Source organism: Triturus cristatus, chromosome 11 (assembly GCF_964204655.1).
Source record: "Triturus cristatus chromosome 11, aTriCri1.1, whole genome shotgun sequence".
Classification (NCBI taxonomy): domain Eukaryota; kingdom Metazoa; phylum Chordata; class Amphibia; order Caudata; family Salamandridae; genus Triturus; species Triturus cristatus.
In genome coordinates this window covers 364,089,025-364,377,382 of record NC_140594.1, presented here as the reverse complement: position 1 = coordinate 364,377,382, position 288,358 = coordinate 364,089,025, and the positions used below count along the sequence as shown (strand labels likewise).

The window sequence follows — 288,358 nt, the reverse complement described above, 5'->3', positions numbered from 1 at the left end:
AATCCACTTTTCAGATTCTTAAAAAAGCACATGTCCAAACAACATTTTCAGACCAGCAACATGTGTAACCTGGGTGACTGACTACACTCCAGCAAGGGCAACCAGCCTTAGTGATGCTGAATGTATTTGCATTACTGACTGAAACCTCAAACCCCACTCGGTTGTGAATACTATGCATGATTCCACAGGATATGCAGCTGGCTGTGTGCTAAGAGTCTGCTTCTGCAGAAAAAAATACCTCCCCCTTTCCATCTAATGCAAATGTAAAATCACCAGAGCAATACCAAACAGCTTTCTGAGACCAGCAACATGTGTAGCCTGGGTGACTGACTACACTCCAGCAAGGGCAACCAGCCTTACTGATGCTGAATGTATTTGCATTACTGAGTGCAACCTCAAACCCTTAAAGTATCCTTATTTATACCAGTACACCTTAATTTATCGTGAAAACATAGTCCATATTATTTTACATGTTCCTCACATTTAAATTTCTCCCAAAACAGAAAATGATAAACACAACTTCAACAAAAGGAATTCCAATTCTATTATTCATTTCTTAATTTACCATATACATCCCCTCTCAAACTCTAAACTCACCTTTAAAATTAGTTAGCTGTGAAAGAAATGTGGCACTCAAACAGCAGATTATCAGAGCCAGGATCTCTGTTCTGTACACCTCTCTCCTCTCAGCAGAACCAGATAATGGCAATGTTTCCCTCTCTTTTTCCACACATATACATGTTAATTTCAAATCTCAGTGCTTCCCCCTTTTTTTCAAATGTAATCACACATTTCTATTGGTTGAAAACCAACCCTTTCCCCAACTTGACTTCTGCCTAGTACCCTTCCCCCAACTTGACTTCTGCCTGCTACCATAGCAACAGCTCATGGAACACTGCTGTGTGGTGTCAGGTCAGAAGTTCAGCAGACAATGTTTCATTTTCAAAGTGCAAGAGTGCTTGACTTTTCAAACCTAACAGCAAATCCATAGTACTGTTCTTTGGTAACACATTTTTCTGTACCAATACAAAACATGTTTCTATAAATTTACACATACAGCCTAGTTTTTATTGTAGAATGGTATGAAACAGCCAAACAGCCAAACAGTTAAAATGTTCACAGTGTGGATTGTAGGGCACAGCTATGTCTTCTGGAGTGAAAAGTATGCAGAGAAAACAGGTATGGTGAGAGACCTTGCTTTGCCAAATGTAGACATTAAATGGATTGGTCAGAGAGGGTTAAAGTGGCACCAATTGATGCCATTGGTGAAATCCTTCATGCAAATCCAACACCCTGACCTCATAATAGTGCACTGTGGTGGCAATGACCTAGGCACTTTGACTGGGGTAGGTCTGGAAATGCTTATGAAGGAGACCTTTGCACAACTGTTTTCACTTTTCCCTAAAACTGCCTTTGTGTTTTCTAACATATGCCAAAGGCAAAAATGGAACTGGTCCAATCATTTCTGTCCACAGATTGACAAAGCAAGAAAGCACGTCAACAAATCTGTTTCTGCTTTCCTCCGAGACTATGGTATGGGTTCCATTTACCACAACAACTTGCGTTACGACATGCAAGACATTTATAGAGGAGATGGTGTACACTTCATTGTTGAAGGGAACAGAGTCTTCCTCTTGAACCTTAGACTCTGCATCGGTACTTACTTGTAGGTACCACTAAAAAATCACTTCATAAACACAACGGCTCTTTTTAGAGCCCCCTAATATCTAAAAACTTAAATCTGCATTTCATTTCTTTTTTCTTTTTTTTTCTACCGTACGCGTACGGTAAGCTTACCGTAAGCTTACCGTACGCGTACCCCGCGATTTTTTTTAAAATTAATAAATGTTTTTTTTGTACTTTTCTGTCCTTCTTTGACCCCCTTTCAAATGTTATGGGGTCTGTAACTCTATTCCTTGCCCCCTTTTCAAGTTATCACCCTTTTTTTTCTGAGTGAAACACACAAAATGGCGGCCGCCGCTTCCTGGTTTCGACCGATTCGAATGTTTACTAAGATCTAACAGCCAATCAGAATCGCGCTCGCGCACGTCACCGTACGCGTACGGTAAGCGCACCGTAAGCGCACCGTAAGCTGGCTCAGAAATATATATTGATTTAAAGGCTATTTTCTCAGAATCTACAGAACAGATTTACACCAAACCTACAAAAGGCACTTCCTTGACCTGAGGACTACCTCTCTGCCAAATTTCATTTAACTCTGTTCAGCCGTTCGGGCTGTAGCTGTGTCTAAAGGTCCTATGGAAAAATGCATGGGAAAAACGCGTTTTGGGACCCCCCTTTTATCTCAGCCCCCGCTTGACGAATCCCCCCGAGACTTTCAGGGTATTTTGAAAATTTTGCGAGGATTCGTCGACCGGCGCCAAAGTTATTCAAAATAGAATGTTGCGGTTTTCCTATGGTAAGAGGGTCCTAACTATAACTACCTACTGGCGACCGCCAGTAGGTAATATATATATATATATATATATATATATATATATATATACATACATACATATATACATACATATATATATATATATATATATTATCTACTGGCGGTCGCCAGTAGATAGTTATAGTTAGGACCCTGTTTCCATAGGAAATCCGCAACATTCTATTTGGAATAACTTTGGCGCCGGTCGATGAATCCTCGCGAAATTATCAAAATAGGTGGGGTGCTACGCTCCGCTCCTACCCTGAAAGTCTCGGGGGGATTCGTCAAGCGGGGGCTGAGAAAAAAGGGGGGTCCCAAAACGCGTTTTTCCCATGCATTTTTCCATAGGACCTTTAGACACAGCTACAGCCCGAACGGCTGAACAGAGTTACTTGAAATTTGGCAGAGAGGTAGTCCTCAGGTCAAGGAAGTGCCTTTTGTAGGTCTGGTGTAAATCTGTTCAGTAGTTCCTGAGAAAATAGCATTTAAATCAATATATATATGTGGGCGGAGCCTAACCACACATCTCATCCTGAGATCTGATTGGCTGTCAGCACTTCATCCAAGAAGTGTTGGCAGCCATCTTGGGACCAATATACATGATAGCACCTCATTAAAAAGCATTGCAGTTAATAGAAGATTTTAAGACTTTAGTTACATTATAAATCATTTGTTGATGGTACCATACTCATTTTAGGAATTGTGGTATGTTCTAAGGTGATTTCACCATGTGAAAAAGCCTTCTGCTGGGATATCATGATTGAGAGAAAAATATTTTCTCATGCTTTTACCACAGAGGTTTGGAAGGTGATCTATAAGCTAAACTGAGAGCTTATTTTCTGTAAATTCACATTATCTTTCTCAGTCATGTGAGAATGAAGTCTGACATTCTCAGTAAAACATGTACATCCAACAAGGGCAGAGACTGTCAGTTGATTCCTTTGTGTTCTACTGCAGCTTTCCAGAGTGTTCCAAAGAACTACTAGAGCGCTAACCGTCCTACTTATGATAAATGTATGGCACACCTGAAGCCATCTTGCTTGGATTAAAGTGGTAACTCTTAAAACATTTAATTTAAAAAGGAACAAAATGAGGTGGTTCATTTTTCCATAAAAAGTATGATTAGTGCTGCATAAAGAAAAATTAGGGCACATTTTGAGTGACTTCTCAAATCCTGGCATGCAGACTGAAACATGCACTTTCAATACCAGCAGCAGTTTTCCCTGGTGAGCAGTAGCTTTACTACAGTGATCTAATGAGCAAAAAGAGTGCTAACATTCTGATTTTATGGCAAATGTGGGACACATTTGAATGCCTTCTTGATGGAATCAAAGTAAAAAACTGAAAGTATTTCCTACTGAGGAGACTGCAGTAAATGAGGAAATTAGGAAACTTCATAACAAATAAGTCTCCCAAGATGGCCACCAGAGACAAAAGAGCCCAAATGTAGCCCAAATATCACCCAGATGTAGCCCAAGTATAGCCCAATGACAGAATGTCCAAGAATTTTGTTAAAAACAACTAGAGCACTTACTGTCTTCATTATGACAAAAGTATGGCACACCTGAAGCCATCTTGATTGGAATAAACTGGTAACACTTAAAACATTTAATTTAAAAAGGAACACAATGAGGGGGTTCATTTTGCCATAGAAATTATGATTAATGCTGAAGAAAGAAAATGAGGGCACATTTTGAGTGACTTCTCAAATCCTCTTCTATTTCATTAAAAAATTCTGACATGCAGACTGAAACATGCACTTTTAATACCAGGAGCAGACTTCCATGGTGAGCAGTAGTTTTACTACAGTGATCTAATGAGCAACTAGAGTGCTAACATTCAGAATTCATGGCAAATGTGTGACATATCTGAATACCTTCATGATGGAATCAAAGTAAAAAACTGAAAGCATTTCCGACTGAGGAGACTGCAGTACATGAGGAAATTAGGAAACTTCATAACAAATAAATCTCCCAAGATGGCCACCGGAGACAAAAGAGCCCAAATGTAGCCCAAAATCACCCAGATATAGCCCAAATATAGCCCAATGACAGAAGTGTGCAAAACACTTATTATTTTGTGTTTTTGCAGTGTTATATAGTGCAGACTTGTCAGGTATTGGAGTGCTTTACATGAGCATTGGTTACATCACACAAGAACAAATTCATTTTGGTTGTAGACATGGGGAGACTAAGTGATTTGACCAGAATCACAGAATGTCGAGCTGAAGCAGAAACTTCAACCTGGTTCCCCAGTTGCAAAGTCTGCAGTTCTGGAAGTAACACCACATCCTCTCCCCTAAGTGCAACATTTAATCAAGTTGTCAACTAGATAAAAAAACATAAAGATAACAAATAATTTAAAAGTGCTTTGTCGCTATTTGAAAACTCAGAAAATATGTCCTTATTTTAGTCTTTTAGAGCACTAACCATAATTTTGATGCCAATAAGACCCTCTCATATATGTAATTTCTAAAGGAATGCTCTAGGTATTACAGTTTTGATTACATCAAGATGATGTCAGGCGCTCCACACTTTTGTAATAAATATAGAATGTTAGCAATCTAGTTGTTCATTAGGATACTGTTGAGAGGCAGAGGCCAGGGGCACGGACTCTGAAAATTGAAGGCAGGTAGGAGGGTGCAAAGGCAACAATTTAACCACACTGAGCAGGCAGGAAGGGCCGTGGAAGCACAACAGACTATGGAGGGCAGTGGAAAGGGGGGCAGGGGCAACAAACCAACAATACAGGACTTGCAAGAGAGGCTGTTGGAGGGAAGATCTATTACGGGTCAAGGAAGCTAGGGGCGGTCCCCAGAGCCCCGGGAGCCACCACAGAACTGAGCAGGAGAGTGAGTCAGGGACAAAAGGGGCACCTTAATTTGAGCCGGGGTGCCTAGGAACGCTTGCTCCAAAAATGAAGAAAACAGACATATGAGACATGGAATTGGAGGCAGAATACAATGGCTGTTTAATGAGAAGATGCAACTTCAAAGAAACCGCAGAATAGAGACCTAAAGTACAAAATACAGAATCCAGATAATCATACAGCTGTCATGATATTCTCTGTATCTCAATTAATGGACTGACAGAGAGAGAGAGAAAACACATCTATAAATGCATCATGAGAAACAAGTTACACCAAGGAAAATGTTACCTAGGGACATTCACATTTACTCTTAGAGCAAGCATTCCTGCAATTACAATACAACATCTTTTAAATGCAAAAGTAAAGAGAACAATGGTTAAACATAACATGACATTTCATATAGGTAAAATAGAATAAGATACTTCAAGCAAAGCCGAGCAAGACATTTTAAGCAAAGGAAGACAAGAGCTCCCAGTTCTTGGGGAAAACCTGCACAGCCTGTTAACCTACATACAGACGGCGAGGTTGTCCGTCGATATCTGTGGGTGCTCCCTTTTTATATCATTTTGTGGGCTCCTTTGCACGCTACATCTACCTACGTATGCTACCCAAAAGCTTCGTCTGCAGATTTTACCAGACATTTCGTCATTTACCCACTTAATGCTGACAATGGACTGGGTGAAAAGGTCAGTCTCTCAGGCCAATCGCTTATCGTAAGTTCCATAGAGCAAGCAGAAAATAATGGGTATTGTACAGGAATTCAATATATTCATGTATAAAATCTCCTCAGTTCTCCTAACTTGACGCTCTGCGGTTACCACTTCCTTAAAAGCGGGAAACCTGCCCAGGAAGCAAGTACCAGTCCAGGATGCAGCCTACTGTATGTCGACAGCTTCAGGGGGATGTTGAACTTTGATACCGAGCACGGAGCACTCGGGTAGGGTGGGGGCTACTAGTTTGGAGCAGAAGGCCTCGCAGACCTGCCTTCAGACTGCTATACACTAAAATTGCAGAGCTATGGTCAATTTAACAAAGAGGCCTACATATTGAACAGAAGGGCCTACACAGGGGTTTTATGCTGGCTGAGTGGTAAGGATGTCTCAGGATAATTATATAGCAACACAGGACCCGCTGGTCAATTTAATACGGCCTACAAATGCGGCTGGCAGGGCAAGGACAAGGGTCTCATACTTCAGGTGTGGACAGAACGGGCCAGGGGCCCCCTGTGATACAAAATCTACCCTCCTTCAAGGCTGTGGCAATGTAATAGACCATTGTGGGCAGAAGGAAGAGGCAATGGTAGTACAACCATACATGCCAACAGACCCGATTCAGCCAGGAAACGTCCAATGTTTTTAAGCTCAAATGGGCTTTATTTGATCTGTCTCCTGTCTACAATATCCTCTTTTTCAATGTAACTCAAAGGGGAAAATCAATACCCCAGTTTTTTTTCAAAATCTCCCTCTTACCAAGTTCAAAATGTTCGCAAGTATGGTACATTGGATCATGGAAGGAAATGGGATAGGGACATGGACTTGGATAACAGAGGACAGGAGGGACATGGAGAGGTGCACCAAACTGACCCTACAGGGCAGGCATCAGGGTTTGCAGCAGCACAATACACCACACAGGGCATGCAGGACGGGAGTGCAGCACAACAATCCATAGAAAGCAAGAGGGAGGGGACAGGACCATGCACATGGACAACAGAGAACAGAGGGGCAAGAGGCAATGGTAGCTAGCTGACCATAATGGACAGACAGGAGAGAAGGCTGCAGCATAACAGACCATAAAGGGCAGGAGGGACGGATCAGGGGCATTACAATGGAACAGACAAGCCAGGAGGGAGGGAGTAGGGGTCTGCACATGTAAACAGAGGGCTGGGGGCAAGGGGGCAGGGCAGGAGCAGCAAGATGGCCATGGAGGTCAGGCAGGATGGGCACTAGAAGCAAGACACAACATGAAGAGCAACAGTGAGACTGTGATGGCATACACACAGACCATGGAGGGAAGGTGGGAGGGGGTCAGGGGCAGCTAACTGACCACACAGGGAAGGTGGGAGGGGCCATGGCAGCACAGAATACCATGCATGGCAAGTGGGAGGGTTAGTGGCAGCACAATGGCTATGATGGGCAAGAAGGAGGGTGCAGGGGCATGCACAAAGGACGATGGAGGATAGAAGGGAGGGTCAGGACCTGTGCACAGACAAGAAAGTTCAGGGGAAGGGGCCTCACAACAGACCACACGGGGCAGGCAGGAGGAGCAGTTGCAGCACAACAGACCAGGGAGGGCAGAAGGGTGTGGCAGTAAAATGGACCATGTAGGACAGGAGGAAGAGGATAGAGGCATGGCATGTGGACAGGCAGGGTGGAGGTGGCAGGGACAGGTTACAGTCATCTGACAATGCTAGGCAGGTGGGAGGGGAGTGGCAGCTCAACAGAACACTCAGAGTAGATAGGAGTGGCAGGTCCATGGGACATGGTGGGCAAAAAGGATGGAGCAGGGGCATGCACAAAGACATCGGAGGGCAGGGGGAAGGAGAATAGGGGCAGCAAGCTAAGCACAGAGTTTAAGCAGGAGGTCAATGATGGGGCATAGAATTGGGCAATGGAGGGCAGGAGGAGTGGACTGGTACATCATACTAAATTGAGGGCAGTGGCAGCACATCAGACCATGCATGGCAGGAGGGAGGAGGCTAGTCCATGGATTCACACAACAGAGGATAGGGAGGAGGGGGATGGGGCAGCAAGCTAACTGTTCAGAGAAGGCGGTTATTAGAAACTTTATTGTTTTTAAAACATTTTGTCTGTGCAAACTACTTAAAATATGAACAAGTATGCAGCATAATCTCACTTTTATTCAGGAAGAAGAAGACGTTAGTGACTGTGACTCCGGGCTCACTTGGCAAAAACACCCCCTGACCCTCCACCCCCTATCGCAAAATGTAATGCCCGTGAAAAGGGTAGGTGAACACAGTGTTATATAGAACATAGTCCTGAGAGCACGATTGAAAATGAAAACTAGATATAGTGTATGGTATAAACTATGCACCAAAAAGTGTGATATAAGATGAACCAGGCGTGAAATATAATATGCAATACATTGTGCGCAATGACAGATTCATTGGAGAGCGCGAGATAGCACAGGCACTAGCGTGTGCTATGCGATATGCGCCTTGGAGTGTAATATGCACAGGGCAGTGTTGTGTAACCTAACTAGTCTCTAAAGTTGTAATATAAAATATGTGCTGGGGAGTGTAACGTTGCATATGCACTGTGACAAAGATATGGATCCCAAATTGTAATATGTATGGCATAGCACTGTGCGTTATAACATAGGCATCGAGGAAGGCACGTTAGATGGGGCAATATAACCCGTGCGAAGACAAGTGTGGCATGACATTTTCACGGGGTGGTGTTACAGTGCACATGGGCTAGAGAGTGTCATAGCATATGCACTAGCTAGTGGAATACAATACAGAGGTGTGTGGCACTCGGCAGGCAATGGTGGGTGTAACACAGCATTGGGCTCTGTCAGGAGCGCGCTGTGACTCGCAAGTGATGTTCGTCCCCTTTCCAGAGAGTAAAATAAAAAGTATTACACATCCGGCAGTGGATGTGTGTTTTATTAACTGTGAGGGGGGTTTCTTGCATAGTTTTGGTCGAATTTTTGTCGAATCCCCTTTGAATGGCTTGGTGTGCATGTGTATTAAATGTGCCCGTCAATAGCTACCCATGTTTGTATAAATAAACGACAAGGGTGTCTACCGGGATTAGGCACGGTAGAGCATCAGACATGTCAGAGCTTCACTAGTGGTGTAAATACATTCCACGTGGATTAATTGCATGCATAGTCGCCTTTTAATGAATATCACGCAAATCGTCATGGTGATAGGTACGTACGGTTTGTCCAGCATGTCCTAGGTGTGTCTATAAATATATATTTTTTAAAAATAATAAAAAACAGTGGCCGGCCCTGGGGATTGGGGTCAAAAAAATATAATTAGGAGACAGGCCCTGGGGGATGGGGTCATCAGGGCCAATAAATTAGAATAAGAAGGGGAACCACACAGCCCCCCTTCTTAAAAAAATAAAATAAATAAAAGACTGGCATCGTGCCGGAGGCCATGCCCCCTCCATGCAGCACTCTGCAAACGCGCCCCCAACAGGCATCTCCAGTATGCGCCAGGGAGCTGCGCTGCAGACAGGTGTTCTGAGGCCAAGCCCCTTTTTACACCTCTCTGCAACGCAGCTCTGTGGCGCTTACTGGAGGTACCTAGTGGTCTAGTGTGACCCTAGGGACCCTTAGGATTCAAGGGGACTTAATCTCTCAACTTAGAACAGCCACAGGGCGCGTTTACACAGTGGTGAAGGGAGGGGACGGGGCCTGAGGTGACGTGTGCAAACACGCACCATGGCACGTTTTAAATTGGGGATATAATTTCCCTTCAATACTGAGGGCCCCTGGGGGCTAACTAGCCCACCAAGTGCTTCCAGTAAGCGCCACTGAGCTGCATTGCAGAGAGGTGGTCCAGGCCGTGCCACTTTTTACACCTCTCTGCAACGCAGCTCTGTGGCACTTACTGGAGGTACCTAGTGGGCTAGTTGGACCCTAGGGACCCTCAGGACTCAAATGAACTTAATCTCCCAACTAAAAACGGACACAGGGCGTGTTTACACAATGGTGAAAGGAGGGGACGGGGCCTGAGTTAACGTGTGCAAAAACGCCCTGTGACCTGTTTTAAGAGGTAGTTTTAATCCCCATGCCCTATTATATACTAGGGGCTTATAGAGGAGGTAAGGCTAATCACAGGGGGACCCCAACGCATAATGTTCCCTAGTGTATGTAGGTGTTTTCACTGTATTCTAAGTGTCTTTTAACATAGCACTGGCTCTAGGACTGGTTAGTCAGACTCAGTTACCACCAGTATCCGTCTGAAAAAGTTGAGGGTACAGGATGATTTTGCAACAAGGCTTCTTTCTGCTCTTCTTTTTGTTCTTTCTGCACGTTATCCTTCTTCCTGCACTTATCTTCGTATTTGAGGACTTCTGTTGCTTCTTTCTGCACTTCTTTTGTTTCTTTCTGTGCATTTTTTCTTCTTTCTTCACATGTCCTATCTCTGTAGGCATAGTTAGAAATTAGCATTTAAAAAACCTTTGAAATTAACAGAAAAAACCATAGGTTTCAGGCACGTTATAGTTAGGAATTAGCATTTAAAAAACCTCAGAAATTCACTGAAAAAACCATAGGTTTCAGGGGTGTTATAGTTAGCTGGACTTTTCACTTGTACAAAACCATTGAAATTCCCCCGTTATAGTTAGTTCAGCTAACTATAACTCGCGCGCCCGCAATGCACTGCTGATGACGTCACATATTACATCACTCATGACATGGTCAGTGACATCACTCATGACATCACTGATGACATTTCAAATGACATCACTGATGACATCACTGATGACATCATCCTTGTGATAGAGTGGCAGACCTCCTCTCACCCTAATATAACCTTTGATACACACATTCAAAAATAGAGACTAAAATTTTCAAAACAATGGACATACCAATACCAGTTACAACAACCTCTTCAGTAATTCTAAGATCCACATACACATCCACTCATTCACCAACAGTCCAATACAGTCACTCATACATGTACTCACTCATCATATGTACTCATACACCTATACATCCTGTTACACAATGCCACTCATCCATAGTTACTCACACACATAGTCACTCATGCTAATAAAGAATCAAACATACATTTACTTGCATATACAGTTATACACACACCACCACACTTACTTCTACGGAAACTTACACATACTTAGTCTTTTAAACAATCACTTATAGAAACACATACTTATTCATACAGGAACTCTTTCAATCTCTCACTCTCACATATACTCACATATATACACCAATAGTCACATATACTAGTTTAAAACATATGTAGTTACTCATAAAGACACTATTGAGACAGTCATTCACTCACTAACACACCCATACACACACTCATCCACCCATACAGTCCTGCACACATACTGTGTTCAACACATACAAACAGTGAGTCACTCATTCATGCACCTATGCACTACGTAATACCCCCACCGAACCATGCAGACACTCAGACTGATACTCAAAAAACCAACTAATAACCTATATAGACACCCATGTAGCTACTCACCAACCCATGCAGCCACTTATACACAAAGTGAGAGACTGATACAGATATTTACATATTTAAACATTACTCACTAAGCCATGTATTCACTATGATACACTTAATCAGTCAGTTACACAATCAATTTTTCAAAAACAAATCATCCATTTAGACACTTATATACCCATTTATTCTTCCATCGACCTTGAGATATACATATATAAAACATATTTAATTTTCAGAATAACACACATTCACTGGATGATGTCATCAGTGATGTCATCAGTGATGTCATTTGAGATGTCATCAGTGATGTCATGAGTGATGTCACTGACCATGTCATGAGTGATGTAATATGTGACGTCATCAGCAGTGCATTGCGGGCGCGCGAGTTATAGTTAGCTGAACTAACTATAACGGGGGAATTTCAATGGTTTTGTACAAGTGAAAAGTCCAGCTAACTATAACACCCCTGAAACCTATGGTTTTTTCAGTGAATTTCTGAGGTTTTTTAAATGCTAATTCCTAACTATAACGTGCCTGAAACCTATGGTTTTTTCTGTTAATATATATATATATATATATATATATTATCTACTGGCGGTCGCCAGTAGATAGTTATAGTTAGGACCCTGTTTCCATAGGAAATCCGCAACATTCTATTTGGAATAACTTTGGCGCCGGTCGATGAATCCTCGCGAAATTATCAAAATAGGTGGGGCGCTACGCTCCGCTCCTACCCTGAAAGTCTCGGGGGGATTCGTCAAGCGGGGGCTGAGAAAAAAGGGGGGTCCCAAAACGCGTTTTTCCCATGCATTTTTCCATAGGACCTTTAGACACAGCTACAGCCCGAACGGCTGAACAGAGTTACTTGAAATTTGGCAGAGAGGTAGTCCTCAGGTCAAGGAAGTGCCTTTTGTAGGTCTGGTGTAAATCTGTTCAGTAGTTCCTGAGAAAATAGCATTTAAATCAATATATATATGTGGGCGGAGCCTAACCACACATCTCATCCTGAGATCTGATTGGCTGTCAGCACTTCATCCAAGAAGTGTTGGCAGCCATCTTGGGACCAATATACATGATAGCACCTCATTAAAAAGCATTGCAGTTAATAGAAGATTTTAAGACTTTAGTTACATTATAAATCATTTGTTGATGGTACCATACTCATTTTAGGAATTGTGGTATGTTCTAAGGTGATTTCACCATGTGAAAAAGCCTTCTGCTGGGATATCATGATTGAGAGAAAAATATTTTCTCATGCTTTTACCACAGAGGTTTGGAAGGTGATCTATAAGCTAAACTGAGAGCTTATTTTCTGTAAATTCACATTATCTTTCTCAGTCATGTGAGAATGAAGTCTGACATTCTCAGTAAAACATGTACATCCAACAAGGGCAGAGACTGTCAGTTGATTCCTTTGTGTTCTACTGCAGCTTTCCAGAGTGTTCCAAAGAACTACTAGAGCGCTAACCGTCCTACTTATGATAAATGTATGGCACACCTGAAGCCATCTTGCTTGGATTAAAGTGGTAACTCTTAAAACATTTAATTTAAAAAGGAACAAAATGAGGTGGTTCATTTTTCCATAAAAAGTATGATTAGTGCTGCATAAAGAAAAATTAGGGCACATTTTGAGTGACTTCTCAAATCCTGGCATGCAGACTGAAACATGCACTTTCAATACCAGCAGCAGTTTTCCCTGGTGAGCAGTAGCTTTACTACAGTGATCTAATGAGCAAAAAGAGTGCTAACATTCTGATTTTATGGCAAATGTGGGACACATTTGAATGCCTTCTTGATGGAATCAAAGTAAAAAACTGAAAGTATTTCCTACTGAGGAGACTGCAGTAAATGAGGAAATTAGGAAACTTCATAACAAATAAGTCTCCCAAGATGGCCACCAGAGACAAAAGAGCCCAAATGTAGCCCAAATATCACCCAGATGTAGCCCAAGTATAGCCCAATGACAGAATGTCCAAGAATTTTGTTAAAAACAACTAGAGCACTTACTGTCTTCATTATGACAAAAGTATGGCACACCTGAAGCCATCTTGATTGGAATAAACTGGTAACACTTAAAACATTTAATTTAAAAAGGAACACAATGAGGGGGTTCATTTTGCCATAGAAATTATGATTAATGCTGAAGAAAGAAAATGAGGGCACATTTTGAGTGACTTCTCAAATCCTCTTCTATTTCATTAAAAAATTCTGACATGCAGACTGAAACATGCACTTTTAATACCAGGAGCAGACTTCCATGGTGAGCAGTAGTTTTACTACAGTGATCTAATGAGCAACTAGAGTGCTAACATTCAGAATTCATGGCAAATGTGTGACATATCTGAATACCTTCATGATGGAATCAAAGTAAAAAACTGAAAGCATTTCCGACTGAGGAGACTGCAGTACATGAGGAAATTAGGAAACTTCATAACAAATAAATCTCCCAAGATGGCCACCGGAGACAAAAGAGTCCAAATGTAGCCCAAAATCACCCAGATATAGCCCAAATATAGCCCAATGACAGAAGTGTGCAAAACACTTATTATTTTGTGTTTTTGCAGTGTTATATAGTGCAGACTTGTCAGGTATTGGAGTGCTTTACATGAGCATTGGTTACATCACACAAGAACAAATTCATTTTGGTTGTAGACATGGGGAGACTAAGTGATTTGACCAGAATCACAGAATGTCGAGCTGAAGCAGAAACTTCAACCTGGTTCCCCAGTTGCAAAGTCTGCAGTTCTGGAAGTAACACCACATCCTCTCCCCTAAGTGCAACATTTAATCAAGTTGTCAACTAGATAAAAAAACATAAAGATAACAAATAATTTAAAAGTGCTTTGTCGCTATTTGAAAACTCAGAAAATATGTCCTTATTTTAGTCTTTTAGAGCACTAACCATAATTTTGATGCCAATAAGACCCTCTCATATATGTAATTTCTAAAGGAATGCTCTAGGTATTACAGTTTTGATTACATCAAGATGATGTCAGGCGCTCCACACTTTTGTAATAAATATAGAATGTTAGCAATCTAGTTGTTCATTAGGATACTGTTGAGAGGCAGAGGCCAGGGGCACGGACTCTGAAAATTGAAGGCAGGTAGGAGGGTGCAAAGGCAACAATTTAACCACACTGAGCAGGCAGGAAGGGCCGTGGAAGCACAACAGACTATGGAGGGCAGTGGAAAGGGGGGCAGGGGCAACAAACCAACAATACAGGACTTGCAAGAGAGGCTGTTGGAGGGAAGATCTATTACGGGTCAAGGAAGCTAGGGGCGGTCCCCAGAGCCCCGGGAGCCACCACAGAACTGAGCAGGAGAGTGAGTCAGGGACAAAAGGGGCACCTTAATTTGAGCCGGGGTGCCTAGGAACGCTTGCTCCAAAAATGAAGAAAACAGACATATGAGACATGGAATTGGAGGCAGAATACAATGGCTGTTTAATGAGAAGATGCAACTTCAAAGAAACCGCAGAATAGAGACCTAAAGTACAAAATACAGAATCCAGATAATCATACAGCTGTCATGATATTCTCTGTATCTCAATTAATGGACTGACAGAGAGAGAGAGAAAACACATCTATAAATGCATCATGAGAAACAAGTTACACCAAGGAAAATGTTACCTAGGGACATTCACATTTACTCTTAGAGCAAGCATTCCTGCAATTACAATACAACATCTTTTAAATGCAAAAGTAAAGAGAACAATGGTTAAACATAACATGACATTTCATATAGGTAAAATAGAATAAGATACTTCAAGCAAAGCCGAGCAAGACATTTTAAGCAAAGGAAGACAAGAGCTCCCAGTTCTTGGGGAAAACCTGCACAGCCTGTTAACCTACATACAGACGGCGAGGTTGTCCGTCGATATCTGTGGGTGCTCCCTTTTTATATCATTTTGTGGGCTCCTTTGCACGCTACATCTACCTACGTATGCTACCCAAAAGCTTCGTCTGCAGATTTTACCAGACATTTCGTCATTTACCCACTTAATGCTGACAATGGACTGGGTGAAAAGGTCAGTCTCTCAGGCCAATCGCTTATCGTAAGTTCCATAGAGCAAGCAGAAAATAATGGGTATTGTACAGGAATTCAATATATTCATGTATAAAATCTCCTCAGTTCTCCTAACTTGACGCTCTGCGGTTACCACTTCCTTAAAAGCGGGAAACCTGCCCAGGAAGCAAGTACCAGTCCAGGATGCAGCCTACTGTATGTCGACAGCTTCAGGGGGATGTTGAACTTTGATACCGAGCACGGAGCACTCGGGTAGGGTGGGGGCTACTAGTTTGGAGCAGAAGGCCTCGCAGACCTGCCTTCAGACTGCTATACACTAAAATTGCAGAGCTATGGTCAATTTAACAAAGAGGCCTACATATTGAACAGAAGGGCCTACACAGGGGTTTTATGCTGGCTGAGTGGTAAGGATGTCTCAGGATAATTATATAGCAACACAGGACCCGCTGGTCAATTTAATACGGCCTACAAATGCGGCTGGCAGGGCAAGGACAAGGGTCTCATACTTCAGGTGTGGACAGAACGGGCCAGGGGCCCCCTGTGATACAAAATCTACCCTCCTTCAAGGCTGTGGCAATGTAATAGACCATTGTGGGCAGAAGGAAGAGGCAATGGTAGTACAACCATACATGCCAACAGACCCGATTCAGCCAGGAAACGTCCAATGTTTTTAAGCTCAAATGGGCTTTATTTGATCTGTCTCCTGTCTACAATATCCTCTTTTTCAATGTAACTCAAAGGGGAAAATCAATACCCCAGTTTTTTTTCAAAATCTCCCTCTTACCAAGTTCAAAATGTTCGCAAGTATGGTACATTGGATCATGGAAGGAAATGGGATAGGGACATGGACTTGGATAACAGAGGACAGGAGGGACATGGAGAGGTGCACCAAACTGACCCTACAGGGCAGGCATCAGGGTTTGCAGCAGCACAATACACCACACAGGGCATGCAGGACGGGAGTGCAGCACAACAATCCATAGAAAGCAAGAGGGAGGGGACAGGACCATGCACATGGACAACAGAGAACAGAGGGGCAAGAGGCAATGGTAGCTAGCTGACCATAATGGACAGACAGGAGAGAAGGCTGCAGCATAACAGACCATAAAGGGCAGGAGGGACGGATCAGGGGCATTACAATGGAACAGACAAGCCAGGAGGGAGGGAGTAGGGGTCTGCACATGTAAACAGAGGGCTGGGGGCAAGGGGGCAGGGCAGGAGCAGCAAGATGGCCATGGAGGTCAGGCAGGATGGGCACTAGAAGCAAGACACAACATGAAGAGCAACAGTGAGACTGTGATGGCATACACACAGACCATGGAGGGAAGGTGGGAGGGGGTCAGGGGCAGCTAACTGACCACACAGGGAAGGTGGGAGGGGCCATGGCAGCACAGAATACCATGCATGGCAAGTGGGAGGGTTAGTGGCAGCACAATGGCTATGATGGGCAAGAAGGAGGGTGCAGGGGCATGCACAAAGGACGATGGAGGATAGAAGGGAGGGTCAGGACCTGTGCACAGACAAGAAAGTTCAGGGGAAGGGGCCTCACAACAGACCACACGGGGCAGGCAGGAGGAGCAGTTGCAGCACAACAGACCAGGGAGGGCAGAAGGGTGTGGCAGTACAATGGACCATGTAGGACAGGAGGAAGAGGATAGAGGCATGGCATGTGGACAGGCAGGGTGGAGGTGGCAGGGACAGGTTACAGTCATCTGACAATGCTAGGCAGGTGGGAGGGGAGTGGCAGCTCAACAGAACACTCAGAGTAGATAGGAGTGGCAGGTCCATGGGACATGGTGGGCAAAAAGGATGGAGCAGGGGCATGCACAAAGACATCGGAGGGCAGGGGGAAGGAGAATAGGGGCAGCAAGCTAAGCACAGAGTTTAAGCAGGAGGTCAATGATGGGGCATAGAATTGGGCAATGGAGGGCAGGAGGAGTGGACTGGTACATCATACTAAATTGAGGGCAGTGGCAGCACATCAGACCATGCATGGCAGGAGGGAGGAGGCTAGTCCATGGATTCACACAACAGAGGATAGGGAGGAGGGGGATGGGGCAGCAAGCTAACTGTTCAGAGAAGGCGGTTATTAGAAACTTTATTGTTTTTAAAACATTTTGTCTGTGCAAACTACTTAAAATATGAACAAGTATGCAGCATAATCTCACTTTTATTCAGGAAGAAGAAGACGTTAGTGACTGTGACTCCGGGCTCACTTGGCAAAAACACCCCCTGACCCTCCACCCCCTATCGCAAAATGTAATGCCCGTGAAAAGGGTAGGTGAACACAGTGTTATATAGAACATAGTCCTGAGAGCACGATTGAAAATGAAAACTAGATATAGTGTATGGTATAAACTATGCACCAAAAAGTGTGATATAAGATGAACCAGGCGTGAAATATAATATGCAATACATTGTGCGCAATGACAGATTCATTGGAGAGCGCGAGATAGCACAGGCACTAGCGTGTGCTATGCGATATGCGCCTTGGAGTGTAATATGCACAGGGCAGTGTTGTGTAACCTAACTAGTCTCTAAAGTTGTAATATAAAATATGTGCTGGGGAGTGTAACGTTGCATATGCACTGTGACAAAGATATGGATCCCAAATTGTAATATGTATGGCATAGCACTGTGCGTTATAACATAGGCATCGAGGAAGGCACGTTAGATGGGGCAATATAACCCGTGCGAAGACAAGTGTGGCATGACATTTTCACGGGGTGGTGTTACAGTGCACATGGGCTAGAGAGTGTCATAGCATATGCACTAGCTAGTGGAATACAATACAGAGGTGTGTGGCACTCGGCAGGCAATGGTGGGTGTAACACAGCATTGGGCTCTGTCAGGAGCGCGCTGTGACTCGCAAGTGATGTTCGTCCCCTTTCCAGAGAGTAAAATAAAAAGTATTACACATCCGGCAGTGGATGTGTGTTTTATTAACTGTGAGGGGGGTTTCTTGCATAGTTTTGGTCGAATTTTTGTCGAATCCCCTTTGAATGGCTTGGTGTGCATGTGTATTAAATGTGCCCGTCAATAGCTACCCATGTTTGTATAAATAAACGACAAGGGTGTCTACCGGGATTAGGCACGGTAGAGCATCAGACATGTCAGAGCTTCACTAGTGGTGTAAATACATTCCACGTGGATTAATTGCATGCATAGTCGCCTTTTAATGAATATCACGCAAATCGTCATGGTGATAGGTACGTACGGTTTGTCCAGCATGTCCTAGGTGTGTCTATAAATATATATTTTTTAAAAATAATAAAAAACAGTGGCCGGCCCTGGGGATTGGGGTCAAAAAAATATAATTAGGAGACAGGCCCTGGGGGATGGGGTCATCAGGGCCAATAAATTAGAATAAGAAGGGGAACCACACAGCCCCCCTTCTTAAAAAAATAAAATAAATAAAAGACTGGCATCGTGCCGGAGGCCATGCCCCCTCCATGCAGCACTCTGCAAACGCGCCCCCAACAGGCATCTCCAGTATGCGCCAGGGAGCTGCGCTGCAGACAGGTGTTCTGAGGCCAAGCCCCTTTTTACACCTCTCTGCAACGCAGCTCTGTGGCGCTTACTGGAGGTACCTAGTGGTCTAGTGTGACCCTAGGGACCCTTAGGATTCAAGGGGACTTAATCTCTCAACTTAGAACAGCCACAGGGCGCGTTTACACAGTGGTGAAGGGAGGGGACGGGGCCTGAGGTGACGTGTGCAAACACGCACCATGGCACGTTTTAAATTGGGGATATAATTTCCCTTCAATACTGAGGGCCCCTGGGGGCTAACTAGCCCACCAAGTGCTTCCAGTAAGCGCCACTGAGCTGCATTGCAGAGAGGTGGTCCAGGCCGTGCCACTTTTTACACCTCTCTGCAACGCAGCTCTGTGGCACTTACTGGAGGTACCTAGTGGGCTAGTTGGACCCTAGGGACCCTCAGGACTCAAATGAACTTAATCTCCCAACTAAAAACGGACACAGGGCGTGTTTACACAATGGTGAAAGGAGGGGACGGGGCCTGAGTTAACGTGTGCAAAAACGCCCTGTGACCTGTTTTAAGAGGTAGTTTTAATCCCCATGCCCTATTATATACTAGGGGCTTATAGAGGAGGTAAGGCTAATCACAGGGGGACCCCAACGCATAATGTTCCCTAGTGTATGTAGGTGTTTTCACTGTATTCTAAGTGTCTTTTAACATAGCACTGGCTCTAGGACTGGTTAGTCAGACTCAGTTACCACCAGTATCCGTCTGAAAAAGTTGAGGGTACAGGATGATTTTGCAACAAGGCTTCTTTCTGCTCTTCTTTTTGTTCTTTCTGCACGTTATCCTTCTTCCTGCACTTATCTTCGTATTTGAGGACTTCTGTTGCTTCTTTCTGCACTTCTTTTGTTTCTTTCTGTGCATTTTTTCTTCTTTCTTCACATGTCCTATCTCTGTAGGCATAGTTAGAAATTAGCATTTAAAAAACCTTTGAAATTAACAGAAAAAACCATAGGTTTCAGGCACGTTATAGTTAGGAATTAGCATTTAAAAAACCTCAGAAATTCACTGAAAAAACCATAGGTTTCAGGGGTGTTATAGTTAGCTGGACTTTTCACTTGTACAAAACCATTGAAATTCCCCCGTTATAGTTAGTTCAGCTAACTATAACTCGCGCGCCCGCAATGCACTGCTGATGACGTCACATATTACATCACTCATGACATGGTCAGTGACATCACTCATGACATCACTGATGACATTTCAAATGACATCACTGATGACATCACTGATGACATCATCCTTGTGATAGAGTGGCAGACCTCCTCTCACCCTAATATAACCTTTGATACACACATTCAAAAATAGAGACTAAAATTTTCAAAACAATGGACATACCAATACCAGTTACAACAACCTCTTCAGTAATTCTAAGATCCACATACACATCCACTCATTCACCAACAGTCCAATACAGTCACTCATACATGTACTCACTCATCATATGTACTCATACACCTATACATCCTGTTACACAATGCCACTCATCCATAGTTACTCACACACATAGTCACTCATGCTAATAAAGAATCAAACATACATTTACTTGCATATACAGTTATACACACACCACCACACTTACTTCTACGGAAACTTACACATACTTAGTCTTTTAAACAATCACTTATAGAAACACATACTTATTCATACAGGAACTCTTTCAATCTCTCACTCTCACATATACTCACATATATACACCAATAGTCACATATACTAGTTTAAAACATATGTAGTTACTCATAAAGACACTATTGAGACAGTCATTCACTCACTAACACACCCATACACACACTCATCCACCCATACAGTCCTGCACACATACTGTGTTCAACACATACAAACAGTGAGTCACTCATTCATGCACCTATGCACTACGTAATACCCCCACCGAACCATGCAGACACTCAGACTGATACTCAAAAAACCAACTAATAACCTATATAGACACCCATGTAGCTACTCACCAACCCATGCAGCCACTTATACACAAAGTGAGAGACTGATACAGATATTTACATATTTAAACATTACTCACTAAGCCATGTATTCACTATGATACACTTAATCAGTCAGTTACACAATCAATTTTTCAAAAACAAATCATCCATTTAGACACTTATATACCCATTTATTCTTCCATCGACCTTGAGATATACATATATAAAACATATTTAATTTTCAGAATAACACACATTCACTGGATGATGTCATCAGTGATGTCATCAGTGATGTCATTTGAGATGTCATCAGTGATGTCATGAGTGATGTCACTGACCATGTCATGAGTGATGTAATATGTGACGTCATCAGCAGTGCATTGCGGGCGCGCGAGTTATAGTTAGCTGAACTAACTATAACGGGGGAATTTCAATGGTTTTGTACAAGTGAAAAGTCCAGCTAACTATAACACCCCTGAAACCTATGGTTTTTTCAGTGAATTATATATATATATATATATAAAACAAACAGTTGCCTGCTGTAAGAAGGCCCACACAGGTAAGTTGTTTCCTGTGATGCCTAACCCCTGATGAAGTGTTTTCACGAAACGCGTTGGGCGAGTCAAATCACCACTGCGAGGCACAGTTGATGTTTGGAGATTGTGTTCCTTTCAACAGAATAAAGAGGCGTAAACCGACTTACCTGTGTGGGCCTTCTTACAGCAGGCAACTGTTTGTTTTGGATATTAGCGGCCCAGCCTGTGCTGCGAGAAGGCCCTGCTGTGCCTCGGTGCAAACTGGCTGCAGCGCCAACCGACACTGCAGCGTGAAGACAGGTATGCCGTTGGGAGGATGGATTGGCATTTCCTACATCACTGTTTGTCATCGCAATCCACTTGGGATGAAATCTCATGAATACTTAGTGAGCAAGTGCGCGGCGCCTCACTGTAGGAATACGCATTGCACCACAAGATCCAGCAGGCTATGCTAGTAGCCACGCTCACTGAGGCGGAGACACTTCATTTAAATTGTTGCAATGAATTTTGCCGTGACTTTGTTTCCTGTGATGCCTAGCTCCTGATGAAGTGTTTTCACGAAACGCATTGGGCGAGTCAAATCACCATTGCGAGGCACAGTTGATGTTTGGAGATTGTGTTCCTTCCAACAGAATAAAGAGGTGTAAACCGACTTACCTGTGTGGGCCTTCTTACAGCAAGCAACTGTTTGTTTCGCTGAAAAAAACATAGGTTTCAGGCCTGATATAGCTAGGAATTAGCATTTAAAAAAACCATAGAAATTCACTGAAAAAACAATAGGTTTTAGGGGTGTTATAGTTAGCTGGACATTTCACTCGCACAAAACCATTGAAATTCCTCCGATATAGTTAGTTGTACTAACTACATCTCGCGCGCACGCAATCCACTGCTGATGATGTCACATATTACATCATTCATGACATGGTCAGTGACATCACTGATGACATCTCAAATGACCTCACTGATGACATCATCCAGTGAATGTGGTTTGGTTTGTTATATAAATATGTGTTACATATATATATATATAGCAATTTGCATTGAAGAAGGAGTGTATATATAAATATCTGGATGGAGGATTTAGTAGCAGTGTGATTGACTGTTTACTTGACTAATTTATAGTGTCTCACTAAATATAGTGGATAGTGACGAAACTGTGTGAATATCTGTATCACTTTGTCAGTTGTTGTGTAAACTGCTGCACCAGTTGGTTACTAGCTATGTGAAAGTCTATATTATTTATTGATTAGTTAACTGAGTATTTGTATGGGAGAGTGAATGTGTGTGTGGTTCAGTGGGGAGTGTGTGACTGCCCAAAGATGTGTGAATAGTTGATTCAGTAGGTATCTGAAGTTAAAACTACATGTTATAACAGTTGTTTGGGTGAGTGAATATCTTTATGGGTGTGGTGAAGAGCCAATATATGTCTCAATGGTACATGTCCAACAAACTAGAAAAATAAAAGCCAGTGTATGTGTCAGTTCTTGTATATAAATAAGTATACATAAGACTCAGTGATTGTATGAGTGACTGAATGGATAACTGTATACTTGTAATAGTGTTTTTATAACACACTAAGTATGAGTTATTATCTATATGAATAGATGAAGCGGTGTTTTTACAAGTGTATAGCTAAGCAAAAGTAAGTATGATCCATTGTTTGCATAAGTGAGTAGGATGACTTCATAAGTGATTAGGCTGTGTGCTGGTGTGTAATGTCGATATAGCTGTATAAGTATATTTGATAGTGTTCTATTGATCATTGACAGCATGTATGAGTGAATCTATAGGTAAGTGATTAGATGTGTGTATAGATCTAGGAATCACTGAGTGGGTGTTTAGAAACTTGTATTGGTGTGTCAATGGTTTCACATCTGGCACTCTGTATTTTACAGTGAGTGATGAAAGGTTATACTAGTGTATGATGAGGTATTTCTGACTGTCACGTGGATGTCATCAGTGATGTAATTTGGATGTCATCAGTGATGTCACTGACCATGTCATGAATGATGTGATTTGTGACATCATCAGCAGTGGATTGCGTGCACGCGAGATGTAGTTAGTACAACTAACTATATCGGAGGAATTTCAATGGTTTTGTTCAAGTGGAATGTCCAGCTAACTATAACACCCCTAAAACCTATTGCTTTTTCAGTGAATTTCTAAGGTTTTTTTAAATGCTAATTCCTAACTATATCAGGCCTGAAACCGATGGTTTTTTCAGTGGCCGCGTGGCATCCCTCCCGGGCCAATACTAGCCCCGGGGACACCATACACCCGGGCTGGCCCTCTTCGTTGGGGACCGTGGGGTGGTCCCCAATCCCCCCATGGTCTCAGCCGGCTCCCCGCGTCCTGCGGTAGCCGGCATTGCTTTTCCACATGGGGAGCAGCTAACATGCTGCTCCCCATGTGGAAAAGCAATCTGCTTTGCTTCATTGAAGCGAGAGCAGGTTTCCCTGCTCTCGCTTCAATGAAGCAAAGCAGTTTGCAACGGCAGGGTGGGAGCCGCGAGGCTCCCGCCCTGCCATTGCAAACAGCAGTGTCCCAGGGGTGGGCACCCCGGGACACTGCAGGAGCAGGCCCTGGGGGGTGGCGGTCCCCAGGGCCCATACAAGGCTCCAGGAGGGGGGCCGCGTGTCCCCCCTCCCACATTTTCAAGTTGCCGTGGGGGGTGGCGGTCCCCGGGGCTGGGGGGCCTGAGAGCCCCCCACACCAAATTTTTTCAAGCCCCGGGGGGTGGTGGTTCTCGGGGCTGGGGGGCTGAGAGCCCCCCAGCCATTTTCAAGAAGCCCCGGGGGTGGCGGTCCCTGGGGCTGCGGGGGGGCCGTGAGCCCCCCGCATATACTATGTTAGAGCCCCGGGGGGTGGCAAACCCCAGGGCAGTGTGGGGGGAGATTGGGACCCCCCACACTTATTTTATTATTCCCCCGGGGGCAAATTAGCATATTCAGCGCGGTGTCCGGTTCTGTGTCCACGACAGAGAGTCCGAGATCCACAGGAGCGAAGAGAGAGTCTTTTCGCTCTCACAGGGTCCAGCCTCCTATATGTATAAATACACTATAAGAGACCTAGACCCCCTAGAGGGCGAAGAGACCAGAAAGGACCACCAGGTCTTCTACAGGGATGTCAGGTAAGGGTGTCAGGATACCTACAGAAAGACAAAAAGAAAACAACAAGACAGGTATAAGACGTCTCCCCTTGTGACCCTTCCCTCCAAGCTATATTCCTTACATTATATGCCTCCCCATACTCACACAATAGACCTGGGAAATGAAGGAGGACTCAAAATAAGAAACGCCAACTCCTTTATGGGGTCACCAAGGATAAAGAAGGCGGGTGGAGTCCAGTAGAGGTGAAGTTGGCTGTAACACGTTCACAAAACAAAGTATATCTACAGCGTCTTATAATGCGTTGTGTTGTATGTCCATTAGCACAAGCAGTCTTTATTTCAAACTAGTCCTTTCTCAGTGTTGATCTCTTGGAAGGCAAATAAAGAAACAGGACTATCCGTCCCGAAGGCTTCGAACCTTCTAATTCATTCGTAAAACATAAAGAAGGTGATAGGTCCTCCACAAATACCTTCTAACAGCTCTGAAGGTCGCCGAGAGTGCAACAGCGCGTACTAGCGCGAGAGAGTTCAAGGGGTACTGTGATACGCGTGAAACCAGCGCTCACTGTATAAGCACAAACGGCAAGATTCCAAACCAGCGTTCCTCACGCTACGGGTCCAAGTACAATTCAGCGTGAAGTCAGCGCTGATGGCTTAGATAGAGTAGATGGCAAACTATCCCACTAGGGCTCCTCGGAGCTAGTTGACAAGAAGCTCCACAATGTTGAATTACGAAGCTCGTAAATAACAGAGATCGAACAGGTTTTTAAGGCAATATGCAGCGCACTCACGGTTCTGCAGACTCTCGCTGTCTCAGTCCTTTGAACATAGATTCCAAAAGCTCGGTGAACAATATGCAAACGAGGAACCGGTCAAGGAAAGCTCCACACTGGAAACAGGGGCGTGGTCCTAATACAGGAAGTGAGGCCAAGCACTGTTGGGAATGAGCAGGCATCCTATATGCCGGCGGTAGTCACATGATCTGGTGTAAAGCAGCATGGGAAGGCATACAAGGTACTCCCTAAGGCAAAGCATTCTGGGACTTGGAGTTTTCCTGTGTTTTACATAGCAAAAGAGTACATGAAGCACGATCTCTAACACGCGGGAGCCCACGCTGAATTTTATTTTTCTATCGGGAGGATGCGCTCATCCAGCACGCATCCTCCCGTATAAAAAAAAAAAATTGGCCTTGGGGGGGTCCTTGTGGGACCCCCTGAGCAGGCCTAGGGGGTCAGGGTGTTTCTACCCTGCCCCCGTTTTGCGTTGTTTTTTTTGCCTTTCTTGTGCCTTGGTTCTACCGAGGCACAAGATGGCTGCCGACACTTCCTGATTCAGAGTGTTGGCAGCCAATTAAAATTCAGCTTGTGATCGGGAGGGTGCGCGGATCCTCCTAGGCCATAGAAATATATGTACGTTTAACTCTAATTTTCTCAGGAACTACTGAACGGATTTACACCATTTAAGCAAAAGTCTGAACTGAGGACTACCTCTTTGCCAAATTTGGTGTAATTCCGTTCAGCAGTTCGGGCTGTAGCTGCGGCTAAAGGTCCTATGGGAAAATGCATGGGGAAAACGCGTTTTGGGACCCCCCTTTTTTCTCGACCCCCGCTTGACGAATCACTGTGAAACTTTCGGGATAGGAGCGGACCGGAGCTGGCCAAAAGTATGGAAAATTTCACGAAGATTCGTCAATCGGCACCAAAGTTATTCCAAATAGAAAGTTGCAGATATATATGTGTTAAATGCACATGCAACTCTGCCAAGTTTCCTTGGTCTATGCGTGATGTGCTGCTCCATTCCTGTTTTTCTTTGAATTCTGGGGCTTGTAACCTTTATCACACATGGACTTGGGAAACTTGGCAGCTATGCACATGCTGCACCCATACCAAATAACTTAGGAAGATACTGATTTGTGATAATCAAGATAAAAATAAGGAGTAAGAAGTAAAGGAGGTGAGGAGGGCGAGGCCAGATAGTGCAAGAGAAATTGGACAAAGAAGTAAAGGAGGGGAGGAGGGCGAGGCCATTAAAGGACTGGCCAATAGATGAGTTGATGGTTTCCCCCATCGGGGTGGTTCCGAAGAAGAAGCCAGGGCAATTCAGGCTGATCCAGCACTCATCATGGCCAGAGGGGAGTTCAGTCAGTGATTTCATCGATGAAGGAGCGGTCGCAGTGTCATATCACATTGGTTGCCATTGCTAATGTCACTGGTCGTGATAGGCGGCAAAACTGCACCAATGGCAAAATGCGACATTAAATCAGCTTTCCGTTTGCTTCCAGTCCATCCAGATGAATGGAATCTTCTGGGTATCCATTTAGACGAAAAATGGTACGTGGACAAAGTATTACCAAAGGGCTGCTCTATGTCATGCGCATTATTTGAGTGTTTCAGTACATTCTTGCAGTGGCTGTTTTCACAGCACACAGGGCACCAGTTGGTGACGCATTATCTGGATGATTGTTTCTTTGTGGGCTCCCCTGGCTCCGCGGAATGCAAAGAAGCACTGGAAAATTTCCAAGAGCTGATGAGGGAACTTGGTGTGCCTTTGGCACCAGAAAAGACAATGGGCTCCAGCACGGAATCGAGATTGACACTGTGGAAATGCAGGCACGCTTACCAGAGGATAAGAAAAAGAAAATGCTCGACCTGTTAAGAGACATGTTAGCACGGGACAAAATGAAGGTTAAGGAGATACAGGTCCTGTTGGGTCATCTCAACTTTGCGTGCAGAGCATTGAGAGCAGGGAGGACTTTCTGTAGGAGATTGGGGCAGGCACTGTTGGGACAACATTTACCTCACCATCATCGTGCGGTTCTCCGCCGGTGTGAAGGAGGATTTGGCAATGTGGAAGGTGTGTTTGCAGTCCTTCAACGGGATTCAGCTTGCAAGAGAGGAAGACTTAATGTGGGACATGCAAATCTTTTCAGATGCAGCGGGCAGCACAGGTTTGGCTTGTTCTGGCAGGGGAGGTGGTGCGCGGAACAATGGCCGTTACACTGGAGGGACGAAGGCAGGAGCATAGCGTTTCTAGAGTTCTTTCCTTTGGTGGTAGCAATGACACTGTGGGGGGGGAACAACTGGCACACAAGAAGGTTCTTTTCCGGGTAGATAACATGGTAGTAGTAGAGATAGTGAATCACCAGTCGGAAAGGGATGATTAGGTTTTGAAGTTGTTGAGAGTCTTTGTTCTGGGCAATTCGCGACAACATAGCTTTCAGGGCATTACATGTCCCGGGTGTGGACAATGACATAGCGGATGCTTTGTCTCCTTCACAGTGGGGGAGATTCCGTGGGCTAGCCAAGGACGCCGCCAGGACCCTGACGCCAATACCGCCGCATTTGTGGTACGTAGGCAACACAGGATGCTACAACTGGTGGTAGGGTCGCTAGCGATATCCACCAGGGTAGCCTACAGTTTAGCCTGGAAAGAGTTCTTGCTGTCGGGCGTCCAGCAGCAGGTAGAGGGTTGGCGGCGGGCAGAAGATATCATACAATTCATTTTGGACCTCATTGACAAGGGCTTGTCGAGGGTCACGATCGCAGGGAAACTAGCGGGTATTGCCTTCATGGGTAAGCTACTATGGGGCTACCCGTCGAAAGCAGGTGAACTAAGAACGAGAATGTTAGAGGGATGGGCCAGGGATCATAGTCTAGGGAAACATCGGAGGAAGCCATTGTCTTGGTGATTGTTGGGTCGGGTGCTGGCGATTCTGCTGGAGATTTGTCACGATGATTTTGAGACTCGTATGTTCTCAACGCTGATGGTGTGAATGTTCTTTGGGGCCTTCAGGGTATCAGAGCCACTGGGCAATAAAAAGGGTGGGGGTGTAACTTGGCAAGACATGGTCCTGCGCAGTTCGTGTGTGCAGATATGGTTACAGAAGTCTAAAACAGACCAGACGGGGCTGGGTAAATGGGTATTGCTACCGGCAGCTGACCCTACACTAACTTGCCCTCTCAGACCCACTCTTTCTACATTGGTGCAGCGTCAGAAGTGAATAACAGAGGTTGGGGTCAAGGAGACATGCGGCTGGGGCACTGGTCATCGGACTGTTAGAAGTGCTACATGAAAAGGGAGGAAGGGGTTGCAGGCGCAGTGTCTAACAATGTATGAAATTCATGCTGATCTATCTTGTTTCCGGTTCTATGTCTGGCCCCCAGGCAGAGGAGATGACTATTTGGGTTGTGGGGCACTCTTTCGTGAAATGGGCCCAAGTACAGGCTCGACAGTGCAATTTCGGGCACTATTTGGGTTTTATGAACGCCTGCTTAAAAGTTGTTTGGAAAGGCAAAGGGGGAATGAGCTGGAAAGAGCTGATCCCTTGTTTAAATAGTTTGATGGTGGGCGGTAAGTGCCCCGAAATACTGATGTTACTCTTAGGGAATAATGACCTGTGTAAAGGAAAGGGTTTTGTTTTGATGCGGAGCATGAAGAGAGATTTGGCATTGATTAAGGAACAGTGGGCAGGTTGTTTTGTCTTATGGACTGAGTTTGTGCCTCGTAGGGTGTGGCGGGGAGCGGTCAACCCAGGTGAAGTGGAAAGGGCCAGAGGGAAATTGAATATCGAAATGGCACATTTTTGTAGAGGTTTGGCATACAGAAATTCCTTTTGATGCGGTTGAATTCTTTCAAGGATGGGAATGGATCTATATCTTCTGGAGGTCAGGGAGGTTTTGGCCAGGAAGGTAAATGTGCAGAGGCATACGGGCAGAAGGCCATTGGAGTGAACCAGAAGGGGGGGCAGAAAAAAGGGTTAGTGGTCACCCCCACCCCTTTTTTCTTGGTGGCGGTGTTTGAAAAGTTGGTGTTTGAAAAGTTGGCCTGGGTTGGCAGGAGTTTTTGGTTAGCATTGGAAGTTGGGAACATGGGCAGGAAAAGGGTAGGCAGGTAGTTTAAGGTGCAGTTGTAGACTGCAACACATTGTAATATTGTTAATATGTTAATGACAGGGTGGGAGCATATTTGAGGGGGTCGTAGGGGCGAGGTCAGGGGTCAGTCATCGGATGTATAGCAGGGTTTTAGTTTTGTAAAGCAGTTGCCAGGTCATAATAACTTGAAAGCGGTAGAAAACTCTCTAAATAGTCTTGAACAGGCTACAGCGACTGACCCCACAAAGGGAACGCTTCTACAAGACGCCCGAATACAACATGCAGAGTTGCTGGATATGCTTAGGCACATAGACTATACCGCCTATACGCACGCGAGACATGCTGACGCGGACAAGGCGGGCCCGCTATTAGCACGCATACTCAGGGATGACCCCCTACATTCCCCGATCCATGGTATTATCACTAGCAGCGGGGACACAGTACATACGCAGCAGGACATTAATGCGGCCTTTTGCGACTACTACCAGGCTCTATACCGGGCACCCCCCCCTTGGTGGAAGAGGCTCTTGACGCCTTTTTAGCTGATGTGCAGTTTCTACAATTGGACAAATCGGGGCAGGATGCTCTCTCTGGCCCGATTACAAGGAACGAAATTAAGGCGGCCATCAGGGCCTTACCCCGGAATAAGGCCCCAGGTTTGGACGGCCTCCCGGCTGAATTCTTTGCCACTTTTTCAGACACTCTGGTGCCGCAACTAGAGAGCTTGTACAAAGCCGCGCTGTCCTCAGGGTACCTGCCCCACTCTACTAGACAGGCACTGGTAGTATCTCTCTTCAAACCAGGACGTCCGTCGATGGACCTGTCCGGATACAGACCATTGTCCCTACTCACCACCGAATATAAAATATTGAGTAAGGTGCTTGCTAGCTGCCTGCTCCCATATGTGCACAAGCTCATTCACCCAGACCAATGCGGCTTTGTGCCAGCGTGGTGCACCTCGCTTAATATCAGGAGGTCGTTTCATGTCATGGCAGCCACCCCCAAGTAAAGAGCCAACGCTGGATGTGTCACCCTAGATTTGAGACAAGCATTTGATACGCTCCGGTGGGACTACATGTTCCGAGCACTAGAACGCTTTGGTATACCCCCGGATTATTTAAAGTGGGTGAGGCTTTTATATACGGACCCCACAGCGCGGGCCCGCACAGGACGGCATATCTCAAAGGAGTACCCGGTTGGTAAAGGCACCCGCCAGGGATGCCCCCTATTCCCCCTGCTTTTTGTGCTAGCCCTGGAGCCTTTGGCCCTTAGGGTGCGGCTATCGGCGACGCAACAGGGGATCCGCCTGGGGCAGACGACACATGTAATTTCCGCATCTGCGGACGACATTATTCTGTACGCTGTTGACCTCGCATCTCTCTCACCTCTCCCAAGCATTTTTGATTCTTTTGCGCGGCTTTCAGGCCTTAAAATCAATGACAGTAAGTCTTATGCCTTCTTTTTCCGGCAGGGGGATCGCCCAGAGACGGTTCAGTTTGGCCTCCATTCCTTAACTGTTGCCGCACACACTTTTAGATATTTAGGCATACAGATTTACCGATCAGCGCCAGACCTCATTGAGGGTAATCTGGGCACGGCTGTACGCTCGCTCCGCTCCCAGGTCACTTTCTGGTCCTCCCTACCACTCTCGGTGATGGGCCGAGTAGCGATCTCGAAAATTGTAGTCCTGCCCCGGCTTTTATATATTTTTACCAACTTATGGGTTGTGATCCCGACCCCGATGATCAACTTCCTGAACACTACACTCTCCGCTTTGATCTGGGGTAATGGCCGCGGCAGGGTTGGGCTGACCAAGTTACAATTAGACACTGATAAGGGCAGGCTGGGTGCCCCAGACTTCCGAGCATACTGCTATGCGAGCCAATTGCAATGGCTATCTTATTGGCTGGCAGGGCGCAACTTACAGGAAATAGATTTTTCCCCAGCTGATGTAGACCAGGGGCGGCTCCACACACTGCTGCTCCCGCAGGCTAGGATCCCGGCGGATGGCCCGCTGCTCTTGCGCATGGAGCTTACTTATTGGAAAAAAGCCTCTCACTACACACGTAGCTGCCTTCCCTACTCTGACACTACACCACTTCTTGGGATCCCTACCCCCACTGGCCTGCTTACTAAACAATGATTGCTTCCTTGGGCGGAGGGTGGACTGACCACAGTGGGTGACCTATTTGACGACGGCACACTTATGGACCATGGTAATTTTGCATGGCATCAGGGTGTCCTGTATGCATTGTACCTATTGCATGCTGCACTTGTGCAGTGTGTGAAGAAACATTGGGCCCCACACAGGGGGGAACCCCCATGCCACGAAATGGTCTTTATGACCTACCTGATGGGTAACGGCCGCCACCTTACCAAATGGCTTTACAAAGGCATTACCACCCACACTAGAATCCCACTAACGGACCTACGCAATAAATGGTCTGCAGACCTGACAGATAGGGACTGGGACAGAGCTTTGGCATACCCCAGGAGAATTCCACGGAACGCCAAATTCAAATTCATCCAATATATGGTTCTACACAGAGCCTATCTTACCCCGCACTGCTTGCAACATATTTTTCCGACCACACAACACTGCTGTCCGAGATGCAAATTAGAGGATGCTGACTTACTACACATGCTATGGCAGTGCCCCGTGCTTACCCCTTATTGGTCAGAGGTACTGTCCTTGCTTACAACTGTGGTTGAGATCCCCGTCCCAGACACGCCTGCAGTATGTCTTTTGGGACTGATACAACGCCCTAAGGCACAGAAAGTGCAACTTCGCTTTGTAGACCTGTCTTTGCTTCTGGCTAAACACTCCATTACGATGCGGTGGAAATCGACTACACCCCCCCAACGTTACGGCTGGCATGGGGAAGTATTGAGATGGAGTGGAGCGGAGAGCGCTGCCATCCGCCGGGAGGAAGCCGGGAATTGCGCAAAAGAGTTATCTCTTTAACCTGGGATAGTATCCTGGAAGCTTTCAGGGCCTTGGCCCCGCCACCTGTGCCGATAGCTCGGACGTAACAATTGTTTTATCACCTAGCCCCTGTTTTCCAGTTTCCATGTTTAGGGAATTCCATTGTTTGTGAATCCTGCGCCATAGGGTGCATACATACCCCTTGAATGCTTGTGTGCAGTCCGGAGTAGACGTGGAAACACCTTGACATAAGCGCTAGGGATGGTTGGTGCTAGACGAAATTGGGGGAGGGAGGGAGGGATGGGATAGTTGTATTCCTATGTCGTACACTTACTGTTGATGATAATGCACGTACACTGTACGATGACTTCAATGTACTACGATATTGTGTATGACTGCAAAATGCCATGATTGATGGGTTGAAAACTAGAAAAATCTAATAAAATATGTTTACAAAAGAAAAAAAGCAGTTGTCAGGTATGTAATTATACTTTGCACCTGTTTCAAAAAAGCTGCCTTTTTCACACACAAATTGGTCTCAGTCTGGTCTGCCCACCTCTCTCTCAATGGGATTTTGGGGAGCAGCCGAGCATAGGGAGGTCTGCCCCCTAGGCAGATTAGGAGGGGAGGGCGGGCCAGGTGGCTGGCCATTTTGTATAACTTAGGGCTGCATAGGTTGTAGCCCAATAATAGCCCAAGTGTTAGACCCGGGATCCCTGGTTGGCTGAGGTAGGTACCTTAGGCCAAGTAGGGACCCGCGGTCCAACGTCAGGGAAAGGAAGGTCACCTTCTTAGATAGCCCCGCTCACCCCCTTGGTAGCTTGGCACGAGCAGCCAGGCTTATCCTCAAGGCAAAGGTGTAAAGTATTCACAACCACGCTCACAATAGCCCAATGATGACACCACAAATAGACTCCACACGAGTTTTATAAAACGAGTATAAACTTTATGTAAAAAGATATACGATAAGACCACACAATATAAAACCAACATATGAGGTTGTGTAATATTCCTCCGGGCCGGTTGTTAGGCCAGCCAGCCCTTGCAAGTTCTGGCGATGTCAATGAGCACTTCTAAACATTCTCCTGTACTCCTAATATCATGTCATACAGTTCGTAATGCTAGAATCAGGCACTTTTGCAATGTAAAAATACTGTAATACGTAACATAGCAATCAGACACTCTGCAATGAAAAGAATGCAATGCGTAATACAACCACCAGATATGTCGTTCTGCAAAAATAAGGCAATGCGTAATCACTAATCAGGCAATTCGTTATGCAGGAATAATGCAATGCGCAACACGCTAATCAGGTAGTTTGTTATGCAGAAACAAGGCAATACGTCATATGACAATCAGGTAGTTCGTTATGCATATAAAATGCCATGTGTCATACACTAATCAGGTAATTTGTTATGCAGGAATAATGCAATGTGTAATACTCAAATCAGGTACTCCGTTATGCAGAAATGATGCAATGTGTAATACGACTGTCAGGTACTCCATTCTGCGAAATGGAATAATGCATAATACACTCAGGCCCCGACCACCAGGCCTTAGGTGGTCTCTCCGCCTCTCTGTCTGACCTGCAGTCAGCCTATCACAGTTGCCCCCAACACAGTACGATGTAATCCCAAAGTGCAGCTTCGCACTCCGGCCCCTGTACCGCCACTCCCTTGGCGGTACGGGCCGCGATATGAGCCGAAGCAGAGGCTCGCACTGCCAACACAAGAGAGAGGCCGAGAGAGTCTTCCTCTGACACCGTGCCCCGCCCCAGGAGTCGACACACGTTACCTGGGGGGTGCAAACTCACTCTCCTCTCTTCGTCCAGCGGCTGAGCCTCCAATGAAGCTTTGTGAAATAGCAATGGTGGCTCGGGTCGGCAACTCAGCTCCTCCGGGACTGCCGGTCGGGCTGCTTCAAATACGAAGATCTCAGGCTGGCACAAAGCACACGCACACAGTGTCACGGAGTCTTCTTTCACTCCGGGTACACAATCACTGGGCACTCCACACACAAGTCTCAGGCTGCACGAAGATCACGTGCGCAGCGTCACTGAGACTCACTTTACTCCGGTGCACACGATAACAAGGTAAATCCTCATGAAGGACTCCTGGTGCACAACGCACCCGCACACAGCGGCGATGAGACTCACTTGGATTCCGGTGCACACGATAACAAGGCAAATCCTCACGAAGGTCTCACGGTGCACAACGCACACAGCGTCGATGAGACTCACTTGGATTCCGCTGCACACCATCACTGGACAATCCTCACAAAGGGGTTCAGGCTGCACAAAGCACACGCACACTGCGTCGCTGATCCTACCTTGGACTCCAGGTGCCCCCGATCACAGGCCGATCCTCCTGAAGGTCTCAAACTGCACAAAGCACACGCACACACAGTGCCACTGAGACTCACTTGGACACCAGGCACCTACGATCACAGGCAGTTCTTACAAGGGTCTCAGGCTGCAACAGGCACGCTCACACAGCACCGCTGAGACTCTCCTGTAAACTTTTGAATTCCTGTGTTTCCAAACAGGAAGCCAGCTCAACTCAGGCCCTTAGGGATAGATACTTCAGGACACAGTACACAGCAAAGTCCTTCAAGCAGGGGGACACAGCAAAGTCCCTTTAGCCTTTCCTTGGTTGAAACATCAAACTGCAGGCCAGCCCCAGATCACACAGTAAGGGTCAGTCCTATCCTTCAGTCTCTTCAGTTGTTTCTTCCTTGGCAAAGTTCCTGTTTACCACAAAGTAGCTCCTGTCTTGTTCACACTCGATCAAGCCATTCTCCAAATTTCTGGAGCTTCAGCTCTCATAGATATACCCCTCAATGGCTTTGAAGTCTTTGTGCTTTAGGGGGCACTGATCCCTGTGTTGTAATCCTAACTATGTAAATGCTCTCATGGCATGGAGTGTAGAGCACTGTGTTTAGTGCATTCCACGTTCCACCTGAACCTGGAGCATTCTGTGTAAGGCAGTTGAAGACTAGCTGGCCTAGGGTGAGCATCACTTTAAACGCAGGTTCTCAACTTTAATAAAAGAATCTTCTAACCTCAACTCCTGTGTCCCTCGGATGATTAGAGGTACCCATCTTAACATTGGCGACGAGTTGGCCAGCGTTCCTGCTGTGGTAGCGGCTCAGAATCCATGCGGTATGCGACCTTGAGGAGGGCTAGTATCGGATCAGACGTGGCGTGATCTTCGAGTGTCAAGACTTCACAGATGTCCCTCCGGATCTTGGGCGTGAGCTAATTGCGGAGATTCTGCGTTTTTTTGGGAGGAGTAGTCGGCGGTTGGTTGGTGCTTGTGCTCGAGCCACTATTCGCGCATGCACTCCGGCGCGTGAAGCTTCCATTACTTCATGAACTCTCCTGCGTGCCCAACGTCCCCGTGAAACAAGAACTCAAGCACGTCTGGTACCTTTTTGAAACACGCTCCATCGCCTCTAGAAAGCACGTTCAAACGATGTTGTCGGCAGACATCTTGGTAAAGTACATCTTGGAGTATTCCTTCAATCGTTTTACCTGTGTCACAACCGCAACTCGGTTTTTTTGCTCGGCGATCGCAAATTAAGAACTTTTATTCACCTCGAGGTACTGTTTGATTATATTGAGCTTGAGTGACTGTGTCTTCTTTAAAAGTAAAGCGCTTGCTAGACTGTTGGTGATTTTCGTGAATTTGTGTGAGCTCTTCTCACTTGTAAAAAAAAAGGGGGGGCTTTGTTCACATTAATTGAATTTAGATCAGATCACCTTCATTTTTAACGGCACTTCAGCAATGGAATCACAGGGTTCAATAATTTCACCGCCCATTTTTTTAGCGTCTTCGGGACCTTTACCCATCGAATGGGAAGATTGGCTACCCATGTTTGAAAACTATATTGATGCACTTGACGGTGCTAAGTTCAGTGCTACAAGGAAAAAGGCACTTTTATTGAACAATCTTGGCAAGGAAGGTCAACGAATCTTCAAATATCTTCCTCTTGCTACCTTACCGAACGGAAATGCCATTGAAGATGTTTACATTGAAGCAAAGAAACGTCTTGAGACCAGATTTGCTAAAGAAATCAATATAGTTATGAATAGGTATCATTTTTATATACACAAGCAAGAAGAAAACCAATCTGTTGATGATTTTGTATCCAAACTTCGTGAATTATCTTTGAAGTGCAAGTTTGGTGCAATGACGGACGAACTAGTTCGTGACCAAATAATAGTACAGTGCAAATGCAAGAAAACGCAAGAGCGACTTTGGGCAGCAAAAAATCCCTCTTTAAAAGACGCAATAGATATAGCAAAAGTCCTTGAACAATCTCAATATTGTATGCGTGAATTAACCAAAAGACAAGATAATATGTCAGACAGTGTATCTATCGTATCTAAAGATGAATCAGATGTTGCTGCAGTATTTAAGTCAGGTAGAGCTTCACAAAAGGGTAGACAACAAATTAGGCAGTGTTACAGATGTGGAAGCTCGTTTCACAATGCAGATTATACCAAATGTCCAGCAGTAGGTAAAATTTGCAAAAAATGCGGACGCAGAGGACATTTTTCTAATATGTGCAAGCAGTCTTTCAAACAAAGAGTTGCCATAATAGAAGATAATACCATTGCAATGTCTCCTAACACTGATCCATCCTGTATAAGTAGTGTACCTATCCAACATATTGATAAGATCTTAAGTGTAGATGATCCAACTGACAATATATTAAGTATTAACGAACAAGAAGGTAGAAAGAATAGACCCAAGGCAGATTTTTTAATTAATGGGAAACCAGTACAATTGATGGTGGACTGTGGGTCTATGTACACCATCATTCCAAAGGATACATACAATATGTCATGGTCTGAAGTTTCTCTGTTACCCAAAGATATTAATCCTGGGGGCTATCAAGGAGAAACAATAAACTTGTTAGGTTACATGAATTCTACTATAGAGTTTAGTGGCAGATCCATACAAGGTAAAGTATATGTTGCCACTGATGGTCCACCTATTCTAGGATGGATGCACCAGTATGATCTCTCAATCATTGTTGATCCCAGAGCTCCTACTCAAGTAATGGTAATTGAGAACCCATCGTTGGGGAAAATTCTAGAGGAAGTGAAAGATGTATTCAGGGATGAACTAGGCTGTTTTAAAGGATATGCACACAAAATAATTCTAAAGTCAAATGCCATTCCTGTACAACATAAGGTGCGTAGAACACCCTTAGTTGCAAGAGAAGCTGTTAAAGACATGTTGAAGGACATGGTCACGTCTGGGGTGATAGAACCAGTGGAGAGCTCCTTGTGGGTTTCTCCGGTGGTCATCACTGAAAAATCGGATGGAAAATTCAGATTTTGCATTGACCTGAGGTCGCTTAATCAAAATGTAGTAGTTGATACATTTCCCCTACCGAACATTAATGAGTTGATTTTGGCTTTAAGTGGTGGTAAATTCTTTTCCAAATTGGATTTAAAAAATGCGTATCATCAGATTAAATTACATGATGAATCCAAGCCACTCACAGCCTTTATCACTATGGAGGGCATTTTTCAGTGTACCAGGATGCCATTCGGTCTTTGTTCTGCCGCTAGCATCTTTCAAAGAATGATGAATGTTTTGTTTAAAGATGTTAAAAACATTGTTTACTTTCAAGACGACATCCTAATTTTTGGTGACACTGTAGATCAACACAATTATGCACTTAGAGAAGCGCTATGCAAAATCAATGAATCTGGCCTAACCCTTAGACGTGAGAAATGTAAATTTTTTGTTGATAAAGTTGACTATCTAGGGTATGAGATATCGGATCTTGGGGTAAAACCCAAACAAAACCTATTAGATGCTATTCACTTAGCTCCTATTCCCTTGGATAAGGACAAACTGAGGTCCTTCCTAGGACTCATCGAATATTATTAAAAGTTTGTCAAGGACTTTTCTACCAAAACAGCCAGTATGAGATCTTTGTTAACCCCTTCGACGCTTGTGACGGAACGGTTCCGTCATGCACGTCGGTTGGGCTGTGCTTATGACGGAACCGTTCCGTCATGGCCCCGCCCGCGCTCAGATCCTTCAGCACTGCGCGGGAATCCGCGCAGCGCTGAAGGGGTTAAAGAAAGGTGTCGTCTTTGTTTGGGGTACAGATCAACAAATAAGCTTTGAAGACATAAAGAAAAGTATTTGTGAGGCAGGTATTCTCACACCCTTTGATACTAAACGCCAATCTGTACTGACAGTAGATGCCAGTGCCACTGGTTTAGGTGCAGTCTTAGCTCAACTGCACAATGGTCATGAGAAGACAGTAGCATTTGCATCCAGAACACTGACCAATTCTGAAAAAAATTATTCAGTTATAGAACGTGAGACATTAGCGGCTGCTTGGGGTTGTGAGTATTTTAGAACCTATTTGTGGGGCTCCAAATTTACTCTTAAATCGGATCACAAACCTCTCATCAAAGTATTGCTACCGGGAGGTGCCGCCAAGTGCTCAGCGAGGTTAGCCAGGCTAGCATCTCGTTTACAAGAGTATTGCTACAATATAGAGTATATTCAGGGTTGGAGAAATGTGCAAGCCGACTGTTTATCGAGATTGTCTCTTGACTGGGAGACAGTTGACAGAAGTGCAGTTCTGAAGAGACAGAGAGAAGGAGCAGTTGCGTCTGTTCAGGATGTATTAAGTGTTTTTGATTCTCAAGCTTTAACCAAAGCAGATTGGATTAAGGAGATGTCTACTGATAGTTCTATGTTAGATCTTAAACGATTAATCTTATTAGGTAATAGAAGAGAAAGCTCAGTTCCTCCTTCCATCAGACCGTACATTAAGGTTCTAGATGAGTTATCTGTTTGTGGCGATGTTATTATCATGCGAGGGGAGTTGTTCATTCCACCTGTAGCTTTAAGACGCAATTTAATCAGCCTAGCTCATGAAGGACACTTAGGTCAAACAAAAACAAATAAAAGATTGAGAATGAATTGGTGGTGGCCTGGTATGAACTCTGATGTAGATTCTTGGGTGGTGAAGTGTGAAGTTTGCAAGGAAAGTGACAAGCATCTTAAGGTAGGAGCTCAAAATCCATGGGTCACATAACCGATCCAGGTCAACCATGGCATACTATTTGCTTAGACTTCATTGGACCTATGAATGGTCTCAAAGAAAGTTTGCGCTTTGGTTTAGTAGTTGTAGATGTCCATACTAAGTGGCTAATAGTTAAGTTTTTAAAGACATTACTTCCTTAACTGCCATCAACGCCTTGAAGGAAATTTGTGGGGAGGAAGGCATACCATCAAAAGTGATTACGGATAATGGTACCCAATTGACATCTAACGAAATGCAAAAGCTTTTGGGTTCTTTTGGCATTAAGCACATTCGTACCTCTCTGTATAACCCACAAGGCAACGGCATGGTTGAGAGGGCTAACCGTCTTGTCAAAGGTGCTATCCAAATGGCAAAGTCCGGTGGGAGGGAGATCAGTTGTTTGGTGTCTGAAATGCTATGGGCCTATCGCTCAAGTGTGCATGGAGTGACTGGTAAGACACCTTTTTAAATGATGCGTGGTAGACTTCCCAATACCAAACTTGTTTCCACTTGGATAAAAGATATTGTCTTGGGAGATTCTACTTCCATTGATATTCCTGGTGTTGACCCTCAACAAGGTAGGGGTACTGATAAGAAAGCAGAGAAGCGTATCACCTCAGGTGATTGGGTGAAAGTATGTAGTGGTAGACCGGGTACACGTTTCTCGAAATTTTGGGGACCTTACAAAGTCAAACACACTTTACCTTATGGGGTTATTCTAGAGAATGGAGACAAATGGAATTATAGACGTGTTGCTCTATACCAGAAAGATTGTGCGGGTGCCAAGGTCAGGGATGATGTGCAAAATTCTAGTTCTAGCAATATCATTTTATTGATGTCAGACACTGACCTCATGAATAGTTCTTGTGCTAGCGGTTCCACTCATATGGGAAGGCAAGGGGGTGGTGATGCTTCTGTCGCTCCATATGAGGTGGAACCAAATGTCCCTGCTGCAAGAGAAGTAAGACATGTTAGAGGTCGTTATCCTCCAAGCTATTTGAAAGATTACATATGTACTTAACTTAATCTTTTATTCATTAGTTCTCTTAAAATTGTTAAATGATAACTTATGCTTGAAGCATCATTTGTACTGTGTAGTTTGAAAAGTTTAGACTATGTATGTTTATTAGTTTCCCCTTTTGTTTCTATCTCATCATACCTTATTTACTCTAGTTCCTATTCTTTCCTAGGTGTGTTCTTATTTTGTTCTCATTTGATTGTATAAGGGAAAGGATGTGTTGTAATCCTAACTATGTAAATGCTCTCATGGCATGGAGTGTAGAGCACTGTGTTTAGTGCATTCCACGTTCCACCTGAACCTGGAGCATTCTGTGTAATGCAGTTGAAAACTAGCTGGCCTAGGGTGAGCATCGCTTTCCACGCAGGTTCTCAACTTCAATAAAAGAATCTTCTAACCTCAACTCCTGTGTCCCTCGGATGATTAGAGGTACCCATCTTAACACTCTGCTCAACCCAGTTTTGGGTGCCTCCCTGCCAGTGACACCTTTCTTCCTTTGATTAGTGGGGGTCTGGATACTCAATAATTCAGCAGGAGATGAGCTAATTGTTTTATAGCAGCAACCCAGGCCTCTTCACCTCTAGGGGCTTCTCCTCCCCCTACACTCCAGATGCAGGTCAGCCTGTTGCTGTCTCACCTCCTCCCCTGGGTCAAGACATTCCCCAGATCCTATCGCTTTCACATCCAGACAGTCAATCCACAGCCAGGCAGAGATACACAGAAATGTCAGAGCACAAAAACTCAGCCACTTCTAAAAGAGTGGCTTCTGAACACACAATGCAAAAACCACCTACATAAAAAGATGTACTACATTGCGAGTTCAGGCATACTAAACTTCACCTTTCGATCTTAAGCTTTTAGGAAGATTGGCTGGAAAACATATTACACAGCCTTCCCATTTTCTCCTATGGGCAAGATGGCCCTTCAACAGTGAAAAAACGAAATGGAGATTATTTCACTGTCAGGACATAACACACACCTTAGTATATGTCCTACCTGTAACATGCACTGCACCCTGTCCAGGGGGTACCCTAGATCTACCATAAGGGTATCTGATGTGCCTGGAAAGGGAAGGGTAAGGTCTGGCAAGTGAATGCACTTGACAGAACAACATGGCAGTTTAACAAACTGCGCGCATGACCTGCAATGGCAGACCTGAGTTCCCTTTTTAAGGCTACTTGTGTAGGTGGCACAAATAGTGCTGCAGGCCCACTAGTAGCATTTGCATCACCAGCCCTGGCACACATAGTGCACTGTACTAGGGACTATACTAGTAAGGCAAACATACCAATCAGGGACAACCAATTACCATTACTTTATACAGGGAACACTTACACTTTGACACTGTTTAGCAGTGGCAAAGTGTCCAAAGCATCTAAGTTGGCAACACCATGTCAGAAAAAAGGTCTAGGGGGAAAGCAAAAATTTAGGGACTTTAGCCAAAAAAGGCTAAGTCCTACACCAAGTATAAGGGAGAGTCGGTGTCCCCCCAGCCACCATTTTAGGTTTGGTAACCTGGTGGCTGGGAGTTTTTTGTAGCGTAGAAAAAACTTTTTCCCTCCCCCGTCCCAAAGGTCAATTGGATTGTATGGGGGTATTGCTGGGTGCAATGTTTTTTGTGCGGCTACCTTTGATTGGGACAGGTGAGCAATGGTTTGTTCAGTGTATTGTCGATTGGAACTGGTGCGTTGCGGGGCTTGAAAAGTTGGCTAGGGTTGGCAGAAATTTTTGGTTAGCGTTGGAAGTTGGGGACATGGGCAGGAAAAGGGTAGGCAGGTAGTTTAAGGTTCAGTTGTAGACGTTTTGTTAGTTACAATTTCAGAAAGGCAGGTATAGGATGTTCGTTTAATAGAAGTGCATAATTGTAACTGCAGTACATTGTAATGTTGTTAATATGTTAATGGCAGGGTGGAGGAATGTTTGAGAGGATCGTAGGGGCGGGGTCAGGGGTCAGTTATCGGATGTTTAGCAAGGTTTTAGTTTTATAAGGCAGTTGCCAGGTATGTCATTGTAATGTGCACCTGTTTCAATAAAGCTGCCTTTTTCACACACAAATTAGTCTCAGTCTGGTCTGCCCCCCTCTCTCCCAAGATATATGCGCAGCCGCTACCGGTATTACCAGCCAACGTGATGCGCAGGTAAAGATGCACTAATACATTTGCATTCTATATTCATGTATGCCGGAAGTTGCACAAACTTTGATCCAGGAAGGATTGCAGCAATTAGCCACAAAATCAGATACTTTTTGATGGCCAGTTTGAATTTGTGTCTTATTACGCAGGTTGGAACAATGAACACTGCCACTCAAAAATAAGTTTGTACGTATTATATAAAAGTAGCATCAGGACGCATCGATTCTTTTCACAAACGCTGCCAGCTGCAATGATTTAGCAACTAATGAATGTACTGCAAATGTAATTAATATATATGGGCTGAGCAGGGCCGACGAAATCAATAATATATCGATATTGTTTATTTTTAATGTTTTTTTTTTTTTACAAGTACATTTATTGGTGCTATATAATATCACAACCCAAAAACAATATAATTCCAAGTCATCCTGAATGGGGGACGAGCATTGCTACGCATGGTGTTATCAAATCAAAATAAAACGTTCCATGGTGTTAAAATAAAAGGAGACTTTAACACGTTCGGGTGGGATTACATGCTAACAGTTCCTGTCTTTGATGTATTGAGCGGTGCTTAAAAAAAAATACTGATCTGTAAGGGTGCTTCTAAATTAGTTAATTCACTTAAAAAAAACAGTTACAAATTGTTCCTGCTTATTGTGACTTCAGCAGCAATGACGAGAGGGAGGGGGTGCAAGCGAGGAGTCAACAGATGGCCAGAGATGGCCAACCAAAAACAACACTTGATGTCCGCTGGGAGGGAACCAAGCACACAAAGGAGGGACAGATGGACAGCATTGACCAACCAGAGTCTTGGAATTTAGAAAAGCAGGCCAACTATCCAACCAGAAGCGCTGGGCGTGTTGAATGCCCATGTCCTGAATATAGCATGTCTCAAAGAGACAGCGCAAGCGCTGCCATGGCGAGGCCTAAAAATGCTTCAAAATCCAAAAGCTCAAGTGAAATAACAGTCTGGGTTCCTTTGTGTTTTTGAAACTTGGGGTATGTCTTTATATGTGTACATATATTAAATACATTTAGTATTAGTCTCTACATTGTTTCGAATCAGTTGTCTGTTGCATAAGGTGGTTTGAAGTGAATCTTGGAAAGATTATCACATTTTTAGCCTAGCACATATTTTGATTAATCACTTCTAAGACCACATAAGTTCCGTTTCTTTGTTAGGTAGTGATAATAATACAATTGAAACTACATTTTTATCTATAGGGGCAAACATGCTAATTGTATTTTAAAGTCGTGAAGGAAAAACACGTTTTGTAAAAACTAAAGGCGGAAACCATGATTTCTGAGGAATTAACTCGAGGGTAAGAGTGATACGCAAATTACATTATTGCATGCATTCCATTTGCAATGTAACTCGTAAGCTTCTCTTAAGTGATGAAGACGTAATGGCAGCATGTTCACAATTCATTCCCATGAAGCCCCAATGTATGAGTATTTTGCGTCCCAATGTCTATGCAGATTGCCTCTTAAAGTTCGATGGAGTTACAGAAATCAGAGTTTAGCCTAGGCATTGAGTTATAAGGTTCCCCTATCTCAGTACGATACACTTGTAAATCACCAAATATTTCAAATATTTTCAAGTTTTTAAGTCATTTATTTTTCTGAGAATATGGTAGTTTGTAGTTACAAATTTCAAACTAGCATTTCATTATTTCTGTAAATTATGTTGTAGTTGTGAGTGGTCATTCCTTGCCTTCTGCCATTTTTAAATTTTCTGGGAAGACTTGGACTTCTCCAAATATTTCATCTTCCCGAAGGATGGGACCATCCATAAACAGGCCAACTAGCTTGGCCTATTTATGGATGGTCGGGTACCTCCAGTGGGACATGATTATTGTTTCTGTGCGTTTAGAGTAGATGCTTTTATTTCAGTGATAGATCCGGCAGACTATTCATGTCAGTATTTTTATGCTTTACGTTTATCGGGGTGGTAAAGTTTAAAGGTCGTGGTTGGTTGCAATTACTTAATGCTGCCAGATATCATTTATGCTGCCTGTGTAAATAGGTATGATCAATATAAAGGAACCACATTTGACAGTTCAGATCAGACGTTTGTTGTGTTCCAGTTGTGCCAAAGTCAGGTTGGTCTAGAGTAGTGACAGCCTTATTCCTGTTAATATATGCTTTGCTTTTTTACTGAAAGTAAATGTTTCTAAATCAGACGTAGATTGAGGATAATATAGACTATATGAGTTGAACATTCATGTGCTGCCTTTGACACTGTGAATCATGAGGGCTTCCACATGTACACAGAGTCAATCAGCTCCATGATTACTTTAAACTTTACTTTAAAGTTTCTTGGCCATCTTTTTCAGCAAGCTGGTTACTTATTTCCACCGGGAATGCACTCTTGCTCCTGGGGCCTCAAATGTCACACTCTCCGCACATGTTTACTATCTTTATCTGGCTTCCTTGTTTGATCAGTGGCCTCCTTTTAACCTCGGTAACTAGACCTACAAGCATTCATGGAAGTCTCAATGGAGCTCATCTTGAGCCTGTGGACTGTCTGCCGCTTGACCAGGGAGCTGAGAACATCATCACGTCACACCCATCACTCCGATGGAGGAACGAAGGCCCCGCCAGGAGGGATGAATGCGCTGTGAAAGGAATTGTTGTGGCTCCTTCCATGCGAAGAAAGTTTGCCAAGGGGGGCATGAGGGTGGGGTTCATGTTTGTAGTGCCCACTTGGCAAACGTTTTTGTTTAGAGAAAACATACTCCCAGAGAGGCGTTTGTTTTCGCTAAACAGTAAACAAATAGTTCCAATGCACAGGAGTTTTCCTACCTGTGGGTGGGGCCCTTTCTTCATTATCCTGCCGGTGCACAGGCTGCAGCAGACACGGGCCCCCCTTCCTCAAGAGGGAGGCATGACCGTCGCCTCCGAGGGGTTGCCAGGCCTGCGTTTTACACACAAATAACAGGACTTTATTTGTAAAGGAGATTACCAGAGAAGTAAACACACAAAAAAAACATCAAAGGACTGCTGGAACATTGATTCACCCAGAAATGTCATAACATTTTCAACAGGTATTTTATTGTTAAAATTGCCCTCGATATAAGTTAGACCTGGCCCTTTTGAAGGGTTATCCCAAAACGTTTAGCCTTTTACCTCCTATTTTTCTGACCTTGTTTTAGTTGGCTATAGGATTCTGGACACTTTACCACTACTGATCAGTGCTAAAGTGCATATGCTCTCTGTATAAATTATGACAATGATTGGTTATCCATGATTGCCATATTTGATATACTGGTAGGTCCCTAGTAAAGTGCCTGGTGTGTACAAGGGCCTGTAAATCTAATGCTACTAGTGGGCTGGCAGCACTGGTTGTGCCATCCTCATGAGTAGCCCTGTAAATATGTCTCCCACCTACCACTGTTGTATTTGCGCGCATAGTTGTAAACTGTCATGTTGTCCTGCCAAGCGCACCCACTTGCCAGGCCCAAACCTTCCCTTTCCTTACATGTAAGGCACCCCTAAGGTAAGCCCAAGGTACCCCCGTGGGCAGTGCTGGTGAAAGGTAGGATATGTAATGGTGTGTGTGACATATCCTGATAGTAAAATACTGTGTATTTCGTTTTTCACTATTGAAAGGGTATCTGTCCTATAGGTCTATCATTTGGGTTGCACTGTGACATTAATTTTTACATGTGTAGATTTCCATAGGGACAAGATAAAAAATGGAGATTAGGCACTCTGAACTCCGAATTTATCAACGCACCTTTTGGTAAACATGGTTTTTAAATTCTGTGTTTGAAAATTCCAGAAAGTGGGCATTTTCTAACTTTACCATTCTGTGTGCCTATGGCTGTATGTGTATTCAGCGTCTGGTGTTCGAGTGACACTCTAGACAGCCACAGGGGCGGGGGTGAGGTGTGTACTGCCTTCCCTGGGTGACTCATCGCATGGCTGAATAGACCTAGTCTTCATTTAGAGTGGTGGGAGGAGTTTCACTAGCACCTGAATAGGCTGTGTCTCCTTTTCCACAATGCTGACTCCGCCCCCTGTGGTCATACTGCCCCACGGAGACCAGGCCTGGTGGAAAATGGGTTCAGAGAGCCTTACAGCAAAGAGAACAATGACAATTTGGGGTATAAGTATTACACCTAAAACCCCAGGACTTTAGATTACTTCCAGGAACAAGAGGACACTGCCAAGAAGAAGAGCGGAAGGACTGTGGGAGGAGCGCTGCCTTTTCTGAGTGTGGGGTGGGTTGGCCTGCAGTTGCTGCTTCTGTCTGTGGTAGAGGAAAAGGACTGACTCTTTTTTTCCCTGCTGTGGTATCCTGCTTGGTAAGACAATCTCCCAGGGCTTGTGTGTGCTTGCTTTCTGTTGGAAGTCTCAGGGAAATCAAAGACTTCATGGAAAGATCCTTGTTGGATCTCAAAGGGAACCTGCCTGGAAGGGAAACTGCAGAACTGCATGAGGAGCCCTGCTCCTGATTCCTGGGGGGTGGGCTGGCCTCCAGTTGCTGCTCCTGGCAAGAGCAGGCGAAGAACCGGACTGTTCTTCACGGGGTAAGAGAAAGGTGCAGGGTGAGCACTTTAATGATGCTTTTCTCACAGCGCTGTGGAGCTCTGGACTTGTTATCCCCAGCTGAGGAAATGCTAAGATAGTAACTATCACGTTGTGAGTGCTTCTATTCTTTATTATAAAGTGAGTAACGCCTGGTAATCGCTTGAAAATCCGTGGCCTGAGGTGTGGGCTCCTGCTCCAAAGAGGGAAGGGCGTTTGGACTGCTCGCCGCAGCGCCGCACCACGAAAACCCCGTTCAGTACGGCCCCCTCCTTCTGGAGAGGGAGATGTGATGTATGCAGCCAGAGGGACGGAAGAACAGTTGCCTTAGCAACTGTGCCATGCTGACCAGGAAGTGGTGGTTTCCTTTAAGAGGCTCCCTCGAGCCGTTCGAACTGACGAGTTCATGGAGAAGCACCTGCGCGCCTGGAGAGGTACCGTAACCTGATAATATTTTGGCAACCTTCTCAGCAACCCCAAATAATTTTGCCTAAGCTCAACTGACGACGGATAACAATCCCGAAACACGTGTATAGAGATGGCCAGTACAACTATGTATTTAATCGAGACTATCTTGCAAGCATCCACGCTTGATGAACTGCATTGCCGATGATGCACAGGGGCGACCCGCTGAAAAGTGTAAGCAGTGTGATCCCACTTTGGTTTCCTTTAAGAGGCTCCCTCGAGCCGTTCAAACTGACGAGTTCATGGAGAAGCACCTGCGCGCCTGGAGAGGTACCGTAACCTGATAATATTTTGGCAACCTTCTCAGCAACCCCAAATAATTTTGCCTAAGCTCTATTGACGACGGATAACAATCCCGAAACACGTGTATAGAGATGGCCAGTACAACTATGTATTTAATCGAGACTATCTTGCAAGCACCAACGCTTGATGAACTGCATTGCCCATGATGCACAGGGGTGACCCGCTGAAAAGTGTAAGCAATGTGATCCCACTTTGGTTTCCTTTAAGAGGCTCCCTCGAGCCGTTCGAACTGACGAGTTCATGGAGAAGCACCTGCGCGCCTGGAGAGGTACCGTAACCTGATAATATTTTGGCAACCTTCTCAGCAACCCCAAATAATTTTGCCTAAGCTCTACTGACGACGGATAACAATCCCGAAACACGTGCATAGAGATGGCCAGTACAACTATGTATTTAATCGAAACTATCTTGCAAGCATCCACGCATGATGAACTGCATTGCCCATGATGCACAGGGGCGACCCGCTGAAAAGTGTAAGCAGTGTGATCCCACTTTGGTTTCCATTAAGAGGCTCCCTCGAGCCGTTCGAACTGACGAGTTCATGGAGAAGCACCTGCGCGCCTGGAGAGGTACCGTAACCTGATAATATTTTGGCAACCTTCTCAGCAACCCCAAATAATTTTGCCTAAGCTCTACTGACGACGGATAACAATCCCGAAACACGTGCATAGAGATGGCCAGTACAACTATGTATTTAATCGAGACTATCTTGCAAGCATCCACGCATGATGAACTGCATTGCCCATGATGCACAGGGGCGACCCGCTGAAAAGTGTAAGCAGTGTGATCCCACTTTGGTTTCCATTAAGAGGCTCCCTCGAGCCGTTCGAACTGACGAGTTCATGGAGAAGCACCTGCGCGCCTGGAGAGGTACCGTAACCTGATAATATTTTGGCAACCTTCTCAGCAACTCCAAATATTTTTGCCTAAGCTCTACTGACGACGAATAACAATCCCGAAACACGTGTATAGAGATGGCCAGTACAACTATGTATTTAATCGAGGCTATCTTGCAAGCATCCACGCTTGATGAACTGCATTGCCCATGATGCACAGGGGCGACCCGCTGAAAAGTGTAAGCAGTGTGATACCATTTTGGTTTCCTTTAACCCCTTCAGCGCTCATGACGGAGCCACTCCGTCATGAGCCACGGGTGCCGTGTGCTCATGACGGAGTGGTTCCGTCATGCTGCGGCCGTTGGCCGCCGCTCCTCCCACGCTGCGCTGATTCCCCGCCTGTGCGGGCGATTAGCGCAGTGGGCGGAGTCATGACGGAACCACTCCGTCATGAGCACAGCTCAACCGTGGCTCATGACGGAGTGGCTCCGTCATGAGCACAGCGCCACCGCGCTGCCCCCAAACCCCCCCCAGCGCTGCGGCGGAATTCCCGCCGCAGCGAAGGGGTTAAGAGGCTCCCTCGAGCCGTTCGAACTGACGAGTTCATGGAGAAGCACCTGCGCGCATGGAGAGGTACCGTAACGTGATAATATTTTGGCAACCTTCTCAGCAACCCCAAATAATTTTGCCTAAGCTCTACTGACGACGGATAACAATCCCGAATCACGTGTATAGAGATGGCCAGTACAACTATGTATTTAATCGAGACTATCTTGCAAGCAACCACGCTAGATGAACTGCATTGCCCATGATGCACAGGGGCGACCCGCTGAAAAGTGTAAGCAGTGTGATCCCACTTTGGTTTCCTTTAAGAGGCTCCCTCGAGCCGTTCGAACTGACGAGTTCATGGAGAAGCACCTGCGCGCCTGGAGAGGTAGCGTAACCTGATAATATTTTGGCAACCTTCTCAGCAACCCCATATAATTTTGCCTAAGCTCTACTGACGACGGATAACAATCCCGAAACACGTGTATAAAGATGGCCAGTACAACTATGTATTTAATCTAATCGAGACTATCTTGCAAGCATCCACGCTTGATGAACTGCATTGCCCATGATGCACAGGGGCGACCCGCTGAAAAGTGTAAGCAGTGTGATCCCACTTTGGTTTCCTTTAAGAGGCTCCCTCGAGCCGTTCGAACTGACGAGTTCATGGAGAAGCACCTGCGCGCCTGGAGAGGTATCGTAACCTGATAATATTTTGGCAACCTTCTCAGCAACCCCAAATAATTTTGCCTAAGCTCTACTGACGACGGATAACAATCCCGAAACACGTGTATAGAGATGGCCAGTACAACTATGTATTTAATCGAGACTATCTTGCAAGCATCCACGCTTGATGAACTGCATTGCCCATGATGCACAGGGGCGACCCGCTGAAAAGTGTAAGCAGTGTGATCCCACTTTGGTTTCCAGGAAGTGGAGGAGCTCCGCTGTTATCCTGCTGCTGGCCGGCGATGGAAGCCGAGTCCGCTCCCCAGCCCGAAGGACCTTGGGCAGCCACCAGCTCCAACACCGATATTCTCTCCCAGGAGGCAGAACAAGCCTGCACACAGGACTGTGTCCTGTCCCAGTTCAATACTTGGAGTGCCAACTGCCAGTTGCGGGCCGTCTCAATCGTCAACGGCCCTGGAAGGAAGCGGAAGAGCTCCATGTCCCGCTGTGGGCGGGGCCAGAGGCCACCCGGTAGTGTGTTTACTTTAGTGCACTACTGGTGATATAATGACAAAGGCCTAATTGGCAGAGGGATTTATGATCTACATGTATTATGACAAGTGCTTGATTGGCTGAGTGATTTATGTGATTGTGGTCTATGTGTCATATATAATACAATTATATTTTTATATGACCTTGTGTAGAGCCTCTCTTTGTGGTGTCCCTAGTGTGTCACTGGTGTATGTGTGTTGCACATTGCCTCTGGGATAAGCCTGACTGCTCTGCAAAGCTACCAAGGGGGTGAACAAGGGTTATCTTGGGTGTGTAACTCCCTTATCCTGACTAGAGAGGTGGATTCTGCCTGGCTTAGGTGCCAACCAGAAACCCCATCTCTAATAATATTCAACTAAACAGCATTCTGTACAAAAGAGACTCAGGGCCAAAAGAAACATTTTGGCTGCTGTTATTTTCTGATTTGCATTTATGGAAGTAGGTTAGCAAAGGCGGCTGATAAAACTAGACAGGGTGGGTAGGGACACTGGCTGTGTCCAAGTAGTTATTTATTTGAATGAACGTAATGATCACACAGTAAAAGCATTTCAAACATAAATATTGCTCAAAAGAAAAGGCCATGGTACATAGAAAAATGACTTGTGGTGCGTTTAGATGAACCGAAGTTAGCAAATTTGAAGTGGATAGTGGACACCATTGAGTCCCATGATAGTAAAGACAATCATGTCATAACATATGTATTTCTATGAAGTCACTCAAGCATAAATGTATGGACTTATAGCGCACGTAGGCTAAGAGAGGCAATAATCATGCTTGACCAACTAGAAGACTGTTTAAACTCTTAGAGGAAAAGGCTTCCTCGAATACCGGTGATAGTGTATTCCAGTGGAACAGAAATTAATATAAATTCATATCTTGGATTTCTGTGAATTTGGCCCTGAATCTTAAAGACTTTAGTCCCTATAGTAGGAAAGTAGGACCTTTCTGGCATAGATACCCCCATGTATTTCCTGGTGTCAGTGTGTTTTGACTGCAGTTCACTGGGATCCTGCTAACCAGAACAACAGTGGCAGTGCTCTCTCCTCTAAATTGCATGGTAAGTACTTTGTACACTGCACAATTTGCATACTAGGGTACCCTTGTAAGTCTCTAGTATATGGTAGTGAGGTACCCAGGTCATTGTTACACCAGTGGTTTCCCATGGGCTGCTGCAGCATGTATTATGCTACCCATGGGAGCCCAAGCAAACTGTGTTTACAGAGCTGCCATGCAGTCTGCTTGAAATGGTGCTTGCACCTTTCACTTTGGATATAAGGTTTTTCTTCTATTCTGGTCACTGCATTTTAAACCAGAAATAATCCTTAAGGTAGGCCCTTCAGTTCAATGGCAAGGTTTATGGTCCTCAGTGTGTGGATACCCCTACAAACCACAGACTCCATTCTCTGGGCTTTGTAAGTGTGGGACAGCCATTATAACATATGTTTTGGACACTGGCAAGTCAAGATGCCCAACTATATAATAGCTGCCCGAACCCGGTCATGTTTGGTATCAAAATTGTTGGAATCTTGCAGCTACACCGATTCCAGTGTTAGTTGCATGATACCATGTCCTGGGTGGCTCTTTAGAGGACCTCCCAATACCTACCTGTGTAGCCTTACAGGGTCTGCCTGCCAGCCCACGCCGCTGCCGATCCTAGATAGTGTTCTGCCCCCTGCTGATGAGCTTAACTCAAGCAGGGGACACTGAACAGAGGATTCTTGTGAAGGAGAGGTGTGACCACTTCTCCTTTAGAATTAGGTAGGGTGTGGGTGCTTCGGAGCGCCACCAGACTGCATTAAAGGGCACATTTGGTGGCCTCCTTGCATAAACCAGTTTTGCCCAGTTCAGGAGCCCTTGGCTCCCGTTCTGGCGCGAAACTACACAAAGGACAGGGGAGTGTCCACCTCCCTGTCCAGATCCTCCCCAGGGAGGTGCCTAGAGCTCCTCCACGTGGCCACTTGATTCAGCCATGTTGAATCTGGGCCCCTGGGAGCCTCTTAATGGCTAGGACAACTTTGTGGCGCCCCTGGCCTCCTCTCATAGGTGGGTCATCACAGAAGAGGTCCTTCCCCTTTTTAAAGTTACTTAGGTGCTCCCCTGAGGGTAGGTCCTTAGATTCATCCCAACACCAACTTCAAAATCTGACTGCCAGTTGTCTGAAGACTGTTCAAAGACTCTTCTGCTGGTGGACACTGGAACTCTGCTGTTCTTCAAGCCATTATCTACGACAAGACTGCTTTCGGTGGGAAAATTCCTGCTGCATCTTCTTCCCTTAAAGTTCTGCAACTGTGTGGCTGTGCATCCTCCGAGTCACCAAGCACTCAGCCTGCATCCAAGCCAGAAGGAATCTCACTTGAAGTGAAGGAGTCACTTCCCTGCACCTGCAGGCACCTCTATGTCAACAACCGGTTTGCTGATCCTGTTGCCCCACGATTATCACCCGGCTCTGCAACACATGTGGTGGTTTGTTGGCTCTCCAGAGGTCTGACAGTCTTCCCTGCACTGTGGGCAGCTGTAATCTCTCGACAGTCGACGTGAACCACCTCCCTGTGCACAGTGTCTGTTTGCCATTGCCAAGGATTGTAGGCTTACTCCACAAAAGATCTTCAAGCTCCAAGAAGCCCCAGCCTCCAGCATTGCACAGCTACAAGAATGATGTCATGCCTGCATCCTCTGCATCGTGGTCCTGATCTCCTGTGTGCTGTTGAGGCTTCCCTACGACTCCCTGTGCCTGCTACCAGAGGGTCTTTGAGGGGGCTCCATCAATTCCTGCTGGCTCTCCTGCGTGCTGAGAGCCGGCTCTGACTTTCCCTTGCTGGGTTAGACCCACAGACTGTGTTTGTCTGCAACACAGCATCTTCTTCCGCAAACTGTTGTTTGCGTTTGTCAAGGCTTGTTGGTGGTCCTGCAGCCACTGTCCTTTGTGCACTCGTTGACAAGTCTGGGACAGCTCGTGGATAGCTCCTGTGCTCCTGCATCATCACCTGAGCTCCACAGCTGCTGCTTCAACCACACTGTGCTGCAGCAAGAACCTCCAACAAGGGCTGGTATTATGTTCCTGTGCCTCCTTCTCACCTCCGGGTGGTTTGGACTCTGTAATTTTTCTTCAGGTTCTTCTCATCGGTATTCCATGGCCTGGATCCATCAGCCTGGTCCAGGAGACTCTGTAGCTGCTGATCTTCCACGAACCTTCATTTGCTTCTATGGGTAGTTTAGACACCCCTTCATCCCTATGCACCTTGGCTCCCTGGTGTAGGTATCCTGGTTCCTGGGGTATCCACAGGTGGGGTGGTTCTCCAACCTTCCTTGATCCAAGTGGTTCCTTTGGAGTCCTTTGGGAAGGGTCCTAGAACTGTAAAAATCCAACCGCGACTTAGCCTGTGTTATCCTAAGGCTGTTTGACCCAGTGTAACCATTCTGCACCTGGGCGCCTTAGGGTCCCTGGCTACTCATCTTGGGTGGTTCTGTGCGTCCCCTGGAGTTTTCCATCCTTGGGTATTATTCCTGTTTTAGTATTTACCTCACATTCCCCTATTTTAGTATTTGGTTTAGTGCCCCGTTGGTCCCTATGTTTTGTTCTATGCTACTTATCTAAATCTTGTGTGTAGTTGATATCCCCGGGTAGGAGATATAACAAGTTAGTGTCTAGCGTGTGTTAATTAATACAAGTATTTTTATACTCACCTGGTGTGGTTCTTTCTTGTGTGAAAAGCTTGCTGACTGGCTATAATTATAAATGCGCTTTCTTTACACCCTCCTGAATAATCCTTAGCTGCTCTCTACAGCTACCTCTTGAGAGCTCTGGTTTTCAGGGACATGAACACTATCACTAAGGGTTACCTGGACTCAGCGCACAGTGCATCACCATGGGTCTCCTTCCCTCTTCTATCCCTCCACTATTTCTTTTCAATCCAAAAAACAGAATATCATGTCCACCACTCAAATTAATTTCATATTTCCCTATACTATCTACCCTCCACCTCCCCTGTACTCACCTCGAACCCTTCATAGGGCTATAAACTTCCTCCCCAAAAATGTATTTCTAGACCCTTTCCTCTTCCTTAATCCAAATAACTAACATATCCACTACTCAAATTACTTTCATATTTCACTATACTAATTCACCACTAATCCTTTATGGATTCCGGAGTAGCGTGCTACTCGCCGAAAAAGCGCTTTGACGCCTCATTAGGGGTACTAAGCGCTATCTAAACACAATTATAATACAATACAATAGGTGGAAACAATATACTGAGCCAGCCTCCTAGTCATAATATGAGCCATTTTGCCTAGGATATTTCCACATCCTGGTAGCTCTGGATATTGGTTTAGCTTAGCTACCGAGACTTTTGTGCTGCCCTGTTGATCCAGTTGGTGTTACCTCACACATTCCTATTCTTTATCAGGGTCGGACTGTGAGAAAAAATAGTGCCCCAATATGTGATTACTATTAGTGATTTATAAAGCTAAAAAACGTGCCCTAGGTTTGCAAAAATTGGGGCAGTTTTGAACGTGCAGGCTGTAAAAGTGTTTTGCGACGTATGGAATATTGCATGGATTTGAACTTACTGCAGGACAAGTTAATTTTAATATCAAGGTATGAACCGGCCCAGCAGTCCATAAAAAAGGCCCACAGCCAAAAACCAACCAGCCCAGACAATGAACTGTCAGACCAGCCATCAGGCTCAGCCGCCAGTGCGACTGTGACACTGTTCTTAGTTACAAGAAACTGAGCTAATTGAGTATATTTGTAGGTAATAGCCGACAATCTCCATTTGGCGTGCTCAAGCTCAAAACCACATTCGTACATTCCACTAGGGCAGAAAGTTCTAACCTGCAAATCTGAGGGTCCGTCAAACAAAACAAAAAAATTGCAGCCGTGGTTGATATAGGTCAAAAACATTCTGACGCGTTGTAATTTTTCTCATAATAAAATCGTCTTGCTTAGTTTCCAAATGGCCACCCACATCATGAAACCGTCTTGAGAGTAGCTTTTCGCCCAGCCACAGAATCAAACCGGTTTTGTTACACGATATACTTTTAATGTTGAAAGCACATTTTCTAGTTTCAGGCTTCCATCGACTGTTGGCTGAAGAGGGCCCGAGCTGATTGAAAATACCACCACGTGTGCATGAGGTCACTCGGCTAGCTAGGGACTCCTGGACTCGCTGTTTGCTTAGTACAGTAGACCTTGGACTGGTCTAACGCATGTGTGAGGTGATCTATGCCTCAAGGCCCCGAGCACAGACCCCCCGTTAAAAATAAAATGAAGCCTTATCCAACAGAAGTTACTCCCAGCAGCCGACGCGCGTCCTTTGAGTTGGTAAACCGAGAGTGGATTATCGCGAGCCCGCCCCCTCTCCGTTGCAGAGAACAGCAGATCCAGCCTTGAGCGCGCGACGCCAGACCCCGGGCTGCGCGCGAGAAAGAACAAGTAAGCTCTGCAGACTGGCTGCAAGGATTCCCCTAACGTAGGCGGAGATGAGAAAGAGGTGTCCCTTCGGATTAGCTTTATTCTCAGGTACGTGCGGTGTTCTTTCTAAATGTTCAGGTCTTCTTGTATGGGTAATGATCCCCCCCTTGTTATTTACAGTGCTAATAAACTGCAAACACGGTTAAACAAGCATTTGATTCAAATATGTTTTCTAAAGGTTCGCCACTTTAATAGATGCCAACAGACCGGATTCCGACGGGAGATTACCGATTTTTAAGCACAAAATTGCTTTATTTTAGGTGCCTCCTGTCTAAAATTGCCCCTGATGCAATAGAAGCCAATTGGGATAATACATTCCCCTGGTTTTGTTTTGAAATCCCCCATTTCGAAAATGTTCGCATGTATACATGCGCTTCTCTGGAGCTGCCAGAAACTCTTCCTAGTTCTCTATTTTCGTGTTTTCTTCTAGTGCCTTTGGTGCGCATAAATATGTATAATTAATTGTATATATTGTGGTATGCCAGAGAAAACGTTTTCATGCATTCGATGTGTCGTAGGGAGTGCATCAGCTATTTTAGCTCATATTCACATGCTTTGCTAATATGCATTGACGCACCGGCGTCTGACATGTGAATATTATTTGTATGCAATCGGTGTGTTATGGGGAATATTTAATACTTTCGATATTGAATGGCGCAAAATCCTACGCAGTCGGCTTGCACTGGTTCTCACGTGTCCAACCGGCTAAAGATGAGTTCTGTAGTCGATAGAGAACTTTAAGATGCATTCAGGTTTTTGGGGAAACAGTAATCCTCTCCAGTCTGCACCAGTCGACAGCAGAACCTACCAGCTTGCTGTGCAATGACCACCACTACAAAGCCTGATAGTGTCAAACGTGCAACCTATTGAGTGTGCTGTAAATAACTAACGAACGGGGCTGGACCTTTGACGAATTGGTGAACTGTTGCACCATTCTGAGGTTCGCAAGAGAATAAAGTACGCTGCATGCGTGTGCCATGATCGCACAAGTACGAAAGGAGTCTAAACATATGTGCAAAAGTCTCTTGGTACTTCGTTGCTTTTGCATTTTTTGCAAATTGTAAAGCCTTACAAGATCATTAGAATCCACTGTAGTGGGATGTGGAGAAACCCCCTTAGAATGTTGTAAACAAAATCAGGGCAAAGTAGTGCATTTCACACCACAGCTCACATTAATTGAGTACAAATCCTAGTGTTCTGAAAGGGCAATCCAAGAACGTAGTCATGTCCAAGAAATTCCCTGAAATGTTTTTGAAAAAATGTTGGCAAAACAGTAGGGGTTTCAGCAGGGTGTATCTTTCTCTAAATAGTGGCTAAATGGATATATGTACTCCTGGCAGATAAATAATCAGATTTCTTTTATAATGAATGCCCAATTGATAATTTGTTTGATAAAATGGTGTAACCCATTCAGGGGACGCACTGAGAGTGCAAAGGAGACACAATGCCAGGTGGGCTGAGTGCGATCATTGACATTGCTCATTGAGAAGCAGTGGTTCAGGCATCTCAGCCGTAGCTAAGTCGCAATGTGGATCAGCAGATGCTACAGCTATGTGGCGTTGTAACTGTCAGTCAGAAGTTGAGTATTGCCAGTTTAGCAGTTAATTCATTGGTACAAAAGGGATGGGTCCACCACTTAGGGCCAAATCCTGTGATGTAATCTATCCATGCAGTGATCCAGCTATCAGCATGGTCACCGGGGCAACACAAGATGCTATGGGCAGTGATTTCCAGCTGCATTGTTGTGTGGAAAAAAGCACAGTACATAAGCCATAAGCCATGTACGAACAATATGAAAGACACCCTTTGGTTTTTCCGTCTATGGAGAATTGTGGCAGTAACTAGGCCACTTACTCTATTCCTTATGGTGGCGGCTCCTCCACTAAGGCCGAGGAGCGTTGCCTTACAGGAAAAATAAAATGATAATAACACTATGTTATTTTCATTTTATTTTTCAATACTTGCTCTGTGGCGGCAGGGCAGGGCTGGGTTGCCCACAGAGGAGGGGGAGGATTGGTGGGCACTTTCTAAGTGCATATGACGGTTTGGCTGGCCAAACAGACAGGCCCACTTAGCATGCTCTCCACCCGGCTGTATTGCACAGCAGAGTAGAGAACATGCACAAGCTCCCACTACCTGTATGAGCGGCGAACCAGCCCGCTCAGACCAATCAGGACGCTGCTGTCTTGCTGATGACAGCAGCGTCGTGATTGGCTTAGGGGAGTCTGGTAGCCTGTGTGCTTCCTGTGTCGAACGAAGAGGACGGAGAAGAGGCGGTGGCCTCCAGGTAAGTGAAATTTCCTCCACCCCCCCTTTATTTTTTTTAACTCTCCCCACTCCTCACAGCCTCACCACTACTTCCCTGTAGCATCCACTACTGATTCCTTAGCCTATATGATTGGAGCAACCTGCAGGTCTTTTCCTCTCCTGGCGAGGTGATATGTTTGTGCTGAAATCTGTTATTTTTGGCCTTGCTGGTACACCAATTAGTGGACCCATAGGGCGGAAGGTACCCCTTCACACACCCTCCCCGTTACAGTCCTAGCAGATTGAGGTGCTCCACCCCTTCCAATTCAGTATTATTTAGACAATATTTCATTTATTTCTATTAAGCACCCCATAGACCTATAAAAAGTATGCCCTTTTTTCTCATTTCCGGTTTACTCTTGCCCGTGTTGGGATGGTATATCCAAAGGTAAGCATTGTTTATATGTTTCAATCTGTTCTTACCCGGATTTCGCTGTTGCAAGCTCTCCTTCTGGTGTTGCGATTTGTTTGGTGACTCCTTGCTCATGTGCTGGTCTGGGGTGGGGAGCATTAAAGCAAGCATATCGCACCGCAGCAAGGCATACTGACCTTCCGTTCTGATGCAGGTGTGTTTGTGTCAGACCCTCTTCAGAGGGCCACGGGGCAAGCAGGAACTACTTGACCAAACCGTGGGGATGGAGGCACTTTACTCTTGATCTCCCGGGGCCCGATCTAATATGGGTCCCGAGCAATTGGGCCAGATACCCTTTTAGCACTTGACTCTCAGTGGTAGCGTGGGTATAGCAGTCTAAGGCTTCTCCTGGGGTAGGGGTGGGGGACACACAGATACAGGGGTGACACAGGCTCACAACTCAAAGTACGTTCAATAGTAGCAATAAATTATTGTCCAGTTAAATACTTACTTTTCATTTCAAAATCAGTGTGAAATATGTCATACACAATCAATACACAGCCCCCTGAGGCCACAGCTCTAGTGTTCAAAGGCAGATCCCGGATTCCCACTCCCCTCTCACTAGCGGTTGTTGTTATTCCCCATTCAATATAGGCAGTATTCAGGTTAGGTCGCAATAGTCGTCCGAGTCTCAGAAGTCCTACTCTGATAACAGCCTAAAGTGATCCAGGCCCGCAGCACTATGTAGCAGAACAAGTTCCACCAGGACTTCTAGCCCTGTAATCAACCTTATCCGCTCCTGCGACGATGGTGAGATCAGAGTCTACATGGGGAGCGCCAACAGGTGCTGCTGATGAGTTGCACTCACTACTCAGCCGGGGCAGCAGCTGGACGTCCAAAGGCTGTCCTCCGGTGAGACGGAAAGTTCCTCTGATCCTATCCACGGGTGGGGGGTAGGTTACGCAGGTTCTGATCCTCAGTTGGGCCCACACGGGTCACCACGGCAGAATCTCCGCACAATGATGCCTTGAACTAGGGAACGGTCCTTGTCCTTTCTGTAGCTCCACCTGCCATAAGGGGCCACTGACCTTACGCCGCACAATGACCACAACTTGATAGGCAAGGCAGTAATCTTCAAGGAGGCCCCACATTTCATACGGAGTCTCCGTCTTCCCTCTGCACACGGGCTATGGCCCGATCCAGTACACTGTCCACTGCTAACTTCGCGTCGGCCACCTATGGCATACGAGGTCGCCAAATTGAACCTACAAATGGGCGAATACCTGATCAGTGCAGCAGCTGTCACCGTACACCTTGCTACAGGGATTCACTCGCCAGGATCCCCCACTGGACCACACTCCCTCTAGCGCTCTCCTCTTCTTCACAGGGCACACTGGTTTTTGGCAACCAGGCAGGCACTGGTGCTCCAGGCTCCAGGGGCAGGTGGTGTTATATGTCCCTGGGTGATGTCCTTGGGACACTGGCAGGCCTTAATCTTCAGCCCTGGTCACAGTATTGCAGATCTTCTCTTCCTCGCATGCCCCAACTGGCTGCTTGATAGTCGAACGTTTTGGAAGGCTCCAGCTCCCCTTCTTATAGTCCCTTTCCAGACACTAAATGTGATTTAGTCTTTAAAGTTTGTGTAGGGTGTTTGTTTCCTTTTGACATGCCCACTCTGCTACTGTGTCCATTCGCCAGAAAGTAGTCTGTCACAGCAGGAGCGACCCCATATTTGATAGCCCAAAAATGCAGTCCATGGGTGTGACTAGAGGTCTACACCTGGCTGTCAGGCATGGCGATATATGCATACAAAGGTTACCCCAGGGCTCCAAGCCCTACTCTTTATCTCCTTCCTGGGATGTGCCCAGGCTCCTTTCCAGTGACCTCTCTCTGAACCAAAGAGCACCCTTCGAAGTGGACGACAGAGCCTGGCTTTTCTTTCTCTATTGTGTGCTGCACCCAGCTCACAGGATGCAGCAATCCACCAATCTGTCTGGGGGATTTCTCTACCTCATCATGCTTCTCCAGTCAGCCTGGGTCTCTCAAAATGGAACCAATAATCTTCCATGTATTGTCCCATTCACAGTCACACATGCACCCGGCACATGCATACAACACACGTGCTGCACTAGGCCAAGGGTAAGTTAAGCACACAGCAGCGGAACTTTACATAAGTGAGCCTGCAGGCCTCACTCCAGTGACACAGGTGAAAAGGTCTGTTCACTTTTACTGATCACTGCGTGTATGCTGTCAACGCTGTGGTCATGCTACTTAATTGCAGGAAAAAGGCAGTAGCCTTTTTACCACTTTGAGGGTAGCGCTTTGGGTGTCCATCCCGGTGCAACAAGACTGTAATCCGTGAGACAAGCCTATGTCACATCTCACACGCATGGTCCATGTTCACTCATAACATTACAAATCAGCACCAGGGATCCAGACATCTTTGCACCTGGGGCACTCAGGGCAGGGGTACAAGTCTGTCACTATGTGAGGGACTTTTCCATCTCAACAGATGCACCTCCAAGATTGGACTACCCCAAACCAACTCCTAACCTGGAAAGATTGGATGTTCAGACCGGTAAAACCTGCTGGAAAGTCCATCCACAATCCCATGGCTCAATCCGGCTCTGTGCTCCACTACAAAGTCTAACCCTTTCAGACAAATAGACCATCTCAACAACTTGGCATTCACTCCCTTCATAGCCATCAACCATTTCAGTGGCTAATGATCCGTTGGCACCTCAAACTTAGTGACAAACAATAAGCGTAGAACTTAAGCAAGGCCCGGAATATGACAAAACACTCTCTCAATAGCCGCCCGGTTCAGTTCCATGGGTAAGAACCTCCTACTAATAAAAGCCACTAGACTCTCCCTAACCTTGTCACCTAGTTGAGCTAATACTGCTCCAACTTCCTGGTCGGAGGCATCCATCTGTACAGTGAAAGAGTGATTGTAGTCCGGTGCTTTCCGTACAGGTGCAGTGCATAGTACCTTCTTCAGTTCCTCAAATGCCTAATTCCATATTACCTTCATGGGCTGCTGTTTGGAGATCAAAGCAGGCAATTGGGCAACTGTGCCTCCATAGCTTGCCACAAAGTTCCTGTAATATCCACCTCAGTCTGGGTAGGAGGCACCTCCCGCTCCATCACTGACTGAATTTTGGGATCCAACGGGCGAATGTTCCGGTTCCCCACCTCATGCCTAAGGAGGACTGCCCTACCTGACACTTGGTCTCCTTAATGGTTAGTTCGCCTCCTGTATCCTAGCCACACCTGTTCTAGGTGTCTCTGGTGACCCTGCCAAGAATTGCTGAACACTGCAATGTCATCAAGGTAGGCCACACAGAACTCATCCAGCCCTGCGAGAACATTGTTTACCAGGTGCTGAAAGTGACAGTAGCGTTTTTCAACTCAAACAGGCATTACTTTGTAATGATATAGCCAATCTGGCATAGAAAATGCGGTCTTCTCATTGGCACCTCTGCCAACAATCACTAGTCAGATCCAAGGTGCTCAAGCACTTTGTAGTCTCTAACCAATCCACAAGCTCATGCGCTCTGGGGATGATATGGGCATTGGTTTTAGTTACCTCACTGAGGGCTCGATAGTCTATAAAGATCCGCACGTCGGTACACCCTTGCTTTGGTACTAGCATCATAGGACTAGACCACAGACTATGAGCTCTCTCAATGCCCCCCAGATACAATATTTTTACAACTTAGCCTTAAGGAATCCCTGAACACAGTCAGACATTCTGTGCATCCTGCCCTTCACTGGCAGAATGGGTCTTGTGTCTATGTCATGCACACAGGCAGTTGTCAACCTTGGAGTCAGCGAGAAGAGGTTGGCACACCACACCAACATCTCTCTACACTGTCTCTGCTACTCAGACTTTAACTCAGGGGCTAGCTGAACCCCTTCCACAATGCCATCCCTCATATCACTATGCAGCATTCCAGGAAGAGGCTTGCAGTCTTCCTCAACTTCCTCTGCCAAAGCAATAACATTCACTGTGTAATCTCACCGGAGGTAAGGTTTCTTTCTGTACATATGAAGTATCCTCTTGGGTTCCTTTGTGGCACCTGAGTCCACCAAGTAGTTAACCTGAGTACCCTTCTGGACTACCTTGTATGGCCCACGCCGTTTGTCCTCCAAAGCCATGTGACAAATAGGCCTTAGCACCAATACCTCCTGCCCTTTCGGATACCCAGTCAACGTAGCTTTCTGATCGTACCACTCTTTCATCAGCGCTAGGTTAGCCTGTCAGGTTTCCTTTGCCTGACTCATGTATTGTGCCATCAACTTCCTGAGGCCTATCATATAGTCCACTGCATCCTTCTGTGGAGACTCTGAAGTTCCTTCCCAACCTTCTTTGACTATGGTTAGTTTACCACTCACAGGGTGTCCAGAGGGCTCACAGAGCTCAAAATGGACTGAACCCCAACCCTTCTGCTGAATATCTCGGTAGGCAAATAAGAAACATGGCAGGAGAGGACCCCACTTCCTCCTGAGATCCTCTGGTAGAGTTCCAGTCATGCTCTTTAATGTTTTGCTAAACCACTCCACCAAACTTGTGGGTGGTATGCTGTGTAGACGTGGTATGTCACACCAGCTGCTCTGACATCTCTCCGATGTAACAGGAGATGAAATTGGTTCCCCAGTCAGAAATTACAGTTGTCGGAAATCAGACACTAGAAAAGACTCCAAGAGAACTCTTGCTACCACCTGTGCAGTCATGCTCCTCAGAGGGTCAGCTTCAAGTTACCTGGTGGCATGATCCACCACAACCAAGATATACCTATACCCGGAAGCCTTTATGGCTTGAGCCACATCAGCTGTGTTGAGCTGAGCACAGGCTGCACGTCAACCTCAGGATGAGACTGGAATCATTCCTGATTTGCTTTTCTGCAACTGCTGTATATTCCTCACAATCATGGATTTCCCTCCTTTCTCACATAATGCACCACTTGCTGCATAATTTGAATATTTCACAAAAAAAACAAATTGTCTAGATCACACAGAGGATGTGAGAGGAGTTAAAGGAATGTTGCACATGCACCGTAAACAGACATAAACATACAAGAAGAACAACAGTCCGGAAAGAAGCAGCTAAACCTCTTATGGAATTATTATACTTTCATATATTCATATGGGATGATGACACTCACCTACCCTGTTGTTATACTGCATCAATAGATTCCATCTAGCACTGGTAAGCACCCAACAATACTACTGTTCACTTGTAATGCAGTTTTCTAGTTATGGGTTCCCTAGTTGGGTGGTAACATTGGGTAGACATTACGTTCTCCCTTTGTGGCACTCAAACTCTACTTCATAGAACAGTTACACCTTAGACAGACACAGTGCAAGCTTCAGTCCTTCAGAGGAAGGGTCTACCTGGAGCAGCAGCAGGGTAACCTCATGGCAGTAGCAAAGAAAGCTTACCTCTGTCACAGAAGGCAGCAAGTGGAATCTTCTATTCTTCGCAGAACAGATTCACCCCTAGTTCAAGGTACATTTCTAGGACAGCAGTTGTGAGATTAGGTTTCAAGGGGCATCACATCACCCCCCCTCAAATGGCTTAGGATCTCCTTCTAACAGATAGCCTAGCATTCCCTTCCAGCTGTTTCCCCTCACACATAGGCTGTCTGCTGTCTCATACATCTGTTTCAGGTTAGCTGGTGTAACGTGCCAGAGAATCACGAGTTTGTACATGGACTCCCTATTTTGGACGCTTTCACAGAGGGAAGGGATACTGTTCCAGAGTTTCTACCACTGTGTTATGAGGATGGGTGTCCCCAGTGGTTGGGACCGGCCTTCCATACAGGATCCTTTTATGTCTGAGCTGACATTAGTTCGTATAGTATAGATAATAGAAGTGAGCTCCCTGGCTCCTACATACGTTGTGAACAGCTTCTCTCAACCTTTGAGAGCTCTAATTGCTGCCACTTTGTTTATGTGGTGTTGGCCCAATGATGTAAGTTGAAGGATTGCATACGGTTTAGTTCCTGCAAGTTGTATTTCTTGTTTAAACTGAGTGAACTCTTTAATAGTAGTCCCCTGAAAAAACCCTCGTAACATTCTGTAGCCACCAGCATACCAGCGAGTGCAGTCCCTGGAGTGAATTCTAGGTTGCCTCACAACAGGGTGAAGGGGAAGGTAGTCAAGTGGTGTCTCCTCATCAGTGAGTTCCATATATCCATGCTCGGCTTGAGGATATCGGAGAAATAACAGACTTGGTGTCTGGTGTGTCTGGGAAGGCAAAGTATGTCCAACAAGCGTAGCCCATTACCGCCACCTCGATGTGGATCAAGTGGCGTTCAGTTACACATACACACTATTCAAAAAAGCCTCAAACCTGTGAGGACTTGTAGTATTTGTTTTTAACATCTGGGAGTCCTAGCCCCCTGGATTGGCTAGAGGCCTGCATTATTTTCCTGGACACTTGAGCTCTCCTCCCACCTCAAGTACAGAAGTCTATCGCTTTTTGGAGTGTTAGAATGTCGCATTCAGGGAATCTGACTGGTTGCTCTTGGAAAATGTATAACAGTCTAGGCAGAACAGTTTGCGTGATCACTACACTACGCTCAACCAGGATATATACAAATCCTCCATTTATCGAGGTCTTTTTTGATGGAATGTATAAGGTGAGAGTAGTTTGCAACATAAAGCAGACAGTCCTGCGACGTAATGTAGACTCCTAGGTATTTAAGTTTGTTGTTGGGGGCGTAGCGGAATGGAAGCAAGTTGGAGATTTTGCTTTTAGTGTACGGGTGTAGACCCACACTGAGCTTCTCGGACTTATCAAGGTTCACCTTGAAATTGACACCCTTTCATAACAGTCCCATCGCTCCATTATGTGGGGAATATAATTGATCAGGTCTATTTGTGTAAAGAAGATATAATCAACAAACAGGTGTATTGTATGCTGGTCTCCCCCAAAGGACATACTTCCAATATCTGCATGTGGTTGGATTGCTGCCGCCCGGGGTTCAACAGCCAGCACCTATAAAAGGAGATCGAGCAGGCAGCCCTGTCTTGTCCTCTCAGATGGATCTCTTCCTATTGTTCCCTACTGACCAGGACTTAATAGTCAATAATACTTTTATTTGATTTAGTTTAAAAATCATAAAAGAATGAAAAAAGCACAGAATACAAAATGATTTAAAATGGGGATTTCTAAAATACGAAAGATTAAAACACTGTGAGGTCATATCCTCAATTGTCAACAACGGTTAGAATAAGAAATATTACATTTGTAATCAGTGCGATTTATAAAAGATACAAGATGGTTCAATAAGGAAAAATCAGAAAATAGTCGCAGTGCAGATGAAATGTGTCCAGAAAGTCATATCAAAGCCACTCAAGTTAATTCGTTTTTTTTGTCCAATTCTTTGGCTGCCATTTTCCAAAACGTAATGGCTCTGCAGGACAGTTGGATTGACATGCCTCCAAGGCATTGTATGACTGCAGCTCTGCATGACCTTAATTGATTTTTCCTAAAAGATCTTGCGAAGGACAATTTTTCGAGTTTCTAGTAGCGAGGGGCAGGTGCATACGGGTGTAGTAGTGTCTCTTCTCCGTGTCTGCATAGGCGGCATTCTTTTGTCTGCCATGTAAACTTCCATTTCAGGGTCAAATCCTTTGTAGGGAATGACCCCAGCCGCAGCAGCGTCAGATAATGCTTTTTATGATGTGAGAAGTGTTCAGACAAATACGGTTGGGGTTTCAGCATCTGATAAGATTAAATCACTGCCCATGCATGATTTTTCTTGGAAAAGGCAGTTTTGTCCATTATCAACGAGATTCGTTTAGTTGCATTATTCACTGCATTTTTTAATCCAGAGCAGGAGGTAATTGTATGCCAGGCCTCTTTGCGGTGTTGGTCCGAAAGAGATTATTTTCCAACTATGAATATAGAATTGTTTTGCCTAGCTTGCTTTTCAATCTCTTCCCAGCAAAAGTGGGCTAATGTATTGTCTTCTGCTTGCCTCATCCACCAATAATATTTGACCACCGCCCCTTGTCTGGCTGGTTTCTGATTTTTAAGCCCATAGTCCAATCGAATTTGTGCCTGAGAGAGATATATCGGGGGATTGAAAACAGGCTCTTAAAGAAACTCGATTGGGCTCGTTTTAGGGCGGCGGCATCTTTTGTGTTCATGATTTCCGATCCATACGATATGGTTGGTATGAATTTTGCTGCGATTACCTTAAGCAGGTGACCAGTTGAGCAGCCTTTTAGCTTCCTCTGAAGGATTTTGAAGGCGAAGAGGAGTTGTTTGGCTTTCATTTTCCCTTGGTCCAGATGTTGCTTAAAATTAAGGTTAGGATCGAGTTGAAACCCTAAGTATTTGTACGAATCCACCTGTGATATTGGTTTATCATCCAATTTCCATGTGAATTTGCCTTTTGACCTTGTTTTGTGATGTTTGGAAAAGCATAGCCCTTGGTTTTCTTAAGGTTTATCGTTAGTTGAGCAGAGGTGGTGTAAGCTCCTAGTTGGGTCATCGATCGCTGCAGACCTATTGGTGTTTGTGCTAGGAGAACAATATCGTCTGCATATTGGAGGCTGGTGATTGGTGTTCTGCCCAGTTTTGGGAGGTCAGTTTGAAATAGTCGGAGATGCTTCTCAACGTCGGCGGTGTAAATGTTGACTAGACAGGACTTGCGCTTCTTTGGAATTTGTAACTGGCTGAATCCCAGATCCGAATCCTAGATCCATGCCCGATCTTTTCCACGACTCTGGCAAGGTTAGTCCAGCTGACCCTGTCAAAGGCCTTTTTTTTCGACATTTAGCAACAGCATTTCCATGGGAATGCCTCTAAGATTGGCTTTTTCTATGAGTCGGAGAACTCATCTAATGTTGTCCGCGGCTTATTTGTGGAATGAAGCCAGACTGATCCGGGTCTCAAAGACATGACAAGTGTGGAAAGAGTCTGTTAGTCAGGACTTTACTGAAAATGTTTGCATCCGCATTCAGCAGTGGTCTAGGTCTATTGGCACCACATTGATTATCAGGTTTACCCAGCTTGTTTATTAGGGTAATGTTGGCTGAAGCCATTGTGGGGGGCACAGTGTGTGTTATTAAAAAGGAGTTAAACCATGAGACGGTGAAGAACTAATCTAGACTTGAAGCATTTATAAAAATGGTTGGTGAGGCTATCTAGTCCCGGGGATTTGTTTTTGTCTGGGTGCATATCTTGGATAACTTGAGAGACTTCCTTGTCGGTGATCAGCTCTTCCATTTGTCACTGTTTGCTTTGGAGAGTTTAGGTAGATGGGCCTTTTCAATAAAGGCAGCTACGGCCTCAAGAAAGATCAGATCTTCCCTGATACAGAGCGGCATAAAAATCCTGGCAGACCTTCACTTTATCTTCTTTACTATAAAAAGCCCCTCTGGCCCAATCAATTGTGGAATCCTCCAGGACACTACCGGTGTTCTCGGTCTCCTTGCTATCAGGAAACCTGTCTTGTTCGACGACTCATAGAAATTTTGCCAGAGGCACAGTAGTGCCTTCTCAGATGTTTCTTAGTTAATAGGTCAATCTTCCCTTTGAAAAAGAGTTCCTCCCATAAGTCCTTCAGACAGCCCGTCTGCCTATGGCGTTCTGATGTTGCCTTGATATCCACTTCCAAAGATGCCCTACAGGTCTTGTGGGACTGGCGGAGGTTAACCTGCTCTATTATACATTGCCCTCGAAACACATTAGATGCTATCTCTTCTGTGTTATTTTCCTCAAAGTACTGTTCTATCCTCTACTAAGTTCTAATTGGGTAATGTCGCCCCCGAGAAGTGATTCATCAAATCTCCATGGGGGCCGTCTCTTGGAGGTCTTGTGGTGCTCACCCTCCCAGACGACAATGACGTGGTCCGATACTACTATGGACAACAGACACTGTAAGCTCTAGGATATCTGGGGTTCCCCAAAGTAGACTGACAAGTGAGTAGGGTGTGTGAACATGCAAGAAAATGGTAACGTTCTGCCCATCTGTGTGTTTCCCCACAGACACAAATGTGTTAGTCCCAGGTCCCTCATGCCCCGCAACAAGGCCTTCAATATCGCTCACTGCCAGTACCTGTGCTGCGGGTGTCTATCTACTGACACATCGGTACTGCGTTGGAGTCACCCACACCCGCAGGATCTCATTCCCTTATCTTTAACATAAGATGGGCGAAGTACTGGTCTTGACCTTGATTGGGGGCATAGACATTAAGTATATAGTAGGGATGTTTCCGGTCTTACCCTTCAAGGTAGATATAGAGCCCCTCTGCCTTATCAGTAACCACCTTTAACACTTTGAAAGGAAAATCTTTATCTTTGCAAATCATGACTCCTCCTTTCTTGGTATTGATAGCTGCAAGCAATTGGGTGGGGTACCGTCTATGCTTCATTAAATATGTGTTGGCTCTCCTAAGGTGTGTTTCTTGCAGGCACAATATATCTGGTGATGCTTCTCTTATCTCCCTCCAGATTTTGTGGTGTTTAGCTGGGGAATTTAATCCCTTAACGTTCCATTGTATAAGGCTGGAATGGCCCTGATCACAGTACTTTAAGGGCAGGTGTCGAGGAGGTAGAAGTTACTTGCATGTTGTGGCTCATGGTGTTTTTGGTCTCTCCCATTCATTCTTGTGCTTCCATTGCTGGCCATTCTCCTCTTCCATCCGTAAGTGTAGATGTTCCTGTGCTGGCTCCAGGACTTCCTGGGCTTCCTCCGGCATGTGTACTATATAGATCTTGGAAACGATCTGAAACCACAGCGCAAAGTGGAAGGCCCATCGATAACGAATTTGTCGCTTGTGTAGTTCAGGAGGGCCAACAAACGCCTCTTGTTTAGAGTGGTCTGTGAGATGTCTTGAAAAAGATCATAATGTGAGTTTTTGTAGCCTCCCTCATTATGCGATATATCAGTAGAGAGGAGACAAGTTTATCTATGATATCTCTCGACCTAGACCCCGGGATGACCTAGGCGCTACGACTCTGTGACAGTTTGATGATGATCGTGTAGTTTTGGTTTTCTTTGAGCACAATGCGTAACGGAGACATGCAAACAGGATCACATCTTCACCTTTCCTCTTCTCTCGTACATTCCAAATAAAAATGTACCAGGGCAGAAAGTCAAGATGATTTTTGAGGCCTCCCCAAGGCTGAGCCCTCAGCACTTGGGCACACTTGTTGCCGGTTTAATGTTCCTGTGGGGGCAGCCCTGTTAAGGCACCTTAAAGATCTGCCATCCAGTACAGTAAGGACCTACCACTTGCAATAGGTGTAGGTCTATCCGATCTAACTTCGGACACACGGATTATGCAAGATCGGCTTGGCTTTCATGCGTGTGGGCCCTCTGTAAGCGCATGACAGCCTCCTTCAGCTACACTGCATTTTGCGGCCCGCCCTGGGCTCTACAGCTCCCTCTGCACTCCAAACGCTGCCTGTCCAGCGTTGCCAGGGGTCCGTCGTCAGCAACCCGCAGGTTGCTCCAGTTTGAGGCTGTAGGAGCCTTCCCAGTAGGCTTAAGGGGAGGTCAGGGGCCGAAGTTCATTTGTAGGGCGCCCTGTTCATCCGACCACAGATCACGCTTGTCTCCATCTCTTCTTTGCCCCTTAACCATGACAACAGATGCGAGTCAGGAAGGGTGAAGACGACCTAAGAGGGACAAGAGATACAAGGTTTGTGGTCCTAGGTAGACTCTTCAGTGTTCAATTGTAGAGAACTTTTAACTGTGTTAAAAGCGAACTGTCAATGGTGTTGAAAGCGCTTTAGGAATTTTCCTCTCAAATAGAAGAGAGCGCAGTTACTGTCAGAACAGACAACTAGGTCTGTTTTTTTCCCATGGGGTGGGGGGGTCAGTATTTTTTTTCTTTTTACTGTCTCTCACTACTAGGTTTTACGGCCAGCAAAAAAAAACCCATCAGATTTCCCACTGCAAATAGTGTGGATAGTCAGATGGGTAACCTCCGACGGTCCATACTCAGTTCAGCCATCGGCGGAACATGTTGTCGACATACTTAGGGTCTGTATGTCTATAAATCGGAGAGGTTGACTGTGAGTTTGGCAGAGAGGGTACATCCTTGCAACAGAATACCCTGTCTGCCAAACTCTAAATCAGTCTCCTAGTGTTTTTTAGCAATATCCCTCCAGACAAGCATCAGGCCCATATTGCCCAGCAGCCTTCTTCACTACTTCTAAATGTAACTCACAAAACAGAAGTATGCAGAAGGTAATGATAGTCAATAAAATAACATGTTGCAAAAATGCAAAGGTATAATGCAAAATTTCCATTTTGGTGACTAAATTTTCAAATCCATGCCACAATATCCTTGGGGGGCGTTGGGGGGCCTTTTCTTCGGATAGTCTGCAAGTAACAATAACACTGACTTAGTCCAGTTAATGAACATGTCCATCACCCTTGGGATAGATAGCTCATGATAAGCCATTTTGGGCCAGATTTACGACCCTTCCAATTTGCGAGTTGCAAAATGCATTGTTTTGCGACTCGCAAATTGAAATTTACAACAGTGTCTCAGAAACTGTGATTCCTAATGGGGTTGCAAATTACCTGCCTCATTAATATTCATGAGGCATGTGCAATTTGCGACCCCATTGGGAATGGCTAGCACTCCCAGGGATGGTGGCCTGCTGGAGTCAGCAGACCACCATGTCTGTGACTGCTTTTTAAATTACTGGGGTGAATGTATGACATTGTTCTGCATTCTGTCCATCAACTGCTGTTTTTGCAATTGCTTTTTAAATAAAGCAGTTTTTTTTTTAAATGCAGCCCGGTTTCCTTAAAGGAAAACTGGATGTATAAAAAAAAATGTTAAAAAAAGGAAACATTTATTTCACTTTTTAAGAGCAAGCAGTAGTTCGTGGGACCACTGCCTAATCTTAAAAAATATTTTCGCTACCAGTCACAAAGGGGAAGGAATCCTCTTCCCGTTTGCGGGTGGCTTACCTACTTGAAGTAGGTGTTAAACTGCGAGTGTTTTGCAACCACAATTTTGGTCGCAAAACAATCGTACATTTAAGTGTGACTCCCTAATAGGAAGGGACAGTCTTGGCACGCCCCCTCCTAATAACGAGTCGCAAACCCTAATTTGCGAGTTGATAATAGGTTACAGACTTGCAAAATAGGGTTTGTACATAGGGCATACCTATTTTCCGGTCGTAAACGGGCCGATTTTCCGTTTGTGACATCTGGAAGCATTCTACCAACATACTTTTGACTGTGATGGAGAGGGAAAAAAAGAAGCCGATGTTCTACACAAATTCTATGAAGTGCACTTAATCTTGAATATTCAAGAATTATTTGTGTAATTGTGCCAAAAATTGTTAGGTTGGCTTTTAGGTAAATTGCAGGTACCTCCTTTAGGCACCGGCAAGTGGTTTGTGTCTTCTGAGACTACAACCTTACTTACTTAATATCAGCCTCAACCCATTGACTCAGCACTCGGAGTGCAAGTGACGCTGTATGCGACTGAGGTAGTTGAATGATAATTGTTTGTGTCTGCTTCAGTGGGTGTTTCCCCCTGTTCCAAACCTCCGAATGACTTTCAATTTGTTTAGTACTTGACAGGTAGTAGATAAGTTTTACAATAAAATGTCGCAAGTAGAACGGAAAACCGTGACCGCGACACAATTTTTAATATAATTCATATTAAGGTCAACATTAGCATGAGGTGGTTAGTATGCACCTGGTTATTTTTTATGCATATACAAAACTACATTTGCACAGCATGTTTGCCTCACTTTAGTAGCCCCTCACACAGCTGCCCTACAGCTGGCAATTTTAAGATTGTTATTTCGGTATTTTTGTAGCACAGACCTCCCCGCATGGGTAGTGGAGGCCTTCACATAAAACAACAGGATGCATACAACTAGATCCCAACACTGAGAGATTCAAACTACCAGGGCCCGATTCACAAAGGGCCTCTGCACTCGTGATGGAAGGGACTGCCCTGCGGGCCCTGAACCAGGGCCTACTGTGCGTGTAGGGGCAGTGGAAGGCCCTGGGCTCTAGTAGGGAGCAGTGGGAGGCCCTGGACTCTAGTAGGAGGGAGGGAGGGAGGGAGCAGTGGGAGGCCCTGGACTCTAGTAGGGAGGGAGGGAGGGAGCAGTGGGAGGCCCTGGACTCTAGTAGGGGGCAGTGGGAGGCCCTGGACTCTCTAGTAGGGAGCAGTGGAAGGCCCTGGACTCTCGCAGGACAGACAAGTTCCAAAGAACCCTCTTGGGCAGGAAGTCTGTTCGGGGGCTCCACTCAGCTCGAAGTTATTTGGCAGTCACAGCGCTGCTGCAGTTTCTTCTTTTCTGTTATGTGTGAATCAAGGCTGCTTCATCAGTATGCATAGGAGTGGGCTTCAGCGCACAGAGGAAAACTTCATTTGTGATTGAATACAACTTCAGGTTTTGTAATCAGGGGTCTTCGGACTTAGAGTTCAGGCTGCCCCTGCACTCCCAACACTATTCAAACTGCTCACTTCAAATTGAGTACAGAAAAATGTATTCAGGTATGCACCTTTGGTTGTTTCGACCATAATCTTGCTTTCTGCATTCTTCTAAACTCAGTGTTGTACCGAGTAGTAGAATTAGTATTCGACCGAACACTGAATAATTTAGTCAGGTATTCGTCTAGAGCCAGAGGTAAATGCTTCTTTGTTTTTATAAAACCAAGTTCTAAACAAACGACAAAGACCTTGTAAAAAGAAATAAAAACATGTAAATATGGTCTTGTTCCCTTTATGTATTTTACACTCCTCTGCACATGGAACCCAAAACAAACTATAGATACAAGTATTGACAACGTCTGTAGGTCTGTTTATTTTCTTTCAATTAATGTGTCTTTTAATTGGCAATATTGTAGTGAGTCAACGTGTAGATAAAATGGTGGATCAGGGAGGGCCTACACTAATGGGTCAGTGAGTGATTATGTGCAGACAGGAATAAATAAGTGAATGTTTAGGTGCATTAATGGATAAATGGGTACCTGCATAAATGAATGCTGGGTGGATAAATTCGTGAGTGAATACATGGAAAGATGAATGGATGAGTGCACTGATGGATGAATGGGTAAAATGATGAATAAGTGCATGGATGAATAAGTGGGTGGCTGCAAATCCATTGGTGGCAGCAACTGTCAGCACTGCTCACGTATCCATGCATAAACCCACCCATTGACTCATTCACACAGTCACCCACCCATCCAATAACCAGCACACACAGACACACAAGTAGATGAAGGAGCACTTTCATGTTAAAAAAAGTGAGAAATATTAGCTTTATCAAAGCATGCTCAAAACGTACACATCTTTCTTAACTTCATTTTTAAATCCTGCCGCTTCAAAGTTCATTCTCCTTGTGCTTCATCTGACAATCTACTTGGAAATGGGCTGGCTTGGAAAATCAAAGGTTAACTGTAGGAAGGTAGAATCTGACTGCATGGTTGCCCCCACTTTTTTCCTGGTGTTTTGATGGTTTTTGACTAGTCTGGCTGGGGTCCTGCTATCCAGGACCCCAGCCTATCTGCTTACTCCCTTAAATGACATGGAGTGCATATTAGATGCACTAGTGATTGGATACTGTGGTACCTTATGAGCCCCTAGTATATGGTACCTTAGGTACCAAGGGCATAGGTATTTCACAGGCCTACCAGGGGCTGAAGCATGTATTGTGCCACCCCTGGGAAGCAGACTCAATCTGACACCACAGGCCTGCTACTGCAGCCTGGGTGAGGTAGTGTTAGCACTCCTCACTGAGGTATAGGTTCCCTATATCTCACCATACACACACATATAAACCTATCAGTCACCCCTAAGGCAGGCCCTATCAATCCTGAGGGCAGGGTGCTTGGTTTACAATGTGAGGGGGTGCCTCTGCATGAGCAGGGCCCCTCTGCAGCTGGCAGAGTCTATTCTCTGTGGCTGTTTGTAAATGCGGTTAAACCAGATAAATGCTAACTTTGGAATGACAAAAAAATGCCAGTACTGCACTTCAATTCAATAGTTTCTGCTAATTGAGTAACAATCCTCAATTCGGAAAGACCAATCTTTTAGTCTGGTTTCTTATGAACATTTCTTTTTATTTTGGATTTTATTCCTAAAGTTTTTTTCTATTTTTTGTTGGACCTTTTTTAAAACAAAAATTATTTCACAACAAATAGAGACTTGAAAGGTATATACAAAAAACATCCAATATATACAAAGACATCAAAAAATGTCACAACTCACATATAATGTATATCACTTTACAAAATATTTAGTGGACACATTAAACATTCAAAGGACAACATTAAGTGCACTTAGAGACATGAACATACAAAACTAAACAAATTGACGACACATTAACAAATACAGCCTGTTCAGAAACAAGTGTAAACGCCCTGTGTTAAATAAAGTTTTTTGAGAACAGGTGCGGATACTAGTGATTAGTACAAAATTTGTTTGTTCATATTTTCATATAATAGACCATCAGATAATTCAATTTTTAAGTTGTAATCCTGGGGAGATTGATCTATTTGAGAGAACGGAGGTAAAGAGAACAGGGGTCGACGCGTTTCGAATCCCTTATGTAGCAGGGATTCTCATCAGGACCGTGAAGATTCAATCTACAGAAAAAATAATAAAAACATTCTGTCAGTCATACTCACAACACTCGACTTCAATCAATCACGCACACTCTCAGATCATACCTGTATTTATGATTCAGTGGTCGGTCTCCCAACAAAGTGTCTAATCGTGTAGCTGTAATGTTAAGAATTCAATGGGCATAATTAGTGTTGGTTAGCCAGTAAAAGGGAAACAATGATGACGTTCGTTAATCTGGGTACTTACATAGAGATGCGGTATGACCGCGTGGTCAGTTACTTATTGTCAGTTTCTTCAAACAATTCTGTAATGAAGAAAAGAAGAAATGTCCTATTTACTTTGGCGAAAAAAGGGGGCACGCAGATGCTCATATTTAAAATGACCGGCTTAGTGGGGCGGGTGTAATCGAGCTCTTAAGTTTGTTAGCACGCAGCAAGCCTGATTTCTAGGTGAGGGTGTGCCAATAAATGGAGTGGTTTGGCGTTCGGTAGCGTTCATTTAGGAAGAATGTAGAATTCACTTAGGCACTTCTGCGTTCTGTAATTCGATGGTGTGTCTATGCTCGTGTTAAATGACAGATTTCGTCAGGCGGCATTCCAAGTGCACGGATGGGTTGAAGCTTTTCGGCTGCGCGCTAAGGAAATCTTACCGGTATTAGTTTCTCAAGTCTCCTCCATACGCGTCTACGTCCATCACTGAGGCGCGTTTGTGATTATCCCGGTTGACCCGGTTGTATAAGTGATTGGAGCCTGCTGCTAAGGCTTCTGGGAATCGTAGTTTTAAGTTTTGAACATGTTGTGCTGATTGCAATATTTGTTTAGGGGTATGTAAAAGTGTGGTTTAGTCCGTTTTTGGTGGCAGGATATGCCGATTCCGTAGGTCTGGAAGTTTTTTGAAAAAACTTGACAGCTGTTACTTAGCAACCCGTGTAAGTGCATTGTAGATCGATTGTCTAGTGGTGGAATATGTCATTGCTGTCCAATGTATCCATGAATTCTTGCCACAGTAGATGTAAAATGGAGGGAGAGAGAAAAAACCACTATGTTCATAAGTTATAAAGTTCCGACATTTCGTTCAAGCCCTGAGTGGCCGAGTTGAATTTTAGGATCAGCATTGCTTCTCGTTGCTTTAGTTTGGTCTCTAGATCTCCGCCCCTCTGGTCATGCTCTAACTTCGAAATGACGGTCCATCTGAAGTCAAGGTCTCCGTGTGACTCGTCAATCCAATGTTGTACAAGGGGTGCTGTGGTGATTTTTTTCTTTATTCTTGATTTATGTTGAGAGATTCTCTGTCTGATTTCCTGATTTGTTTTCCCTATGTACAATTTGGGGCATGGACATAGGATGGCGTAGATCAAGTTTTTTGATTTACAATTCGTAAAGGTGTTGTGTTTCCATGAGATTCCTTCATGTTGGAATACATTCCCCTCAATTGTGGAATTACAACACATGCATGTTCCGCACTTCTTATGTCCTGTAACAGGAGGTAAATTGACAAATTCACGTATTGTGGGGGTCTTCTTGACAGGGACGGCTGCCCTAATGATTTGGTTCGCAATGCTCTTATCTTTTTTGAAGGCGAAGAGTGGTTTGGCGTTCAACTGTATGTCAATATCCTTTATTAGATGCCAGTTCTGGTGGATGACCTTTTTGAGAAAATTAGATGATGCCCCAAAGGTAGTGACACATACTGTGCGCTCGAGTTTTTTCTTTTCTTTCTTTCTCAGGAGTTCTTCTCGTGGTGTCCACCTCGCGCGTTTGATTGCTTGTTTAACCAATTTAGATGGATATCCCCGGTCTAAAAGTCTCTCCACGAGCAAGTTTGCATGGTACATATACTCGTCTTTAAATGAACAATTTCGACGTATACGGAGAAATTGGCCTATTGGTAAATTTTCTTTCAGACTGCGCGGGTGGTTACTTGAGAAATGCAAGGATTTGTTGCGGTAAGTCTCTTTTCTGAAGAGGGTGGTCACCAACTGTCCATCTGTGCAATAAACTTCCACATCTAGAAAGGAAAGTCTTGTGGGTGATGACTGGATACTGAATTTGATGTCCATTGTGCGACTGTTGAGCCATCCATGAAAGTCAGTTAATTGTTCCATTGTGCCGGACCATGTGAAAAAAATGTCGTCAATGAAACGGACCCAGCCCCCTATCCATTGTGAGAAGGGGTTGTTATTGTGTACGTATCTGTCCTCATATACACTCATAAAGAGTATAGCCAGCTCCGGGGCAAAGGGACAGCCCATGGCTACTCCCTTTATTTGGAGAAAGAAGTCCTCATGGAATTTAAAGTAGTTTTTAGTTAAAGCCATTCTAGCCAATTCCAAAATGACGTCCGTAGGAATTCTTGCTGGACGATCTCTTTTATCCAAGAAGATTTCCACCACTTCCAAGGCCTGATCTTGGGGAATTTGGGTATATAGTGAAACTATATCCATGCTTACTAGTAAATCCTGTCCTTCGGTAAATGGTAATTGTTGTAATTTACACAGAAAATCTGAGGTGTCTCTCAAGAAAGATTGTACTGTCAATGTGAAAGGTTTAAGGAAGAAGTCAATAAACTTGGAGATGGGTTCAAAAAATGAATCGCACCCAGATATTATGGGGCGGCCTGGTGGTGTTTTGGCATTCTTATGTACCTTCGGAAGTACATAGAACAATGGTGTTCTTGGGTGTTTGTTGACTAGATAATTGAATTCTTGTTTGCCCAAAAAACCTTGTTCAAACCCATTCTGTAGAATTTTTTCAAGTTCTCTCTGAAATTCAGCCGTTGGATCTGATCGTATTTTCCGATAGCATTCTATGTCAAGTAGCTGTCGATTGGCTTCCGCTATATATTCGTTGGTACCCCAAATAACAATCGAACCGCCTTTGTCGGCTTGCTTGACTATAATATTCTCATCATTTCTGAGAGAAAAAAGTGCATCTTTTTCCTTTTTAGACAAGTTATGTTTGGTAAAAGATTTGTTCTTTTTTTCTTCTGAGGCAATAGCTGACAACACAGTTTTCTCAAAGTATATCACTTCTTTAGGTATTTTAAAAGCTGGTGGACAAAAGGTTGATTTCCTCTTTAGACCCGTGGTTTCTGCTTGCGACATTATTTCTTTGCCTGAAAAAAATGCAATCAGACGGATCTTCCTGCAGAACTCAATGAATTCCAGTTTGAGTCTAACAAAGTCTGGAGGTTTTGCAGGGACAAAAGAGAGTCCCTTTTCCAATACACTTACTTCCGACGAGGAAAGAACTTTGTTGGAGAGATTGATAACTGATGAGGTACCTAGTTTTTGTAATTTTGTCTCCTCGTGGACATCTCCCATGGCTGGTTGTATCTTGTCTTTCCGCGAGCTTTCTGTTGGCCTTGATCTAAAAAAGGCTGTTGTTGTTGTTGTTGTTTATTTTGTTGAAAATTTTGTTGATATTGCTGCTGTTGGTATCCTCCACATCGATTAAATTGGGGTCTATATGTGCCTGGTTCAGAGTCGCTTCCTCCTGACGATGATGTGTCCGAGAAGGTTAGATATTTTGTTCTTGATCGACCTTGGTTGTCCGATAAGAAGCGTCTCGCTTCTGGGCGAGAATAAAAATCCTGTTGCAGATAAGGATAAGCCTTTTCAAAAGAAAAATTCCGTTTGTCTCTATCAAAATTGTTTTCTTTTTGTTGTACAGTATAATCCTTGAATTCCAGGATTTCCTTATCAACTTTTTCAAGAAGAATCTTAGAGTCTTGAATCAAGGGGTTTGTTTTAATTTCCGTTTCCAATTTTTCGATTTCTTCCAATTGAGCTATGGATAACCTTTGTGCGGTTTCAATGGTTAAGACCATGAGGTCTCTGCTACATTTGGTTTCAATGTAACTGAAGCCTTTTTTGTAGATGTTATCTTCCGTAAAGATCACGGGTATGTTTTTGACAATCAAGCCTGTAGGTATTGTGCCTGACCTGAGGTGTTGGAGAAGATAGTGACCATGTAAATCCGTCCGAATTTGTTTTTTCTTTAACCGAATAAGTTTGTCCGATTCATTGTTTGTTTGTGCGGTGCTGCTGAGAGTAGCGGAACCAAAAGAAGGAGGGTTCTTGAGAAGATTTTTTATATGATCTTCGCTGTATGCAAAGGTTTGTTCTTCTGACATGTTAAGTTAGCAGTCCAAAGGTTGAGTCAGTCAACAGTCGTTTGGTAGGGGCCCCAAATGCAATCATTCACACATACACGTACTCCAATCATACACTAGTAGAACATAAATGAACAATCAAAAAAGAATCAAAAAAGAAGAAGAAAGAGTGGGGAGGGGGGGGTTCTAACTGGAGGAAAAATCCGACAGTGAACCTGAGAACACCTGTTTAAATGTTCAATGCTTAAACAGCGGTTTTGAGAACCTCGCGGGTGGATACCCGCTATAATAAGTGGCAACAATAGGGGTTCTGGCTCCAACGCAGTAAGGCTGCGCCAATACAAGAGTCAACAAAAAAATGCCAGTACTGCACTTCAATTCAATAGTTTCTGCTAATTGAGTAACAATCCTCAATTCGGAAAGACCAATCTTTTAGTCTGGTTTCTTATGAACATTTCTTTTTATTTTGGATTTTATTCCTAAAGTTTTTTTCTATTTTTTGTTGGACCTTTTTTAAAACAAAAATTATTTCACAACAAATAGAGACTTGAAAGGTATATACAAAAAACATCCAATATATACAAAGACATCAAAAAATGTCACAACTCACATATAATGTATATCACTTTACAAAATATTTCGTGGACACATTAAACATTCAAAGGACAACATTAAGTGCACTTAGAGACATGAACATACAAAACTAAACAAATTGACGACACATTAACAAATACAGCCTGTTCAGAAACAAGTGTAAACGCCCTGTGTTAAATAAAGTTTTTTGAGAACAGGTGCGGATACTAGTGATTAGTACAAAATTTGTTTGTTCATATTTTCATATAATAGACCATCAGATAATTCAATTTTTAAGTTGTAATCCTGGGGAGATTGATCTATTTGAGAGAACGGAGGTAAAGAGAACAGGGGTCGACGCGTTTCGAATCCCTTATGTAGCAGGGATTCTCATCAGGACCGTGAAGATTCAATCTACAGAAAAAATAATAAAAACATTCTGTCAGTCATACTCACAACACTCGACTTCAATCAATCACGCACACTCTCAGATCATACCTGTATTTATGATTCAGTGGTCGGTCTCCCAACAAAGTGTCTAATCGTGTAGCTGTAATGTTAAGAATTCAATGGGCATAATTAGTGTTGGTTAGCCAGTAAAAGGGAAACAATGATGACGTTCGTTAATCTGGGTACTTACATAGAGATGCGGTATGACCGCGTGGTCAGTTACTTATTGTCAGTTTCTTCAAACAATTCTGTAATGAAGAAAAGAAGAAATGTCCTATTTACTTTGGCGAAAAAAGGGGGCACGCAGATGCTCATATTTAAAATGACCGGCTTAGTGGGGCGGGTGTAATCGAGCTCTTAAGTTTGTTAGCACGCAGCAAGCCTGATTTCTAGGTGAGGGTGTGCCAATAAATGGAGTGGTTTGGCGTTCGGTAGCGTTCATTTAGGAAGAATGTAGAATTCACTTAGGCACTTCTGCGTTCTGTAATTCGATGGTGTGTCTATGCTCGTGTTAAATGACAGATTTCGTCAGGCGGCATTCCAAGTGCACGGATGGGTTGAAGCTTTTCGGCTGCGCGCTAAGGAAATCTTACCGGTATTAGTTTCTCAAGTCTCCTCCATACGCGTCTACGTCCATCACTGAGGCGCGTTTGTGATTATCCCGGTTGACCCGGTTGTATAAGTGATTGGAGCCTGCTGCTAAGGCTTCTGGGAATCGTAGTTTTAAGTTTTGAACATGTTGTGCTGATTGCAATATTTGTTTAGGGGTATGTAAAAGTGTGGTTTAGTCCGTTTTTGGTGGCAGGATATGCCGATTCCGTAGGTCTGGAAGTTTTTTGAAAAAACTTGACAGCTGTTACTTAGCAACCCGTGTAAGTGCATTGTAGATCGATTGTCTAGTGGTGGAATATGTCATTGCTGTCCAATGTATCCATGAATTCTTGCCACAGTAGATGTAAAATGGAGGGAGAGAGAAAAAACCACTATGTTCATAAGTTATAAAGTTCCGACATTTCGTTCAACCGGGTCAACCGGGATAATCACAAACGCGCCTCAGTGATGGACGTAGACGCGTATGGAGGAGACTTGAGAAACTAATACCGGTAAGATTTCCTTAGCGCGCAGCCGAAAAGCTTCAACCCATCCGTGCACTTGGAATGCCGCCTGACGAAATCTGTCATTTAACACGAGCATAGACACACCATCGAATTACAGAACGCAGAAGTGCCTAAGTGAATTCTACATTCTTCCTAAATGAACGCTACCGAACGCCAAACCACTCCATTTATTGGCACACCCTCACCTAGAAATCAGGCTTGCTGCGTGCTAACAAACTTAAGAGCTCGATTACACCCGCCCCACTAAGCCGGTCATTTTAAATATGAGCATCTGCGTGCCCCCTTTTTTCGCCAAAGTAAATAGGACATTTCTTCTTTTCTTCATTACAGAATTGTTTGAAGAAACTGACAATAAGTAACTGACCACGCGGTCATACCGCATCTCTATGTAAGTACCCAGATTAACGAACGTCATCATTGTTTCCCTTTTACTGGCTAACCAACACTAATTATGCCCATTGAATTCTTAACATTACAGCTACACGATTAGACACTTTGTTGGGAGACCGACCACTGAATCATAAATACAGGTATGATCTGAGAGTGTGCGTGATTGATTGAAGTCGAGTGTTGTGAGTATGACTGACAGAATGTTTTTATTATTTTTTCTGTAGATTGAATCTTCACGGTCCTGATGAGAATCCCTGCTACATAAGGGATTCGAAACGCGTCGACCCCTGTTCTCTTTACCTCCGTTCTCTCAAATAGATCAATCTCCCCAGGATTACAACTTAAAAATTGAATTATCTGATGGTCTATTATATGAAAATATGAACAAACAAATTTTGTACTAATCACTAGTATCCGCACCTGTTCTCAAAAAACTTTATTTAACACAGGGCGTTTACACTTGTTTCTGAACAGGCTGTATTTGTTAATGTGTCGTCAATTTGTTTAGTTTTGTATGTTCATGTCTCTAAGTGCACTTAATGTTGTCCTTTGAATGTTTAATGTGTCCACTAAATATTTTGTAAAGTGATATACATTATATGTGAGTTGTGACATTTTTTGATGTCTTTGTATATATTGGATGTTTTTTGTATATACCTTTCAAGTCTCTATTTGTTGTGAAATAATTTTTGTTTTAAAAAAGGTCCAACAAAAAATAGAAAAAAACTTTAGGAATAAAATCCAAAATAAAAAGAAATGTTCATAAGAAACCAGACTAAAAGATTGGTCTTTCCGAATTGAGGATTGTTACTCAATTAGCAGAAACTATTGAATTGAAGTGCAGTACTGGCATTTTTTTGTTGACTCTTGTATTGGCGCAGCCTTACTGCGTTGGAGCCAGAACCCCTATTGTTGCCACTTATTATAGCGGGTATCCACCCGCGAGGTTCTCAAAACCGCTGTTTAAGCATTGAACATTTAAACAGGTGTTCTCAGGTTCACTGTCGGATTCTTCCTCCAGTTAGAACCCCCCCCTCCCAAGGGTGGGGAAATCGTATCGCCCGACGCCCGAAGCAAGTAGATTTTTATAATGGGCAAGAAGATTTATTGTCTATTTTGCCCGACGGACAAGTAGACATTAAATCACTAAAGATATTTGAGCTGTGGGCACTCCGGGGCTCACAGCCAATTAGAAATGCAGTCAGAAAGCTTGGAGGCCATTGACTGGCTGCAAGCACATGACTGGACTCTATCTAGCCAGTGATTGGCGGGGGAGTCTTGCGCTAAACGTCAGTGTTCTGGCGCGGATTCCGTCACTGGTGCAGCCCACCTGCTCTAGGAACCCAGCTGCCGAACGTGCAAGGGCAGGCCCTGAGACAGGTCACAGCGCTGTGGGCCGAGTGGTCTCTCTGCCGTGGATTGCTGCGTGGCTCGATCGCCCTGTCCCGTGGGATCCGTCCAAGGCAGGTCACTGATCTTTGGTGCGCTGCTGCGCACTTCCTGGAGTCAGGAGCAACAAGTCGGCGTCTCACTGTATGCCTCCCCAGCAGGTGAGTCCGTCTGATAATGGGTTTTGCAGCGGCCGGTCGGTCCGAGCTTTAAGAAAATATTATTAACTGTGATTCTGCATGCAGTGGTCTGGATTCAGTGAGCGTGGGGGCAGGGTTAAATGTGTGGCATGTTAACAATTTACAATAAGGCGGGAACCTCTCCTTTTGCAATCTAGCAATGGAACCAGTATATCGTGAAAACACGAGGAAAGGAAGTTTACAATAGACATTGACCTTTACTTTGTCTCTGCTTTTATGGACGAGGTCGCATTTGGGGGCACGAAGCAAACGATAATACTTTAAACACTTACAGAAAATGAAGCCTTGAAAGATTATTGCGTGCGCTGTTAATAGAAACATTTTTTAAATTGTATTGTTTTCCTGCTGTTAAACAAATCAAGCTAAAGTCGAATAAAGGAAACGCCACATAATGCAGAAGGCAGAAAGTATCTTCGTAATCTAGGCAATGCTATGTGTGCAGCGTATTTCACACTGTTCACTGAGATGTGGGCCTCTCTTGGCGTCTGAAACATTGCACTGTCCACATTTTTGCCCAAGATGAGATCTCCTTTACCAATACCCTCCCCCATAGTCTTTTTTGCCTTTTCCTTATTCCGTTACCTCCCCCTCGGCTCCACGGCTTCTAGCTTAATTAGTGCCCACACTTTATCTTTCCATCTTGCCAGTGCTGCAGAGGAAATGCCTCACGTCCGTGTCAATTTTTATAGACGTAATCCTGGCAAAAAACGGGGTTTTCTCCACATTTAGGGCTCATTTCTGTTAGCCTGTACCTTTATTTGGTTGCATTTCTCGTCTCCTGTACCTACTGTAAACAGCCCTCACCATGCACAGTTCTCTAGCAGTTTGTGCTAAATTAGCAAAGCCATTGTAATGAAGCAGTAGGGAAGGCCTAATTTATGCGTCAGGGAAGGTTTAAATTACGCAGCAGGGTTGACTAAATTATGTGGCCACAAAAAATTAGAATTATGTAGCATAATGCAGCAAATTTTCGTTGATAGTATTACTTCATTATTTTGACATCTGTACACCTTAACACTATATAAATGTTTTGCCTCATTACTTTAAGATTAAGACCCAAATACAGCAATAGCAGTCACTACTTCTGATGGGCTTTTCACTGTGTGGCAGGACATGTTACCCCCTTTTTAGTAACTTGATCTGTTTGAGCTAGTATCAACATTCAAATATGCAGTTTAGGCAGCATGTGTTGAATTATATGGCACATTATGTGGAAAACTCCTCAGCTGTAGAATCTCATAATTAGATGGCTCTGTATATATTAATCACACGGGAGCTGTCACCAGTTGGGGACCATATTTCATTTGCAACGATATTAAATGGCAAAACTTGCAGAAGCGCGCTCAATATAAAGCAGAAATTATCAAAATATAAATTTGTATAAATTATATAAATCATGTTCCAACCTCAGAATTTTATGCAGCCGCTGTAGTGATGCATTTTTGTTGCACAGTTACGTCAGCAGTAAAAACGAGCCCATACCAGATCTAAGGAAAAGTGGCTCTTCCGCCTGTGTGAATATTCGCCCTATGTAGACATAAAGGTTTGTTTTTCTTTCCCTACATGATTTGCCAATGGGTGTTTTCCTATGTGCCTGTCTTTGTGCCTTCTTTATGCATGTGCCCATTTTCAAATATCCAAGTTAGTATCATCCCATGGACCCTCTTAATGCTCAGCTTCTGAAATAAAGAAACTGATTGCACAAGTTGCTGCAACGTTAAAACCGTTTTTCACCAGGCTTCCCAATGCTCGTATATCCGCTTCCTGCAACAGAATTATAGGATTTCCCAGAAGATAACGCACACATTTCGGTGGGCAGTGGGGAGCTGGGGACACTGGAAAGAGAGAGACTTGGATTTTAAAGAAAAAACTGAGTACTTTACAAATCTCAGTGAGACAAACTTGCACATCTATTGCTGATCTGCACTCCTTCATGTTAGGGAAGCTTACTCTGCTGGTGCCATTACTAACCAGTACTGTGCACAAGAGAACCCTGTACTGCTACTGCCAGTGTTGCATGTGCTCTGTGTGGTTGAAGAATGTGGAGATGTAGCAGTGAGTGTACAATAATATAATCACACTACACCTGCCCAGGAGTGTAAAAGCAGAGATTGATTTAACTGCCCATTACTTTCTCTTGTGTATTCGTACTTGTGGATACTGCTTCAGTGAACTAAACACCTCTGCTATGTGATTTTTGCTGCCCCATGAACAGTTCATAAACTCTGCCGAGAAGTGGTTATTCCCATCCACACATTTATCAGAGCATGATTTGAAACTGGACAGCTATGAGTTGGCCCTAGGACTGAGAACACCCTTTTGCCCTACAGGTTCATATTCCAGCACATTCTATGCCAAATACGCTCCAAGAAATGTAGTCCATTACCAGCCTGCACTCTGCCTTTAGGTACTATTTCTCTAAATTTGAAAATTTGTCACATGCATACTGGTTACTAATTGAGTGCAGTGCACACTGACACATCTGCACACATGCTGTACATCCAGCCCGTACAACAGTTGAATTTAAGGGTGTATGACCATGCACTGCACAATTGGACTTGCATTTGAAGTATACTTTCCACAGTATATTGCACTGATTCCCGTGCAGGTTCTCTCCGTGCAGACCCACCTCACTTATTTATGGAATAGGTGGGGCAAGCAGATATTTTCCCAGGACAAGTAGATTTGTGTAACATTTTGTCCATTGGCCAAGTAGATTTTTGTAAAATTTCCACAACCCTGCCCTCCCCACTCTTTCTTCTTCTTTTTTGATTCTTTTTTGATTGTTCATTTATGTTCTACTAGTGTATGATTGGAGTACGTGTATGTGTGAATGATTGCATTTGGGGCCCCTACCAAACGACTGTTGACTGACTCAACCTTTGGACTGCTAACTTAACATGTCAGAAGAACAAACCTTTGCATACAGCGAAGATCATATAAAAAATCTTCTCAAGAACCCTCCTTCTTTTGGTTCCGCTACTCTCAGCAGCACCGCACAAACAAACAATGAATCGGACAAACTTATTCGGTTAAAGAAAAAACAAATTCGGACGGATTTACATGGTCACTATCTTCTCCAACACCTCAGGTCAGGCACAATACCTACAGGCTTGATTGTCAAAAACATACCCGTGATCTTTACGGAAGATAACATCTACAAAAAAGGCTTCAGTTACATTGAAACCAAATGTAGCAGAGACCTCATGGTCTTAACCATTGAAACCGCACAAAGGTTATCCATAGCTCAATTGGAAGAAATCGAAAAATTGGAAACGGAAATTAAAACAAACCCCTTGATTCAAGACTCTAAGATTCTTCTTGAAAAAGTTGATAAGGAAATCCTGGAATTCAAGGATTATACTGTACAACAAAAAGAAAACAATTTTGATAGAGACAAACGGAATTTTTCTTTTGAAAAGGCTTATCCTTATCTGCAACAGGATTTTTATTCTCGCCCAGAAGCGAGACGCTTCTTATCGGACAACCAAGGTCGATCAAGAACAAAATATCTAACCTTCTCGGACACATCATCGTCAGGAGGAAGCGACTCTGAACCAGGCACATATAGACCCCAATTTAATCGACGTGGAGGATACCAACAGCAGCAATATCAACAAAATTTTCAACAAAATAAACAACAACAACAACAACAGCCTTTTTTAGATCAAGGCCAACAGAAAGCTCGCGGAAAGACAAGATACAACCAGCCATGGGAGATGTCCACGAGGAGACAAAATTACAAAAACTAGGTACCTCATCAGTTATCAATCTCTCCAACAAAGTTCTTTCCTCGTCGGAAGTAAGTGTATTGGAAAAGGGACTCTCTTTTGTCCCTGCAAAACCTCCAGACTTTGTTAGACTCAAACTGGAATTCATTGAGTTCTGCAGGAAGATCCGTCTGATTGCATTTTTTTCAGGCAAAGAAATAATGTCGCAAGCAGAAACCACGGGTCTAAAGAGGAAATCAACCTTTTGTCCACCAGCTTTTAAAATACCTAAAGAAGTGATATACTTTGAGAAAACTGTGTTGTCAGCTATTGCCTCAGAAGAAAAAAAGAACAAATCTTTTACCAAACATAACTTGTCTAAAAAGGAAAAAGATGCACTTTTTTCTCTCAGAAATGATGAGAATATTATAGTCAAGCAAGCCGACAAAGGCGGTTCGATTGTTATTTGGGGTACCAACGAATATATAGCGGAAGCCAATCGACAGCTACTTGACATAGAATGCTATCGGAAAATACGATCAGATCCAACGACTGAATTTCAGAGAGAACTTGAAAAAATTCTACAGAATGGGTTTGAACAAGGTTTTTTGGGCAAACAAGAATTCAATTATCTAGTCAACAAACACCCAAGAACACCATTGTTCTATGTACTTCCGAAGGTACATAAGAATGCCAAAACACCACCAGGCCGCCCCATAATATCTGGGTGCGATTCACTTTTTGAACCCATCTCCAAGTTTATTGACTTCTTCCTTAAACCTTTCACATTGACAGTACAATCTTTCTTGAGAGACACCTCAGATCTTCTGTGTAAATTACAACAATTACCATTTACCGAAGGACAGGATTTACTAGTAAGCATGGATATAGTTTCACTATATACCCAAATTCCCCAAGATCAGGCCTTGGAAGTGGTGGAAATCTTCTTGGATAAAAGAGATCGTCCAGCAAGAATTCCTACGGACTTCATTTTGGAATTGGCTAGAATGGCTTTAACTAAAAACTACTTTAAATTCCATGAGGACTTCTTTCTCCAAATAAAGGGAGTAGCCATGGGCTGTCCCTTTGCCCCGGAGCTGGCTATACTCTTTATGAGTGTATATGAGGACAGATACGTACACAATAACAACCCCTTCTCACAATGGATAGGGGGCTGGGTCCGTTTCATTGACGACATTTTTTTCACATGGTCCGGCACAATGGAACAATTAACTGACTTTCATGGATGGCTCAACAGTCGCACAATGGACATCAAATTCAGTATCCAGTCATCACCCACAAGACTTTCCTTTCTAGATGTGGAAGTTTATTGCACAGATGGACAGTTGGTGACCACCCTCTTCAGAAAAGAGACTGACCGCAACAAATCCTTGCATTTCTCAAGTAACCACCCGCGCAGTCTGAAAGAAAATTTACCAATAGGCCAATTTCTCCGTATACGTCGAAATTGTTCATTTAAAGACGAGTATATGTACCATGCAAACTTGCTCATGGAGAGACTTTTAGACCGGGGATATCCATCTAAATTGGTTAAACAAGCAATCAAACGCGCGAGGTGGACACCACGAGAAGAACTCCTGAGAAAGAAAGAAAAGAAAAAACTCGAGCGCACAGTATGTGTCACTACCTTTGGGGCATCATCTAATTTTCTCAAAAAGGTCATCCACCAGAACTGGCATCTAATAAAGGATATTGACATACAGTTGAACGCCAAACCACTCTTCGCCTTCAAAAAAGATAAGAGCATTGCGAACCAAATCATTAGGGCAGCCGTCCCTGTCAAGAAGACCCCCACAATACGTGAATTTGTCAATTTACCTCCTGTTACAGGACATAAGAAGTGCGGAACATGCATGTGTTGTAATTCCACAATTGAGGGGAATGTATTCCAACATGAAGGAATCTCATGGAAACACAACACCTTTACGAATTGTAAATCAAAAAACTTGATCTACGCCATCCTATGTCCATGCCCCAAATTGTACATAGGGAAAACAAATCAGGAAATCAGACAGAGAATCTCTCAACATAAATCAAGAATAAAGAAAAAAATCATCACAGCACCCCTTGTACAACATTGGATTGACGAGTCACACGGAGACCTTGACTTCAGATGGACCGTCATTTCGAAGTTAGAGCATGACCAGAGGGGCGGAGATCTAGAGACCAAACGAAAGCAACGAGAAGCAATGCTGATCCTAAAATTCAACTCGGCCACTCAGGGCTTGAACGAAATGTCGGAACTTTATAACTTATGAACATAGTGGTTTTTTCTCTCTCCCTCCATTTTACATCTACTGTGGCAAGAATTCATGGATACATTGGACAGCAATGACATATTCCACCACTAGACAATCGATCTACAATGCACTTACACGGGTTGCTAAGTAACAGCTGTCAAGTTTTTTCAAAAAACTTCCAGACCTACGGAATCGGCATATCCTGCCACCAAAAACGGACTAAACCACACTTTTACATACCCCTAAACAAATATTGCAATCAGCACAACATGTTCAAAACTTAAAACTACGATTCCCAGAAGCCTTAGCAGCAGGCTCCAATCACTTATACAACCGGGTCAACCGGGATAATCACAAACGCGCCTCAGTGATGGACGTAGACGCGTATGGAGGAGACTTGAGAAACTAATACCGGTAAGATTTCCTTAGCGCGCAGCCGAAAAGCTTCAACCCATCCGTGCACTTGGAATGCCGCCTGACGAAATCTGTCATTTAACACGAGCATAGACACACCATCGAATTACAGAACGCAGAAGTGCCTAAGTGAATTCTACATTCTTCCTAAATGAACGCTACCGAACGCCAAACCACTCCATTTATTGGCACACCCTCACCTAGAAATCAGGCTTGCTGCGTGCTAACAAACTTAAGAGCTCGATTACACCCGCCCCACTAAGCCGGTCATTTTAAATATGAGCATCTGCGTGCCCCCTTTTTTCGCCAAAGTAAATAGGACATTTCTTCTTTTCTTCATTACAGAATTGTTTGAAGAAACTGACAATAAGTAACTGACCACGCGGTCATACCGCATCTCTATGTAAGTACCCAGATGAACGTCATCATTGTTTCCCTTTTACTGGCTAACCAACACTAATTATGCCCATTGAATTCTTAACATTACAGCTACACGATTAGACACTTTGTTGGGAGACCGACCACTGAATCATAAATACAGGTATGATCTGAGAGTGTGCGTGATTGATTGAAGTCGAGTGTTGTGAGTATGACTGACAGAATGTTTTTATTATTTTTTCTGTAGATTGAATCTTCACGGTCCTGATGAGAATCCCTGCTACATAAGGGATTCGAAACGCGTCGACCCCTGTTCTCTTTACCTCCGTTCTCTCAAATAGATCAATCTCCCCAGGATTACAACTTAAAAATTGAATTATCTGATGGTCTATTATATGAAAATATGAACAAACAAATTTTGTACTAATCACTAGTATCCGCACCTGTTCTCAAAAAACTTTATTTAACACAGGGCGTTTACACTTGTTTCTGAACAGGCTGTATTTGTTAATGTGTCGTCAATTTGTTTAGTTTTGTATGTTCATGTCTCTAAGTGCACTTAATGTTGTCCTTTGAATGTTTAATGTGTCCACTAAATATTTTGTAAAGTGATATACATTATATGTGAGTTGTGACATTTTTTGATGTCTTTGTATATATTGGATGTTTTTTGTATATACCTTTCAAGTCTCTATTTGTTGTGAAATAATTTTTGTTTTAAAAAAGGTCCAACAAAAAATAGAAAAAAACTTTAGGAATAAAATCCAAAATAAAAAGAAATGTTCATAAGAAACCAGACTAAAAGATTGGTCTTTCCGAATTGAGGATTGTTACTCAATTAGCAGAAACTATTGAATTGAAGTGCAGTACTGGCATTTTTTTGTTGACTCTTGTATTGGCGCAGCCTTACTGCGTTGGAGCCAGAACCCCTATTGTTGCAACTTTGGAATGACTGCATCAAAACATGTTGTGTTTGGTGTCAAACAACTTGGAATCATACCCCCACACCAGTAACTGGTGTGGGAGTATGATCCCACCCTTCTAGAGGGGACGACATGTACCTACTGTGGTTACACAGTAGAAATCTGAAAGAGCCCTGGCATCACAAAATGGATGCCACCAGCACAGACACTGGGCTGCCCTCCTGCTGCTGACCGAAACTCACAGTGGAGGAGGCCCAACAATAGGCATCCTGTCACAGGGAGGTGTCACCACCTTCCAGACAGAATTTAGTGTATTGGGGCTGGGTGGGTGCACTTCTAGAGTGCTTTGAAGTCCTTTGAATAGTGCACTATTGTCGAGTGCAACCCCTTCACGACGTTCTACGAACTTGTGCATTGGACCATTTGTGGCCCAAGCCTCCAGCAGGTTTTGCACCGAAAATCAGAGGCCTACCCCGTCCCGAGTGACCGTGGGCTCCTGTACAGCATTTCCTCACGAGGCGTCTTCGCGATCCCTTGCCTGTTGGTTTGTGGCTCCCCCGAAGTCTTTTTCTTTGAACCAAAGGGCTCCCCTGGTTGCTCCAGGCCTGCCCTCACTATCCCTCGCTGGGTGAGTCCCTCAGACCTTGCTGGTCTGCACCGCTGACTTTCTTCACATTCCACCAGACTTGCTGTTGCCAAGGCTTCTTGGCTCCAACCCGGTTGCCGACACCTCAGTAAGCTGCAGACGTCGTGGGAAACTCCGAATCCAGCTGCTGGTCATCGTCGATGCCTCCTGGACCTCGTGGGCGAAGAGTCAAAACACCCTTGATCACCTGAAATCACCCGACTTCCGTGGGCATCCATCTTCCTGGCCCCGGGTCACTGGCAAGTGACTGTGAACACTGTCCCTTCTGCTTTCAGGTCATCTTCATCTTGAATCCAGCCTTGGATTCTACCGGACACTTCTTCAGTCTTCGCAAGCGCAAATCTTCATCGGCTTCCATAGAAAATGACGACGCGACACGACACCTAAAGACACCTATGCACCCGGCTTCCCTGGGTGAGGTAACTCGTGCACTCCGGTGCCCTAGTGTGTGTTGGCCCTCGAAATACTTACCTTGTAAGTGGCTTGCTTGTAGACTTCCTCGAAGTACCCTAAAACTTTAAAAATCCAACCGCGACTTGCTCTATTGAAATCAATAGGGAACCCGCGGCTGTGTTCTCACACTGCACGCGTCTCCCGTGGGTCTTTTACTTACCTGCCTTGGGTGGATTAGTGAAGCCCCAGCGATTCTACAGGCTCTAGGCCTTGTCCCCTTGCAAGTCGACTTTCCTAAACCTCTTTTTTAGTATATGGCATGGTACACCCCTAGGACCCCAGCCATATTTGTGCTTAATTTATAGTGAAACGTTGATATTTGAATGTGTTCCTGACTTCTAATCTCATAAAGAGATTAGTAGAGTGTGTCTAGAAATAAATACATATATATTTGATATATATACCTGTGTGGTGTCCTTTTATTTGGTAATTCAAGAGATTATAAGGTAAAACAAGCTGCTTTACATTCCTCTGAGACTTAGCCTGAAGGCTGCTACCACTAGGATAGCTTTCGTTAAAAGGTTGTCTTAAACCTATCTACCATAAGGGTCGAATTGGACTGGTGCAAGGTGGCCACTAGTGACCAGCATATGCCAGGCCAACTTCTCACATTAACAAATCTCAAAGACAAAGCAGAGGTAGAAACATCCTACAGAGGTATACAGCAACACTACTGATCAGTTACATACTCAGACCCCAGAGAGCAGCAGCGCTAATATCATAGAGAGCATTATCAATGATGAAAGGCCCTACGCAAGCCGCACCATGGACCCAAAGGATTTTTGTCATGAAATGCTGCATTTCCTTCTAGTTTATCATTATAGTTTTCAATAGCTCAACATGAAATGACTTGTGACAGGGTACAAAGTTAAATCCACCTAAGAGTGTGAATATTAATATAACAAGGCTATAGCTACAATGGTGTATACTACACATTTCCACCCAGAACAACAATACAAATTGCTTAATAACTTGCTAACATATTTATTAACACAGCTAAATAACCCAAGTATAATTGACACTTCATTGGATTCAGGACTTCTGACCCCCACTGCATGTGATCTTAGGAGCACACTGCTGAATGATTTTATGTAAATTTATCAAATAAACCAGTCAACACACTACAAGTATATTACTATTGGTGAAACATCTTCCAAGGTCCTGCCCTACTTACGTGATGTCCCACTGATAATATCATCTCCAGGTGTGTTCAGTTGTTACACAAAGGTGATTGGTTGCATACAATTGAGTTGCCCTGCACTAGTTGGGGGTGTCTGTAGTGAAAGTCCATATATGTCAAAAGACAAGTTGGGGAATTGGTTGCGGTGTGGATCTCTAGAACGGAGTTATGGTGAATCTTACCGGCTATAAATATGTTGGTATCTCCTCCTAAAAAGAAAAATGTTTAAAAATCAACTCTTGGATGACTGATCTAACCATTGGTAACTTTAAGTAGATCAGCAAACTCATTGGTCTTTATTCTTGAGGAAACTCTTGAAGTGGACGTTAATGTGAGTACCATGGCTATTCTTATTTTGCTGGTCTTTATTTGTAATTACTATTTAGTACAATGGTGGACTTGTGTGGGATTGATAGTGACGGTTCACACTGGATGAACGTTCTAAGTGCACCATGGCCCCTTTGAGGTCCGTTTCATACAGCTGAATGACGTTGTTTCTGCACACTGCTTTGATCACAACACCCCATTTACAATATCTCTTCTATTGCTACCTTTTTCCACCCTCTTACTAAGCCAATAGAGCTGGTTGTCACTGGCTTTTGAGGGCTTCAAGAAGTGGATTTTAACCAATAAACCTTTTTCGGGCAGCGCCTGAGATTTGTGACATAAATGTATTGTTGGATGCTTGAATGCTGTTTGCCTCTGACAACAGCCTGACAGCACTTTGCTTGGGGCATTGATTTATGGTAAAATCAGTAGGTGCACAGATGAAACCAAGTGAGTTAGATGGTGGTGATCTGATAAGACTTCATCTTCAAAGGTAAATTTCACTGATGTTAAAGCCTTGATAATGGAAGATCGTCCATCACAGAACAGAGACCACAAGTCTCCCTCATTATCAGTGAGCCTAATACATTTTGAGACTGAGTTGAACAATCACCCACTCCAGGCTGGATCTTATACCTGGTGAGGACTTCAACTATATCCTAAAATGTGGGGTAGACTTCTGGTGCGTGCAGATCTGCTGCTGTTGGTAACTTAACAGGCTACAGGAAGTCCTCTTATCCTCGTGACAGCAGCCCTCCTACAGCAGCTGCTTTGCACACATCAGAAAAAGTTTGGTGATAATGCATTTTCCATTATTTAATCTTCATGCCGATCCATTTCATGGATTTAGGGCTGTGTTCTTTGTGCATGATTGCTAGTAAAATCTTTGAGTTAATGTATTAATTTTACATTTACTTTATGCATTTCTATCATTTTATGTAACTTTCCGTAAAGTCATCAGTATCAAAAGTAGTGTGACATCACGTCCTATGATGTCATGCATGTGATAATTAAATATCACTCAAGAATGTATAAAACCTGAGAGCTCTGTTTGAAGGAGCATTGCCGATCTTCGACTTCTGATTAACCCCTGATCTAGGGGAGGTGTTCCTTCATGTGCTGCTTTATTGTGGAAGAAGGGAATGGTGTGTTATCCACTTCTACCTGATGTTGTGTTGTGTGGTTGTTGCATGTCTATAAGTCTTCTTGCTGGAGCACAGAATGTGTGATACTTGTAGTGACGATTGAGGCTGTGGTACTTGAATTGGCTTCTAAGGTTGTTGACAATAATGGACTAAACAGAGAAACCATTCTGCTTTGGTGGTGTGTAGGAGAGATTGTTGTTTGTTGTTCTTCTATTGTACTCGCATGCTGATTGTAGCCTTGCTTGATTATACAGGCATCACAGTGCTGGTATACGTACTCCGTTTTATGTTTAAATCTTTTTATTATTATAGTTAACACACGTTATATATTCAACATGCTCGTATTTGCTTTAAGCACTTCACAGTTCTTCAAGGGCAATCTCTATCTGTTACACCGCTATCTCTAACATTCAATGCGAATACCCTCTATCGAAAGCTGTGTCCAAAATATGCTGTGGTGCTAATCCAACCTCTTTAAAGCAAAACAACAGTATACAAAAAAAATTCAGTAGTTGTGGAAATGGAAAGATGCCCTCCCCATCGAACATGTGACCTGCGGATCTGCATGGTGTATCATGCCATGCTGCGAATGCCTTGTCCTCCATCCCTGGAGAGAAATCTCCATTCCTGAAAAGAGGTGTCATAGGTGAGGGGAAAGTTGTGAGCTCCCTTTTAGTAGCCACCCTGTCCCAAACTCTCATCACAGTTCTTGTGATTGATGACCTCTGGAGACTCGTCGGCCTATCTGGTTTCTTTAAAAAAAGGTTATCAACAACAAGGACCTAACTCAGAATGAACAATAACCCTCAACTTCCAAACACTAGAGGGGTCTGTAATATTTTCCAAAGACTCCCCCACTGGTGCAGTTCACTGCCGCTAATCTGAGTGTCTATATGTTCGGTTTGTAACCCAATGTCAATACACTACAGAAAAAGACGATTCCCACAAGAAATTCATTAGAAAACATTCGAAAAAAGTGTGAGAGTGGAGAGAAAACACCTCATGGTAGTAACACCAAGGGGGCTTGCTGGTTGGTGCTCACTAGCACACCCACTTATCATCGGTTGCTTTCTCCCCATAAAAGAAAAGTGTGTTCCGGTGTGAATTATCTCAAAAGTGAAGGATAGAAACAGTGAAAGAAAAAGTATGTATGCACTGTAAGTGCTAGTGTCACTCTAGTGCCCTGCTGGTCCCAGTGAGACCGGAAATGAAATGCAATTCCCGACATTAAAAATGAGGTACTATTCACTGGCTGGATTTAACTTTATTCAATGCTGTGAGCGTCCTCAGTTAAAAAATGGTTAACCCCAGACCATTATTAAATCCAAAGGGCCGACATGTTTCGTTGGCGCCAGTTTGCGCAACTTCATCAGGGCTATGGGGATGACCAGTCTTCACTTAACTTGGAATTACCACCTAGTCTGCAGATGTATGATAGTAAAAGACAAAAAATGTGCCAGGAGTAAATACCACCCTATTCTCCAGTGCACTCCATACTCGTTAATGGTCTTTTAAAAAAAAAAAAGGGTGTAGTTACCGAGTGGTTGCGAGTGTCCCTCGTACCTGCAACCAACTTGTCATGGGCCACGCGCCAATTGGTCACGTGTCCGCAGGGTGACCACACACATTTATCAGCACAACCTGTAAATATGCACAGTTATAATGTGTACGTTAAATATCAACTCATCACCTCACATGCCCGTTGTAAAGCTTTTTAGGATCCATAGCTCCACGCATATGGTGCTGCATCTAATTCTCTCCCCATTATGGACATCCATACTCACCCCGCATATGTGTGAGCTCAACCTCAGATCGCACTACCAGCCTCCTCGTGCGTTGTTTGCCAAAACGGGCCCCTTACATTTCTAGATTCTGTCTCTGAATTAAATGTCACCTGCCAGCCATTCGCTCACTCCCCTTACCGATACCGGGACCTGCCGGCGTTTTGAAGTTCCGTCCTCGCTGCTTCGAGAGACGCAGGCTATTGATATTCACCCACAACACTATCGAGCATCATCACGCGGTGCACGTGATCACGACAACGCCACCCGGCCCTTCCTGTGTTATTAGGGCGGCCTTGATGGAACTGTGCATATTCCTGTATTTACAATATACAGCCCATGGGTCTAAGTGGAATCGGACCTTTAAAATATACCTCCTTATTAGTTTCAATGCTCCAGCATATGTATATTTAGTATTGCCACCTTTCCCCACAATTTACATTGATCCTTCATGCTTGTGTATTTTCGACCACCCAACTTAAAAATGGCGCCAAGATACTGCAACTTTCAAACTAGAAATGAGTGGTCAATAGTGATGTAAGGAAGGCCTGGCAGAGACCCCGACACACACACACAGGGGGGGCAAGGGGGCCAACATTTTCAAAAGGCCCACCAGCATCATTCAATGTAGCTCACTCCTAGTCAATATAACAAGGGAAGGCTAAGGAATAACTTCAGGGTCTACTAATTTCATTCCATTCTATGGAATCATTCAACCACAAACGATCAGCTTGTTCAGAAAAAATCCATTTGGCCTCTTTTCTTGCTAGGATAGTGTCGACATTGTGTGTTTCCGCCACTACCCTCTCAAGTACCGTCCACTTCAGAGCCCTGAAGTTGTGTTTCATCTCTTGGAATGTTGAACCAGGCGGGTTGTCAGTCCACCTTCTTTTAGGGTGCTAAGATGTTCTTGTACACGCACCTTCACCTTGCGAGTAGTGAGTCTGATGTAATGTAACCCACAGGTGCATGTAAGCCTGTAAATGACATTTGTGGTATTGCAATTGCTAAATTTATTCAAATGCCACATTTTGCCACTCATCAGGAGGACGCTTTTGGTGGCTTGTGTGAGGTCGCAAACTGAGCAACCACCACATGGGTAATGGCCAGATGGTAAATTAGATGGTTGTTGCATCAAGCTGGGCCGAGTGTGGACCAATTTATCTTTTAAATTGGGGGCTCTTCTAAATGCAAACCGCGGCGGTGGTATCTTCTTGACACGTGTATCCAATAGGGACCAGTGTTTTCTTATTATCTGTCTAACTTTTGTAGACAGAGGGTCAAACGTGGTAACAACAGGTAGACACTCATCGTTTTGTTTAGCATTTCTCTCCAGTAGAGCCTCACGTGGGGTATTTAATGCACGTTTACGGGCTCTTTGGATCACCTTGGCAGGATAGTCCCCATCTCTAAGTTTGGTCACAATTTCTTCCGATTGTTCCATAAACTTATCTGTGGCGGAACAATTCCGGCGATATCTCAGAAACTGTCCCACCGGGAGGCTGTCACAAAACGCTCTGGGGTGGAAGGAACGATAGTGCAGCAAATAATTCCTATCCGTGGGCTTCTGGTGGACAAAGGTAGATAACCTGTTGTCCATAGCTATTATGTCCACATCGAGGTAAACTGCAGAGGTGTGACTAAAAGACCATGTAAACCTCAGGCAACCACCTGCCTGGTTTAACCAGGTCAGGAACGTCAATAACAGGTCCTCTGATCCAGTCCAGATACAGAGGACATCGTCAATATACCTCCTCCAAAGATAAATATTTTCTCTGAAGGGGTTAGAGGCATGATGTATCACATTGTCCTCAAACTGGCCTACATAAATGCAGGCCAGACTCGTAAATGTAGCCCCCATTGATGTTCCTGACACTTGGAGATATAGCTGGTTCCTGTATTAAAAAAAATTCCTTGTGAGAGCCAGTTCGATGCACTGCAATACAAAAGACTGGGGGGTGTCATAAAACCACTCCCGCTCCCCAAGCGCTCACGCTGCTGCCACCAGCGTGGCATCCTGGGGTATGCGGGTGTATAGGGATTCGATGTCAATCGTAACCAAGAATTGCTTCTTGGGATCAAACTCCACTGTGTTAAGAATATTTAGTATATCAGTGGTGTCCTGCACAAATGAGGGCTGCATGATGACTGCTTTTCTTAAGAAAAAGTCCACAAACTGGGACAGAGGCTCCAATATAGATTGAACCCCTGACACAATTGGGCGACCCGGTGGTGGGTGCTGTGGTTTGTGGCTCTTTGGCAAGATGTAAGATGCCGTTATACGCTGTTTCAAGTTGATAATTAAATCCGCTTCCCTATATGTTATCCACTTTTTCTCCTTAGCACCCACCACCACTTTTTCTCCTTAGCACCCACCACCAGTGTCTTGATGATATCTTGCTATTCAGGTGTGGGGTCACGCATCAATGGTTGGTAATTAGAGCGCACCCCTAGAAGTCTCAGGACTTCCGCTTCATAATCCTGGTTATTGAGAACAACCACTGCCCCAGCCTTATCGGCTTGTTTAATCGTGATTGATTTATTTTCTTGAAGGGTTTTCACAGCCAACCAATCACTTCTGCTCATATTGTGAGGGTAGGACTGATTCTGTTTTTGTTCCAAGGCCTTGATGTCATGGAGGGCACACTGTTCAAAAACAGCCACCTCTGGACCCACTGATGTGCCTGGGGGACAGTGCCCTGAGGGTCGGTGCAGAGTGGTAGTAAAGATGGACTGAGGTTCTCTCTCTTTATCCATAAAGAATTTGTAAACTTTGATCTTTCTCATCATTTCAAAAATCTCAGTACGGCACTTGAAAGTGTTGTGTTGTTTAAAAATAATTCTTTAAAAAAGGTACCTTCCACTAGGGGAGCCCTGCTAGCGCCCTGTCCTGAAATAACCATATTTTTTCGGACTCGGGTCTACTGCACCCAACAAGATATCTCATCTGGGCCACCCTAAAATAGTCTATTAAATTTGGAATCCCCAGTCACCCGCTCGCCGGGCTCAGATAAACCAAGTCCCATTGCATGCATGGTCGAGTTCCGGCCCACAAAAAAATGAAGGATGATGTCCTTTTGTAATGAGGTGAGGGTTACCTCGGGGGGGGGGGGCAGACTGTAAGGTCTGAAACAAGTATAATGCTTTAGGTAATATTGGCATTTTGATCGCCGCAATACGACCCAGGATTGATCAGTGACGACGACCCCAATTGTCCAAACCCTTTCTGATCTGCCGCGCCAGTTTAGCATAATTCAGCACAACTGTTTGCTGAATAGTGGCTGCCAGCTCAATCCCCAGATATGGAATCAACTCCAGGGCCTGGATCCCCGGGGCGGTCTCCCCTACTCCTTGAGTCCCGGATTGTTTGATTTAGGCTGAGGATCTGTGATTTACTGACATTTACCCAGAACCACGAGGCCCGGCCCAAAATTTCAAGCTCCTCTAAAAAACACAGGAAGCGATCCCTTTGGATTCTCCAGTGCTGCTAGTATGTCATTGGCATATAAACTAATGGTGTGAGTTTCCCCCAGAATGGAATCCCCCTAATCCCTGGGTTATCTCTAACCCTCTGTGCTAGCGGTTCAATGTAGAGGGCAAACAGGAGGGGCGACAAAGGACACCCCTACCTTCTACCCCGTTGGATGGAGAAAGGACGAGAAGAGATGCCGTTAACTCTGATTGAAGCTGTAGGGAAACTGTAACAACTCCCCACCCATGATCGAAATCTGTCCCCCATGGCAAAATGGGATAATGTGTGCTCCAGAAAGTCCCGATCCACCCGGTCGAATGCCTTCTCGGCATTAACCGTCAATAGGTGTGCATCCATATTTATGTAGTGCGCCTTGTCAATTAGATGGAGAATCCGTTTGGTATCATCTCCGCTTTGACGATTTTGGATAAAACCCGCTTGAGCTCCGAGCTTACTCACCAGCAAACGCCCTGTCCTGTCCTCCCCAATGTAATAGGAGTGTCCTAATCTTAATGTTGCATATTCCGCTCGTTCCAAGTCTATCCCCGCCAGTTGCGCTCTCGCAGCCTTCAACTGTCTCCACACTCTAGGCCCCCCCGTACGACTATGCACTCTCTCTAATTATTAAACCTGTGTAGACAATTGCTCACGCTTCTCTTTACGCCCTTTATTATCCGAAGCAGAGATAGCTATTAATTCTCCTCTCTGTACTGTAGAGATGGATACCTCGGGGAATTGTTTATTTCTAAATAATCCTGAATGCATCTGGTGAGTTCTTGTGTCACTACCTGTTTATGAAGCAATTTTTCTTCAATCTCCAATACCCTACCCGTCTCTGCTATGGTAGTATCTGTAAGGTAATAGTCACTGCATCGGGGTCAGAGAGCGCCACAGGTTCTATGTCCACCTCTTTCATCGCCCTACTACTTTCTTTCGTGCCTAAGAAATATTCGAGTCATGCATAGGTCCCATGAACGTGAGAGAAGAAGGAGTTTTGCGATATCTGGGGATGAGCCTGCCTCCACAAGTCTACTAGGCCCACCTCCTTTAGCCATTCCCCCCTTCCCGCAATAACTCTCCCTTTTGACTGAAGCGACTACTGGATCTATCTTTGGCCGTATCCAGGACTAAATTTAAGTCCCCCCCCCCCCTACCAATGTCATGCATGCTTGCTAAACCAGGACATCCCCTAGGGCCATTTTCAAGAAGCCCTCCTGACCTGTGTTAGGTGCGTATATTGATCCAATAGCCAAAGAGTGCCCCCAAACTGGATTGTGTATGCTAAAAGTCTCCCTTTTATTTATGCCACCTTATCTCTCACCTCCCCAATCAGAATAGCGACTCCTGCTTTCTTGTCTGTGGTAGAAGAAAAGAAGTGCTGGGGAAAAGCTCTCAACCGTAGGCGATGCTAATCCTTAGACAGGAGGTGCGCCTCTTGTAGAAGGCAGATATCTGCTTTCGAGTTTTCTAAGTAAGAGAGGATAGCTCGCCTTTTAATGGTGTTATTAAGACCCTTCACATTAAGAGTAAGGACTTCCAATACATCGTTCGACATTTCAAGTGAATCCTCGTACCGCCCGGCTGAGCTCTGGAATGCCCACTGATTCTCCTCTGGCTCAACGCTCCCCGTCTTTTTGCCTGTCCCCTTTCAAAGCATGTGTCCCCTCCAAGCCCCCCATTCTTTAGATACCGGTACCCACTCACTAACCCCAACTGGAAAAAAAAAACTATTTAGTCCAGGACCCGCAGGTCGAGTCCATGTGTCCAAATAGTAGGGTGCATAATGTGGCCATCAAGCTGTCTCCCCGCTCCCATGAACCTCACCCGCCGCCCACCCGACACATCTCAAGTCACTAAGCTGACCACAGGATTCAAAAGTGCCATCTTTGGAGTGGGTCTCATTAGTCAGTATTTCTAGAATAGCTTGTCTCTCCTCTGCTATTGTCTCAGGATCTGGTTTTGCTGCCTTTTCCAAGGGTCGGCTCCCTCTGACAGGTCTCCATTGATCTCAATGGGCTGCAGTGTCCCCCTTCTCTGGTTCCTCCTGTTGGGGATTCACAATGCCCTGGATGCAGTATGTGCCCTGTAGTGATCTGAGTTGGTACAACTTGCTTTCCCATCTAAAGATTATTTTGAAGGGGGGCCCCCATGAGTACGTGATCCCTAGGTTCCGTAAGTGCGTCGTAACTGATCAGATTTCTCGTCATTTCTATAAAATTATTGTGGCTAAATCCTGATAAAGAGCAATGGCATGTCCCTGATAAGTTAGGAGTTGTTTATCTTGTGCTTTACTTAGTATTTGTTCTTTTAATTGAAAGTCCAGGAGATATGCCAAGATATCTGGGGGAGGGGCCGGAGCTCTTCTTTGCAGGCCCACTTTATGTGCCATGTCTATTTTGATTTCAAAGTCCTGAGGCACTTGTAGGATATTTCTGAAGAGGCCCTATAAGTACTGCGATATGTCCGAGCCTTCTTCCTTGGAGGGCACACCTTTGACCTGAATATTATTTATTTGTTGCCGATTCTCCAAATCCTCTGCAAGAGCCTGGATATCAATCTTCTGGGTTCGGAGACGTATGACCTCTTGTTGGAGCTGCTCCACCTCTTCATCGCGGGCCATCTCTTGAACTTCTATCTTAGCCACTCTCACCCCTACCGCTTTGATCTCTTGTCGGACCTCTTATCTCCTTTGAGAAGTCCCCTCTAAGGTACAGTAGATCCTCTCTAAGTGTAGTGAACAGCTGCTCCAGGAATGAACACGTGACCGGTTCTTCGGTGTTCTCCGTATCCTGCTCCATAGGTGCGTACAACGAGGATCTTCCATCTCCCCCACTTGCCCCGGTTAGCTTGGTGTTTTATGTTTCTGTCTTTCTTCCACCGTATTGCAGACATGCCTGCCCCAGTTCTGTGTGGCTGTCCACCTCCTGAGTCCTATAACAGCCCTTGGTGCACTGGCAGTGGGGCATAATCCAATAGTTGAATCGCTAGGCCGGGCCAGGGGGATCTGATCGCCACCACTTTGCCTCTCTCCAGTGTCCCCTGGGAATACTTCGGCCATTTATTTACCGCTGATGCTTAACTAGTCTTTGGCATGGGGTTACCACCCTAAGAACTCCTCTAACTTCTGAGCAGACGATGGCTAGTGATGGCAATGTGGTGTGAGGTGGCTCCTTCCTATCCCCCCCGTCTTCCTTTCCCTCACAGATAATTGGGCTGTGTGGTCAATGATCTGTGTCTTATACCCGGTGTAATGCATGCCCCTTTTTAGTGTCCCGAAGGCCTCCCTCTGCTGCCTCCGAGGCCGTGCGCGTAGGAGTAGGCCTAGGCTCCTTTTCTCGCTCTGGCTGGGCACCTTGTGGCCCTTCTGGAGTAGGCTTCTGCAGCACCCACCCCTTCTCCTGCACAGGTGCCGTGCGATGAGGGTCCCCATATGCGCACTGTCCCTGCCTCCTACCTTGCCTGGCCCCCTCCGTTACTGCCTCTCCTTACTTGCTCGCTCAGTCTTCTTTCTTCGTGGGCCGTTCGCTCGGGCCTCTTGTTGTCCCACTTACTCCTGCGCGCATCTCCTCTAGTTCTTGCCGTCCGCTTGCTCTGCCTCCTTAGCACCTTGGAGCTCTGAAGTGCTGACGATTGGGTGTGATTTCAGGTCGAGTCCTTCTGCTCTCTCTCTGATGCTTTCTCCGTGCTCCACCTTGTTCGGGCGAACCCTCCTCAGCCCTTGCCTTTGATATTTGTGGCACGCTAAGGGCGGATCTTCGTCCCCACTTTCTTTTCGCCCTCTTATCAGCTCTGCTCTGCATCTCTCACACCCTTCTCACAGAACCCCGCTGTTCCAGAGCTTTACTATCGGCGTCCACTCTCAGTCTGGGAATATCGCCGCCATCTTGCTCCGCGGCTTCCGCAGCTTACAATGCCTCTGTCAGCAGATTCCCAGCACTGATCTCGCTCTCTGAGGCTCTGGTTGTAGTCACACTATTGACCCCTTCCTCTATGGGCCCTTTTCCCTCTGGTATAGCGTCGGACGGTATTGCAGTGAGCTGATTGGAGCGGGGAGACGAACAACACACGTCTTACCCGTCACCATCTTGGCCACGCCCATTCGTACGCAGTTTTGAAGAGTACTGTGCACCAGAGTGTGGTGCATAATTGTGTACTACTGAAGACTGTGTGCACCAGAGTGTGGTATAGGTGTGCATGGTACTGTAGAGTGCCACACAATGAGGTGTATGAGTCCAAAGTGTTGCAGAAAACAGTGTGTGGAGTACAAAGTGCATAGTATTTCAGAGTGCCTTGCACCAGAGTGTAGCATATAAATGTGCAGTGTGTCAGAGCACAGTATTTATTACTGCATCATCAAGTGTGCAGAGGAGCACAAATGTTCACTCCAGAGAAGTGGGTTATGCGTTAGAACACATGGTACTTACTAGTTGCATTATTTTGGTCTTTTTTGTACCCCTGTGGGGGAACCTAGTCATGGATTGTGTTGCTGTAGAATGCTCACTGAAGCAATACCCCCAAACCTAAAAATGTGTGTATTCTATTCATGCTCAAATGACTGCAGTGAGGAGTTTGTTTAATCCAACGTTTCATACTTCAAATGTGATTGGCTAGATCAGTCAAATAATTCTAGTGGTGCCCCATAACCTGGACTGGTTCTATGGGATTGTGAGTTTGTGTCTGCGAGTGTTTGGGAGAACAGTGTGCAAGTTTGTTTCTTTGGTTTTGTTATGTTTGATCTACATATAAGCTGTGTAACTTGGAGGAGCGCTATCTGTAGTGTTGTTGGTTCATTGTGGAAGAAGAAAGGAATGTTGTTCTTGTGCTCTGTGATTGGGCGAGAAGCTAGATTTGTTGTAGCTTTTACCATTTTGTGGGGGAAATTGTGTCCTGTGCTGCATCACCCCTTGCGTATGCAAATATGGTCTCTGCATTTCAGTGTCTTGCTGCTCCGCTAGACTAGGCATGATGCATGTAGTACTCTGAGGCTAAAATACTGTGAGGTAAGTCTGTTGAGATTGAAGAACTGAGCAAGATCAGCCTGTCTCTTGGTGAAGCACGTTCACACATGTAACAAAGAGTGATATCATTTGAGCTTTTAATGACCAAGCGATGTCATCGTTACGAAGCCTGTGCAGCGGCCACTTCAGAGGTCTAGGTCCTTCATGGAATCAGTGAAAATGTTTTGTTCAGGAAATATTTGCTGACCTAATAGCGCAGGACACTCCTTCGAGTAACAGTTGTGCTCTAGAAATAACCTACATAGACATAATTATGCTCCTAAAGATGTTCAACTCTGATCCAGGTTAGATTTGCTTGCTTCAAATTTCTATTATATGCAGTAACAATATATTTCCATTTATTGCATGTATTTTATTTACATTGCACAACAAATGCTAGAAACAAACTTGGTTTCCGAAGCCAATAAACAAACCATATTTGACTTGAAGTACAGAACAAGACACAAAATTGAACGCTAAGCACTGCTGGCACTTTCAAAAGATTATAAATGATTTACCTATAAACGGCTGTAGAGCAGCACAACTGCTGTGCAGCATGGCTAAAGGTTAGAAAAATATGCTATGACGCAGCTAGCTATGGCCACGCCATAGCACTTTTCTTTTGCCTTAAGGCTGTTGGGTGTGGGCAACACAGATAACAGGATGGAGGTTGGTGTTGGTAAAGAACAGGAAACACGGACAACAGGAGGGAACGGACAACAGGAGGGAAGGCTGAAGGCAACAGGACGGTAAAAAAAGGACCTGCGATACAGCCAGCATTGGCTGCATCCTACCGTTTTTGTTTCTTATGACAGGTGAGGGTGGATAAGGGAATGTGGGAGGGGAAGAAGCAGCAGCACGGATAGGGGGTTTGGTGGGGAATAAGCAACATGGACAGGGTGGTGGTATGGGAAGAAGCAACATCATGGAATTTGTAGGGGGAAGAAGCAACATGGAGAAAGGGGGTGGGAGGGAATGAGGCAACACAGTGAAGGGCTGGCAGGAGAAGGACCAACACAGAGAAGGGGGTGGCAATGGATGAAGCAACACACATAAGAGGGGTGGGAGGGGAAGAAATCACAAGGACAAGGTGGGTGGAAGGGGAAGAGGCAACATGGAAAAGTGGGGTAGGAGTGGAGGAAGCAATATGTACAGGGGGGTTGGATGGGAAAAAGCCACATGCTCAACTGGGGTTGGAGGGTAAGAAAACACTAACAAAAGGGGGAGAAGTGACACGGACGAGGCGTAAGATTGAGAGAAGCAACACAGACAAGCGGGCGAGAGAGGAAAAAGCAACACAGACAAGGGGGTTGGGATGGAAAGGAGCAACACGGAGAAGTGATGGAAGGGGTAGAAACAAAAAGGAGAAAGGGTGGGGGGAGAAGCTACACGGATAAGGGCAGTGGTAGAGGGAGCAACACGGACAAGAGGGGGTTAGGCATGGGAGAGAAAACACAGACAAGGTTGGTGGGAGGGAAAGAACCAACACAGACAAGTGGGGGTGTGAGGGTACGAAGTAACACTGTCAATTCGTATTTTAAGTGGAATAAGCAACAGACAACGAGGATGGGAGGGGCAAGAAACAACATGGCAAGGGAGTAAAGATGGGAAAAACAACATGGACAACAGGTGTGGGAAGCGGAAGAAGCAACCTGGACAACAGGTGTGGGAGGCGGAAGAAGCAACCAGGACAACAAGTGTGGGAGGCAGAAGAAGCAACCTGGACAACAGGTGTGGTAGGCTGAAGAAGAAATACGGACAATGTGTGTGGGAGGCAGTAGAACCAACACAGACAACAGGGCGTGGGAAGAGAAGAAGCAACACGGACAGTGGGCGTGGGAGGAGAAGAAGCAACACGGACAGTGGGCGTGGGAGGAGAAGAAGCAACACGGACAGTGGGCGTGGGAGGAGAAGAAGCAACACGGACAGTGGGCGTGGGAGGAGAAGAAGCAACACGGACAACAGGAAGTTGGAGGAGAAGAAGCAACAAGGACGGGGGGTTGGAAGGACAAGAAGCAACATGGGACAACGGGGTGAGGGAGAAGAAGCAACATGGACAACGGGGTGGGAGAAAAAGAAGCAAAATGGGCGTAAAGGAAAGAAGAAAGAAATGGTACCTCAGGCACATCACAAACTGCATAAGGACATTGATTCATCTTTATTAATGAGTACTGCGCCACACGATAAAAGAGGAAGTGAAGCCGGCAAAGCAAAATGGGCGTAAAGGGAAGAAGAAAGAAATGGTACCTCAGGCACATCACAAACTGCATAAGGACATTAATAAAGATGAATCAATGAGTACTGCGCCACACGATAAAAGAGGAAGTGAAGCCGGCACACGCTGGCCAATTAGGAGGCATCAAATAGGAGTGACAATGAAGTCAACGAATGGTATGCAATGGGTGGGCTCCAAGCCCCTTGTAGTCTACAATATCTCTAGGAAGCGACAGTTCATGGGCTCTGTCTTAGGCAAGACCTAAAAGTGGCTCTCAATGTCCATTTCAAATATTGTGCTTTAACCTTTTAAGTATGGGTGTTTGCCAACAGCCGACATCTGCACTTCTTCCTCTTGCATCGGGGGAAGGAAGTAGAGAACCCTCTGGTGTTCTGTACCAGAGGGAGTTGTTCATTTGCTTTTACATAAGGCTACTCGGGAAGAGCTTCCTGAGAAGCATGAATTGTGTCGTTGTGTTTTTTGTTTTTTTATATTGCAATGACAAATCGGCGCGCTGGATCAGGACAGGAACTGATCAAACTGAGGTCAATAGGAGTTTCCACGGAAGGGCTACCATTGACCTTGGTTTGCTCCGCTCCTATTGCAGGAACGAGGCCCAGCCTCACAAGATGAGCAGCATTTTTATTGGCACAAGAGGGGTAATGCTGGTAGGAATTTAGTGGATTCCGGAAGTTTTCATCACAGAAATGTAAGGAAAATCCATGATTTCAGGCAAAGTTTGATGGTTGCATGGCATTGTGTGTAAAAAAAACAAACCTTAAGGGATCTACAAAAGGCACACCATTCTGGACTCCCCTAGTTGTCAAACATAGGCAGGTCTGCTAGGTTTCCCTAGGTGCTAACCGGGCAAAGCCCCAAGATACACAGCTACCCACTTTGCAAAAAACAAGTCTGTTTTGAGAGGAAAGATTTTATGTATATATATTGCGTTTTGGGCCCAGGGATTCTAGCTAATACAACTTGGTGAGAGCCACGCAAGTCACCCCACCTTGGATTCCCCTAGGTGTTTAGTTTTAAAAAATTGTACAGGTTTTCTAAGTGAGCTAGGGCCCAAACTCCACTGCTACCCACTTCACAAAATACGGGTCAGTTTTGATTGGAAAAATGTGATGCACCCATGTTGCATTTTGGGCCGTTTCCTGTTGCAGGCACTATAACTACCGATTCAAGTGAGGTACCATTTTTATCAGAAGACTAGGGGAATGCTGGGTGAAAGGAATTTTCTGGCTCCCCGCTGATTCCAGAACTTTCCATTACAGAAATGCGAGGAAAATGTGTTTTTTTGTTGTCAAAGTTTGAGGTTTGCAAGGTATTTTTGGGATAAAAACAACCTGGTGAGAGCCACACAAGTCACCCAACCCTGGATTCTTCCTCTTTCTAGTTTTAAAAATGGTCCGGTTTGCAAGTTTCCATAAGGCCCCCTGAGTTAGGGTCCAAAATTCACAGCTACCCACTGCAAAAAAACAGGTCAGTTTTGAGTGGAAAAATGTGATGTATCCATATTGCGTTTTGGGCCATTTCCTGTTGCGGCACTTAGCCTACCCACACAATTGAGGTACCGTTTTTATCGGAAACCTTCGGGGAATGCAGTGTGGAAGAAAATTTGTGGCTCCCCGCAAGATTCCAGTACTTTGTATCACAGAAATGTGCTTTGAGGTGTGCAAGGGATTCAGGGCAATATAATCCTGGTGAAAGCCATGTAAGTCACCCCATCCTGTATTCCCCTTGGTGTCCAGTTTTAAAAACTGTACAGGTTTGCTGGGTTTCTCTAGGTTCTAGCTGGGCTAGGTCCCAAAATCCACAGCTACCCACTTTTTCAAAAAACTGGTCAGTTTTGAGTGGAAAAATGTGATGTACCCATGTTGTGTTTTGGGCCATTCCCTATTCCAGGCACTAGGCCTACCTGCAGAAGTGAGATACTATTTTTATCAGAAGACATGTAGGAGCATAGGATAGTAGGATACTTGTTATTAACAATTGGAATGCACTGCATTTGTGCCTTCCAAATGTAAGCCAGTGTGTAAGAAAGAAGATATTTTTGAAAAATACCCTCTAAATGATATGCTCAAACGGGTACCCACAAATTAAGGGATGTACAAATAACCACTGCTCCTAAAGTCCATATCTTGTGTCCATTTCAGAAATACATAGGTTACCTCGATTCCTATTTTTCACTCGACATATTTCAATATATGAATTGATCCATACTCAGTACACAATGAAAAAACATTGTATGGTGCTGCCCAGCTGTTGGCTTTGGGTACTTCTAGTTATTGGAGAACCTGCAAGCCCTATATCCTTCCCAAACAAAAGTGTCTACCGAATGTAATGATGCATTGCGTTTTTTAAGTCAACCATTGTGACAAAAGTTACAGATGAAAGAAAACATTGTCAAAAATGGCTATTTTTCCTACTCATTTTTCAATATTTCAAAAGTTAGGTTCTCTAGGAAAACCTTGAGAGCTACACATGAATTGTGTCTACTGATCAGAAATATATTTATATAACCTACTGGCAGTCGCCAGTAGGTAGTTATAGTTAGAAACTTGTTTCTATTCAAAAAGCGTTTTTTGTTTTCCCAATAACTTTGGCGGCGGTTGACGAATCTTTGCAAAATGTTCATATTTGAGGGGGGGGGGGGGGGGGGGGTGTTTTCAAGAACTCCAAGTAAAGGAGGGAAAACAAGCCATAGGGAAAAGGCAACGCTACTTCAGCTTGAACTTGTCAGCCGAAGCCAGCAACCCCTCAAAGATGTTCAGCAATCACAGGCATAGCAATGATTTGTGGACGGGTCGTGAAGAAGTGATTTGCTTGGAAGGTGACTATGCCAGGCTAAGAGCAGACATTTTTTCGATGCTGTGAATACAGAAAATAGACAAAACATCCCCTGTTTTTGGCAAATTAAGGGGTCATTCTCCCTGACAGCCCCCTACTGCCAAGACCAGCACTTTATCGATGTGAGCCACAAAAAAACGAAGACAAAGAAGCTGTCTTTTAGCATTTTTCAAAGCGTAGAACGACCTTATTTCAGGTTTCTATATTTATTTACGACTTTCATAAAGCATCGTGCTTCACCATGTCGACTCCAGACCACTAAAAAAGCAAACGATGGGTTAATTGTACCAGCAACAGCTCATATAGTGAATGAGTCAAAGACAGACATGCCTCAAAGATTATGAACAATCACAATCGTATTTGGTGTTGTATGTTCCAGACCGTGTACATAATGGTCAACAATCACATGCATGTTTTGCCCTCCTTAATATAGATCACCTGTTTCTCACTTTGAATTCTTGATCCAAGCTCCCATTTATACGTTATGAACCAAGTTTTACTCTTTGTCCACTCTAGACTGAGAAATGAAAGGGAATATACAAAGTGCAATTGGTTACTTTTGGCAGAAAATACCCAACTGTTTTAAAGCTAAAATATTGTTGGTTATGCCTTGTAAAATTCAGTGAAAAATAACGCTGCTTTGAGATTTTCCTTTTTATGTCACTAATCAATTGGGTAAAGCTTTCGTACTTCAGATTTAGAAAAAAAAACCCTATCACGCTAGCCAGGAGGAAACATATCTTGGACATGTGCGGAAGTTGATTTGACATTTTCTTTGTAGATTTATATAGCGCGAACTGGACTCAAAGCACTAGTTACATTACATGAGGACACATCTATTTTTATTTGGTAGGCAGTGATTAAGTAATTTTAGCAGAATCACAGGATGGTGAGCAGACGCCGAGGCTCGAACCTGGCTCCCCACCTCCAAAGTCGGCAGTTCTTGCTGTACGGCCACATGCTCTCCCCGTTGACATTGCAGAATACTGTCCCTATTAAAAAATGCCCGAAAAATATGAAAGCGGTGACATGCTTTCACAAAGCACGCCACCTGTACACATAAATAAATGTTAGCAGCATGTCAACCCGTAAAGCGGGCGCCATGGCGAAAAAATAAAAATAAAGTAGTCCCAACGCTAAACTGATGCAGCCCTACAGTGTAACTAAACTGTAGTTGGTCGGGGCTGCTTCCCATGAAACGGAAGTGACGTTTCGGGAGTAAAGCCAACAAGGAGCCAGGAATGCAGCGCAACATTGGAGGGAACCAATAGCAAGCAGCAGGCGGGTCTTTACTCTATATACGGATTACTCCAGGTCTTCCAGACAGCGCATGCGTGCTGACTAGGCTCGACCTAAAAAACTAAGGCGCAAAACAAGAAAAGGGGGCAGGGTAGAAACACCCTGACCCCCTAGGCCTGCTCAGGGGGTCCCAAAAGGACCCTCGGGGTCAAAAAAAGCATTTAAAAAAAAAATAATAATCGTGAGATGCGCAGAGGATCCACTGATCCGGCCGCAAAAATTTTAAAAAATGAAGCGCGGCTTCCCACGCTTCGTTATTAATTAGCCCCGGAGTGGGACAAGTCCTGGGGGCATGCACAAACAATAATTGCGGGGGCCCAGGACCGCAACCCCCGGGGCTTTCTATAAATATTTGTGGGTGGCACACAGCAGCCCGCAGCCCTGGGGAACGCCACCCCATGGGGCTTCTTTTTTTAAGGGCCTCAAAGACCCCCCAAGCCCCAGGGACCGCCACCCTCCGGGGCTTTGATTAATTATTTGGGGGGGGTACACTACAGCAGCCCCGGGGACCACCACCCCCGGGGCTTCTTTTTTTTTTTTTTTTTAAATACCTGTGTGGGGGGGGGCTCGAGCCCCCCAAACGCCCCGGGTACCGCCACCTCCCTGGGGCACTAATATGTAAATTTGGGGGTCCATTAAGGAGCCCCGGGGACCACCGCCTCCCCGGGGCTTTTTACAGATTGGGAGAGGGGCCGCGCGGCCCCCCTCCTGGAGCCTGTGATGGCCCTAGTGACCGCCACCCCCCAGGGCCGGCTCCTGCAGTGTCCCGGGGTGCCCACCCCTGAACACTGCTGTTTGCAATGACAGGGCCCTGGTCATTGCAAACTGCTTTGCCGTTTTGCAAAAGTGCCCCGTGACGCGTTTTAAGAGGTAGTTTTAATCCCCCTGCCCTATTATGTACTAGGGACTTACAGAGGAGGTCATGCTAATCACATGGGTACCCCAACGCATAGTGTTCCCTAGTGTATGTAGGTGTTTTCACCGTATTTTAAGTGTCTTTTAGCATAGCACTGGCTCTAGGCCTGGTTAGTCAGTTAGTTACCACCAGTACCAGTCTGAAAAAGTTGTGGGCACAGGATGATTTTGCAACAAGGCCTCTTTCTGCTCCTCTGTTGGTTCTTTCTGCACATGTCTTGCTTCTTCCTGCACTTTTCTTCGTCATTGTGGACTTCTGTTGCTTCTTTCTGCATTTTTTTTGCTTCTTTCTGTGCGTTTTTTCTTCTTTCTTCACAGGTCCTACCTATGTAGGCATAGTTAGAAACTAACATTTGAAAAACCTTTGAAATTCACTGAAAAAAACATAGTTTTAAAGGCACATTATAGTTAGAAATTAGCATTTAAAAAGCATTTGAAATTTACTGGAAAAAACATAGGTTTCAGGCACGTTATAGTTAGAAATTAGCATTTAAAAAAACCTTAGAAATTCACTGAAAACACCATAGGTTTTAGGGAAAGTTATAGATAGTTGGACATTTTGGCCATGTCATGAGTGATGTAATATGTGACATCATCAGCAGTGCATTGCGGGAGCGCGAGTTATAGTTAGCTTAACTAACTATAACGGGGGAATTTCTATGGTTTTGTACGAGTGAAATGTACAACTTACTATAACTTTCCCTAAAACCTAGGTTTTTTTCAGTGAATGTATACACACACACACATATCTTTCCTGGAACACCCATGGGTTTCACACTGGTATTCACCACAAATTGGAAGTAGGTTGAAAGCACGTAAATAGGACAAATGGCGTACCTCTTTGAAAAAATGCCAACACTGTGGTAAAAGAAAATTGGTTTTTTGATTCAGTGCTGCATCTTCCTGAAAGCTGGGAGGATAGTGACTTTAGCACAGCAACCCGTTTGTTGATGACATTTTTTATGAGTAAGAGAACAGACACTTGTTTAGAGCACATTTTTCTATATTGTGGCTATTTTCTCAGTACCCTCCGGGGAATTCCACAAACCCCAGGAACCTTTAGAATCCCCATGATGTTGGGGAAAAAAAGACGCAAATTTTGCATGGATACCTTATGATGACAAAAAGGTATGGAGGCCGAACCACAAACGACATGAAATAGCCCTAAAGAGGCTCAGAAGGGGAGGGGGGTCGGGGTGGGGGACAGTTAAACTATTAAAATGTTTGTCATTTATTCTTTCTTGTTATGCGAGTGCAGCATTCTGTGTTATCTGCTAGTCATTGAAGGTCAGCTTTGCCTTAGCTATACGTGAGTAGATAGGGTATATGGTCTAGTCGACCCTTTTAATAAATCCTCATTACAACAATTAATTTAAGAAAAGCCTAGTTTACTGAGCAAAGTTTTTAGTACGCCGGGGAAAAACATTTTAACATCCCATGAAACTGCTGACAGAATCCACACGTGATGCCTGAAATGTATTAAAAGGGTTGTGTTCAGCAAGACAACTAGTAACAATATTTATTACAAAAGCGCACAAGTTCATTTCAAGCCAGGGAACGATGTTGTTTACACATCGGAAGTTAAACGTCTCCTTAAACATTTTTCTTCTCCTCTTTCAATTATTTCCAAATGTGTTTCTATTTATACTCTGTACAGTACAGGCGCGCAGCTGCCCGGTTCTCACAGGCTCAGGGACAGCTTTCAACCTGGTGGACATCAGAGCAGTGTATAGTTTGCATCCGCGCCTTATCTACAAAGTGCAACACTGTGGTATCAGAAATAGATGAAGAAACAATGCGGCTGCCCCCCCCCATCCGCCCCCCCTCCGACCAGGCGTATGATATGCAAGCATCTTTAAAACTCTAATGGAGAAAGACGGTGTGCAACGAGCATGCGCTCAGGGCTGGCTCTGTACAGAGACCTCGCTCGAGTTTTACAGCGGAGTGGCCCACCGACCTGCTCTCCCATCAATGCACAGCCAAATTCCCTATGAGGGAGAGTGATTGCCCTATAGAAACTACTGGCAACCAGTGGCAGGCAGAGTATCATGGGCCTTTCCGCCTTAGACTAAAGCCTATGACACTGCCTACGCGCGCCACTTGGTGCAGTGACGAAAATGCAGACCGCTGCCGGACCTGTGCAATAAAGCAGCAGTGAGCGTTCCGCTTCTGACTGGTCACATACAAAGACCCCTGTAAAGTTGCAAACGGCCAACTCCTTCCTTTACATATGTGCAGCACAAACTGCCACCGTCTTGCCCACTGTGAGGCCAGCTGGGACACAGATCTGCACCACACCGAGGATTCGGGACACATCGCATACACACACACCATACCAGCCCCTCCCCTCTGCATAGACATCACTGACTTACCTTACAAACGTGCAGCACCTCTCCCCATAGCTCAAGAACCGCCAGTAGCGGCCTTTAACGAAAAGGTCCACATTGCATCGCGGAAGAGTTCGTTGCTGGAATCTATCTCACTTCCGGGTCACACACTAGTTGTGAAGCGTAGCCTAGCATGGTTAAGTGCTGACTACTTTGTAAATAGCAAAGCTTGTTACGAGCAGTAATTTAAAACAGCAAAACTTGTGACACAGCTACATAAAACAAGGATTGACAGAACCAGTAGTTTGACTTTAATATAGTAAAACGGTGTGGGTGTTGTACTCGGGATACATTTGTTTGGTTCAATACATATTTTACAGCCAGCGCCAGTTTTGTTAGCGGCATTAGCTCTTCATTTAATAGGTCTAGGTGACCAGTAATTTCGCTAGTGTAATGTTATTTGCATTCAGAAAGACGGCTTGCTTGTTCATTTTTGTATTTTATAAAAAAATTAAAAAAAAATCGGCGGTTATTTTTGTAAAGCATTATTTATTTATGATTCACGAATGCCAGAGTAAAGCTTTCATTTAATTTTGCCATGCCAAGCTTTACATATGACAGGATGAGTGCACTGTGCCTACACCAAAGCACATTGCAGCTGATTCAGAGTAAGACAGGACCACATGAATATGTTGTCGGAAAGGGTACTCTTGCATAACCGTTAGGGTACCTTTCCCACTAACACAATGGTCCGCCCTCCAGATTTGAAAGCAGACAGCGGTGTAACAACGGTGGAGACTACTCCTTGGGAGGGAGGGGGGCAAGCCAGCACGAGAACAATTTTTGCGCGTGTAAAGGCAGTTTTATTGAAAGAGGTGCATATCACAATTTATAACCTTGGCAATTGCCTTCCAAAACTAAAACCTCACTATAGGTGAATTTCCTGACCCCCTTGTTCCCCCCCACGCCTACGATCCCCACACCAAACCCCCACCCCGCAAAATACAACATAACATTCCATAACAATAATATTACACAATCCTGCAAAATATATCATTTACAAATCCTAATCTCCCATGACCCAAATCCCTACCTACCTTTGTGCAACTGTAACTAACCAACCTCTAATCTAAACTTACCCTACCTGGTTACCCTTTCCCTGCTCCTGCTCACAAGCTACCAATATTTAACTAAAAACTACAGCCAATCCTGACCAACTTTCAACATCCCCGCCAGCACCTGTTCCAAGCAACAAAATATACAATTTATCAAGCCCCTATGTACCTGTTCCAATAACGCTGCCGGAAAAAAAAAAAGGGAAAAAACACCCCCAAAAACCGAAAAAACTAGGGAGGGACGGAGGGGACAAAAAAACCTAGTCTGCGCAGCGCTCCCAGCCACCAGGTCACCAAACCTAAAATGGTGGCTGGGAAATCACGATAAAGCCTATTTACTTTTGGACTAGTAATCTAAAAATTGGGCTACAATTGGGCTAATCCTAATGTAGTCCAAAGTACCCAAAATGGCCGCTCGACGGCCAGCACCTCCCCCTCCCAATCTGCCCGGGGGGCAGACCTCGATGTGCTCGGCTGCCCCCCAATCCCCCCTTGGGAGGGAGGAGGGCAGCCAGCACGATACCAATTTTTGTGTGTGCAAAAGGCCACTTTATTGAAACAGGTACATATCACAATTTATAACCTTGGCAACTGCCTTCCAAAACTAGAACCTCACTATATATGCATTTCCAGACCCCTTGTCCCCCCCCCCCCCCCTCCCCTACGATCCCCACATCAAATCCCCCACCCCGCAAAATACAACATAACATTCAATAACAATAATATTACACAATATAGCATTTACAAATTCTAACCTCCCATGACCCAAATCCCTACCTGCCTTTGTGCAACTGTAACTAACCAACCTCTAATCTAAACTTAGCCTACCTTGTTACCCTTTCCCTACTCCTGCTCACAAACTACCAACATTTAACTAAAAACTGCAGCCAATCCTGGCCAACTTTCAACAACCCCGCCACCCAGGAAAAGGCGGGAGGGTAGGTGGAAACGCCGCTTCCCCTTTTTCTGCCCCCCTGCATCCTAGAAACACCCCCCCAACGTCTATGAACGCCCAACAGTCTGGCCAGAACTTCCCTCAGTTCCAATAAATACAAGTCCATGCCCAGCCTGGATAAATGGGCCCCATCACCCCTGAATAAATCTGGCGTGTCATACCTAATATCCCTGTGCGAAATCCTAAAAAATTCCCAACTGATAACAAAATCGCACCATTTCTGTGTTAAGTTTACACCTGGCCTTGTCCACCAGACCCTACGAGGAACAAATTCCGTCCAGACGACGGCACAACCGGACCACTGACCCTTGATCAAAGCCGAATCCCGCTTCATACATCTCATCAACGCCAGGCCAGTTTCCCTCACCATATCTTTCTCCCCCAAATGAAGCACCAATACATCGGGGCACCTACCAGCCACCAAAATCCCGTTGAGAACTTGCAGCAACTCCTTCCACCGCATATCACCCCTTCCCCTCGAACAAACTGTAAACATTTCTTTATTAAAACCCAGGCTTTCCCCAAAATAGCTGGTGCGGGCCTGGATTTGCGCCCACTTCACAAAGGAATGGCCGACAATCCAAATAGACATCTCCCTGGCGAGGGCACCCATCACCGAACCTGAAACGAAAAACAAGAATGAACAAAAGGAAAACAGGACAAACCGCGCTACAACCCCCCCGGATGCGCTGCGCACATAATGCTGGTAGCAGTCAGAGGACCACCTACACAACCTCATGATGTCCCCTCGCCCCCAGACCCGATTGCTCGCCTCAGATGCTGCCCCAATTCGAAACGAATGCATCCCAAAACCCTTCCCCTCAATCCCCAGCCCGGCCCAGCGCCTTCCTCAGCACAGCAAAAGCTGCAAGGCTTTCACATCTCGTCCGTCCCCATGCCTAAAAACTAAGCCAACTGTATCCACTGTCAAGGACCTCCACCTCAAACCCCACTGGTAAGGGCAAGCCAGCTGTGAATCGCCCACTTGCAAAGAAACCCATTTACCCCCTCCCCTCTGATCCGTCTTAGATTTTCTCAGCCAAATGCTGATCCTGTCCCTACAATAAAGACACCTCACTCCATAAAAGTCCCTGTTCCGCTTTGGTTCCCAACAGTTTAGAAACCCGAAAGGCCCCGAAGAACATCCAGGACATCAGTGTGGAGAAAAGACAAACTTCCACATCTTCAGAAAAGCTCCCAAGACAGAGGATTCCAAACCCTGGTTGCGCTGCTGCATTCACGGTCCCAACCTTCCAACATGTGCGTCCCAAGTTACCCCGCGAAGGGTGCATAACCCCACAACAATTTCCCGATGAAGGCAATCCCTGCCAGCTTGCCCGCAATCGTAACCCTAGTCAGACCCTTCTCAATCAAATCCAAAATAAACTGAATCACATCTTCCTGTCTAGACTCTGGTGAGTCCCGCCGCATAGCGCCTGAGCGCAAAAATTACGCCCATGCTGTCCTGTACACTGCTTTCGTGGATCGCGCCAGAGAACCTAAAACCAGCTGCAACGTCCTCTGTTGCCTACGTACCACAAATGCTGCGGCATTCTGGTCGGAGTCCCGTCCGCGTCCTTGGCGAGCCCACAGAATCTCCCCCACTGTGAACGAGACAAAGCATCCGCGATGTCATTGTCCACACCCGGCACATGCACTGCGTGAAAGGCGATATCATGCCGTAAACATCCCAACATAAACACCCTCCCCAGTTTCAAGACCTGTTCATACCGGGCAGACTGGCGTTCACAATTTGAACTACCGCCATTTTGTCAATTCTGAAGGTTGTGCGCCAGCTGGTCACCCCATAAGGTGATCGCCACCACCAAAGGCAAGAACTCCTAAAAGGCTATGCTTCTGCCCCCATCCACCCACTCTGAAGGCTACTGCTCCGCAGACCACCCCCCTTGCAAATACAAACCAAAGCCTGCACTCCCCGCCGCATCCGAAAATATTTGTAGATCCCAAAGCATGTCGCCCTCCCTCATCAAGGGGATGCCATTGAAGTTTTGTAAGAAAAACTGCCACATTCTCAAGTCCTCCCGCATCCCGCTGACAAATGCACATGATGATGAGGAGGCCTCTGTCCCGCGAGTGCCCTGCCCAGTCGCCTACAAAACGTCCTCCCTACTCTCACCATCCTACACGCAAAATTAAGGTGGCCCAGCAGCACCTGGATCTCCTTCATCGTGACCTTATGTTTTGCCAACATTTTTGCCAGCAGCCCCAACATTTGCTGCTTTTTGTCTGCCGGAAGGCGTGCCTCCATCAATTGCGAGTCCAACTCAATACCTAAAAAGGACAGAGCCGTGCAGGGCCCCATAGTCTTTTCCAGTGCCAACGGCACGCCCAGTTCCCTCATGATCTCATTGAAACTGTCCAGTGCCTCCTGGCAGTCCGCGGAGCCTGAGGTGCCAACAAAGAAAAAGTCATCCAGGTAATGTGTTACTCCTTGGTGACCCGTCCGTTCCGTAAACAACCATTGTAGGAACGTGCTAAAACACTCAAAAAGTGCACAGGACATAGAACAGCCCATCAGCAATGCTTTGTCCACGTACCAGTGACCGGTAAACTGGATTCCCAAATATCCCAGTCATCTGGGTGGACTGGAAGCAGCCGGAAAGCCGACTTTATGTCGCACTTTGCCATCATCGCCGTTGCGCCCTCGGTCACTACCAGTGACATGGCTACGTCAACAGATGAATATGATACAATGGCCTCCCGCTCGTCGATGAAATCATTCACCGAACCTCCGCCACGACAAATGCTGTATTAGGCAAAACTGTCATTGTTCCTTTTTTGGCACCACACGATCACATTTTTTAGAGGCCCTCACGCACTTCCTTATCCAGCTTTTCTTGCACTACACTAGAGTGCTCTTTTGCCGATTTCAAATTGTCTGCCCGCTGTCTTGTCCGAGGTCTGTCGTACCCCAGTCTGAAACCTTCCAGAAACCGCACCCTCAAACGTTCATCAGCCTCCACGTCAGTATACCCCTGTAAGGCTGCAATCAAAATGTCCACCTTAACCAGAGCAGGAGCCCTTTGGCCCAGGCCCCTTAGATCCTCGCCCTCCCGCGAGCTGCTGCTGCCGACTCCCGTCTTAAACCCTCTTGACTGCCACTGCTGCAACACTTGCTGCTGACCCTGGCCTCCCCCCAACAATGGACCAACGCATTCCTACCCCCGCACCCTGAGCAGTCGTGCCTGAAACTGCAGTACTCCCGGGTGCACAAACTCTTGTTGTAATCCCAACAAGCCCCTTTTGACCCTGGCTGTCCCCTCCCTGCGCCGACTGTTTACCTGGCGCCAAGGACTCCGCCCGTCGCTTCACTGTGCGTCCTGGCAAAGGGGCTGACCTCTCATCCCAGCGCGATGTCCGACCCGTGGGCTTCGCCTGGCGTCGTGACACCTGCAAAACACTATGCACACCATTACTCTGCCCCCCTTTCCCTCGCCTTCAACATCCCTCAACTCTCCCGCCTCCAAACTATCTTCCTCATAATCCAGCTCCTCCTGCCTAGCACCACTGGCTTTCCCCGCCAGGGGTGCAGAATGCACCCTCCTAGAAACACACAACACTTCTTCGTCGTTCCTCCTTCGGCGTTGGCCCCGGACCATTGAGGCCCAGTGGGTGGTGGGGCCAGCGTGCCCGCCCTGGGCCTACTTGTGCCAGCTGCGACGGGATCCCCCGCCGGTACTGGGTGCGCCGCCCAAGGCTCCACCCTCCCTTCTCCTTTGCGCCAACGGGCCTCTCCCAGCCCTGCCAAGTCTGGTACCCCACGTCGCTCCGGTGCCTGCAAAAGAAAGGAATGGTCTGGTGTGCTGAGCCCCTCTCTCTTCTCCCTCCCATCCCAACTCCGCTTCCTACCACCACCTAATGTGCTTGCCACCCACGCCCGCCCACCGCACTAAGATCCACCAACCCTTCCCTGTCCCCAAAATCCTCCTCCCCATCACTCCATTCCAAAAACGCTGCACCCTGCCTACCCAACCCACTCGGCCCGGCCTCCTCGTCCCCCTGATCCTGCCTGACCCCACTAGCACCCTTGGCTAAGAAATCCTCTACTTCCCCCTCCCAAAACATCAGACCCCACCCCCTAACGACACCCCTCCAGCCCACCATCCCCCGCACCTCCGAAACTCCTTCCGCCCACGAAGAAAAAATGTCCAGGCCGTCCCAGTCCCTCTCACTCCCTTCTGAATCAATCAACAAAGGGGAAACCCCCCCTCCGCTGCCCCATCCCCCCACTCCGACTGCGAAGAACACGCCACGCCCCCCCATTTACCTGTCTGAGCCTCCGCTCCCACTCCCCACTCCCAATAACTTCCTCTGAGTAACCTGGCCAGACCCCCTACTGCCTCTCAACCCTCAGCCAGCCCTGTGTGTCCTTAATCCCCACCTCCACTTGCTCCCCCTCCCACCGAAGAGACATAGGCCCTCCCACCTTCCCCTCTCCCTGGCTCACCGTCGCAACATCCTACGGTGCTGTTCTCCTCATATAGGAGCAGCCCCATTCTGCCTGTGACCGCAGCGGGGAGACGCGCCCCCCTGCCAAGCCTTTGCACTCGAAATCGCCACCATCAAAGCGGCTCACCCGCTTCCTCCCGTACCGGGGCAGCGCATTACGAAGCCGCGCTGCCCCGCTGCCAACATTCTCTCACTGCCCCCGGGGCCACTTCACTGGTATATTAGCGGCCCCCATCCAAAAGCGAACCCGGCGGGGAGACGCAGGCTGCGTTCCCCGCCGGGTAACACCACCGTGCAAACCGGAGGCACTCACCACTCCCGCCCCCTCCCTCGACCCCGCAACACCCGCAGGGGCCGCGCTCCTGGCATCTGCGTGGCCCCGAAGACTCACCTTCGCTTTGCCTCACTTTCGGGGGGGGTGAACAAGCTGCGACTGCGGCAGCCACCCCGGCCGGCGTGCGCCTCACCGGATGCGTGGCGGAGGAGGCCTCCGGCATCAGCAAATCGAGCCGGCCGGCCTCGCTCAACAGCCTCACCGCCTCCAAGACATCATAATCCTCACCAGCCATCTTCCACAAAATATCGCCACAAACCAATCGCGACAACGAACCTGCCTCAACAAATACCACTACACCCTGACAAAAAAACAACTCTGCGCAGCGCTCCCAGCCACCAGGTCACCAAACCTAAAATGGTGCCTGGGAAAGCGCGAAAAAGCCCTATATACTTTTGGGCTAGTAACTAAAAATTGGGCTACAATTGGGCTAATCCCAATATAGCCCAAAGAACCCAAAATGGCCGCTCGCCGGCCCGCCCCTCCCCCTCCCAATCTGCTCGGGGAGCAGACCTCGCTGTGCTCGGCTGCCCCCCAAACCCCCCATCTCTGCAATGGTTAGACTCCTCTGACGGAGTAATGGCCGTCGCTGGTTGAACTGTACGTCCGCCAATCTAATTTAATAGGCGGACATACGGGTCATTTTTTTCTGCCCGTCACCACAAGGAAAACCGTGGCAGCAAGGGGTAATAAAAAGTGCAAATTACCACCCTGGCCATGCACGCTAACTCCCATGGCGAGACAGGATTTTTTTTTTTCATATTTAAAAACAAAATCCCACTTTGGGGTTTTGGTTTTTTTGGAGAAAAAAATATGAATTCCATAAAAATACTCCCTCTCTTTGGGGACGACGGCCCAACTGCCAAAAAAATACATCAGGCCCATAGTCTTCTGCAGAAGCTGGATATGTGAGGTGTACTATAACTTAACAGCCATGCCCTGCTCTTGCAATACTAGTTTAATAGCACCACGCACCCCCTCTGGCGCTTTGTTCTAAGTCATTTTGATGACACTGGCCTGAAGGATAATCCTACTCAAAAGGCTTGGGAAAAGTCAATCATGTCATATGAGACCTACACCTTAGTCTGTGAACCTCGGTATTTCTGGTCATATCAAGGCACTGGCCTGCTAGGAAATTTATTGATAGCCTTATAGGTTTTTTAAAAACTATTTTTAGTAGCACAGTTCAATATTTACAGACCAGTATATATTTCCATATGCTCAGCATAGAAACTACAAATGGAACTTCAGTTATTTTTATTGTTCTACAATAAAAGGTACGGTCGAGTGCACTTTTTTCCTTTTTTGGATATGCAATATGATTCAAAAGTACAAACAGTTCTTATGTTAGAACTCCTCCCCAACTCACTGACCTTTCCAAAGACCACAAGAGAAAAGACAACTGGATCTCTATTGGCCGTTAGGCTTACGGTCCCATAATTGCAATATTATTTATATATATCTATTCAGTAAGCCCCCTTCCAGGTAGTGTAACAAACTCCTTCACCTGGTATTCCATATCACAGTCAGAAATATCCATAAGTTGTCAGTGGAATCTACAGGGGTCGTCCATCATCATTACTATGTGATTTTAAAAGTTTTGTTTTGCATCCCATTTGTGTATAGTAAAGATCTTTCTTAGTCCAACTCGTTCTTCCCTGTGAAAGTGTGCACTTTTTGTCTCCAGCTCTATAACATATTCAATAGTATATCATTTTGTTATAGTGGGGGGAGGTGGGGGGAAGGGGGGCATTTTTCCAATTCGTTGTAACATGTTTTGCTAAAAGGAATGTATGGGTTACACACATCTCAGGTGATTTGTATGTCCATGGACGCATGAAGTGACCCAGCCCACAGACCTCGAGTGTATTAATGACACCGCATCCCATACCTCTGGATAGCTCAGTAGTACTCTCATCCCAGTACGACGTCAATGCACCGCAAGACTGTATCATATGAACAAAATCAGCTTGATCATTGAAACATTGGGGGCAACCTGAAAGAGCATCAGAATAAAATGTGACAATCCTGTTAGATGTTAAGGTGGTCCTGTTTAGAATATTAAATTGGATCGCAAAGGACAGCGTCGCCCTCAGTTTTAACCAAGAGTTCCCTGGACCTTCGATGCTTTTCTGTGAACTGTTGTACGTTAGCTAAACATTCTCGGGTAATTGCAGAGATTTTTAAGGAGCAGGAGAATGACGCCTTGTTTCTCACCGAAACTTGGTTTAGTAAATCATCTATGCCTGACATTGCTCAGGCTTTTCCAGAACACTGTAGAATTGCAAGACAGGATCGCAGTGGTGGGAGAGGAGGTAGAATTGCTGTTATTTTTAAATCTATATTTAACTGCCACACTGAACCTTTCAAGGTAACCGGATTGTGAAGGGTTTAATATTCCAATTTAAAGTATCTGAGCAATTCATCATCTAAGGAGCCCTAATATACCTCCCACCCGGGTCCTGCGAGTAGCTGGGCCGCAGCAATAATTGAGACCATCTCTCCATTTGTCTTGAATTTTGCTAACTTTACAGTTTTAGGTCATGTTAACATTCACTTTGATGATCCAAACAGCGGTGTGGCTGCCACCTTGTCTGAAGACCTTCGCATCATTGGCTAATTGCCCTCAGTGCATTCTTCAGCTCATTCTGCTGGGTACACTTTTGCCCCATTTTTTCCTAATTTAGCTTCTCTTGTAGAGGCGAATCCTATGCATCTATATTGGACGGATCACTATGCAATTCCTATATCATTTCAGATTAAAGGGGCAGTGCAATCCATTTTACCTTCGATTATGAGCTATCGTCCTTGGACAAATTTAAATGCTGATATTTTGAGTGTCTATCTACATGAAGAACGTCTGAACATCACTGGCTCTCTGGATGATGATGCTGTTGCTCTTGACTCTTGAATTAGCACCTCCTTTGATAGGGTCCTGCCACGCAAAGTCGGAAGGCACTAAAAGACATCATATGCCCGCTCCATAGTTCACTGATTCCCCACTGCTACTTAAGAAAAAAATGCAAGCAGTGAAAAAGCATATGGCATAAAACATATGGTAAGGAAGCCAAAACGAATCTAAAGGTAGCTATTCAATTGTATCGTACAGCTTGAGTGGACTACTAGTCCCAACAAAATCTCTACTGCTCAAAACTCTTCTGAGGAACTTTTTGGGATTGTTAAACCTTGTTAGTTTCTGCGCAAGTGCAGCCTCCGGTGACCTCTCCTTGTCCAATTGTGAGGAGATTTCAAAATTCTTTCATGATGAGATAACCAAAATCTACACCTTTCTGGCTGTTTCGGTACAACCTGGGTAGAGGTTAGTCTTGAGCAGCTCACAGAGAGTAGATGCATGTCAAGCTTTTGAGGCTTGTTTACCAAATTTTAAGCCGCTAGATCTAACCACACTGGTTTCCCTTCTAGATGCTGTTAAATCAGGACCCACTTGTGATCCTCTGTCGCTTCTGAATACTTCTGTGATGGAAGGTAGATTTCCTTCATTATAGAAACATGCCATGTTTGTTCCTCTACTTAAAAAGCCTATCTTGGATCCTGAAACTCGGATTAAATATTGCCCAATTTCATTACTTCCTGTCTGCGCCAAGATCATAGAAAAACCTGCCATTGCCCAGCTATCTTGCTATTTGGAGACCTCTAGTCTTCTGCATCCCTCTTAGTCTGGATTTCGTCCCAATTTCAGTACGGAATCTGGCCTTTTGGGTGCAGTCGAACATCTTAGGAAATTACGTTATCCGGGGCACAGTTGCTGTCATTCTCTTAGACCTCTGCTCTGTTTTCTATACAGTATCTCATCCGGTTCTATTGCAGAGACTGTCAGATATTGGCATTAAGGACTCAGCCCTCTCCTGGTTATTATCATGTTTGCGTGATCGTGCCTTTCAAGTCTTTTCTAAGCCTCATGAGTTATCTATATTTCTTTCCAAGTGGTGTGCCGCAGGGCACTTGATTGAGCCCTACACTCTTCAACATATATGGTAAACCCCTGGGTGATCTAGTTGGCAGCCATGGTCTTTCACTTTTCCTGTATGCTGATGATACTCATCGTAAGGCTCAATGCAGAGAATGGGGATAACGCAACCTATTTCCGCCTCTCCCTTATGGAAGTTTCAAAATGGATGAAACTATTTTCTTAAGCTGAATGGTGATAAGACCGAGATGTTGGTAGTGGGCAACCAGCCCCAGTTCTGAGGTTCACACTGGTGGCCCACTTATCTTGGGGCTCTCCTCACTTCCTAGCACAGCAGTCAGGAGCCTCGGCTTCTGGTTGGATCAACGCCCCCTCATAGATGTTCAAATATCTAGAATTGTGGCCCACTGCTTCTGGTTACTGTAAAGCATGACAAAAAGTCTAGGACTCCTCCCTATTTCTGATCAGGAAACGGTGGTTCAGACCTTGATTATACCCATGGTAGTTTATGGCAATGTGCTGTATCTAGGTGTCCCCAAAACCATAATAAAGACTCTTCAGATTGCACAAAATTCTTCGGCATGGCTGCTCTGCCACGTCCTTTGGCATATCCCAGTCACCTCCTAGCTTCACTCTCTTCCCTGGCTTACAGTAGAGAAGTGTATCCATTTAAAAGATTCATGCTTTATGCACAGGGCTTTGTATGGCGTGGCCCTTCTTTTACCAGAGCACTGGTGCATTGGTATTCTCCTAAGCAGTCCCGTCTCTCTGGTAATCAGCTCCTAAATGCTGTACCTCGTTATAAACGTGTAACAGGGAGGAAGATCCTTTGCTGTTCTTGGTCCTACATGATGGAACTCTCTCCCTATTAAATTCCAAGTCTGTATCTCTCTTCTGGATTTCTGCAGATTGATAAAAACATGGCTCTTTTAGGCTTTTGTTGTCTTGACCTTCACTACAGCAAGGAAACTCTTGATGAGCAGCCATGCGCTTTAGAAATGCATCGATTGATTTTAAATCACACGTTGTGCAACACCATACTCGGATAAATGACAGTTTTTCCCATTCTGAATCAGTTAAGAGCCTGACAATATCTGATTCCCCATGTGTGCAGAGTTTAGCACTGGTCAGATCCATGTGATGTACCTGTGGTCTGCACAGCCGTCTAATTAGTCTTTTACCATCCCCATAGTGTACAATGTTTCAATAACTTTGCATACAAGTGGTTCAGATAATTCAGTAAGCCATAGCTGCTACAGTGCATGATTTATTTGTCCATAATTAAGGAATTGATCTGTAGGGATGTCGCAATCTTCTGCAAGTATATCAAAGTCCATTAACACCCGACTAGCTAATAAGCCTCCTGCCGTGGTTACCCCCCTTTTCAGTCCAAGGTAGGAGCTGGTGAGTTTTCAAACAGCACTTGTCCGTGGGAAGGCCAAATAGTGGCATGGCTTTGGAATTGAGAAGTACCTGGTGATGAGTCCATAACTGTTTCAGGCAGGTAAGTGTAGTCCACATATGAGTGGGCAGTTGCCTCATAGGGAAAATAAGTCTCTGAAAGGTACCATCAATGTATCTCTCCTCTTCAAAGTCCGCTTTACCCAGAAAATGGCAAAATAACCACCTGGATACCCATTGTAACAGTACGGCGAAATAATATTTCTTCCAGATCGGAGAGTCCTGTCCCATCTGCTTCTATGGGCAGTTTCTAAATTGAGAAGGCAACTCGGTGACAGTCTCTCGCCCTGCTTGTCTACAGAGTGTCTGAAATTATATAAAAACTAGGGAGAACCAGTATTTTAACAATCGCTATTTGTCCCATAACAAATAGTGGCACTGGCGTCCACAGTTCAATCTACGCTTTTAAGATCACAAACTGTCCTACCCAGATTCCCATCCTGGACATCAACTGGAGCATGGTAGATGTTAATGCCCGTATATCAAAATGTCTAAATCTCCCATGCTAGCCTGTGTTCCAGGACTGGCTTTGTCTGCAAAGTATACCCTGGGTTGAAAGGAATAATGTGGGATTTTGACCAATTTACCCCCAGGATCTCCCTATAGGTTAATGTGTTTTTATGTTTCATTGAAATAATACGTAATCTAAGCATGAATCTAAACTCGGAAAAAAACACGGAAAATGTATGGAACTTGAAATGATTTACTTTGTTTAGGATTGGGCCAAATTGTGAATTTCTGTTAAATGAAAGTGGTTAGAGTGGGAGGAAATGTGTGCTGCTTTGTGTCTTTCTCAGCTTACCTTTTCTTTTCTAGCCCAGCCTCTGCACCCCCTTCCGCCCAAAACTGTGGTCCAAAACTCTATTGTCATTTCCCCTACCTCTTACGCAGCTTTACAAATGTCACACAGAAGTACATACACAGTTTTTATTGGACCAGAGACCTCTGTGGTCCTCTGACTGTAGTGTTGCTAAAAGCCATCTTTAGAGACTCTGGTTTTTGTAAAGGGTTGGGAGGACTGCTAACTGTGCTAACAACGTTATTTTGAACAGTCAAGAACCTGGGCCATTAAGTGTCCTTAGTTAATGGATGCTTTATTACTAGACGGAAAATTGAACATGGATAACTAAATAATGAATTTCTGCACTTTGACCCTGCAGCTAATTAGTGTGAAGAGGGGCTTGTAGGGTTGGTTATTTGTGTGATCCTGCTTGGATCTGCATTTACTGAGGCAAATACATGTTTAAGCGTTCTTATTGTGCAATGGCTAAAACAAATTTTAAAAAATGATTAACTTTATGAACTTTCTACAGTGAAAGGACAGGTTTCACTAGGTGAACATCAACAGGAGCAAGAAGATGCTCTTTGGAAGGCAGAGACAATGTTGCTGCACATAGGAGAATTCATTTACAGCTCTCGGGTAATGTGATACTGCACTCCTGCCCTTGTGGGGCAGCTCCTGCAGCCAGTGCTGCACGTGATCAAGGCAGGCTGCATCACGTTGGTGACCAGATGCGCCAAGTAAATCACATCAAACTCCTCTTGGGAAGCACGCCCCAGCAGATTGTCTTTTCCTTTGTTTCTCTGCTGGGGTGAGGTGGGGAATAGGGTGGGGAGGACGGAAGGGGGAAACAAATAAAAAAAAATAAACCAAACACTTACCTGCTCGCTGCATTGCACCCCTCTCCTGCAGGCGCAGGCTCCCAGAGTGCACTGCGGCCAATCCTGATGCTGCTTTCATTCAGCTGAAAGCAGCGTCAGGATACGTCTGAGCGCCGATTATTTGTGCTCCTAGTTAGACCGGGAGCCTGTGCCTGCTCTCTCTGTGTGCATATGGCTGGGTCCAAAATGGTGTGGGGTGGTGAGCAAAAGAATGATGGAGTAAACCCAGATCCTTGTGACTGGGGGTGAATGTTTGCATTGTCGAGCATTCCGTCCATCAATTATTCCTTTGCATATTTCGCCCTAAGTGGGAAGGGTATGCCCAGACGTGGGTCCAGTGCTCTCTACACCACTGGATTCAAACTAGCCTGGCTGATGAAGGATGATGCCCTGAAACCGGTCCCAGGATGCTTGTTTCCGTTCCAGGGAGGGCCTGGGTTGGCAGTTCGGGCTGGACTGTTCCCACAAAGAACAGAGTCAAGCTGATTTGCATATGGGTGGGTCCAAACTGGCGTGGTGATCAAAAGAATGATGGATTAAACCCAGATCCATGTGACTGGGGGTGATGGTTTGCATTGTCCGGCATTCCGTCCCTCAAGTATTCCTTTGCGTATATCGCCCTAAGTGGGAAGGGTATGCCCAGACGTGGGTCCCGTGCTCACTACACCAATGGATTCAAGCTAGCCTGGCTGATGAAGGGTGATGCCCTGAAACCGGTCCCAGGATGCTTGTTTCCGTCCCAGGGAGGGCCTGGGTTGGGAGTTCGGGCTGGACTGTTCCCACTAGGAACAGGGTCAAGACTGATTTGCATATTCCTGGGTCCAAACTGGGGTGGTGTGGTGAACAAAAGAATGATGGATTAAACCCAGATCCTTGTGACTGGGAATTAATGTTTGCATTGTCTAGCATTCCGTCCAACAAAGATTTCTTTTGCATACTCTCTCCAACCCAGCAACACAGCTGGGGTTGGAGAGAGCTTCAATGCGCATGATAGTTTGACTGACCTGAGACTTCCGACCATACCGTCATACGCACTAAATAGCAGGGCCCAACACTCCCCCTACAGCCTGTGAACAAGAGTTTATTATTGTTTTATTTTTCATTTTTTCAGCTGCTGGCAGGTAGGGCGACGCTCCTCCGCCATAGCGCTGGAGCCGCCGCTGCCTCCAGCTGCTGATGCTCACATTGGTCTGGGAGATAATATTGTATTTAACTTGCTGATTTTCCAGTGAATGTTAATGTTAGCCCATTAGTAGGGATATGCTCGTATTTGCATCAGAAATGCAATCTCTGCCCTCTCACCTACTGGACTGATTAGGGCATGATTCCCTACAAGAAAGAAAGACAGGAGGTACATTTTATTTTCAATTGCACAAGTCTGCTAAGTGGCATTACAAAAAATGATACAGCTAGTCATTCCAGGTTTTCAGGTATTGTGGAGCTTGTGTTTTGCTTTAAACTTGTTTATTACCGGCTCAAAATCCAAGTATGCAACATGATGTTGACCTAAAAGGCAGATTTGGCAAAAATTATTATGTAGCATGGCACAATTTGTCAACTATCTTTTACTATTTTACAAAGTCATCTAGTCCATCTCAAAACTGCGTATTTCACACGTAAAACTAAAATATTAATTCTTCTCACATATTTTGCTAGATTTCACTCACATCAAACATTAAACTAGGGTCACTGGAAATATGCAATTCTGCGACCACGTTGTTTTCCACATAAGTATGGATTTGCTGTACTTTCCACATAATCCACCATGTTCTCCATAATATGCCGATTTTAACCAAAGAAAAAGTTGTTTCTAGTTTAAACGGATGAAAAGTAAAAAAACAAAACGTTACCACACATGTTGCAGCTGAGTGGCAGGCCTTTTGTCGCCCAACGGCAGGTCACCATTCAGAAGCTGATCGCTGTATATATGTTTTAATATGGTGAAACCTTTGACCATGTAGAGATAACACGTAAAATTAGAAAAGATTGAAGAAATGTGCAGAATTTCACAACCTAATTTGCCTTTTCTTGTTCACAATTTAGTCACCCTGCCACATAATTTGCCCCTCCGTTCCGTACAAAACAAGCATTGGCAATGCAAATGTTTTTGTCTTTTGTGTAGTGGAATGCGTTATACCAAGCTTCACAATACAATAAATGTCCTCCATGGAAAGCAGGTGTGCAACCTTCCCTAACACAATGAACAAGAAAGGCGAGGAGGCAATAACAGAAGGGACATCACACAACTCTCTCACCCATACAAGACAGGTGCAACACAGGTAGCTAACACACTAAAAATGGAGTGAGGGGTGTTAAAGGGCTGTTGGATGCTTTCCATGCATAGACATAAAGCTACAAGTACAAAACTCCTGAAAAAACTGGCCAAACTTGTTTTGGACTTACCATACATTCATGTACTATTAACGGATGATGAATTCTTATCTGTCTAGTGTGGAGTGTGGTATGATTCATCAATAAATTACACATTTACTAATGTGAAGCACCCGAGAGTACTCCACTTCACTGGTTGTACTGTCTCCTAAATATGGGCTCCCTAGATAGGGTGTGTTGTCCCTTATTTCGACATTTATGTTCTCCCTTTGTTAAACTGTCAGACCTTTTTTAAACTTGTATGTGGGTGAGTTCAAATGCTTTTTACTGGTGTCTTCGTACTGCAACATTAAAAACAGTAGGGCAGAACAATGGACCCCACTTCTTATTTATGACAACTGGTTTCGGTGCCAAATTCTTGCCTCTCTGGGGTCAGGCGTCTTCCTCAGGACTTCTGGTATCTCACATCAAATATTGGGAAACATTCCCTAGTTTACCTGCATCAGAAGAGGGGGCTGGCGGGGCACATTTCCGGAGACTCCACTTCTTGATGAGGCCCCCGCAACATGCGACTTGCTGTTGCAGACCTGCCAACTCAAACAAAACATTCACAGTGTGAGGAGATGGCGGGGCCTTGGAGGGAGCGGGGCCTTGTGCCGAGAAGTACCTGCAAGGCACCTTTGCCGCAGTCCCATCCCAAACCCTATCCTCCGTAGAAAATAAAACAGACTTACTGAAGCTGGTGCTGATGTCCTGGGGTGTTTTCACACCCCTTAATGGACGTTGGCGGTTCAAAGCCTATGAAAGCGAGCTGAAAATCCACTGTTTACAGTGGTTTTCAGCAGGTTTTCCCTGCTACCGTTTGATATTGGCTGCTCACCGTGTGTAGGGAGCTGATATTGTGTATCACACTGTGGCACCTTGTGAGTCGGCAGGTCTGCTGTTGGCATGTGCAGCATGATTCACAGGATACTGTAATCATAGCCTGTGCCATTAAACAGGCCATGCCCAGTCCCTGACTGCAGCATGTGTTATAGCTGAGGTACAAACTTTTAAATTAAAATACATGTATTTTTTATTTATTCACTTAACCACATTAGATTATGTCACTGCACTTAGTGTCTTTTATTAGAATTAGCAAATCACTCCCCTTCTGCCCTCATGATTTTACTAATGACTCAAGGCGAGTCAACTGTTTTGTTTTTCCTACATAAGCTAATGGAGCAACATTATGGTGTATTAAACCATATAAAATATAGATTTTCTTGTACAGTGCCCATCTAAACTGAATTATTTCTATGTGCTCTCAAATGTAATGAACACGGAAAAGGAGGCACAGGAAAGATAAGTAGATGTCCAGGGTCACACAGTTTAGTCAAGTTGGGAAGCCGGACTGAAACTGAAAACAATGTCAGGTTCCTACAACCAGTTTAGGCCCCAGGTCCAACCAAACCTGACTGGCTTAGGCACTTCATGCACAGCATTCAAAATATTCTTAGTTTTTTCATACGATTGGAAAGCAGCAGTGGAAACACCCCTTTTGCATAGCACCGGTACACCTTGTGTAAAAACAGGGTACGCTTCCCTCCTTCAGAGAAGAGGTACAACTTGGGAAGCAGCAGCACTGATATTCCCATGACAGGACAGGTACAAATTGAGCAGCAGCAGGGCAAGCTTTGCTTCCTCACAGAACACGTGCAGCATTGCAATATTACAGCGAGTGTCCATCTCTCAAAGAAGGCAGTAAGTGCAGGCTTCCATTCCCTGTGGACCAGATTCAGGAAGGCAGATTACAAGCTTATCCCACTTGCAGAACATGTACAGTTAGGCATGAGTGACTTGTAGGTTGAAGGCAGATCTGTGGAGTGGATGCTTAAGTCACTGTGAGGAATGTATAGGAGGATGAGTCAGTGAATATGTGAATTCTGACACCACTCTCATTTATGTGATATTCCACATCAGCAGCCTATTGGTTCTGCCGCTGTCAATTATAGACTGTTGTTTATGTTGATTCTTTGGTTTTCCAGGAGGGAGAAGTAGCCACTATCTAGAAGGCCTTTGTTATTTGGAGCAGCGCAGCCGCTGTCTACGTTACAATGCTCTAGACAGGCACATAGGTACCAACCTTCCCGAAAATGTGCGTTTACCAGGCACTGTGCCATCCCAGCCTTGGTCCTGTACGTGTTCAAAATATTGAGTGCGCCAGTGATCATAGTCGTGCAAATTTGGCCAATAATGCATTTACTGTATCGTTTTTCTGCACATAGTTTCGAGTGAAAAATGAATGTAGTGAATTCAAGGCATCATTAAAAAACTGTAAATGTTTTCACCAACGTGATACTAGGGCAAATAAAAAGCACATACATGCACGGCAAGCACTGGCAAAGCCAATGACGGTGGCATCCAGCTGTTTGGCGTTGTCAGTGCTTGCTTTGCTTTGTCATCGTGTTTTGGAAAAATGTATTGTTGGAGAAGCTGCCGGACCCTCATCAATATGAAACCAGCATTTGCAATTCATTGCTGAAAGTTTGAGCTGTTGCAAATAATAATGCAATGGCAATAGCTCAAACTTTCAGTAACGCAAGAGCAATTGCATTGTAAATCAATCGCGGCACTCGCGCTTTAGCTATAAACATGTTACGCTAAAGCACGGGTGCCGTGATTACTTAAAACGTACAGAAATAAAAAAAACATGTTTTTTCTATTCCTTCACTTTTGAAACAATCGCAGCACCCAAGCTTTCGCTTAAGATGTTTAAAGTTAAAGCGTGGGTGCCGCAATTGTAACAAAAGTAAACAGATAGAAAAGAATGGCATCGCACACAACAGCAGACAGGACAAAGCTATTTAAGAAAATAGTGCTCCGAGATAGTAATTCAACGGTGCCGAGTAACAACACATGTAACAGGGGGTGTCTTCATCGGAGGCTACAAGAAGAGAAAAGAGGGTACTAAGGAGGGGCTACTAAGCCTATTGACCAATGAAAAGCCACCATTTACAAATGACAGTGACAGGAGCCAATTAAAAAGATGGGCGGAAAGTGGGTGGAACTTCATGCCCATATCCTGAATACAGCATGTCTCAAAGAAACAGTGCAACCGCTGCCTAGGCAAGACCTAAAAAATGATCTAAAAGCAAAAATCTTTTTTTGCCGCAATAAACACAGATTTCCAAAGTAGTCCCGCTCGTCATGAACTCCGCCCGCTAATACAAAGCGCGGCACTGGGCGGGGAAAGGGGCGGGCATGCAAGGGGTTAAAAACCAAAGTTACTGAGGAGGTGCAGGTGTAGTCGTAGCTCATTAAAGAGCTTAAGGCCAAGGCATTAGAAGGATTGTCCGTCATATTCTGCTTGGTGTGCATAGGACATTTTCCGAAGGGAGTTGTTGGATGTGCGTAGTTTTCTGGATGACATATGAGGCGTCAACAGATCTGTCAAGCATATCGGGTCAGTGCAATAGAAGCATGATGGGAAAAAAGAGAACTTTAAAGAAGATGTGCTGCTTTACTGGAATCCAGTGTAGTGACCAACGAGCCATAGAGACAAGATCAAATTTCTTAAGCCTGATTCCACACTTAAGGCCAGATATTAAAGTCCTTTGAGCTTCCTGATTGAGGGTTTTGGCATGCCACGGTACACAGCATCTCTATAATCTATGCTGAACAAAGCTGTGCCTCCCCATATCTGCAATCAGTAATTGAAGGATGTTTCTTAGACTGCGCAATAAGAGAAAGCAAGAGTACCACACTTTCAGAATTTGGATGTTAAAACTGTGGTCCTCATTTACAAGCCCCTTGCGCTGCAGCTTCGTCACATTTTGTTTTACGCAGCGGGGGTGCAATCAATGCACCACATTGCTCCATATTCTACAGACTGACGCATTGGGTCCAATGCGTCAGTTTGTAGAGCCCTGTGTCACATTATTCCTGGGCCAGGTATAATGTATGCAGGGTAGGCGTTCCCACGCAAAACGCCATGTAGAAGTGGCGCAGTGAATTGTACAACATTTCACTGTGTCACTCTATGACTTGACTGTGTCAAGATCCCTACGCCTGCTCAGACCAAGCGCGAAATTTGAAGCAGGGCTTTTATAATTGAACTCGCCTATGTGTTCTGACGCATTGCTGGAGTTGCTTATGACTAGCTCCAGCAATGTGCCACTTTTGCGCCAACAGATGCGTCAGAATTCTTTACGCATCTGTTAATCATTGCGCAATAGAGCCCTGTATTGTAAATACAGCGCATCCATGGTGTCGCAAGAGCATTTGACGCAGGTGCAAGGAAATTAGCACATCAATGCTGAAGCATCAGTTCCTTGTAAATGAGGTCCTAAGTTTGTGAACGGCGAGCTTGCTAAGACTGCAGAGGCTGGGAAGGAGCCCACAGAGCCTGGCCAGAGATCATGTGTGTAGGCTGTGGGCTTGTTGCCTACAATTAGGATTTCATTTTTTTCCCCCCATTCAATTTGAGGATGTCGCTGGTTTCCCAATCATGGATTCATAGAAAACATTCTCCCCTACTTAATCCAAATAATGAATTAATTAATTAATCATGCCCACTGTTGTTCGGCTGCCTTTAGTTAAAGTTCAGTAGTATCTGCCAGTCATCAGTATAAGACAGAGTTTGAATTCCATATTATCTAATAAATTCCCTAAAGGCTGCATATACGAATTAAAAGGTATGGGCAGGAGTGCAGAGCCATGAGGAACCCCCACAAGATATTTGCAATCTGTCAAAAATTACCCAAACCAGTTTAGTGCGTCACCAGAAAACACTGAAACATTTAGGGATCCAGTAAAGATGTCAATGTTGGCTGTATCAAATGTGGCAGAGAGATCTTTTAAGACCTACCTAGCCATATTCCAGTTATTTCTCCTCAATGGACCTCTGCTGCACTGTATAAATAGTAAGCAGGGCCAGAGCTTGGGTGCTCGCAAACAATTGTAAATATAATTGGAAATTGGATTTATATAGCACCTAGTAGCCCTGATGAGGCGTTGAAGTGCTTTGTGGCGAGTAGCACACTACTCTGGAACCCAAGATTACAGGTTAATAGTTATTAGACTAGTCATTTTGTTTCTTTCAATCATTTTCTTCCAATCTCATAATTAACGTTCAAGCAGCGGTGAGAAAACATGGTTACCTTGGATTAGATGGCGAAACTCTTGCCGTAAGTGGATTAAGTAGGGGAGTCGCAGTTGTTCAGTGACTGGCTTCATAGACTGTGCTATGGCTTGGGATTGGCTGGGGAAATGCTTGCCATTTGCTCACAGGCTGTAGCACCAAGCAGAATGCCTGCGACCCTGCAAAGAACCTGCTTGCTTTACATCCCCTCCTCAGTTGGTGGAAGGCTCTCTGACTCTTCGCTAGGTAACCTGCCTTCCCCTCTCAGTGACTGAAACCTGGGGGACCTGGGCAACTGGAAGACATTGCTAACTCTTGTGACCAGGATTGGTACTGGTTAGCAGACTTTTCATTGAGGGGGCCTTATTGTAACTGGATTGTTAATGTGCTATGAAGCAACGTTAATGATGCTTTCTGGTGCTGGGTGCCATCAGGCCTGTACTCAAGTCAAGGGCTCGTGAGGCCCCCTCTGTCCCTGCTTCCTGAGCTCTGTGTCTATAAGGGGCAAGGATAGGAGTTACTGATGGAAACACACCATTGTCTGCCGTACACGGTGTAGAGCAAGGAGCTGGAGTAAAGTCAGAGGATTGTGATAGGGCAGAAGACAGGTAATATATAAATGTAATTTCTGAGTTAGTGATTGGTGTAAGAAAGCTTTTGTGTGTGTGCCAGGTGGGAAACAACCGTTACACCGCTTGCGTTACAACGCATGCTTTTAATCTGCATGCCATTACAACGAAAATAGCTTGCTGTAGGGGGTATAAGGGGTTGGAGTTAACTCCAACACCTTCCCTACTGTTGCACAGACTGAAGTTGGAATAGTAAATTATACTTTTCCAACATCCAGCGCAACCCCGACAGCAGGCATGCAGGGTAAAAGCATGCGTTGTAATGTCATAAAACCGTGCCAGGTGTCTGTGTAAGCCTGGCAGTGCCCACTCAGCAGCCATTGACTCATGTATCAGGCTACCCAGGGCCAATGGTAACCCACACCTGCCTCAATGACGCAATAAGGACAAGGTCTTGCATAATGATTCCTGACATTATAATGGCAATTCTTTGCAGAATGTATATGGTTGTCCTTAGGATACATTTTTCACCACTATCATAATGCTGGTCCTGCAGAAGGATTTTTTGCATACTGTGGACATCCATGACATGCTTCTTCTTACCATCTTTGGCATAATGCTGACCCTGCCATGAAGGTGATACTTCTTGCCATAATGCTGGTAGTTCTTGGACTAATATGGGCAAACGTGGCTTAAGGATGCTCATCCCAGTACTATACCATCCCTCATAATGGTGTATGTCCTTGGCATACCAATGACATCCATGACTGAGAGCCTTAGAGTAGATTCTTCTGACATAATACTGAGCCTTACATCTTGGTGGCAATTTTTATCTTATTGTGGGCATCTATTGCGCCCTGGCATAGCTGTGCTATTTATTGGCATGAGTTAAGCATCCATGCCACGGATGTACCAATGAATGTACCCACTTTTAGCTACTCCTGGTCCTAGCATAATGATGGGAATAATTGGCATATTGTGAGCACTGTTGGCATGATGGTTTCCATCCCACTCTTAATGGTGGCTCTGGCATTACTGCATAGAATTTTTAGAATATTGTGGCCATCATTTGCTTACAGTGCCTGTTGCATGTCAGTAAAGCTATGAAACATGTGTAGTAACAATATTTGATGGGTCGTTGAACCGAGGCCCATTGTATCTAATGCGGTTGAGGGCCTCAGCCTATGCAAACATTTCTATTCAGTCCTATTCATATAGGCACTCGCTCATAAGTTTACCCATTAACCTATCCATGCATACATTCCTTACACTCATTCCTCTATCTGTCCACCTATGTATGCACTAACTCACCAAATCATCCACCCCATGTACTTGTACATTTTGTAGCCATCAATCCATGTCCTCAACCACACGCCCTGCTGTGTGCTCAGGCACTCTAAATGACTAAATAAAACAATTGTAGCGCGTTACACAAGAGTGTTGCCATTAGTCACTGACCTGGTGTCAACTGCTGCAAGAGAACAACAGTTGTACACTAGTATCAAAATATCTTAAATCTTTCTAAATGTGTCAAACATGGGAGATTTGATAATGTCCTTTCGACATCTATCAGACAGAGAGGGTCCCAAAGCTCTCACTCATCTTCCATGGGGGTGTAACACAGGCCCCTGCATCCCTCGCGGTGCGGGGGGGCCCGAGCTAAAGGGGGTCCCCTCATCACAGTACTCAGGCCTGAGCGCTCTGGATTAAATCCGGAGCGGGGGCCCCTCCATGTACATTGCAAGGGGGCCCCTTAAGCTTTCGTTACGCCACTTCTTCCGCCTATCAATTGTAACTTGAAATAAGTGCACACAACTTGTTATTGGCACTGAAAATGCAGCAGTCCTTGTGGCATTTATAAATTTAACTCTTGCTTCAGGAAGGATGGAGGAACCCAATGAAGGCGCTTGAAGGTCAAACCTAGGACCTTAAAGTGAATTTGTAGATTGCACAGACAAGGAGTGTCTGCATCATGTGGCTTCTGATTCATGAAACTTTCTTAGATTAATGATTAATCCAATTCCCTATTTGGATTCTCTGGAGGTGAGCTTTTAAGAGGTACTCAAATATGGTATGTTGCCATAATCTAACCACGCTTTAGCTCCACATACAACCATGAGTTCACTGTAACTACAACTATTTGAGCCTTTGGTTCTTGGTGGATGCAGTTAGCATTCTTGAACTTGACAAGGTGGAATAAGAATGTATTCGACACTATGTCTTCCTCTTCCTCCTTTGGGAGATGTTCATTAAGACTGAGTCTTAGGTCACTCACTTGTGACTTTAGGGATATGGATTGGTTGAATATGTTTATTTGGTAATCCCCTAAAATAGCCAACACTCCCCCATCTGTCCGTATATTTAAACACTAATTCTTCCAGGTACTCTTCCACGAATCCACCCATTGAATCATTCTTGCACTAATCCATTCAAGCTTACCAACTGTGAAGAAATACTCTCACTTATTGGAAATCCAGAATTGATAGTTTTGTAAATGCCTCATTATGTTTTGCTGAGACATATGGTGCACCCGGTGAACAAGCAGCTGACAAAACCGATAGGTCTGGCTTTAAAAAGGTAGACCAGACAACTGCATTGGTGCAAGCCTCTGTTGCCAAGAGGTACCACATTAAGGCCACATCTGTTTGCTTTGCCACTGCTTCTTATGTTATACGTAGCTGCATTGTGTGCTCTTATGCATAAGTGTTTAAGTGTGGGCAAACATATGTGTATATGTATGTGACTCGCGAATCCTGACTGAAACACTGAAAAAGGCTGCTGCAGTAAATAAAACAATAAGGGCTGCTTCTGTATACATTGCCAGTATGGGATAAAAAATATAGGGGCTTATTTACAAGCCCCTTGCACCACTTTTGTGTCATTTTTAACATGGGAAAAGTGACGCACCGGTGGCGCAAGGGGCTTGTAAATCTGACCCATAATGTTTTATAATTTAGTGTACTTTTGAGATGTTAAACAGTCCATCGTGCATTTTACTGCAAGTACTCCGTAAGTGACAGAAGGCTACATCAAACAGCCACTACATGAGGAGGAGTCAATTCACACTCAAGATATATTTAAAGAATTGGTAACAAAAGATCAGCTGACAGCTGTGCTGTCAAGCCAGACCTGAAACATGAAGGCACTGGGGGCAGAAACAAGTTCTTTGGGTATTTATGCTGCCAGAAAGTGTCCTTGAAGCCTTGTTGCAGCTATTAACTTCAAAGTCCAAGCTGAATAAACACTTGATTGTTATAGAATTTATCAAGCAGCTGTGAGCTGCTACCTACTGAAACTATAGCGCTCTGAGTAAAATTATGTTTCCTGAAGAACTCAGTGGAACAGAAAAGTGTTTAATCCCGTAAAAGGTTTGTGACAGGAGTTACATAGCAGCAACCATTGTTCAGTGAAAGAAATGGTGGTGTTTAATCACAAAGCTCTGTTTACTGTATTATGAACACTGGGGGTGAAAATAGACTCTGAACTTCTTTAGAGCATGATAAAGTATATATATATGTGTGTGTGTGTGTGTGTATGTATGTATATATATATATATTAGGAACACAACATAAGAAGCAGTATATATATATATATATATATATATATATATATATATATATTCACTGAAAAAACCATAGGTTTCACACACGTTATAGTTAGGAATTAGCATTTAAAAAACCTTGCAAATTCACTGAAAAAACCATAGGTTTCACACATGTTATAGTTAGCGGAAATTTTACTGATAAAAAACCAATGAAATTCCCCCGTTATAGTTAGTGCAGGCAACTATAACTCACGCGACCGCAATCCTCTGCTGATGCTAATACTGTATTTAGACACTTATTTGCCCATGTCTTCTTCCATACATTTTTAGCTATACATATATTACAAATATTTTTTTTTCATAAAGACACATATGTCATCAGCAGAAGATTGCGGTCGCGTGAGTTATAGTTGCCTGCACTAACTATAACGGGGGAATTTCATTGGTTTTTTATCAGTAAAATTTCCGCTAACTATAACATGTGTGAAACCTATGGTTTTTTCAGTGAATTTGCAAGGTTTTTTAAATGCTAATTCCTAACTATAACGTGTGTGAAACCTATGGTTTTTTCAGTGAATTTGTACGGTTTTTTAAATGCTAAGTTACTTTACGCCATTCGTGGCGTGCGCGCCCACTTAACGCAGTTCGTTCCGTGCGCGCACGGTGCGCTTCGCGCACCGTGCGCGCACATTACGCAGTTAGTGCCGTGCACGCACGGTGGGCACGCGGTGCGATGACAAAGCAAGAAAGCACGTCAACAAATCTGTTTCTGCTTTCCTCCGTGACTATGGTATGGGTGCCATTTACCACAACAACTTGCGTTATGACATGCAAGACATTTATAGAGGAGATGGTGTGCACTTCAATGATGAAGGGAACAGAGTCTTCCTCTTGAACCTTAGACTCTGCATCGGTACTTACTTGTAGGTACCACTAAAAAATCATTTCATAAACACAACGGCTCTTTTTAGAGCCCCCTAATATCTAAACACTTAAATCTGATTTTCATTTTTTTTTTTTTTTTTTTTTTTTTCTACCGTACGCTTACCGTAAGCTTACCGTACGCGTACCCCGTGATTTTTTTTAAAATCAATAAATGTTTTTTTTGTACTTTTCTGTCCTTCTTTGACCCCCTTACAAATGTTAGGGGGTCTGTAACTCTCCTCATTGCCCCCTTTCCTTGTTTTCACTCTTTTTTTTCAGAGTGAAATACACAAAATGGCGGCCGCCGCTTCCTGGTTTCGGCCGATTCGAATGTTTACTAAGATCTAACAGCCAATCAGAATCGCGCTCGCGCACGCCGCCGTACGCTTACCGTAAGCGTACGGTAAGCGTACCGTAAGCGGGCTCAGATATATATATTGATTTAAAGGCTATTTTCTCAGAATCTACTGAACAGATTTACACCAAACCTACAAAAGGCACTTCCTTGACCTAGGGACTACCTCTCTGCCAAATTTTGAGTAATTCTGTTCAGCCGTTCGGGCTGTAGCTCGTTCTAAAGGTCCTATGGAAAAATGCATGGGAAAAACGCGTTTTGGGACCCCCCTTTTATCTCAGCCCCAGCTTGACGGATCCCCCCGAGACTTTCAGGGTAGGAGCGGAGCGTAGCGCCCCACCTATTTTGAGAAATTCGCGAGGATTCGTCGACCGGCGCCAAAGTTATTCAAAATAGAATGTTGAGGTTTTCCTATGGAAACGTGGTCCTAACTATAACTACCTACTGGCGACCGCCAGTAGGTAATATATATATATATATATATATATATATATATATATATTCTCGACAATCCTGTTCAAGCAATATTGAAGAGGCGCTGACACCGTGGGAGATTCCGTATATATATATATTATCTACGCCAGTAGATAGTTATAGTTAGGACCGTGTTTCCATAGGAAATCCGCAACATTCTATTTGGAATAACTTTTGCGTCGATTGACGAATCCTCGTGAAATTTTCAAAATAGGTGGGGCGCTCCGCTCCGCTCCGCTCCTTCCCTGAAAGTCTCGGGTGAATTCGTCAAGCGGGGGCTGAGAAAAAGGGGGGGTCCCAAAACGCGTTTTCCCCATGCATTTTCCCATAGGACCTTTAGTCCGCGCTGCAGCCCGAACGGCTGAACAGAAAACCTTGAAATTTGGCAGAGAGGTAGTCCTCAGGTCAGGGATGTGCCTTTTGCAGGTCTGGTGTAAATCTGTTCAGTATTTTCTGAGAAAATAGCATTTAAAAGCATATATATATCTATAGGCGCGCACCGTGCGCGTACGGTAAGCGCACCCTGCCGTGCACGAGCGCAATTCTGATTGGTTGTTAGATCTTAGTAAACATTCGAATCGTTCGAAACCAGGAAGTGTCGGCCGCTATTTTGTCTCTCGCAGTCCGAGCGAGGTGAAAAATAAAGGTGGAGAACATGAAAAGGGGGCAGGGTGGACAGTTCCTGACCCCCTAGCCATTGTCAGGGGGTCCCCAAAGGACCCCCAAGGGCCATAAATGTTTTTAATATTTTTACGAAAAATCGCGGAGTGCGCTTACCGTGCCGTGTGCGCACGGTAGAAACGGGAAAATTATGCGAACGGCGTAACGTGGGCGCACGGTGCGCGAAGCGCACCGTGCGCGCACGGTACGCGCACGGTGAAAAACCTTTAATGAATAAATAAATTATAAATACATAACTTAGCATTTTAAAAAACGTATAAATTCACTGAAAAAAACGTAGGTTTCACACATGTTATAGTTAGGAATTAGCATTTAAAAAACCTTGCAAATTCACTTAAAAAACCATAGGTTTCACACATGTTATAGTTAGCTGGACATTTCCCTCGTAAAAAACCAATGAAATTCCCCCGTTATAGTTAGTAAAGGGAACTATAACTCACGCGACCGCAATCCACTGCTGATGACGTCAGATATTACATCACTGATGACATATGTGTCTTTCTGTAAAATAAATATTTATTAAATATGTATAGCTAAAGGTTAAAGGAAAGAAAAATGGGTAAATAAGTGAATAAATACAGTGATGTAATATCTGACGTCATCAGCAGTGGATTGCGGTCGCGTGAGTTATAGTTCCCTTTACTAACTATAACGGGGGAATTTCATTGGTTTTTTACGAGGGAAATGTCCAGCTAACTATAACATGTGTGAAACCTATGGTTTTTTAAGTGAATATATATATATATATATATATACATACATACATACATACACACACACACACACACACACACACACACATATATATTCAATGAAAAAGATTAATTATAGTTAGGAAAACGTCATTTATTATTTCTATACAAAAACAACGTAAAGTACACAAACATTAGAAAATCAAAAGTTATAGTTATAACTTTATAGATATAACTTACATTTATAATTTATGGCCCACCCAAAACTTACTATAAGTCATGCACCTCCGTACAGAGTGTTGTCAATATGCTAGCCAGACTAAATTAGCTTTAACTTGCGCCTTCCCCGTGCACTTATACTACTTTATATTACGCCACTTATAGAACGTTAAATCATAGCCTTCATAACAAGCCTCATGATAGCTCAAGTACAGTGCTGTAGAGTATAGTAGTGTAGAGCGGGCAGAGTGTAGTGGAATAGAATACAGTGGTGCAGAGTAGAGTAGAGTGCAGTAGCTTAGAGTAGAGTGATGTCATAAATGATGCAATAGAACATGTCATCAGTGATGTAACAGGTGAGGTCATAAGCAGTGCATGCGGGGGCAGGGGCAGGGGCAAGTTATAGTTAGTCATAAGACCAACCACAAGGAGTTCCTGCATTCCCTAGCCAAGGTGGAAAAGCTCCAGGTTTGAGAATGCTTTAAAAAAATGAGCAACTTTTCCTGGGATCATGTTACATAAACCTCAGGAAACATCGATTAATATTTGAAGTATTTCTGAGAGGCTGCTGTACTTCCTGCAGCCCCCCTCCCCCCCCCCCAAAAACGTAATAAAATGCTGATGGTGCTCCTGCACATATTAGGGCACCACGATGCTCATTTATTATTCTTTCTCTTTTATAGACGTAGGAGCCATACTTACAGTCCTAGAGCATGGGTTCACCAGAGCCGTTCTACAGCTCAGGCAGGGCAGTCGCATGCCCCCTCCCCTAAAATAAAAAATAAAAATTGGTCACTGTGAAAAGGATCCCAGGAGCTGTAGTACGGCTCGGGGAGGGGGGCCCGACGACTCCCTACTTTACATTTTAAAACTGAATCTGGATGATGGGTTCCCAGGACCTCTCTGAGGCTTATGGAAGGAGGTTGCATGTCCCCCTCCCCGTAAATGTACCTATTGTCCCCGGCGGATGGGATGCCAAGGCCCGTCTTCCCTTAAAAAACTGAATGTGCGGTTTACACCCCCCTACACACACACAGACCCTGGCCCACCCTGGGGTGCCTTTTATATATTTAATAGAGGCAGGAACCCTCCCCCTTTTTTAAAATGTTACTGCTGATCCACGGATCCTCTGCTAATTTGCTGTCAAATTTAACCAAAAAAAAAATGTTTTTGGCCCTGGGGTGCCCCCCAACCTATAGGGTGCAGGGAAATGCTATCCTAGTACCTTATATGTTTTTTTAACTTCTTTTTTCAGGACAGGGGACAAAGTCCCCAAGCCCTAAAATGCTGCTGACACATCATTTTTGCTTTGGTGGCAGCCAATCAGATCTTATCTTTAGATCTGTCAGGTCCGCGGAACCTCTGTGGCATTAAATATACAATTTCTTTTAACCTTAATTTCTTTAAAACTGCTGAATGGATTTACAGCATATCACAAAAAGAAAACTTTCTGGAAAAAGACCTTTCTGCCAAATTTGGTGTAATTCCGTTCAGTTGTTTTGGCTGTAGCTGTGTCTAATTTTCCTATGGGAAATTGTACTGGGAAAACAAGTATTAGGAACTCCCCTTTGTCTCGGCCCCCGCTTGACGGAGCACCCTGAAACTTTCCAGGAAGGAACTAAGATGGATAAATGTTTTGTTTGTAAAGTTTTGTGATGATTCGTCAAAGGACGATAAAGTTATAAGCAAACAAAAAAAATCAATTTCCTATATGAAAATGGTCCTAACTAAAACTACCCAGTGGCAACTGCCAAGGGGTAATCTATCTATCTATCTACCCAGTGGCAACTGCCAAGGGTAATCTATCTATCTAGCTAGCTATCTATATCTATATATATATACATATACATATATATATATATATATTAACGGAACTGTTTGAGAGTCGTTTTATGGGGTATCATAATGGTATGAGAAGTGTGCGAAAGCAGTGTTTTCCAAATTGTGGGTCGCCAGCCAGTTGATGGTGGATCGCGGAAGAGCAATGAATAAATATGTCTTTACATTTTGAATTTATGTTGTCACATTTGCTGTGCTTCAAATCCATAGGTCAAATCTCAGGCTCTGTCCTCTGACAAATTGCTGCTCATTCTTTTAACATGGGATTGGTGTTCACTTTTTATTCTCGGACGGAAAAGTGAGATGAGTTTTTTAAGTGAACTATGTGACAATTTTGCTGCGTTGAAAGAAAGGACTGTATGGTGTCATGTTTTGTAAGCTACAACAACATTTTAAATGCCTGTAAATGAACTGTACATATATTTCAGAATATTTCATAAGTTGGGAAAGCAAAAATGAAGCACATTTTTTTTTATAATTCTGGACTGTGATGGAAGCAAAGATTTTAATAGGCTTAAAACAAATCAAGACACTTTTACTTGGAGATGCACAAATGATAAATATTTACTAAATCCCGATTTCCACATATTATCATTTGTGTGCTATATGGCTTTCTCAGAAAAAATATTTGTCTGTGCAAATTGAGTGACCAGTTAAATGAAAAATGTGCTGTTTGTAAATGACAGTAAACTACCACATGATGCTTTAGTAATAGGTTGGTGACTTTGTCAAGGTTATGACATTTACGAACAATTGCTGCTAGAGAGGAATGCAACAAATTGTAAAGAGTATGTTATTTTGGGAACTCGCAGCATTTTGAAACCATGTCCACTTTTACATTTAAAAATGACCTAATTTTCCTTAAGCCTAGGTGGGTCGCAAACGTTTCTCATTATAAAAATTGGGTCCTGGTTGTAAAATGTTTGAGAATCAGTGTGCTAGCTCGTGCATTAGTGCACCAGAATGTAGTCAATTTGTAAACAACTGTAACTTGTAGGTGGTGTGTTTGCCAACTGGCTGCCAGCACACAACCAAAGAATTCCAAGATGCCCAACCTATCACGTCTTAAAGGGGAAATGGCACCCAGTGCGTTCTTTTGGGCACTCAATGGCCCACAATGTAAAATCCAACAAACACCCAGTCCTTATTTTTACCCATATAATATCTGTCACTTTTCTACCAAGTTTAACAGCTAAAAGCTAGTCCTTGCAAGCCGCAAATTGTCTGTTCTTTTGCTATTCTCATTGACTCATTTCAAAATGTCAAAGAGACCTTTTTGTAAATGCATTGGCATGCACAACACAATTAAATGCCTGCCAATAACCAGATTGTAGCCAATTTCATATTTCTAGTGCGGTGGACATTAGGTTGTTTGAGGGGGTGGCCTATCCCAGGTTTTTTAGGCTTTCTTCTTCATAAACGTCCATACTGAATTGGAATTGGTGTAATTTATATAGTCAGTGGCTAGAAAGAAAAATCGAGCACGGATCAGACTCCCTTGCATTGAGAGTGGGCAACTCTGAACTAGAGCAGTGTTTTTTTCATTGTGAAAAGAACCTAGGCTGGTTGTCCGCAGTCTTGACCCCCCTCACTCTTGATGAAAATGTAAGTAAATCCAGGTGAATAACCTGCGGTTAGTACATTCCTGTGAGGGTGAAATTCCGTGCCACTGCCTTGGGCTCTGCGTGTGAAGGATTCTCAGACTTTATCCGTGTGGCTGTTCATATCCTGTGCCTTATCCACAGCACACAGTCGTCTGCGCTCTCTGCCCTCTGGGCAGGGTCCTGTGCTCTGTTTGTGCATGCCCCATCGCTACACCTTTCACCTGTTCCAGAGGGCCAGTTCTGCTATGTGCCGAATCTCTCAGCTGCAAGATGTGATGTGTAAAATTCATTTTTCCAACTACAGAAATATCAGAAAAAAAAGGTAAGTGAAGTCAATTGTCGGAAAGTTTTTTGTGTTTTGTGCTGTCCAAAAGAAGAATTCTGTGTGTAATAATTAGGGCTTCCTGTTTTATGGTATTTTCTTTATATTTGCGTCTGTATTCATCCATCTTTATTTTTTGTTCATATTATCTGCGTGTGTACATATTTATGTTGGGTTTTGTGAAAAACTGACACTGTAACCAATATAGTTCTACTTTTATTTAAACAATAAATGTATACTCATGCTTGGATGCCTGAAGTATATTTTAAAAACACATTGTTTTGGAAGACAAAACAAAATAAAACAACGAAAATGTATTCTGGACCAAAGGAAAAGAAAATTAAGGTACATAGTGTCCGAAAGCCTCCCCCCCCCCCCCCCCCCCCCTTACAGATTCTCACTTTAGTCCCATTTAGAATGCGGGGGACCAAGTGCAAGCGAAGAAGTGTCGGGGCATGTGGATACCCTCTGGTGGATCATCCATCTGCTGTGCCGAAGAGAAACTCCTCTTCCCTGCCATTTTCACCTATTTCTTTTCTCTTTGGGACCACCATGTCAAGTAGGCCAGTCTTGCATAGACTGAAATATTCCTCATGCACTGTAAAAACCTCAACATTGTTGGGGACATTATTTAGGCAATCCCTGATTTGTCGTTTTGACAAATAACACATTGACAACGAGTTCCCATGCCAACATATCTTGGTGGACCTGCTGCCATAGTTCTTTCCCCCAAAGTGATTCACGCTATGTACTTGGGAACCGTATGAGAAGAAATAAGTCCTCCAGAATGACCAATAACTGTATATTTTGTGGAATGGCCACCAATGGCAGGTTTGTTGTCTGAATGTCAAACCTTACATAAGGTTATATATATATTTAATGGCCTGTTATTCTTGAAGATACCTGCTATGTGGCCAAGGAAGTTTAGCAGAAAATGAATTGGCTAACATGGTGGGAGCGTTTTCATTGACTACGTAATGTGAGGCAGCCCTCTTGGCATTGGCCGGCTTTGCTGAAACAAACCCATAGACCAGTAGTTTATTTATACAAAACAAAAAAGCAATGCCCCTGACAAGCTGGAATTTTTCTCCCAGTGCATGAAGATCATTGTTTTTCATTTTCGCGCCTTTCACAGTGGTTGCAACAAACAGAAACCGTCTTATACCGATGGACTCCAGCAGAAAGGCTGCATTCAAAAGGCTTCGAATAAAACCAGAAAAGGCTTGGCTCCGGATAGTGCCTCAACACTAGTGGCCTGATTTTGAGTTTGACGGATGGGTTATCCCATCCTCCGTATTACAAGTGATCTTGGATATAATGCAATTTTATTAGGCCGGACTGGATATCTGTCATGTTGGTGATGTAGTAACCCATATGCCAAACTCTTATTCTGGCCATGAATGAGTTGGGGAACAGCAAGTGTGGCGAAATGAACCATCTGCTGAATTATGGTAGATATCCTGTTCTGCTTCACTTGCAGTTTATGCTGAATGTCCTGTCCTGTCGCACTCCAAATGAAAATGCTTGAGGTACACTTAGAATGTGGTGGATAGTCAACCAGATTTCTCGGGCAATTGAGGTCCCACTTCTGCCAGCCTGGTGGGGAACCACCTGGCATATTTAGAGATCCCTACCTCATTGGCAGGAATTTTATTGCTAAAGGTGCAGTGCAGGATGGACTACCAAGTCATGGTGCGCCACTCAGCACAGTTTTTCTTGTACAGAAAGAAATCCTCCAAGCAGGGGTTTAATATAAGGAATTAACAACAACAAAAACAGTACCCATGACATGCCAGGAGTTTTCTACACGTGAGTGGAGGCATTGTTTTTTTCCCGTTTGGTGACTGCCGAGCCTGTCCCAGCAACCAGGATTCATTTTCTCAACGTATTTTACTGGCCAACCCCCTACTATCGCTTTTCCTCTATATGACCATCAACAGACACATTTTATGCTAACCTACAGCAAATTTTGCAACATTTCCAGTCTTCCCACTGTGTATTTTTCATCGCCCATGAATAACAGATGGACCTCATCCTACCTCAAGAAAGTAAAATGCAGAAAACACTTGCTCCAACCACCACAACTCGCAGTAAGTCTCCACCGGGCAAATTGTACATACCAGGGACGCTGTGAACCAAATTTTTTTATATCCTCAGTGATGGACAGGGTCCTTTCTGCAGGGACACCCCCAAACATATTGACTTCTACTCCCCTTTTTATCTGAATTCATTTTTGTTGGCTTTAGGACTCTGGCACTTTATAACTGCTAACCAATGCTAATCGTGTGTGTGCTCCCTGCTTTAAACATGGTAACATTGGCTTATCCAAAATTGGCATATTTAATTTACTTATAAGTCCCTAATAAAGTGCAATATATGTGCCCAGGGCCTGTAAATGAAATGCTACTAGTGGGACTGCAGCACTAATTGTGCCACCCACTTCAGTAGCACTTCAAACATGGCACAGGCCTGCCATTTCAGAGCCTGTGTGTGCAGTGTTAAACTGCCATATTGATCTGGCAAGTTAACCCTTTTGCCAAGCCCAAACCTTTCTTTTTAATACATGTAGGTCACCCCTAAGGTAGGCGCTAGACAGCCCAATGGGCAGGGTGCAGTATACTTAAAAGGTTGAACATGTACGTTTACATTTTACCTGTCCAGGTACTGAAAAACTCTTAAATTCGTTTTTCACCACTGCAAGGCCTATATCTCCCATATGTTAACATTGGGATTACCCTATTACATTTTATAAGTGTAATTTCAAATTGAGAAAAGATGATTATTTCGAGTTTAGTGTCTTTGGACTCACAACTTAAAATTAAAACTTATGGTAATGTTGGATTTTAAGTTGCATGTCTGAAAATTGCACTTTTAGAAAGCGTCCCAAATACTACTTAAATCATGTCTTTCCATGAGGGGTCGCCTTATCATCTTGAATTATCTGCAGTTCTGAAGAGGGTCTCACTGATTTGTTAACGACGGGGACCGAAACGTAGACATACATTCCAACTTCCTGTGTAGTCATTGCTAAATATGCTATGTATAGCCTGGTATATTTTTTGACAGGCTTAACCCATATATAGAGGAAGTGGTTGTTTGATACATTGCCATATTGCATATGGGGTAAGATATTAGATAGTTATAGTTAGGACCGTGTTTCCATAGAAAATCTGAAAATTCTATATTGAATAACTTTGGCGCCGGTTGACGAATCCTCGCGAAATTTTCAAAACTAATGGGGCGCTCCGCTCAGCTCCTACCCTGAAAGTCTCTGGGTGATTCGTCAAGTAGGGGCCGAGAAAAAAGGGGGGTCCCAAAACACGTTTTCCCCATGCATTTTCCCATAGGACCTTTAGTCGAAGGTACAGCCCGAACGGCTGAACAGAATTACTTGAAATTTGGCAGAGAGGTAGTCCTCAGGTCAGGGAAGTGCCTTTTGCAGGTCTGGTGTCAATCTGTTCAGTAGTTCCTGAGAAAATAGCATTTAAAAGCATATAAATATCTATAAGCGCGTACCGTGCGAGCACCCTAACGTGCTCGAGCGTAATTCTGATTGGTGGTTACATATTAGTCAACGTTCGAATCGGTCGAAATCAGGAAGTGTCAGCCGCCATTTTGTTTGTTTTCAGTGCGAGAGTGAAAAAGGAAGGTGGCGAACGTGAAAAGGGGGCAGGGTAGAGAGTTCCTGACCCCCTAGCCTTTGTCAGGGGGTCCCTGAAGGACCCCGAAGGCAGAATTTTTTTTTAAATTTTAAAAAAAAAAAATCAAGGGGGTGCGCGCACCGTGCGCGCACGGTGAAAAACCCCAAAAGAAAAAAATATATATATATATTTAATACGTAGTTTATTGTAAAATAAATATATTAAAAAAAAATAATACATACATAACTTAGCATTTAAAAAAACGTACAAATTCACTGAAAAAACCATAGGTTTCATACACGTTATAGTTAGGAATTAGCATTTAAAAAACCTTGCAAATTCACTTAAACAACCATAGGTTTCACACATGTTATAGTTAGGTGGATATTTCACTCGTAAAAAACCAATGAAATTCCCCCGTTATAGTTAGTTCAGATAACTATAACTCGCGCGACCGCCACTCTATCACAAGGATGATGTCATCAGTGATGTCATGAGTGATGTCACTGACCATGTCATGAGTGATGTAATATGTGACGTCATCAGCAGTGCATTGCTGGCGCGCGAGTTATAGTTATCTGAACTAACTATAACGGGGAATTTCATTGGTTTTTTACGAGTGAAATATCCACCTAACTATAACATGTGGGAAACCTATGGTTTTTTAAGTGAATATATATATATACACACCTGCTTTTTGAAATTTAGTTTCTTTCTTTGTTATATGAAAATAACGTTCAGAAACTTACATACTAGAGTTGAAATAAACCCCTTCTTTGACATCCTTACCTGTTATATTACATTGACCCAAATGCTCAAGGGAATATTGGGTTACCCCCTTTTTGTCCAAAACTTTTAGTAAGTTGGCTTTTTGTTACTTAAACATTCTGTGCCTCTACATCCTTATGGGTCATCCTGGGCAGGGTGAGAAAGAGGAGCTGAAACTAGTACCTGAATGTCTTGTGACTGTCCCCACTCAAAGAGCTGTGTATCCCCCTCCCCCAGTAGTGGGTCTGGAGCCAGTGCAGGAAGGGCAGGGACTTTGTGCACTTCAAGGCCTCTCTTCAAAGTCTCCCCACTTCAAGGCACAACTGTGTATAAGTACTGGACCCCTGACACCACCAACTGAGTACACTTCTGGACCTGAGGACATTCTACCAGGAAGAGGGACTGCTGTGCTGCGGAAAGGACTGTCATTCTGCTGGACTCCTGTTCTGCTGTGCCGGTCCTGCTGCCCTCCTTGTCTGGAAGTGAGAAGTACTGGACCTGCATCTCTACATCCTCAAGAACTTCAGTGACTCCAAGGGCTTGGGTCCTGTTTTGAAGTCTCAGGGATATCAAAGACTTCCATCAACTCTTCTGCAACTTTTTGTCTCTGCTAACTGTGAGTTTACCCTGCCAAGTGTTGCCAATCCAGTCTTGGTTTTCTGAAGTTTTGCAGCAAAATCCACGCATTTCCGTTGTTGCGCTGGTGGGAACCTACGCATTTCACTTTGACTCCGATTGATCGTCACGGCTGCCGAGGACAACGACGTTGCATCACCGGCTGCACTGCTCGATGACGATCTATTGCCTCAGTCTGGAGGGGTTCGCTGACAACACATCTCCAACTGTGCGGATCGTAACAGACGCATCGTCTGCATCCGAAGGTCTCAGCGCCGACGCATCGCCTCCTCTGCTCCTCACATCGCGTCTTCAAATTGTCCCATTCCCTCCATCCAAGGTACTTTTGCAGCAGGGCAAGGTTGGACCCTGTATCCGACCCGTGCTCCATCGCGGTCGGCCTAAAATTTTCAGATTTGACCCAGTCAAGCGCGACCAGATAGCCCCGGTTTGCGCTTTATATTTCTAAGCACTATATTTCAAGATACTCTTTAAAAATGTATACCTCTGGAACTACTCATTCAGGTGTGGATTATTTGTGTGTGGTGTTTTCACTGTTTTACTGTATTGAGTGTGGCACGAATACTTTACACATTGCCTCCTGAGTTAAGCCTGCCTGCTCTGTGCCAAGCTACCAGAGAGTGAGCACAGGTTGATTTAAGCTGTATAACTGACTTGGATTGTGGTCCCTACTTAGACAGGGTGCATACCTCTGCAGACCAGAGACCCAATTTCTAACACCCAGCATTAAAAAAGGTCACTTCTCTGTAATGTGACCTTGTCCCAATGTGAACAAGATAATCCATCAGCAATGTAATTCTCCTTTCCTAACAGATACCTTGGCCTGAAAAGAACTGGCTACTAAGAACATGCTGGAGCACATGTGGGAATTTGAGTCCTATTTGTTTTGGTTTCAGGATGTAGGCAAGGGCGAAGCTTGGTCAGTAAGGTTTCAGCGGTTTGAGTTTCAGATTTTCTTAAATCATGTAGGCATATACTGTTCAAATATATTATACTACAAGGAGGGCACATGAGAGGGGCTTAAGAGGAGGCAGTGGAAAGGGAGAGGAATGCAGATTTGTAGGGGTACTTAGGGGTATATCATCAAGGGCTTTATCTCTGCTTTTCTGGCTTTAAAAGTCAGAAAAGCGGAGATAAAACCTATCAGCAAGAGGGTGCTAACATGCGTATTCGCATGTTAGCACCCTTTTACACTACGCCTACCTTTGTATCTCTAATGAGATGCAAAGTGGGCGTTCCTAACATACACTTCATGTCAGGAGAGCAATAAGGTGTCTTTGCGTTATCAGCAAGGATGCCCTTGCATTTCACCAGACGTTAGTTTTTGGAGAAAACTGCTGTTTTCTCCAAAAACTAACGTCTGCTAAAATCCTGACTAAGCCACCCCTAACATTGGGGGTGGATTATGCTGATACGACCACAGGGTCGTATCAGCAAGGTTATCGCCCTTTTGCAGGGAACATCGCTGGAAAACCAGCGTTGTTCCCTGCAAAACGGCGATAACATCACTATCTCTGGAATTTTTATCGCCCTGGAGCAGCGCGTTGATGATAACGCGCTACCAGGGCGATAAAAAGCAGAGCTAGCCAGCGCTAAGAAAAGTATCGCTAAACACAGTATTTTGTAAAATAACCAACATTTTTGAAGACTTTAAAAACAGAGAGGGCGAGAATGTGCGTTTTTGTCTGTGTATATGTAAAAAAAAAGTCCCTGTTTGAATCCAACAGACACTTCACCATACCCAGCTCAAAACATTTGTACCCAACTATTTAACCTAAATACATTTATTAGTAGCTGTAACACCCTGCAGCTATGCTCCCGACTGTAGGTGACTGCCTTCGCTATTTGGCTGGCAGCCATTTACTCTGGGCACAGTAGCAGTTCTGATGTTTTTTTTCACTTATTTTATGATTTTTGTTCTTACCTCCATTTATTTTAATTTGTTCTTATGTTCCCAGGAGGAAAGGAGCTGGTTGAGTTGCAGGGATTCTATTTGGTCTTGCTTTACGCTTCTTCCCTTTTAATTACTGCCTCTCACTCAGCAAACTAGTGTTTCATCACTTGGGCCATGTCCATGAATGACACGTGGACCTATCTTACCATAAAAAACTAAAATGGCCCCCACTCCTAATAAGCCTCCACCAATCAAAGTGTAATTACCTGTCATGCTTTCAATTCTACCTCCTTCGTTATCTCATCGCAGCCTAATAAAATGGTCACTTCTCTTTACTGTGACCGTGTCATTTGTGCGCTCCCCTAAAGTCTGCCATCATGGATGCTTCAAAAACGTACATAACATACACATCGTAAACATATGGCAGACCTCAATCAAATGACATATTGACTAAACCTTGGAAACAAATGCCTTCAGCACAGTTCCTGCAATGGGCCTCTTTTTATCCATTTTCCTGCTTTTTTCCCTTGCCCAACCCATGGCATGCTTCTTTCCATTTCACTCCACTCATTCCCGCATACATCCCTCCCTTGCCAGGTTAGCTAGTAACCGTTCTACAAGCTACAAAACCCTTGCTCGCCTGCTGTCCAGAGCTGTGAAAGAAAGGGAGTTGGTACTACAACCGCCTCCGGTGCCAGCCCAAGAAACACCTTGTACTGTGTATGAGAATATTCATCCATAGTGTTATTCTCCTTTCCTGAGAGATGCCATGCCTCACCCAGCACGCTAGTGTTTCATCTCTTGGGCCACTCCCCTTCTAAGGAGAAATATTTAAATGACAATGCTGCTCATCTGTGGAGTGGGTGTGACAGTGCACTCCCCTGCGCCTGTCCACGCATGACCCATTCCCAAAACCATGTACCCTGCCAGTTTCTCTTTAAAACTTTAGCGTAAACTTACGTACTCTTCCAACTTCCTCCACAGCCAAAAACCAAGGTGTGCAGCACATACAGCTCTCGTTCTCTAGCAGGATTTCTCAGTTGCTATTCTTTTAAATGTCTGTCCATTAATTCCTCTCAATCTGAAATCAAGGCACCGTATATTGCCATATTTGGCTCACCCACTACTTGTACACCGAATTGCCTCGATTTGACTGTTCATCTGCTACCCAAATACCAGACTTGTATCTGGGGCTTCATCACTTCTAATGCTCCTTATTTCTTGTTCATGAGCAAGACTTGGTTGCGACCTTACAGCACAGCAGTCGTCGTACCATAGAGTTACTCTGTTCGTCATGTGGACCATCTCAATAAACTTGGGCAGCCTCACATTCATCTATTGATCCTCTTTTCAGTACGAAATTATGGCAATCAATACTTTGCCATGGCTTGAGTGCATGATCTTTATTTTATTTTAAAAGTTAATCCTAATTCATAATTGGCATGAGCACTTGTTTACCACCCTCCTAGGCCTCGGGCATGCTTTAACACCAGACCTTACCTCTTGCTTGCTCCTTACATTTTTAAGCTGCTGATTTTACGGCGATAGGGGATCTCAACTTTCACCTTCATAACGGAGAAGATCCTGACTCAGCAGCCCTGCCTCAAGATATGAAATCCATGGGACTCACCCAGCTGGTTATCCATCCCATACTCAGAGTAGGACACACGTTAGATCATATTTTTACCAACCTCATGGGTATCTTTACTTCTCTTCCATTTTGCCATCAAGTTTCAGTAGCCTAACCACCCCCCCTCCCCACCCCATTTTAGGCTTGTTGACTTCATCTTCGCTACTTGTGACATCCATTCTCAGGCCAAGGTAGGTGGTCTTTACTACCTATAATGCCTAAAGTAGGTGCTGTAGGTAGCAGAGAGATCTCCAAAATTGACCGACTTGGCTTTGAAAATATCTGTAATGCTAATCTTTCAGCGCTTGATCCTGAAATGGAAGTAGCTGCTACAAATCCCACTGACAAAGCAGTCTATAGAGTGCCCATTAAATTCTATCTGCAAGCCACACGCTGATCCTGTTACTTTGGTCAGATGGCCTGCAGTAAACCTTTGCCATCACAAAGGAATCTCCCAATCCTAAATCAAGTAGCACTGCCATCCATCCTACTCGAGCTGTGCACATAGCTTGCCAAGCACTTCATGGGTGAAATTAACACTGTTTCGTGCAATGTTGACCCTCCCATGACTCCTTAGATCGTGTTAAGACCAGTTCCTCTAAAATGCATGGCCTTATCTGCTGAGTAGGCTATTGTGATCCTTTACATCATCAAATTGGGTTCACCATTAGACCCTTGCCCTCCAGGTATTATTTTTAAGGGAACTGAGTCAATTAGACCGACCTTAACTACTTTATGTACCAAATCCTTATTTTCTGCTTCCGTTCCTAAAGTTTGGAAACAAGCTTTAGTTCTGCCACTCTTGAAAAAATCTACTGTATCTCTTCAATTCAAATCATGCTCCTTCCTAAATAAACAGTGTGCTAACTTGAATCTTAACTATCTACTTGACATTTCTCAATATGGGTTTTGGCCCTCATGTAGTATAGAGACTGGCCTTCAGGCAGCCACAGATGACCACCGCATTATTCTGGACCAGGTTGATGCCACCTTCCTTAATCCTACTCAACCTTTCTGCAGACCTTCCACGTTGTATCCCATTCCATCCTGCTTAGTGATACTTTTGATTCTGGCTGAGCTCTTATCCTCCAGACCCCAGGCTGTTTGGCTCCTGCCCTGTCCCTCCCTTGAAATGACAATATCCTGTGGGATTCATAAGGGTTCTTCCCTGAGCCACACACGTTTCAATCTTTACCTTTACCCCCTAGCCGATATTGTCAGATCATTCCGTTTTAAAGCTATCTCCTATGCTGATGACGCACAAATGATCATGGCAAGTTCAGAAAACTCATCTGCCACCAACGCTAACGTTGTGACTTTTTTTGTTTCTAGTTTTATATAGCCAAACTAGACGCAAAGGGATCAGAACACTTTACATGAGCACCAGTTGCGTTACAGATGATACATTCATCTTGTTAGGCACGGGGAGATTAAGTGATTTGTCCAGAATTACAGGATGTTGAGCATCCCTGCTGAGACTCGAATCCGGTTCCCCAGCTTTGAGGTCAACCGCTCTAGCTGTTAGGCCACATGTTTGTCCTACATTGCATCATTAATAAAGACAAATTGCGCATAGGGAAAAGACGGTTTACATTGCCCGTGGCTGCCCCCGTAAATGGTCTAAAATCTGGGACCCCTGGAATACGTATCGTGGTGATATCTGTGTCCCTCCCCGCAATATTGATTTTGATGACGCCCCTTCTCCTTGAACCCCAATGGAATATCCTATTGTATTTGTAATGATATTTGTCTCCACTGTATTTTCACATGTCATATCTGCTGTACTGTATGTTTAGGTCGATACATGTTAATAAAAAGATTAAAAAAATAAAATAAAGACAAATTGCCTGAAAGAAAACAGCGAAAAGACAGATGTCCTTTGTGCTCTGCATCTGCTTCTCCAGTGTTTTATGAGCTTGGACTGCCCGGGTGCCCACTGAATTGGGAACGCCTCCTTCTTCTGCTAAAAATCTTGGTGTCGAACTCGATACTAATATTCCTATAATCAAACAGGTAAATAAAATCACTGTTTGTCTGTCCTTAGACACAAAATGTTCACCCAGATTGTCACACTGTTACGTACAGTGAAAAATTACATCCACATGTGTAGTTATAATGCACTCTTTACAAACCTAAATCTGGGCATACACGTTTCCATTTCCCTTACAAAAATCTGATCAGCTGTAACTACCCTGCAAGTGTAATTCAGGTAGGCCAGTCACTTTGAACATATCTCAGTTCCAACTTGTTAGCCTTTAACACCTCCTCTGACACTTCCACTATTTTGAAATTTTGCTCTTGGGTAATCTTAACAATCCAGATGGGTCTGCTGGTCTTTGAAACACCTTTAGCAGACTATCACACTCTCCCCTCTCAACCCACCTGTGTGGGCAGGTCAGTACTCATGTATTCATTTGAAGAAATTGATCGTCCAGGGTAACGTTCATATCATTTACTTTCTTAAATCAACATTACCGACAAGAAAATGTTCAATTCTTGTTTGCATCCTTAGCTGCAATTTTCTGGTACCCTCCTTGGTCCCTCCTTCACCATTAGGTCTCTGTGTAAAATATTGTCACCCTTCAACAGATGTTAATGTCAAGAATGGCAGACACACCTTTTTCGCCCCTCCCTTTTGTCCACTCCCATCCATCCTTAGCCTGATCTTTGTTCTTCCTTGGAGTCTACATCAGCCCTGCCTACGGTTGATTCTGTCCCCACGCCTTATCCCCCATGCAAGCGGCTCGTCCTGGATTCCCACTTCCTCCTATTGCCCGCTACCGAGATGCTTATCACTTCTATGCTTGATACCCTGTTGTCCTACATGCTCTACTATCACTTATGCCACATACAGGTTGCAGGCTGCTTTCCTGAGCAGTCCCCTTCACATCTGCTTCACTCTGTCTCTCCTCCCTGCTACCTCGTCCGGTCCTTTTCTCCACTCTCATTGGATGTTTGATGTATCCTTCCTCCTTGTGTACAAAGGCACCAAACTCTCTTGCATGGTTACTTTAACCCGCACCCTCTCTTATGTTTAGACTCTCTTCTGCCTCACTGACTGCACAGTCTCCACTTAGACAATTAATTGATCCCAGTCATTCACCGTGAACATTACCTTTGACGCCCTTCACCTCCAACACGCTGCAGTTTGTCTGTTACAATTCAGCTCACCTGTTTGAGTAACCTCATCTTTTCTCTTTCAATTCGCACAGTTCCGCCTCTGTCATTTCTCCATGTTACCAGTTGCTCATACCAGTGATCAAGCTCCTTCTCCTCAGTGGTCGAAGTGGGCATCAGCAGGGCACGGCGTGCCCCTACTTCTTTAATTCAATAGATTCTGTTCCCCTACTTTTTAATTTGAAACATGTGTCCCAGGAGGGCAGAAATAGCCATGGCCTACAGATAAGGCCGTTGGGGGACAGGCGGGTGGGCAGAGAAGGAAAAGGACTCTGTCTTTTCCTTCTTGCCCAGAGAAGACGAGGACAGTGTTCACTTCTCCTGCTCTGCCGCTTCAGTTTTATCTCTTCTCTTTCTGTCTTGCTCCTCCTCACTTACTGAAAACCGTGACTTCGAGAAACGGTTTTCATCCCGTCTTTCCTCCTTTCGTTTATTTGTTCCCCTGTGAAATGGGTCCCAGAGAAAAAAAACTTTTCCTGGAAATGTCATCTTTTGCTGACATATTTGTATTCCAGAGTGCCGCCTTGGGAATAAAATGTTCAAAATATGAAAAATAAATAAATAAATAAAGCAAGACCGAGTAGTAGCAAAATGGCCAGATTGATTTTATTCACACCCAAACATTAGCTCCACTTCACAAAGTTTGCCAGTAAAGCGCTACTTTTGTTTTATTGTCTTTCTTTGAACAACATTGTTTTCCGAGGGTGGGGAAGTGCATCATTCCTGGAGGTACTGCAATACCTGATTGATGGGTCGATTGGAAAACAAAATGTGTACCGCTGTTCCGTGTTCAGGGATGTGGTCTTTTTAACCCCTTCGACGCCCATGACGGAACGGTTCCGTCATGCACGTCGGTTGGGCTGTGCTTATGACAGAACCGTTCCGTCATGGCCCCGCCCGCGCTCAGAACCTTCAGCGTGGCGCGGAAATCCGCGCCGCGCTGAAGGGGCTAAACCATACTGTTTACGTTTTGTAAGGATATAAGCAATGGACATTGAAATGGGTCCTTTCTGGGATCTGTAATCATGGCCTTAACTTTTCAGGCAAAAACACTCCCTGATTTCTGCATAGTGAGTCTAAAATTATTAAGGTAACCAGGTTGTTCCTGCTTACATTTCACATGCTTTACTTAATCCTGCATTCTTTATGAGTGTTTGCTTTTTACGGGATGTTGGTACTTTTTTTTGCAGCATATTGCTCTTTTCTTATGCGTAATTCGAATTGAGTCGCATCCACGTGTTTATAGCGGAGCACAATTGGGTTGTAGTTGAAGCCAGTGTGAGTTTCTCTTAGTGGGGCAGTATAGTGTTCAGTGAGGGAGAGGATGTGGTACTGTGGTCAGAGCTGCCTAATTTGGAACTGAGTAATCAGGTTTAGCCTTCATCACAAGTCCCCCAGACCACTCTCTTGTAAATGTAAATGTAAATGTTGTAGACTTGTAAAGCGCACAGCTGCCCCAGCAACGGGGCGTCCCGGCGCTGTAGAACGCTGGGGAACCCGTCCTGGTTATCCCTGTGAGATGGTCCCTTTCTGGGTATCTCCAAGGTGAAACCAGGCATCCCCGGCGTCTGTGGGGGGCCGTTGTAGAGATGAGGCAAGCTTAATGCCCAGAGTTGCCGAGTGTGTTCCTGGTTAGAGTAGGTACCGAGGCGAGAATTATCGAGTCCGTTTTGACCCTGGTCCACGACCCTGCCGAGTCGGGAATTGAACCCTGGTCCCTGGCCGATTCTCTGCTTACGGGTCTGCCGCCTCTAACCAGTGAGCCACACCTCTCTCTTGAGGGAGCACATTCCCATGCTAACCTTAGAACGCCCCGCAAGGCCTTAGAAGCCCTGGTGTCTTAGCACCAGCAGGTGGACCCTAGCGACAGACAGTGTGGGTTAACCTTGAAGGCCTGTCCACCACAATTCATACAGAAGTTCACCTCTAGTCTTGCGGGCAGGCCTATGAAGCAGCACACCCTAGACCAACAGTGACTCTGTCAAAGAGGTCAGAGGACCCTTGAGAAGGCCCAGCTCTAGGGCGGTGCAACCGGTGTGACCGCCCCGGACGCTGACTTTGGGTGGGAGCGTCGTGTTTGCAAGTATATTATGGTTTTAAAAGCGCTTGCTGCCTCCTTCCTGGCCTTCGGCAATTGTTGACAACAATAAAAATGTCATAATAACTCCAATTAGTAATGCTCTTCCTAGAGAGAAATGGAGGTTTGTCAAGTGGAGGTTTTGACTCATGGAAAGGTAGAGCAGAGGGTTAATGTGCCTGCTGCAAAGACCATGTACCTTGCAGATCACAAAGTGCACATAATGTAAATAGGTCAGTGGGTTACTGCTTTCTCAGGGAGCTCCTTTTGTTACTTGCTGTTTATAAGTTAAAATCCTAGCTGCCTGCTTTAAGGCCACTGGAATTTTGCTGCAAAGGAGGACAAAATTATGCCACAGTGTTGACTAAATTATGCAGCAAAAAAAGGCTGCAGCGTAATGCAGTATATTTTCTGTTAGTTTATTATTTTGATATTTTTACACATGCTACCAGTCTCTGGAAAGGTTTTGCCTTATTAGTACAAATACAGCAGTGAGAAAGGTGATCGGTCAACCTTTGCAGAGGGCCGTCCCCTTCACAGGAACACAAGTCATATTTTTTAGTAATCTTTGATCCGTTTGAGCTACAAACAATTTATTAGTTAAAATTGTCAGATTAAGCAGCAGATGTTGTATTATTTGGCAAATATGGCAGAGCCATAATTATATAGAAAACATCTGCAAACTAGGATACTTTGCCATTCATGTTTGAACTGCTCTTGTGGAAAAAAGAAGAAGGGCTGGTGACCGAAATTCCATGGCGCGGAGACGAATGGCTTTTGCTTCCACTTTTAAGCGTAATTCGAACATTCTGTGATTCAAAACATATCTCACTTTGTGAATGTATTTTAATGTCAATAACGGATATTAAACCTCAAATAATCATGTGTATCCATTGGTTGAATTAAATAACATAAAAAGCTGTAACTGGTCAGTGAAATGCCAAACAAATACTAAAAATTGGGATGTTTTGTGTGGTTCACGTCGCACCTCTAACTCCACCCCCTCATCGGGTTATTCCCGCCCTTTGATTCTCCGCCCCCAGTTCCCCTACTGTATCCGCTCCCCCCCATTTCGACCACTACTTCTCCCCATAACCAGCTAACCCCCTTCTTTCCCCTCTCTCCTTGCTAGTAGGGTGACCAACTGTCCGTAAACTTAATGGACTGTCCGTAATTTGGACCTTATGTCTGTTGTCCATGAGGATCCCTTTTACGGACGCCTTCTGTCCATAATTATGGCCATCACAGGGAGCAGCACTGTTCCCCTGCAAGAAGCCTCAGCCCCCTGATGTGGCCGCTTTGCACTCCTCTGAGCACAAGAGCAGCCCCACCCCGCCCAATGTCATTCTGTCTGCGGCTGATTGCCACATACAGAATGACAATGGGCCGGTCTGGACTGTTGCAGCATGTGGCGGCCTCCTCAAGCCTCAGTGTACAGCAGGGCATTCTGTTAGATGGATAAAAGGTAAAATGCCCATGCTGCATAGTGATAATACAGTTTACATAAATAAACCTGTGAAACAAGTTAAAAAGAAGGGGCTAGAGCTCTTTCACTGTCTCATCATTTTAGAGCTGACACATTTTCAATATTATATTCAACAAAGCCATGGTTGCTGCTTTTTTATTTTAAGCAACTAACAACCATTGACAAAGCCAATACTCCTGGCTTGTTGATAGTGTAATGATACTTGCTGTATTATATATCAGGGTGCAATGACAGAAACAACATAATACCAGTCAGGCAGCACACTATGCTAAGCACAGATTTTTAGCTAAGGTGTTTTAAGCCATGCCCTTAATTACATCGAACACCCCCTTTGAAGACACCCCCCCAGTTTTTTTTTTTACCCCACTTAAACCCCTGGAAACAACACCATGTCACAGTCACCTCACGTCCTGGCACTGTGCATCATGCATGACTTCTAAGTTTTCAGATTGCCTATGTGCAGGGGCATAGTGAACCCAAAACCCCACCCCACCCCACCCCTTGCTTTAGGAACTACCGGCGGGGTGAAGGTCTTGATGGGCCTCGCTACCATCTAGCCTCCTAATTTGCCATAACATATACACGTCACTTCACTGCCCACATACCTCAGAATCTATGTGCTTAATCCTCCACGCACTGCCTGCAGGCTCTCAGGCTGCCCTCCACTTACCCCTTAGCTCTGCCACATTCTGAGCTTCCTCTGCTGCCACCATCCTTTTGCCGCCCTCCCCTTTACTTTACACAAAAAATATCTTTCTAGTTCCCACATCACCCCAGGCCTACTAACTTGTGCACAGACAGCCGATGAGAAAAGAATCACCTAAGATGGCAGAACCCTTGAATGTCTAGGGGCATCTCCACCCCGGGGTTTTCGACGTCTATTGGCTCAAAGGTGTGTGTGTGTGTGTTGGGGGGGGGGGTGAATGAGACTCGCCAGCATCACGTCCTCTCCTGTGCCCAAATGTCATCAGCAAACAGGCCCGGCTCCAAGATTTCTTTTTGGGTGGGCCAAGGATGCATATGGGTGGGCCACTAAGGGCCCAATTTGTTGCTTCTTGTGGTAGCCTATAAGCCCTAGATTACGTCATATCTACTTGCAACCAGTCACCATGATACAATGGATCGATTCTGTGTGTATACAGAGCATGTGGAGAGTTATTTGAAAGTAAGAGCGATGTCTGGACCTAAGTGCAAACCCTCAAATTCCAGCAGACCTGGATTCAACACAAGTACTTCCAGGCCTGATTATCTACTTTTCTACCATCCCTCTCCTGTGCACCTTATCACACAGCTGACCTTGGGCCACAGCCCCATATCAGCCACCATCCAGCTCCGCTTGGCATATTCCCCCAAAAGAAATTAGTAAAATCACCTTCAAACTTAAAACATTGACTATAGCAGTAAATATAATTAGCACACACTTTAATATGTTCCACAGTTGCCCTAATGACCTAACTGCTAATTAAATAAAACCAGAAAGGCCATGACAGGGACGGTTTTAGTGCTAATGCGAAAGTCATTTTTGGCGCCCCACCAATTACCTCTTTCTCCGCAGATACCATTACTACCACCCTCCAAAAGTGCCCTTCATCTCTTCGTACCTCCCCCCATGACCTCCTCCTCAGATCCCTCACTGCCACCCTCCAACAGTGCCCCTCATCTTTACGTAGCCCCTCTCTCATATGCATTTCATTTGTTGTACAGCGCTGCTCATATCAGTGTAGGGTGTTGCAGTACTTTACACCACGCACACATTATACAGAGACGATAAATCATACAAGTATGTAAATCAGTCTATAGGGAATTCCACATAAGCCAATGAGGATTACAAGGTGTAGGAATCACATGTCATCCATACTGGTGGGCCGGATATTTCAAGAGGGTTTGGGCTGGGGAAGCACAAACTCAGGATTTAAAGCATGCCCCAGTGGTTGGGGGTTGGCTTTACTAATAAAAATGTATATCGGCCCAAACTCTTTTTACACAAGAATCTCTGTGACAAAGACACATAAAATACAGCTTATATGCATTTCAAAACTACCAACAGGCAAAGGATTGCTCTCCAGCAGGATCATTAATCACCAGTTATCTGGACATTTTTATTGTTGTCTTGCATCCATGGCCATGATAATGATGAAAACAATGTAAATGAAGCATACACAAAGTATGTACCTTGAGGGGCCTGTGCAGATTTAAAAAATAAACACAGATAGTAACACATTCACTTACCTACTCTGTTAGTCAAACTGCGTCACAGCCTGATCTGATAAGCAGCGGCAGGGGTCAGGAAAGGTGAATAGGAATAAACAAACTTATTTTATCCAGCGATGAACAGAAAAGGAAATATCCACGCAGCAGGCAAAACTTACTCGGTGCCAAATAAAGAATGTCTCCCCTTCGCCATACCCCTCTTTTTCCTGCACGACACAGCCCACCTTTCTAAAAGGAGTTGGGTGATTGGGGATGGCTGTGAGAAAGAGCCCAGGCCCAATAACTTAACTCCCAGAACATGAAGGAAAACAACGTTAGAAGGAACGTTTCAAATTAAAGATGCCATTCGGTATTGGCCTTTGTGCCCTCACTGCGAGGGCCAAGGTTTACGTTTGGGTGGGCCAGGCTCATGTTTGGGTGGGCCTGGCCCACCCGGCCCCCCCTCTAGAACCGGGCCTGTCAGCAAACTAGGAAACATGTTGAGTAGGAATCCATGTGAAATCGATAGTTCATTCTGATAGTGTTATTGCACATTGTGGTTGCCTTCAAGTCATATCACCGGGATTCTTACCTGCCCCAAGTAGCTAGCACAAATGTGTATGCAACACAAAATAAAACATATTCTCAAGTTCATACTCATGCCATGCCGAAGTTGAAATGAATACACTTTCTGACAACCAACTCTCTGTTTTTTGTCCCCGCAGCCTTGCTGAGCAGGATTATAGTGCTTATCCAGTTGAAAAGCACCACTTCGGTGGGCGCCAGTCCATTATCACCAACAGAACCGACCTCCCAGGCAGCAGGACGCTATGGGATATCCGAAAACAGCCGTACAAATGCAGGAATCTTTGGGCAGTCCTCTGAAGCGACGGTTTCCCTACAACCCTCCGATTTATACTCCTCTACCAACACAGGAACGGCCTTTCAACACTCAACAGAGACACCTGTCACAAACCACCCTCAAGCCACTGTGAACAGCAACACTAACGCGTCTTTAGAGCTGGAAGATTTCAGTACGACGGAGACCGCTGGGGTCACTGGACTGTTAAGTGGTCCATTGACAGGTGGAACTATGCAGCAGACAATACATACCTCAGACTGGGTGACTGTGTCGTCACTTCCTGTTGAAAACACGGCTGCGGAAGTGTCCAGCCACGGCTCATTACCAGCCACCAATTCATCACTCACCAACCAAAGAGCCCAGCTGCTCCCAAGGGTCACCCAGCCGGAGATGCTTCGGACTGCTGATGGAACGGCTTCACCGGACCCGTCGGGCATGTCTTATGCCGAGATCCTCGCCATTGCCATGGGGGCCTTCATCCTGACTGCGTTAGTGAGTAAGTAACCTTTACTACCAGATTCCAAAGCTGGTGTCCTTCACTGCAAGCACCCCTCCTGGGTGACTCCGAAATCAGACTGAAGATCCCCATATCTGCCACTTTAACAATCAAATTACAGACATTTTAGAGAAGGTTGTGTAAGTGCACGAGTGTGTCATCAAAGTATGGGAATAAATAAAATGCTTTTAACTGAATTGGTGGAGCCTTCACATGCTCTCTATAAAGTGATCTATTAGAGAAAACTAGTTATTTGCTACAGAAGTGTGCTGCAGTGAAATATTAATAGCAGATTCTGTGCCATGTAAGCGCTTTTACAGTAACAATGAAAGAAAGACTCACTTTGTTCCATGTCCAACCGTCATTACCAATGACTGCAGTATCTTCTTTAATTCTCTGTAGTAGGTCAATCCGTAAATGTCATTCCAACATAGCTCCATGCCAAGGTGTTAACTGGTTGAGATGGAGTGTCCTAGTTTGTTTCCAGAATTTGAGACTACTCATTTTATCCTATTGTTAGGTAAACTGGTAGCTGCATCGGGTTTGTGGCCTGTTTAAAGGAACAGCAGGCTGCACATATGCAAGAAATAAAAGCAAATAAGAAATGGCATAAATGAGAAACACAAATAAGAAGTAAGAAAAGTGTAGACCATGCACCTGGAGAGTAAGAATATTGATGGGACAGGATATCGAGGATAAAATATCGAACAAATACTGCAGGTAAGTGTAGATTTTCTAAACATAGCTCCACATATATGTGCCAAAGCGATACCAAAAGGGATGATGGATGGAGCGTTTGAGCAAATCAAACACTCACCCCCAGTCAACTGATCTGGGTTTAATCCATCATCATTCTTTAGCTCACTCCACCACCCCAGTTCAGACATGGCCATATGCAAATCAGTCTGACCTTGTGCCTCATGGGAGCAGTCCAGCCAGAACTGCCAAGCCATGTCTTCCCTGAACCGGAAACAAGCATCCTGGGACCGGTTTCGGGTTCATAACCCTCATCAGCCAGGCTATCTTGAATCCAGTGGCAAAGTGAGCAAGGGACCCACGTCTGGGCATACCCTGCCAACTTAGGGCGAACAAAGCTATACCAAAGGGGATGATGGACGGAGCGTTTAAGCAAATCAAACACTCACCCCCAGTCAACTGATCTGGGTTTAATACATCATCATTCTTTAGCTCACTCCACCACCCCACTTCAGACATGGCCATATGCAAATCAGTCTGACCCTGTGCCTCATCAGTTCCCATGAGGCACAGGGTCAGACTGATTTGCATATGGCCATGTCTGAACTGGGGTGGTGGAGTGAGCTAAAGAATGGTGATGGATTAAACCCAGATCAGTTGACTGGGGGTGAGTGTTTGATTTGCTCAAACGCTCCGTCCATCATCCCCTTTGGTACCACATATATGTGCCGGCATGGTGCATATATCTTCAAGGTACATAGATGTGGAGTTAGGAATAGTAAATCTATACTTCCTTATATGTACTAAACTTTTGATATTTTGTCCTCGATATTCTGATACCACGATATTCTGAGGGGTCGATATTCAGTAATACAATCTAAGTAGTTCATGGTAACACTGTCTGTAGTTGTTGGGTTCATCTGCATTCATGCCCACATACACCAAACTGATCCCTCATGTAAACAATCATTGGTAAATGTATTAGGTTTCGCCTATGTGATTAATAATAAGCTGTTTTTGTTGTAAGTTGTAGCTTGCTGAGTAGTTGTAGAATATACGCTACAGAAAGTCTGTTAAAGTGTTATGACTTGTTTATGTACAAAAAGGCGATATATTCTACTGTTACTAGTGGTATAGTGCGGGTAAGTAATATAATTCTGGAAAATGAAATGAAAGGGGGAAATAATAAAATTAATGGATGTAATAGCAATATTATGTGTTTAGATGAGTTCTGACAACTTTTGGGCCTGGTGCCAGTGCACCTGGTGCACCATTCAAATCATGCCCCTAATGCCTGCAAGATAACTGCATTTGTGACTGCCTGTTTAGTAGTAAAATATTTCAATATTTGGTGTTTAGAGGGAATTTTAGAGCTCTGGGCCCTGGTGTCACTGCACCTGCTGCGCGATTGAAATCATGGCCCTAGTACCTGCTAGATAACTGCACTTGTGACTGCCTGTTTAGTAGTGAAATGTTGCAATATTCTGCGTTTACTGGAACCTTACAGCTTTTGGCCCTGGTACCACTGCACCTGCTGCACCATTCACATCAAGCCCCTTTTAACTGCAAGACAACTGCAATTGTGTCTACCTGTATATTATCAAAATATAGTACCATTCGATGTTTAGAAGAGTTGTGATAACGTTTTGGCCCAGTGTCACTGCACCTGCTGCACCATAGAATTCATGACCCTAGTGGTTGCTAGATAACTGCACTTATGACTGCCTGTTTAGTTGTAAAATATAGCAATATTAGGTGTTTAAAGGAGTTCTGACAACTTTTGGAGCCGATGCCACTTCACCTGCTGCACCAGTCAAATAATGACCCTATTGCCTGCAAGATAACTGCACCTGTGACTGTCTGTTTAGTTGTGAAAGATTGCAATGTGAGGTGTTTAGAGCATGCATTGAATAGAGACCACTCACGCATGGTATTGGTTGCAGCAAAGACGGTGAAATGAGACCCCTCCAGTAAGCATTCCACAAATGGCTCTCTGGGAGCTGCAACAAAGGGTGGTAACAACCAGAGCAAACAAATACCCTGTAAAATACTGTACAGTTAATTGGACTTCCCTCTGCCAGCAGAACAATAACAGGAGCAATTTTAATTAAAACAAAAAAACTGGCACAATTGTCTGTAAGCTTGTTAAACGAGAAGTTTCACCCAACACGTTTTTGGCCATCCGAATGTTTCACAATAGAAAATTACAGAATTGTGCAGTGACTTTATTTAAAATCTATCAGTGGGACGGTGCTAATTTCCTCCCTCCTTGCTAGTCACTGACATATTTTACCTGTAAGAAAGGCATTTGTTGCTTTACATGGAAACATGGATGTGATGGCTTCATATAAAGGCGAGGAGTCATGGCCCAACGTCAGAGCCACCAACACTGAAACTAGAGAACCAGGTTCGAGTCCTGGTCTGGGCTCAACATCTTGTGATTCTGGACAAATCACTTAATTCACCATAAGTAAAAAAAAAAAAATCTGGTTCTCATGCCCCTGGGCCACGTTTAGCAATACAAGACTACAAAAGAATATAAGTAGCAAGTGCTTCTACACCTAAAATATGGGAAGGAGGAAAGAGGCAAGTGTTAACTTTCAGCAGCTAACGATGGAAAATGGGGTCAGAGGCTACAGGAGAAAATATAAATCAAGCATTTGATTCTGAGTCTTTGGATAGGGGGTCAGTCAATGTCAAAATACGTGTTTGTTGTAGGGAACTTCCTTTTTAAATTTTTCAGATTTTCAAAAAAAATAATCATGCACTTCCTTCATCTGTACGTGCCGTATAAATGGCAAGTTTAAAAAGCATTTATTGAAACCTGTGAAATGAAAAGAAGATAGGCTTTATTTGGAGTCATCTATGATTATTTCCAAGACAATAAAAAACCGAGCACTTCCTGCAGATATGGTGTCAGGAGGTTAGCATGGCAGAAAGCTACTCAAGCTTATAATTAAGAATCTACACCCTGCATTTTTTCACGCTAGTACATTTCCCGATTTGACAGCGAATATAGTGGCGCTCATCCCGTTTCAGATCACCTTACCTGTTCTTTAAGTGGCAGTTTACGAAATGAAATCCAGTTCTCTTTACAGCAACAATAATCACTAACAAGTATCAAGGGAGTGCATAGGATGTGGCGCAGAGCCAGAGCTGCTGACTCGACAGCTGGGGATCCTGGTTTGAGGCTCAGCTGCACAATATCCTGTGATTCTCGACAAATCAATGTAATCTCTGTGGGTGATAAGGCATATAAATCTGCTGCAAGATGAAAGAGGCAAAACTTTATGGAAAAAAATAGTTCCACCAAAGCGGATGTTAACAGTATTTAGTCGACGGGAAACTGATAAGAAAAGCAAAGGAGGAACAAGCATTGGTACAGAAATGCGGGAAAAGTAAGTTGCAAACACAGGAACCAATGAAAAGCCAGGAAAGCGAGGGGGAGGGATGTAAGCTCCTTTTAAGATTTATATTAAAAACAATAGATTTCCGAAGCACAGTGCAAGCGCTGTGCATTTGGAACCCAAAAATGTCAATAGTAACCAAAATATTCAGTCCTTACACCTAGACCCTGTTGCAAGCAGTGATGGCCCAATCTCGTGAAATCTATTGGGTGTCTGTTGTCTGTCTTTTCCCCCCGCGGCCCGTTTCCACCCCTTCATTGCTGCTTTGAGGTATAGTGATGTAGTGGGGTCCTGTCCTGTGTGTATCTTTGCGAAATGTGCTATGGCCGCCAAGTGGGCCTGTGCCATGATCAGGATTTTTCATTAGGGAATGCCCATTGGATAAATTGCTCAACTGCTCTTTGTGTTTCTCCCATGTTCTCCAGTGACTGTATGACTCCTATCTGCATCACTGTCGCTGCATATTTCTTGTTCCGTCTGGTTTGTTCTGGGGTAAGGGCTTGGTTTACCAATGTTGATAAGTCTATCCCGCCTGCCCCATAGCTGTTCTGGGAAAGGGGTCATTACCTTGTCCGCCCCCGGGGCCAATTCCCTGAATCTGCTCATCTGTGTTCTTGACAAGGCGTCCGCTACTGAATTTTCCACCCCTGGAATGTGGCGGGCCTTCAAGTCCACGTTCCCCTCCAGCTGCAACTTAACCAATTGCCGCATTAGTCAGGTGGCCTTGCCGAACCCCTGTTGATAGCCAGCACCACCCCCTTGTTGTCTGACCATAACGTTAATTTCATGTACTTCAACTCTCGTTTCCAGGCTGTTAAGGCAACTATTATGGGGAACAGTTCCAGGAATGTTGTGTTGCCGGTGATGCCTTGCTTCTGCCATCTGCTTGGCCAGGCCATTGGCCGGCACCATTTGTTGCCCAGTATTGCCCCAAAGCCTGTGCTCCCTGAAGCGACTGTAACCAGGGCTATCTGTTAAGCTGTTACCCAGTCTTCTCTCCAGATGAGGACACCGTTAAACTTAGCCAAGAATGTGTCCCACATGAGTGGGTTCTTCTTGACTCCCGCCCCAAGCCGGACGTGGCAGTGTTTGTGTGTGAGGCCTGCCGTTAGCTGGGTGAGGTGCCTGGCGAAAACTCTACCTGCGGGTATTACCCTGGTGAAGTTTAGCTTTCCAATCAACCGTTGAAGGTCGCGGAGTGCTGACTTGTTGCGGCCGCAGAGGCCCTTTACTTCCTCCCTGACACCTCTCACTTTTTCTACTGGCAGCCTGGCTTTTCCTGCAACTGAACCCAGCTCTATCCCCAGGAAAGTGAACTTTTTGGTGGGGCCTACTGTCTTCTCTGCTACATTCTGCCGACCTGGCGGGCCTGTGAACAGGTAGTGAAGTCCCCCCCCCCCTCCCAGGGTGCCTGTCGTGCAGTGCCCATTCCAGGAAGGTGCTGAACTGTTCGAAATATGCGCAAGACACCGCGCACCTGATAGGCATGGCTTTATCTATGTACAGAGCCCCATCCCACTGGAAACCCAACAGGTGAAAACTTGATGGATGTACTGGCAGGAGGCGGAACGCGAACTCGATGTCTGCCTTATCCATGAGTGCCCCATGGCCAGCTGACCTTACTAAGTCGATGGCATCGCCGACTGTAGCCTATCCCACTGAGCAGGCTTCTGCACATATCCCGTCATTTACTGACGCCCCCTCGGGGAAGGACAGATGGTGGATTAATCTGAACTGTCCTGGCTCCTTTTTGGGAACCATCCCCAGTGGTGAGATTACCAAACCCTCATGCAAATGAGATGGCAAGGGGTCCTCTATCCTACCCAAGGACTTTTCTTTCTCAAGCTTTTGGCGTACGACTTCCGGGTTCTGTAGTGCTGACTTTAGGTTGTTTGCCCCGTCTAGTGGAAGTGGACCTTCAAATGGTATTGTGAACCCTTCCTCAAAACCTTTCACTAATACTGCTGCATCTGTTTTGTTAGGATATTTGTTGGCTAGCCTGTGAAGTTGCTGTGTGTTGATAGGCGACCTGGCTAGCCGGCAGTTGTGTTAACCTTGTGGGTCCCCCATAACTTCCTTACTTAAGGTACTGCTTTCTTTTCTTATCTTTCTTGTCCCCTTTCTGATCCTTTTTGCGTGTGCATCCCGCCGCCAGGTGCCCCCCCCACCCCCGCATATTGAACATATGTGTTGGAATTTGCATGAGCGGCCCCAAGTGGATTCATTGGCGTCATACTTCCAGCAGATCGCTGCTGACCCGCTAGAGATGGAGGGTTTCCATGTGTTGAATTGTTTGGGTTTATGAAAGGACTTGCCCTTCCCTTTGTAGAATGACACCGAAATGGCTGCTCACTTTTTCCCGCCCAATATTTCACCTCTTTGGCTACCATCATTTTATGTATAAACCCCAACACATCCTCCTCGTTTCATTCCATTTCTGGGTGCATTTTTAACCTAAAACCTTTGTCATATTGCAACCATGCATCGCCAAGAAACTGCCTCTGTGCCCCATGAATGTTGGCCTCATATAACCACAGATATGCTGTGCAGCCTGGGAATTTTTCTACTATTATGCATGCCATTATTCTAAATGCATCCAGCCAGTTATCGAAATTCCTTTCTTTTCTCTACCTTCGCCTTTCCCTTCTGTCCTCATCCTTTTTTATCACAGACTGTCAGGTCCAAATCATCTAATTGAATTTCTAGTAGGGAGAAGATGTCTATAAATTATTGTCTCCATATCCTTTCCTTCACTGCCAAGGGGATAAGACTCGCTAAACGCCGGCCCTGGCGAGGGTCTGGCATAAGCCTCCACTGCCAAAACCTCCCTAGCTGGGTCGTTTGTTGTGCTCGTGCCGCCCCATGCCACCACAGGAGATCCTAGTTCCCCCCCTGCACCCTGCAACGCCTGCCCTTGCAACCGTTCCTGGTGCGCGGAGTCTGGGTCCAACAAATGCCGAGGTAGCCCAGATACCCCTTCTGTAGCCTGTCCCCTTGTGTTCTCAACCCTCTGTGACCCAAGCCCCTTATGCAACTGGGGTGCCATTGATTTCAAGCATTCCTGTACAAATGCGTTAATGTGCTCACCACTCGTTGTGCTGCCGCCTCCGCTGGAGGCTCCTGCCGTCGGCTTCAGGCGGCTGGTCTTTCTTCTGCGGTCTCTTCCTGGGCGTTTTTTCCTGGGGTGGTTTGGGTGCCGCCCTCCGACTCCTCTTGGGTGCCGGTGCAGTGGCGTCTTCGATTGCTTGGTTGCTTGTGTCGTCGTGGTCCAGCTGCAGCCAGCTGGTTCCATGTACCTCTGATGCAGCCCTAATCTTTCTCAGTAAATCAGCTAGCTCCTCTGGCTGCCCCACTGCGCCTCGCCCTTTCCATTTTTTGGGCCTCTGAGCGTGGTGCTGCCGCCCTCCTAATGCACCAAATACCTGTTGATTGGCTCCCTTTTCTCTTTTTTTTTTGTTTTGTTATGGCCTATGCTTGTTGGATGCGTCCCACTCCACCAGTTCCTTTGAATAAAGTACCAAGGCTCCTTTAAGCCTCTGAGCCTCGCGTAGCTGGGCGGGACTAGCACTGCAACAGTGTTGCTCTTGACGGCCCGTAAACTCCCAGTGGGCGGGGCTGGCCCGTAACCTCCCAGTGGGCGGGGCCGGCCCTTTGCCCCAGCTGCCTTGGGATACACCGCTTCTTTGCTGTGTTGGACCTAGAAATCAGGGATCCCACGACCAGGCCGATTGCTGGCAGGTGGGGGAGCGCAACCCGGCAAGGGTGGACCTGCTTCCGGGCTGCACGCACGCTGAGTGGGGATTTTTAAAATGGCCTGCAGCGCGGGCCCCACGAGTAGCTTCTCGCCACCTAGCGGCAATAATGAATGGAGGCTTGCTACTCGTGCTAGCCGCTCTCTCTCCCAGACCGCACGTGCTGCCAAGACAGCCGCTCGTGACCTAGTCGGCCAAATTGCAGTGAGGCTCGCTCCTCGGGCTACTCCTGCTGGACCGCTCTCTCTCTCGGGCCGCACGTGGTGCAGTGAAGACCGCTCGCGACCCAGCTGGCGAAAATTGCAGTGCGGCTCGCCCCCAGAAACCTCCTGCTGTACAGCTTTCAGAGGTGAAAGGCAGCTTCAGCTGATAAGGGCGTGCAGGCTGAGTCGCTCTCACACTGGGGCGGCACACAATGTTGTGTGGGAGCGGGGGACCAGGAAACCGCCCACCTCACCACTTTGGAACTGCCACCAACCTTGGGCACAGCGCAGTGTTCCGGCGGTTTTTCCGGAAGGAGGCCGCTTGCTGAAAGGCTGTGTCTGCAGGGTAGAGCGTGCGGGCTTGATCGCTCCTTCACCAGGCCGACCCGTACTGCTGAGCGAGGGCAGGAAACCAGACAATCGCCCACCTTCACTGCTATGGAAATGGAGACAGTCTTTGGCGGTCTCGGGGCACAGCGTAGCATCAACGAGGTGAACTCCGCAGCTTTCCTTGGAGGCTTTTCGAACAGGTGCACTCCAGTCCTATATCTTCGTCCCGTGCTCCTTAGACCGACCAGCAGAGCTTCACCTGAAGTAGATGAGTCCGTGCTGACGGCGATCCAGAAAGAGCTCCACGATGATAGGAGCTACCTGGGTGAGCAGTGGCTTATATGCCCCCCCAACTCTTCCCGCCTTGCGGGTGTTGTCCCCCCATTGGGGGGTTTGTATCTCGCCAGCCCCCCCCCATTGGATGGGGGCCTGGCGCCGTTCTGGCGCCTGTGAGGGGTGGGGGCGCGGGGGCTACCTGTTCAACTTAAGGGGGCTTCAGGGCGCCCAGAACCAGATTATTGCAGGGCTCGTCGTCGGTTATGGCGCCGGCCACTGAACCCCCCCTTTCGGAGGGGGGGGGACAGCCTCTGCGATTCGGAACCTAAAAAGTCAATAGTAACCAAAATATTCAGTCCTTACACCTAGACCCCATTGCAAGCAGTGATGGTTTATGAACTTTTAAAGTACTAGGGCATAAATAGCCATGCATAGATCACACAGGGGCATTTGTGAGAACCTACCACGAAAGTTTTCAAACATGCTGGCAATTTATTCATTTTATAGCACAATAGTCAAATATTTTGCAGTCTGATAAGACGCACTCATGAAATAATCCACTGAATAGTTTCATGCCGTAACAAGAAAAATTATCTTCCACAGGGCACACGTGAGCTTTCTCACATAAGAAAACTTGATAGAAAATGGGGCAAAAATTTACATTTTCAGATGAGTACATATAAATGGGCTAAAAAACATAGGGCCTCATTTACGAAAAATATGACCGCGCGCCGAGCTGCGTCATTTTTAAAGCACATGCATGCATCCTATTAACAACAATACGACACATCTGTGTACTTTCTCCTGCACTGGCGTACAATTAGCTGCCGTGCGCCAGCGCAGGCACCCTTGCGTCCTGTTGCAAGGGTGCCTGCATTGTGGGGATGATTGTTTTTGTGCAGGAACACTTTCCTGCACAAAAACAATCATTGACTGCATTTTCCTCTTAAGTAAGAGGAAACAACGAGGAGAAATAAAAGTATTTCTCCTCAATGCGCCAAACTTACGCCTCCCCTGAGAAAGTGTAGGATTTTGACGCATTCCCAGCTTTACAAAACTTTGTAAATCTGGGAATGTGTCAGTTCCATGGACGTTGAGTGGTACACCCACAGCAACACCCATGGAATGCCCCTTTCACATAGAATAATGCGTGAAAGAGGTCCATATTTATAAGGCCATGAAAAACCACGCAGGGTGACTTTATGTGGTCTTGTAAATATATGCAGGCAAACTGCACCGCCGATGCGTCCAAAAAAGCGGCGCTATGGCCTTGTAAATGAGGCCCATAGGCTGTAGAGGCCATTGAAATAAACAGTATTCTAAGTTCAGTCCTAGAACATTTGGGGAAAGTGAAACCTTTGCACAACATAGTCCATGAGGCTTATGTACTATTCTAACTCCAATCTTGAAATATTTTGTGGAAAGTTAAACATTTTCCAAGTATTTTAAGAAAGGGGTAAAAGGTAATACTTTTATATTGCCTGAAGTAATGCCCGGGGAGGGGGTGGGGTGGGAATACCAAAATTTAACAGGGCCTCTTACCGCTGCAGAAGATGTATACTGTACATTTCCTCAGTTCTGCCCTTCACCCCTTTCAGTTTCTCATCCTTCCAAGAGACTCAGTCATACATCACGACTAAGGATCCACTTGGTGGGAACAAGATGAAAAAGAGAAATCTTTTCTTCTGCACAGAGCTTGTTTTAGTTTATCACAAATCATGTGCGCATGTAACATTTTATAGAAACATAAGTCAATACTCTAACAGTTTGTTAGTTCATTTATATTACTAAATATAGTACTGACATTTAGCAAGTCTAGTTGTTAACGTGCTTTATATACTTATCTGTGTGAGATTACACAGTTAAACTTGATGACCACACAAATTAGAGAATTAAGCTCAGCTCCGACCACTAATGTACAGTTTACGCTAGAACAGTGTTACAACACACACTTGTTTTACTCTAACAATACAGCTTCTTCCACTAATGACAAGTCTACATGGGGTTCCCCCTTACTATTGTCCACATATCCGTATGAAACTCGTTGATAAGCGCCACCAAATGCTCAGACAGCATCCATTCATTCAGCTTAGCCCATAAAGGAGAATTTACTGTATTATTGTGTGTTGTGGAGAGTCCACACGTTGCAGGAGAAGCAACTGTGACTAAAGGCCTTAGTGCCATAGCAGTCAGCACCCCTACATTGTGCATTATGGTTATCCGAGTATGAAAATAAGTGAGTGTAATCATTTTACATTTTTTTATCCAGCCTGACAGCTGCTTATGTAATATTTGTGGAAGAATATTGACAGGAGGCCTTTGCGTCGCACAGAACGACAATCAGATAGATTCAATTTAAAAGCATCTTTCCACAGAAGGTTATGGCTCCAGGTACAGCAGTGGCAGCTCTCTTATCTGTTCAATTAAATAATTTTATGGGAAGAACCTACTAACCCCCCTGCTTTAATCTGCTTTGTCGTGTATCGACATCTCCAACAATTCTCAAAATCAAACCATTGTAGTCTTCCTTCTCATCACTCAAACCTCAAAACCACCAAGTCATGTATTTTAACCATATCATCAGGAAGGTGGATGAATTTTCATACGATTCTTTTATGATCAATTTTATAAAATAACTCCTTACAATAACATCCACAAGTAAAACAGGAAACTGATTAATATGCTTGTAAGATTAGTGTAACAAAGCTGCATCACCACAGCAATAGCTTATCACTCCAGAAATTTCATGACACAGTCATATGAAAAGCTCTCCACTCTTGACAAACAAAAACCATGATGTTGAAAAATTATAATTATGAATGAAGAAGCCTCCCATTTTTCAAATTGAATGAACAGGGGGATCCTTCGGGAAATTACTATATACACTCTTCATAAAGACAAACCAAGCAATAGAATATAGTAGAGAATAGGGGGGCCAAATCATACCCTTGCCCTAGTCACAAGTCTCCATTTCCCATGTCATTGACACTGTCTTTACTGCACTCCACTATAAATCATTCTTGCTTCCATCCTCCTTCTGTATGTGAAACGAGGGCGGGGAGGAGGGGCAAGGTCGGGTCTCGAAAAGGTACCTCCAGTTGATGGGCAGCGCTTGTGCTGGAGAGCATAGTTTACTTGCATGCTGTGGCACTGACTTTTACAACGTCAGTTGGTGGCCGACCCTTATGTTGAAGTCTTTCCACACTGTGGTCTGTTAGTGACTCTGCCTAGCTTGTGGCGACTTCTTTGTTTTTCTCAGGGGGGGCTGGCAGTGAGAAGTGTGGCCATTGGACCACAGCTTGAAATCAATGAGCAAGGTTACAGGAAATTGCAAACTTCCAATGCTTGCCAAAGGGTGTGGGGCAATGCAGCTGAAGAGCACTGTTTACAGCCATCTTAGCTGGAGAATGACATAGCTGGCTGCATGAGGAGTTCTCTTGTACTGTTTAGCATTTGGTGATTTTTCAGCCAAACATTTTGCTAAAAAGTTACAGAGCTCTACTGTCAATAAGCCCCAAATTATTGACTACTATGTTCTTCCCTATCATATTTGTACAAATTTCTGTAATCTTTTCTAATATAATTGTATATCACACGTGCCTGCATTTCATAAACTTTGATAAGAGACGTTGGAACCAAATGTAATGCTTTCAAAGTAGGAGCCGTAGGGCTCTATGAGGGTTATTAACAGTAATATCACACCAACTTTTTCTGGACTCAGTTCAACAACTCATCTCCATTGCAATTTTTGTCATGTTAGACAACATTGTGTGCTGATGGTGGTGGAAGTCTGCCTATTGATGTATTGTTGGGATGAGTCTTTAGATTAATGAATACACATAATTGCACTTGGAGGCCTCTTAGTAGTACAGTGTTTTACAGATGTGATGATGCTCATGATGATGATCACGAGGCTGGAGGCCGGTCACTGAAAATTGACCTTTTGCCTGAAAAGGCCTGCGAGAAAGTACCTGGTCCATTGTGGAAACTGCAAGTTGTCATGGCACAGTGTCTTTTCTATAAGTCCAAGGAAGCGGTCAGGGTTTTTGCCGAAGCAGGAGTTTGTTTTTGTAAAACAAATAAGTACAACAGAATGTCTGCCTTAAATAGAGTGGGCAGTCTGAGGTACTTAGACCAACTGCCCAATGTCCGAGTGGCTGTTTGTCTAAGGTTTCTACCAGAAGAATCAGAGGAGGGTTGGCCAGCAGAAACATGACAGTTCTCCCGACTCTAAATAAAGCACGCAAGCCGAGAGTGTTGCGGGCTGGGTACCCCACATGTTTGTAACAGAGTATCCTGCCTAGTAAACTCTAAATGAAGCAGATATTAGCTAAGATGGTGGGACTAGGAGATAGTTCCATTTCTAATTTCCTCGCTTCACCAAAGTGTGCAATCCTGGGCTGGTCCTTATATCACAATTGCCTTCAGTTCCCCTGGGAACTTGTAGAAATAGCATAATTACGGGTATTAAACCCTATGTGAATATAAGTGTCTTCTACTTCAGAATTAATTTTGCTTTTTTAAAGTTGTGAGAGTGGGAAGGGAAACATATCGCCCATTAGAAGGATATTTACATACCTTCGACTGATACCGACAAATACATCTTTGGCTTGCTCTACTCTGCTACTCTTATTAGGCCTTGTATTTCTAGCCAAGTGGAGTAAACCTAAGGAACCACCTTGACCCAGTTATGTTGCTTGAACCCTATTTTGCACAAAGAAATAGGGAAAAGGACATTTGGAAAATGTTGTTTTTCTTGATTTTGATCAAACATACTCATGCCACCTCTGGTCTTTCTAGTTCCTTGCAGAGGCCTCACAAAATGTACTTTGGCAAACTGAACTGTCAGCGTCAAAGTCATAGGTAATGCTCTACACTTTTCTTTTTTTACTAAACATCAGAATTTGTCTCTTTCTGATGATGTGGAATATCCATATCATTCTAGTTAGTTAAAAATAAGTATAGACATAAATGTCCAATAATGTTATGCAAAAACTGACATTTCAGCTCCCTGTCATTATTCTTTCTACCATAAGCAGTGGTGGCACATCTTCCACTCATGCAGTGACGGTGTTTTCCTCTTTACTTCCCAGTTTGTAAGCTACATTTTTGCCAGCCTGGCATGTATGTTCTTTTCTCAGACATTGGGAACAATGAAGAGAAAAGACCATTCTTTTGACTTTAATTCTTTTCAACAGGTGAGGGTAATTCTTTTGCAAATTACTGTCGACCACTCGGAGTGACACCTTTGCAGTTGCTTTGGTGCTGCCTTGCTTTTCTGAGGACTCCAGCAACGCCTGATACAAAGCATTTGCTGATATACTCTAGAAAGCGAGTTAATATAAGTGTTTGAATTCTCTAGCAGCTTGAGGGCTCCCATCTCAGCAAAATGTAAGGCTGGGTCCCCAAAAAGGAACCAGACTCTAATGCATTGAGTACATTGGGCCTCCCACACGAGTGAGGCAATATTTTTATCGGGAGACCCTGGGAAACGCTGGGTGGTAGGAAAGTTGTGTCAGCCCGGTGATGCCACAACTTTTCCACACAAAAATGTGTGAAAAAAAGTGTTTCTTTCAGCTAAAATTGAGGTTTGCAGAGGATTCTGGGTAAAGAAACGTTGGGGGATCCACGCAAGCCATACCTCGCTGGACTCCCCCGGGTGTCTAGTTTTCAGAAATGTGTGGGTTTGGTAGGTTCCCTAAATGCACGCCGAGCCCGGGGCCAAAAACTCTTAGGACCCCCCTTGCAAAACCAGGTTGTTTTGTGATAGGTAATTTTGATGTCGCCTCAATAGGTTTTGGACCCTTGCCTGTCGCGGGTACTTGACCCACCCACGCGGGTGAGGTATCATTTTTATCGGGAGACCTGGGGGAACGCTGGGTGTGAGGAAATTTGTGGATCCACGTAGATTCCAGAACTTTCCCACACAGAAATTTGAGAAAAAAGTACATTTTTCAGCTAAATTTGAGGCTTGCAGGGGATTGTGGGTAGGACAACTTTAGTGGACCCATGCAAGCCATACCTTGCTAGACTCCCCCAGGTGTCTAGTTTTCAGAAATGTATGGGTTTGGTATGTTTCCCTAGATGGCCGCCGAGCACGGGGCCAAAAACTCATGGGACCCCCCTTGCAAAACCAGGTTGTTTTGTGATAGGAAATTTTGATGTCGCCTCAATAGGTTTTTGGTCCTTGCCTGTTGCAGGTACTTGACCCACCCACTTGAGTGAGGTATCATTTTTATCGGGAGACCTGGGGGAACGCTGGGTGGGAGGAAATTCGTGGATCCACGTAGATTCCAGAACTTTCCCACACAGAAATTTGAGAAGAAAGTGATTTTTTTTCAGCTAAATTTGAGGTTTGCAGGAGGTTCTGGGTAGGAAAACGTTGGGGGACTCACACAAGCCATAACTAGCTGGACTCCCCCAGGGTGTCTAGTTTTCAGAAATGTGGTGGATTTGGTAGGTTTCTCTAGATGGGCGCCAAGCTCGGTCCAAAAACTCATGGGACCCCCTTGCAAAACCAGGTTGTTTTGTGTCACCTCAATAGGTTTTGAGCCCTTGCCTGTCGCGGGCACTCGGCCTACCCACGCAAGTGAGGTACCATTTGTCTCGGAAGACTTTGGGGAACGCGGGGTGGGTGGAATTTTGTGGCCCCACGCAGATTCCAGAACTTTCCACCACAGAAATGTGAGGAAAATGTGTTTTTTGGGACACCTTTTTAGGTTTGCAAGGGATTCTGGGTAACAGAACCTGGTGAGAGTCAGTCAAGTCGCCCCATCCTGGATTCCCCTGGGTGGCTAGTTTTCAAAAGTGTATAGGTTTGCTAGGTTTCCCTAGGTGCCGGCAGAGCTAGGGTTCAAAATCTACAGCTAGGCACTTTGCAAAAAAAGGGTCAGTTTTCACTGTGAAAATGTGGTGTGTTCACGTTGCGTTTTGGGCCGTTTCCTGTCGCGGGCACTAGGCCTACCCACGCAAGTGAGGTACCATTTTTCTCGGTAGACTTTGGAGAACGCGGGGTTTGTGGATCCACGCAGATTCCAGAACTTTCCACCACAGAAATGTGAGGAAAATGTGTTTTTTTCTACAAATTGTTAGGTTTGCAAGGGATTGTGGGTAACAGAACCTGGTGAGAGCCAGTCATGTCACCCCATCCTGGATTCCCCTGGGTGTCTACTTTTCAAAAATGTACAGGTTTGCTAGGTTTCCCTACGTGCCAGCTGCGCTAGGGCCCCAAAGCCACAGGTAGGCACATTGCTAAAAAAAAAAGTCAGAGCCTAGTGGGCTTTCTGCCGCCCTGGGGGGGAATCGGGGCAGGGGGGGTTCATCCCGATATGCCCCCAAGGGGGGCAGAAAGACTGTGGCTATTTTTTGTGGGGGTGGGGGCATTGGTATGACCATTTTGGACACCCCCACTCATAAAAAAAGCCTGCGTATTCGCTGGCGCCTAGTTGGCTTTCTGACCCCCAGGGGGCAGATCAGGGGCCACTGCCCCCATCTGCCCTCCCGAGGGCAGAAAGACTGGAATTTCTCTGGGGGTGGGGGTATTGTCATGCCCATTTCGGGCAGCCCCCACCCTGAAAACAAATTGTGCAAAATAAAATCCCAGGCATTTAGTGGGTTTTCTGCCCCCCCCCCCCCCCCCCACCCCTCCACCGGGGGGGGGGGGGGGGGCAGATTGGGGGCTTCTGCCCCCTGGGGGGGGGGCAGGAAGGCTGTAATGGTGGCAGGGGGTGAGGGGGCATTGGCGGGCCTGTTTCGGGCAGCCCCCACCCTAAATAATATTGCGCAAAGAAAAATCCCTGGTGTCAAGTGGGCTTTCCGCCCCCCGAAGGGGCAGATTATGGGCCAGTGCCCCATCTGCCCCCCCGGGGGGCAGAAAGGCTGTAATGGTGGTGGGTGGGTGGGGGCATTGGCGTGCCCGTTTCTGGCAGCCCCCACCCTAAAAAAATGCAAAAAAACGAATCCCTGGGGTTTAGTGGGCGACTGTAATGATGGCGGGGGGGGCATGGGCATGCCCGTTTTGGGCAGCCCCCACCCTTATTTTTATATGCTAAAAAAAATCCCTGGTGTCTCATGGGTTTTTTGTCCCCCCGGGGGGCAGATTGGGGGCTACTGCCCCCATCTGCTCCCAAGGGGGGCAAAAATACTACATTTTGCCAAAATGAATTGGGGGAAGCAAAGGCCCTTGCCCATGGGGCCGCTCCCCCCTCCCTGGTGTCTAGTGGGTGGATCCCTGCTTGGGGATCGCCGTCCTGTGGCGATCCCCAAGCAGGGATCCACTGGGGAGGGGAGATTCTCCCCTTTATAACAATACCTCTCCCGTCTTTCTACGTGCTCAGGGGGCTGAGATAGCCCCCTGAGCAGGTAGAAACTGAAACTGAAATGAGCCTAAAGGCTCATTTCAGTTTTGGTTTCACTGAAATGACGTCAGCGGCGACGTTCGCGCCGATCGTCATTTCAGGGAAACCAGGGAGGGGGGGGCTCGGGAGCTGGGGAAGCTCTTCTCCAGCTCCGGAGGCTCTTTTGGTGTTTCCGGGACGATGTGTCATGCCAGCCTGGAGCCGTCATGAGCACACGCCCACCGTGTATCATGGCGGCTCCAGGCCGTCATGAGCACGGAAAGGGTTAAAACATTTACATTATACAACACTAATAATATTAGTAGCTTTCAATGCATTTCATTGAACATAAGTATCTCTAAGTACAGAAAAGGTTGGAGACCCCTGTTCTAGACCTAGACATGTTCCACTTGAGAGAGAGGCCCTTTGGGAGGTTCCCTCTGTTAATATCCTTACTTTTAATCCTTTTGCACCATTAGCCTCACTGGAAGACAATGACGGATTCATGTATAGAAATATTGAAAATCATTTGTCCCCCCCATGTGGTCTGCCAATCTTTGACTCCAGCTTTACTAGCTTTATAGAGCTGCTGATATAAATTCTAAAGCTCTGAATAGCTCTACGTTAGATCTGGCTACATTTATTAAATATTAAACTTGTCTCTTGGAATGTGGCAGGCATCCGTTCTAATCTGGATAATTTAGATTGGGTTGTCCTGTTCTGAAAAGTTGCTTACCTTCGGTAACGTAATATCTGGTAGAGACACAGTCTAGCCTTAGATTAATTAACTTTTGAATTCTCACCAGGCGCCAGTCTGGATCCAGAAATTTTTCAGCAGTACCTCTGCGTGCCGGGGATGGCGTCGTCCGGCTCTATGATGACGTCGACTCCGGTCCTGACTTCAGTGGAGCCATTTAAAGTCTTCCCTGGTGCACGGACGTCAATTTATTTCTGTGAAATCTTCTGCGGCAGAACGTGGAGCCACTATAGAAACTGGTTGTGGAAGCAGGGTGCCAAAAAGATAAAAAATCTTTGAAGCATTAATAAAGAAGAAACATCAAATGGTATGTTAATACCAGAAATAGTTTTTAAAGAAACCCCAAAAGAATCAACGAAGCCCAGGGCTATGTGAAACCCTGCACCCTGATGAATAACCCTCATGTAAGAGAAGAAAACCTTACACTCTAGAGTCCATTCATCAATGGTAATAGCAAAACAAAACCTATAAAAACAACACCAGGCTGTTTGTTAAATCACACCATCACATTACATATTGATAGTGCCAATACAAGGTAGGATGATACCAAACAAAGACTTTCAAAGAAAGAACAAATAAATCAATAATGCCCACTGGTGGCTAATCCAATGTGAAAGAGAAAACACCCCCTACCCTATTGACCATACACATTTGGTAATGGATGGTATGGTAACTTCTAAACAAAACCTATGTGGCCAGGCCAAGTGGTCTGTTGAGTCCCAACATAAGTTGAGATACTGATCACCAGTATATAAAACCAGCACTGAAAAATGGTATAACCTTTAACTCATAGGTCATTCCCAGAGCGGGGAGGATGGGCAGGGAGTTAATTAATCTGCGGCTAGACTGTGTCTCTACCAGATATTACATTACCAAAGGTAAGTAACTTTTACATCTGATAGAGACATCTAGCCGCAGATTCCCTAACCTTTGAATTAAATATAATCGCTATAGCCCCCTGGAAGAGGGTCTGGGAACAAACATGCAAAAGTTCTGAAAGAGAACGAGACATTCATAACTAACAATCGACAAAATGTACATAGGAATAGCAGAACAAGAGCTTGGCTCTTGTTAGAATCCATGATCGCTGTCACAGAACATATAAATAAAAAACCACCTTTTAGGCCCAAGAGAATCGGCCCTTGAATGAAAAGGGGAAAAAATCCCTAAAGAACCATCTATCAGTTATCATACATTATCCTCTATCCCCAATGGGAAAGAGAACCTGTTGGCCAAAAGGCCTGAGTGCAAAACAAAAGTCTGGAATCCTCATTCTTTACAACAACAAAGAGATATCAGAGAAAAAAAAGTCCTGATAAAATCCAAAGGACTCTCAGAACTCATTTTATTATACCAAGATGAATGAACACCAAAAAAAAGATGACCAACAATACCTCCATGTTATAAAGAATTTTGTTTGAACAAAATGACCACTCGAAGGTTACATAATGCCCTGTAAAAAAACTAAAATGACACCAAAAAGATTTGAATCTAATATGGATATTCAGCAATTATGCCAGTTGTATAAAATGTTGCCACAAAGATGTATTATCTGGACATATACATTATATATAACATTGTGTCACAATAGCCTCCGAGTGGCCCGACAACTCATAGAATTTCGTTGGCCAACATTTAATGCCGAACCACAAGTATCTACAGAGCTTTCTCCCGCATGACCTTCAGTGTCATGGTCTGACAGTCTGAACATGACTCCAAGCCGTGGGCACACTCAAAGTACCAAGGCAAGTGAGAAAAGAGAAGCAACCACAACTCGCATTAAAACCTCATTTTTCTTTTTTTTTTACAAAGGACACAAATGTACATTGCAAAAGTGAACGCACCTATTAATGTAGTACCAAACATAACATAAGAAAAAATCGAAACATTAGAAGGAAATCATACATAAAATGAATCCTTGTTAGCAAGATGCGCATGCAACAACACTTGTGATACGGAACAAAATTTGATCACAAGTCTGTTTCAAGACGCAACAGCAATGATTTCTCAAGGACTGTGAACCACAGAGAAAATAGATACATACCCCAAGAGGACACGTAATATATAACTCCAGACAGATGCAAAAAGCATTGTAGGAGAATGGCAAGAAGAGCTTCCTATAAAGCCTACAAACTCCTACCATAAACTGTATGACCAAAAACAGATAAGGAATCTGCAGCTAGAAGTCTCTATCAGATTGTTTCAGACACTGCCTATCACACAGCGTAAGATACAGAGTTCACCCCGTCATGTTCCAAGGTTGAACAAATGAAATACCTATCCCCTCCCACAGAGGAGAAGGCCACTAACTTGTGTCTTCCAAAGAATACACCATAAACTCTGAACTTACTCGCACAACTCTTCAAAAATTGAAACACTTATAATAAATAGGCAGATTATACAGTCCGCTCAGAAAGAGAAAATGACCTGCACCATAAAATGCATAGCCAAAAGGACTTTAATGAAGGATGAACCAAATGTATTCAAAAGAATACAAAGCAAAGGCTCTGAATCCACCAGCACAATAATAAATATATACACCACTAGATTAGTGAGGACATACTATGCTGATTCCTCGAACTAGTAAAGACCAGAGCGTTCCTATATACTAGTCTTACCACTGGCATACCAACGTGTCCCTATGAGAGACAACGAAAGGTCTAAACATGCATATTTCAGCATACTGAACTACTTCAAAGAAGCTTGTGACAGAAAATCTTCCATACAAAAAGGCACGTCTCTTCACAATACCCTCTTGAGCACAAAGCTCATCTTCAGAGGCCAAGGGACAAAGGGAAACCTCCCTCAGTCATCTAAATCAATACCAACTTATAAAAGGGAAAAATGGTACTGAGAATAAAACATCTGCCCTCGCAGGAACACCAAGTGGTCAAACCAACAATGGACATGTAGAATGCCACAAAACGCTTACTCTTTTATAAAGAAATAGTCTGCATCGCAAGCAAAAAGACAAGTTACACTTGTAGCAGAAAATGAAAAAATTATAACTCTGAAGACTTCTGTCTATCATGGAAGCGTCTTAATGCTGCATCAGCTTGACTCCCATCAAATGGCATGTCGACCAAAGCCAACTGGACAGCCACCAAACACAACGCCTTAATGCCACTGCCGATGCCATGACGCGACCTACAGAGTCTGTAGTGTCCATACCACAGCTTATGGTAAGCCTAGCAGCCTGCTGACCATCTCTAATCAAATCTCTGAGCGGAGGAGATCCGGAAGAGATGGCAACATATTCTGTAGCGAATTCCATAAAGCATGGGAATATCGCCCCAGCACACACAACGTGTTTGAGGATCTCAAGGCTGAGCTTGCAGACACAAAGATGTGTTTACCACATACATCACGACTCCTAGACGCATTACCCACTGGAGTCTTAGGTATAGAATCTACATCCTGTGAAGAAGTCACAACCTGAGTCACCAAGCTACTAGTGGAAGAATGTCTATGAGGACAAACTGGGTACCTAGGCGCCGGCAGGTATCTACGTGCAATATACCGGTCCACTGAGGCCTCCGACTCAGGCTTGGTCCAAGTACCTAATAAAATATCAAACAAGGCCTACCCAAACGGAAGAACAGGTTCTTTCCCTGTCTGCCCCTGAAAGGGGACCTCAATCAAAGGGTCTGTGGACCTTTGCACTGTAGGAAGTAACAAGCTTAAACCGTAGCCACCTTCCTTAGCATGTCTGCAAAGGAGGAACTCACCTCAGTAGCAAGGCCAGGGGGAGAAAGCAACCCTGAAGCTGGTGAAGAATCCAGGCCACTAGCCTTACCCAGAGAAGACAACCAGCTCTCCTCCATCTGAGGCACATCAGTGTCGGGAATGGGCTGAAAGAACCCTGCCTCAATCGACTAAAGACTGTGTTTGCACAACCTCTTCCTGAGAAGAAACCAAAACCTGCAGATTCCCCTCAGTTTGAATAGTCGATTCGGCATCCAATGTTGTACGACGCCTACACGGAGGAGGAGAAGCAACTTCGACCGCCAATGTTAGTGTCAGAGTCGGCTGATCAAAGTCCGGCGTAGTAGGCCGAGATCCCAAAGCACTGTGGACCTGTGCCAAAGTGGCGCCAGACGCTTTCGACTGGCGCTGATCTATCAACTCCAACGGCTCAACCATCACAGAGGACAAACCTCCTTGGGGCTTAAAGGCGCTCCAGAGGGAGATGGGGTCTCAAAGATGAAGTGCAAGGAATTAGAATATTCCCTCATCTGAGCCAAAACGCCCCGGCTCCTGGAAACACGGAGACATGGTGCGGAGTCGCATACGGCCTTCTCAACCGTCGAGTGGGAGGAGCAATTGGAGACGGAGTCTCCACGCGGTGAAGTCCGAGAATGCAGCGACGTCAACCCTTACCTTTTGACTTCCCCAGAGAACGACGTCCTCCAGACCGGCTTCGGCTCCTAGATCGACCCCGTAAATGCTCTTCTGGGGACAATGAAGACTGAGGCTGTGAAGCCTCCAAAGACCGTAACACGTGCCGCCATCAACTTCAAACGGCACGCCTTGAGCGACTTCTGCTTCAGTTTCTGGTAAGAGCTGCAATCCTTGGCGTTTTGGTGCTAGCCCAAACTCCACATACAAATTGTATGCAGGTCCGTCAGCGACATATGTTGGCTACAAGACCCACAAGGTTTCAAACCTGTAGACATAGACAAAAGCACACTGTTCCACCGACAACAAAGTATCGAAGCAGGTCAGAAAACCGACCCGGGGAACTGCTTCTCTGGATCCACATTACAATGAAGAAAAGAAGAAACTGACGTCCGTGCATCAGAGGGGACTTATATGGCTCCTCTGACTGGAGTCGACGTCATCACTGAGCCATATGACGCCGTCCCCACTGAGCCATGTGATGCCGTCCCCTGGCACGCAGAGGGACTGCTGAAAAATTTCCGGATCCAGACTGGCACCTGGGGAGAATTAAAAAGTTAAGGAATCTGCGGCTAGATATCTCTCTCAGATAGGCAGTTTCATCTTATTTGCCTACAAGATTCCTGAGCCCCACTTGTCTTCTACATGGATGGCTATCGAACATTTTACAACCCAGTCGTCCTTCCAGGGCAGGCAGAGTCAAAAGAGGATTGGCCATTTTAGTATTGGTCTTAAGCCAGCGAAAGGTTTTATGGTTTTTTTTTTCTGCCTCTCAGCACCTCCAATTGTTACTTATTGATTCCACTTCATTGTTTAATATCTTGATGATTACATTTTACAACAATTTTGATCATCAGAATACTAACATTATTAAGTCTTTTGAATGTAATGTGAGCAGATATAAAAAGGAAAAAGGGTATTGTCTATTTATTCTTTGGACTGGTGATTTTAATGCCCGTCTCTAATCTGCCTTCTAACAGTGAGTGTAGTCTTTAATGCTAATAAGGAGGATCGATCATTCTTTAATCATTACCCCTATGGTGAAGCCCTGAATGGTGTTCTCTGGTAAAATACAATCTTATTTTTGCACAGGAGGCTTGTCCTTCTGTATCCCCTTGACACCCCTGTTTACAGATAAGGAAGCTGCAGACACTATTGACTTTATTTTATTCTTGGAGGATACATCATCCCCTTTTGTGTCCAGTTTCTTCATTACTATAAATTGTGTAAGTGGCTATAAAACCATTATCAGTGTGGCTATGTGCTATACAAAGTCTTTGCATCCCTTTCAAAAGGATCCCAAAGGTTAAATTAGTCAAAAACAAAGGGGGGCTGTTGAAATGGTCAAGGGCGATCCAACTCGCTTGTGCACTGACCTGCTTTCCAAGAACACAGCAGTTTGTATGACCTGTTTAGATGATGATGCAGAAGCAAATACCACATTGAGTTCTTTTGACTGACTTTGTTGCTCAATCACATCCTTACTGATTATCTAACCCCTAGGGTTAAGCTTAAAATAAGGTTTGAGTAAGCCGCTAAGTCCACATTCAAAATATACCTAGAGTGCAATCTTAAGTTCAGGCCTACAGACAAGGGTGCACACACGTCATGTGGGCTAGAAAGGTGTGAATAAGATTAGTGTGGGCATTACTGATTGTGGCCAGTGCCACTAATGACAACAGTGCCTTTTGGAAGGTCATAAGCTCCCTGTATTTTAATGGAATGCCCTCTTTTAGCCTGGAAGCCCTGATACCAGTGTCCAGATAGTTGGATCATTTTTAGTAGGATTTACTCTTCTCCTTACTCAGATTTTCTCTTTTCAGGTATTTCAGTGTTCTGTCATTGACCAAGAGAAGTGTTTGCCTCAATCCACCCTTTGATGTTCAGAAGGTTATAACAGCTATTAAAAAGAGTTCATATTGTAAGGCCCTAGGCTCAAATAGTGTTCCCCTGGATGGTTTTAAAAATTGCATTGATCTATGGGCTCCAATCTGAACCAATGATTTAAAGGCTGCTGTAGGGAGCAGTTTGCCACTGTCTCAGTCCCAGTCATTCATCATCCCTATTTTTAAGACGGGAGACAGAGGTGATCTCAAGTTTCACTATCCTATTTCCCTCTTGGATTCCAATGTTGAAAATAGCGGGCAGAACTCTTTTGGCAATATTGGAAACTCAGGCCAAGCAGAATTCCAGTCTGTCTGAGCTCGAGTATGGTTTGTAGCAAGGGCTAAATAGCCAACGGACTTCAAAAGCTAGTAGATGCCTTTGCCCTTTTTAAGCACAATTTGGACCTCAAGACGTACCTAATTAAAAATGTTACTATGACCTGTGGGCCCAAATCTTTGAAACGTCACCGCCATTCTATCTGTGTGGTATACAGATTGGGTGTGTTCAGACTTTTACTTACCTGGGTACACATGGATTCCGCTTTCAGTGGGGCACATTTATATACTGTTAGCTAGCAACAATTTGATAGGGCAAGTGAAGCTGTTTTCAGGTCCGCCTCTAAACTTGGTTAGAGACCCATTAAAGAGATGCTCACAGTGTATATAAAGTTATGGTTTGTCTGTGGCTACCTACGGTGCTGAATTACGGGGCTATGTGGATGTTGAGTGATTTACAGGAGGTGGAAAATATTTTTCTTAGAAGGTTACTAGCTGTTCCATCCAGTTGTCCCACTTATATTTGTCTCTTGTATTGTGTCTTATTTGGAGGAAATGTTTAGAACACGTCCTTTGCTGTATTGGTCCTCAATCTGAGCAAAACCAGAGGTCAGTTCTAATAGGGAAATATTTGTGACTGCCTAGCCCTAAGTAGTGAGTCCTGTATTTCCTGGCTGTTTTATAATAAAAAGGTTTTGGGACCAGTTGGGCAAGCTGGAACCTTTTGGCAACCCCATTTTATCATTGCCTATACCAAAGCGTCTGAAAAGCCCTTAGTTTTCGCCTGCACAGTGCTTACGCTGTGCTTGTGAAATCTCTTGTATTTAAAATGTCTTAAATGGGGGCTCTTATCAGTTCCCATAGCCAAAGTACTGTGTTCATTTGCTTTTGTGTGAAACTTTGTTTTGTTAACTTCCCCGCCCTACATGCATTAACGATACTTCTAAAGCTGTTCACACTGTTTAAGCCCCATTCAAGATAAGATCTTGTCCCATTGAAAAGGCAGACAGCTTCTAACAGTATTCTGCAATTCTTGCTTTTTATTACTTAGTTGTGTAAAGCAGATGCTTCAGCCTTAGAACGTTTGTGGCATTTCCTATTCATGCTTCCTTACCTTGCTTTGCACTTTGTAGGCATTATCAAGTTGATTTTTCCAACAATCTATTCGGACATTATGATCAGTTTTAAACGTTGTAATAAATATTGCATGTTAAAAATAAAGTTAATATACAACAGCTATGCTATATTTTACTACTAAACAGGCATCCACAAGTGCAGTTACCTTGCAGACAACAGGGTCATGATTTGAGTGGCGCAGCAGATGCTGCAGCACCGGGCCCAAAAGTTGGCAGAACTCCACTAAACACATAATATTGCTATATTTGATTACTAAACAGGCAGTCACAATTGCAGTTACTTTGCAGTTAAAAGGGACTTGATTTGAATGGTGTAGCAGGAGCAGAGGCACCGGGGCCAAAAGTTCCAGGGACCCCACTAGACATAGATTATTGCTACAATATGAAATAAAAAGGCTGTCACAAGTGCAGTTACCTTATAGACAACAGGGTCATGATTTGAATGGTGCAGCAGGTGCAGTGGTAATAGGACCAAAAGCTCTAGGCACCCCAATAAACACCTACAATTGCTATATCTTACTACTAAACAGGCAGTCTCAAATGCAGTTACCTTGCAGACAATAGGATCATAATTTGAATGGTGCAGCAGGTGCAGTTGCACCAGGCCTAAAAGTTGTTAGAACTCCTCTAAACACCTTATATTGCAATATTTTACTACTACACAGCAGTCACAATTGCAGTTACCCTGCAGTTAAAAGAGGCTTGATTTAAATTGTACAGCAGTTGTAGTGGCACCGGGGCCAACCGTTTTCATAACTCTACTAAGCACCAAAAATTGCTATATTTTAATACTAAATAGGCAGTCACAACCGCAGCTATCTTGCAGGCAACATGGTCATTATTTGAATGGTGCAGCAGTTGCAGTGGCACCCGGCCCAAAGGTTCTCAGAACTCCTCTAAACACCTAATATTGCTATATATTACAACTAAACAGGCAGTCATAAGTGCAGTTATCTAGCAAGCACTAGGGTCATGATTTCGATTTCAATAGTGCAGCAGGTCCAGTGGCACAGGGTTCAAAAGATCTAGGCACACCACTAAACACCTAATATTGCTATGTTTTATTCCTAAACAGGCAGCCACAAGTGCAGTTATCTTGCAGACAACAGGGTCATGATTTGAATGGTGCAGCAGGTGTAGTAGCACCGAGCCCACACCTTATCAGAACTCCTCAAAACACCTAATAGTGCTATAGTTGACTACTAAACAGGCATTCACAATTGCAGTTACCTTACAGTTAATTTGAATGGTGCAGCAGGTGCAGTAGCAACAGGAGGACAGAGCTTTAATACGCCAGCAGGACTCTCTATTGGTGGCGTGAATGTGTGCAGTCACCCGTTGGACACGTGATAGGCTGGCGCGCTGTCCTTGACAAATTGGTTGCAGGTACAAGGAATACACGCAACCACTCGGTTTGGTGTTAATCTCAAGTGAAGTGAAGACTGGTAACCCCTGTAGCCCTGAAGAAGTTGCGCAAACTGTTGGCAACAAAACATGTCGGCTTTTTGGAATTGAAAATGGTCTGATTTAAACGTTTTTTAATTGAGGACGCTCACAGCACTGAATAACGTTATGTCTAGCCAGTGAGTAGTAAGTACCTCATTTTAAATGCTGGGAATTGCATTTCTTTTCTCACGGGGTCCAGTGGGTTTTTTAGTGACACTAAGCACTTACAGTGCATTTATATTTGGTTTTTCACTGTCATTTCCTTCCTTCATTGTTTGAGAACTTCACGATGGAACACACACCTTTTCTTTACGGGGAGAAAGCAACCGATGATGATAAGTGGATGTGCTAGTGAGTACCAACCAGCAAGCCCCCCGCCCCCCCCCCCCCCCCTGGTGTTACTACCGTGAGGTGCTTTCTCTCCTTTCTCAATTTTTTCACGAATCTGTTTGGAAGTTTTCTCACTTTCCTGTGGTTTACTGACATTTGGTTATAAATTGAACATATAGACACTTGGGCTAGCGACAGTGAAGCGTACCGGTGAGGGAGTGTTAAAATGGTGTATGCCCCTCCAGTGTCTTGAATACAAGGGTTGATGTTTATTTTGAGTCAGGTCTTTTTCTGTTGATAGATTGTAGAGTGGGGGCGGCCACACTGCTTCTTTCCCCCTTGTGCTCCTTCTGTGTTGTGCAGTAGCAACAGGACCAAAAGCTCTAGGCACCACACTAAACAACTAATATTGCTATATGTTACTACTAAAGAGGCAGTCACATATGCAGTTACCTTACAGGCAATAGGGGCATGATTTGAATAGTGCAGAAGGTGCAGTGACACCGGGGCCAAAAGTAGTCATAATTACTATAAACACCAAATATTGCTATATTTTACTACTAAACAGGCAGTCATAAATGCAGTTATCTTGCAGGCGGCACTAGGGGCATGATTTGAATTGTGCAGCAGGTGCAGTGGCATCGGGCCCAAAAGTTGTTGAAACTCCTCTAAACACATAATATTGCTATTAAATCAATTCATTCTATTGTTTCCCTCTTTCTTTTCATTTTTCAAAATGTTATTACTTACCTGCACTATACCACTAGTAACAGCACAATATCTTGCCTTTTTGTACATAATCAAGTCATAACACTTTAACAGACTTTATGCAACTTATATTGTACAACTACTCAACAAGGTGCAACTTGCAACAAAAAACAGCGTATTAATAATCACATAGGTGAAACCTAATGCATTTACCATGCTTGTTAGCAGAGGATAAAAATGAGCACTGCAAAACTTCAGTTAGAGCCCATTCTCAATCATGGACTTCTGTTTTAGGTTCCCTTATCCTTCTTTTGTGGTTAATGCCCAACATAGATTTTATTTAACCCGTTTTTGGCTTAATACCGTTCATTTTTTAGTGTAATTTTCCAAGTGTGGTTTCTGTTACGCTGAACCTCCTTCTTTCTGTGACAGTCTGTCCAGTGCACTCTTCGTTTTCTGTTTTTTTAAATTTTATTTGGCTTCTAGGAAATGGTTGCTTTGACTGATATCAAGAAATTTAAATATGAGAAAATTCTCCCTGCCCTTTTACAACTGATTTCCTCTGATGCTCTATTTATCTATAATTTTTTCAGAGTGCACTTAGAATCAGGAAGAATTTGTGGCACTCTGATTAGTGGGGTATTGCACGTGTTAAATGAGGAACTGGTTTCTTGTGTATAATTTTTAGATTAATTATCGTGTGTAATTTTTTATAGATGTGATGTCTTGTTTTGAGTAGTTTTATGGTATTAAATAGGCCGAATAAAGTATTTACGTCGTTTTTGGAATATATGTTAATCGCCATTTCATTCACATTCCAAAGCCGTCTTCCAGCTCATCCCAGGAACTTTAAAGGATGTATAGGCCTGCAAAGCAAAGTCTCAAAGCTCAAACGGCTAATCTAGCCTGTATTTGCTACTAGTACATACAGCCCATTCTCAGGTGCAACTAGGCACACTAAGTAATCCATTCATCACTGTGGCGTCTGCAAATCATAGAGCCACGTGTTCTCTCATGACTGATAGATAACTCCCAGAGGTATGCCTGCTTTTCTTTCTCATCCACTTTTTTCCAAATAAGGTTTCAGGTGAACAACTGTGGCCAGCTTCATAAAAGGGTTTTCTTGATCTGAACTGGTGCATATCTAGAAAAAAAACACGAATATCAGATTCCATATGAAATATTTACCAAACATTGCAAATGGTTGAAATGAAATGGGAGAATAAAACGGATAATTAAAAAAGATGATTTTTAATTCTTTCTATTAAACTGAACTTCAAGTGAGACTTTGATCATGTTTTGGTCTTCTTCTTTCAGGTTCTCTTACCTACCAGTTCTTGCGTTCCATGTGGCGAAAGAAGGCCCTTGAAAGGACATGCTCTGTGTACATAATTGAAAATGAAATGCACAAGAAAGAGCTGGAAGTAAACCATGATGAATTCGAAACAAAGCTCTAGAGGAACACTCTGGAAAACTCCGCACATACACCGTGTCGCACAAATAGTGCCAGGATATTTGCAATCACAAATATATTTTTCAAATCACTATTTTTATATTTTTCTGCTGCCTGAGCTGCTGGTCAATTCAATACAGCACATACATTTGACATTACGATTGAGAAAAACATTGGAAAACGTTGTATAATTTCTTTGAGGCAATATCGCAAATTCAGTTTGGCTTTGATTTAAATGTATTTGTTACTTTAGTTTAGAAATGACCATAGCAGTATGTCCTGTGGCCACAGAAGCAGGTACCGAGAGCAGAGCATTTAAAATGTTAGATCAAATATAGGACTTAAAATTCAAAACTGTTAAGCAGAACTCACTGATTAATCACTGTGTTGTTTTGAAGTCAGCTGGACATTTTCTGTGAATCACCATGTAAAGTTAATGTGAGTTATATGTGTGTAAATTGCATTTTTGAAAAAGTGTAACAAGTTACAGAGGGACTTTTTATTTATATTTTATTTATTTGGACAACTTAGTAAATTAATGCATTTTTCAAAAATGTGTTACAAAACATTTGGTTAATAACCCTCAAAGTGTATATTGTATGTAAATGTTTTTCTGTTTTGAAGTACAAAAGATCCTAATGTGTTAGAGTAACTTGAGTGGACAAATTAAAAGAAAGCACAAATGTGCTGGGTGAGATGCTTAAACAATCTAATTTGAATTTATTTAAACATCATTATTTCTTGAACTTTAAATTTAGAGGTTAAAACGGTTCAATGAGGTAATAAAACCAAAATTTGATGTGAAGTTTCATTAAGCTTTAATCTGTGTTATTTGTGTGATTCAGGGCATGGTATTATTACCTCATAGTTGTCATTGGTATTACTGCCAGTTGAGATTACAAGTGCCACAAACTGTGCTGAAACAGGGTAGTATAACCACACCCAGTGATACTGCTCCTAGCATTTCCACATGTGTTTTTTGGTCACAAATTCCGCCTGCTATCAGCAGGGCCTTTAATTGGGGAAAAGGCAGCAGGAAAATATTGATTCCTGTATGTTATTTCCCATTGCAGAATTCATACATGTAATGTACAATATTGTTACGAGGTGGTTCTACTATCAGGTACCAATAATACCCAATCTAGTGTTAGGGCTTCATTTTACTGGTCAATTCGCAATGGAGCCGCTGAAGTTTTCCACTGATCCTCTTAAAACAAAGAATTACATTCCACTTCTCTGATGTACCTGCAAAGCCAAGCCCAAATGAAGCCCACAGACAACCAGAGCGTCTTCTATAAACTAAATGCTCGCCAACTTCGAACATGCAGTTCAGGTTTTCCACATTCATTTTGCTTCTTCACCAGACAAATCTAGAGAGTGAAAACACGGGCAACCTGGGATGGGGGCCTGACTAGGGTCAAGGCTATAGCAGGGCTACACAAGACAGCTGCCCATCTTCGACCATTACTTCACCTTAGATCTACCACAGGAAACTCTTCCTCAAGTTCTTCACTTTGTTAAAAGCCTGGGCCTGCTTTACAAACTCAACTCTATTACTACAGCACGAAAGCACCATGCTCTCTTCCTTTACCCCATCAGAAGAAAGGCCTTGCGATTCTGTGCGGTAATGTGTCTATCCTTAATAACATTTCAGCAGGACATGGCACATATGTATGCTTTAGCAGATATATGTTATATATTTTTTCCCAAAACGTAGACTCATCTTGGTCCTAAATTCTGATCCTTTAACACTTTTTTATCTATTTTATTTTTTCAAACAGGCTGTCAGTTTTGTTAGCTTCGTGGTTCGTGCCTGTACGGTGTATATAGGAGGCTGGCTTAGTATATGGTGCACACTTAAGGTAGTGTAGCACCCTGCACTAATCCAGACTATACTTATGGTGATTTGAATGGTCTTAGACAACCTTAGAACGTTCTCTAAGTGGTAGCTGTGGAGAGCAGCCTTCAGGCTTAGTCCAGAAGGAGTGTAAAGCAGCTTGTTTTACCAGTACTTAATCTTATCGTATAGGTATGTGCAGTTTTAAAGAAAAAAGGACCCTTCCCAGCGGATACTGAAGAAACCCAGTGAACGATGGAAGGTTGGATAGTCACCCCACCCATGGATACCCCAGGAACCAGGGAAGGCGGGTGCATAGGTGCAAAGCGACGTCAGAAACCGCCGTAGACCCAGTAGCGGTCCGTGGAGGGAATTCCGTGGGGCGGTGAGGCGGGGCGGGGGAGGGGCAGGGTGGGGAAATGTAAGCACCGGAATATGCCCATCAAAGCAGTCTAATGGCCCAATACACTAAGTCCTGTCTGGAGGTGGTCACACCTCCCTGTGACAGGAAACCTATTGTCCTGCCTTCCCCACCTCGAGCTTGGCTCAGCAGCAGGAGGGCAGAATCGTGTCTCTGGCCGGCAGCAGCCATAGTTTGCTGTCCGGGTCTAGAAGACTGGTACCGGGAGCACTGAGGCTCTCCCGGAGGAGCTTTACAGTGCATGGAATCATACTTCCCCCACCGTTTATAGTGTGGGGGTATGATTCCAATGTGTATGATACCAAACACAACAGGTTTCGTTACAGCCAGTTTACACATAGCCAGCGTGTAATGATGCAGGCTACTTTATGTATCTTAATGGCTGATGCACTTACAACCCGGGAGAATGGACTCCGAAGGTTGAAGGGGTGTCTTGCTCACTTAGAACAGAGCAACCTACCTTCAGGATTGAAAGGGTTGCCTTAGAGGTGACTTATAGGTTTTAAGTGCAGTGACCTCAGATATAAGGAAACTTATATCCGTCGTGAGTGGTGCTAGCACCAGTTTACACAGGCTGCAATGGCAGGTCTGTAGTCAGAATTTGAGTGGTCTCTCATGGGTGGCATAACACATGCTCCAGCCCATTGTAGACCCCTGGTGTACCTATGCCCTGGGTACCTTAGTACCATATACTAGGGACTTACAAGGGTACACCAGTAGCCAATCTGGAGTGTACCTAAGTACTCACCATGTCCAATTTAGGGACGAAGCACAGAGACTGAGGTCCTGATTAGCAGGATCCCAGTCAGACTAGTCAATAAAACATAATGACACCACTTTCCACTACAACTCCTCCCCCCCACCCCCCAAACGTAAGGAGATGAGATTAAACTTGCCCAGTTGAGTCTTCATTTTCTAAGTGGAAATATCTGGAGAGTCCATCTGCGTTGCCATGGTTACTCCCAGGCCTATGGTCCACTGAATAGTCCATCTCCTGTAGGGAACTGGGCCACCTCAAAAGTTTGGGATTTTCACCCTTCATTTGTTTAAGCCATAAGAGGGGCTTATGGTCTGGCTGAATAAGGAAGTGAGTACCAAACAGGTATGGCCTCAACTTCAAGGCCCAGACCAAAGCAAATGCCTCACTCTCAATAGCTGACCAACGTTTCTCCCTGGGGGTCAACCTTCTGCTTATAAAAGCTACTGGTTTGTCCTGGCCCTCTGCATTTAGTTGTGACAAAACAGCTCTTATCCCTATCTCAGATGCATCTGTCTGGACAATGAAGGTTTTGAAATAGTCAGGACTTTGCAGAATGGCAGCATGCACATGGCCTGCTTCAGGTCATCAAATGCCTTTTGTCAGCTAACTGTCCACTGAAATATCTTAGGCATTCTCTTGGAGGTTACATCATGAAGGGGAGTCACAATGGACCCATACCCCTTAACAAACCTCCTGTAGTACCCAGCCAGGCCCAAGAAAGCTCTGATCTGAGTCTGGGTAGTGGGAGCCTCCCAGTCCATAATGGTCTGGATTTTGCTCTCCAATGGCTGAACATGGCCTCCACCTAGCAGGTGATGCAAGTATACACCCTTGCTCTGCCATATCCGGCACTTGGTGGCCTTGATAATGAGGTCTGCCTTTTGCAGGGCCTCCAGAACATTCCTGCAGTGGACCAGGTCCTCCTCTCAGGTGGAGGTAAAGACAGCAAAATCATCTAGATAGGCTGCACTATAGGCTTCCAGACCTGTTAGAACTTCGCCAACCTCTGAAATGTGGGAGGTGCATTTCAGACCAGAGGGCATCACAATAAATTGATAATGCCCACTAGGGATTGAAAATGCTGTTTTTGTCTTGGCATCCTCAGCTAGTCTGATTTGCCAGGAGTCAGGTCACATGTACCCAGATATTTGGCTGAGGCCAAAGTATCTATGATCTCAGCTGCCCTTGGAATAGGATGGGCATCCGTCCTACTGACTGCATTGAGGCCTCTGTAGTCCACACAAAACCTCATCTCTCCTTTTCCACCCTTGTTATGATGTTTTGGTACCAGGACTAGCCCAGGGACTATCTGAAGGCTCAATGACACCCCCAGTTCCAGCATCGTTTGGACCTCTGTCCTGATGCAGTCTCCGACATGGTCAGGCTGTCTGTAAAGTTCGTTCTTTACTGGCAGGCTGTCACCTATGTCCACTTCATGGGTACACCGGGTGGTTTGACTGGGAGTCAGAGAAAACGTGCTTGTATTGATCGAGGACCTTCCTGCAATTAGCTTGCTGCTGGTCAGTGAGGCTGCCTGCCAAGGCTACTCCTTTAACTGACCCATCAAAAGGGAGAGGGCCAGTCTCTTCCTCCTGTCCATCATCAGTGGCCATGAGCAAGCTCATGTTAGCCCTGTCTATAAAAGGCTTCAGGCGGTTCACATGATGTACCCTTTGGGGACTTCTGAGAGAGCCAAGGTCCACCAGGTAGGTGACCTCACCTTTCTTTTTAAGGATTGTGTGGGGCCACTTCATTTGTCTTGGAGAGCTGCTGGGGCACAGGGTCCAACACCCACTTTTTCTGGCCTGGCTGGTAAACAGTCAGTACAGCCTTTTGGTCATGCCAAGCTTTCTGAAGCTCCTGGCTGGCCTCAAGGTTTTTACTTGCCTTCTCATATGCTCAGTCATACATGAACGCAGGCCAAGTATATAGTCCACAATATCCTGTTAAGGAGGTTTGAGAGGTTGCTCCCAGCCCTCCTTAACTAGACACAATGGACCCCTAACTGGATGTCCAGACAGAAGTTCAAATGAGCTGTAGCCAACCCCCTTCTGAGGAACCTCTCTAGGCAAAGACAAGGCAGGGTAGTAAGGCATCCCATTTTCTTATGAGCTTTTATGGAAGTCCCATGATCATACCCTTTAGGGTCTTGTTGAACCTTTCAACAAGCCCATTGCGTTGTGAATGGTAGGGTGTGGTAAACGTATAGTTTACTCCACACTCTTTCCACATTGCAGGTATATAACTAAACATGAAGTTGGTACCTCTGTCTGTTAAGACCTCCTTAGCGAAGGCCACTCTGGAAAAGATTCCCAGGAGGGCCCTGGCTACTACAGGAGCTGTAGGGGTTCTAAGGGGAATTGCCACTGGGTACTTAGTGGCATGGTCCACTAACAGCAGGATATAACTGTGTCCAGAAGCAGTTGGAAGGGTCAAGGGACCTCCAATGTCAATCCCTACCCTCTCAAAGGGAACAACAACCAGTAGGAGTGGAATTAAGGGGGTCATTGTAGTGCCACCTGACTTGCCACTGGCTTGACAAGTGATACAGGAGCAACACAACTCCTTGGTGTCTCTTGACATATGGGGCCTGTGAAAATGAGGGACGATCCTGACCCAAGTCTTACTTTGCCCAAGGTGTCCTGCAAGGGGAGTGTCATGTGCCAGGGAGAGAAGAAAACCTCTGAACTTCTGGGGTATTACCAACCTCCTGGTGGCACCAGGCTTGGGGTCTCTACCTTCAGAATATCGAAGCCCATCTTCCCAATAGTTCCTATGGGATCCACTGACATTCCCTGCTTCATCAGCAGCAGCTCGCTATCTGAGCTGTTCAAGAGAGGGGCAAGATTGCTGCTCTAAACTAGAGTCTGCCCTGGAAGGGCCCCCTACCCCCCAAAACTCAGTTCCTCTGGGACAGTTCCTTCACAGGGACTGAGAACATCTCCCTCAGGAGACTGATCCTCACTGGGAGTTTGGGAGTAGGATAATTCCTTACCCTTCCTGCTTCTCTTAGGAGCAATCTGGTCAATCTTTCCATGATCCAGTGCTCTATCAGGCCTGAGCTGTTTGGCCTGAGCTCTGGTGACAGCAAAGACACTGGCAAAGATGTCCATCGTCTCTGCATGAGTCCTGAACTATACTTCTGACCAGGCTGAAGTTTCAAAAGCAATGCCCAACATACAATCTACAAGTAGGTATGGAGATACCACAACTCTCTTAGGTCCAGGTACCCCTCCCCAGCTGCGATTCACAACTATCAAGCAATGATCAGTCCTGACATTGCTAGCATTGATTACTTGGTACATCTTTCCAAGTATGATTTGTTCAGGGGACACAAGTTTCTCTGTCACCACTGTGACACTGCTCCCTGTGTCCCTGAAAGATATTGTTTCTTTTCCATTTATTAAAGGCTGTTGCCTTTACCTCCCCAAGTTAGTGTGACTTACTAGTAATGTGGCAAGATCAATGCCACTATCAGAGTAGAACAGCGTGAGTTGGAGTTCTGACAAGGCCAGAACCCAAAGTTAACCCAACTAATCCCTTGGTTGCTGTAGTATCACTTGTACTGGTGCTAGGGGGCATAGTTGCCTTCAGGGCAGTGGCAGTAGGTTCCTTGGCCTTTGGACAATCATCATCTCTTGTCCAATGGGTCTTTACTTTATATAAATAATATCAAGGTTTCTTTTTGCCTTTCTTTGAGTTCTGGGACTTAATCCCAGATGCAGGTTTTTGGGGACCTTAAGAAGACTCTTTGTCTTTGCCCTCCTCCTGGGGTTTAGAAGAATCTTGTTTCTTCTGGTCACATCCACCACTATGGTTTTTCTGTTTAACCCTGGTGCGGACCCATTTGTCTGCCTTCTTTCCGAATTCATGGGGAGAGGTCAGATCAGCATCTACCAGGCACTGGTGCAAACGTTCTGACAGTTAAGGATGTGCTCCTTCATTTGCAAATTGTACAATCCATCAGAGGATGTGGCCTAGTGGCTAGGGAGGTCGACCTCAAATCTGGGGAGCGGGTTTAGGTCTCTGAAAGGACGCGCAACATCCTGTGATCCTGGTCAACTCACTTAATCTCCAGTGCCTAACAAAAATGAATGTGTCGTCCTGTAACACAACTGGTGCTTGTGTAAAGTGCTCTGATACCCGATACCTTCAGATCAAGTTCTCGCTATATAAAACTCCATAAAAAAAAAAAGTACTGTACCCTGTTTCCATGAAGCCAGCCTTCCAGAGCCTTATTAGCACTATCAATGAAATCTACCCAGTCCTCGTTGTATGCCTTTTGGGTGCTTCTGAACTTAATCCTGTATTGCTCAGTGGTTAATCCAAACCCATCTATGAACGCATTCTTCTGGACAGATCAGCATCCTCTTCTCTAACAATGAGGAGCTTCTCTGTACCTTTAGTAGCAAAGGAGAGCCACAGGTTAGCTGCCCACTGCCCTTGAGGTTCCTTCTGAACTTTACAGGCCCACTCCAAAACAGTGATCTATTTATGGATATCACCCCCCTCCTGGTAAGGATGGTATTTCCTGCTCAGGTTCCTAGTGTCAAAGGATGGTTCCCTGATTTTGGGTACACTATTGCTGCCACCATGAGACTCTAGTGCCAGTTTCTTCCTAGCTCTCTGTACTTCTAGGGACTCCTTGTCAAGGGTCAACTGATCACGCCTGAGCTTGAGTCTAACTCTCTCAAGTTTGATCATACGTTACTCCTTCTCCAAGGAGTCCTCCCTCTTGCTAGATATGGAGGTCCCTATTAAAGTGTCTGAAGCATTGGACTCGACAAAAGGAGATCTAGACCTCCTCTGTATAATCTGAATCCTCCAGGGTGGAATAAAGGGGACACCCTCTGTACTATCTACACCATTCCCTGGGGAATCTCAGTTTGCCAATGTAGATTCCTCTAGGCCGTACTCCGAATTGAGGTCACTAGGGTGAAGCCCTGGTGCCCCCTCATCAGGAGCATCCCCACCCACATTGTCCTGTTCTTCTGTCCCTCCAGGTTTCTTATCATCCTGATGAAGTAGCTCTAAGAGCAGCTTAGAAGTGGGGTTGTTACCTGCCTTTATTCTTCTAAGTCTACACGGTGTCCTTAGTTCCTGGAACTTGAGGCAACTTACTTAGTAAACTAGTATCCCCACCTAAAGACATGGTCACTGGGTGTAGGGTGGTGTTGTACCTACCTAACCTACTATAAACTAAACTTCCAAAGAATGGGGAAAAGGGTTGTGCTAGACCTATAACAACCAATCTAAATGTTCAGTAGAATTTACTTAGTCTATGAAGTATTTATATTTGACTAATGCTAGTGATGTTTTTTCAATTAATCCACACCTAGATTAGCTGGTTAAACAATGCAGGCTTGAATACCAACCTCTGCATACCAACATATTAGGCTGGCTTAGTATATGGTGCACACTTATGTAAGTGTAGCACCCTGCACTAATCCAGACAAACCATATGGTGATTTTAGTGATCTTAGACAAGCTTAGAAAGCTCTCTAAGTGGTAGCTATGGAGAGCAGTCTTCAGGCTTAGTCCAGAAGGAGCATAAAGAATCTTGTTTTACCAGTACTTAATCTTATGGTATAGGTTAATTGAAAAAGAACCACTCCATGTAGTTAAGATGTATTTATTTTAAACACTCACTAACACATTGCAATATCCTACCGGGAGATATAAACACAATACACACAAATACTTTGGAACTAGAACACATGAGTAGCACAAACACACAGTGATCTCTAGGGGGTGACCAAACCATATACTAAAATAGTGGAATGCGAACCACCACCTAAGTCGAGAATCGACCCAGAAGAAGTAGAAGGGGACCCAAGGAACCACCCAAGGTGAGAATCTAGGAACCCCACGGAGGTCGCATGCAGAGTGGGAACATGACCGTGTGCTCAATGTAAGTCAATAGGTAAGTCACAGTTGCAGGTTTAAAGGGAAAGGACCCATCCCAGCGGACCCTGAAGAAACCCTTTGGAATATGTAAGGTTAGAGAGTCACCCCGCCCATGGATACCCCAGGAACAAGGATACTTACACCAGGGAAGCCGGGTGCATAGGTGCGAAACGACATCAGAAACCACCGTAGACAATGGAGGACTTCAGTGAAGAAGGCAAAAGAGTCCGGTGGAACCCAAAGGTGGATTGAAGATGAGAGGTACCTGCAAGCAGAGCGGACAGAGTCTATGCCACTCAGAAGTGACCAGCAGGCACAGGAGACAAATGACCACCGATGTCGGAGATGCAGGAGAGTTGACGGTGCCGTTGAAGTTGCAGCTATGCGGACCAGACGACACTGTGAAAGAACAGGAGCCGTTCACAAGCTGTACCACGTCAGATGTCAAGAGCCATGGGGTCAGTGTCCGGCAAGGGAACCAACAAGTCTTGGCAACGGCAACCAACTTAGTTGTAGAAAAGGTGCAGTGTCGGGACCGGCAAGGTCCGAGTGACTCAGCACGAGCAGGTAAGTCAGAGCAAGCCCGAGCAAGCAGGGGAGCCCACTGGAGCCAAAGAAGACCCTCGAGAGCACCTGCGGGCCGGAAGCACAGGCGTCGCAAGAGGACCCCAAGCAGCTTACCAAAAGATGAATGCCCACGGTGCAAAGGATGCAGTGCCGGTGAAGTTCTTGGCTGTAGGAGATGCTAGAGGCTGGAGCTTCTTGGAGTCTGAAGATCTCTGAAGGAGAGAGTCAACAAGCCTTAGCAAAGGCAAGTCGATGCGATGCACAGGGGTTCTGTTCCAGCAGTTCCGATGAGGGATACTGGCTTCAAACTCAGTGAGAAGACAGTGCAAACCTTGAGGGAGGTGCAGAACCACCACTTGCGCTGCTGAGCCTTTCGGAGTCCGTGGGAGCCCAGGATCAGCAAACCGGTCAGCTGTGTTGCAGTGCCTGAAGATGCAGGGCAGTAACTCCTTCATTCCAAGGGAGATTCCTTTGGAAGTCTTGGATGTCCACAGGTCCTGTGTAGAACCTGTATGGAGCACAGGCACAGACTTTGCAGCTGATTTGCAGGTCAAAGAGACCAGGAGCAGCAGGAGTCTTCCCAGATTCAGGGGTCTCTCCCAGAGGAGGGGCTGGACACTGTGGAGAATACTCCTATGTCCTTTGTCCAGTTTTGCACCAGAGCGGGAGCCTACGGAGCAGAATCAGCCAGAATCGAGCTCGAATAGCTATCTCTCGTGGGCTTTGTAGTGCTTCCACCCAGTCTTCATCATCCAGATCCCCAACATCCTCCCTCCAAGCTTCCCTCAGCCTCACCAGTGGGTCTGGGGAGTTATTGACCAGCTTACAGTATATAACCAAGATTTTCCGTTCTGGAATGTCCTCCGTGAGGAGGCAGTCCTCCAGAGGGGAGGCCTCCAGCAAATGCTCCACCTCCGACAAGTGTCTCTGCAATGCGTGTCCAAGCTCTAAGTACTTAAATCTCTGTTTCCCTTGACTGGATGTCACTTTTTAAAGTGTCAAACGAGATATAGACTTGAGCCCGCCAGACGTCCCCCAAATGCTCCAATCCTATGAGTTCCCATCCGGAGAACCCTTTCAGGCATTCCACCACTCACACCATGTCGCTGCTCCACTGTGCTGTCATATTGGTTAATATACCGTCTCAACTGAGAAATCTCATAGCCTCTCTCCAAACGCACACAACTGTTTGGGTATGCTGGGGCAAGTCTCGCTCTCACAGTTTCGGGTACAGAACACCCTCATGACCTCTCCTGCCCATCGACGCTCTGTCCACCCTATACGGAGGTTCCTGTTTTTTAATTGACATGTTTTTATTAGGGTTTTGCATACGGTACATTGCATCATAAGAAACATTCACTGGTAAAAACGTTAATCATTGTCTCAGAACTTCATGGACCTGTTCGTGAGTTATAGTGTATGGATGCTGCAGTCCATTGATTGTTGAGATCGTCTGAGAGGGCTCGAAGGATCTGCCCTCTATAGGTCGGTCCTATCTGGCTCCCCTGTTTATCTTCTTGATAGTGCCTGCAACTTCCGTCACGAGCAGGGTCAACCTTACCTCCCTAGCTAGGTCAGTGCAGTGGTCTCTTCCGTCCCTGATTCCCTATCATGTCATGCAACTAGGACCTCGGCGTGTAAACCGCCAACTGGGGCTATTGCCGCCTATGGGGCGGCTTGGGAAGGGCCTTTAGGTGGGATACGGAGGTTCCTGTTGATCCGCAAAAACCTATTCATTAACCACTAGTAGCTGGGAGGCCCAATAATATTTCCTAATGTCTCGTATAGCAATTTTGTAGCAAACAACAAGTACAATATCCCTATATATAATTTTCAAAAGGGTAATATATCCACAAATTTACGTATCCCACAGACAAGTAGTATAATCAGAAAAGGTAAATGTATTACATTTTCTAGTAATATAAAACATTAATATAAATGACACATGGAGATTACATCAAAAAATGAAATGGAGGTATATATCAACAATTATGGAGCCCCATAATCATAATCAATAGACCAATGAACAGTGTGTAATTACAAAACTTCAAAACAAAACACAAACATGAAATAATAAATCAGGTGCATAAAAATTGACTAAACAGAGAACATAATATCATACAAATACATACAAAAACACAAAAAAATGCTACTGTATTTCCCCTGCTCACCCTATTGAATTGTATCAGGGGCCCTCTTCTGTTTCTTCATCGTATACCAATATTGCCATCATATACCCGCCTCTGTATTTTGGACAGCGCAATGTGTGGTGCACCCCCCTGCCACAGCAAGGTCTGTACTTCCAGTTCAATTTTGGTCCAAAATACTGCAGGGACCTGAAATGGCGTGTTTTTGGAACACATATATCAGGCGTGAGAGAGACATTATCTTGTACAACGCAGCTCTTCCCATCAATGTCAACGGCAAGGTGCCCCACTGCTGGATGTCTCTCCAGCCTGTCAAGTTGTGCACTCAGGTTTAGGCGTATAAAGTCCTGTAGATCATGGGTAATGTGTATCCCAATATATAGGAAACTATCCTTCACTACTGGGGCAGAGCACAACTGGGGGAGTTGTGGCCCTCTGCCCACCAGCGGAAAGACCAGCAACTTAGCTCAGTTAATACAATAGCCAATGAGCTCGAATATGTGGAGAATTCTGCCAATGGAAGGGGCGGGCCTGGACAGGTACAGTAAAATGTAGTTGGCATATAAAGAAATATGCTCCTCCCACTCCCCCTGGCATTGAACTCCGCATAGAAGAGAATGGTATTAGACCCATGCAGCTAGCAGCTCAAGAGCCAGAGCATGGGAGAGAGAGGGCATCCCTGTCCCGTACCCCTGTGAAGGGCAAAGACTCTGGATACCGTTTCATTAACCCATACTCTGCACAACGGCTCCTGGTATAGGAGCCCGACCCATAAGAATAATCTCAGTCCCAGACCCATCCTTCTTAGCATAACCAGCATATAGTTCCACTCAATACTATCAAACGACATTTTGGCGTCAAGGGACATCACCACTGCAGAATCCGCCCAAAGCCCTCCTTTCCCATGTGGCACCCCAAATACATGCCGCATATTCAGGCGGCTGCTAAGCTACAGCATGAAATCGGACTGGTCCGGATGAATTAGTGATGTGATGACAGTCTTAAATCTGGTCGGTAACACTTTGGCCAGCACTTTCGTCTCAACATTTAACAGAGATATGTGTCTATAGGAACCGCGTTCTGTAGGTGGCTTGACTTTCTTATGTATCACCACCCCAGTGGCTAACCTTTGGTCTAATGGCAGCACTCCCGTATCCTGCACCTCACGAAACATTGCTAGCATATGCAGGGTCACTGTCCCCCCGATTCCCTTGTATGGTTCCACCGGCATGCCATTAGGCCCAGAGGCCTTCCCACGTTATAGAACCCGTATTGCTGCAGTGAGCTCATCCTCAGTCAGGTCAGCATCCAACACCTCCTTATTGTCCATGGAGCGATCAGTCAGGGTGAAGTCTCACAAAAAATCTTTGCAGTCTTCTGTCGTTCTAGTCATTGCAGATTCATACCACCTTTCGTGGTATGTGGGGAAGACGTTGGCTATCGAGCCGTTTGTCGTGTGAATTGCCCCAAACTCGTCTGTCACCTCCAAGATCCAGGACCTCTTCTTGTTCCATCTGTCGAGCCTAGCCAACAGTCTATTAGCTTTATCTCCGACGTTGTACAGTCGCCTCTGCATCGCAAGCACGTGTCTATGTGTGCTATGCTCTACCAAGTCCCTATGCTCCTGTTGATTACAGAGCAGTTTCTGCAGAGAATCTTCAGAGCCCCTGTTCCCCACACTCCCCTCAAGGGCCAAGACCTCCGACTCAACCTCGGTGCATTTGAGGCGATGGTCCTTCTTTATCCCCCCAAATGAGGGCCTGTTCCTGTAGTCAACTGTCTCTATATTCTCTGTAAAGTAGAGGTCAGCTTGTTCCTTTATCTTGTACCTGAGGCCCTGGTCTTTCAAAAACCAAGGGTCAATCTGCGGGGGTAGGACAAATTCCTGCATGTGTCCTTCTAATGTTACACCCACTGGGGAGTGATCTGATACACCCCTAGCATGATGCAGAGCTTGCCTGAATCTACCAGCGGGTAGCCGTTGTGTATATAGATGGTCAAGGCGGGAGAAGCTGCTGTGGGCAGCCGAATAGTAGGAAGATTGATGTACTAGAGGGTGGTGGAGTCGCCAGAGGTCCACCAGCCCTAATGCTTTCATGAATGGGGAGGACTGAGTACCGAGCCAGATTCTCTATCAAGCCCCGGCTCCACCACTGCATTCAGACCCCCCCCCCCATCAATAGAATTCTGTCTGGCATTTCCCATAGAGCGCTCACCAGTGGGGGGGTACTACCATGCAGACGCGGTGGGACATACACTGAGCAGACATTGACTGTCTCACCCACCTAGAATCCAGAAAGCGCTACATATCTACCTTGAGGGTCTTGCCAGACTTGGCGCAAAACAAGCAGTATTGACTGTCTAAGCAGGATTCCCACCCCTCGGAGCCTGTAGTATATCCCGCATGAACCACAAATTGATACTCAAACCTATTGAGGGCTTTGAATGTTGACCCCTCAAGTGGTTCTCGGAGTAAGATCAGATCCGGGGCATGCTTTTGCAAATACTGGAGAACCAACGTCCTCTTAATCTTGTTGCTCAGGCCATTCACATTCCAGGTCCAGACCTTCAGGTCATTAGTCCCGGGGTGTCCATCAAGCCGAGTTATGTCCTGTCTATATTTTTCCCACCCATAAACCACGTGATCCCCGTCATGCAATTAAATGCTAAACGCGTTGAGCGCCATGCATGATCAGTAGATAAGCTGTAGCAGCAAACAAACAACCAATGCATGCACATGCATCAAACCCAGAACCCTCCCATTTCCCTTAACTTCAATATGAATACCCCCCTCTCTGCTACCCTGCTTCATGAGCCTGGAACCTCCAACTCCCCCAACTAGCAGAGTGCCTGTCACCCCTTAGATAACATTTGCTAATTTGGGTGGGTTGCACTGCCGCCTACCAGCCCTGAGAGATAGCCCTTTAGAACAGTTTGAAACATCCTACCCTTGACAAATGTACGTCGCAGTTCCGCAGTCCCACGCCCGAGGGCTAGACCCACCGACAGGATGCCCCACATGTTCTCCCACCACCAGGCCACAGCGACCTCAGAGTGGCCATCCAAATCAACATTGCATGTCCACGTTAGCAGGCAAAATTAACTGCCCCAGAGAATCATCATAGATCAATATTACATGTTCACAACACCGCACAATGCAGTAATCATAAAATTCAGCTGCAGGTACTCATCTACAAAAGTGCCCTCTCGGGAGACGGCCTGACCCCGGCCATCGGGTGAGGTGGGTTCATCTAGCCCTCCCTGCGACCTAGAAGGATCTTGTTGCCCCATCCTTTTTTACTGTTCTCCATCCTTCCACCCACAACCAAGCCTTGTCTTGTGTGGTGAAGTGCCCGGTTTTTCAATCCGGCATGACTCTTTTTTGGCAGGATACATCATCATGTCTCTCTTGCAGGACTTGTTTGACCCTGTCGAAGTTTCTACATTGTTTCTGCACATGAAGGGTGAATTCAGGGATAAATCTGATCGATGCATTGTCTATATGGAGGTCACCATGCACCCAAGCCGCCTGCAGAATTGCGCTGCAATCTCGTTAGTTAAAAATCTGCACAGTAATGGTCTGCAGCGGTGCACCTGGTTTGGGGACAGGGCCCAGTGCTCTATAAGCTCTCTCAATTGAGAAGAAGTTGTACAGTCGTTTAGGTCAGAGGGAATTCAATATCAAGTCCTCTAGACAGATCAGCACTCGGTCCAACCACCCTGATATTATTACATCAGGACCACCCCTCCTGATCTTCCTGTCTGGTCATGAGGATTGAATTTTGTTTGAACAGAGTGAGGACTTGCTCCATTTTGGTGGTAGATTGCAGTCTAGAAATCCAAGTTTCTGCTGCTGTCACTCTTTTAGACATTTTGTGGAGGTCCGCCCTTAGGACATTAACATCAGCTGTGACCGCGTCCAGTTTGGGTTCCAGTGTGGTACACAGTGCATTAATCACTGACATGATTTCCAGAAGAGAAGGCTCCTCTTCAGGGCGGGAGTCTGCATCTCCCGCCCCAGTTAGACCCCCAGCACCCTTGGCAGGCGCAGCCATGACTATGGTATATTTGTCGATATTTGTCTGGGCCGGTTTTCTTCTGTGGTTCCTGACCATTTCCCTGCAGTCCTTCTCCTGCAACAGGAACCCAGTGTCCATCACTGTACCTCAGCCCTGCGTCAAAGTACTCCAGGCTCGCATCCAGGATCTTCCAAGTCAAGCACCCCCCCCCCCCCCCCCCCGAGTGATGTATCTCGTCTCTTCCACTGCTTCACACCCACCAAGCCGCAGGGGTGCACTCAATCGTGCAGTCGTGTGGACCGCACCTCCTCACTATAATACATTCCTTTCTGGCTGGACAGGGGCCAAGCAAACATCCCAGCCCGGTCTACGTTTGATGGGCAATTGAGGGGGGAGCATCGAACATGGTCCCCGCTCCATTCGCCCACTCTCCCCATCCAAATCAGCAATGGCCCTAGCCACCCACTGTAGAAGTCACCAGCCGGGCACACTCTTCTGGCCCTCCTGTTGCTTTCACGCCTACCTCCACATAGGGGCTGCAGTCACTCTTTGCGAGACCGCTCGCGGCATAGTCATGGCCTGCCAGCCAGGCCCCATCAGTTGCCGCGCCTTGTCATTAAACTACCCTGCACCACTGTGGCGAATCTCACGACTCTCTGACGTGGTTGGCCGACTCCAGATCTCCCTCTGCCTGCCGGGAGGCGAGCGTGCTGCTGCTCCTGGAGGTCTGCACGGCTGGCACCGCTAAGTGAGTCCCGGGGATCCCATGTGGCGGTAGGCCTTCTTTGACGGCGGTGGCTGCTGGTGTTCTACGATCTGCCCGCCTGCCTGCCTGCGGCCGCTGCCGAGTGACAGAAGTGAGGCGGAACTTCCTCAGAGTCTTCGAAGGCGTACGTGCTGCTGTTTTATAATCCCTGAAGGCCCCGAGCTGTGTGTCGCTCCCCGCTCCTTTGAAAGCGAAGACTGCTAGCACCTACAATCTGCCTACTCGCCTGCCCGGCGGCCGCTGACAGGAGGCGAGGAGGTGCCCTTATAATTCCCTGAGGCCCCGGATCGTGTGACGCTGCCAGCTCCTCTTCCAGGCTACCCATGGACATCGCTCTGCCGCTCCCCGGGAGCTTCATCTACACTCCAGATCAGGTCATTCAGATAAGACCTGCATTGAACTTATGGCGTCTAACTTACTTCTCGCCTCCATTAGCGCTACTCACTGTGGGCGGGGACGACTGAATCTCCGGCTTCCCGCTGGTGTCCTTCGCCGCCTCGAGGCTGTGGCCATTGACGATTCCACCCTTTTTGGCCTCCCATGTAACGCCGAGGGATATTCACTTCGGAGCGCCCTTGTGTTCTATTATCACCCTAACTCTCAGAAATATCCTGCTTACTGCTCACATCGAGGAGCGATCTGCGTGCCTACCGAGTGCTCTCGAGGACACCAACTCCTGGCGCTTTGATCCTTACCACAAAGTCTCGCCTCGGGCCCGTGCTGATTGTGATTCCCGACGGTAGGCCGCCGATAGACGCTGTGTGGCTTGGGAGGCACCTGCCCTAACCTGGGATATCTGTTGTGCCCGCATGAGGTCTGCGCGTGACCTGCTCATACACCACTATATCCTCTTTATCACTTAGCAGCCGCACTACCACATACACGTTTATCCTGGCAATCACAAATTACTGCCTGATCACTGAACATCTGGGGGATCCCTATAATAACCGACTGCTGTGTGGTGGCGCCCGGTATTCAATCCCTATGACCAGTGGCTCCTCTACAGTAGAGGCGTAGAACTTATCTTCGCACATATTGAAGCCTATGGCATTGGCATTCTCTGATCCCTCCTTGTGATTGTGCCCCCTGCTCCTCTTCTGTACATCTTGTCTCCGGATCATCACAGCCTCTATATCATTCCTTGCAGGCGACCCCTGATGCGTTGACCAAAGTCGAATTCTTCGATCTCACTGCTTTCCTGCTCCTGTCATTCTCTCATTCCACGCAATGGGGAAGCCTGATGGATGCCAGCCCAAACTTGTATTTGACTCCAAGAAGGTGGCTACACAGTCTAACGCAGAGGACAATAGCCCACTAAGCTCTGAACAATCACAGGAGGCGCAGACAACCCCAACAGAACAGGTCAAAACGCTTCTATTGGCCATGCAACATAGCCTCACAGATCTTTCCGGAAAGATGGACACCATGAATAGCCACCTTGACTTTCTTGTGCAGAAGGTAGACAAACATGATGAACAGCTTAAATTGGTGGAACAACGTATCTCGGACACAGAGGATACCAGCTCTCAGATGCAGAGGCGACTGACACAAATGGATAAACTTAGAAGATCATAGTGCAAAAAATGAAGAATTGGAGGCGCGTAGCCGCCGCAATAATATCCGTGTTGTGGGCATTCCAGAAAGCTCGAACACAGGCCGCATGGAGGACTTTATTGAGCGTCTCTTGCTACAAACCTTTGGCTCTGATTCTTTCTCAACACAACTCATTGTGGAACGTGCGCATCGCTCCTTGGGACCTCGGCCTCCACCCGGTAGCCCACCACGCCCAATTGTGGCCAGACAACTTAACTACCGTGACACTGCGTTAAAAATGGCTCGAGAAAAGAAATCTATGCATTTTGAGGGTAATGAGTTTACCATATACCCAGATTTTACTGTCACGGTTCAAGAGGCGCAACGGAAATTCCTGCAAGTTAAGCAAAAACTCCGTAAAGCTCAAATCTAATATGCCCTCATGTACCCGGCACGGCTGCGGATCACCTACCACGGAAAAGCTATCATCTGTGCCAATCCGTAGCAAGCTGAGGACTTCCTTAAGTCCATCAAGCGTCGATCACCGCGTCAGGATTCCAGCGATCATGATTCCAGATCTTCATCCCCTGCGGGGAGCTGAACTCCGTGACTTGCTGAACCAGTGTTTTGCATTGCCCACGGCCTATGCTGTCAACACTACCAATAATACACTTGCCTCAGCTCTCTGTCGACGTAATTATTGCCTGCACACGTTGTGGACACTATGTCTATGGTCAGGAGGTTTCTTCTATTTTATTTTTTATTATTTATTTTTTTAATGCTCTCCTGGGGTAGTATTCGACAGATACATTTCCCCTATGAACCTTAGGTAGTATGGTACTCGTATGTTTGTTCCACTATGTCATGTTGGTGGGGCTATTTCAGTTCTTGCCAAGCACCCTCCCCCGGAGGTCTCCCCTCCTTTGTTCCTATCGATCTGGGATACTGCTTGCAGTTCTGGGTCGGGAGACGGGAGGGTTTTCATGGTCAACAAGCACCCCCCTCCCCCATGGGTGTTCCCCCAAATTTCGTACTTTTTTATTTTTTTGGTCAGAGACTATAAATTTAGAAGATTTTTGGGGCAGGGGTGGGCAATCATGCAACAGCACGATTGGGGTGCTGCTGTGGGTGGGGGTGGGCATATTGTTCCTTATTTCAATACGTTGTTGGTGCAAAAGGCTTGCCATCACAAATGGAGTTTCGTTTGGGTATGTTGTACGTTTTTATTGTATTTTGGTCACGTCGACAGGTCGACATGTCAGCGCACACTTTCCGATCTGTAAGCTCTCCACGTAATTCCTGGGGCACTGCTATATACTGTTTTCCGGACGGAACTTGGGGAGGAGACTAAAGATTTTTTCGAGTGCAACAAAGGCACCGTCACACATGTAGGTACGGTCTGGGAGGCCTTCAAAGTTACGATGCGGGGCACCTGCATGTCAAAAAGTTTCAGAGTCCTTCGGGATATCCGCCGAAATTTGAGGCGCCTGGAAGATGAACTGAAACGACTTGAGAATGGTCTATGGAATGAAACATCTGGTGGCCAAAGAGCATTATTCCGGGAAAAACTCACGGATTACATGTCCATGGCCGACCTAGGAGGCCAAATTCCATGGCAAGCACTTCACTGCCCGTAGGTACGGCGAAGGGTCCCAACCCGGCAGGGCATTGGCGACTGAGATTCACCTTCCCCGATTCCCTAACTACATCATAGAAATCGAAGATGGCTCGGGTGTACGGCACCGAGATTTTCTTGAAATCCTTCGTACCTTCACAGAGTTTTACTCCAACCTATATGGTTCTCGCAGAACTGCACCCCCAGATATTTCTCACTACCTTAAGGATATCGCTCTAGGCTGGTTAGGTGACACTCAAAGAGAGTTTTTAGCCGCTCCATTTGAGGATGATGAAGTTCGCGCAGCTATTATGCAAATGAAATCGGGCAAAGCCCCAGGGTCCGACAGGCTACGTGTAGATTTCTACAAAACATATCTTGATCACCTACTACCCGTACTGAAGGAGGTATACCTGGAGGCGTTAGAGACTAATGTTTTACCAACAACAATGAGAGAGGCACTCATTATTTCCCTTTTGAAGCCTGGAAAGACAGCAGACCGTTGCGATTCTTACTGCCACCTGTCCCTTATAAACACTGACGCAAAAATACTTGCCAAACTATTGGTTAACTGCCTCAAGCTCTTGATGGAAAAGCTGTTTTTTCCGGATCAGGCTGGTTTTATACCTGGAAGGGCAACTTCTCATAATCTCTGTACCCTATTCTCTATCCTTCAAACGGTCGACCCCCAATTACCCCTTGTCGCAGTCTTCCTAGATGCGACCAAGGCTTTCGATTCGGTTGAGTGGGATTACCTTTTTACTATTCTTCAGTGCATGGATTTGCCTAACGTGTTTCTAGCGTATATACATCTACTTTACACTGCTCCTAATGTGAAGGTTTTGATTAATGGGCATGTCTCATCCACTCTGTCGCTCTCGCGGGGCACTCGGCAGGGGTGCCACTTGTCTCCCCTCCTGTTTGCCCTCGTCATAGAACCCCTAGCTGCCAAGATTCGACAACACCATCAGGAAAAGGGCCTTTGTTGTTTCCTCCGCCTGATCCTCATATCTCTATACGCAGATGACGTTACCCTGTATGTGAATTATCCCCAGCAGAACCTCAATCTGCTCCTGCGAGAATTTGTCAAATTTGGTTGGCTATCCGGCATTCACATTAACTGGTCTAAATCCCAGATTTTCCCGCTTACTGAGGCGGCAGAGACATTTACTGTTGATTACCCCATTGATCCTTGTTAAAACCGGCGATCTCTAGTTGGCAGAGGTATACACTTCTGACAAATAGGGACCCACCTTCTCTAGTCAGGGCAAGGGGATTACACACTCGGATAACCCCTGCTTACCCCCTTGGTAGCTTGGCAGAGCAGACAGGCTTATATCAGAGGCAGTGTGTTAAGCATTTATGACCACATACAGTAATAAAGTGAATACACTACAAATGGACACAACACAGGAGTTATTATAAAAATAGTATTTTTATATAAGGCTTAGCACAAGACCAAATAACGACAAAAATATACCACAATCTTAATAAATACTCTTTGGAAGGAAAAATAATAGTTCAGGTAAAGTTTCTTCTTATGAAATAGTTCTTTAGCAACAAAAGTAAGTATTCTTCTGAAACACAGTTCTTGGCAACAATGTGACCCCCACAGGAGTCACACGACGTCGAGTTTATGATATTCCCAAGGTTCGGCGTCGACCGCGAGGAGCGTTACGTCGAGCCTGGAGTTGCAACAGAACCCACAAACACAGTACCTTTGGAAATGAAGAAAACGATGATCCACGGCGTCGAGATGTCGGCGTCGAGGTCAGCGTCGATCGTGCCTCGGATTCGGGTCGATCCGCAGCGGCGTCGAGAGATGTCGGGCCGGAGCAGCGCTCACGGCGTCGAGAAGGGCGTCGAGTCGATGCGATCAGCAGCGGCGTCGAGACGGGGTCGCTTAGAGCTGGAGCCGATACTCACTACTCAGTGGCGTCGATACCGGCGTCAAGACGGGGTCACTTGGAGCTGGAGCCGATACTCACTACTCCTGGCGTCGCTACTGGCGTCGATCGGGCCCGGCGGCCAGCGTCGAAGACTCGGAACACTGGAGCCGTTACTCACGAGGTCGAGCTGGATTCGGCGGCGGCGGCGTCGAGACTGCAGATTTTCCCTGTGCACTGGAAATAACACTTTCCAGCAACCAGCAATTCAGTAGAGGGTGAAGTCCTTTGGCCCTGTGACTTCAACAGGAGGCTGGCACTCTTCCAGCCCTTGGAGATTTTCTAGCAAGCTTTTGAGAGTACACACCAAGTTCCTCTCTCCTTGTTCCTTGGCAAAAATAAAGAAGCAGCTTCAGGTTCCCCCCAGCAAACAGCACACTGGCAGAAGGGGGAGGCAAGTCCTTAGATCAGCAGGCTTCTTGTCCTTGGTAGAGGTTTCCTTGTCAGAAGTGATCTGAGTTCTTTGGTTCAGGGGTCCTTCTTTTATACCCCTTTTCTGCTTTGTTCCCTTTGTCCAAGCAGGGAAATTCCCCCCATCCCAGGTTTGTTGTGGGTGTTGCCAGGCAGAGGGACCTGGCCTATTCACTGAGCAGGGCAGGGTCCTCAGCCGCCCAGCAGGAGGTGGAGCCAGTATTGTCACTGGCAGGAGCAGGGCTATCAGTCGCCCGGCAGGAGGTGGAGCCAGCATTGTGTCGGGCAGGACAGGCTATCAGGGACTACTCTTCCCCCACTCTAAGTGTAGATGCCTCATTCACCCCACACATTCAGACCTCTGGAGCCACCCAGCCCCTGACACACACACCAAACCAGCAGAGACCGGTGGATAGTTGGACAAGAAAATAGCCACTTTCTAAAAGGGCTATTTTCAAACACAGAATTTAAAAACCATCCATCCTAAAGGGTGTGTTATTAAATTCTGAGTTCAGGGATACTAAACTCGACCTGCTACCATGCTCCCTGAGTCAGATAGATTATAATGGAGTTAATAATCAGTCTGCCCATTCTGGCCTATTGGAGGCAGGTAGCCCTTCAATAGTGAAAAACGAAAATGGCTGTATTTCACTATTAGATCATGCCACACACATCAGGGCATGACCTACCTTTTACCAACAATGCACCCATCCCTAGGGCCTAGCATAGAGGTGTCTGAAATGTGGCAAAGTGAAGGTTTTAGAGACTGGCAAGTAGCTTTCCTTGCCAAGTCGACATGGCAGTCAGGGACTGCACGCAGGCTCTGCGGTGGCAGGCCTGGGACACATTTTATAAGCTGCTTCTGTGGGTGGCACAACCAGTGCTGCAAGCCCACCAGCAGCAGTTAACTTACATGCCCTTGGCACACGCGGTGCACTAGACTAGGGTCTGAACAGTAAGTCAACCAAGCCAATCATAGTAACACCAATCAATGTATCAATTTAACATAGGGAGCACTTGTACTGTGGCACTGATCAGCAGTGGCACAGTGCCCAAAGCAATATTCCAGCAAAAACATCGTAAACAGAGGAGGCCAACAGAAAAAAAATGGAGGAGAGACTCATGCCAATGATGCCAGGTCTAACAATCCTACTGAAATTTTTATACTTGTTTTTAAAAATCCCGTATGATCCCGGTAGACATTTTTTCTCCATGCTTCGGACGGAACTTCTTCGACTCGTCTGGGGTGGCAAACAGGCTCGCATTAGGTGGGACACGCTTGCGAAACCATACTCCCAAGGTGGCTTTGACATCCCTGACTTCAAGTTGTATTACTTATGCGCTCAGGCTCAAATTGCCTATTATTGGTTCCGTCCTCCAATATATACAGCACATGTAGCAACTGAACATTGGCTCACAGATCCAATCCCGTTGGAGGGGGTTATACTGTCTACTGTTGCACCACGTACCCCCTGCCCGTCTTCTGTTGAATGCACAATTAAAGCATGGACCCGCATTGCACACCACCTCCACACCCCCATGCTATACTCTCCACTGTTCCCACTCACTTATCATCCAAAACTGTCCTTATTACAGGAAGGCGTGTTTAAAAAAGTTAAGCTTCAGTGCCGAATACATTGTTGGGGGGATCTGTACCTGAACAGCTCATGTCGTACACTCCAACAACTATGCTCAGACCCCCCCACCCTCTGCCATGGAAACCTTCCTCTATGTTCGCTTGCACCAAGGTGTTAAAGACTGTACTCCTTCATACCCTCATGAACCACTGACGGTTACCCCTTTGTATCTCACATTACGTTCGAGCACTGCCTCTCATTTGGGGGCATATCAACAACAACCGGCGATAATTATCGCTGAGCGCACTTAGCGCTCGGATAATTATCGCCGGCTAGCGCCGATTTTTATCGCTGAGATAGCGTGCTATTAGCAACGCTTATCTCATCAGTGATAAAAAGCCTAGCACTAACTGGCTAACGTGAGATTATCGCTGGAAACCCAGCGATAATCTCACGTTAGCTAGTTGATAGGGACTCACAAACTTAGCCATGATATCCACCTTCCATAGGATATCATTGCTAAGTCAGTCCTGAGGCAAGTGTTAGGAAAGTAGCGATAACAGGTGTTATCGCTACTTTTCCTGACGCTATGCTTCATAGCGTGGGGCTTGATGATAGGAGAAATGCGCTTAGCGACATTTCTCCTATCATGTCAGGTCAGGAACGCCCACTTTGCATCTCATTAGAGATGCAAAGTGGGCTTTAGATATCCCCACGTTAAAGCAAGGTTTCACACGTTAGCGTGGCCTTGCTAATATAGCGATAAAATTATCGCCGCTTTTCGGCCGAAAACGGCCGCTAGAGCGGCGATAATTTTTTATCGCCTCGTAAATATGCCCCTTGGTTTCTACACGTTACCATAACTTGTACAATAACGCTGAGACACCCCCAGGCGTCGCTCGGGAGAAATGGTCAGCGGAGCTAGGAGTAGACATCACGGATCAGCAATGGGAGTATTGTTGTAAGCAAACGCGTCTAATTCATTATAAATTTCTGCAGCGCACTTACTATACCCCGGTACAATTACACAAATTTGGGCTAAGAGACAATAACAACTGTGATAGATGCCGGGCCGAAGGAGCCGACTTTTTGCATTTGGCATTGGAGTGTTGCTCAGTTAATACTTACTGGCAGCATGTACTGACGGTAAAAGGTCTGATGATCTCCATGTCAATACAGGCATCCCCTTTAATAGCGCTACTTGGATACACTGAACACCTGCCTGTGGCTTACCGTCAATTTGCATCATTCTCTTTATTACTGGCCCGGCGACGGGTCGCCTGCAGGTGGGGTCGGGGCAGAGCTCCTAAATTCAAGGATTGGCTTGAAGACCTAATATTCTGGAAAGAGCAAATGCACATATATGCAGAGCTGCTACCAACCTCCTCACGTCCCCGAGATATTTGGGGTCCACTACAAACATATCTCCTGGAACACCCTCTTGAAAATTGCCGAGATGCCGGAACGCTTCCCCTAAATCCTATGAGACAGAGCTATATTCTTTGCTTGATGCCCAGCACCATTGAATGACTTATTTGGAATGGTCTCTGTCGTTCCTTTATGATTATTTACAAATTCAAGCCTTTTCATCTCGGAAAAATGTGTCATGTGACATGTAATACTTATGTGGAATAATGATTGTTGCTGTATTTGTCTTCTATTTTTGAAGTGATGTCTCTTTTATACATCTGTTTTGCCGGAATTGTGCTGTCTGTAATTTCACCTATACCTTCATCGTAATGTGGCTTGTCCAACATGTCTGATGTGACCTGTTTTCTTCTTTTTCTGTCTGTTTTGTGGAAAAATAATAAACAAAGTTTAAAAAAAAAAGAGATATGGAAGGACGGCAGGGAAGGAACGGGAAGGGGATCGATGATAGGGAAGGAATAAAGGAAGGTAGGGGAGTGGAGAGGTAGGGAAAGAAGGAAGTGGAGGTCTGAGCAAGGATGGGGAAAGGATAGAAGAGAGGTAAGGGACGAAGAAAGGAAGGGAAGAGCAAAATTCAGAAGAGAATGTAGGAAGGGAAGTGAAGAGGAAATGAAGAGTCAGGGAGGGAAGGAAAAGAAGGAAGGGGATAGGAGGGATAGGGAAGTGAGGCAAGGGAGGACAGTGGAAATGACCGATATGGAAGAAAAAGAAGTGGGAAGGGAGTAGGGATGGAGAGAGGATAGAAGAGATAGGGAGGAGATTAGGGAAAAGGATAGTAGTGATAGGGGAGAAATGAGGGCAGGGAATGGAGAGGAAAGGATTGACAAGGTAAAGTAGGGATGAGAACAAATGGAAAGGGAGGAGAAGAAAAGAAAGATGGAAAGAAGGAAGGGAACAGGATGAGAGAGGAAACGAGCAATAAGGAAGGGGAGTGGAGGAAAGGGCGAGTGAAAGGCATGGGAAGGGAATGGAGGGTGAGGAGAGTAGATGGGAGAGGACACGAGAGTTTAGGGAAGACAGGAGAAATGGCAAGGGGGAAAGCATAGAATATGGATAGAGTGAAGGGGAATAAAGAAGAAATAGGGAGTCGATGGGAGAGGCAAAGAAAACAAAGGGAAGCAGAAAGGATAGAATAGATAGGGAAGGAAAGAATGGCAGGGAAGAGAAGGGAAGACTTGAGGGGGAAAATATAGGAATGTAAAGAAGGGTGGGCAGAGAGGAAAGATAGAGAAGGCTAGGAGAAAGAGTAGGGAATTAAATGAAAGGGAAGGGAGAAGTGGAGAGGATAGAGATTGTGAAGTTGGGATGGGAAGGGATACTTGAGATAGAGAAGGAACATAAGTGGAATGATAGAGGAGATAAAGTAGGAAGTGAAGTGCAGAGAAGGGGAGAGATAGGGACGAGAAGTAGAGGACAGAAGAGATAGGGAAAGAAGGAGATGAGAAAAATGGGAAGGAAATGCAGAAGGGAAGGGAGAGCAGTGGGTGGGAGGGATAGGGAAGATGGGAAGGGAAATGTTTAGGAGACAGGGAAGGAAATTATGGTATTGGAAGGGGAAATAATAGAAGAGATAGAATAGAATAGAAAGCAATGGGAAGAGGAGGAGAGAGGGAAGGAAGAGAAGTGAGGGGCAATATGGAACTGGTAGGAAAGGGACAAGGGAAAGTCATGGGAAGGTGAGGGGAAGGGAGAGGAGAGGGAAAGGGGGAGAAGAAATAAGGAAGGGAAGAGGGGTTAGGACAGGAGAGATAGTAAAGGGAAGAAAAGTGGAAGGGAGAGGGAAGGGAAGGGGTAGACAAGATAGGGAAAGAGGGAAGGGGATGGAAGAAGGAGGAGAGATAACGAAGTAAAGGTGGAGAAAAAAAGAGGTCAGGAGAAGAGGGAAGGAAAAGGAAGGGACGTAAAGAAAAGGAGAGCAGAAATAACTAGGAAGAAAAAATGGAGGTGAAGATTTATGGGAACGTGAAGTGAGAGGAGGGGAGAAGGGAAGGAAAAGGCCAGGGAAGCTGATGGGAAAGGATGAAAGGGGAGGATAGGGAAGGGTAGAGGATAGGGAAGGGTAGAGGAGAGCGAAGGGGAGAGGAGATCTAGGTAAAGAAGAGGGGGAAGGGCAGAAGGGAGGAGAGGAGGAGGAGAGACGAAGCGAAAGACGAGGGAGGTTGGCAAGGGAATGTGAAGGTAGCAGAGGACAAAGGAAGAGAAGGGAATGCTTAGATAAGGTGAAGGTAAGGGATTTGAAAGGGAGGATAAAAAGCAAATGTGGAAGGGTATATAAGGGAATGTATTGGTAGGAAAAGTGAGGGAAAGCGGGGTTGAGCTTGAAATGGATGGAAAAGGGTATAGTATAACGGGATGTGAAAATGAAGTGGATGGAAAGGAGGATGAAAGGGAGGAAAGGAAAGAATGACAAAAGGTAATGAGGTTTAAGGCGTGGAAAAGGAGAGGTGAAGGGCAGGGATGAAAAAGAGTGCACAGGGTAAGGGGATTGCTGGGTACAGAAGGTGCTGGTAAGAGGACTGGACGGATTGGGTATCGAAAGCAGGGGGAAATGGGATGGGGCTAGAGGGAAGGGGGAAGGGGGAAGGGAGAGGGATGGGACTGGAAGTCAAATGAAAGGAGAGAAGTGGTAGGAAAGGAACTGGAGAGTAGCGGGAGAGTATGAACATGTGATGAACAAAGGGCAAGAGAGATCGGGAAGCGGCATGGTTGGAAATGGAAGAGAAGCAGGCGAAAGTGAAAGGGGGTTGGAGGGGCTATGTTTTTCACAAATAGGGGTGAAGAAATTAATGATTAAGGTAAACGTGAATTTCAGGTCAGTGTTAAGTTAGTTTTCAGTGTGGTTTTAAGTTCAGTTCTGTTTGGTTTTCAGTTCAGTTTTCGTTTGGTTTATTCACTCACCTTGGAACCACCCCTGCCCCCTTCCTTTCTGGACCCTGCTCGGACCCTGCGGCTTCGGCCTCTCAGCCTTCAGCACAGCAGCTGTCCTTCCTTTCCCTCCGGCGTCCTTGAGTGCAGTGCTACAGCTGCCTGGTTACAGGCGTTTTATACCAAGGACACGTCACAATGGAGACTTTTCAACATGTCATCATACATCACTACTTTTTCGGGTTAACAGGGGGGCAGGCAAGCCTTTCTTGAGAAAATCCTATTTAATCATAAAAATTAACCTGCGTCGAAAAGGAAAGACGATCCTATCCTACCGACAGAACTTCTCCAACAGTGGTCTCCTTTCCCTCCGTTTTAGCGTAGGCCTGTCCTTTGCGCCTACCAGGGGCCCCATGACATCAAATTACAGGGCCTGTGATATCATTAAGCGTTCCTTTCACATGATCCTACTTCTGGTGCTGCAGGAAAGGCTCAGTGTGAATTTTAGAATGTGTTTTTGTCAGTCTTCGTTTAAAATAAATTATATTTTTACCTTGAGGCTCACTGCCAGCAAAACCTACCTGCACAGCCCTACTTCAATGTACATATTAAACTAATTTTACTGGGCCACATCCTGTGTTTGCCCTACCCTTCGCCTCAAGTAATGTCAAGTAATACCCGTCCTTTCAAGAAGTGCAGATATGGAAGAAATGATCAATCTAAAAGTTGTCAACCAGGGATTCATTATGCCAGTAAACAGAAGGGACAAGTCTTCCAGTCTCACCTCTAGAGACCTGTAGTTCGAGTGCTGTGCAATCTGCACCACTCTATTCTACGCCAATGCACTCTACACCACGTTACTCAAAACCAATGCACTCTACACCACTTTACTCAAAACCAATGCACTCTACTCTAATCTACTCAGAACCACTGCACTGTACGGCACTATACTCTACACAACACGCTATGCCACTACACTCTGCATCACTCTACTCTACACCATTGCACTCTATATCAATTTACTCTGTACCACTCTACGCCACAGCACTCTACACCAATGCACTCTACTCCAGCCTACAAATTCTTGGAATATGCGCTTAAGGTTACCTGTATCATTGATCTCTGGAATAAAAATACGCCCTATCCAACATTCAAGCTAGCACTAAATAAAGCTGCAAAGTTCAATTCGTTGCTGGTTGATAATGGCATTTTTGCTAAAAGATCTCATTCTTGGACAGTGATCAATAGCTATAAAATACTGAAACAAGCTGCCTATTTGGACTCCACCTTCTCATTGCGGTTTGGAAAGTTCCCTACTCTGGTGGACGCCCCGCAATGGAAGCATTTGGAGAATCAAAAATGCCGGCTTTGTGGCAGTAAAAAGGAAGATTTGGTTCATCTTGTATGCCACTGTAAGATACTGCAACCAGCACGAATTACCTTTTTATGGAGAGCGTTCTTGGACAGAGGAATACATTTATGTAGAACCGCTATTATAAGAGAACTGGACTCAACCGATTCCCAAATGAATTGCAAAATGCTAAAGTTTTTACGCATTCATGAACAAGAACTGAAAGCAAAAGCACTTTAAAGAGCTAATTTAAAGAATATTTTAACAATTGTGTATATCTTATGATGTTTTAGATTACTCCACTCTACTTCACAGCACTCTACACCAATGTACTCTACGCCATTCTACACTACTGCACTCTATGCCACTCTATTCTGCAACACTGCACTCTCTGCCTCTGAACCATTCTACGCCAAGGCACTCGACGTAACTGCAATCTATGCCACTCTATTCTGTGCCACTGCACTCTACACCACTACATTCTACGCCAATGCACTCTACTCCACTTTACTCAAAACCAATGCACTCTACTCTAATTTACTCAGCACCACTGCATTGTGGAGGAAATTCTATGAGGAGAAGGATAAAATAGCCATGAAAATAGCATTGGGCACATACAAAGGAACAATTGCTAAGGCAAAAGCTGCGTACTATGCAAAAACTATTCTGCAGGCGCCTATTAGTGCTAGAACTTTATTCAATATAGTGAATGGCCTCTCCAAACCTGTGTGCATGAAAAATAAGACTATTGCCATGCAAGATCTATATGATGGCCTTGCAGTGTACTTTGAAGAGAAGATTAATAAAATCATTGATAGTCTTGAAACAAACAAAGAGACTAGGAAGGACAATGTGTATGGTTCATGTGAATTAATGACGATGGGGAGGCAGGAAGAGGGTGTAGACAAAGATAAACAGGCAACTCTGGATCAATTCTAGTTACCCACAGAGGACATTTTTAATAAACTAGCCTTAAGTGTTTCCTCTGGGTCGCCCATGGACCCTCGCCCCACAGGATGTGGAGAGAATTTAATCAAGAGCTCTTTCCTCAGCTCCGCCAAATTTGTTGTCAATCCTTAAGTAGAGGAACTGTCCCAGATTGTTGGAAGCAGGCAATGGTGACACCCCTACTGAAGAAAGCTACACTTAATCCCTTATGTCCGTCTAACTATAGGCATATCTCCTTGTTGCTCTACCCGGTAACATTTTTGGAGCACTTAGTTAGTCAAACTGTTTCACAATATCTAGAAGACAATCACTTGCCAGATGAGGTTCAATTTGGGTTTCGCCCTGCACGTGGAACGGAAACGGCCTTAGTGACAGTCCAAGATGAACTCAGAATGCGAGCTGACACCAGCTGATCAGTAATACTGGTGTTACTGGATATGTCAGCCGCATTCGATACGGTCAATCATAATGTTCTGTTAAAGAGACTTATGGATGCTGGAATTAAGGGCACGGCACTGAACTGGTTTTGGTCGTACCTGTCGGGTAGACAGCAGGCAGTGGCTATGTCACCCTTCGTTTCTAAAAATAGTTCTATCCAGCATGGGGTTCCCCAGGGATCTGCAATAAGCCTGATCTTATTCAACATATACCTGTGCCCACTTATACCTATCATTAAATCTTATTGAATAGAATTAGGGAACTACTCCGATGATATGCAACTTGTCTTTTCAATGAAAGGGAATCAAGCGGTATCATTGGACAGATTCCATAAGTGTATACAGAGAACTGCTAATTGGCTTAGGGACAACTCCTTACAATTTAATGGAGACAAAACAGAAATTGTGTATTGTACAGCGAACAAAATATCTAGCCCACTCCCAGTCGACTTCTGGCCCACCCCTACAGAAAAACCACTAACTCCATCCAAGTTAGTGCACAATCTGGGGGTGTTGGTTGATAATAGTCTACAGCTAGATGGCCAAGTAAATAAAACAGTTGGCACCTGTTTATCTCTGCTCAGAGCCCTTTGCAAAATACTTCCATTACTGCCAGCTGCTGCAAGGGCACAGGTGGTGAGGAGTGTCATTATGAGCAGGTTAGACTACTGCAATGCTCTTCTACTTGGAGCACCAAATTCTCTGTTACAGAAACTTCAGAGAATTCAAATAATAGCTGCCAAGTTAGCTCTAAAAAGACAGCGGAGGTCCTCTGCGTCCTTATCTCTGAAGGATCTCCATTGGTTACCGATTCTGCAGAGAATACAATTCAAATCACTCTGCATTGTCTTTAAGGCAGTACATGGAATGGGACCTAGACCACTGCAGAGCAAATTCACCTGGTATACTCCATCTAGAAATCTCCGCTCAGCAACAGCAAAATTGGTGAGCGCAACCAGATTTTAAAAAACACAGGATTGGTGGAAGGGCATTCAGTTCTGCAGCTTCGCGGTTGTAGAATGAACTCCTGACTGATCTCAGACAGACTGAGAATCTCTTGGATTTCAGAAAAAAGCTGAAAACTTGGCTCTTCCCTAGGGAATAGTGCAACTCAGCTGCAGTTCTAACTACGTTCATCTGGTATGGTTGGACTTGTGCATTGGGGAATGTATGGTAATCTCAGCGCAATGATACCTGTAGGGTGACAGTGCGCTTTATAAGTTCAGCTTACATTACATTACACTGTACGCCACTATACTCTACAACACTCTTTGCCACTGCACTCTGTCACTCTACTCTACACCATTGCACTCTGTCACTTTACACCAATGCACTCTACTCCACTCAACTGTGCACCACTCTGTGCCACAGCACTCTATACTAATGCACTCTACGCCACTCTACACCACTGCACTCTGTCACTCTACTCTGCAACACTGCAATCTCTGCCTCTGCACCACTCTACTGCACTCTATGCCACTCTACTCTATGCCAATCCACTTTACATAACTAATCTACTGTGCACCACTGTATGCTACGCTCTCTACTCTACACCACTCTACTCTATGCCAGTGCACTCTACCCCACTCTACTATGCACCACTGCACTCTTTGCCACTGCACTCTACACCATTCAAGTCTAGGCTGCGCCACACTACGCCACTCCACTCTATTCTGCAACACTGCACTCTACCCAATACACTCTACACCACTACTTTATGCCACTGCACTCTCGCAGTTCGGGCTGGACTGCTCTCATGGGTACCAGGGTCAAGACTGATTTGCTTATGTCTGGGTCCAAACTGGAATGGCAAGAAAAAAAACCAATGGATCAATCCCTGATTTGTGACTGGGGGTGAATGTTTGATTTGTTCAGTACTCCGTCCATGTCCTTTTTGCTTTCGTCACCCTAAGTGTGAAGGGTATGCCCAGATGTGGGTCCCGTGTTCACTGTGCCACCGGATTCAAGCTAGCCCAGCTGATATGGTGCGATACTCCCAAACTGGTCCGAGGATGCTTGTTTCCGCTCCCGGGGGGACCTGGCTAGGCACTTCAGGCTGGACTGTTCCCATGGGGAGCAGGTCAAGACTGATTTGCATATGGCTGGGTCCAAACTGGGGTGTTGTGGTGAGCAAATAACAATGGATTAAACCCAGATCTGTGATTCAGGGGTGAATGTTTGATTTGGTCAGCATTCCGTCCATCATCTGTTCTTTTTGCACTGCACTCTACCCTGCATCACTCCACTTTACCCTGCACCACTACACGCCACTTCACTCTACTCTGAAACAATCTACTCCATGCCACTGCACTCTACTCTACTCTACTCTACTATGTGCCACTATGCTCTACGCCAATACACTCCACACCACTTTACTCAAAACCAGTGCACTCAATGCCAGTGCACTCTGCGCCAACTACTCTGCACCACACGCCACTATACTCTACAACACTCTACACCACTGCACGATTGTGCTCTACATCACTGTACTTTATTCCACTCTATTTTACTCTGCACCACTATAGTCTACGCCACTGCTCCCTACACCACTGTACACTGCACTGTGCACCACTGTACTCTACGCCAATACACTCTACAACACTGTGCTCTATGAAATTTTACTCTGCAATGGTGCAGTCTCAGCCACAGATCTCAATGACAATCTACTCTGCACCACTGCAGTCTTCTCTGCACCACATAATGCTACGACACTACTGCACTGTATGCCAATGCACTCTACACTACTACACTCTATGCACTCTATTCTGCATCACTGCACTCTATGCCACTGCATTCCACACCACTCTATGCCACTCTACTCCTACCATTCTACTTGCACCACTCCACTCAATGCCTCTTTACTATACTCTGAAACAATCTACTTTAAGCCGCTGCAATTTAAGCCACTCTACATCACTCTGCCCCACTCCACTGTGTACAACTGCAATCTACTCTGCACCACTCTACACTTTGTCTCTGCACTCTATGCCAATGTACTCTATACCACTTTACTCAAAACTAGTGTACTGTACGCCACTGAACATTTGGCCAATCTGCTCTGCACCACTGTACTTTACGCCACTTCACTCTAGGCCACTACTCCACTTTACAACATTACACACTACAACACTCTACTCCACTCTGTGCCTCTTTATGACACTACTCCACTCTACGATGCGCTATGCAACTCCCTCTATGGCACTTTACTCCACTCTATTCTAGGACACACTACTCCACTCTGCTCCACTCCACTACTCCATTCCATGCAATTACAGTCTATGACATTCGATGCCACTCCACGCAACTCAACTCTAAAACACTTTACTCCACTCTATGTCACCCCACCCTACGACAGTCTACTCTGCTCTATGCCAGACTACTCTACAATACTCTACTCCACTCTATGCAACACTCTCTACTCTGTATTAGACCACTCCATGACACTCTATGCCACTCTACTCTACTCCACTCTACTCCACTCTGACATTCTACTGCACTCTATATCTCTGAACCCTACGCCCTTCCACTCTACAACATTCTACTCCCTACACTCCACAACACTTTACACCACTCCATGACACTCCACTCAGTTCTACTCTGTGCCACACCATGACTCTCCATGCCACTCCCTAACACTCCACTCAACTCGACTTTATGACACTCCACTCCACTCCACGCTACTCTAATTTAACCTGTTGAGACCTATTGGCTTTGCCAATGCTTCTTTGATTAGCGATTGAGGAAGTGACACGTGCCCTAGTAAGGAGACACCAAAATATGGTATTGTCTAATAAATGTAGAATGGTTGCTAGATTTCTTTTTGGAAAAAAATATGCAAACTAATGTTTTACCTGTAACACCGTTTACTTGTATATTTTGCATGTCCTCTAAAGCAACACAAGGAACATACTAAAGCTGGGAACGATAAAGCATGTACCAAGATCCATCTATGGTTTCCCAATCACATTTCTTCAATTGTAAGTGATGTACATTCTTATCTCTTTTTGTTCAACATCCAGAGAAGTCCTGGATTGGGAGTTTTCTGGCTACCAATCATTGCAATCCATTGAATTTCCTTATGTACTCTAATTAAATGTCTGCACAAATATTTTATGTAATGTAATGTAAATAAACTTATATAGTGCACGGTTACCAGACGGTGTCTTAGCGCTAGCATTTCAAAAAAGAAAACTACACGACAGCCTAAATCAGAGCTGATAACTGTTTGTGAGAAAAAACTGGTTTTTTGCATTTTCCTGAACTGCCGCATATTTGGTTGCGATCTTAAATTTAAAGGCAGAGTATTCCAAAGTTTGCTAGCACAGAAGGAGAAACTCCTGCCGTCCCATCAAGCTTTATTTAGTCTGGGAACAACCACTAGTCTGGTAGAACTTGATCTGAGCATACCACCAGGTGAGTGCCAGAAAAATATTTTTGGAAAGTATTCTGGTCCGGTCAGGTGAAGAGCTTTATGCACTGAACATAGTGCCTTGAAATTAATCCGTTCCCTAACTGGTAACCAGTGAAGAGTCTGCAAAGATTGAGAAATAGTAGCGCATTTTGGAATTTTCAAAAGCAGGCTGGCAGCTGCATTTTGAAGAGATTGAAGTGTTTTTTCACCAAACGCTTCTGTGAGCCCATATACAAGGCATTACAATAATCGATCTTTTTAATGACAAGTGCCACAATGACCATTCTTTGTAAATCAAAAGATATGAAAGGAAAGATCTACTTTAGAGTCCTAAGTAGGAAGAAACAAGAGGAGGTGGTTTGATTTATTTGGTCTGAAAAACATAAGTTAGTGCCAAATACGGCTCCCAGATTGTTTGCCTTTTGGACTGGGGAACGAAGAGAACCAAGGTTGGGCAGCCACCATGAAGAGTTCCAAAAGGTGGAGTCGTTCCCAAAGAGTAGCACCTCTGTTTTTTCTGAGTTTCATTTCAGATAGTTTCTTTGCTTCCAGCTCACCAATGTGAGCCATGCAGTTGCAAAACGTTTTAGCTATAACTTCAGCTTCAGATTATATCAACACCACAATCCGTGTGTTGTCTGCATAGGAGATTACCACATAACTATAGCTGCGGATAAGATTGGCCAGGGGGGTGACATAGATATTAAAAAGTGTAGGGCTGTGGGAGGACCCCTGAGGCACCTCACATGGAAGGGAAAAAGGATCTGAGAATATTAGGAGATTATTTTGAGGTGATACTGGTGAAAACTGTCATGGTAGGTGACATAGGAATGTATCACTCTAATATAAGTCACTCATTTATCTTTTCCAGAGTAATCTTGTTACAAGTTTTGCACTTTACTTTTCCCATAGACGGCCCAATTCACTGAGCCAGTTGCGCATGAAAGTCTAACATATACACGCAAATAGCTTGATTGATTAAATAAAAGGTATTTTGTAAAGGTGTCTTTGCACTCATAAATTGTTTCAATAATACACAATATTGCCAAACAGCAGAGTAATATTGCACCTAAGTAAATTTCACTGAAAAGGGTGGTGCGTGGGTGACCCAGAGCACTATTTAGAGAAAGTGGCAATAGTTTCTAACATTCTCCAACCCATTCCCATACAGGAAACGATAAGAAATGTACTTCTGTCAATGTAAGAGTAAATCATTTTTAGGTCTCACGTAGGCAGAGCGCATGCACTGTCTCTCTGAGAGATGTAGTTATCTATAAAACAATGGTATTCCCGCCTGCTGCTTGCCTGCTTCTTGCAATTGGCTTATTCACACGTGACTGTAATTTCCGGCCTCGCTATTGGTTGTTGGTCCGATGCATCACTTCCGTTTTTATCGGAAGCAGCACCGGCCAACTACAGTCATATTGTGCTGTAGAGCTTTGTTCTCTTCCTCTCGGGACTACTTGGTTTTTTTTTTTTTTTTAATCGCCACGGCGCCCGCTTCACGGGCCGTGGCGATTTTAAAATAGGTGCATGGAGGCAGTGCCACTCTTCAGAGTTTCCATCAACCAGTGGCCGCCTGCTGGCTTCTGTTTTTTTTCCTGTAACTGGCATGGCGCCGTTTCAGGAGGTAGGTGGCGTGTTTTCTTTCATCAACTCGGCACCTGCCTCCTTTCATCTGTTGACATGGTGGTCAAGCTTTTGTTCCACGGCATAAACAAGTACGAGAGTACGCGGACACATCCCCTCCATGCTCTCCATCGGGGGCATTCTTTCGAAAAAGCAGCACTTTCGTTTATCGCATTTAACATTTCTAATATGTGTAGCACGCAGCCATGCAGAAGCAAGCTCCGCCCCCCGAATCGACATGAACACCCATAGCCCTAGTATCCCTGGCTCCTGTCGTCCTGCTGCTTCGTGTATCTGCTGTGCCTGTACTTCACAGTGGACGAGAAAGAAGATCCTGTCTTGGGAGAGCTGTGCTCCGAGTAGAGGGCGCGCAGCCACTACGGGGAACACTTGCCAAGCAGGCACTGTCTGAGGCTTGAATGCCAAATAAATCACCAATGTACTCACAAACACGCATGGGACTTTTTTCTGAGGAAAATAAGTTGTTTCTAGCATGCACAGTCTTGGTGAGTTACCATTTCTGTGATATTGGGGCTGAGCAACTGTAGATATTCAGAGGTGTAGCGGTCTAGTGTTTGTTAGGCCGGCGACCCCACCGGAAGGATCCCCACACTTTGTATCACTCTCTGGCCAGGCGTGGCCAGAGAGCTTAAATAAAGGAGCGGAGGTCGCACGGGACTTCCGGCTCGTATCTATCTAGTGGTGTCTGGTTGTCATTCATTAGCGCTGGTGTGCCCATGTGCATGCTGGGCCCTTAAGTCCAGAAACACAACAGTGGCGACGAGCGTGGGTCCCCACCACGAGACCCGCCTGCAACACCCTGCCCCCTCCGCGCTCCCGACCCGTCGGCCTGGTGGCGCATACCTGCCTCGGGAGTCGCTTCTCGGCGTTGTCAGGGGAGCGCTACGTCGAGCGCGTGCACCGCGAAGACCTGGAGGCGAGGAGGCACGTCCGCTGCGAAGCAGCTATCGCGTGCGTGTGGCGCCCTGTCCCGCTGCTGCTCCAGGTCCTCTCCGGTGGAGCTCGTGAGGTGAGAAGCCGCATGGGCGCGAAGCCACGCCCCTTTTCAGCGCGTGGCAGCGTGAAGAATCCAGCAACCAGCGCTTACGCTGAGACCCTCCTGGGGGGGGCAAAGAAGAGCCAGACACAGACAGTCATGTTCACCAGACTGCCTGATTGCCCTGTAAGGTCTCCTGTGCACTAATAGCTGCTCCTCCAGCACCACCACAGGGCACACAGCCATCCTGCACCACTGAATGACCCATAAACACAAGTTGGTGCACAAGGGTGAAGCGCAGAAAAACATCAGCAAAGGGGCATAACAGCGTCACAAAGGCAAGAGTTTAGCACAGGAGTCCCTCGCCCCGCCTGAAACATGACCACCCCAGCAGCCTCTTCGTCTCAACAGGCAGCTCCACAGGCGGCGAACCCAGCAGCACTGCCAGTTCCTCAACACTCTCAAATCAGCGCTTTGCCCCCGTTCAGTGAGCTGATTGACCCGGCTACTGCATCCCCCAGGTGGACCGTCTGGATTGGCAAATTGGACAACTACTTTATCGCTACTAGAGAGACGGATGGAGCGGTGAAACGCTCCCTGCTACTCCACTTTGCAGGGGACGAGATATACAAACTCTTTGCGCACCTCACTAACACAGGACCCTCGACAGATTACGACGCAGCGGTGAGGGCCCTAAATGCTCACTTTGACCCTCAGCTAAATCCCGATTATGAACGCTTTAAGCTCCGCCAGGCACGCCAAAGAGAAGGGGAGTCCATGGACGCGTTCCACGCAAGGCTGCGGGAATTAGCCAGTACGTGCACCGAAGACGACCAAATCAAAGAAGTATGGGCACAAGTAATCCAGGGGTGCCGCAATCAAACCCTGCGGACCCTCATACTCCGGCAGCCGCGCATAACGTTGGAAGACATTTTAGTGTTAGCACGGTCACACGAATTATCGGACATCAGGGGGCGACAGCCATGGACGCCGCCCTGATCCAACCAGGAGAACAGCCGGTGACAGTAAAGACGGAGAAAGTGGACACGATACGCACGCAACAGAAAGGAGCCCGGGGCAGGTGGCCGCCCAGAAGCGCGCATAGAGCACAGTGTGGATACTGCGGAAGATAAGAACACCCGATGGAAGAATGCCCAGCACGGGGCAAAGTATGCTCGAAATGTAATATCCCCAACCACTTCGCAAGCGTGTGCCGCGGAGGCGTGAGGAACAGAGGAGCCCCCGGCCGCAGACCACCGTCAAAAGCAGTCAGGCACCTGACATTAGAAGAACCAGAAACTGTAAAAGGAAGTAGGCCAGTAATGCAACGCAGGCAGTATCTTGAAGACTCGTCAACGGATGAAGAAGGAGAATGTCACATGATCTCGTTTGCTAGTGACCTCAAGCGAAGACGACGACCACAGCCAACATGCGCTATTGAGATCGCTGGATCCCCCGTAACTGCGCTCGACACCGGAGCATCAGTAAACGTCATGGGGTGCCAACATTACAAGCAGCTGAACCCAAAGCCGACACTAATACCATCACAAGTGAGGATCTTCACATATGGCAGCCAAACGCCGCTGCCCCTGAAAGGCAAAATGATGGTTCAGGTGAAAGCCGAACAGCATGAAATCACCACGACGTTCCATGTGGTTGACTGAGAGGCGGACATACTGGTAGGGAGCCACACCGCGGAAGATCTAGGTCTTGTAACATTTGCCAATGCGGTAAGAACATTACAGACAGAAGAAATCCTGGAACTATTTCCCCAGTTGTTCAAAGGCCTCGGAGTATCAGAAGACCGCCTGTGAAGCTCCACATTGACAAAGCAGTGGCGCCCGTAGCACAACGGCACCGACGAATACCATTCCACCTCCGGCCGCTCGTAGAACAGGAACTAGAAGAGCTGGAGCGACAAGGCGTCATAGAAAAAGTAACAGGACCAACCCCGTGGGTGTCACCGATGGTGATAGCGGAGAAGCCGAAACAACCAGGGAGGATCCGGCTCTGCATTGATATTCGCATGCCCAACCAAGCCATCAAGAGGGAGAGGCATATCACACCCACCGTAGATGACATCCTAGCGGACCTAAATGGTTCCCGATGGTTCTCCAAGTTGGATCTTAACGCTGGCTACCACCAACTGAGGCTGGCCGAAGAAAGTAGGTACATCACGACCTTCTCGACTCATCTAGGACTCCGGAGGTACAAGCGACTAAATTTCGGCATCTCCTCAGCGGCTGAGATCTTCCAAAACACAGTGAAGGAAATATTATCGGGACTGCAAGGAGTCCTAAATGTCAGTGACGACATTCTGATCCACTCGGCGACAATTGAAGAACATCATCGGCACCTGCGAGCAACTCTCCAGCAACTGGCTGAGTATGGAGTGACCCCCCACAAGGATAAGTGTCAGTTCTTCAAGAAGTCCATCGATTTCTTTGGCTATGTCTTCAGCCAGGAAGGAGTGAAGGTAGACCCCCAGAAGTCTCAGGCAATCCAACGTGCCCCGGCCCCCAAGACGACGTTGGAAGTAAGGAGTTTCCTTGGTATGGCAACATACTGTGGACGGTTCATTCCCGATCTTGCCACCATCTCCGAGCCCCTGCGAGCACTGACGAAGAAAGATGCCGTGTGGACATGAAGTCAGAAAGAAGAGGACGCGTTTCGCAAAGTAAAGGCAGCGCTGCAAGAAAAGACAACCATGGCATATTTTGACACCGCCAAACCAACAGAACTAATAGTCGACGCCAGCCCCGTCGGCCTCGGCACACTGCTGACCCAAGAAACAGAGCCTGGGAAATGGGTCCCCCTATCCTTTGCGAGTAAGGCGCTTACACCTACTGAAACCAGATATTCAGAGATTGAACGAGAAGCACTCGCCATCAAGTGGGCGTGCCATCATTTTCATCTTTACCTCAGCGGACATCCATTCCGCGTCGTGACAGATCACCAACCGCTACTGTCACTATTCAAAGGCACTTCGCTACATCCACCACCCCGGATTGAACGCCGGGCAATACAACTGCAACACTACCAGCTCGACCTAGTATACAGACCAGGATCAAAGAACTCAGCCGATTTTCTCTCACAACACCCTGCGAGCCCGGCTGACAGAAACCCCCATCAGCAGCAGCAAATAGATGACTACATAAACGATCTCCCAGTGGGCATATCCCAAAGCTCTTACCATCGAAGAAGTCAAGAGACACACAGAGAACGATGTAGTCCTTCAGCGGGTGGTTGATGCCCTGAAGAAAGGATCGTGGGAACGCTTCCTACACGATGTCAGCGGATGGACCGAGACCGATCGAAATCGGCTGAGTAAATTCTGGAGGGTCCGGGACGAAATAAGCGAGGCCGCCAACGGAGTGATTCTGAGGGGATCCAGAGTTGTAGTGCCAGCGGACCTTCAGGAACAGACAACTCTCCTGACGCACAAAGGCCATCAAGGGACCAACAGAATGAAATCCCGAATGAGAGAAAAAATATGGTTCCCTGGACTAGAAGAAGCGGTTGAGAGAGTCGTCAGGAGCTGCCGATCATGTCAGCTCACCAGTAATCCGGAGTCTCCGGCACCTATAATAACGGAAGAACGAGCCCCGTCCCCATGGTCATGGGTGAGCCTAGACTTTGGAAGTTTTCCAGATGGAAGAGTAACGGCTGTCATCGTCGACAGCTACACCAAATACCCTGTTGTAGAAATACTCCCGTCTACAGCGTTTAACCACCTGCAGCCAGCTTTAGAGAAAGCATTCGCACTGTTTGGACTACCACAGGTCATTAAAACAGACAATGGACCCCCGTTCCAAGGGGGGGAGTTCAAGGAATTTCTGGAGCTGCTAGGGATAAAGCACCACCGTATAACTCCTCAATGGCCTCAAGCAAACGGCGAAGTAGAACGCTTTATGAGAACCATAAACAAGGTGTCCCGCATCACCCTGGCCGACCAAACAGATCCCGAAGCAGCACTCCAGAGATTCCTGCGGGAATACAGAAGCACCCCGCATTGTACCACACTGAGGGCGCCATGGTCGCTGATGCTGGCAGGACCTCGGAGAGACGCTCTGCCCATGGCTGATAACTGGGCACCGAAACCCTATGACCCTGAAAGCACACAAGGTCGCAGAGCAGCAACCAATGATAAAGCCAGCAGAAAGAGGAGAGCCCGTCCCAGAGTACTCGTGCAAGGCCACACGGTGTTGGTGAGAAACCGCCGGAGCGGATGCAAATTCCGCACAGCGTATGAACCAGGTCTATGGACGGTAACGAAGGTCCGAGGAACCGCTGTGACAGCGAAGAAGGGAGGAGAGACCATCACTCGGAATGTGTCGTGGTTCAAAAGGGTCCAAGCCCCGGAGGGTGATGTGCCGGCTGGCCATCAACAAGCGAGTAGCGACACCTACCAAGAGGAGTTTCACCCACACCTGATAGACGGAGCAGGGAGAGACACTGATCCAGTTCGTCGGGAGCCCGAAGATGAAACAACACCAAGCTTGGGATGCCCGGAGACAAGTAGCCCAGCTGCTAGCCAGTGCGTAAAACCACAGAGGTATGATCTAATCCCAGGCCGAACCAGAGACTTGCAGAATTTGCATGTTGAGCTATGAGGACGTTTTGTTAAGATCTGATTTGGGAAGGGATGTAGCGGTCTAGTGTTTGTTAGGCCGGTGACCCCACCGGAAGGATCCCCACACTTTGTATCACTCTCTGGCCAGGTGTGGCCAGAGAGCTTAAATAAAGGAGCGGAGGTCGCACGGGACTTCCGGCTCGTATCTATCTGGTGGTGTCTGGTTGTCATTCATTAGCGCTGGTGGCCCATGTGCATGCTGGGCCCTTAAGTCAAGAAACACAACAAGAGGTGTTGGGTCATATTTCACATCAAGTCAGCAGGGGAGCCTCCGTCAGCACAGACATGGCCCAATAGCTTCGGAATCCTCAAGTAAATGTGGTACTTTAAATGGTAGTCATAGGTGGAAGTGAGATAGTGAAACCAGTGACCCAGCACCATCCACACAAAAGCCGTTTACTCAGCGCTATGGCTATGTGGAATAATAAAAGCAGCAAACCCTTTGCTTCCGATTACACAATTACCGGCACTTCGTTTATTCGCACCAGCGTATCTCCAGAGATGAATGTTCAGTAAACACATACTATTGTGAAGCAAAACTCAGAGAAACAGTCAAACGAAAACCTTTGGCACTGTGTGAAACAACTCAACAAATAACTACAGTAATAATGGATACTTATTCAGCTCTCACAGGTGTCCCTCGGTCGAGGCACTGTAATGTGGAGGTCATGTATTAATAGTGTGATGGAACAAAATTATTGGTTACAGCGAGGTAGACAGCGAGTATCTCGCTGTTGTTGATGTAGCACCAAATGTAGGTGGTAGTGGGGGGGGGGTTATTGAGGGAAGGAGTCAAGGTATCTCAAAATCAAAGACGAACAAGGTGCAGTTTGTTTTAAATGTTAGGCAGTTTCAAAAATAAACTCCTCAAATATTGTTCACATTCTGGAGGTGCTACAAATGGCAGGAACGCCTGCTACTCACAGGTAATGTTCAGTTGACATCGCCCTCTGAACTGAGCGTGTGCACTGAAAGACACCCATGAAACGTTCACAACATTTCGTTCATCTCATTGATATTTGTAATTTTAAACAGCTGACACCCTGCTACCAGACAGATTATACTAAATTTACATTTTACAATAAGTCAAAGGGAGGCCACAATGCTGCCCAAGAAATCCATAAACCAATGTTTAATCCGTTGTTTAACTGTTGAAAGAGTCTTGTATGACAACTTGCTCAAAAAGTCGCATTTTAAGAAACAGTTTTAAACACAAAAAATAATCATAATTTAATATTCTGACAACCGCTTCTTTTCAGTGTAAATACATCTTTAATCACTTGCCAGGAAAACATGTTTAAATTGAACATCCTAAGTGGACAGATGCGTCGATTATTATTGTGTGGAGTTTTTCTAAAATAAAACATTAGCTCATGGCTTCAGAGAGAGAGAGATGACCCGAAGCCACTGTACATTGCTTGCTATATTGCAGTTGTTGTATTGACAAAAGCTCTGATCGGCACCACCTAAAACTGTCTGCACAATTACCTATGTTTCCTCCACATTATGGCATCGGATTTTCACCCCACCTTGTTTGTTATTCTCTGTTCTGTCAACATTCCTCACCCATAAAACGCCTGTGTTAGCTTAACCCCTTCAATGTCCGCCAACCTGTATCTTGCCCTTCTTGGCTAATACCCACCCTATTTACCCAGCACAATAGCTCATTCCCTTTAATCTGTAAGCTTGCTGTCACCCCCATTGCACTTGTCTCCGCCCTATTTCTGTCTCTCTACTGCCACTCTGATCTTATAACATTGTCTCGCCAGTGACAATCACCACAATCTGCTGTATCGGCTACCATCACTGTATCCATAATTTGCCTGTCTACACAACCTCTCTGTAAGTGCCATTGCCACATATACCTCCCGCCACAGCATCTGCCTCCCACCATTGTTTGCCTCCGCTTTATCTGTCGCCAAATGCCACTTTTCATACCCTCCCTCTGTACCTGGCACCTCCTGTATCTTTCAAGTTATTTTATCTGCAACTGTACCTGTCAACCTTCCATTGTATTTACTGTCCCTAATACCATTTTATCTTCCCCATGTTTGTCAGAACCACTATACTGTAACCAGCCGCGCTGCCACTTTCTCACTTCATCTGTCATCCCTGTATGTCTGCTACCCCGATGCACTTCCTGTGTCACCACTCCGTTCCTGTCACTGACACTGTCGGTCACTTATGTCTGTCAGGCTTTGCTGCATCTATCCGTTGTTTACTTGGTCACCTCGCTATCACATGTCCACCACTGGATATCACCAGAGCCATAGTCTTTCTCCCCACTTTCTCTTACTTTCATTGTATCTGTTCCCAACCTCGGTCTACCACACCGTCGGAGTCTCTCATTTCATATTTTCTCTCGCCTCACAATTTCACTGTTGCCTTGTTTTATTTCCCCACTGTTGTGAAATATAACTCTGCACTCAATAATGACTCGGGACCGCCTATTGCTCCCAAATTTCCGATTACCACTGATTACACACACACAATGTAAAAAAAAGTGTAGTAATTGTAAAGCTCTTTAATCCCTGGCGCCACAGAATAATGCGCTGCATGGCTGGACATTTATGAGGTCCAAAAGGTCTCCTTCTCACATTGTACACTAGTTGTTGTTGCTCTTTTTTAAAGAAGGCCCCACCATGCTTGTTTTACTTTTAATCTCACTCGATCTTTACCGGACCTAGGGGTGAATGGAGATAGTTGAGGTTTTCCACTTTCACAGCTCCCAAGTATGTGCAACCCGCAATACTCTTTTTTCTCAAAGGTTTAATGATTCAGTAATTTAATTCCACCACTTATCAATCAATACTCGCCTCTGTTCTACATCCACTCACTTTTCAGGGGCCCTACATAGTGGATAAGCAGAGGGGGGAAAATACAGTCTTCAGGTCAAAATACTACTTCCACCCTGGTAAAAGTTCTCTGTGGTATCAAGCTCAGTATGCCAGACAGGCTACGACAGCACCCATTTTCTTAATAAGCCGTAGCTTCAGATGGTAATTTACCAATGTCCAATTGACCTCTCAATGAAGGAGCCTTCACCTGCTGTAGCCTGGATCAGAGACTCAAAAATAAGTGGAAGGCTCAATAAACACAGAGAAAGGCAGCAGGAGCAGCCAACCAGGGGCACGAGCATATAGGTCAAATATTGCCACATTCCAGGTGCCTGTGCCAAGACCCAAACTGAGTCCCCGTACGAAGAGGCCAAAGCTCAAGATGGCTTACAGAAAGCACGCAGCTTGACTGAGGGTATGAGAAATCCTTCTGAAAATATGAACTCTGAATTATGGATCCACTGGGACCCATGGCTAAACACCCCTCAAGGCAATAAGCGGGTACCCACCAAGGTATGGGCTGAGCCACCACAGTTCCTTGTCACGCCTCTTCACTTCATGCCACCTCCTCCTTCGCTCTTCACAGTGATCACTGAGGCCGTAAAGGTTCTGGCTGAGTGTCATCACCGGCCTCAATGTGCTCTAGCAGACTCCAAGCTCCAGCGGTGTGGTATGGCTGGCTGCCAAGCATGGCCACCGGCAGAAGACTGGTAGCAGCAAATGGGCATAAGTGCCAGAGGGTCAATTTCTTGGGATTGTGGGCTTCAAATATCCATTGCAGACTAAATGGGGCACCTGAGCATCTGCTTCTAGGCAATTTCTCTGTCCCCACGAGGAATTTTCTGATGTTTTGTCCACCATAGGACATGCCAGGGACCGGCCTGCGGCGCACGGTGGTCTATGGGCAGAGAAATCAATCAATGGCTCAGACGCACAGGGAGAAAGTCATGGCAAGATGAGCAGTTGATTGTTTGATTTACAAAAATGTCTTCCTTGGGTATTTGATAAACAAACACATTCTGAGTGGAGCCAAAACAGCATGGCTCCCACTCAACATTGACATCAGCCTACTGTGGAAATGCTGCACCAGCAACTCCACTTTATGCTTAAAGATTCTCACCATGTAGGCAGAAATCTTTAAATAGGGTGATCTGATGTCCTTGTAGCGCACAAGGCCAGCCAACTTACTTAAAATTTGCTTTTATGTCTCTTTATCAGCGCTGAATTACCTACTTGATGGATTTACTGCAGAGGAGCAAGCAATTGAATAAAGAAGGTTCCTTAAGTGAATATTCAGAATTATTCTTCAGAAACACCTTATTGAATCAAAGCCATAGAAACGTATGCACAAGGTGTTTCACAAGAATTCTGTTCAGATTTTAGACTTGGGCACAAATCAGATGACATCAATAAACACTTAAAGAGTAAAAACTGAGGAGTGGACATTAATACAAAGACAAAAAGGCTCCCAGATTTTAGCCCCTAAAACAACATTATTTATGAATTCAATTAAAGTGGGATAGACAACTCATGAATCAAAGGAGTTTGTGGTTGCAAGCCTATGAAATTCAAATTGTCGGATTTACGACTGCAACACCCGAAGCACAGACGTCTTTGCAACTCACTATGTTTGATATTTAAATGCGTTTCACTCTGCTAGGAAGAGTGGGTGTGAAAGGAGGGTCCCCTCTTCTTGTGGATTGCAATGAAATGTACCAATGGTTTAAAACTTCTTTTGGGGTCGCAAACCATTGAATGAATGCCAACATCTGAAGGGGAGTAATATCAATTTTCAAAGGTTGAGCTGTCCTAGAAGGACCGTTTTCACTTTCTTGAATGTAGGTCTTGGGGGAAGCACACAACAGTCCAGGGGAGCGCTGCATGCTCCCTTAGGTGTAATTTTCGTGGTGCTAATATGTTTGTCTACCTTGCAGCCCCTGTTCTTTTAGGGAAACAGAACTGTATTGTTAGCTTCTTACAAAAAACGCATGTAGCGATGAAGGTTTGCTGCCCCATGCAGCCCTCCAGCCCTGTCCCTGCACTGTAGCCTTTCTGTGGGTTTTGCTAGGGGAACAGGCTCAGTTCCTGGATTCTGGATCTGGGAGGGCCAGGAAGAAGCACGGGGAGTGGGCAAAATGCAAATATTTTTCCTGCCAGCCAGTCAGGTGTTCACTTCCCTGAGCTGCGCATAATCTTCCTGTTCTCTGTGCTAGCCCTTTTGGGTGCATTTTTGTGCTCTGTTTGTGTCAAGCTGTGGCACCCAATGTGCCAAGTCGGCAGTGAATATTGAGTCATAACTGCTGTTCCACAGTCTGTTTAGAAAACTGGCGAGAGTTTGAGCAATTGGTGTTAAAAAAATAACAATGCCTTTTATATATGTGTTGGGTTTAAGACAGAAGAATAGAAGGCATTGTCATTTACAATGCCAATCGCTTAAACTCTCGCAAAAGCGAGACCTATTTAATTGAAAATGCTTGTTAAGAGAAGCAAGCACCGTCAAAATTTGTTGAGGTAGAGGAACAGGTTTCTCCACAAGAAAATATTTTCCCTGTAGTACATAAAATGTAAAGAAAAATCTACTGCACATATGGAATAGCACATCCGCCATGCACAACTGTAAACTGTATAAAACACTTACTAAAGAAAGCCTAAACAAAAGAAAAACCCACTTACCTGAAAAGGCCACCGCTTCGTCCTCTGTTCCTCCGACATCTTCCTGCACTCCTGGCCAGCAGCAGGAAGTACCCGCCCTCCCAGCCACCCCATAGCCAATCACAAGGCTGCAATGCAGTGTGTGATTGGTCTGGATGCGTGGATCGGCGCTCAGACGAGGACTGGGAGGGTTTGCATGTTCCTCACCAGGCTGTGTAATGCAGCCTGGTTGAGGGCATGCAAAGTGCGCTGGAGTGTTTGGGGCGGCCCGAGAGGTCTTGCGCACCTCAGAAGTGAAAATACCTCCTATGCCTACTCCGCCAGCCCCACCCCGCCCGAGAGCCATTGACGTATATAGGAAAAATCAAATGATAATAACAATAGTTATTATCATTTGATTTTTCCTTTTTTTCAGTGGGGCGACGCTCCTCCTCCTTGGCGGAGGAGCCGCCGCTATTGCACATGCAGAAATATAGCCACATGTTCACACATTCACAAAAGTGTAATCTGTGAAATATACTGAGTCCACAAAATGAGTAACTCCACACCTTTGAGCCTACATGTATACATTTTCTAATTTCTTTGTAAATCGTGTGTGTGTTTTTTTGTCTCATTGGCAAACTTTATGTATTATCTGTATTTCAAACTGGCACCTCTTGTTGCCAACTTAAACTAAGACCTCTTATAATAAACTAATCTTTTAACCTTGGCTAGGTGCATCTTATATCTCATGATGTTGAATCTTGCAGGTGTCTCTTCGAAGAATCTATGGCTTTTTGATTTTAGGTCTGTCTTAACCTATTGTTAAAAAAATATATGGAACAGAAGGAAAAGAAAGCTTTAAAAATGCTAGTTATTTTATGTCGCAGTACACTATATTTGTCAAACTAGTAAAAGGAGTTTTGTTGTGGGTAGTACTCGCCATCTTTGTTCAATACCTTCAGCCTACTATCTCCTTTAGAACCCATGATGGTAAGTTTACATTGGACCATCAAGTAATGCAAATGTGGAAAGTCCAAATGCAACAGTAAACCCTTGGCTACAAGGTTTTCTCTATCCCATCTACAGAACCATTAACAGTTTCTCTTGCATCAGGCACTTTCAACATCTGTATTTTTTTTGTAGATACGTACCAATAGGTAAATCGCAGCATCACTTGTGTAAGGATATATTCCCTGTCAAGTATTTTTTAAATGCCCCATGCCGAATTCTTAGCCACTAGTTCTGACCCCTTGATATCCCTCCGTAACAAAACTGTTGTCCAGAAATTTTCATTTTCGATTTGTGTTTTTGTATTATTAGAGAAGTCATTTAGCTTGAGTAGACATTGCAAATCCGGGTCAAATTTTTCTGGACGACATTTTTAAAAATGGCAGATGGGTTGCAGCGATGATGTAATATTCCAGGAACCATGAGACCTATATACTTCATTTTGGTGTCAGAACATGGGTTTTGGGGGTCAAGTAGTCTAATAGAGACAGAAAAATACTCCTCAGAGAAACCCTTCCGCCATTTTCCAAAATAGCATCTCTATAATGATGTGTATTAGCCATCACATTGACAATTTATTTTAATATTGTTTTTGTTTAGGTTTTCCGTTGATTCGAATTCATAAACATGAGCGAAGCAGAGGATCTTTACCTTCTGACAGAGTGTTGCTAACTACAAAATCTGAGGACTCCTTCAACAAAGAAAAATGTGTAATATGCCAAACTAATCCAATAGAAAAGGTAACACCAACTGCGGCTGGATAGAAGAGAGTTTAAGATGCTGCACAAATATGGCAAGCTCACAAAAGATTGAAAGTGATGGGTGAAGAGGTTCAAATATCTTATCATTGTAACAACAAATGCTACAAATCAGATACAATGGAAAAAAGCCTGGAAACAATCTGTCAAAAAATAGCAGAAACCAGTGAATCACAACAAGAATCCGAATCTTCTGAGAAAGCAATGAAAACCAAACCCAATGCCCATCAACTTAGAAGATGGATGGCCACCCCTCGTCCACCTCCAACAACTGATCAGAAAGCAGAGGATCTTCAATGTGTTATCTGTGGGAAACAACCTTAATAACAAATCCCTAACAACGAGTGGGCTTAACAACGACTCCCAAACAACGACCTGTACCTGAACCACGACCTCCTTAACAACTACTAGATCTGAACCACGACCTCCAAATCCAGAGATAAGTGTCAATAATTAAATTAAAAAGTTACAATTTTTTTTTTTTAATTAGTTTATACATTTCCTTATTTTAATTACGCTGTTTATATGATAGACTTTATAAACATTTAAAATATTAGGCCAGTAGATGGCCCTGTAGGTTTGATTTTTAATTATGCGAATTTGAACTGTGCTCGATGTGACTGTTCCTATCTGGTTTTCACAGTTGAATTGGTCACAAAAGGGTGGTTGGACGTTAATTATATGTTTTATATGAGACAATTCTTTTAAAAAATGAAAATATGTTCTGGAATCCATTTTTTTATAATTTTATTTTCTGTGAGAAAAAAGATAAAAGGAATTATATTTTATAGTTTTTTGCCGTACATTACTGTATCTTTGGAAGTTCGTCTTTATTTAAAAAAATATATATATATTTGATTGTAAATTAAAAGTTTCTTTAATGAAAATAGTATAAATAAGAAGTGTTGTTTAATTTAAATACATTTTTTTCATGTTTCAATCTTGCCTAGATTTGAACGTAGAGGAAGATTCGGGTACCATGGCAATTAATTCATTTTCGTGTTTTAGTAAGTCGTTGTTAAAAAAGTAGTGGTTTGGCTTTGGTCGTGGTTCAGCCTTCGTGGTTTAGGCATTGGTTGTTGAAATGGTAGTTGTTTAATCATACATCCGTGATCTGTGGGTTGCCAGAACAAGGGCCAAAGGGATTGATGAAAGAACAAAGCACAGAGTATGCGAGTCTCAAAATACAAAAATGATTTTATCTGCAGCTAGTTTATTCCAAGATGCAGTTTTCAGCCAAGTAGCTGATCTAAACAGCTGCAGGAATGTATTTGAAGGGGATTTGTACACCCACCTGAACTGCATGCATACATTCGAAAATATGAATGTACAGTGAGCTCCCAGCAGCAACGTAAGCGTCAACCTTCAGTTAATTTTGCACTCTTTGAAAAAGCAAATTAAGTTTTAAAGCCACTTGAGTGCTGGCTACGGATTCACAGTGAGATCAGAGAAATAATGGTCAATTTTGATGAAACTGTATTGAACCATAATAATGAAATTAAGATTTTTCTGGCGAGAATGTACAATGACAGAATTTTATTTTTGTCAGTCTAACGAAAAGAATGGATCACTTATGATGTACTCAGCTGCTAGGACTCCTGAAGTTCTTACTGCCAAAATAAGATCACAGACCACAGTAAAATCAGCAGGAACCATTTTAAGAAACGCCCTGAAAGATTAAAAGTTTGGACTTAATGACCAATGTTGTGATGCCCGAGTGCCACGCAAATCATGGGGGTCAACAAGAATGCCTGATGTTGTTTTAACATGTTTTACATCATTGTTAAATATCAGCAAAGCGTAACTGTTACAAACTAAAGTTCTTGAGGTCGGAACAGAAATCGACAACATTGATGATGGCTTTGAAGATATAAGTGAAGAAGTGGAAGACAATCCCATGAACCGACAGGCTTATACTGTGCGAATGTAATGTCTTTTCCAAATCATGTTTCATGATTTACATCACGGCAAAAAGAAAACTCCTCTACACATGATGACTGGCCGCGCAATCTTATGACAAGTGCAAATGTAGAGAGCTAATTACTTCAATAAATGGGATTGGTGTATCAACAAGTTATATTGACATAGTACGGAGCAGGAAAATGTTAGCAGCTCATGCTATGAAAACAGCACACCACTTCCAAGTCACTTGACCAGGAAAGAATTTACAATTCCTGTTCTTGATAATTTTGAAGACAGCTCTTCTTTGTCTGGAACATTCAGCACACATGATGTTGCCATGGTGCTTTTTCAAGACTGTACCAATGAAGTAGCTGCTGGAAAAAAAAGCTGTGTCAGCTGTAGGCATAAAACACTAAAGCAGCAAACTTATAACCCAACTACCTTGCCAATGTGTGCAACATCACGACAAGCCATCAACACGTCTACCAGAAAGTTTCAAAGTGGTTGAGGACATGGATCTTCTTCTCCCACGTCCACAAGGATGTCACAATGGAACAGCTCCACACGCAACTCTGTGTGATGCCATCAAAACCATAAGAAGACCTCATTGGCGTGCTGACTTCAGTTCCACCCATTTTTTCCATGCCTTCGAGGGGAACGGGTGAACCAGCAACCTTCTCACAAGTATACGTAGTATACAAAACACAACAAAACCTGGAAATTCTTGATCATAGACATTTCCTAGTGCCAAGTATTACAAGATTCCAGCAATAATTCACATAAAATACACATTGATTATTTTTCAGTATAAGTAGACAGGCAGTGAGGAATCCACAGGCAGATACTGTACCCACCAGAAAAAGCATTACCGAAGGTAAGTAACTTGTTCTTCTGAGGAATCCACAGGCAGATACTGTACCCACCAGAAAAAGCATTACCGAAGGTAAGTAACTTGTTCTTCTGATGGATACATCTGCCTGTGGATTCCTCACCTTTTAAATTGAATCCCTAAGCAGTCCTGCTCCCGGGGGAGGGTGCCTGCCTGCCGATACCAAAAAATGAGCAAAAATGCCGTCCCTACTCACTTTCGAATCCAGGCAATAGTGCTTCGCAAAAGTGTGGAGGGAGGCCCAAGTTGCCGCCTTGCAGATGTCTACCACAGGGACACCTCTAGCCAAAGCTGAAGAATACGACTTAGCTCTGGTAGAATGAGCACAAATACCTTCAGGAGGCTCCTTCTTGGCCGAGGTGTAGCAGATCTTGATACACAGGATGATCCACCTGAACAGCCTTCTTTTGTGGACAGCCTTGCCCTTCATCTTGCCCACATAACCAATGAAAAGTTGATTGTCCAACCTGAAGTCCTTGGGTCTGTCCAAGTAGAAACTGACCACTCTCTTGGGGTCCAGGCGATGAAGTCTCTCCTCATTCTAAGAAGGGTAAGAGGCAGGATGGAAAGTGGGTAAGGTAATGGTCTGCCCCCAAGTGGAAAGGAGTGACCACCTTAGGCAGGAAAGCAGCTCTGGTACTAAGAACCATCTTATCAGTATGCAATGATGTAAAAGGAGGCTTGGAGCTAAGAGCCTGCAATACACTCACACTTCTAGCAGAAGTGATTGCATCCAAAAATATAGTTTTAAACGCTAGAAACCTTAAGGGACAACTATATAGTGAGTCAAAGAGTGAACCCATCAAGAATGTGAGAACTAAATTAAAATCCCACTGAGTCATGATCAAAGGAGTGGGAGGAAACCTATTTTTGAGACCCTTAATGAATCTCAACTATGGGAGATTTAAACAACGAGGGTTGATCTGGTAAACAGAGAAAAGCCGACAAGGCAGACAAGTAGACCTTAACAGTAGCTACTGCACAGCCCAGTTGCGCTAGGGAAAGAGAGAAACTCAGAACATCAGATAAATGGGTCTGCAAAGGATCAATCGATCTCTCTCCACACCATTTAACAAACTTGGCCCAACTACCAGAACAGAAAGATTTGGTGGAGTGTCTTCTGGCTAATAATATAACGTCCACCACATCTGGTGGGAGAGAAAAGGAACTCAGATTGCCCCGTTCAATCTCCAGACATGAAGGTGCAGGCTCTGGCGATGGGGTGTAGAACATGACCCTGCAACTGCGAAAGGAGGTCTGCCCTGAGAGGGAAACGGAGCGAAGGGTGAAATGAGAGGCAAAGGAGGTCTGTGTACCATACTCTTCTGAGCCAATCAGGGACGATCAATATGACTTGGGCCCAGTCTTGGCGAATCTTCCTCAGAACCCGAGGAATTAAGAGTATGGGAGGAAACAAGCAAAGAAGCTGTGAGCCCCAATCTAACTGAAACGCATCCCCCAACGCTCCTTGTGTCGTTTACTGGAGACTGCAGAATGCTGAGCAGTGCGCGTTCTCGTGAGTGCCAAACAGGTCCAACTGAGGGAACCCCCACATCCTGAAAATGTGAAGGACCACCTCCGGATGATCGTGATCGGCCGAATAATGCCGACTGAGACTGTCCACACACACATTCAGTTTTAGGGTCAGATGATTTGCGATTACGCAAATCTGATGGTCCTGAACCCAGGACCAGAGTCGCAGAGCCTTTTTGTAGAGAAGATACAACCCTACTCCTCCCTGTTTGTTGATGTACCACATCACGGTAGTGTTGTCCATTCGGACCTGAACCAACTGCCTGTAAAGGGAGGAAGGCCTTGAGAGTCAAACGTATCACCTGCAATTCTAAAAAATTGATGTGATAAAATCTTTCCTCTGGAGACCAAAGACCTTTGACCTCCAGATACCCCAGATGGGCTCTTCACATCAGTTATCACTGTGGCCACTGGGGAAGGAGGTTGAAACGGCTTCCCTTGAAACAGGTTGCCTGGAACACTCCACCATAGCAGCTCCTCTGCAGTGTCTCTGGAGATTCTGACCACATATTCGAGATCTCCATTGTGTTGAAACCACTGCCTGTGGAGGCACCACTGGAGGGGCCTCATATGCCAGCATGCAGAATGACCAACAATATGTAGGAAGCAAAAAGACCAAGCAGGCGCAAGACCTTAAGGACTGGAACAGCCGCTGCATTCTGAAAAAGTGGAATCATAGCCTGGATGTCTTGAATCCTCTGTAGAAGTGGAAAGACATGACTTACAGTAGTGTCCAGTACTACCCCTATGAACAGGTTGCGCTGAGAGGGCACCAGGTGAGATTTGGGTACATTTATCGAAAATCCCAACTCGAACAACAGTTGTGTTGTTACCTGCAAATGATGCAGCACCATCTCTGGTGACTTTGCTTTGAGCAGCCAGTCGTCCAGATAGGGAATAATAGGAATTCCCAACCTTCTGAGATGACCTGCCACCACCACCATCACCTTTGTGAAGACTTGCGGTGCGAAAGTAATGCCGAAGAGAAGGACCGCAAACTGGTAATGTTGAGACCCCACCATAAAACGAAGATACTTCTGATGCGACTTCAGGATGGGAATGTGAAAATAGGTATCCTGTAAATCGATCAACACCATCAGGTCATCCTTCTCCAGCACAAGAACCTGAGCCAGGGTCAACATTTTTAATTTCTCCTGTTTGAGGTAAAAATTCAAAACCCTGAGGTTGAGGATCGGTCGTAAATGACCGCTCTTCTTGGGAATCAGGAAGTACTGAGAGTAGCACCCCTGACCCCTTTGTTGCTCCAGAACCACCTCGATTGCACCATTTTGCAGTAATGACAAACTCCTGCTGGAGCAGCAGACGATGCTCTTCCGAACAAAAGCCCTGAAGGGGAGGGAAAAGGGGGGGAACTCCCGGAAGGGTAGGGCATACCCATTCTCTACGATGTTCAACACCCAGAGATCTGTAGTAACAGACTTCCAATGCTGTAGAAAATAGGACACCCGTCCTCCCACAGAACAAGTATGCTCTACGATGGTGGAGCTAGAGCTGCTTTCCTGCTACACCACCTGGAGGGGCAGAAGAGAAAGAGGAGACTTGCTGTCGTGCAGCACTCCACAGACGACCTCTGCTCTTTCCCCTGTAGGACCTGTACAAGGGATTTGCCTGCTGCTGCTGTGGCTGTTGCCTGGCACGAAAGGACAAGTTTCTTGTGAAAATGCACAAAGCTCCTGGGTTGAGATTGAAGTCCCAAAGAACTCGCTGTGATTTTATTGTCCTTAATGCGCTGCAGCACTGAATCCACTTTAGCCCCAAACAGGCTAGATACATTGAAGGGCAAATCCAGCAATGTAACCTGGACATCAGGCGAGAATCCGAACCACGCAACCATGTGTGCCTCCTAGTAGCCACAGATGATCCCATGGCCGTGGCAACTGAATCGGCTGTGTCCAGACCAAAGTTTATCACTTGGCGAGCAGCAGCTTGGACATCTGACAATACCTCTGAGAAATGCCCTTGTACCTCCTCGGGCAACTTTGGGACCACCTCCCTCTACATCCATGAGGGCATGTATGTAGAGACTCAAAAGGCATGTGCATTTGTGGACTCAAGGGGCATACTCCCCAACGAGAACACCTTCTTTGCCAATTGCTCCATGCACTTTGACTCGCTGTCCGCATGCTTAGTTGGGAAGGAACCTGCAGACAGCCTCGAAGAGCACAAAGCCTGGACCACCAAGCTTTCCAGCAAACAATGGGTGAACAGAAAAGCAGGATCCCCTGGAGCCACCTTGTCCCTCCTTGACACGGTCCTGGAAACCACTGGAGTGGACATTGGCTTCTGCCAGACATCGAGAATGGGCTCTGTCAATGTCTTATTGAAGGGAAGTAAAGGTTCTGAGATAGAGGAAGGGGAATGGAGCACCTCTGTCAAAATATTAGACCTCAACTCCGCTGTAGGAAGAGGCAACTCCAAGAGATCTGCAGCCTTTCTGATCACAGCGTGATATGTGGTCACCTCCTGCGTTGGCAAGCCCTTTGGTGGCGAAAGTCCCCACTCAGGAGAGGTGTCCAGGCCCTGAGCCTCCTGTAAACCCTCACAATCCGGGTCTACAACCTCTCCCTCCTCAGCCCCTCCATGTTCCTCCTGGTACTCTTCATCCTCCAACAGTCTTTGCGCCTCTGTCTGAACCTAATCCTCGGAACCACGTGCCGGGGACTTTGGGATCGGCGTCGAAAGGGAGGTCCACAGGAACAGGAGTTGAAGCCGGTCGAGGTCGAGACGGCTCCGGTTGGGAACCAGACGGCTCCGGGGATTCACCATCTAGAGGAGCTCGTCCCTTCAAAGACTGCAACAGCGTCGAAAATCTTGGCGTCGTAAGAGGCCAACTCTCTGGAGCCATAGGCATGAAAGGCATGAATGGTGCCTGGGGAAAGTGAGGTGGTAAATCTCCCATGGGAATATGTCAACGGACCCATGGGGCCAACAGGCGCACCAATAGGGTTTGCTGCTCTGGCTAACGGAGCCGGGAAAGCAGGATATGTCAGATTTGGTACCACAGGCCCTGGAGCCATTTGGGGAGGCAGTAAAGTCAGCTCCGGTTGTGGCGATGGAGACCCCAGAGCCAGAGGTGGTGTAGTTGACTTCAGCTACGGTGGAAGCGTTGCATATCTCTGAGATAGTGGTGTCACTGCTCTCGGATCTGAGATGGGCCGGAGACACCCCCGTGAAGGAGTCGGAGAGATCTCATCCCTGCGATGACATCTGGGACTCGGGGACAGCGATTTCGGAGTCGCATCCTTCGAAGAGCGACGCCGAGAACCATGTCACCGCTTCTTCTTGTGTTTCTTCGAAGACCTCGAAGTGTGTGGAGTCTGCAACTTCAAGTGGGTACTTGACCTCCTGTAACACCTCTTTTGCTTTTTGGCTTTGGCCATGAATAATTTGGCCTCCCTGTCCTTCAGCGGTTTTGTATTCATGCGCTTGCACGAAGTGCATTTCCTGACGTCAGGGTCCGACGAGAGATGCCATAAACAATCTTCACGGGGGGTCAGTGATGGACATCTGGCCCCCACATTCTCTGCATGGCTTGAAACCCAACTTAATTGGAGTAGTCATCTTCGACGGCTCCAAAGTCGCAACAAGAGCAACAAAGAAACTGCCGGAAATGGAGAGCCTTGGAAAAAACGGTTACACGTCAACGGCGTGAAAAAAAGGGAACTAAAGTCAGCACTCCGATGAGGTCTTCTTATGGCTCCAACGAGGTCTTCTTATGGCTCTGATGACATCACGCAGAGTCGCGTGTGGAGCCGTTCCATTGTGACGTCCTTGTCGACGTGGGAGAGCTGAGGAGAAAAGTTTCTGTGGAATGCTGCGCATTGGATAATTCAATAGGTGAGGAATCCACAGGCAGATGTATCCATCAGAATACCGCCCCACTGAAGAAGGTTGGGTTTTTGCCAGTAATACCATCTCTAGTCACAAACTACGCAACAGTAACACAGCTATAAAGAAATTCCATAATGTGCGTGCTCAGCTTGAACACCAGCCTATCCTGCCAATTTTTTACTATGAAGGTGTTTTCCATATTGTAGCTGACATTTTAATCAGTAATCCAGCAGAATTTGATGATCTTTATCCAATGATGGGCGTTGTCCACATGACAAAAGTTGCGTTGCGGTTTACAGGAAGCTATGTCAGTGGATGTGGCATTGACAATGCACTTAATGAGGCTGAAATCTTTAAAAGCAAAACTGTCTAGTCAGTATTGAGTGGAGCTCATTATGTAAGTTTGTTACCAAATATCCTCATGATAACTGAGGTTATAGAAACATTGCATTGGAATGCTTTCTGGAACAAGAATGACAAATTAGGTTTTGCATATGTTATCTCAGAAGTGAACAAGGCACAGGGTGCACTTCATTCAAAAGGCTTAATGCAAAGCCAGGAAAGTTCAATACACTCAGTTCAAAATGAGAAAACCAAGTTGGTAGAGTTTGTTAAAGAATGTAAAGAAAAATCAGAACTTTGCAAGTGTTGGGGAAATGTTTTACACATGATATCTCTAGTGAAAAACTTGGTTCATGCTGATTGGGTAGGCGATTGGGAGCCGTACATGAAGACTGTGGAGTCACTAACTACTGTGTTTCATGAATTCGATTGCATAAACTACCTGAGATATGGGTTCCAGCATTTGGAAAGAGAGAAGAAGCTAGAGGTGAAAACCCATACCTCTACAGAAAGTTTATCCAAAGACATTTTGTGATGAAAGACGATGAGGGAAGGATCAATGCTGTGGCTCCAGATATGAAACTAGAACTAGAACAGAAGATCCAGAGATCTGAGAAAAGCTCCAAGGGAAGTGTTGGTCAGACAAGTAAAAGTGAATATTTTGCTCAATGACAGCTAGTTTACTATGAAGTCCTTTCTATTTGCAATATTTTCAGAGAGATGGCAAATTCAAAATTAATGGACCATCGTGAAACTGTTCCTCACCAGGAACCTGTGGGAAAGAGAGGTGAATGCTTAATAAACATGTTGACAGCCTTCTTCATTTCATGCAGCATCATGGAAACCCATTTGAAATTACTGAGCCTCTGCGACTACACAACTTTGTGACCAAACAATATGTGGATAATGATATAAAGACACATCTACTAGATGTTCTGGAACATGGAAACTGTATGCAGAAAGAGAAAATGCTGTTTGATATAATCACTGAAGCTAAATGTCCACGCTTTAATTGGTATAGTAAGAGTTTCATCCAACCAGCCACTACAAAACAGGTTACAAAAACACAAATTTCGCAGGCACATAGAGAGATGGATGTAGCAAAAGGAAGGGGTGAAAATATCAAGGACATTCTGTGACATGATCTTCTTCCAACAAACACATTATTTGATGGAGATGCTGCAACCAACCCAGTGGAGCATAAACCTGTACAAGAGATTAAAAAAAAACATTTCACCTGAAGAATTTCTATTCAAAAAGGTGTCCTCATTGAAAACTGCTGTTGTTGTGGACTATATGACACAGTTGAGAATGGTCAAGATTTTATCCATGCAGAACTTCGAAGAGGTCGTTCAGACTGTTCTATAGTTAACAAAATCAGTGTTCCTTGCAAGAACTACACGTTGTCTTTGACAGTTATCTTGAACTGTCTGTTAAAGAATGTGAGAGAATCAGACAAATGTCTACAAGTGGAACAACTGACCTTGCCTACATCAAAAATTCGACACCTACACTGTGCAACTTGATAAATTCTGGTCATCAACATCAAACAAGATGAACTTGGAGATGATACTCGCCAAAGTATTGCTGATGCTTCAGTGAACTCTGAATTTTTAATTATTGCAGGTGGAATGATTGTCAATTAGGAGTTGGTGCCTGCAGAGATATATTCAAATGTTACGAGCCATATTGTTCAAGAACTTAACAGAAAATTGGAGGAAGCTGTCCTTCGTGTTGTGCCACATGTTGAGTGGGCTGTTTGAAATGGTTACAATCAAGTCATTGTACTGTCAAATGACACACGTTATTACTGTGCTACTCAGATTTATTGCAATGTTCATAAGTGACGCATTGTCAGAGTTATGGATACAATATGGAACAGGCGACTAAAAACAATTTGGGCCTTATTATGAGTTTGGCGGTCCCATGGACCGCTGTATTGGCAGTTGTGGTCCGAGCGCAGTGAGCTCGTCGTTCGAACTGCCGTTTTATGAGTTGTATGGGTAAGTTGTGCCTTCAAGGGATTTGTTGAAAACTAAGTTGTACGACTTGCTTATAGGATAGATATATACCTATAGATGAGATCAATCTTGTATCATAGATTCCAAACAATTATATACTATGCACTAGTCATATATATATATGGATCTCTCTTTATGTTGATTTTGAAACAGTTACACAATCAAAATAGAAAAAAGAACAGACAAAAGGTGTGTGAGGAACTAAATTCATTTATATCAGTGAATGGTAATAAGGGTACGTAAAAAAAAGACAGTTATATAGCAAAAAAGGGGAGACGATTCTACATTCAATTGTTGCTCCACTACAAAATATATCGAACACTTTTTCAGAGATATTTAACCATTTATCTAGAAAGAAGTGTGAAAGTCGACGTTTCGGTCTTCATATGTAATTTTGTAAGACCATCTTCAGGACAAGAAGTTAAAAGTTGACCCCTATAAGTTAAAAAAATACAATGAATATATAGGATATATACAACACACACCTAAGCAAAAAAACATGATAATTTCAATTAACAAATTGATTACTCATAAGTTTTAAAGTACAAACGGAGATTGAATTTATCATTTAGACAATGCTGTATCAGTCACTGGGACATTCAATGATTGTTGTAAATACCTCTAATGGTGCAAGAATCAAAATACAACAAAAGAGTCAATTCCAATTTAACTCTAACTAGTGAAATTATTCACCGTGAGGTTTAAAATGGTCATTCCAGTTATTAATTCATGTCACTTCTTTTCATAAACAGAGACAGATGAATACTTTTTATGTGTTTTGACCAATAATGACATTGCTAGACTCACACATTAATCAATTGGTTTCTAATAAGTGTTAAACTACAAACAGAGATTCGATTTATCATTTAGACAATGCTGAATCAATTATTGGGGCATTTAATGATTGTTGTGGATATCTCAAACAATACATGAATCAAAATACGAAAAAATAAAAAAAGAGAGAATCAATCACAATTTCACTCTAACTGGTGAAATTATTCACCGTGAGATTTAAAAAGGTCAATCCTGTTGTTAATACCTATCGTTTCTTTTCATATAAAAAGATCAATGAATACTTTATATGTGTTTTAACCTATAGAGACATTGTTGGACTAATACAGGCGATTTAAACAATTTTACCTCGTAATGTGTAAATCAATTGGGATTGTGACTTCAGTATCTACAGGAAAAGTCGCGGATATCTTGCTTCCTGTGTGTTTGGGTTGAATCACAACGTCTTGATTGACACTATATAAAAAAGCCATAGCGTAAGTCATAAATGATCACGAGCAACTTATAGTGTGAACTACGCCAAGAGATGGAATGTGTCACAATACCTTTTGGATTCAAGAATTTTAGACAGTCAGAATACGGCCGTGTTAACGGTACTGTATGATTACACGGACGGAATACGGCATTCGGGCGTTTATGGACTGAGGGTAACTGCAAGAGGAGAGTGAAAACATTTAGTGTGTTTTAGTTTTAGTTATTGACACTTGCATGCAAATTCAGTAATGGCAATATAAACTGACCTAGCAATAATACATCTGCTAAATCAGGTGAGTCAACGCCAAATACGAAGAGCGTATTACTTGCTTCCCTCGAGAGTTAAGAACTGGAAATTACTGGAAAAGGAGAGTGAAAACATTTGGTGTCTTAAGATTTAATTACTAACACTTAGATGCAGATTAAGTGATGGCAAAATAGACTGACCTAGCAGTGGTACATCTGTTAACTCAGGTGAGTCAATGCCACATTCGAAGAGCGTTTTACTTGCTTCCCTCGAGAATTGCTGCAAAGGGAAAGTGGATAATATTTAGTTTAATTTTTACCTTAAGGGCAGTGATGGCAAAGGCCAAACGGACGATAACAACTAACCTGGCGTGAGTACAGCAGTCACCTCAGTTGAGTCGCGGCGTGTAGCACTGAGACTACCACGATCAGTTTGTTTTAAATATACGTGTTACGGCGGTATAGAGATGGGACTTGAGATTCGATCACCTGGTATGCCGGCACAAATGCACTTGGCGGCCATGTTGGAATGGACTAGTGACCTCCCGTTTTTCAATATGTTTAAAGTAGGTTGACAGCCACGCTAGAATAGGATATGCCCGTCACGTTTATTTAATATATTAGCACTAAGCTAACTATATTCTGTTTTTGCCTATTAGAACGAATATTCGAAAATAAAGGGCGAAGTGTTGGAATACGAGTCAATTCTGTTGTATGTGTCTAAATGACGTAAGCTGTATAGAGTCATATGACACAAAGAAGGCTATACAACAATGTACACAGAGTGTTACCTCTACAATAAATAGATAAGATTGAGACATTCAATGCATGTCAAAGATAGAGTATGTTCATCACATAGTGTCAAGAGTTAGATATAAATAGACAGATGCTATAGTCTCTCAAACAAAACATTTCGACTATTACACCATTGGTAAAACAGAGAGCTAAGCAGTATACATTTTTTACACAATTATTACACACATTTACGTTACATGTCTTCATGGCTGTACAGTAAAGTATATCCATATTATCATCAATGATACCTCAATTGACAGCATTGACATTGACATTGGGATACATACAGATCAAATCATCATGTAACTATATGTATTGTTAAAGATATCCCACGGATGGTTTTGCTAAGTATATGTCGAATACTATACATAGGGCTGTATCTGTTACAGATTCTGGATTCCATACCATCAGATTATATCTGTAGTCTACAGACATGCTAAAGTGTGCCATTCAGATGTTGAGTTAAGACCACGATTGATCAGATCTGTCATACAGATAAATCTGCCTTCCTTGATGGTCAATAGTCGATCTACGTTGCTTTGTCTCTTAGAAGATTTAATCACATCTAAAACCCACCATTTCATATCTTTTTCTGAGTGACCCTGTCTCTGGTAGTGTTCCACTAGTGGTGCGTTTTCTGTATGGCATCTTATCCGAGATTGGTGTTGTAAGATCCTTTTCTTGATAGGTTGAACTGTTTTCCCAATATAGTGTAATTTGCATGGACATTGTATGCAATAAATTACATTTGATGTATTACAGTTTGAGAATGATTTGAGGGAGAAAGTAATACCATTGATGGTACATTTCTTGATTGTTTGCGTGGTATGCCATGCTAAACACATGTTGCACTTAAAATGTCCGACAATAGGAGACAGCTGTCTCATATTGTCTACTGTGTTACAGGAATAATCTTCGTAGGCTCTCACTAATCGGTCTCTGAGGTTAGTTCCCCTTTTAAAAGAGAATAGGGGTTTTGAATGGAATTCAGGTAGATTTCTTAATAAATTCCAATGTTTGCTAACAATCTTCTTTATAGCATTGGCGTGAGTTCCGAAAGTCGAGACACATACCAGATGTGGTTGTTGTGGCCGATCTTTCACGGTCAATAACGTTTCTCTGTCGTTATACCATGCTCGTTTCATGGATTTTTTTAAAAGTTTGGAAGGATACCCCCTTGCTTTTAATTTTTCTGTGAGTTTTTTAGCCTCAATAAAGTAGTCATTTTTAAAGGTACAGTTCCTGCGTAAACGCAAGAACTGCCCAAAGGGAAGGCCATCTTTAAGGGCTTGAGGATGATGGCTCTGATATTCAAGCAAAGTATTTCTAGACGTTGGTTTCGTGTATAAGGTGGTGTATAGATGGTTAGTGATATCATTTTTGATGGTTATATCTAGAAAGTTCATCTCCGCGTTATCAGATTCAATAGTAAATTTCAAATGTGGATTCCTGTGGTTAAGCCAACTGTGGAAGGTGTTAAGTTCTTCCTGTGTACCATGCCACACCAGGAAGACATCATCTATATAACGAAGCCATTTCCTAATGTTGGAGGAAAATGGATTCGTTGCATTGAATATGAAGTCATTCTCGAATACAGAGACATAGATGTTAGCAATGTCTGGGGCGTAAACAGCTCCCATCGCTACTCCTTTTCGTTGTTGATAGAAGGTGTTTTGAAAAAGGAAAAAGTTCTCACACAGAGAGATACGTACACATTCAATAATGAACTCTGTAGGTACCTGATGCGGTCTGGCTCTAGTGTCGAGAAGATTACATAGAATCTGCAAAACTTCTTCTTGAGGGATGTTAGTATAAAGGCTCTCTATGTCCATAGAGACCAAATATTCATTCAAGGGATCAAAGTCAAAATTTTCGACTATGTTGATCACGGCCATAGTATCCCGAATATATGCAGGATGGTTAACAGCAAACGGTCTAATAAAGAAATCTGCATATTGGGCCAATGGCTTCAAGATGGAATTGCAACCCGAAACTATCGGGCGCCCAGGCGGATTTAAAGGGTCTTTATGCACCTTGGGGAGCAAGTATATAGCAGGGACAGTCGGTGTTTTATTAATGAGAAAGGCAGATTCTTTCTCTGAAAGCCAACCGCCATCAAAACCTGACTTGCTTAATTTTGCTATTTCTGATGTAAGTCTGTTTGTTGGATTGGTTGCAAGTTTCTTGTAGTGTATAGGGTTGGACAATTGTTTAAGGGCCTCTTCATTATATTTATCCTTGTCCCACAGAACTATCCCACCACCCTTGTCCGCAGGTTTTATCAAGACATTAGGGAGTGACTGAAGATTCTGCAGTGCAACTTGTTTTTCTTTGGAGAAATTAGATTTGTACTGTATCTTTTGATTAAAGAGATTATCAATCTCTATGAGGATAGCATTCTCAAATGTTAAAATTTCCTTTTTTACCATAGAGTTACTTGGGTAGAACGTTGATTTGTTCTTTAGACCTGTAACATCGTTGTTAGAACAACTTTCCTTGTCTGTGAAAAAGTTTTTTAATCTCACAGTGCGGAAAAATTTGTGGATCTCTAATTTGGTATTGAATAAGTCATTTTTGTAAGTAGGAACAAAACTTAGCCCTGACGAAAGAACCGCAATTTCCTGTTCGGATAAGGTATGTGCGGATAGATTGAAAATCGGTATTGTTTGGTCAGGTGCTACCATTCGTAGTACTGGTTGCGGGTCTGACGAAACCCTGGTGTATATTGGTTGCGGTACCATCCTCGTTTGGAGCCCCGTTGTCTCCGAGGGGGACCTGTCCCTCGGCGGTCCTGACCTAAAAAATTCTGTCTAGAGGTGGAGGGTTGTTGATCGTATTGACGATAAGTTGTGTCTATAGATTGATCGCTACCGGTATCTGAATTGGTATCCGAGAAAGTAATTCTCTTCTTTGATGTTTGGGCAGTGTTTTGAGGATTATAGAAATCTTTCTGCAAGTATGGATACGTTTTTTCTTTATTGTATCTTTTGATATCGTTTTGTAGTTTCTCAGTTTTTTTATGGGCATTGAATTCCTCGAATTCTTTGATTGTTTGCTGTACTTTGTCCAGAAGGAATTTACCGTTGGTGATGGCTGAGTCACCTAGTATCTTTTTTTCTAGGGTTTCAATTTCTTTAGCTAAGATCTTCAATTGTCTAAGGGCTGTTTCTATACTTAGAACCATCCAAGTGCGAGAGCATTTGTTGGCTGAAAAGCTAAAACCTATTTTAAATTCCTCGTCATCTGTAAAAATTATTGGGACATTACGGATTTGGAGACCAGTTGGGATGATATTAGCATTCAAACAATCTGTCAGAAACTTAGCGTGGAGTTCTGTTCGTATCAGTTTCTTCTTCAGACGCTCGAGTTGATTAAGATCAGACTCATAAGGGAAAGAGGTGGTAATACCCTTATTGCCCAGTAGTGAAGGACCACCAGCAATTTTCAATATATATTCATCTGTATAGGATAATGTCTCTGCTTCAGACATCTATGTATTTGCTTTTGAAAACAAACAAACAAACAAAAAAACCACTTAAAAGTGATCCACAACAGACAGTTGTCTGCGCTTAAACACAATCTGTGTAATGGATGACCCAATATACCCTTGAGGGCTTGGGCAGATAATATGTATGGGTAAGTTGTGCCTTCAAGGGATTTGTTGAAAACTAAGTTGTACGACTTGCTTATAGGATAGATATATACCTATAGATGAGATCAATCTTGTATCATAGATTCCAAACAATTATATACTATGCACTAGTCATATATATATATGGATCTCTCTTTATGTTGATTTTGAAACAGTTACACAATCAAAATAGAAAAAAGAACAGACAAAAGGTGTGTGAGGAACGAAATTCATTTATATCAGTGAATGGTAATAAGGGTACGTAAAAATAAGACAGTTATATAGCAAAAAAGGGGAGACGATTCTACATTCAATTGTTGCTCCACTACAAAATATATCGAACACTTTTTCAGAGATATTTAACCATTTATCTAGAAAGAAGTGTGAAAGTCGACGTTTCGGTCTTCATATGTAATTTTGTAAGACCATCTTCAGGACAAGAAGTTAAAAGTTGACCCCTATAAGTTAAAAAAATACAATGAATATATAGGATATATACAACACACACCTAAGCAAAAAAACATGATAATTTCAATTAACAAATTGATTACTCATAAGTTTTAAAGTACAAACGGAGATTGAATTTATCATTTAGACAATGCTGTATCAGTCACTGGGACATTCAATGATTGTTGTAAATACCTCTAATGGTGCAAGAATCAAAATACAACAAAAGAGTCAATTCCAATTTAACTCTAACTAGTGAAATTATTCACCGTGAGGTTTAAAATGGTCATTCCAGTTATTAATTCATGTCACTTCTTTTCATAAACAGAGACAGATGAATACTTTTTATGTGTTTTGACCAATAATGACATTGCTAGACTCACACATTAATCAATTGGTTTCTAATAAGTGTTAAACTACAAACAGAGATTCGATTTATCATTTAGACAATGCTGAATCAATTATTGGGGCATTTAATGATTGTTGTGGATATCTCAAACAATACATGAATCAAAATACGAAAAAATAAAAAAAGAGAGAATCAATCACAATTTCACTCTAACTGGTGAAATTATTCACCGTGAGATTTAAAAAGGTCAATCCTGTTGTTAATACCTATCGTTTCTTTTCATATAAAAAGATCAATGAATACTTTATATGTGTTTTAAGCTATAGAGACATCGTTGGACTAATACAGGCGATTTAAACAATTTTACCTCGTAATGTGTAAATCAATTGGGATTGTGACTTCAGTATCTACAGGAAAAGTCGCGGATATCTTGCTTCCTGTGTGTTTGGGTTGAATCACAACGTCTTGATTGACACTATATAAAAAAGCCATAGCGTAAATCATAAATGATCACGAGCAACTTATAGTGTGAACTACGCCAAGAGATGGAATGTGTCACAATACCTTTTGGATTCAAGAATTTTAGACAGTCAGAATACGGCCGTGTTAACGGTACTGTATGATTACACGGACGGAATACGGCATTCGGGCGTTTATGGACTGAGGGTAACTGCAAGAGGAGAGTGAAAACATTTAGTGTGTTTTAGTTTTAGTTATTGACACTTGCATGCAAATTCAGTAATGGCAATATAAACTGACCTAGCAATAATACATCTGCTAACTCAGGTGAGTCAATGCCAAATACGAAGAGCGTATTACTTGCTTCCCTCGAGAGTTAAGAACTGGAAATTACTGGAAAAGGAGAGTGAAAACATTTGGTGTCTTAAGATTTAATTACTAACACTTAGATGCAGATTAAGTGATGGCAAAATAGACTGACCTAGCAGTGGTACATCTGTTAACTCAGGTGAGTCAATGCCACATTCGAAGAGCGTTTTACTTGCTTCCCTCGAGAATTGCTGCAAAGGGAAAGTGGATAATATTTAGTTTAATTTTTACCTTAAGGGCAGTGATGGCAAAGGCCAAACGGACGATAACAACTAACCTGGCGTGAGTACAGCAGTCACCTCAGTTGAGTCGCGGCGTGTAGCACTGAGACTACCGCGATCAGTTTGTTTTAAATATACGTGTTACGGCGGTATAGAGATGGGACTTGAGATTCGATCACCTGGTATGCCGGCACAAATGCACTTGGCGGCCATGTTGGAATGGACTAGTGACCTCCCGTTTTTCAATATGTTTAAAGTAGGTTGACAGCCACGCTAGAATAGGATATGCCCGTCACGTTTATTTAATATATTAGCACTAAGCTAACTATATTCTGTTTTTGCCTATTAGAACGAATATTCGAAAATAAAGGGCGAAGTGTTGGAATACGAGTCAATTCTGTTGTATGTGTCTAAATGACGTAAGCTGTATAGAGTCATATGACACAAAGAAGGCTATACAACAATGTACACAGAGTGTTACCTCTACAATAAATAGATAAGATTGAGACATTCAATGCATGTCAAAGATAGAGTATGTTCATCACATAGTGTCAAGAGTTAGATATAAATAGACAGATGCTATAGTCTCTCAAACAAAACATTTCGACTATTACACCATTGGTAAAACAGAGAGCTAAGCAGTATACATTTTTCACACAATTATTACACACATTTACGTTACATGTCTTCATGGCTGTACAGTAAAGTATATCCATATTATCATCAATGATACCTCAATTGACAGCATTGACATTGACATTGGGATACATACAGATCAAATCATCATGTAACTATATGTATTGTTAAAGATATCCCACGGATGGTTTTGCTAAGTGTATGTCGAATACTATACATAGGGCTGTATCTGTTACAGATTCTGGATTCCATACCATCAGATTATATCTGTAGTCTACAGACATGCTAAAGTGTGCCATTCAGATGTTGAGTTAAGACCACGATTGATCAGATCTGTCATACAGATAAATCTGCCTTCCTTGATGGTCAATAGTCGATCTACGTTGCTTTGTCTCTTATAAGATTTAATCACATCTAAAACCCACCATTTCATATCTTTTTCTGAGTGACCCTGTCTCTGGTAGTGTTCCACTAGTGGTGCGTTTTCTGTATGGCATCTTATCCGAGATTGGTGTTGTAAGATCCTTTTCTTGATAGGTTGAACTGTTTTCCCAATATAGTGTAATTTGCATGGACATTGTATGCAATAAATTACATTTGATGTATTACAGTTTGAGAATGATTTGAGGGAGAAAGTAATACCATTGATGGTACATTTCTTGATTGTTTGCGTGGTATGGCATGCTAAACACATGTTGCACTTAAAATGTCCGACAATAGGAGACAGCTGTCTCATATTGTCTACTGTGTTACAGGAATAATCTTCGTAGGCTCTCACTAATCGGTCTCTGAGGTTAGTTCCCCTTTTAAAAGAGAATAGGGGTTTTGAATGGAATTCAGGTAGATTTCTTAATAAATTCCAATGTTTGCTAACAATCTTCTTTATAGCATTGGCGTGAGTTCCGAAAGTCGAGACACATACCAGATGTGGTTGTTGTGGCCGATCTTTCACGGTCAATAACGTTGCTCTGTCGTTATACCATGCTCGTTTCATGGATTTTTTAAAAAGTTTGGAAGGATACCCCCTTGCTTTTAATTTTTCTGTGAGTTTTTTAGCCTCAATAAAGTAGTCATTTTTAAAGGTACAGTTCCTGCGTAAACGCAAGAACTGCCCAAAGGGAAGGCCATCTTTAAGGGCTTGAGGATGATGGCTCTGATATTCAAGCAAAGTATTTCTAGACGTTGGTTTCGTGTATAAGGTGGTGTATAGATGGTTAGTGATATCATTTTTGATGGTTATATCTAGAAAGTTCATCTCCACGTTATCAGATTCAATAGTAAATTTCAAATGTGGATTCCTGTGGTTAAGCCAACTGTGGAAGGTGTTAAGTTCTTCCTGTGTACCATGCCACACCAGGAAGACATCATCTATATAACGAAGCCATTTCCTAATGTTGGAGGAAAATGGATTCGTTGCATTGAATATGAAGTCATTCTCGAATACAGAGACATAGATGTTAGCAATGTCTGGGGCGTAAACAGCTCCCATCGCTACTCCTTTTCGTTGTTGATAGAAGGTGTTTTGAAAAAGGAAAAAGTTCTCACACAGAGAGATACGTACACATTCAATAATGAACTCTGTAGGTACCTGATGCGGTCTGGCTCTAGTGTCGAGAAGATTACATAGAATCTGCAAAACTTCTTCTTGAGGGATGTTAGTATAAAGGCTCTCTATGTCCATAGAGACCAAATATTCATTCAAGGGATCAAAGTCAAAATTTTCGACTATGTTGATCACGGCCATAGTATCCCGAATATATGCAGGATGGTTAACAGCAAACGGTCTAATAAAGAAATCTGCATATTGGGCCAATGGCTTCAAGATGGAATTGCAACCCGAAACTATCGGGCGCCCAGGCGGATTTAAAGGGTCTTTATGCACCTTGGGGAGCAAGTATATAGCAGGGACAGTCGGTGTTTTACGCAGGAACTGTACCTTTAAAAATGACTACTTTATTGAGGCTAAAAAACTCACAGAAAAATTAAAAGCAAGGGGGTATCCTTCCAAACTTTTAAAAAAATCCATGAAACGAGCATGGTATAACGACAGAGAAACGTTATTGACCGTGAAAGATCGGCCACAACAACCACATCTGGTATGTGTCTCGACTTTCGGAACTCACGCCAATGCTATAAAGAAGATTGTTAGCAAACATTGGAATTTATTAAGAAATCTACCTGAATTCCATTCAAAACCCCTATTCTCTTTTAAAAGGGGAACTAACCTCAGAGACCGATTAGTGAGAGCCTACGAAGATTATTCCTGTAACACAGTAGACAATATGAGACAGCTGTCTCCTATTGTCGGACATTTTAAGTGCAACATGTGTTTAGCATGCCATACCACGCAAACAATCAAGAAATGTACCATCAATGGTATTACTTTCTCCCTCAAATCATTCTCAAACTGTAATACATCAAATGTAATTTATTGCATACAATGTCCATGCAAATTACACTATATTGGGAAAACAGTTCAACCTATCAAGAAAAGGATCTTACAACACCAATCTCGGATAAGATGCCATACAGAAAACGCACCACTAGTGGAACACTACCAGAGACAGGGTCACTCAGAAAAAGATATGAAATGGTGGGTTTTAGATGTGATTAAATCTTCTAAGAGACAAAGCAACGTAGATCGACTATTGACCATCAAGGAAGGCAGATTTATCTGTATGACAGATCTGATCAATCGTGGTCTTAACTCAACATCTGAATGGCACACTTTAGCATGTCTGTAGACTACAGATATAATCTGATGGTATGGAATCCAGAATCTGTAACAGATACAGCCCTATGTATAGTATTCGACATACACTTAGCAAAACCATCCGTGGGATATCTTTAACAATACATATAGTTACATGATGATTTGATCTGTATGTATCCCAATGTCAATGTCAATGCTGTCAATTGAGGTATCATTGATGATAATATGGATATACTTTACTGTACAGCCATGAAGACATGTAACGTAAATGTGTGTAATAATTGTGTAAAAAATGTATACTGCTTAGCTCTCTGTTTTACCAATGGTGTAATAGTCGAAATGTTTTGTTTGAGAGACTATAGCATCTGTCTATTTATATCTAACTCTTGACACTATGTGATGAACATACTCTATCTTTGACATGCATTGAATGTCTCAATCTTATCTATTTATTGTAGAGGTAACACTCTGTGTACATTGTTGTATAGCCTTCTTTGTGTCATATGACTCTATACAGCTTACGTCATTTAGACACATACAACAGAATTGACTCGTATTCCAACACTTCGCCCTTTATTTTCGAATATTCGTTCTAATAGGCAAAAACAGAATATAGTTAGCTTAGTGCTAATATATTAAATAAACGTGACGGGCATATCCTATTCTAGCGTGGCTGTCAACCTACTTTAAACATATTGAAAAACGGGAGGTCACTAGTCCATTCCAACATGGCCGCCAAGTGCATTTGTGCCGGCATACCAGGTGATCGAATCTCAAGTCCCATCTCTATACCGCCGTAACACGTATATTTAAAACAAACTGATCGCGGTAGTCTCAGTGCTACACGCCGCGACTCAACTGAGGTGACTGCTGTACTCACGCCAGGTTAGTTGTTATCGTCCATTTGGCCTTTGCCATCACTGCCCTTAAGGTAAAAATTAAACTAAATATTATCCACTTTCCCTTTGCAACAATTCTCGAGGGAAGCAAGTAAAACGCTCTTCGAATGTGGCATTGACTCACCTGAGTTAACAGATGTACCACTGCTAGGTCAGTCTATTTTGCCATCACTTAATCTGCATCTAAGTGTTAGTAATTAAATCTTAAGACACCAAATGTTTTCACTCTCCTTTTCCAGTAATTTCCAGTTCTTAACTCTCGAGGGAAGCAAGTAATACGCTCTTCGTATTTGGCGTTGACTCACCTGAGTTAGCAGATGTATTATTGCTAGGTCAGTTTATATTGCCATTACTGAATTTGCATGCAAGTGTCAATAACTAAAACTAAAACACACTAAATGTTTTCACTCTCCTCTTGCAGTTACCCTCAGTCCATAAACGCCCGAATGCCGTATTCCGTCCGTGTAATCATACAGTACCGTTAACACGGCCGTATTCTGACTGTCTAAAATTCTTGAATCCAAAAGGTATTGTGACACATTCCATCTCTTGGCGTAGTTCACACTATAAGTTGCTCGTGATCATTTATGATTTACGCTATGGCTTTTTTATATAGTGTCAATCAAGACGTTGTGATTCAACCCAAACACACAGGAAGCAAGATATCCGCGACTTTTCCTGTAGATACTGAAGTCACAATCCCAATTGATTTACACATTACGAGGTAAAATTGTTTAAATCGCCTGTATTAGTCCAACGATGTCTCTATAGGTTAAAACACATATAAAGTATTCATTGATCTTTTTATATGAAAAGAAACGATAGGTATTAACAACAGGATTGACCTTTTTAAATCTCACGGTGAATAATTTCACCAGTTAGAGTGAAATTGTGATTGATTCTCTCTTTTTTTATTTTTTCGTATTTTGATTCATGTATTGTTTGAGATATCCACAACAATCATTAAATGCCCCAATAATTGATTCAGCATTGTCTAAATGATAAATCGAATCTCTGTTTGTAGTTTAACACTTATTAGAAACCAATTGATTAATGTGTGAGTCTAGCAATGTCATTATTGGTCAAAACACATAAAAAGTATTCATCTGTCTCTGTTTATGAAAAGAAGTGACATGAATTAATAACTGGAATGACCATTTTAAACCTCACGGTGAATAATTTCACTAGTTAGAGTTAAATTGGAATTGACTCTTTTGTTGTATTTTGATTCTTGCACCATTAGAGGTATTTACAACAATCATTGAATGTCCCAGTGACTGATACAGCATTGTCTAAATGATAAATTCAATCTCCGTTTGTACTTTAAAACTTATGAGTAATCAATTTGTTAATTGAAATTATCATGTTTTTTTTGCTTAGGTGTGTGTTGTATATATCCTATATATTCATTGTATTTTTTTAACTTATAGGGGTCAACTTTTAACTTCTTGTCCTGAAGATGGTCTTACAAAATTACATATGAAGACCGAAACGTCGACTTTCACACTTCTTTCTAGATAAATGGTTAAATATCTCTGTAAAAGTGTTCGATATATTTTGTAGTGGAGCAACAATTGAATGTAGAATCGTCTCCCCTTTTTTGCTATATAACTGTCTTATTTTTACGTACCCTTATTACCATTCACTGATATAAATGAATTTCGTTCCTCACACACCTTTTGTCTGTTCTTTTTTCTATTTTGATTGTGTAACTGTTTCAAAATCAACATAAAGAGAGATCCATATATATATATGACTAGTGCATAGTATATAATTGTTTGGAATCTATGATACAAGATTGATCTCATCTATAGGTATATATCTATCCTATAAGCAAGTCGTACAACTTAGTTTTCAACAAATCCCTTGAAGGCACAACTTACCCATACATATTATCTGCCCAAGCCCTCAAGGGTATATTGAGTCATCCATTACACAGATTGTGTTTAAGCGCAGACAACTGTCTGTTGTGGATCACTTTTAAGTGGTTTTTTTGTTTGTTTGTTTGTCTCCAAAAGCAAATACATAGATGTCTGAAGCAGAGACATTATCCTATACAGATGAATATATATTGAAAATTGCTGGTGGTCCTTCACTACTGGGCAATAAGGGTATTACCACCTCTTTCCCTTATGATTCTGATCTTAATCAACTCGAGCGTCTGAAGAAGAAACTGATACGAACAGAACTCCACGCTAAGTTTCTGACAGATTGTTTGAATGCTAATATCATCCCAACTGGTCTCCAAATCCGTAATGTCCCAATAATTTTTACAGATGACGAGGAATTTAAAATAGGTTTTAGCTTTTCAGCCAACAAATGCTCTCGCACTTGGATGGTTCTAAGTATAGAAACAGCCCTTAGACAATTGAAGATCTTAGCTAAAGAAATTGAAACCCTAGAAAAAAAGATACTAGGTGACTCAGCCATCACCAACGGTAAATTCCTTCTGGACAAAGTACAGCAAACAATCAAAGAATTCGAGGAATTCAATGCCCATAAAAAAACTGAGAACCTACAAAATGATATCAAAAGATACAATAAAGAAAAAACGTATCCATACTTGCAGAAAGATTTCTATAATCCTCAAAACACTGCCCAAACATCAAAGAAGAGAATTACTTTCTCGGATACCAATTCAGATACCGGTAGCGATCAATCTATAGACACAACTTATCGTCAATACGATCAACAACCCTCCACCTCTAGACAGAATTTTTTAGGTCAGGACCGCCGAGGGACAGGTCCCCCTCGGAGACAACGGGGCTCCAAACGAGGATGGTACCGCAACCAATATACACCATGGTTTCGTCAGACCCGCAACCAGTACTACGAATGGTAGCACCTGACCAAACAATACCGATTTTCAATCTATCCGCACATACCTTATCCGAACAGGAAATTGCGGTTCTTTCGTCAGGGCTAAGTTTTGTTCCTACTTACAAAAATGACTTATTCAATACCAAATTAGAGATCCACAAATTTTTCCGCACTGTGAGATTAAAAAACTTTTTCACAGACAAGGAAAGTTGTTCTAACAACGATGTTACAGGTCTAAAGAACAAATCAACGTTCTACCCAAGTAACTCTATGGTAAAAAAGGAAATTTTAACATTTGAGAATGCTATCCTCATAGAGATTGATAATCTCTTTAATCAAAAGATACAGTACAAATCTAATTTCTCCAAAGAAAAACAAGTTGCACTGCAGAATCTTCAGTCACTCCCTAATGTCTTGATAAAACCTGCGGACAAGGGTGGTGGGATAGTTCTGTGGGACAAGGATAAATATAATGAAGAGGCCCTTAAACAATTGTCCAACCCTATACACTACAAGAAACTTGCAACCAATCCAACAAACAGACTTACATCAGAAATAGCAAAATTAAGCAAGTCAGGTTTTGATGGCGGTTGGCTTTCAGAGAAAGAATCTGCCTTTCTCATTAATAAAACACCGACTGTCCCTGCTATATACTTGCTCCCCAAGGTGCATAAAGACCCTTTAAATCCGCCTGGGCGCCCGATAGTTTCGGGTTGCAATTCCATCTTGAAGCCATTGGCCCAATATGCAGATTTCTTTATTAGACCGTTTGCTGTTAACCATCCTGCATATATTCGGGATACTATGGCCGTGATCAACATAGTCGAAAATTTTGACTTTGATCCCTTGAATGAATATTTGGTCTCTATGGACATAGAGAGCCTTTATACTAACATCCCTCAAGAAGAAGTTTTGCAGATTCTATGTAATCTTCTCGACACTAGAGCCAGACCGCATCAGGTACCTACAGAGTTCATTATTGAATGTGTACGTATCTCTCTGTGTGAGAACTTTTTCCTTTTTCAAAACACCTTCTATCAACAACGAAAAGGAGTAGCGATGGGAGCTGTTTACGCCCCAGACATTGCTAACATCTATGTCTCTGTATTCGAGAATGACTTCATATTCAATGCAACGAATCCATTTTCCTCCAACATTAGGAAATGGCTTCGTTATATAGATGATGTCTTCCTGGTGTGGCATGGTACACAGGAAGAACTTAACACCTTCCACAGTTGGCTTAACCACAGGAATCCACATTTGAAATTTACTATTGAATCTGATAACGCGGAGATGAACTTTCTAGATATAACCATCAAAAATGATATCACTAACCATCTATACACCACCTTATACACGAAACCAACGTCTAGAAATACTTTGCTTGAATATCAGAGCCATCATCCTCAAGCCCTTAAAGATGGCCTTCCCTTTGGGCAGTTCTTGCGTTTACGCAGGAACTGTACCTTTAAAAATGACTACTTTATTGAGGCTAAAAAACTCACAGAAAAATTAAAAGCAAGGGGGTATCCTTCCAAACTTTTAAAAAAATCCATGAAACGAGCATGGTATAACGACAGAGAAACGTTATTGACCGTGAAAGATCGGCCACAACAACCACATCTGGTATGTGTCTCGACTTTCGGAACTCACGCCAATGCTATAAAGAAGATTGTTAGCAAACATTGGAATTTATTAGGAAATCTACCTAAATTCCATTCAAAACCCCTATTCTCTTTTAAAAGGGGAACTAACCTCAGAGACCGATTAGTGAGAGCCTACGAAGATTATTCCTGTAACACAGTAGACAATATGAGACAGCTGTCTCCTATTGTCGGACATTTTAAGTGCAACATGTGTTTAGCATGCCATACCACGCAAACAATCAAGAAATGTACCATCAATGGTATTACTTTCTCCCTCAAATCATTCTCAAACTGTAATACATCAAATGTAATTTATTGCATACAATGTCCATGCAAATTACACTATATTGGGAAAACAGTTCAACCTATCAAGAAAAGGATCTTACAACACCAATCTCGGATAAGATGCCATACAGAAAACGCACCACTAGTGGAACACTACCAGAGACAGGGTCACTCAGAAAAAGATATGAAATGGTGGGTTTTAGATGTGATTAAATCTTCTAAGAGACAAAGCAACGTAGATCGACTATTGACCATCAAGGAAGGCAGATTTATCTGTATGACAGATCTGATCAATCGTGGTCTTAACTCAACATCTGAATGGCACACTTTAGCATGTCTGTAGACTACAGATATAATCTGATGGTATGGAATCCAGAATCTGTAACAGATACAGCCCTATGTATAGTATTCGACATACACTTAGCAAAACCATCCGTGGGATATCTTTAACAATACATATAGTTACATGATGATTTGATCTGTATGTATCCCAATGTCAATGTCAATGCTGTCAATTGAGGTATCATTGATGATAATATGGATATACTTTACTGTACAGCCATGAAGACATGTAACGTAAATGTGTGTAATAATTGTGTAAAAAATGTATACTGCTTAGCTCTCTGTTTTACCAATGGTGTAATAGTCGAAATGTTTTGTTTGAGAGACTATAGCATCTGTCTATTTATATCTAACTCTTGACACTATGTGATGAACATACTCTATCTTTGACATGCATTGAATGTCTCAATCTTATCTATTTATTGTAGAGGTAACACTCTGTGTACATTGTTGTATAGCCTTCTTTGTGTCATATGACTCTATACAGCTTAGGTCATTTAGACACATACAACAGAATTGACTCGTATTCCAACACTTCGCCCTTTATTTTCGAATATTCGTTCTAATAGGCAAAAACAGAATATAGTTAGCTTAGTGCTAATATATTAAATAAACGTGACGGGCATATCCTATTCTAGCGTGGCTGTCAACCTACTTTAAACATATTGAAAAACGGGAGGTCACTAGTCCATTCCAACATGGCCGCCAAGTGCATTTGTGCCGGCATACCAGGTGATCGAATCTCAAGTCCCATCTCTATACCGCCGTAACACGTATATTTAAAACAAACTGATCGCGGTAGTCTCAGTGCTACACGCCGCGACTCAACTGAGGTGACTGCTGTACTCACGCCAGGTTAGTTGTTATCGTCCGTTTGGCCTTTGCCATCACTGCCCTTAAGGTAAAAATTAAACTAAATATTATCCACTTTCCCTTTGCAGCAATTCTCGAGGGAAGCAAGTAAAACGCTCTTCGAATGTGGCATTGACTCACCTGAGTTAACAGATGTACCACTGCTAGGTCAGTCTATTTTGCCATCACTTAATCTGCATCTAAGTGTTAGTAATTAAATCTTAAGACACCAAATGTTTTCACTCTCCTTTTCCAGTAATTTCCAGTTCTTAACTCTCGAGGGAAGCAAGTAATACGCTCTTCGTATTTGGCGTTGACTCACCTGAGTTAGCAGATGTATTATTGCTAGGTCAGTTTATATTGCCATTACTGAATTTGCATGCAAGTGTCAATAACTAAAACTAAAACACACTAAATGTTTTCACTCTCCTCTTGCAGTTACCATCAGTCCATAAACGCCCGAATGCCGTATTCCGTCCGTGTAATCATACAGTACCGTTAACACGGCCGTATTCTGACTGTCTAAAATTCTTGAATCCAAAAGGTATTGTGACACATTCCATCTCTTGGCGTAGTTCACACTATAAGTTGCTCGTGATCATTTATGATTTACGCTATGGCTTTTTTATATAGTGTCAATCAAGACGTTGTGATTCAACCCAAACACACAGGAAGCAAGATATCCGCGACTTTTCCTGTAGATACTGAAGTCACAATCCCAATTGATTTACACATTACGAGGTAAAATTGTTTAAATCGCCTGTATTAGTCCAACGATGTCTCTATAGGTTAAAACACATATAAAGTATTCATTGATCTTTTTATATGAAAAGAAACGATAGGTATTAACAACAGGATTGACCTTTTTAAATCTCACGGTGAATAATTTCACCAGTTAGAGTGAAATTGTGATTGATTCTCTCTTTTTTTATTTTTTCGTATTTTGATTCATGTATTGTTTGAGATATCCACAACAATCATTAAATGCCCCAATAATTGATTCAGCATTGTCTAAATGATAAATCGAATCTCTGTTTGTAGTTTAACACTTATTAGAAACCAATTGATTAATGTGTGAGTCTAGCAATGTCATTATTGGTCAAAACACATAAAAAGTATTCATCTGTCTCTGTTTATGAAAAGAAGTGACATGAATTAATAACTGGAATGACCATTTTAAACCTCACGGTGAATAATTTCACTAGTTAGAGTTAAATTGGAATTGACTCTTTTGTTGTATTTTGATTCTTGCACCATTAGAGGTATTTACAACAATCATTGAATGTCCCAGTGACTGATACAGCATTGTCTAAATGATAAATTCAATCTCCGTTTGTACTTTAAAACTTATGAGTAATCAATTTGTTAATTGAAATTATCATGTTTTTTTTGCTTAGGTGTGTGTTGTATATATCCTATATATTCATTGTATTTTTTTAACTTATAGGGGTCAACTTTTAACTTCTTGTCCTGAAGATGGTCTTACAAAATTACATATGAAGACCGAAACGTCGACTTTCACACTTCTTTCTAGATAAATGGTTAAATATCTCTGAAAAAGTGTTCGATATATTTTGTAGTGGAGCAACAATTGAATGTAGAATCGTCTCCCCTTTTTTGCTATATAACTGTCTTATTTTTACGTACCCTTATTACCATTCACTGATATAAATGAATTTCGTTCCTCACACACCTTTTGTCTGTTCTTTTTTCTATTTTGATTGTGTAACTGTTTCAAAATCAACATAAAGAGAGATCCATATATATATATGACTAGTGCATAGTATATAATTGTTTGGAATCTATGATACAAGATTGATCTCATCTATAGGTATATATCTATCCTATAAGCAAGTCGTACAACTTAGTTTTCAACAAATCCCTTGAAGGCACAACTTACCCATACATATTATCTGCCCAAGCCCTCAAGGGTATATTGGGTCATCCATTACACAGATTGTGTTTTATGAGTTGGGCAGATGGGCTTTGCGAAGACCACCCTAGACCGCCGAGACCACCAGCAGTACAGTAAAGGGGAGCTGCACCACCATTCATATTACAAGTTGCCTGGTCCACGAGCAGACCATGGGTGTCCGACCGCCTGCTTCAAGGTGCTAGTGATGAAGGATTTGGGGTGCGCCCTCACCCCTTTCTTCTTCCAGGCAGATTCAGACATGGATCCCTTTTTCCAGGTCCCCCCTTCATGGCAGGATCTTCACACTGAGAATTACGACCCTGCTTGTGTCGATATACAAGTGAGTCCTTTTCGAACCATATACCCATTGTTGGGACTGCCCACTTATGGGCTGAACTCAGATAATGGGTATATGTTTTTTTCCCACATATTTCATGCATATGTGTGCTTCCAACACATCTGCAGCCGCAATGCATACACATGTATCTATATATTTGGGAAAAGCACTCACCACTGCTGCAAGATCTCCGCCTCCACACCGCCAGCCCCATCATCAACTCATAATACGGCAGTCTTTGGACCGCCAGCACCGTGAGCTGGTGCGATCCTTCGGCAGTCGTACTACCAAACTCGCAATAAGGCCCTTAATCCTGCTTCATATTCTGTAAAAGAAACTTGATCCAGAGATGCCCAGTGTTCTTTTCAAAGCACACATTCTTACGGGTGATGATACTATGAGCAAAATTGGAACAAAGCTTGGAGCTTTAACTGTTCAACCTATGAAACTTCTAAAAGGATTTGCTGAGACTGAAGAATAATGTGACTTTAAAGGCATAGAAAAATACTGTGTGGGTGTGTGGAAAACGAGTTCTGACCGTCACACATGTTACTATCTTCAGTACAGTGAGTTCAAGAGACCAGTCCCGCTAAGTGACTTTCCACTGACATCATATTCTGTGCACGGACACATTAAAAGAGGGTTCTACTTGATCAGAAGATGTATAAATGTTTTGGATAATGCATATGTAGAGAAAGATCCGTGTGAATTTGGTTGGGAAGATATTGATGGGGTGCTAAAACCTACAAAAAGATGTCCTGGTGGATATGCTCTTCTCAAATGTTCAACATTCTGCAAATGTACCCACAAGCAATTGCTGAAACAAATAAATAAAGTGAAATATGAAAATGTGTCTAAAACAGCAGAAGTGATAAACATTTTTTTTCATATTCAGATCATAAACATTGTTTGGTGTATACATGAAAGGATTAAAAAGCATTACTATTTGTTTCATTTCTATATATGCTTCTTCTTCCTCTATAATAGTTGCTATTTTGGAAAATGGTGGAAGGGTAGCTCTGAGGAGCCATTTCCTGTCTCTATAAGACTACTTGACCCCCAAAACCTATGTTTTTGTCAAAAACTGTTTTTATTTAGATTTTTAGATAGTAACATACAGTAAGAAAAACTGTGGCTACACGATACATATTGGATATTTCTCAATATTAAGTGGTGAGGGATAAAAAGTATTGCGCTGTATTCCCTGAAAGAGAACATGAGGTTAGATACAAGTTTCATACATTCAAAAGTGAGGAAGGTCAAACATGGATTACCTACTTCCATCAACAACGGGTCAGAGGCAACATTTTTCAGGGTTCCTTCCACGACCTCCCCTTTATCAAATCCGATGTCTCCTCCTCGTCTTCCATTTCCAAGCCATAATACTCTAACCATGGTGTCCAAATCTTTCAGAATTTTTTTGGGCATCCCCTCGCCTTATATGTTATTTTTTCTGCTACCAAGTCTCTGCACGTTCTCCATTCCTTGAGCGTAGGAAGTTGGTGGACACCCCAATATCTAGCTATGTCCCTTTTGGCTCCGACCAAACCCAAATTGGCAAGCATGAGTTTGTTACACGGCAGATCAACCTCTGTAGGGATTCCCAGTAGGACGTATCTAGCGTTCAACTCAAGTTGAGCTTCCAGTATATTGTTAAGTTCCCTTAGTATCTTGGTCCAATATGTTTTGATCAGGCTACACTCCCATAGGGTATGTATGAATGTGCTGTGTTCTGTGTGACATCTAAGACACTCTGTGGCATCTGCTGTCCCCATATTGTGTAGTCTAGCTCAGTCAAAATAAGTCCTGTGGAGAATTTTATATTGAATCAGTCGTAGTCTGTTTTATCGCCACTTCGCGTGGGTGCATGAGGGCAGCTTTCCAGTCAATGTCTTCCAATGGACCTGTGGTGAGTTCCCATTTGGCTCGAAGTGGACCTAGTTCATCGGGCATGTTATTAAGTAATGTCTTGTACGTCAGCGAAATAGCCTTGGTAGGAATCTCTTCTTGCAATAGACTGCCCTCTAGGGGGGAATATTCCGGCAGTGTTGCGGTGTCTAATCCTTCCGCCCGCCATGCATGATGTAACCTAAGATCAGTGGTGCTGCGTCCATTGAGGCGTTGCCCACTAAGCCACATGGACGACCGTCACACTAAAATTTAATTCTCTTCCAAACAACCAGATTTATGCTACCTCACAGAAACGTGGTTGAAACCACATTCCACTCCTGCCATAACCTTGGGAGTCCCTAGTGACTATAAAATAGTGAGGCTGGATCGCCCCACTAAAATTGGTGGGGGGATTGCAATTGTACATAAACAGGAAATTGGTATATCGGTTTTAGATGAAATAAGTTCCCCAGAAATTGAATTAATAATTTTTAAAATAATACTGCCATCTAATGATACTCAAAGGGGTGCATTAGTATATCGACCCCCTGGATCGTACAATAATTTCTCTAGCTTATTGATTGAGCTACTTGCCCCATATGTCAATAGTGACAGCGAGTTTATTTTAGTCGGAGACTTTAATGTACACTGTGATAAGTCGGATTGTTGTGAGGCCCAATCCCTACTTCTTGACCTGTCCTCATTGGGCCTTATGAAACGCAACTCTGGGCCCACACATCAGGCAGGCCATACCCTTGACCTGGTATTTTCTAATTTTATGCTGGTCTCTTGTCCACCAGCAAGGCAGGTCAACTGGACAGACCACTATGTTGTGGAATTCCTTACTCCCCACCCGAAACGCATCTCTTCTCGAACTAAACAGTTACCGAGGACACGTAGACAGTGGCACAAAATTACCAATACCACTTTTAAAAATAATTTTTATTGTCCACCTTCTGTTCCTAATGAAAATATTGATACGGCCGTGAAAAATTGTGAAAAAGCTATTGTGGATACTATTGACAAGATTGCCCCTTTTAAACAATTTAAACCCAGACTCACAAATAAACAAGAAATTTGGTTTACTGATCACCTTAGAACGTTAAAATTGCATGCCAGGAAACTTGAAAAGAGATGGAGAACCTCTCACTTGATCGAGGACAAAAATAAATATTGGGACTCACTATCTATATACCACAAAGCCATTCGTGTTGCCCGCAAGACTCACATTGCATCGCAAATCACAGCTGCAGGAAACTCTTCAAGGATTTTGTACCAAGTTCTACAATCCTTTGTTAAACCTGCAGCTTGTGAATCTTCGGACCTTGCATCCCAACAGCTGTGTGACGACATCTCTTGCTTTTTTACGAATAAGATAGATACTATCTACGACAAAATAGTTTGCACCAATAACAAACTGACCACAGATATGGCACCCTTGGGAATAGATGCTGACCCCAATCTGAATAAATTTATGTTAAGCTTTTTTCCACCCATTTCTTTACAAGAGACATCTGCACTAGTATCACGGATTAAAAGTGGTAGCCCTGACGATATCATCCCAGCCAAGATTATGCCTGTCCTGACTGACGAGTTGTGCCCCATGATCCAAAGGTTGGTGAATCTCTCTCTGGGCTCAGGCACTGTCCCAAGAGAGTGGAAACGTGCTCTTATCAGGCCTATTAGGAAGAATACTACTATCCCATGGTCCGATCTAACAAATCTCAGGCCCATATCCCTTTTACCATTCTTAGGGAAACTGATCGAAAAATATGTTAATGGTCATCTGTCCAATCATATCGAACTTGTTGGCGGCCTGGACTATTCACAATCAGGGTTCAGGCCGAAACACAGCACAGAGTCTACCTTGCTGTCTGTTACAGACGACTTACATATGTATCAGGACAAGGGTTTCTCAGTAATCCTAGTTCTTTTAGATCTTTCAGCAGCGTTCGACACCGTGTCCCATACCATTCTTATTGACCGGTTGTCGAACGCTGGTATTGAGGATAAAGCCCTTGATTGGCTAAAGAGCTTCCTATCAGGGCGCTCCCAGAGAGTGATCATGGACACGTACCGATCAGCGGAGGTGGAGATATCGAAAGGGGTGCCACAGGGCTCTTGTCTAAGCCCTACCTTATTTAACATCTACGTGGCACCCCTGGCAAGAGTGATGCGCAGCTATGGATTCATTCCAGTATCCTATGCTGATGACACGCAGCTCCTCTTCCCTTTCAAGACCATGTCCGCAGAAATTAAAAACTCCTTTTCTGCGGGCATGAAGGCGGTGGCTAATTGGATGTCTTCCAACTTCCTGCAATGCAATGTCAGTAAGACGGAACTAATGCTGTTTGGAGAAGCCAAACTATTGTGGACCCCTGATTGGTGGCCCCCCGATTTGGGAGTAGCCCCAGAACCCAAACAGGTTGTGAAGAGTTTAGGGATTCGGATGGATCAAGACTTGTCATTTGGACAGCATGCTAACCATACTGCTGGAATTTGTTTCCATACGATTGGCCTGCTACGCAGAGTCTTTCCCTTACTACCGGACTCTTTCAGACGAACTCTGGTCCAGACATTGGTTCTGAGTCGAATTGACTACTGCAATGGCCTGTTGCTTTTTGCCAACGAAAATGTGCTGGCCAAGCTTCAGGTCATTCAAAACACCGCGGCTCGTCTTGTCCTTAATGTTCCTCCAAGAACTGCGTCCAAACCTCTTCTGGAGAAACTGCACTGGCTCTCCATTCGCCAGAGATCTAAGTTCAAGTTATGCTGCTTGATCCATAAATGTTTAAATGGACAAGGACCTATTTATCTTCAGAACAAATTTGTTCCTTATGTTCCAAGTCGTTCACTTAGGTCCAGTAACTGTCTTCTTCTGGTGATTCCCCGTGCAAAGAAATCTAGACACGGTGGTAAAGCGTTATCTATCGTAGGCCCTACCCTATGGAATAGACTTCCTCTTCATCTGAGACAGTGCAAAGAACATCTCACTTTCAGGAAACTCCTGAAGACTGTGTTGTTCAGAAACGAGATCTAGCTCCTATTATTCCTCTGTTTCTACCGGCTCCAGAAAGCGCAGAGATACTCCAGTTGGAGTCGATTCTAGCGCTATACAAACCCACAAATAAATAAATAAATAAATAAATAAAACAACGTAATCTCGCAGCGCAGTCTCGCCGAACGCTACCGGGACAAGCCCGACTCAATCGGATGGCGCTGAAGGGGGTGGGGGCGGGGTTGCAGCAGCTTGCGTGAGCGCGGCACTATATAGCGCAGCAGCAGTGCGCATGTGCGTTTTTGGGCTGGTCATTTTTATGACCAGCCCAAACATGCGCACAGTAGTACCTTCTCCTTACAGTAAGTAGCGGCTGGCGAGGGACTCAAGGGTGTTTCATATCGCAGCACCCGGGTCTCATAATGGGCGGGGAGTAACCCTGCTCTTAGCCAATCCTGGCGCAGTGGCACAGCTAATGCAGCGCCAGGATTGGCTGAGACACCACGCAGCCTGAGGCAGGCATAGCATTAGCAGTATGGGTGCCGCGCGTGGGTGATGGCACTGCTGCACTTGTATGGCCAATCACTGTGGCTTATGTGAAGCCATGCAGTAGTGATTGTCCATTTCCTTCCTATGCTGTTGTCGCAGCGCAGCAGTCCGGCACGTCACCGCACCACACGAGTCGCACCACACACAGACCTCGTGCCGGTGTTTACAGTCTATGGGGAGATTCCATACAGCACCAAGAATGCCGCTGCCCGCGTCCCACGCAGTGGGACATCAGCAGGGCAGCTCTCTAGTGGCCGCCCGTCGCAGCCTTCCCCCTCTTCTGCCTCGCGCGCGAGGCTACACCCAGGGAGGAGACCTCCCCAATAGTGTGTAGGTGGAGGCGGGCCGTTGGGGGTGGGGGGCGAGGCTAGCCCCCCTACTTAGGCGGCCCTCTCGCCCAGTTCCTCCTCTGCTTTCTGCGCGCCGCTCCAGCTCGGACACGCGTATTCTGACGCCGACTCGCCGGGTTTCGAGATCGTTGCGGGAAGGACCACGAGGTTAGTTTCTTGACACCCGCCCTCCTCCCCAGCTGGGTCCCACCACTTAGGGACCGGTCCCAAGTATGTTCTCACCCGGGCCCTAATTTAGACGAGCCTGTGGGCCGTGTGGGTACCCGGGGCCTGGGACTGGGAGGGGGCAGGGAGGTGGTCGCAGCCGGGGCGAGCAGGGAGCTAGCAGTTTCTTTTGGTACGAGGCAAGTATCCGAGCCGACCAATGCGTTAGGCCCCGGCATCTCGCTGGGGCGAAAGTTAGACCGAGGGGGTCCCGGTGGCATGCCCGGAGAGAGAGCTCTGAGGGGGCCTGGTGCGAATATCGCACTCGTCCGTGCCGTTCCACAGCGCGACGTTGAGCGCCTTTGGCGGCTTTCGAGGCCCAGTTTAGCTGGGGGGGGGGGGGGGCGTTTGTTCGCGGTGCGCCTGCGCTCGAGCCTGTCCGAAAGTTTGGCAATACAGGCCCGGGCCCGGCACCTAGGCTAGCTCCCACCCCTCCCCTGAAACAGGAACTATCTTGAGTACACGGTATGCACTGCTTGCTGGCATCCCTGTAGATTCCCATTATCAGATTAACTTCAAGCATGCCCAGACCCCAATACCCGGGAGCTCAGTCCAATAGGCTTCCAGAAGCAAATGCGGGAATTGTACAAGTCAGTGTATTGCCTTATATGGAATATGTTGGCGCATGCGCAGAAAGCATCCAACTGGTAGTGGCGGAGAGAATCCCCGGTACCGGGAAAGGCAACGTTTAGAAACAGAGGAAGGCTGTAGAGTTCCCCCAGCAGGATGACCATCCCCGGTCCATCACCGCGGTTTTAGTTTGAGCCTGCCCTGTGTTAGGATGCTGGGACCGCAGCAAGGCTTCCCCGGGGGTGGCGGTGGCAGCAGTAGCCCAGTCGGCGTAGGGGGGATCGCACCATACTTGCTTCGTATGTGGAGCAATACATGGACTGCATCGAGCGCTGCCGCTTGAGATTCAGCGCAGCGTCTCCCTGTTGCCGGAGATAGACACGCGCTACCGAGGTAGGGAGGAGGCGCTTGCGCCGTGTGCGAGGAGCGTAAATAGTGTTCCGCTCACAACAGGTGTGGGTGCTAGCCCGGGGCGCTCAACTAGAGTGGCTTCGGTCCCCACGTCTCACCTAGCTCATTACTATAGTGGCCGTCGGAAACTCCCCACGCATCATCCTGGAGACTGGGTGTTTGAAGTGCTCGGTGTATGTATCCGCATCCAGTGTCCTCAGAACTGTGGGGAAATGCGCTTTCCAGTGTCTCGCCGCTCTGCTACACATCACGACCCACAAAGAGCCTGATATGTTCCCTGGCTGTCAGATGCGATGTGGCAGTGGTGATGATTTTGAATACCGATGGTGAAGCATCGTTACCCCGTATATGATTTTAATTTTGGAGACGCAGTTTTGTTTTCTTATGATCCGTTGCACATTGTCGAAAGTGAATTTGGTGGCAGGGCTGTGATAGGCAACGAGAAAACCCGCGATTGAAGTCTGTATTTATAGCAGCAAACCCGCCATTTTGGCAGCACAGCATAAGCCTCTGTGTTTAGTCCGGTCGCCTGTTACTCGCAATTGTAACTTGGAGCCCTGAAATGAAAAAGTGCGCATTTGTTACGGATCCGGGACCTGCGACACACTGCGAAGTATTCTTATTAGAGCATTGAGTAGCACATGAGGCATCAGGTTAGATCACCCGATTTCTCCGTTCTTACATCATGTGCACAGCAGGCATGACGTGCATCGGAGAAACTATCCTCTGTTGCACTTCAGGCCCGCGGGCTTTCGCGGTGTTTTGTGTCAAATGCAGGTGGGAGCTTTGCATACACTACCGTGTCCTCCGGAAATCGGACGTTCTGGGCCCGTTTCGGAAGCTAAGCAGGGTCGGGACTGGTTAGCACTTGGATGGGAGGCCAGAATGGGATCTGCAGGACGCTCTCAAAAGCCATTATGCAACAGGTTGTGTGTTGCGGTGGTCAAATGTAGCATAAAGGGGGGCACCAGCTTCCCACTGGGAGAGGGGGAGTTGCCGGCGCAAGGTTGCAGCAGGGAATGATAAGAGAGGGGTTCGTTTCTATCAGCGGTGTTAGGCTAAGATTGCAGACGCTTCCCCTGCTGGGTACAATTATCCAAGACGTTCTTTTTGTCCGGCTGGGGACATACCACAACAATTTCGTGTGGCACGCAAGCCCTCTCCTTCGATTGTTTGTGTTTAGGATTTTCTTATGCCTCGCTGTCTTTGACTCTCATTTGTGGTTTCCTAGGCTTGCCTATGCATCCCCTTTTAGCTGCTATGTTTTACCCATGGGCCACACGCGGCGGGTGCTTGTTTCCCAGAGAAGGTGGCCTCAGGGCTGTGCACGGTCTAGGTGCCTGCTCAGTGCTATGCACATCCTGCCCTTTGGTGCCCCAAGCAGGCCCCTCTCTCGCCCAGTATGCTGGTTGCGATGGCTGGGCGCGACAGCCCCTATCCCGCCCGTAAAAGAGCAGGGCAGCACGGCCCAGGAACAGTAGCAATTTAATAAGGGCTGCATGTATGGGCTGAGATGCCGCATTTGTGGTGGCATGTTGCTTCGTATCGGTCATGGAGTTAGCGGTGAGTGCGGGGTCCTGTAGTGGCTTCTTCCCTGATCGGCTGCCTTTTGTTCTCGCCTGGTTGGGCCAGCCAGTTCTTGAATTCCCTCCACCTGCTGTGCGAGAATACGCCCAGGGCGGATCAAATTTTGAGTCCTAGGCAACGCCACAAACTTGCCAAGCAGCAACCTTCGTGCTGCCGTGGGGTCCCAATTATGATGTTTTGTCCAATGTTGAAATGGGCCCACCAGTGATCCTCAATTTTAACAGTTACATCAGGCTTTATATGTACAGCCTCATTGAGTTAATCTCAATGAAGAACGTCACCCCGGGACTTTTAATAGTGCTGCAATTGCCCACTCTGCTAAAATACGGTATCTAGTTACCTGTGCATATTTGTCAGGGTGGAGCCGGGCGCTCGGCACTGTCGCTTAATCTTTATATGGCGCTTGGGGACAGCCGGCCACAAGTAGGTGCTGTCTGTCTTTTATAGACAACAACGACAAGTGTGGTGATGTGATAGGTTGGCAGCATGGCAGAGTCAAACGTGTGGTGCGCACTAAAGGGGCCTCCAGCCCTGGCTTACAGGTATACAAACCAGGCATGCGTCACTTGGAATCTGTGAGGCTGTGGGCACAGCGGGGTTGCACATAGGTCAACCATAGTGGGGTGTCGCATGTCTTCTGCTCATGTTTCAAAACTAGGGGCAGTTACGTGGGCATGCTCCTTGCGGTAAGCAGCGCGCACATATAATGCATGTTTAATTAGGGGCATGGTATACCACTAGAACTGCATATTACTAAATCCTCCAGTATCTCCAAGAGTCAGGCTCTCCCATTTCTCCCTGTGGTGGTCTAGCAATTCCGGGGTATCCAAAGCGAACCAGGGCATGGTTGGTTCAGCACCAAGGGTCAGGTTGGTCAGCAGGTAGGGTTACCGGGGCTAGGACTATAGCAAGGAAGCAGGAGGGGCTGTGTATGGGTCACCCCACATGGGGTGCAGTGACTGCAATTATGGGCACATTACAAACCTCCCCTCAATCCAGATTTTCTCCATTCAAGATTCGCCATGTTACAGGATGCTTCTATTAACAGCATCCCCTGCCTGGACAACCATAGTTACGTGGGGGAGGAAGCTGACTTCTAGCTGGGGGGATTTAACAAAAATCTAAACTCACGCAGACACCATCATGCAACCCTCAATACATAATTAAGTCCTGTTAAAGGACTACGTTATTGATTGCTTACTGCGGTTTGGAAAGTGGCGCTTTTGTACAAAGGATGTGGAGGGATATGCAGGCTTTGTTTGTTTTCAGTTCTCATGAGCCTTCGATTGCTCAGTGGATAGAGCGGAGGACTGTAGTGGGGGAGCTGACACCCTTAAAAAACCAGGAAGAGTGAGAAAGGAAGAGAAAAAAAAAAAAAACCCCGAAGTCGGTGTAGAGCACCCACCTCTATATGTGAGGGACATGATAAAAATGCAATGTGAGGGACATGATAAAAATGCAAGTCATGTAGCTACCAATTTTGCATCATGAACACGTAAAACATTTCTAGTAAATGTGTTGTGGCTAGAGGTTGGGAACATATAGTCGTTTCCGGAAAATGTCATCGCAGTCCGTTAATTATAGTTTTAGTCACCTGCCGCATCATTTGAACGATCCGAAAGAATTGGGCTGTTTATGAACTTTCTGCCCCCTTTGTATGGAGTGGTGTAAGTGGGAAATAGTATCAATGTATTATGTGCACCTTGTGAATAGTCAAGTTGCCATAAGGAATGCTAAGGTATTGAGTGCAGCTTATAGATATGTTATCTTGGTAGCAGGAGTACAAATGTCAAAGGTTCAGCCTAAACCCAGTCTCCACCTTAAGGCAATGGTCAGCTTGTAGAAAGGTGTAACACGGAAATTGATCTACCAATGTTATTATTGTACGTTCAACGCTTGAGTCAAGAGATGCTGCTGTCTCTCATCTTTGCCTTGCTATTAGAAAACAGCTGGGGTAAGGTTTCTCTCCAATTAGTCATAGTGGCAGCTTAGTGTATGTAGGAAAGTCAGCAGCCTGTGCTGTGTTGAGGCAAGTTGCAGCCCTGGGTTTGGGTGTCAAACATAACATCTTGAAGGTATTTTGTGAGTTCCACGCTTAAGTCAAGAGATGCGGCTGCCTTTCAATTTTAGCCTTGCTATTTGGAAACAGCTGGTGTGATAATTTCTGCAACTCAGTCAGAAGTGGCAGCTTAGTCTATACAGGAAAGGCAGCAGCATGAGCTGTGTTGAGACAGGCGGAAGGCCTGGGTTTGTCTATCATACTAAGCATCTTTGAGGTTCTTCTCCCTGTTACACTGGGAGGCCAGGGAAAGCACAGAGTGACATGGTTTACCAAGACTTAGCCTGGCTTGCCGCTTCTGCGACCTTGTGAGGTTTGTTTATGCATTGTATGAAGGTGACAGAGGCTGTCACTGTTGTTTGCTAGGCATCAGGGCCAGATGACCTTTAAGTGCATTGTGTGCTGGAAACCAAGGAGCGGGTCCATTTAGTAAGCACAAGGCGCACGGGGGCGTTTCTGGCTCTAAACGGAAAGTTGAGACACCCAGTTAAGTTTCAGTTCAAGGCTACATTTGGTGGGGAAATTCCAGGCGTAAAGCATTAAGCCAGATAGCCCTGGGAATTAGGCAGGCGTACGATTGGCTAAGATTTTGATCAAACGGAGGGAGAGCATATCGACCACAATTAATTGTGGAACCTGGAAAAGCTTTACAAAGCAATGCTGTAGAGTTCCGGTAGAATGCTGTATGGATAGGCTTCAGGGATAAGGCCATGACCTTTCTGGAAGGGGCATTCTTCTTCGACCTGTGTCGAACTGGGAAAGGAAATAAGGCGGGCTGGATAACGCTTTATTCTACCCGCGTTGGCACATCTTGCCAGGAGTGATTGTCAAAGTTTTTGCCTTCAGCCAGCCTAGGTTAACACCCATCCACTCCAAGCTAATTGTTCATGGTGATATTGGGCCGCATTTACACAGCCCAGTATCTGGCCCCTGGGGTTGTCAGTGTCGTGAATTTCTATTTCACTGAACTGGAGGTGTAGCCGGGTTTGACACTAGCAGAAGTTTGGGAGTGCAAGCCTCCACCTAGGGGGTGGCTGGCTGAATTTGATGAACTACTTCAAACGTTTCACAGCACTGCACGTGGGAGAGTGGCAATGCCCTGTGCATACTTCAACCAGACACCCCAGAATGAGTGTCATTTACCTGTGCATACTTCAACCAGACACCCGGGAATGGCATGCCCTCATCTACTTGGTAATAATTGAGAGAGCAGAGGGCGACCATACCTCTTGAATTTTGCACTTAAACTTTCTAGTAATGAAAAGGGCTTATCACCTTCTGAAATAAGCATGACCAGAGATGTGCTGCTCTCCACTGACATTTGACAGGTTAATGGGCAAGGCTAGCGGAAAAGCCAGATGTATTGTCATGATTTAAGGCGGACGTGACCGAGGTATTGGCAAGATAGAGACACTGCCAATTATGGGGTTATGAACGAAATCATAACTGGGGCTCACAACAAATTATTTGATAGAAATAAGAAGTTTCCTTTTCAAGCCACGATGTCGGTGCCACGACTTACCTATAGCACAGCAACACCGGTATAACAAGGACTGTAGGCAAACATATTAACTCCTTTCAGCAGCAATAGAGTCCAAAGCTAGCTGCTATTCAACAAGCAAGGAATTGGATACGCTGTCCCAGTGGAGAGTAAGAAAAGATTGGGATAACAGCGGGACTAGTATAAGACTCTATAGTCCAATTTAAGGTAACTTAATTTGCAAGTAGAGAGGCTAAAACGAGGAGATGTTGCTAAGATATGGGCCAGTTTGTAGCAAACAATAGACTAATACGATGTGAAAGGAAGCAAATTTAGGTAACCGTGATGTCAGCTTGTGTTTATATACGTAGGTGAAGTGGTTAACTCACACGTTACCTTCACCCTGCTTATTGTGCTGT

At 44.6% G+C, this 288,358-nt stretch overlaps 1 protein-coding gene across 1 annotated transcript; it reads left to right on the top strand.

Moving 5' to 3' along the window:
• The first annotated feature begins 55,791 nt into the window (after positions 1 to 55,791).
• On the top strand, positions 55,792 to 196,443 carry LOC146784187 (uncharacterized). The gene is made up of 3 exons (XM_085636395.1): positions 55,792 to 56,063; positions 165,610 to 166,242; positions 195,497 to 196,443. The coding sequence occupies exons 1-3, from the start codon at positions 56,024 to 56,026 to the stop codon at positions 195,634 to 195,636; spliced, it is 813 nt and encodes a 270-aa protein (XP_085492521.1). The 5' UTR covers positions 55,792 to 56,023; the 3' UTR covers positions 195,637 to 196,443.
• Positions 196,444 to 288,358: the final 91,915 nt, after the last annotated feature.

Excerpts from the sequence above, each read along its gene's own strand:
- LOC146784187 (XM_085636395.1), top strand. The coding sequence starts at position 56,024 with ATGAGAAAGAGGTGTCCCTTCGGATTAGCTTTATTCTCAG. Across the intron at positions 56,064-165,609 it reads CGGATTAGCTTTATTCTCAG|CCTTGCTGAGCAGGATTATA; the intron begins GTACGTGCGGTG and ends TTGTCCCCGCAG. Across the intron at positions 166,243-195,496 it reads CATCCTGACTGCGTTAGTGA|GTTCTCTTACCTACCAGTTC; the intron begins GTAAGTAACCTT and ends TTCTTCTTTCAG.